The 262,051-nt window shown below is 42.1% G+C and overlaps 2 protein-coding genes across 11 annotated transcripts; both read left to right on the forward strand.

Annotated features, from left to right (window-relative positions):
* The first annotated feature begins 45,991 nt into the window (after positions 1 to 45,991).
* Positions 45,992 to 174,744, forward strand: LOC118506228. Of its 10 annotated transcripts, none has more exons than XM_036043068.1 (8): positions 45,992 to 46,312; positions 47,276 to 47,874; positions 151,121 to 151,317; positions 151,432 to 151,603; positions 152,651 to 152,756; positions 155,705 to 155,886; positions 170,339 to 170,464; positions 171,376 to 174,744. In XM_036043068.1, exons 2-8 carry the CDS (start codon positions 47,823 to 47,825, stop codon positions 171,495 to 171,497), a joined length of 957 nt encoding a protein of 318 aa, XP_035898961.1. In that variant the 5' UTR covers positions 45,992 to 46,312; positions 47,276 to 47,822; the 3' UTR covers positions 171,498 to 174,744. The 10 variants fall into 10 exon arrangements, with proteins under 10 accessions (XP_035898961.1, XP_035898959.1, XP_035898967.1 ...); XM_036043066.1 differs by having other exon boundaries at positions 45,992 to 46,225; XM_036043074.1 differs by lacking the exon at positions 170,339 to 170,464 and adding an exon at positions 170,915 to 171,099 and having other exon boundaries at positions 45,992 to 46,225.
* A 57,089-nt stretch (positions 174,745 to 231,833) lies between these two features.
* On the forward strand, positions 231,834 to 235,928 carry LOC118506863 (uncharacterized protein K02A2.6-like). The gene has a single exon (XM_036044599.1). The coding sequence runs from the start codon at positions 231,834 to 231,836 to the stop codon at positions 235,926 to 235,928; it is 4,095 nt and encodes a 1,364-aa protein (XP_035900492.1).
* The last annotated feature ends 26,123 nt before the right edge of the window (positions 235,929 to 262,051 follow it).

The following is a 262,051-nucleotide window of genomic DNA, read 5'->3' on the forward strand; positions in this document are numbered from 1 at the left end:
GCAAGTGGTCACTGCCGATAGGGTCCTGGATCACCTTCCAACTAAAATCCAGGGCCATTGCTGATGGACATAGAGACAAGTCCAGTGCACTCGCCCTACTTAGAGGTGTCTGCATCCTAGTTGCCTCTCCTGAGTTGAGAATCGAAAACCCAAATCTGTCGCAGAAATCTCGGATGATAGGAGTGCGAATGTCATCCTTTTCGCACCCCCAGTCGATTCCATGGGAGTTAAAGTCTCCCAGGATCAAAAGCGGTCCAGGCAAGACCACTGCTAAATTTCCAAGATCCTCTTTGAACTTTTCAATTTTTTCCTTTTCATTATTGGCTATCGGGGGGATATAAATAGATGCAATTGTCACGTGAAGAACGCCCAGTTTTGCCTTAACTGCGACAGTTTCTATCATTTCTTGTCTAGGGGTAGGTATTCTGGTGAAAGTGTGACTCTTTCGAACACCAATCAGTACCCCCCCACCCCTAGTAACGCGATCTTCACGGATTATATTATATCCCGGGAAGGTTAATTTAATTTCATCCGATAGCCAAGTTTCACAGAGGGCAAACACATCGCAGTTGTGTTCGCCCACTAATGCTTTAAAGGAGTTTAGCTTGCCAAGCAAACTCCTACAGTTCCACTGTATGATAGTAGCCGTAGGAGCCATTAATCATCCAAACGGACCATCATACTTAAGCATGGCCATTGAGCCAGCCACTGTTTGATCATCCCCTTCAGGAAAGGAAGGGCCCAAGTTGCGATCATGTGCAAGTGCTGCGGGAGGTTAAGGGTCAGAAGGAGGGACTCAAGGATCTCGGACAGGGACGGGGTAGGGGTTCTCGGGAAGCTCATGGGCTCGGATGGGAAAGCCAGGCTTTCCGCAGGAGCTTCGGTCCGAGAAGATCGCTTCTTCTTGGGCTGCTTCCTGGCAATTTGGGGGGCGGGAGTTTTGGGATCAGCGTCACGTTTTGGACCAGGGGGAGAAGCTTTAGCGTGGCGCTGTGTTGCCAAAGGTCTATTTTTTGTTTTTAGAACCTTCCGCTGTACCTTTTTATAAGGCACTCTCGTGGTCTTTACCGATCTCAGTGGCACCTGTTCAGGTGCAGTCGGACTAGGTTCGCCCTTTGCAGTTGCACCCAAAACTGCAAAAGGGTTCGTTGCGTTTGCTCCCTTTAGAGCATCGCTGTACGAGCCGCGTGCCCGCTCGGCTACAGTTTTTGTCTGCTCCTTCTGGAGTTTCCGATACACAGGGCACAAGGCTACCTCATGCCACTCCTCCCGACAATGCGAGCATTTTTGGGATGGGGCTTTGCACTCCTCGGTAGTATGCGCCCCTCTGCATTTACCGCAACATGTTTTGTGAGTACAAAACGGTTCAGCGTGTCCAATCCGGCTGCACTTAGAACAGGTGGCCACCCTTGGTACGTATGGCCGGTCGATGGGTATCCGGAGACCCTCAAGAATGAGGGCCTGCGGAAGTACCGTTCCCTCAAACGTAATCCGGATTGAGGAGGTCGGGACATACTTTTTCTCGTCCTTCGACGAGGCGTCTAACTTGAAAAGCTTTTTGGCTTCAAGCACTTTTACTTTTGGGGTGTTTGGTGCTAGAAAAGCTCCCACCCCAAAGTTCAAAATTTCCTCCTCTGGGTAATCGAAATCCTCGATTACGCCGGATACTTCAACCAGACTACCGGGGATATAAACCCGGTAGTGCTCCGCAAAATCTGGATCAGCCGCAATGACGTTGGCTTGTGCCCGGTCCTTTGCGGTGACCCTGATCTTATTCGGGCGCATCCGAAAAACATCGGCAACACCCGGGTACTTTCTGAATAGAGCAGCCGCGATCGACCTAACGTCGAGCTGCTTCGTTCGTGGCATGAAATAAACATGCGGTTTACCCTCCCACGATGACGGGTAAGCTCGTGCGCGGTGCTCGTTTGCTTTTATCTGAGGGGCACCGCTAATAATTGGGGCACTATTCGTGGCCTTCGAGGTCGAAGGACCTTCGTCAAAGGCCACTTTTTTTGTGGCCGGAGCGGCCCTAGGGCGACCTGGTTTGCGCTTAACATGCGGCTCTATCTCCCTTTCCGAGTCCGATAAATCAGTCCCCATGACGGGACCGGAGACAACAGCGGGAGCGAGGGAAGACAACACTTACCGCTACACACGATACACAAGGCTCGCGCGCACAGGTACACACACACACACACACACTAGACTGTTTACGATCGAAGCGACGATGCAGCGTCGATACGCTTGCTTATCGCAACGATCAACAGATACACACACTCACAACACTAAAAACACACGTTGATCGGGGCTAGGCGCCACTCGATCGATAAACACTAACTCCGAGCGAATGCCGGAGAAAGGCGGAGACACCGATTAGTGCGATACGGGTAATCACGTTGATTCCGCAACCGCACACGAGAACAATGCCAACTATCTGCCGTACGCAATGATCTTTAGGACGCTTCGGAACGAAACACGTCTAATCGCTACGGAAGCTGGAGGCGAAAAAAATTTTAATTTTAGATTGCTTTATTTTTAAAACATTTATGAAAAAAATCAAATATTTACATTTTATTCCTTTGAAGAATTCTGTTTTCGTCGGAAGGTTTTGAATTTCGATGGATTTTGTATACGAAATGTTCATGTCTATAAATTTTTATTTATTAGATTTAGCTGCTATTATGATTTCTTCAAACTGCTTGTTATTTATTTATTTTCATTTACAATTTAAGTATGACTTACAAACAGCTTGTCCTTGCGATTTTATTGTTTGGGTTAGTGTTTTTCTACTTCTCCCGATATTTCTCTAGTTTTGTTTGTTATTTTACTAAACTATTAATCGAGTACAGCAATAAGTCTTACAAGTGTGAGGGTATTATTCATTCGATGACTAAATATCATGCAAGAAAATGGTATTTTTTGATAATTTTTTGATAAATTGAATTTGTTTTAAGATCTAATGATTTGTAAGTAAGCTCCGATTTTGAAGGAATTTTACTTTGGGGACTTTTTTGTAACAAAACTAAGACATATTAGACATTTTGTTCAAATTATGTAACTCCAAATCTGAAATGAATTTCTATAAACTCAGCTACATTAGAACATTGCGTGAAAAATAATCGCTGATTCACGGTTTTTGACTCCACGAAAAAAGTTTGACTCAACAAAAACCACTACGGCTCGCATCAACACCGGAAGCTCCAGCACCAGCACGAGCAAGAACCCCATTGAACCATCAAACAACGAAGATATCAACCCCCGGAGAAGACGGTTCCATGCCTATCCCCTTTCAAGGCAAGAGCAACTTAAAAGATGGATGGTGTATGATATGCAAATTGGAAATTGTCGCCAACCGTGCAAAGAAAAAAAAAAAACACACACACAACCCATCCACAAGCTATGCGCCATACAAGCGCCAAACGCATTCCCTTGCCGTTCGAACCGCATGCGGGAAAGAAGTCGATGACAGCGAGCGCCATATGCCGAAAATAGGCACCAAGATCTGATAAAACTTTACCGGGTGGTTCCTAAGACAGCTTGCTCCTCTCCTTTAAGGGTGCCTTGCTGATGCGTGCCACAACTGGTTCAATCAGTCGGAACTGTGTGAGGGAAAGAGAGAGAGAGAGAGAGGGGGAGGTGAGTGAGGTGAGTGAGGATGTATGCGAGAGGTAGTTCCGGTTCCGGTGCAATTTTTGGGGTGTTGGGATGATTTGTAATTTTTGGTTCCGTACCAAGTTTAGATGTTTTGCTGGTGTTTTCTTCTAGCGTCTTCCAAGCGGGCCAACCACCGGAGTAAATTTTCGCAATCACACCGCATCGCATCTCTTGGGGCTATTTGGATTGGATATGGGAAGGGGATTAAATGTACTACATCCGAACCGGAAGGCTTTGCTCGATTGCTTCGATGGTATTGATGGCTTGTCTTGATGTCGTTTAACTTATCGCTGAAAACAAATATGCAGAGCAATGAGGAAAACTGATTTAGGGGGCTAACTAGACATTCAATTTTTATTTAAAATCTCTGTTTGCTACATAAATTTCGTTATTTTGTTTATTTTAATAAAAACTATAATCTTTTCTTTTTTCTACCCACATCACTAATGATTCAACACGATGTAAATGCGCCGAAAAGTATGCTATTTTTTGCCATTATTGCAGATGGCAGTTGCACGGTACTTCACTATGAAAAGATAGCTTTTAATACAATAAATCAATTTTTTTTCTTTAAATTCTTAAATTTCTTATGTTTGCTAGTGGTGATGATCTTCTCTATACTAATACACTGGTATATCTCCATAATTTCTAATCATATCCTTCAAGCCCGTCTAAGATTCTTCTTCGATACTTATTTTTAACAAATAATATAAGTTTACCTCCAAAAATTAACACCACCTTTCATTGCTCATCAAGGATTCATGTCAAGAATGACACATTTTCTACCAGCAGTCACGGTGCAATTCTGCTGTGGTGCGGGAATATCATTTCCTTAAAATTCCATGCGCAATCGCGCACAAAAACACCAGAATGCATCGCACTGATAAGTGATGCGTGATTTTCCACCGCGTGGCGGTTGCTCTTCAAAGCCAACGCAACCACATCTGAAATTGAGATCACAACCAGAAGGCATTTCTTCTTGCGTTTTGCGCACGCAAAATTCTGGAGACTCGAAGTGAAAAAAGAAACCAAAGGCAAGAAAACACCGTGAAGGAAATGGAAGCACTTGGCGGTGAGCACAGGAGCAATGTGTAAATAAATTAAGCCTCGAATTGTATTTGCGAAATGTAATTTCCTATGCAGATGTTGTTGTTGTTGTTGTTGATGGTGATGCTTTCCACGCTATCCACAAGGTGCCACTCGGAAGTTTAGCCCCCAGCAAGGAAAATGGATGGGAAAAGGAGGGATGCAGTTGCAGCTGAAGGAAGGAAGTGCCAGGAAGCTGCCTTTACTTGCCAAAAATCCTTCGCTCAAAAGCGGGCCCGTTCCGTTCCCTGAACCAGCGCGGCGGGAAAACCACAAACCGAACGCGAGTGAGCGTACGAAAGCGTAGAGTGACTGCAAAGTTTTTTGATTTAGTTGTAAACAAAATTTGCGGCAGCAGGCACTCTCGGTCGCCCTACCAAACAGTGAGTTTTATTTAATTTATGCAAGCAGAAAAGCGTCGAACGAGGGTGGGAGGGTATTCGAAAATGAGGGGGAGGGGGGGGGGGCGGGCGGATAGGCTTGTTCTCCCGAAAGCCAGCCAAGTGGTACGCCGAGTGTCTTTTATTTAATTTTAAAATTCTATTTCACTGTGTGAGCCTGCAGCGTGTGAGGCCTTTTCTGCGGGAGTAAATGAGTGGTAATTTAATAGGAAGCTTCTTTCGGCTCGTTGTGAGGCTGATGGCAACGAAGCATTGGGTGCTCTGGGCTCACGGTGTTTTTTTTTTGGGCAGTCGACAATACAATTGGAAGGGTTGGATGTGTGTGTGTGAGAGAGAGAGAGGGTGAAAAAGTTAAGGTGTTTTTCTCACCCGGCGTGTTTAAGGCGTCGACAAACAAACAGATAATCCGGGCGATTATGGTAAAACCTTACACTTGAGCACACACATACACACACTTGGGTACTTGCTTAGGCACGCACAAAAGGGTTCGAAAGAAAGGGAAATGTGCCGGGGGCAAATATCCTGACTGGAGTTTTTTCTTGGCAGGGTGTACTTGGATTAAGCCTCACTAACGATACTTGATAACAGTATGCGATGTTTCTTTAAATATTCAATATTAAAATTTTGAAATAATCAAACATTTCTTTGGCCAGTAATAGTCTTAAAATTAGATTTACGACCTGGCCGTTACTACGTAAAATAAAATAAAAAACTAGCCTCAAAATTTTATTTTAATTTTATCTTTTTTAAGCTTAGAACTAGAATTAATTTGTACAATTGTTGTGGATTGTGGCAAGAAATCGATTAAATATTATTTACAGTTGGGCTAAACTTGATGCTCAACTCAAACGAGAGCAGAGAAAAAAACGATTTTTTTATTGTTTTTTTTTTAAGGTGTGCAAAACAAGAGAAGGTTTAATGCCTAAAACATTTAAAAACATCATATTGATATCAAAAATTCAACGAATAAAATCTGCTTTCTTAGTCTAACTTTCTCGTAGATGGATATCGCTTAGTTGGTTAGTCAGGAACGGCCCAAATGAGACTTGATCCCAGGTCCTACCGTTGGAAGACTGGCACCTCTTTCCCATCTTCCACCGGATTGGCACTTATCAATTAATACTGCAATTGAATTGATGTTTCTTAAAGTTCACTGCTCGTAACCTAAATATTGGACCTTTAAATTGCATACCTTTAGGCGTTTAATCCAGATGCACCGTTGCACCGTCCAAATAATACACTGCTTCGATGCATATAATTCAGCTGATGAATTTCTTAGAGGAATGTTTACCATTGATTGATGGAAATTACAATCACGGTGAGGAAGATTGCAAATCATATTATTTGATTATTCAAAGTAATGAGACCAGGCCATTCCTACCGACCGAAAAATATTGTTTCATACAGTTAACGGAGATTTGTAAACGGAGAATGCCTGCGATAAGGCAGACAATATCTTACAAATTTTTGTTAATGTGTTATTTGTCAGCATATGCGGTGTTGACAATGTAGTGTCGAGCATTCATACTTCAAATAAAAATAAAAATAAATAACTACAGAAGATATAAACAGTGACTTTTGGACTTTGGAATTGATTTTATTTAAATAAGTTATTAAAAATAAAAACTACAAGTTATTTAAAATAATTCTTTATATTATTTTGGTAAGCTGAGAGCTAAGTAGGTGCGAGTCTGCAGTTCTTAATACGTACGTCTGTAAACCACATCTCGTGCATAACTTTAGGCGTATGCGTAAAAGAGGTAATATTGATCAGATATCAAACCGAAAGGAGATCAGTACATAATTTTCTATCATTATTTGCTAGATTATTTGGCTACAGCCTAACACATTAAAAATCAATGAAGGTGTGCCTATAATAAAAACATATTTTTATTCAACAAGCTGAATACGGTGCGAGTCACCAATAAATGTTAGAACGAAGCTGTAGCCACTTTAAATCTTCCCTGCAGGATACCTTAAACAAGTTTCCGACATTTAATCTACTCTGGTTCTAGATTTGGATTTTAAATCGTTTAAGAAGATTGATTGGATTCGGTATGCAAAGCAGGTATGCATATTAAAATATGATAATACACACCCGTCTGTCGCTTCCAGGTAGTGTAAACTACAAACTGCCACTCAATATCCTATTGTAACGTAAAGCACTTCAAATGCAATCGAGTGTAAAGAAGAATAAAAAAAAATACACTCTCTCTAGATAATATCCGTCCCAATGATGCATCGTAAATTTTGCACTTCTAAGAATTTGTACACACACACACTGCATTTGCATAGCAAGATGAAAGGTACCTTTTGAACTGGGAACCAACTTCGGCCGAGGACAATATCGGATCCTTACATGATTCTTGCGTCCTTAGGGCATGATTCTTAGAAAATAAATGCACCACAATCTGATCTAATCTCTTTTATTCATTGCTCAAGTACCTGGCTTTAATGCCCGACACGATGGGGAAATATTTGCGGAGACCCTGGTGTTGCGGGACAACAAGTCCTGCCCCGAGGCAGTTCGATTCTTTGGACGCTTATTTTAAACACATGTGAGCTTGTGTGTGTGTGTCTCATGCAAGCCTGACCGACTATGCCACGTGACTAGGAAGGAGAGCAACATCTTTTTCCCGAGGGAAATTTAAATATGTATTTTGCATAAAAGTCCCCCACCAGTTAGAAGAAGCCGCCGCAGTGGGTAAGACTCGGTCCCAGGTATAGGAGGATGGTAAAAGAACATAATTAAAATGCTGGTAGCGTTAAAATTTAAATTGAAGAGTAACCTTTTCGCAGCGTGCCTCTCATTCAAAAGCGCACCTCCCTGGGGACGTTTGATGACGTGCGGTTAACCCATTTGCGGAAGGTTACATTGACGTTCACCGTACGGGCGCAGTAGCTGTCCAGTGTGTCGTTTGCACCTGGGGGTGTGGTAGAGGACAACGTTACAGATGCATCCATTCGCTGCAACTACATTCCAGACTTTCGTGTCTGGTAGACGTAAGTTTGGGACACATCGGGGGAAATCGTCTTGCTATCCGCAAAATCTCGGGCGAAAAATAATGAACCTTTGAGGTAAATTACTTTTGAACACATAATTGCCGACCCGACGGTTGCACCCGCTCGGTAGAAACTCCCGACACTTTTCTTCTGCAAAAAAGAAAACATTACGAAACACAGTCTCAGTGAGTACGCGTCAACAACGGAACCGATACAGCACAGGCTAATGTCCTGATTAGCCTCCAAGGACCGTTCATTTATTACTTCCGGCTGCGTGCGGGATTTATGTGCTCCCTTTTCGGGGCTAAGGTTTACAAAGTTAAAATTAAACTTCCTTCATAACGATTCCACACTCATACACACACACACACACGATAAGGAACCGTATCCTAAGATCGATGGATTCGGCATGAAGTTTCGCTTTCAGCTAGACAACTTCGGCAAAAAGTGTATGTGTGTGTGTGTGTGGGAAAATTATTCCCATGCCTTGAACCCAAACGCATCGGGAGTTTTCCAGCGTGAAAACGAATAGAATAATGGCTTCCCGGGAGCTGTAAAGTGCACAGGAACGCGATCGCTGTCGAGTGAGTTTGTGACTTCTGGAGAGCGAGCGCAAAGTTTTGTGTGTCCGGAAATTAATGGTCTCCATTTCGTACGGGCCAGAACTCCACCGTACTGTGATTTCGATCTCGAGTAGCTCCAAGGGAAGGCGCTGGATTGGAATATTATGCATGAATGTCGGTGGTCTGGTGGGTAGTACTACTGCGCAGAGGGCTGTAGTATTATTAATATCTGTGGGATTGTGCCAAGAAAAGTGAGATTAAAGTTGGGATAAACAATGATTTCCGTCATTGAAGAATTTGTAGCATAAACATGCCAAAGAAACATTGTGTTAAAATATCAATTTTACCTTAAGGTAAATGTTTATGAAATGGGACTAGCAAAATAAGAATAAGAAGAAGAAGAAGAAGAATAAGAATAATTAGAAGAATAAGAAGAAGAATAAAAAGAAGAAGAAGAAGAAGAGTAAAATAAGAACAAGAAGAAGAAGAAGAAGAAAAATAAGAACAAAAAGAAGGATAAGAATAAGAAGAATAAGAACAAGAAGGAAAAGACTCATAAGAATAAGAAGTAGAAAAGTAAGAAGAATAATCAGAAGAATAAGAATTATTATTATAATAATGATAATAATAACAATAAAAATAAGAAGAAGAATAATAAGAAGAATAAGAACAAAAAGAATAAGAAAAAAGAGAAGAATAAGAAGAAGACGAAAAAGGAGAAGAATAAGAAGCAAAATAAGAAGAAGAAGAATAGCAAGAAGAAGATGAAAAAGAAGAAGAAGAAGAAGAAGATGATGAAGAAGAAGAATATGAAGTAGAAGAAGGGGAAATAAAACAGAAAAAGAAGAAGAAAAAGAATAAGAAGAATAAGAAAAAGAAGAAGAAGAAAAATAGGAAGAAGAAGATGAAAAATAAGAAGAAGCAGAAGAATAGGAAAGAGAATAGGAAGAAGAAGAAGGAATAATTAAGAATAAGAAGAAGAAGAATAGGAATAAGGAAAAGAAAAAGAAGAATGAGAATGAGGCGTTCAGATACCTTTCGTTAATAGAAGTGTATTAGTGTTCCCTGAATTCAGAAGGCTAGCGCACAAGTAAGCTAATTTCGAGTTCTTGTAGCCTCTTCTTCTTCTTCTTCAGTGGCACTACAACCTTGAAAGGTCTCGGCCTGCCATTTCTGGCTTTCTGTGACTTGATTTTACCTGTAGCAAAGTAGTCAGCCCTGCGTACGGGGAGACGGTTTGGGTGGGATTTGAACCCCGGTCCTGCCGTATAAGGACCGGCGCCGTTGTCGCCTCGGCCACCAGATATGTAGCCTCTTCATTACACTTAAAAAAAAAACAGTGTTTGAGGCACTGACAAGTGAGAGAGGCGTTCGTTTACCACAAGCCTCACCGAGCAGGCCTTCGAAAAAAGTACTTAAACGAATGTTTGCTGACGAGAACCAAATGTGGAACCAATGTTACAAATGTTCGTTTGTCTCCCCATAGACCAACGCGTTTGTGTATTATGTTTTATGATCGCTTTTAGCGTTTTATTGCACTTCCCATGACACATGCGACAAACACGCCACGAGCTGGGGATATAGGGTGGAACTAGAAGATTAAGGAGCGAATCGGTTTATACGCATGTGTTCCGTACTCACACGCTTAGAATTGAAAACCCTGTGCGTCCTTCCGTTCCCCTCTATACAGTTGTTTTTTTTATTCCTCGGTCCGTCCACTTCAATCAACCTAAATTCAGTAACGTTACGTGAAATGTGTGTTGTTTTGAGTGAAGTGAAAAGTTTGCTGTGTTTTTTTTGCCATTGTTTTATTTCGCTTCTGTCATCCGATTTTTCCCCCTTCGCAGGAAGTGCACGGTTGTTTTAAACCTAGCTGCTGCCAGATCAGCAGCTTTTGCGTTTTATGGTTGATGACTGTGTGCGGGAAAACACATGTTTTCCGGGTGATTTGAGTGTGGTACGTGGCACGCAGTGGTAGCCATTGGTTGCCCGGTATTGAGATCTATTGGAAGCGCTAGAAGCAACCGAATTTCGACAAGTGTCGCACAGTGACAGTGAACGATATTATCATGCCGTGGACGAGTGTGTGTGTGTGTGTGTGTGTGTGTGCTGAATGTACATTGACGAAATACAGTTTACGAGGCGATTTCAGTATGAGCCCTTGTGAGCAAAAGCTCTCCCAATATATCTGACGAATATGGTTGGTGTGTTGTTGCTTTTATATCTCATGCACAGCAGATAGTTGTGATGTTTTGATGGTAAACTCTTGCACGAAATGTGTTTGATGGCTGAAGGAGAAGCCGGAGACTGAAGGCTTAAAAGGATTTTAGAAACGTAAAATAAAGTGCAGCAAGATGGAACAAAGAATCCAACGCGAGTGGATGGTCCTCTTAGGAGGAGGTTGGATATTTTAGCTGCTTTGGCGCGATTGCTGGCGGATTGCTTGCCATTTTATGGAGCAGTGAGTGAAGAAGCGTCATTACTTTTTTTCCTAGGTCTTCTGCTGGTTGGCCCCGTTTGCTTGTTCTAAGCCTTTGGAAATGGGATGGAATCACAGTTGAAATAGGATAAGCCCTATCGAGCTAGAGTCTTGGTGAATTGTCATTCCGAATGTTGTGCGATAATGACTCCTGGATCGGTGGAAGCTTTTAAGGGGAGAATTAAGATCTTGGACGTTTTAGTACAATAAATAGTACCTGTAAATTAGTATTATTTTAACGGATTCTTAGATAATTTCTAGCATTGTATCCATCTGATAGTACCTCTGAACAACCAACAAACGTCCACCGAACCACCATCCATCGTATCGCGCTGTATCCAACAGACACTGCCAAACCCAGACGTCAGTAAAGTGTCCAAGAATAATGTGACTTGTTTTTAGTTTTACGTCCTGTAGTCTAGAGTGAAAAGAAACGAAAAACGAACCCAGAAAAATTGGAACTCCACGTCCCGTCTAAGAGTGATCCCGCTGGCAAAAGAAACCATCGGACGTGCTCTAGTTGTGGAACTAGTTTTCCAATTGACCATCCAGAACTTAGTCGCCTCCAGACGGGGACGTGTCCGTGGCATTTAACTGTTGTTGCCGGTGATGTTTCATGTACACGGAGTGCACTCAAAAAAAAAGAACGATCCTCAAAGTGGACCAAAAATTGTCCACTAGCAAGATGCAGTACCACCGTACGAAAGAAGTATCAGCAAAGATCGGTTGGACAAACGAAAAACCAGAAGGAGCAGTACGAAAACCAAAAAAAAACTGTACATCCACAGTCCCCCCAAACAACCGATAAGAGCGCAAACCAAGTCTGACAAACTCTTTCCTCCTAACAAGCCTGCTGGGTTTGTTGGTGGCAAAACTGTGTGACTTTTGCGCCTTTTCCGAATCAGGAACTGTCCAAATCAGGAACGATGTCCGAAGCTGTGCGAGCTCGAGAAAAAAAAACTGAAACAACAACGTGCTCCTACGTACATCAAGATATGCCTCCGAACTGGGTGACTTTAGAGGAAGAGTGTCAGAAAGAAGGAAAAAAAAGCCTTGGCCGGAGACCACGCAAGTGACGTGTAGGGTTAGGGTGAAGCCAGGCCAAGCTTTCCAAACAAACTACCAGCGATAAACTAGCCTTTTCTGCGGGTACGACTTCACGTTCTCTGTTGGAGCAACGGAGTTGTTTCATGTTGCTTGAGGCCAATCGTGGTTTCAAAAGTTTGCCCTCACCCTTCATTCGATGTTGGAGCAAGAACGATCGGAAAGCAATTTTCAAACTAACTACTCCATGGAAGCTTTTTGCCAAAGACAGTGGATGGTATGAAGGTACAAATACTGAGAATTACATCGATTATAAGTTAACCCAGACGTGTGTGTGAGAGGGTATGTTTGACGAGTTTTCTGTCTAGACTAGAAGGAAAGTGTGCATTTCCTGTGTACACTGGTTGTGTGGAAAACTATTTTCGTGTTGCCACTGTTGCTGTTCTTTGTAAAACCCTTTTTTTGCTCGATGGTTTTAAAATCCGATGATAAGAGGATCAGATCAGGCACGGGCGAACAGGTGTAAGTGTTGGAAAAAAGACGATTAGCTATGGATCTTTGAAGAGTACTCTGCCTTTTGCTTCATTGCTACAACATACATTTCTGCAATGGAGATGAATTGTTAACGGCTTAAGGAAGCTTTTGCTGTGAAAATTACCTTCAAGCATGACTTATCCCTTTCAAGCGGACGTCTTGTTTGAATAAAGAAAAACACGAATAATTTATCATCTTAATTACCTATGCCTCTAGCAATTCTGTGATACTTAGTTTGAGGTTTAATTTAATTTTGAGATAAATGGTCGAATAAATGGTCTGGGTAAGCCAAAAGAAGATTGTTTTGTCCTGAGTATTGCCATCGATTAATATCCTGAAAGAGAGTTATACAGTGATCATTATTGTTAATACAATTAATCACAAGAAATAACCGTGTGCTCATGAAATACCCTTATTGTGGATTATTTGATCAAATTTTGATTAAAAGGGTGTTGGATACCAAAAAAGCGTTTTTCTGGAAATTTCGCGTTATTTGATTACACGTTGTTCAAAAAACACTGCGCAATCATCATGATGTCCCAGATCTTCTTTTGATGGGATTTGAACTCTGGTTCTGCCGTTTGAAGACTGGTGCCGCTGTCGCCTCGGCCAACGGTTCGCACAATATTTATTTGTTTATAAAGGCGGTCAGCGGACTCAAATGCTGAAATATTCCACCAAGACTACGAGGAGATAATAGTGTATCAAAAATGAGTAATAGACCTACTTTAGTGAATAGTTCATACTTTAAGGCTGCTTATACTTTAAGGCTTTAAGATAGTGTTTTAGAAAGCATTCATAGAACTCTGCATTGTATCACAGTCTCGGAGGTGCATAGTTAGATTTCTTCAGGGAAAAATAATTTTACTATTTCTTTGCTTTCACCCTCAAGCTAGAGAAAATCTTTTTGCATCATCAGTAAAAATCATCAAGAAAGAAGTAGCACTAGAGCAAAATTTTAAATGTCGCGGTCCTCGACTGCTTCAACAGTCCTTGATACTCATGGTTCTAGCCGACGCATCTGCGGATGCACTGTCCGTGTGGACAGCCCAAAAAGGACTTTACGGGCTGGCTCGTCCGGTGTCATTCTCATGACGTGAACAGCCCACCGGAGCCTGGCGAGTTTAATTCGCTGCACGGTGAAGAGATCATCGTACAGCTCGTAGTGCTCCTCCATTGTCTTTCCACACATACGGGGCCAATAATCCTTCTGAGCATCTTCCTCTCGAACGCGGCTAAGAGGGCTTCGTCAGTTTTGGACAGAGTCCATGTCTCAGAGGCGTATGTGAGTACTGGGACTATAAAAGTTCTGTACAGTCCCAGCTTCGTCCGTCGCGACAGGTATTTAGAGTGGAGAAGTTTCCTCAGGCTGTGGTATGACCGGTTAGGGAGCCAGCACCCTTGCCCGTAGCTCAACATCAATGTTGTTGACGGTGCTGACTTTTGATCCCCAGATAGGTGATGTTTTGGACGACTTTGAAGGTGCGGTCATCCAGCTGTACATCGTTCCTGCATAAATCAGTGTTTGTTGGCAAGGCCGCTGGTGGTGTCACCATCATTTTGGTATTCGCCTCGTTTACCCTAGTATTAATGCCACTTGCTTGGTCCTTTGGTAAGCTTCTATATATATAGCAGGGCCTCAAATCAATGATATCTATGTCATCAGCGTATGCCAGGATCTGGATTGACTTACAGAAGATAAGGTCCACGAGGATGGTTTCCACCATCCTCGCACCAGATTGAAAGGAAGACAGGGTAAGGCGGCGTCCTCTGGGTAGCGCTTTTTTTATATTTTATGTGTTAACTCCAATATAAATATTCTTCCCATTTTTTTATTACGATACCACTTGCCCACACAGCAAATGAGAGACACTCCGTTTTAAAAATTGTGTTAAAAAGTTTACACTGCAAATAAAAATACTAATTCCTGTTGTTATAAAATTTCTTAAAAAAACAAAAATCTTCGCTGGTGTCCCATGGAATGGACACTTTAAGCTAGGTTGCATTATTCCACATAGTCACCGTTTTGGTCACAGCAATATTATTTATGAAGCCAAACCAAACCCAAAACCAGGATGTGCACGGCTTTCCTGCCTAAATCCTTTTCCGTACCACCTCACTATCCATTTATTTAAAAATCCATTTGTTATTCAACCGATTCCTCTTGAGAAAACGGAAGGACACAATTTTTCCATTTTATTTGTGTGTACACTCCGAATCGGCTGAGCACTGTTTACCTTTTAGCGGGTAAGCCTAGGTTTAGTTCCATTTTTCTGTCATTTCTCTTTTCTCGTCTTCTGTCTGGCTCCCAATACACACCTTCATCTTATCTGTTCCAGCCGTTTCGCAGTACGGGTAATAAATAATGTGCCACCCGGGCGTACCATCGAGCGTTTCGTTGGGTAATTTTTGTGGCCCAACACTTAACCTCAATCCACCTTGTTTTTTTTGGTGATATCCCGTTTTTTTATTCTCGTTTCGTTTCCATACCATCGGGATGACCAATTCAAATTTGGTTCCGTGGGCTGGCAAAAAGAATAGGTAAACCCCAAACACTAGACTAAAACTGAATCGGGCAGGAAAATAGGTTGCCTTGACTGGGCAGCAATAATTCAGTGTTTCGTGGAACGGAATAATGTTTTATTTCATTTGAACGGTGTCGGCTAGCGTCGGTCCCGGGGGAGCTGACCTCCCCCGTGTCGCTATGGTGTGATGGTGGGGGGAGGGGATGAGGGAAGGGGAGGTTGCTTTCCCATTGCGTGAGAGTTTCGGATTTTGGCATCGTTTGCGAGGGTGTTATCTTTGAAACTAGTCCATTTTCTTAACACGTCGTTAAGCTTTCATCGGCAATTTGGGAGCTTTTCGGAAGGGGGCCTTTTGATAGAATATTGAACAGTTTGATAGTTAAGAGGTTGATGGAAAGGTTGTGAATTTGTCGAGATTTGAATGGTAATTGGGAGCGAAATAATGCACAGTAAATTATTCACTAAACAGTCATTAAAGAACAATTGCTGTATCATAGGTATTATTCACAACGCCTAAAGGTATGCAATAAAGTAAAATAAATTATTCGAAAGCACAGAGGATCAATATGTTTTCTAATAGCAGTGTTGTAAAAAACGATCGTTTATCGCTCATGTTTGGCTCTAGTTTTTCAGTAAACACTTGCAAATGTCGTCTGCTGCCGAACAATTTAATGGTTTAGACGATTGCAGCTAAGTTGACACACGAGTAGTGTGCATCAGTCTTGTGGTCTATTCGACAGTAATCAAAAATAATTAACAAACTGTACCAAAATCATGTGTTTAGTTAAATGACAACCTTTTTTAAATTGAATTATAATAAAGTTTTTACTCATTTAAAGACATCAAAAGGTTTATAAAGATAGTAGTAAAATTTTCAGTAGGTTCTCCAGTTTTGTTGCCAGAATTCAGCTTGTGAAAAAAAATTATTTCATCATAGTACAGAGTATAACAAGGGTTTTTTCTTTTGAGTAAAAAAATCACATTGTCTTTTTAAAAGATTATGAAACAATAATAGCAACTGGCAACTGCAAACTAAGCTCAATCTTAAGAATAATTTGAATTGTATATATTAGGGCACTTTTAATCCAACTTGAAACGAAGGTTGGATACATTTTGAAGTTTTATATTTTTTTTATTTTTTTGTCTTTATTTTATTTTTTTAAATGAATATACAATTTTGAAAATGATACCACTCGAAAGCAAAAGATAAGCAAAATAATTGAATTAAATTCAATTCTTTTCCCTTGCCTTGCCTGCTTTTATCTTAGCCTAAATTTATGCAATCTGTTGCTGTTGGTATTTGCCGGTTCGAATTGTTTGCCTTCGTTAACATCGAAGTTAATTTTATCGTCTAAAGGCATTCAAAAATGCATCCATTAAAGCGAATAACCTTTATCTGCTTTGCCTTCCGCTTCAGGGTGACTTTTAACTAATTCCGATGTGGCCCGCATAATTGTCCCGTACTGACCTATCTTTACGTGGTGCGTGTTCAACCCGTGGTCAGATTAAGTCCGTTCCAGCTGTCCATATGTATAACGGGAAGAAAATTCTTTAACACGCTTCACCTTTCCCACCCACCGAGACATGCGATGCCAAACGGACGGCGTGTACTAATGTTTGTCTTTCTACTTTCAAGATTAAGTTAGGTGGGAACCAGCCGGAAGAAAAGAAAACAAAACACAACCTTCCAACAATCGTCACGGCGTACGAGCGTGCACATGTGATCGTGTGTGCCCTGCGAAACAAACTTTCGCTACAGCCACATTTTTCTCGACCACGTGCGGGGGTAACTTTCTTCGGGAAAAGTCCTCCCACCAAACCATGTTTGGTACGGTACGACTTCTGACCAACTGGTATGTGTGTGTGTGTGCACCTTGTTGCTTTTTTTTGCTCCCTACGGTCTTCGGGAAGGATCAGAAAGGAAGTTTCGCTAGCCAGCGGCTGGATTTTGTCCGTATGCAAGGAAAGCGGAGAAACTTCCCAAGGATTCAATCCGGTGTAACTCACCGGGAAACCTCGAGGCAGGAGGATTTTATGTAAACATTGCATGGAAGCGTTGCATAAATCATGATAAGCACAGTAATAAAGATAAAGAGCAATCGGGAAGCGAGAATTCCGTGGACCGATCTGGCTGGTGGACATTGTCTTTGCGCACTGGGGTTGCAATGGTCGCCTGTGGTTGAGCTTTGCGAGTGCAATGGAGCATGTACCCTGACCAGCGGTAAGCAGACATGCTACTTTTTCTCTTAAGAGGGATAATGCTTAAGCGGTATTTTGTCTTATTAGGAGGATAGGGCTAGATGTGTGAACGGTGTAATACGTTGGGAAGCAATCGCAATGTCGATTGTAGTGGTGCAGGTTATCTTACAGCGGATGATAGAGAGGCAATAGTTTTGTGAAAAATTGTCTGCTAAGTATCAATGCCCACAATTAAATATTGTTGCAAAATTAGGGCATTCCGATGATTTGAACGCTAACGTCGATGGTCTTCACAAGGGGCAAGACGGGGGTTGTGTCTTTTTGGCTACGGGCATTCAAAGTCAACGATGCCAGTAAAGGAAGATCAATATATGTTACACAGCTAAAGATGAAGAAAAAAGAGTGTAAAGCAAATTGAAATATCAATAAAGCCACCTTTTCTGTCCAAATGATAGTTAACTGAAATGATTGGACTTGCAACAAGCTCTTAAGCTTAAAGCAGCTCAAGTCAAGCTAAACGTGGTGTTTGATTGCTGTTATATTCCTTCAAAATATCAAAAGTCGCATGGTTGAATATAACTAATGCTGAGTTTTCCTCAGATTTTCCTTGCCTAAGATAAGACCTTGAAAGTCTTATCAATCCTGTAGGGAAGATGGTTTTCTGGAATCGTCAAGACCGCCTTAACGATAGTTATAAGCAAGATATTGGTGTGCCCTGATCTCATGTAGACAGTATTCCACGTTATTTGCGTTAGCAATGCGATCCTGAGTCCAAGGATATAGCTGCACCAGTCCTCACACGACAGGACAGTGGGTTTCTAAATCCTATTCAGATCGCCTCCTCGTACGCCTTCATTCAGGCACCATAAAGGGCAAGACGATGAAAGAAATTGCCTAATTTCAGGCGCTCTAGATACTTCATAGATCGATAAGTTTCGAGCATCAGGTAACAACCAAACTGCTAACAAATCCCAAAGCATTACAATCACATTCAACTCAACTCCTGTAAGCGTTTTCGCACGAATCTGCCCCCCAGTTTTGCACAGCTTGGCATTGGCTGGCTTTTCAATGTGCAACTTTCTACCAGCGCAACGTGAAGAGAGTATGAAATGAATTACGACCTGCTATCAGCTGCGAGCGAAACGGAAACTTTTCACTGTCATTTACGACTGTTTAATTTTTGATTGACGAATATTTATGGTGCACTTGTTGCGATCGAACCCGGCCATAGGGATGCCTGTCAGTGCGGTCCGATGCGTTTTTGTATTGCGTTTCGCTTTTCCATATCACCATCCGTTGTTTACCATCATGGACGCACCGGGATAAACGCAGGCCAAAAACAGGCTTTCCCCTCTTAGCTTTCCCTCGGGGAGAAGGGTGGCCCCAGTCCGGTGGCCCCATTTTCGTCAACCGATCACAGCGCTCGGGCGCTTGAGAAGCGGACGCGAATGTGTCAAGAAAAATGAGCATTCATCCATTACGCCAAATCGGTTCCAGGGATGCGGCAAAAGCTTCGGTGGCCATTTTTCTCGTTCTCTGTTTACAATAAGCATTCCTTGAAGGCATTCGAAGTGTGGTCCCCAAAAAAAACGAGCAGTCCATCAGTTGAAATCCACCTTCCAGCAGCGAGCACCCAAGAGCCCCGGGAAGCTCATTTAAGGATAATCCTACACTCATTTTCAGCGTCGCTACGCAAGCAAACTGGGCGAAAAGGGACTGGGCTGAAGCTTGGGAAAAATAAATGTGGCATGAAGTGGACCACCGTTGCGCAGGAAAAACGCACCACACAGCAAATTAGATTTATTTCCGGCTTATCTTTATGGAGTGCCGAACAGCTTTTGGCCCAAACTACGGGCGGCACAGCACAACAAAAGGGCGCGTTTTCATCAGCTGGCCAACACGCGTTTTGGGGTGACATTTGGTGTTTTTTTTCTTCTGCGAGTATGTGTGTCATTGTGTTTCGTTTCGGATTTTTGGACGTTGTGGTGTGTGTTACAAATTTTGCTGAGCGAGAATTGAATGCATGGTTTAACGGGTTTGGATGCTTCCTTTTTGGACGTTTTGCCAGGAAATGCTTGTCAAACTTCATGGTGCACATGCCCCAAAATGGACGCAAGCTTCCTGTGTAAGGGAGGATATTTTTTTTTCGTGGCAGAGAACAGTGAACTGAACTAGAAAAATGAATAGATTTTTTTGTTGAGGACACTCTCTCTTTGTCAGTGGGGTTTGATTGATTTGAGGCGTTATATTGCATAAATTGAGATGTTATTCAAGGTAACTTTGATTTCAAAAATTTTAATTCTCCCATAGTGAGGACTGACTATCCAACTATGCGGTGTCAATAAGTCTAGAGAGTCAAAAATTGCAGACATGTTCTGAGGGGTCGTTAGGCTAAGAGACGACTTGGTCTTGTAGTGGAAGGTTAAGAATGTACTAGGAACGAAATTCAGAAGGAAAGGACTGCTGTTGTTGCAGATGGTGGATGGCGACAGTGCTGGAGCCGTGCTGTATCTGTATCTGAGTTCTTAGTCTTACTGTGCAGAAGATTGTTTTAAACCTTACTATTCTGCTGCTTAGCAAAAGAAGCACAGCAGCTATCCGTCTTCATGCCGACACATCCATGATCTTTGTATATCTTTATCATTAGATGCCTATAGCACTAGACATGACGATTCGACCATTGTGTTGTACATACGATGTTGAAGGCACGTGCATTCCAGCAGGTAGCTCGTACTGTATGATGTCCAAGATTGACCCTGAAAGAAACAATATTTCGCAACGTTGGGGTTGGAGGCTCACAGTAGCATGAAAAATTTAAGTAATATGTCGCTCCGGATAGAGTGAAACTTGTCAGTTCTTGCTTTGAGATTGTTTGGATTGTCGGTTAATCTGTATTTATACTATTGTCAGCTTAAAACAAAATAATGAAAATTTATATGGAAAAATTATACAAACATGTCATAATGTACTATCCACTTCTTAAAATTGAGACTGAAGTAAACTAACTGTAACAAAAAATTTAAACCACACATTCACAAGAAACCCCGTCATTTTCGGCCACTGCAGAGCGTGACGTTCCGGTAAAACACTACAATTTACCAGTTCATCTGGTTCGATAGCGGAAATTTTCCGCGAAAACTATAACCAAACAAAAAGCAACCGACAAGCCCAACGCCATTCCACGTCTAAACCGTTTCGTGTGTGTGTGTTGCAAGCGTCAGGGATGCGTTTCCTCCTCATTTTTTTGCGATGGATTTAACACTCTGCTTTATCCTTTCCGCCGGGCATACATGGAAAAGCTGTTCGGGTCAAACAGGATAAAACAAAAAACCGTACGGACGAAAAATCGTATTTCCCAACATGACAGCTCAGGACACTGTCAAACAAAAACGCGACATCGCGGCAAACACACACACGCACGCACTCCACACCGATGCCGGTGTTTGTTTTCCATCAAAACGACCGATGCTTGGACCATGCTGTGGAAAAGGAACGCTGCTAAAGAGAAAGTTTAAGCTACATTGGGAAATGAGTGTGAAAGAAGCGTATAGGAGAAACCAAAAAACCCCCAGCAACAAAAACCAAAACAATGAAAATCAAATGTCACCTCGCTCGGACGCGGTTAAGTAAGACTGATTGATGTTAGGTTGAAGGTAACGGTGGCTTTTTTTGTGGAGTTTGGCGGGAGTTTTGGCCATTATCCGCGTGGTCAGCCGTGATGTGATAGACGCGTGAAAGCAAACAAAAACATCCGATTGGAGCCAAACGAAAACTAAAAAAATGCCTAAATTCGCTGAAAGTGGAGAATAAAATCATTTCCTTCCGTAAGTCAGAACCAAACCGGAATGGCGCTTAGGAAACGTAACCTGTTCACGCACACGACACCGAACGTGTCCCAGCCCAGAGGATCCACCAGGCCAGCACGGTTCCGCGGCCAGTACGTCATGTTGAGGGTTAAACTTTTCTCATTAAACCGGTCCCGATGGCGATGGTGGTTTGAGGGCATTCTGGAAGCCCTTTTTTGTGGCCGCGATTACATTTTCCCCCAGATCGTGTGGATGTGAGGAGGAGTTTTTTGGATTGTTTCTCTTTTCCGCGTGTATGTCTATGGGCTTCCGGTGGGCTTTACGCTCGTACCACCGGTTGGCTGGGCGGCCGGAGATGTGTGGCCAACATGTGTGGCTTGTAAGAACGTTTGGCCAAACGCGCTTGGCGGTTGCTTTACGTAGGCGAAGGATGATAAACGAGGTTTTGGGGTTGCCCAACTAAGGCTTTGATCTCGAAGGCTAAATCGTTCTTAGGTTTGCAAAGCTAAAATAATGTTAAGAAAAATTGCACAGTTAAGAGAGTGGAACCATAGCTTTTTTTATTAGTCGCAGTATTTGCACTTGTTCTAATCAGAAGCTATCACCGATCTGATTTCGGCTCGGCGCACGAACCCGATCTTTAAACTGCCGCATCTCGTGCCATCCTACGCAACGCAGTATTGCACTATGTGCCCACAGTTGGTCATAACTGCATACCTGTAGACGTGTTTGGTAGAACAAACCTTATTGTGTGCAATTGGTGAGATGTTAGTATTCTTACGATTTCTTTCTATTCAGTTATATTCACGGCTCAGGCGGAAAAAGGGATCAAAGGTGCCAAAATGGGTTCGGCGATCCTCTACGTCAAGCAGCGTCCTTAGGCGTAGCGGCCTGCTTGGGGCGTATAAGTTGAGCCCAGAGAGTAGCGTTGGGGAGTCGATCCGGTAGTCCAAAAGTCCCACCACAAATAGTCTCTGGGCGTTGCAGTTACGGTGGTTCAGCGACTCGATACCCAAAAGCGCACAGCGAGCGTCGTAGTGCACTTGAACCCTCCAGAAGCGCAAAGCGAGCCGGCTGAATTTGCGCTGAACAGATTCCTAGCGGGCCAGGGGCCGAGCGGTAGATGGCCACCATAAAATGGAGGCATACTCCAGCACTGATCGAACCAAGGAGCTGTAGAGCATCTTGATGGGGATCGAGTTCGAGAAATCACGAGCAAGTTGCTTAAGCAAACCTTTCAGCAAACCTGGTGGCCCTTAGTGACGAAGTGTTCGAGCTATTCGTGGAAGCTCATCTTCTCATCAAGGAGCACTCCTAAATCCCTGACATAGCATTTGCGTACAATAGTAGAACCGTTTAATGTGTTTTCTAGGGCATAGGACATAATATAAAACAATAATGGATGTTATCTTGTTCTTGCGATTCTAATGAAATTCAGCAGTAAAAATTTAACTTGTTTTTGCATACTTTTAGGCGTTGATATCAAAACCGGGCCGGTTTGTTGCGAGGAATAAAATTTCCCATCGTATTTTATTATTTTATTTTATTGACAACACTTTTTTGCTTCGGTATTCTAAATGCTGTTAAATATTGCACAATTTTTAAAATTAAATACCATTTATAATAAGCTTCGATTGTTAATATTATTTTTGATCCACCGAAGCTTTGAGCTTGAGGAATTTTAGCCTTATAAGCTTAAGAGGGTCTTTTGAAAAAATAATTTGAAATTTGGTTAGCAAATATTATATTGCGTCATTCAATCATCACTTAAACCATGGCCTAAGTGTTCAAGTTTTAATGCTTCTTCAAATTTTCATCATCACGTTATCCTCTCCACTGTTCATAGTAAACAACTTATTTTTTTGTCTTTTCTTTCGTTTCACTGCTTTTTATTATTATTTTTTTTTTATTATAAGCATCCATTGCATCCTATGCAGCACCCGAACACAGGTGTAGAATAGGCTTTGGGGTGGAAAACATACACTTCCTGCGCAATTTTGGAAGCAGAAGGCCTTTAAGTTCTGTTTACAAAATTTGCAGTGTCCACGAAAAAAAAAAAATGCCCCCTCATGTGCCTTACATGATTATGCGTATGTTTATGTGCATGAACACGTCAGGAGAAAACCATGTTCCACGGGACACACCATACCTGCCGCGGGAGAGCAAATTGTGTAAGCATCACTTGTTTTGCCCTTTTTTATTTCCCTTCTAGCAAGGTTTGAATCGTACGGCACGTAGGTTTTTGGTGCAAAAGTTTTCCATTTAACATGGCCACGGAATGTGCTGCCTTTTTTGCGAGTTGATGTTGCTGTTGGGCTGGTTAATTTCACATGATCTTGCTGTACGGTGAGACCAATACCGACGGTTACACCGACAGCCTAGCTTCAAAACATATCTGGCCCAAGTTCTGGTTCCCGAACCCAAAACTCTTAAAGGACGCGTGGCGCGAACCGGTGCGGTTTGCTTCTTGCGATCCACCTTCTTTTTTTTGGTGTGGTACAGCACTGTCTAGCGTTGTCCGGGCCCTCCTACGCCGCACGGGCAGCGAGAAGAGCATTAACGAGTTATAAATTATACATAAAGCATTAAAACTTTTCATAAAACATCAACCGTCACCGGGTCGGATGGAAGGGACGGTATGACCAAGCACCGGCAAAAAAGGGACAAACGATGGGAGACGGTGGGAGCGATATTTTCCTGGTCCACTGCAAACCAACCAACCCTGGGTTTGGGCTCGAGAAGGAAGCTGTGAGTGAACCGTAAACGAAACCGGGGAAAAGCACAACCCAAACCCCGTTAATCGTAGCGCGTGGACCAACTTTAAGACTTCTGTTCGCGTGTCCTGTCGGGACGCCGTGTGCCTCTCCCCGGACTGCTGGTGGTTCTGGTGGTTCGGGGTTGCTTTCGATCAATTATTAAGTGAATGATTGGAGGTTTAAAATGTATCGGACGGGCGAATGTTCGTTTCGGGCAGAAGGTGTATTTTAGTGAGTGCTAAACAGATTACGAATCATCGTTGAATGGTGGTGAAAACAGTAGCGTAGAAACGATCGGTCTTCGGGTGAGCTGCTTATGGTGAAAAGCGTGGAAGGAACTTTGTAATTGATTTCAGCAGCTCATTAGGCGGGAACCGTTCTTGTTTCTTTTTTAGTTGAGGAAAACATTTTTGATCTTATCAATTTAATATCAAATTTATTGGCTTGGCGCATCCTGTTCAGGAAAAAACTGAAAGATTGAAATGATTGTTTGTTGAAGACGGTTCTAAAGATAAATAAAAACTACTGCATCCTATCCTTGGTTTGGTGGTTCTAATTCTCCTTCTTTAGCAAAACCAGGCCATGCCACCCGTTTGAGTTCACTCTTGCATAACTACAAGGTTAAATTGAAGTAAATTAATAAGCTGCAAAGTTAATTTGAGTTATGTATCAGAAGTGGCTCCTAAAGTTCTTGATTGTTGTTTTACTTCTTTTGTTCCACTTCTCAATACTTGGAAATTGGCATGCTCAAATCTTGAGCTTGTCGGTGTGGCTAGTAGCCTGTTGAAGAGGAAGGAATGGTTTGATGATGAGTTCAGGCGAGCACTATCCGAGAAGAATGCAGCGGGAGAACGTGGAGAACTATAGACCCGGCTCTTTCAGGACAAGAAGCGCAGCAACAAAGAGTCGGATAAGCAGCTGATAGAGCTGTTATCTCAGTCGGGGGAATCTCGCAAGTTCTTCAGGATGCTGAATGCGGCACGAAGCGGATTTACTCCCATGATCGCCATGTGCCGTAACGCGGAGGAAGATATCCTGTCGGATGAGCGAGAGGTAATCAACAGGTGGAAGTGCTACTTTATCGGACACCTGAACGGAGCAGATGCAGGAGAGAATGGACCAGGCGTAGAAAGCAGAAGGCGGGCAGCACTTCAACAACCAGCATTACAATGACGTAGTGCCCTCGCCATCCTTGGCTGAAGTCATCAGTGCCATTAGACAGCTGAAAACTCAAAAGTCGGCTGGCACCGATGGGCTGGTGGCAGAACTGTTCAAGATGGGGCCGGAGAGGCTTGCCGCTGTGCATCGGCATCGGCAGATTGTCAGGATATTGGACCAGGAAGAACTGCCGGACGGGTGGAAGCTGGATGTCTTTCACCCAGTGTACAAAAAGGGCGACAGACTGGACTGTGCTAACTTCCGAGCCTCACAGTCCTGAATGCTGCCCACAAGATCTTAATTCGTATACTCTTCTGCAGATTTTCCCCCTCTTGCTACATTGATTTGTTGGAGGTAAATCCACGACCGACCAAAGTCTTTACTCTACGGCAGATCCTCCAGAAGTGCCGGGAGCATCAGATCCCCACGCACCACCTGTTCATCGACTTGGAGGTCATAGATCGGACCGAGCTAAGGAACATCATGCGGTGGCAGTACGGTTTCCCTGCGAAACTTGTACGACTGTTGAGGGCTACCATGGACGGTGTGCAGTGCCAGGTGAGAGTGAGAACATGCTGTCGGAATCGTTCGAATCTCACCGGGGACTGGGGCAAGGGGACGGCTCTCCTGTCTGTTGTTTAACATCGCTGTCGAAGGTGTCATGCAAAGCGCAGGCTTCGACATCTGCGGCGGTTTGCGAGTCGTACACCCGACTGAAACGCAAGGCCGAGAGGATTGGATTGAGAATCAATGCGACTAAGACAAAGTACCTGCTTTCCAGAGGCTATGACCGTGATAGAGCACGACTCGGAAGCAGTTTATTAGTTGACGGCGACGATTTTGAGGTTGTAGAGGAGTCCTGCTACCCTGGCACGATCGTAACTTCGGACAACAACGTAAGCAGCGAAATCCGAAGGCGCAATGTTCAGGGAAATCGTTCCTACTACGGGCTCCACAAACGCCTGAAATGCAGCAGGCTCCAGCAACGCACGAAATGCGTCATATATCGCACACTGATACGGCCGGTAGTACTTTACTGGCACGAGTCCTGGACTATAATGGCGGACTATACTCCGACGCACTCGCCATTTTCGTTGGCGGTGTTTGCGAGCAGGGCGTGTGGAGAAGGAGGATGAACCACGAGCTAGCTGAGCTTTTTGGCGATGCAGACATCCTGACGGTTGCCAAAGCCGGAAGGATACGCTGGTAAAGGCACTTGATGAGGAGTCCGGACTACCAGAAAGGTGGTCGTCAGCGACCCTGTTGGCACGAGGCGTAGAGGAGCGCAGCGAGATCGTTGACTGTACCAAGTGGAGTCATACTTGCGGGAGATCGGATGCAGCCGGGGGTGGAAGAGTGCAGCTATGGACCGAGTCTCCTGGAAACGAATGGAATACCAGGCCTTGCCTCTTGGACGTGCTCCTTAGGAGCAGGCCAGAAAAGAAGAAGACAATGGTAGGTGGCAGTAGCATGATATCATCAGCTAGTGGAGCCTCTAGCTGTTCGTTGAACTGATCATTTAGTAATTCATCAAAGTACTGAGCCCATCGCGAGAGGACCTTTGGCTGGTAACTGACCAGGTCCCCATCCTTATTCCGACAGCAGGTCATCTTAGGTCTGAAGTGAATTGCGCGACCTGCTATCTTCTGGTAAATCTTTCTTTCGCTGCTCTTCCTAAAGTTGTTTTTTGATGCGATGAACTCTTTTTTCTTCCTTCCTGAGCCGTGAGTATTCCTCTGCGAATGTCGAACGTTGTATGCCGCTGCTGCATTGCTTGGTATGCGCAGTTTTTAACGTTGGATCACTTGACCACATTCTTCGTCGAATCAGCTCGATCTAGTGAGCCTCACCTAAACCTCACGTGACTGTCCTTTAGGGAGTCCGTGTTGAGCCGAGCCTCCGTGTGTTAACTCTGAAAAAAAAACCTACTTCAATCTACAGCAAAAACATGCAAACGAACACCACACACTCATTTTGCATAGCAAAACGGCTAGTGCATTGGCCATACTGGTGCGTTACAGACCGTATTTGCAAACTATGCGCGTAATCACATCGCAACCAGAAGCCCCAACACAGATGTTATGCTCGGCGGAGTGGAAATAGTCCATCCGCCATGGCTAAGGTCTGCATTCGCTTGGCTGGTTTTTTTCGATAGTCCACACTAATGTAACGTGCTGATAATCAAAAATGAGTTCCCGATTTTGCTGCAGGTTTTTATGCTTCGTCAGTGTACAGTGTGCATTGCTTATTAGTTGTTTGTGGTTTAACAATTAAACACAAAAAAAACACACCGAAACATGCGAAGCTGTGATAAAAGTTGGAACACGCTCCGAATAATAATCAGGCCCTGCGATTCACCGTTTTGTGATACAGCTAACGATGGTTCAACCACGCTGACTATTATCTCTTTCAAGCTGTGCTTTGAGATCGAAACAGAACATGAATTTTCTATTGATGTTACTTCATTTCTGTATCAAAAAGTCATCCCGCTGATGCTGTCACCGCCAGCAAGAAATAGAATCAAACGAGGGTAGAACAGAGAGAAACCTTCCCAACCGGAAAGCGCAAATACCCCAATAGGGTCCCAGTCGGATCAGTAAGCTTTACGGTCCAACACATGCAGCCCCCGATGCTTTGGTACATTTTATATCATATTTTGATATCCATTCCCCCTTTTTTCGATAACTTTTGCGACTCCCGTTTCGTTTCGTACACTCGTGTAGTGAAATTATCCAGCACGACGACAGCCAGAACAAGGACCCCAAACCCTTGCGGTGCATAAAAATGCTAATGCTCAGCGACGCATATCGACGTCGCACGAGGGTTTGGGCGAAAGGATATGGTACCGAAAATAGACAACCGATGCGAACTAACGCATCCGCGCAATCAACGTGCTATCGTGCGCAACATCGTAACATCGCTGTTCCGCATGTGGCACACGCGCATACGGCCACCCGGCTGGGTGGTGGTGGAGGTGGTGGTGCTCGGGCTGGAGGCGTGTTTGAATTACAAATTCAAATGAGCAGCTGGTTGCATCTTTGTATTTTTTCGCGCCGGTGCGTTACTTATGTGCTGTGTGTTGGCTTAGGAACAGGGATTGGCGGTTGTGTCTTTTAAGTTAACCCTTAGATGAACAGAGGCGTTAAGATAGCATTGATATGTTTTACAAGTATGCTTTAGGGAACAAAGAATATTAAATTTTTGATGTAATATTTTTCGAATATTGAAGTTGATATGCAGGAGATTTCAGACAACAAACAAGTGTTGATTAAGTTTTAAACAAATTTAAAATGCTAAGCAAGTTGGTCGTATAGCACAGTTTAGTTCCAGTCTTGTTGTGTGTCCTGGGATGGTCCAGTTAACGATGCCGGTCTACACACGTCAGAACCAGGGATTAAAACTCATCAAGACCTATATACAAACAAAACTAACTAGCTCCGGGTAAAGTCTAGTTATAAGAGGCCAGAAATGGCAGGCTGAGGCCTTTGGAGGTTGCAGTGCAAATTAAGCTGTATGCCTTGCGAGGCGCTTTCCTTTTAGAATAACTGCAATCGTTATTACATATTTAATGAGTTAGTTTATGTAAATAGTTTTTTTGGTGGGGTGAATTTCAGTTGAATTAATTTCAATTTCGTATATTTTTTGAGATGATTAAAATGATGAACCTATAATTCTTTGAAGTATAGCAATGGATGTGAAGTATAGCAATTTTCTCGTGAATAAAAAAAAAATCATTAAAAAACACAATAGGCTTGTTTGTATTGATCTGTTTTGTGTCTTGGATGTTAAAATCCAAAACAAAATCAATTAAAAACATTTTTAAGAGAGAGACAGGTGCGGATAACTATCTCGGCATACATAATTATAACCCTAAAAACTTTTTAAATTTAACAAGGTATAATTTCCGACAATAAGGCATCGGACCGTAATAATTAATAAATAAATTAAATAAATAAAACAAAATTTTTTTGGCATATTTTATTACATTGTAAACAAAGCAACAAAAAATGCAAAATATAAAAAGTAGAACAATGTAGAAAAAATTCACCAAAAATCAACCCATTCCTCTGTAAAGACCTCTTACATTTTTAATATTTCATTTAAGGGTTAAGCTAGTTAAGCATTTTTTTTTTGTTTCTCCTGCCTATTTCCATCTGCCACTGTAGCTTCGCTCGCGCGTAACAACAGCGCGCTGGCTGGTGTTAGAATGGGTACGATTAAGACCCTCGCGATGATACCGTGAGTCAGCATAACGCACCCGTGTGAACACTTCCGGCCCCCGGGGTCGCGATCCGACAGCCTGTCGCCACTATTCAGCAACCACTCCAGAATGGTAATAAAATGCGCGTTTTTGGGAAACGTCGCGAAATGGTCACGGAAATCCAGCGGGTGCCTGTCGCGTCTGTGTGCGGTGTATGCTTTCTGCAACTTTAGCACCCATAATATCACACCAACCGTATGCAGATTGGCAGCAGTGGCTACGAGTTAGCTTATGGGTGCGTTTAGCGTTAAGGGGGGGAACATTGCGAAGAGTGGTTAAGGGGGGTGGGTGGAGCTTTGAGAAGAATCGCGAATATAAATGCTGACGATCGCTGCCGTGGGTCATCGTTTTGAATTATTAGCCTTAATGTGAGCATAAAAAGGGTGGGGTTTGTGTACAGCAGACATGCGTTACTATTCTCATCGTAATTAAATGTGTAATAAAACAATTATTATGCTTCTTTATAAGTAGTTTTTGAATAAATAAATATATTGAGAAAAGCACTTAAATTCGATAAAAATTCAAAATACTCCACACCGTGTTGTAAATAAAACACTAATTTGCATACTTTCAGGCGCATAGTAGTCCCGTGACAGACGGACGCTTTTTTCATATTTTTTCTTTTTTTGTTTTACGTTACAGAAGATTAGAAAAATATTGTGAAACTGTTCTGTTTTGACAATAAGCAAGAAATATATTTTTGAAACAATTCCGCTGTTTATCCACCCATTACGATATTACTGCCCAATATCAATCAATTAATCAGCATCGAGTACAAACGGCTCGTTCCTGTTATGGGTTTCGGCAATTATCTGCACCGTTCATCAAGTTAATTAACCAAAACAATAATCCATAAAGCGAAACATGACAATAAAAGCACACCACCAACTCCCTCTTTAGCTATTTCCCTTCGACGCTGACGGAAGTCCACTCGAGGGAACGTCAAACCGGGCAAAGCTTCCCGGTGACAAACAATCCCCAGTAGACTTCTCCCCCACACACATACCCGCCCCCTTCTTTCCGACCCAAGAAAGTCATTAGAATTCATTGCACTCCAGTGCTCCTCCTGGTCTAGCCACACATAATTTCGAAGGAAGCTGATTTCCGGTCAGTTGCGCTAGTGCGATGCATTGTCGCTGTCGTTCCGGACCTGTTCACCCTACAACACATCAGCCACATCGGTGGTCGCGTGACGCAGATCGTCGCGATCTTTCAAATTTCCTCACCCCTCACACAGAGACACACACGCGCGCACACATGGTCCCCACATGGTTTGCCCGTTGGCAGCTGGTTGTGTATGGCCATCGTTCAAATTAATGCTCCTTCACTCTAAATTAATTTATGATTCCTCGCGTTGGTCTCCGGACTAACTCTCCCCACCGGGACGGGTTGTTTTTGTGCGAAACTCTCTCACATACAAACACACACACACACACACATTCGCGCCGATGAATGTTTCAGTGGACCGGTGGAGAAGGCTTAAACCACGTACTAGCTAGCCACCGTTTGTGGTTGAGAAACCGCGAAATTAGCCGCGAACACATGTGCGATGTGATTCACCGTCCACGTTCTCAATGTGCAAGATCCTGGCTCTAGCCGCTAGGCTTGGGAGAGGGCTGCAAGAAAATTACCTCACAAGCATGAGCTTCACTTCCTGTTTGACTTCTAGGAAGCAGAAAAAAAACGAGCGATATTAAAACAACACGTTCAAGAACAACCACCAAGAGCTGGTCCGAGCGCATGCAAAATGGCAATTAACATTTAGCTCAAACAAAACATTTATCGCGAATCTTTAACACGACCCCGAACGGAACGTTCCCGTGGGACGTGACGATATGGGGAAACGAGTTGCGGTAGTGTTCGGGAGAGTTATTATACATTACACGGAAAAATTATCATTAAACAGTTGATGAGGTTCATGTTCGTGTTGACTGTGTGCTGATGAAATACATTTTACACGTACCTTTAGTTGTTTCCCTTTCTCTGCTTCCCGACGCCATTTGGAGGCGATGAAGGGAGTTTGTTATAATAAAATAATGCCATTTTTTGAGTAAGAATCTTTTAGCAAAAGGGGAAATCTTTCCAGTGAGAGGCAAGTTAGGCGCATATTCAATAAAGTAAAATTTATTTACAGGAAACAAAACAATTGTAAAATAGTTAAAAAAAATTGTTTGAACCAATATTCCAGTAATTAATTTAACAATTATTAAACATTAAATCAAAAACTTTTCCTTCATATGAGTTACGTCTTCTTTTATTTGGTTTTGAATTGTTAAGAATGTGACCTCATGTGGCTTGCTTTATTTTGTTTGAATTATTCTCTTCTCTTGCATTGCAGTTGATTTCTTCACTTTTACTCTTTATTTACTAAGGTTTAATGAGCTGACTTTTGCTTCATTCTAGATTTGACTAAAGTTTTTTATTTGTTTAGTTAAATTTAAAACCGTTTTTATTTTAATTGTGGCCCTTTCAAGGTACAAAAATAAAATATATTCAGGAAAGACTGAAGCAACACAGCCCTCAATAGATATGGTTACACCATTAATAATGATGTAGCAATCGTAAACATAAAAAAACAATTGATTGACTGCATGAACTTGTGAGTTTTATTGATGCGGTTCGAGTCAAGATGTTATCGAGACGACTCTTTGAATGCTACTCTTTTTTTTTTCTTCCTGATCGAGACAGTCCTGTTTACGTACACTTATATCTTAACTAACGTATTGCTTATTGTAGCCATTTAGGCGCCAACACTCTAAGGATACTCAATAAGGAATTTTAATTTGCGTACACATAATGAAAGAAGGCAAAACTGAAATAATAGGCCATAGGATATTTTAATGAAAGCAGAAACCTAATTTTTTAGTCTTAATTGAATGAAATAGCAGCAATGACAATTTTTTTAAAAATAAACTTATGTACAGATTCACATAAAATGAAGCAAACTATGTCCAACAAAGTTCTAGTAAATGTCATCCAAGTGGCCCATGGTCTCTATGAAATAAATAAAAATAGGCGAAATTTGTGACGAACTGTATCGATAAACCAAATCTTATCCGAAAACGTTGCATCTTCCTTCCATTTTTAATTGTACCAAAATTTGGAATCTACTCGACAACATTTAACAAACACAGAATTGTCGAGCTAAAGTTTAACACACACTTTGAATAATTAAAAAACGCCTCACATAAAAAAGTAAACTCACACACACACACACACACACACACTCGTTCCTTCACACTCGTGCATGATCGCAAATATTTAAACAAACGAACTTATCACCATCGAGCATGAAAATGAACGGCACGGAAAGGAAGCAGTTTGGCACGCTGATGTATTATTCATCGTGTTCGTTTTAGTTTTGCGCCAATCCCGCGCTCGCCAGCCAGCCAGCGGCCAACTTCCCATTCACTGTCGCTGGGGCAAGAAACAAATGCTGACAAATGCACTGGAAACTGAAACGCCAGCACAAATGTAGCGAGCCGTTTAACAGCAGCGAGCATGGCGGCAGAACCGGAAGCACAACTTTTCCACCAAAGACGCACACGCCACCGAAACCGAGTGCGAGTAAAGTAACGAAATTTCTGCACAACACACATTTCGACGTCACGAAGCTGCTGCTGCTGCTGACACGAGCCATCGGGAAAATGGCATGCATTTGTAACACTGTTGCCCGTGTGAGCGTCGCCATAGTGATGTGGGGTGGGTGTGAAGTACTCGACGGCAGAACCAAGTAAACCCATCCTCATTGGCGTCCTTGGGCGCTCGGAGACGGTTCCAGTGAGCAGGGAGGTCCTTTTTTTCTTGCCTCGAAAAAAGCAGGATAGTGTGATGTTACCTCATCCCATCCGAACATTCACACCGCCGTACAGTTCGTCTTCGGTGGAGTTTGGATCGGTGAGGAGGTGGTGCTGGCGAGGTTGGTGAAAAATCCAAAAGTCACGCAACGCTGCACATCGGAATGCATCGATGGCATGCAGCTGCTCTATTTGGAAAATTTACAGAACAGTTGACTTCTCGCTCTGCCGGACGATCTCGTTTGGCTTTTTTGGGGGTTTGTGGTTTTTTTTTTGTTTTGCGTCGATCGCAACGATGAATGATGCAAATGGAAATTGAAAAGAGTATTGCACGATTGACTACAACTGAGACACAGACAGCGGTTAAAAAGGTGAGTATTGTCATACAAATTGCATGATTTGAGGCGTTTTGAGCGGCGAATACTTTGTAGCAAAACTCTTGAAGGTATGCAATGTGTTTGGTGTTTCATTTTTGAACTTACGCCGTTTGAAATTGTCATTTTGATTTTATTTATCGTAATTTACTTCAGATGGCAAGGATAGCAACACTTGAATTGAACTTGAAATCAGCCGAGAGCCTCCCAAAGATCAATTAAGATGAGTTCCGTTAAAGAAGTATCAGTAGTACCAGCAGTAGTAAAAGTATTAGCATTAGTAGTAGTGGTAGTAGCAGTTGTAGCAGTAATAGTATTTTGTTGTTGATGTAGAGGTGGTAGCCATAGTATAGAAGGGGTAGTGGAAGTAACAGTAGTAGTAGTAGTAGAAGAAGTAGAAGTAAAAGAATAAGAATTAAAAAAAGCTGAGAGACAAATAAAAAGAAGGGCAAGAACAAGAATGAAACGAAAATGATGATAATGACGAAAATGCAGCAAAACGCTATTAAGCTGAAAACTGATAAAAAACATTAGTAAAGGAGAGACAGAAACCAAAAAATGCCGAACACAAGCTTGCAACTCGGCAAAGATTCGATGCGTCTTTCTCAAAGAATATTTTTTTAGCAAAAGTTGCACCAATCTGTTTAGTAATTGAAGCACTTAAAATTGCAAAATGCAGCAGCATGATGCTTGAAGGATGAATCAACTGTGCATAGTGACTTAATGAGAGGAGGCGACAACGGTGCCAATCTGGTGACGACAGAACCGGGGTTCAAACCCCATCCGAACCGTTCCCTTGTGGTGAAAAATGACTATTCAACAACCTTGAGAGGTCTCGGTCTGCCATTGCTGGCTTTCTGTGACTTGGTTTTTACCCACAGCAAAGTAGTCAGCCCTACGTACGGAGAGACGGTCTCTGGATGGGATTTGAACCCTGGCCCTGCCGTGTGAAGACCGGCGCCGTTATTGCCTCGGCCACTGGACCACCCCATATATTAAGCATGGGCAAACAAGTGGTCTTTGGGATAAGAGGTGAGAGAAATAGAGATAATGTCAAAAATATCCTCTTTGCTCTGGACAATTAGAACTTTGCTCTGGATTAATTAGGTTGCTAATTGCATAGTGTTTTTAAATATGAATCGCAATAAATATTAATCGCAAATCATCATCAATAACTACGAGATGATAATTCGACTCCATGTTACCTTAAAGTTAATTTAAACTTGAAATACAATATCAGTTTAGAAGAATTTTAATGACTGTTGTAAACCAAGCACTAGAGAAAAAGAGCATACTTTAAGGCGCTTTGGTACTGAAATAAAAACAATGTTTCTTTTTAAGAATAGCTTCAAATTAAGAAAGCATTTTTTGTAATACTTGTATTAAGCTATTGCGCGCATTACAAAGCATACAATACAGCTTTCTTTCATTATTCCGATTATAGCTTATCAACTACTTTGCAGTACGAATTTCTTTGCAGCATTCGTTGAAAGGATGATTGCTTTCAGCTCAGCAAAACAGCTTAAGCGTCGTCAGCGCTATCGACATTCCATTATACTGTGATTGGCAAAAAGGAAAAACTGCCATTCAAACGTAGAATTTGTTCCTCCAAGGAACCGATTACACGGGCACTGTAAAAGGGAAAGCTGTTTTATCTTCAGCAAACCCACAGCCAGCTGCAGGGACCAACGAATGCAAACCAAAAATAGTGCCGGTGTTGAACACCTCGCACAGTTCACGCCAACCGAAAAACACGGTGGGCCCTTTTCGCATGAAGTCCTTGAGCGGCGCAACATTGTCACTGCCGTGGCGTAAGTTATTTGTAGTAGTGTGAACGGGAAAATTATCTTTATTCCACCACGAGCTGCATTTCACTGCAGCCCGCGAATGGAAACCCTTCAAGGGTTTGTGCCAGATTTACTGCCACGTTTTCTTACCGCGAAAATACGCGCGCATTAAGCTGTGTATACAGGTGGGCCGGATAAACGGAAAACCTGGGGAGGATGTTTCTTGCACTTATCATAAATCCTCCCGAGTGAAAGCACAGCCTGCACCGAAGAGGCTTCTGCGGTGCCAGCTACTGTGACTCGAAATGCACCGATGCTCGACGAATGAGCCGGCAAACTGTCCACTGGAAACTGGAGTTCACAAAGACGGGCCAAACGTAATGCTGCTGGGAAGTTTTCCAACCTCCAAGCAGACAGGTAGACTACTGGCTGGCCCAGGTACAAAGGAAGTGACAGTAGAAAGAAAGACATCTTCCTTAGGTGCGATGAGGAGAGAGAGAGAGAGAGTAAGCGAAAAAGGACAGATGAAAATTCCCACCGGTAAGGCACGGGTGTTTCTGGGATTTTGCAAACCAGAAACCCTGCCTCCCTTCCGTTTTCCCCGTGAGACGGTTCCCTTAAGGAACGCCTGGGAAAGATTTAGTTTCGAGCCCGAGAGTGTGAGAAACGGAGAGATGTTTTGGTGGGAGGAAAATGAAGCCACCGGTAGGATGTGGGTGGCTTTAGCCTGCTGTTAAATTTATGGAAAGATTATGGAAATTATTGTCGAGCCAGGAAAATTAAGTTTTTAATTCCATTAAGTTCACTCTACCGGTTTCACACGTCGTATGATCAGGGGAAGGCTGGGGGTGGTGGAACGGTAGTTGGGCACGGAAAGAAAAAGTAAGTACCGGTACTGGATTTTTTGAGTCCACACAAAGGTTGCTTTACGAGATGAAGGGTTTCTCAGTAAAGACTGCTTAGCTCATTTTATAGGTATATTTCGGGTGACGAAATAATCGTTTAATAGATTTTAAAAATAGCAAACTAAGCTTTATGAGTAACAGATGGTAAAATTTCTTCTAGGAGTAAAAACATGAGAATTTTTAATACAGATGTCAAGAAAAACTACGTAAGAAATAAACAGATGAACAAGAACAAGAACAAGAACAAGAACAAGAACAAGAACAAAACCAAGAACAAGAACAAGAACAAGAACAAGAACAAGAACAAGAACAAGAACAAGAACAAGAACAAGAACAAGAACAAGAACAAGAACAAGAACAAGAACAAGAACAAGAACAAGAACAAGAACAAGAACAAGAACAAGAACAAGAACAAGAACAAGAACAAGAACAAGAACAAGAACAAGAACAAGAACAAGAACAAGAACAAGAACAAGAACAAGAACAAGAACAAGAACAAGAACAAGAACAAGAACAAGAACAAGAACAAGAACAAGAACAAGAACAAGAACAAGAACAAGAACAAGAACAAGAACAAGAACAAGAACAAGGACAAGAACAAGAACAATAACAAGAACAAGAACAAGAACAAAACTGTGATGAAGAAAGAAAAGTAAATGGAATGAGAAGGAGAATGACGTTGGAACAAAAAAATAAAAATAAATTAAAAAGGAATTGTAAAGGAAACAAAAAAAGGAAATGAAATATAAAGAAAAGAAAACAAAAAGATAAAAATCATAACCAAAATATTAAAAAACAATAAAAACGAACATAACATAATAACAGAAAATTCATAGAATGAAAAAGAAATAGGACAAAGAACATAGAAAAATCGAAACAAAGACACAGAAATAAAGAAATACAGAAATGAAGAAAACAGAAAAGAAATAAACAAAAATTTTCACCTCAGCCCCCTTACAGACAAAGAACAACGGACAAAATCAGTAATGAGCACAGTAGAATCATTAAACCATTTCTAAATAACTGAAGAACCCCTGCAATGAATTAAAGGCAAACAAAACGAATAGTTCAAAAAATCTAACTCCTGAAAAAACTTTCTACGACCTGCACAATCTGACAGGCAGCACGTGCCTTTAGAATTTTCTTCTCAACACCGAACGATAAGGGAAAGGAAAAGAAACAGAACTTTTTCCAAGCATTTGCAGGAACACATGATGCCATTTTCGTTACTATCTCACAGTACTAAGAACACGTGTTCTCAGACACTCTGCAGTGCACGACTACAATGGTTAACAGTTTTCAGCTATTCAACCACATTCGCATCTTGACCGGGAATGGTAAACGGGAAGAAGCAATGTGGCGGGGATGCACCCGGCCGAACATCCTGTTTACATATCGCTGTCAATTACAGAACCTAATTCAATTATGCAGCCCGCAACACAGCGTTTTCCGCCCGCGCTACAGGAAGTCCGCCAATTTATTGGCCCTGCTGGAAAATGGTGGAAATTCCGTTTGCCGTCTGTCTCGGGCTGACACAAGCCCAGCAATTGCCCACCGTTAAGCCGTCGATCTAAATCAGGGTTTTTAGAGCCGGCCACCGACCGTAACATCAATCATTCGGGTGCTTCTGGTGCGAGGAAGGTGGCAACGCTACCTGTGACCGAGACCGACGGTGAGGGAGGTTTCATCAAACGTTCACATTAATTCTAATTTGATTGATGGAAAACCATCAATTCCGAATGCAAGGCCCTTCCGTAAACCATCTGGAAAACGGGTGGATAGATGGATGGGTGTTGGGGCCGCGCCGCTCTCATTGTTGGCAGGTATATATGCGTTATGCGTGTGTCTGTTTCTATTGCCTACTCCATAATTTTCTCGCCGTCCTCCCAGCCACTCAACATGTGCCAGAACACTTAGTGTCGGTCGTAAAAAATGCCGCTCTTCAATAAATCGAAACAAAACAGAGCAAACAAACGGTGAAGGTATTGATGGGCCCGACAACGATCCTCACAACCACCCTGATTATGATGATGATGATGATGGCTTTACCGTGCATCTAATCTGACATAAAAACACAAACATACAGGTCATCATGGTATGGATTTGGATTTGTTGCGCATTTTAAACATATCCTGTCCCAGGTTAGAGGTTGCCCCTCTAGCTGCCAAACCGGAACGGGAATACGCGTACAAGTTGTCCGTAATTCACCTGTCAATCAATCAGAGCGGTTAGTACAAAGCCCCAACTTCTTGTTGCAGAAATTCCCACGAAAATGCACTTTCAGCTTGGAAAGAGTTGGGGTGTAATTTCACCAGAAAAGCGCACTCACAAAAAACGCCGAGTCACAGTTGGCAGAATGGTTAGATGCGTTCAAAGAATTCCTTTGCAGACGTGACGTGCATCCGATTAGCATACCTTCAGGGGTGGGCTAATTAAACCGTCGACAAACAGCAAAGCAGCAAAACAAGGTGTTGAAAGAAAGTGTCGATTGATTCGGTTCGGTGTAGTTCGGAGAAGAAGCTTAACTTTTTATTCATTGCCTTACTTTGCGCAATACGTATCTTACATCAAAAGAATTAAAAAAAAGAATAAATTCTTGGAGCGATGGGTAATGTATTGTACTTCTCACTGTCTGCGAGACAAGCGTCTTCCACTTCGAATGGATCGTTAAAATTATCACTTTTTCAAGCAATTAATACACATGCTTTAGCTTGATGTAATGTGTCTAAGGCGATTTATGATTGTTTCATTAAATTTATTGATAAATGTGCATTTCTAGCTTTTCTTTAAACCATTCCTTCATTTTATTTCTATTCACTTACAATTTTCTCTCAAAAAAACTGTATCTTATAAATTATCAAAATCTCGTACATGATTACGTCTTTAAAAAATGGAGCCAAGCTGTAATAAGGATAATAATTCCCTACAACAACTGCTGAATTCCTTCTGTCTCTGGTGTTCTTCCAACTGCCTCTCCCTTAGCTTGGAAAAATGCTCCATCATCTTCTTCTCCAGATCCCCCAATCCAATTCTGGCGCTGTACTCCATTAATTCACAAAACCTCACACGATCCAACGCTATCAACGACCTTGGTGTCATCCTTGATAGCAAATTGTCCTTCCACGCTCAAATTTTCAATTTCCAAATTTTCCGCTCATATCACTAACCCTTTATGTATGCAGTCGCTTTACTGCAGCTTGGTTCGATCCATGCTTGAATACGGGAGCATCATCTGGTGTCTCTCGGCTTCGGTTTGGATCGCCAAGTGCAGCGCTATTTTACCAGACGAGCTACCCGTAGGTTCCTAGGCTCCTCCAATCAGTCCCTTTCTTCCTATGAGACCCGATGCCAACTTCTAGGGTTTGCGTCCTTAGAGAAACGGCGGTCTGTGGCTAGTTCCGTGTTAATCGCTGGCCCCCACCTGATCACTACGTCTCCATGCTAAGGCTAGCTATCGTGTTCCGGCCAGTTGCGGATCAACCTAGGAGCGGCCGCTCGGGGTCTCGTCGATTAGGAGGGCCTCGTCCGCGAAGGAAGTCCTGTCGCTTCCTTTTTATATCCAATAAGTGGGACCTTAACTGCCATTCTGCTCGGGGCCTCCAAATACCTTAACCCGCTACTGGTCCCGGCGTACGTGCTTCGGCCATAATGACCCCTACCTTATATGTCTACGCAGTTTTATTAGTGTTTCCAATCTCTTCGACTACAGCTCATCCATCCCCGCCTTTCGAACATCCCTCCTAACAGCACCGAACCTAACTTTCCATTGAATCAAAACCTGCTTCTCCACCCTTACGTTGTCTAATTTTCAGTCTTTGTTAAGCCATGGCGGAAAACAGATATTAGTTTAAATAAATAAATAAATAACTAAATATCTTCTTCTTCCGTGGCACTACAACCTTGAGTGGTCTTGGCCTGCCATTTTTGGCTTTCTTTTACTTGCTTTAACGCCTTAGCTGAATAGTTAGTTCTGTGATGGAAGTCTCGGCCTGGATGGGACCCAGGTTCTGCCGTGTGACGACCATCACTAAGACGCTTTACGTTGACTTTTCTTGAAAAATCGCCACATATTAATGTGCAACGTGAATACACACTCGTGCATGGATAGCAATAGGGGCACGCGTGCTGTGCAACCGATCGAACCGACCAGCTGCTACAATTTCCATGCATTCCTCCTTCACCGGCACCTTTATCATCACTCGCTTTACCTTCGCTTTCGGTAGGGATCTGTGTTACTGTACGCATCGTTGCACAAACACATTGTACGGACAGAACGGACGCAGGAAGAGAGACTAACGGACCTCAACCGGAACCGGAGTCGTTTCGTGCTCCGGGGGTTGAAGCGAAGGTGGATAGAACCCTCGGTCACGTGCTCCGGTGCTCGGATGCACATCCTTTACGCATTCCCCTACACATGGCAGACAAACACGCGCGGCTTAGCTTGTGGGCTGCTGTAAGTTTCATCAAGCAGAACAACCGCTGGTTGAACAAAAAAAGGTGTAGAACTACAAACCGTCACTTGCGTTATGAGGGGTTGATTGTAATTTCCATATCACGTAACTAGTTTTTAACCGTTGGGCTGGTAGCGCTTTAACTCGAGCGCTTTTCAAGAACATTCGCTTTTTTTGCACATGAATAGCACTTAAGTCTTTGCTGGAGTTAATCATTTCGTTTTGAATTGGTGCTGATCATGCAAAAAAAAAACCTGAAGTGTTTGAGAACAGAAACCATTAAAACTTGCTTTACTGTTCAAACTTAATTATTTATTTCACGTATTTCCAGCGCTTCTTGTAGAGTTATCACATATCAATTATTTATTTATAGATAACTGGAGATTGTGTTAAGAAGTGATGTTTGATTATCTTTTTGTTACATTTTTTAACTTATTGTTCAATGAATCGTAAAACATTTACTTGGCAGCCCGGTGGTAGATGCGACAGTGGTGCGGGACTTTCAACGGCAGTTTAAGTCTCATTAGGCCGTTCCTCCACAGTGAGGACTGACTATTCAACTGTACGGTATCAATAACAGGCATGACCTATTAGGTCGTTAGGTCAAAACTTAAATCATTTAGATAAGTTTGTTTGATTTAGACTCTAATAATCGCCATTATGCATTCACTCATAATCCTTTCTTTCAGTAGGCTTGTCTCACTTTCTCTGACATGTTGATTTTTCATTTATTCCCTTAAGTGAGCTAGTGAGAAGTAAAAATTCGGACGCATAACAGAGTATAACAAGATTGAACATTAAATAGCCTGTAACTGTAAGGAAAGTAAAGCATAACAACAAAACTTTATTTGATTTACATGCTCGAGCAAAGTTTTTCACTTCCATACTTGATTTAAAATTAATTTATATAAAATAATCGATAATTTAGACGATTCTGATACACTATATTTATTTACTGACATATTTTTAATAAATAAATTTTAAGAAAGAAATAAAGAAAAAGAAATAAAGATATTTAATATTTAAATGATAAAATTTTACTGAGTCCAAAGCTTAAATGTGAATTCTTAGGTCATGGCTGCCATTTCTGGCTTACTAGACTTAATGATGCCACGTAGTCGGAAAGTCAGTCCTCACTACGGGGGGATGGTTCGGATAGGAAATAATATATGTGGCTATATATCACGTGGCTTTAATTGATGAATTGATTCTAATTTTAGCACTTCATTTAAAACTTACGAAATGTCTTTGGTCAACAATTTATGGTGAATTGAGCTTATTATTTCTTTTTGCCAAAATTATTAGGCTTAAAAGTGACGATACATGACACAGCTATCTAATTAAGAAAATAAATTCATATCATCCTACTCGCTGACAGAAACATCAGCAACTTGTATCATCCCACCGATACTTTCCCTATTATTCTTCAAATTTTCCACTAAACCACAGTCCCTGCTTCATCCAACTAATCCTTTCGCCTGTCCCTTAAACCCTTACTGCGCCAGTATTCATGAGTATGAATTTTCATGAGCCACTAGGCTTATGGAACCAAACTTTCTCGCTGCACACCACGCCGCGTTTCCGTACCAGAAAAGTAGGATTTTTCAAACTTCACTGAACTGATGGAATATCTACACTGCCCCGACTGTCCATCCCAATCTAGGATCAGGATTTTCCTTAGGCTGCAATCGGGTGTTTAAATTCATGTTTTGTTTGCTCGCTTGCTTGCTGCTTCCGTTCATCAAGGATCAAAATTAATTCAAAGAAGGTAAAAGCCTCACTTGAAGGCAAATGTAAAACTTACCAGTAGGAAGTTTTGTAGCAGTTTGTAGCGCGAGCCTAAGCAAACTAATTTTGGGGAGTTGGGAAAGTTGCTGCCTGAATAATGAGGTTAGAATTTGCTGGTTAACTGACTCCGCTTAAAAGAGGGGGGCAACTGTAAAGGATTAAGATGGCTGGCGGGTTTCAAGAGGTATCCTATGGCACCAATTGCTTAGTGCTTATGAACGTGGAAGCAAAATGGCCTTTAAACAGATAAAAGGCTCATAATACATACTTAAATATTATTGCTTTATTTGAAGCAGTAGCAAAAAACATCGTTTACGTAGCGTTTTTTTGCAGGAACATGGGGAAACAAATTGAGCAATAATAACTACTCCGAAAATCACACACAAACAAACAAACTCCACTCGTCCCCCCCCCCCCCCCCAGCTACTACCATAATCGATTAAATCGAAACCAATTAATCACTGGCCGACGAAGGAAAGGACGCGAAAGACGCCCGTAAACGTAATCAATTTGCGGTTAATGTTCAATAACGAAAGCAATCGAATAAATTCCACCTTACCTAGCGCAGCTTAAAGCACGCACCGGTGCGTTGGCACGGGCCGGGGGATTCCGGGTGCTTACGGTGCGTGTGCGAGAGCTTCGTCGAAACCCACTTGAAGTTGTCTTTTCGAACCGGGATACGGGATGTGATCGGCGTGTGTGTGTGCGCGTTTCGGAACGGGTGCGTGTGTTTTATTTGAGTGAGAAGCATAAATATCGACCGACCCGGCAAAGGGATAGTGTTGGGCTGGTGGCCGGTTTTCGTTTTAGATTCCGGTTGCCTTATCATCTAGTGACCTTCGGGAAAAGTATTCGTCAGGGGAGGGTTTTCCAGGCATGACAATGAGGAATGGGGAGGGTGCGTGTGGGGTGCTACCATATGGGTGTGTTTTGATGTGAATTATACTGAAGGACTTTCTTGGCAAAATTGTCTTCTCGATTGTTGTTGCTAGTGAGTGCGTTGGGTGTAGGTCACAAAAGCGTGTGGTTGGTTAAGTATTTTGTTGCAGCGTAGGATAGAATAATATATTAGTTTGTTTTTGTTTTTCCAAATTTTCACGGCACGACCGTATTCATAACATTTATTGTTAAGCATGAGTTAGAAAAATATATGTTTTAATTAATTTTCTTTTCCAAAGCTTTTTTTTAAACAGGAAATAAAATATTGAGTAAAAGTTGTTTGTAACAAATGTACACAACTAAGGCAGTGACACGGTTTGATGTTGTTTCATTATCCAATTAATATCAGAAAAGTGTATAGAATAAATAAGATTGCTTTTCCATTTGTTTCAATCAAGTAAATAGGAGGCAGGAGTAGTATAATACTGTAATAAAGGAAAGAAAAGGAAAAAGACGAACATATGCTTCAATGAAAGTGATTGTGAGACAAACGATTTAATAAACGAGAAAACAGGACTAGTTTAAAGAAATAAAAAAGTATCTAGGAGTTAGAAAACATTCCCCGATAAGTGAAGAAAGACAAGGAAAATATGAAGAAAATTGGCATATAATTGAAATGATTTTCAAACAAAGTAGAATAAAAAGCTTACGAGGTTAATTACAAATATAACTATGAAAAAAATCATTGAAAAATATCTGTAATTGATTGAGGAAAAACACGACACAGAATTAAATCAATTTAAACGAAAAATAACAAAAGATATACAGAAAAATAATCATGAAAATAACGAAATAAAATAAACAAAACATGAAGTCAATAAGAGTTATTAATAAGAATACAATAAGATAAACAAATATTACAATTGGGATATAAATATCGTCATTTAATGATTTTAAAGACAATTTCTAAGCAAATCACCATAAAGTCTGACTGGTTTACTATAATGTTTATTTTTAATTTCATTTTGTTACTGTTTTACACTTCATCTTAACTTCATGGGAAAATTTGCAAAATATTAAAGTTTTATTCAAATATTGCTTAACAAATACTGCTTTTCGAGAATTTTAAAATTCATAAGTTATGATAATTTAAAAATGCAACTGCACAAACTTGAAATTGATGATGATTTATTCTTCAATATTTTAAGGCTTTTCATGTATAAAAAAAAGATCATGTTTTAAAAAAATAGTCAAATATATCACTCCTAATCTTACATTGTAATTCGCAATCAGCAATTCTTCTCCCCCTTAACATAACCCCTTCAACGAGCAAGAGCTCTCATTATAAGGAAGCAGTCCGTTTTTTCCAAATGGAATACAACATTTCTCACGACATTTCTCATTACCCCAAGGTGCTTTAACCTTGCCCCCACTAGTCTCGAGAGGGTGTGTGGTTATGCGTGTATGTAAGGATGGTACAAAAGAGAAACCAAAAAACACAACCCCACCGTTCAATTCCGATCCTTGTCGGCCGGTTAATGTCCTTTCCAGTGGCCTTCTGTATTGTTGCCTTCATCTTCCGGTGTAAGGGGGTTCTCTCTCGCCCAGCAATATATCGAAGAAAAAGCCGAACAGGGAACCTTCAAAACAGATGAGCAACACACCACAAAAGCTGAACTTCCTCAACATGCAATCGCCTGACCTAGTGAAGTTGAAGGTTTTATCGGTGCTCTTTCGCCCGCCGATGCTTGTGCGGGGACTGCGTGTGTGTTTTGCACTGAGCATGAGACAGAGAGCGAGAGAGAAAGAGCAAGCAATTTTTATGCTGAGGTGTGCAGTTGTTGCATGCTCATCTCACTTTCCCGGCTCTCAATTCATCTTGGTGAGCTGGTAGTGAGAAGAGTGTAGATTCTATGCTCTTGACGGCAGCATAACAATTTGAGGAATGGAAGACGATTCGTAGGCTCAGAATCGAATTAAAGAGGCAAAATTCCTTTTCACTTGGTGAGAAATTTTCTCTCACTTTCATTTCACCGTGCGTTCGGCTTGTAGCGCAACACAACTAAATTGTGTTGCACGTTCCACATTTAATTCAAACCCTTACCATAGTTGCTATAAAAGGAAGCTACTATAACTGTTATTCCTGCTGATAACGAATTTAGAAATGACTTTTTGTAGTTTTTAAGTGGTAAAAAATCTAGGATTGCATACTTTAAGGCGAGTTTGAACAAAATATAGAAAATTGCCTACAATATAATATGATTTTTAATTAGGCTTTGATGCGTAGCAAAATTTGAGAATTTGTTTCTTTACTTAAAGGAGCTTTAACACAAACATTTCTTCATGATTCATAACATTTTTCCCTAACAAAATATATCACCACATATGGGTCTTCCTCGGTATCTTGAGGGCCTGTTCCGTTCGGCAAACTTCGGTCCCGTTGTTGTCGCATCCTTTGCGTTGCATCACCCTCCCGTTTATAGCAGCCGCGCGTCAATTTTATGGAACAACAACGGTATGTTCTGCTCAGAGAATCGTACTCGCAGCACCGGATCATTCGCGTGCCGCCTCTCAGAGCCGACGGTTCGGTTGAAAAGCGCGTTCCCGTCGTTTGTTTGCGTGTGTCGTGCGTTACGTTCGTGCGTTGTTATCGCCTTTCGTTCTTTCGGGGCTGGTGTTTGGCGATTGGTGGTAAGCTCTGCCAGCAAATCCCCGCTTTGCGTTCTTCGGAGCCCCGGAGATGGTGAGTGGAAAAGGAATCGTGGCACTGAAGTGAGTTTGATACGATCCAGCGAGACAACGCGAAGATATTGATCTGAATTCGAGGTTCGATGTAAAGTAGCGTGTGCTTGTGTTTCTGTAAGTGGTTTTTGAAAACCAATTTCCCCCAAACAACGCTAGAGATGGCTGTCTGAACAGCGAGTGAAAAAGCATAAAACAGTAATAAAAAAGCGGCGTTTGGTAGGCGAACCCATCCTTCCACCCATCGCGAACGCGGAAGCAATCCCGATGAGCCGAGTGTCCCGTGCGTGTGTGTGTCCTGTCCGGTGAAAAGGATTGAGCAGGAAATTCTTCCGCAAGGAAAAATCTTCCATCAGCAAAGAGAGCACCAACGGAGCGGAGAATTTTGAGCACGATATTGGCGAGAGTTTCCCAGTGAGCTTTTCCCACCTTTTACACTGCCAATCCCGAACTGTACCGGCATTGAAAGGTGGCTGCCGGGTTATGTGAGATTGTGTATGTGGGCAGTGTGGGTTTTTTTTCCCCCATTCGTGTTTTTCGCTCAAAAAATCAGCGAAACGCCAAACACGATTTCAAATTAAACCGACGACGAAGAAAAACGCCGGCCTAAGCTGGGAGTAGGAAAATGGAAAGAAATGATTCTACTTTGAAAATCAACACTCACACACAAAACTGGGACAGCTGGGAGTGATTGTGTGTGTGCGTTTCTACAAGACGGTGTGCGTATAAGATTAATCGTGTCAGCGGTGGACTGCGAGACGAACGGCACAAAAATAGACGCACTCGCGTAATAAAATTACATCGGTGCGTTGGCCCCTTTTCCGTTGGTTTCGTGAGACCGGGAGGACGCGGACGCTAGCACGTGGAAGATCTTGAAAAATCGACCAAGATAGGAAAAACAGGTTGCATCGAGCAATTTCGTAGGGTGAATAACTATGCTCGGGAAGATTTGTTATTATTGAGGAAAATTTTAGACACAAGGAAGCTAAGCCAGTTGTTGGGAAAATCCTTCTTTAAGAGATATTATCAAGAATAGTCCAGAGGTAATTAAATTGTGTATCCTTCCTTACGTTTCCATAGAGAATGAGTGTGTAAATGATTGTGAGTGAAAAATTGTGAGATTCAGAAATCTAAAAATGAGTGAAAAGTGTTAACAAAAAGAAGGAAAATCTATAAGGAAAAAGTATGAAAAAATCCTCAAAACGTGTGTGAAAAATCCAGTGGTAATAAAAGAAAAACGCGGGCTCGAAAAAAAAAAGTTTAATTTTTCCACCTCTTTTCCGTTGCGTTTGTAACCCGCTCTTACCCGTCTAGTGAGTGAAGTTTTTCTCCCGTTTTCCCAAACATCCCACGGAGTCGTGTAAAGTGGTGGTGGTGAAGGTGATTTTTGTAACACCTGCTCGGTCTTTCTTTCCCCGACCCCAAGTTCTTAAGCCCCGTTCCAAGTGTGTCCAAGGGTTTTGGTGAGTGTGTTGCCTTGCTTCGTGTGTCTACATCACCAGCTGATTTCGTTCCGGAAAAATCAACGCGGAAAAGCTTCTCAGTAGCAGCAGCCGCACCGCCAACATCCACCTTTTTATCCCTGTCGAACGCGGTACAGCAAACGGAGTGGCGTGAAATCATAAAAATGGATAAACGTACGAGCATGAAAATTGGATTACTCTGCGTGCTGCTTGGAGGTGAGTCGACCGATTTTCCATTTTCCCTTTGTTGGGGTGGTGTTTTTTTTTCTCCAGCTTCTTTCTTCAAGCTCGATTGAAATATTAACCATTTGTCACATGATTTTTGATCAGTTTTATGTGTGTCTCGTGGTTCGCCGAGTAAAGTACGCGCGTTGTTACCATGGAAATGCTCCTTCATTGTGTTTGTTTTTGCTCACGGTAAGGATATGAGGCGAAGTATGTGTGCGTGTGTATTTTTGCGTTGATTCACTCTAAGCATCCTTCCAGCATATCGTGCCCTTTTATCGTACGTGATTTTTTACGCGTGAGCCTTCTGTTATGGCATGTGCGATACGCCCTCCGCGTACATGGTGGATTCGAAATAAATTGTTTCCTTGTTGCCACCATCTTATCTGCTTCGGGCAGATCCTTCAGCAAGCAAACAAACAAAAAACGATGGAAGCCAAGAAGATGGTCATAAAAATCCTCCAAAAAAGGCACAGCGAAACCGTGAACGTATTTCTTCTTCTGGTCAACCGTCAAGTCATGAAGGGCGAGCATCTCGGGTGGCCATCAAGACGCGGTTAACATTATTACGCTTTTGTCATACGCGTTTGCGTTCGCCATTACACAACTAATGTAATGGGAATTTATGGCATTCGACCATTACAAATTCATGGACCCATTCCGACACAAAGAGTCCGAGTCCGAGACCGACCAGGACCATGTGACCATTCACATGTGTGCGTGTGTGTGTGTTTGTGTTTTTGATGACTTTGGTCACCAGCAGGGCAAGGTCGGTAACAGGTTGTCGCAGGCCAAAGACGACGACTCCCTTACGACCGCTTTGGGAAGGAGAAACAGTAGTTACTGGTCTGGACCACTTTTCGTAGGATGGGCTCCTGACGCTGTCACCGGCATCCTTAGCATCGGGTTTACCACCATTTCCTTTTGGTTTGCAAATGAAGATTTATACGATGTGTGTGTGTGTTTTTGTTTGTGGGAATCCTCTCGTTTTAGTGTGCTTTTTTATATTTTTCTTCCCAGCCTTGTCTGTTTCCATTTTTTCTGTAACGTGTGAAGAGTTGCTGTTTGGGTTTTGGACGGCCCGTCCCTGAACGGCTCTGAAGTGCCACCGGGAGCTTGTTGTGATATTGCTGAAAAGATGGCTTCTTAAAAGCATCCTTTCGGTGCGGTTGTGAAGGACATTAAATTAAATTTTCGCGCAGTGTTGGTGGTGGTCAAGTAAGGTGGTGTGAATTCGTTACATCCTCTGCTTTGAGTCGAATGCTGCAGAGAGCTTATTCTTCTACTTGTATATCCCAACTGTTCAAGATTAGAATTCTGAAGCTCTAGGAGTATTTGTGTATGTTTGTAAATTCAAATTTTTGCAAGTAGGTCCTAGAATATTTGTAGATACATCTCATCATAGAGGGGAGCCGAATAGAGCTTTATTATTTTGTCTCTTATTAACTTTAAAACAAGTTCTTTACACTCTAAAGAAAAAATGTAATTGTAAAGACAAATAAAATAGAAGAAGAGTTTTTAAAAAACGACTGAGCCATATTTATATATGAATTAGCACATTTTTGCTACTTCGAGTGTGTAACGCCTAGAAGTATGCAATTTGTTTATATTTTTTGTCTTTTTAAAAATTAGACCAGGTGGTTTTTTCCAAGTCGTTTTCACTACACTCAATGAGCCAATTATTATATTGAACCCTGCTTAAGTATCTTTGGAATAACCAGCTACTAGGCTTCTCCTTCAGCTACAATGTCATGTTGGCTACAATGTCTCACTCAGGAATCAGGAATCATGTTGGCTACAATGTCTCACTGATTTCAATGAATAAAAATTGATTAAATATATGTTGAGCTCTATTAAATATTGATTCGTAGGTTAAAAAATGAAAGACTTACGAATCTATGCTAAAATTTACCTCTCATTAATCAACCTCAGCTACGCTAGTCGATCATAGCCTTCTTGGAAATAATGAATAAATCTACTACACAAGATTCAGAAGCTCATGAATTGAACCATGTGCTATGTAACAAATTTAAAGTCTATTACATACCCCATATTACAAATGCTCAAGCGTTTCATAACCATAACTCGAAGCTGAAACAAAACGCCTTCATGTATGCAATTTGTTTTACATCATTTTCCTTCAACCCCCTTTTTAAAAGCCTTGGCTATCGATTCTACCAACTTGCAGCAATTTCAAAAAGCACTACACCATGCTGCAAACAAATTTCATTTTTAGCCTATTAGTATGGGTCAGACATAATCCAACCCCCTCGAATAGGAGTGCATGTGAAATCGACACATTCTTCGAGTGCATTGCACTGCAATCAGCGACATCCATGCGATCCAGTCTTAACCCCCTTTAAAAGCTTTCCAATGGGAAAGAAAAAATCACGGTAATAGGAAAGGGTCCGAAAACCCCCATGCAATAGCACTGCGATAAATTGTGTTTACTTGGCGAACATCCGTATCCAACCCGTCCAAACACGGAATCACGGAAAGACTGCATTATATGCCCTACCAGCCAGCCCTCGTCCCCGGTCGATCGATTTTATCCCAAGTTCATCCCATTTTAAGTTCACTCTTTACCGCACAAATCCACCAATTTCAATGGAGCAAGAAGAAGAGCAATGAATGGGGGCCGAATAAAACCGCTTGGCCGAAGTGAGCAGCACTCCAATTGTCCCAGATTTTCCTGGCGAGGAAGTGCTTTCATTACCAGGAACTGGGGCCGATTGCTTTAACCGGCTGCCCGAATATAGACACCGACAGCATACGGAGATGCCCCCGAAAACCCTCTCAGCCGTTCATCCTTCATTACAGATAGTCGTTCGCAGCTGCCTTACAGCTGCAATTGGGTCCGCCCCGTTTCGGAACCATGTGCCATGTTGTATGTTATCTTAAAATATGGATCTGTCTTCCTTTAACTTCCCGGTAAAGTTCGTCCAGACTGGAGTAAAATCTCGCTTTATTGACATTTGAAGCGGAGTGGAGTGGTTGACTGGGGGGAGAGTTCGGAGAAAACTTTCCCACAAGGTCCTTTCGGTATGGATGAAGTAGCACTGACCTAAACCACACACACACACACACACATACACGTACAGATACAGAACCCGTGAGAGAGCATTGCTTCCACACTGCAGTTGCGGTGCAGTTTCTCGTATGCTTGGCGATATCATGTGTTTCAATTTCCATCCGGAATCGATCGACACACACACACACGTACACAGCGTCGGCTATTCAGTTGACCGGAAATTGCCCATACGGGAGACGTTTTCGGAATGTTTGCGGCCCGTAGCTCGATGCAGTTTGGAGTTCCCTTCTTCTTCTTCATTTTTTCCTCCACCATTCATCTTCAATTGCTGGTCAGCATAGCGGGTCTGTATTGAAGCACTCGGTACCCCAAAGCATCTCCCGAAACCCCAAAGTTGGTTACTTAATCGAGCTGAGATCGTTGTCGGGTGGACTCGGGTGCTTTCTGGAGGACTCTCGGGTGTCGGGCGGAAAGCCCGAGGAGGGTTTCGTTTGATAGTTTTCCATTGCCGGCAAGCCTCAACTCGATGTCGATTTTCTGATTCTCACTCACCCAGAAACCGATACTGTGGAGAGTGGTTGATTGCATTGGCCGCTTTTTTGTTTTGTTTCGGTTTTGTATGTTGTGAGCAGTGGAAAAAGAAACAGGGGCAGTCGCCTTGGTAGTCAAGTCAAGTTGATTCAGTGTACTCAATCGAAACGTAAAGCATTCCTTTTCCGACCGACGATGTACACAATCGTTCCTGGAGGTTAGTTGTTATTTCTGAAACATACGAGGACTTCGTGTTCGTACTTTTTTTTTGGGGAGCGAATGTGCCCTGCACACTCATTTCATCTGGCGTAATGAAATGGAAAACTTTAAACCAGGGAAGTCTCTTGATAGCTTCGGTTTCCATTCGACTATCGGTAACTCAGTATCTGTCACCCCGCCGTAGGAGTTAGCCAGTTTCAAAGGACCAACGTTTTGAAAATTATCCCACTCTCTCTCTCTCTCTCTCTCTCTCTCTCTCTCCCATTCCTCGCCATCAAGCGATAGTTTAGTTTTTAATCTTACCTTTTGAACTCATTTTTGGGCTATGCTGGCCAGGTTGTACCTACCTGGGAGCGGAAAATTCCGTTCTAAATTTTGGCTTAATCGAAACATTCGAAACACTGCCTTGAGCAGCATATTTCGGGTGTGTGCGATTCTTTACCGGTTCCGGATATCGAACGGATGGGATCTTTTTAATTAAATTTTCCCGAATAGCAAGAAACCTGGAGGCTGAAAGATGTAGAATACTAGTTATTGCACGGCTTCGCCCTCTTTCGTTGGAAGACATTTTTGAGGGTTAAAAATGGATTATGTGAGAAATTAGTCACCGTCAGGGAGTGGGAAAGAGGGTGTTGCGGTGTTGAATTTGAATGGAATAAAGGGATAAAGTTTTGTTTGGGGCGGGTTGGCGATGGAGCGATGGGAAGTGATAAGGTAATATGTTGTAATGAGGAGGCAACTTTCACACTTCTGCGGAATTCGTTCGGGGACTTTTGCTGATTCGTTTTGCATTCAGAGCGATTGTGTTCGTTTGAAGTTGAAAGATAAACCGATTTAACGAAAGTCCGTACGCTGGAAGCCCGATGAATGGATGTAGATTACGTGACTTCTGTCGGTGAAAGTATGAAGCGTAAATATTTGATATTTCATGGGAAAATGTCAAGTGGGGATACAATTAATGACACTCTCCTTGGTAAGGATGATCGGCGGAGCGCCTAAATGTAGGCAATGTGCGTTTACGTTTATTTGAACGTTCCGTACCTTTTGTAATTCTTGAAAAGAGTTCCTCAATCTATAACAGACGTTGGAATAACGTTGGTTTTCTTTAAATGTCTGAAAATTAGCATTTCCTTAAGCTTGTCCATGATAAGAAGAAGGTGTTTTGTTCAGCGAAATTGATTTAGTTTTAAAAAATCTTTGTATAACACTGGTTCTTGTCTAACGCTACCCCCATAGTATTGAACCTCCTACTTTTGACATCTGACAGCCTTCTTCTGTTATTGCCCTTAATAGGCCCTAATAGACCTTATCTTCAGAAATAGTTAATTAATTTTCCAGGTCAACACTAAACCACCCCATGCTTAGCGGGACAAATATAGCTAAGCTAAAACCCCGTAAATGATTTCTTCCCATTAAATATTTATCAATTTAAAAGTTTCCTGCAACGGAAGCAAAGTGGACGATCTCGTTACCATTTTAAATAGCCATCATCAACCAGATAGGAGCTTTCGCCACCCTCAGAAACTCTTAAGTGTGAATAAAAGTTACAACTCGCTTGTTGACAAACTGTCATTAACCGGCAGCCATTGCAAACTGTCATCTTGGAGTGGTGCTGGCGTACACGTGTGCACCTACTGCCAGGCGCGGTTTTGTCAACGTCAACACTCTTGCATCGTAATCTCTTGCACGAGCTCGTGTTGGGTGAAGCGGCCCCGATGTGGCTAATCGGAGACATTTAATCACCAGCTTTCAAGAAACTCCCCAGGAAGCTCGGATGGGTACGGTGTGGTCGAGCTACTGACTGAGTGGTATAAACAGTTCGAGTGACATAACCACATAACCACCTTTCCCGAGTCCCGAGCCCGAGCGTTCCGTAGGATTGCTACCTTGGTCCGTCTTAATACGTCCGGTTGTGTAATTAAATTTTACCTTTAAAACACACCCGGAAGCACCCTGGGAGTGAATGGACACTAATCCTGGGCAAGAAGATTATTCCAGCGCAGTTGTTGATGAGTCCCCGGATCTTAGTCTTTGTCCGGATTTAAGCTTTCGCTGTTGTGAGTGTCTTGCTAGCGTCGGAAGTGGTTAAGCAGGAAGCATCAAAACCACCACGCACAGGGCCGCGCGTGAACGTTGCAGCCCTTATACAAGTCACGGAGGACATCCTCTTTAGCGCGGAAAAAAAACTAAACCCAACAGAAGAAAAAAGGCAAAACAGCTGACGGTGGGAGAAAATTTAAGTGTTCTTAAAAACCGTTTTGCATGTCAAGCGGCATTATGCTGCCCTGCAGGATTTCAACTTCGTCGCACGTTGCATGACTGCAGGTCACTAGGGCCACACCGGAAGAGCCAGTGGAGAAGAAAAAAGCACACAGAGCGACATAACTTTTTGCCCAAGATGTGATATAACTGCTGCAAGAAGATGGCCTCCGCCGTGTCACGGGGTGGAGCAGTGGACGATTCCCTTTAACCGGGAGTCACACGACTTTTGGTGTTCGAGGCACGTTCCGGTCGGAATCTTGTCGAGATTTTTGTATGCTCACCTTGGCCACCGCCGCCAGGCACGATCACGCTCTGTCTAGCTGACTGTTCTTGTGTGTGTGTGTGTGTGTGTGTGTGTGTGTGTGTGTGTGTGTGTTTTCTTGTTTTTTTTTGCTTTCCATTGGTCCAAAACGTGGTAGTCCAGCAAATTATGTCCAAACGGTGAGTTCTCTGGCCGAGCCCGGAAGGGACATGGTAAAACGGTGAAATTATGATGAAAATTGCAAAATTGATTTTGCTTCTTTTGCTGCTGGAGTACTGTTTGGAGTGGGCACGGTCGGGACGTTGTGTGAGGAAGACCGCAATCGTCCGCTTGGAAAGCCTCGACAAATATTGGACTGTGGGCGGGAAAATGGCTCTTGGGTACCGTGGGCTAGCGGCTAGTGGGCACAGAAACTGTTGCTTCTAAACAGATTGAAGAGGTTGTTATACGCTTAATGTGCTCAAGATCTTGTTATGAAGTTCTGAATTCTTGCTTAGAACCTCAGCATTTACCTAAACTATCTGGTTTCTCTCGTGATGGTTATGTTGGAGCAGAAAAAACCAACTGAGATGATAAATTGTGTCTTTACGTGAAGGAAGGCTCGTGCGGTGAGTTATTGAATCCTTGACTCTTAGGTCTGAGTCTATCAAGCGTTTCAAAAGAGTTGCTTGGCAATGTTCCAAACTTGTCGATATCGTCAGGAAGTTTAGTACAACGTTTTTAGTACAAATACCTTTAGCATGTTGTTGACCAGGTCTGAGGTGCAAACCCCAATATCTGGATCAGTGCTACGTCACGTACAGTCTATGGATAGGAGAAAGGAATTCATGAAGCCTACAGGAAAACTTAACTTTCTTGGCCAACTCGTTTACGCCCTGCGTGGAAAATAGCAACGTCATTTTCGCCGACTAATGCTCGATCAGTGACACGACACGGTGCGTCGGAACAAATTTCTGACGAGTTGGCATATTTTTGTATGTATTCCGCCCATCGTCCACCCTCCGGTACGGTGATCATCGCTAAGGGAGTCTTTCTCGGCCTCCAAGAAAAAAAAGAACCCCTCAGGACTCCCCAGTGCCACGTCACATCCGTGGATTGTGCAAGCGTTTGATATAAAAATACATTCCACATATCTTCTATCAAACCGGACCGGGGAAGGCCCTCCCTACGCTCATACAATTCCAACGTCATCTTCTGCTGGGTGGGTAGCTGGCCTTCCTATATCCTATCTGTGCTACACGCCCAGGCATGTGGCCCAACCGAAGGTCTTCGTGGTCTCTTTTGTGTGCCGCTTTTCCATCCCGCGTTTGTGCATTCTTTTGCAGCAGCCTATAGCAGCGTCCATTTTATATGGTTGCCGCTTCGGTGGTGGCCCGTCAGTGGCTTTTATTATCTGCTCCAATCATCAACCCAAAACCCGTCCTGCCTAGCCTGGAATATGTGTAGAAGGGTGGTTGTTTTTCGCCAGAGTTTTTTTTTCTTTCTGCTACCATTATCGTTTCAGGTCAAACCTGCTGCTGGTGACGTGTCTGTTGGCGTTCTTTGGCCAACACGATGAAGCGGGTCGGGGATGTCCGGGGACTACTAATAATAGTTTTCGTTCGCGGAAAACTCATACTCTATTCGCTCGCGTCACACTACTACTAGCCTAGGCGGTATGGGCGTGAGATGGCTGAAGTTGATGAAATGGGGAGGCTAACCATCACCACCACCACCAGTTTATGATGTTTGCCAACGAATAATCGTCCCGGGGTTTTTGATGACATCTGTTGTACTCGGGGTACTTTTGTTCCTCGTTGGTAGCTTTTTTTTGTTTGGTTCGCCCCATATTCATTCTACTACCCATGCACAGTAGCGTTTGTGTGACATAGTTGTTCTTGTTGGAGGTTTTTTTTTGGGTGACATATCAACCGTTAAAGCGCTGCTGTCGGTTCGGAAGTTAAAGCGATAAAATGGTTTACCTATTGGGGAGCTACTGAGCAGTTCCCAGCAAGTCATTCATATTGGAGAAGGGTGTTTAAAACATGTTATTACAGTTTGTAAATGAAACCGTCGTGTAACGCGTTCGAGCTTTGCGGGTAGGTTTGTTTTATTGATTGCAGCCTGAATGGTATCGTTTCCCAACGGAAAGGGATGTCAATTTTAATGGTTAACAATGCTGGAGGAGATCGTTTTAGTTGAATAATTGAACCGAGCTATTGGTAAGGCATTGAATATTATTACCATTAGCTTTGAGCGGATTGTTAGAAATTTTCCTCAAGTTATTGGGATGTAATGAACGTAATGGTTCATGAGAATTTTATTAAATTATTGCTTTATGCTTCAATGAGAATAGGTTATTCATCCGACAAATTTCAAGACTTTTATTGTTAAAACTTATTAACATTCACGTGTTAGGAAAAAGATAAATAAGAGCATAAGGAATCTCGATTTCAATATCTAATTATCTTCTCTTTACGTTACAACTACAATATCAAGATCTCCGTAAAGTTAAATACTACGATTGCATACATTTGGGCGTTCAAAATCCTTAGGCACTTGAAGATATTCGTGATTATTTCTAGCACTGCTTTTAGGACAGAATTTGAAATAACTCTAGATGAAATAAATATTAACCGATAATTGGCATCAAATAAATGTTGAATAAGAAGATCTTTATTTAAATTTTGTTTAAATTTTAACTACAGACTATATAAGAGCACTTAAAGTAGAGCAACAATCTACTTAACCCGTTTTTAAATCTTTGAATTTACAACCAATTGCATAAATTCAAGCGTTGGAATTATCAAGAGGCTAAATGAACTATCTGGTTTGTGAGTTACTATAAGTTATTTACATTTTATTGCTTGTCAGATGCATGCATCATATTAAACACATTCATCCGAAAAGTATGCAATTCGAGTAATCAAATTGAATGCTATTTTTAACTTTATATTCATTACGTACCCCCATTATATGTGTGTATGTGTCACTTTGCATACCATTGGCAAGCAATTTTGTCGGAGCTGATTCCCATTAGCACGGAACCTACGTACGCTTGACGCTCCGCCTGGCGTGCTATAATATGTAAAGTGACAGAAAACTTTGCACTTCTCATCCTACCGAGAACTATGTGTGAGCGTGTTTGTATGTGTTTGTGTGAATAATGTTACCACTAACACACTGTGCCACTGGCGTGGCCAGCTCGTGCTTTGCAGATTGCAGTGTTTCAGGCGGGCGAGGAACATTGATTTAAATTTAGTTCGAAACCTGTACCTGCGGGTTTGACCATTCCGATTGCTGCAATTGATATGCCACTATCACATCCGTTATCGGGAACCGGCACCCCCCCTCCCCCCAGCTTTTCCTCTGCGCTTTTCCACCATCATCTCATCTTAAGCTGGATGACGAGCGCTCGCTGCTAATGGTTGTCTTGTTCGATTTCATCATTCGCATTTACCATTTTTGCCTCAGGAATTGCTCGGCCGCTCTTCCTGGTTCACCGGGTTTCGTGCTGCGTGGATGTGTAAAATCTTGCACACTGCACGTAGGTGAAAGAATCCTTGTGAAACGTCACCACGGACACCACACTCACAAGACGCTGTTCGGAAATCGAGTTGCTCTTCACTACTTTTATTCCTCGTTGCAGCGGCAAACTGCACTTATACCTTTGCCGAAACCGATCAAACTACATGCAAATGAAGCTGAATTCGTGTCACCTAACCGGGACGAGCTGCATCTCGACCGTAGCGGGTAGTTCGTTTTATACGGCGATGGTACACGTACGCCACACGAACCGAATGTTTTATTCAGTCAGACAATGTGAAATTCATAATCCTTACCCACCGGTGCGCTTGGAACCGATGGACGCTTGGCGGCAGTGATGGTTCTCGGGCTAGTACAAGACAGGTGCACAAACCTGGTAAACCGATCCTGAACTCTGTGCTAGGTCGTTGAGTTCGTTGGCTGAATATTCATAAGCGCAATTGCAGTTGCAATTGCAAGCCAAAAAAAAAAACCTCTAGAAACCAAGTCAGCAAGAGGAAGATTGCAGTTGCTGCCCAGTGATTACGATTGAGAACAGGGAGCGAAGCGGAACAGTGCTGAGTGGTGCTCGGTTGGCAGACAAATCCGATTTTATGTTGTCAGGTCAATTTTTGACCCCGAAAGCATGGTGTTTTGTGGTCAACACCGGGAACACAGTTGGTGGTTTCTGCCTTTTATTTGGAACAGTTTGCCTAGAAACTATCTCATTAGGTGAAGTGAATTAGCCATCGCTAAGTGGTTGCTCTTGTGAAGATTTGATAGAAAGAAAAGGTGGGCATGAATAACAATACGAGATTTATAATATTGCAAACAGTATTCTTCAACGAAAGCACTTAAAAAACATATTAATCTAAAACTTTTGACTTACATATAAGCATCAATATTGATTGACCAAAAGTTTTTCTGATCCGGGTTTTATGATCTAGATTTAAATTGTTAAATTTAGTTAAAACTTTTCGTATAAAAACATGATTTACTAAATCTTCAAATTCAATTTAAAGATTCCAATCGATTCAGAAATAATCTCAAGAGCGTTATTTTGTTGAATCAAAAATGCTTCAACCGTCGAACTAGCCGACTAAAAATATTCGCCTAAAGGTATGCAAACCACCGTACAAAACACAACAGTTGCTATGACGGATCTTGAAACACACTCGACAAAGCATTACGTTTATAATGCCTGATTGAACACCACACCACATTCCATTTTTTCCCCCCTGCTGGTGGGTGGTTCCGTGGCACAATTTAAAAAGGCGGAAAATCAATTTCATGCACATTTCCTCAGGATTGACGATACCGGCGGCATTTGTATGTGCTTCACCGCAAGGTACGCAAATTTGCCAAATTTCCCTACAACAACCACACATACACATGGACAAATCCAGTGGCAGAAAAAAGGAATTGAGGTGTGAAATTGATGTATCCTGTAGGCGTACCGTATCTTGCCTTCCCTACCGTATGTACTTTGCGGGAAGTTTTCCATGCAAAATAGGGGCATTGGAAAAATTAAACACCCCGACAGCTTGTGAGGTAACCCACAGTGAGGCCGGTGGTTAATCGCTTTTCACACGACATATTAGTTAATCATCCGCTTCAGACCGAACCCTTGGCAACGGTGTAAAGAATGTTTCCTGTTGTTGTTGTCAATGTTGGCTTATTTTTCGCAACAATTTATCCCTCGGTTATCTCTCTCTCTCTCTTTCGTTCCCGTGACATACGACAGGTTGAATTAATTTTCTTCACCCCTTTTTTGCTGGTTGATGTTTCGGTCCAGCTGGTAATCAAATTTATGCTAATCGTAGGCTTCGGTCCCAATCAAGACGGTATTGGTAAGAAAACTGAAACCATTTTTCCAACGTTTTCCTCATCTTTTTCCACCAGCTTTTTTCTTTCCAATACTTATAAAGTGCCATAAGATGGGATGGACCAAGGAGGAGAAAAAGTATTTGCTCACCCCTTTAAGAAATGAAGCAAAATTATGTAAATCCCATCCCAAATGGATTGATTCATCGAATTTGGATGATTATATTAAGCACATCACATCGGCCCATCCTTTTTCTTTTTTTTTTTCTTGTGCCAACCAACTACCAGCGAGGCATTTTGTTGATTTTGCTGGCCTTCCAGGGTTGAGGTTTGGTGCCGGGATAGCCAACAGTACAACGGTTTAATTATGCATAGCTCTCTAGCTGGGAGGAAAAACGTTGTAGCGACAGAAAAGGGACATTCGGGATCGTTTGATGGTTGGTTTGACGCGGATTGACAGCGCAAAGCGCAAGATAAACAAGCACCGCCTGGTGCAAAATTCATCTCTCCACTCCGCTTTTACGTTATCACGACAGTCTAAGAAAAGCCGAAGGAAAGTACGGATGCCTTGCTGTCGTAAAATTGAGGCAAAGAGAAAGGGTTTTGCTCGGTTTGGATGTGTATCAGCTGAACCGCGTAATGGTGGAACTATTGTGTTTGGTAGGCAAAAGTCAAACCCATAAAAATGAAGCTCTAAAAGAAAGAACGAGCCGGTGCTGGGAAAGGTCATCATGCGCCTAGCTTAGGTTAGGTTGGAAGAAAAGTTGGGTGATATTGCTCACTGTTAGTTGTTTGATCAGTTTATCTTTTAAGCTGTGACTTGTGATGATTGATAGCTTCAACGTTATGCGCTTAACTAAAGCGAAATTAATTTACAGGAAAACAATGACGTATTAATCTACTTAACCTTGAGTCTTTTAAAAACCTTTATATAATCAAATCAAGACAGCAAGACATGACAAATTTCAAATCAAATTTAAAAACTGTGTCTGACAAATATTACTAATTGGTGCTTCGCGAATTGCATAACTTTAGGCGCCTATATAGAATTTCCTTAGTAACGCTTCGTTGCTAGCGTTTTTGTATGATTTATATTATTCAGGAAGAACAATCTGACCTTACCGATTGGCACTCGTTTGTTGACCTAATAGAAAATGTTTCGCCTTCCAAAGAGCTCACAAGACACGCCTTATGGTCTTCTGCCGGTACGCTTCCATAGAAAACGAGGCGGCTAAAACCCGAAAGCCAACAAAAGGCAACCATTTGTGCAGTTGAAATCGAAATGTTTATGACTTGTTCCTTGCTAGTAGCTCTGGTAGCACAAAAAGCTCGTTCCGGTCGTTCCCTGTCCATCTAAAAGCAGTACCGGTCGGTTAGAAACGAAGCCATTTTTCCCAATTTCTTAACATGCACGCCACTATCGCTCGTAAAGCTGTTTTACGCGCGGATAGGAAAACTTTTACAGTTCTGCCTGGCAGAGAAGGAAATAAAGTGTCGAAAGGCACCAAGATTCATTACACTCATTCCGAAGAAAGGGGTTGATGTTTCATACATGAGTGAGAAAAACTTCGCTTTGTTGGCTTTGTACGGTATGAAGTGCTCACACATCTCACTGTTTGAGTATCAAAATTCTTATGATGGTCTCTTAACCGCAGTCACGAAAGGATGCTTCTGCTTGCGCGTGCGCACACACACAAGCTCACATCAGCTAAAGCACTCATCCATTACCTTAGTGGCGCCATTAGACGCGGATAAAACCTCCGCCAAACTCCGTAACAAGCGCGGATGAAAATTTGAAACGAAAAATATCCTTAGCATTCGGCACACGCATTTTGGCGCGCGTGTGACACGCGCCGTCGGTGTTCGAGACTGATCCGTCTAATAAATCATCGCTTCGCGTCTCCGCGACGACGACGACGACACCGTCAACGATGGTGCTGAAAATTCGGTAACTATGTTTAGCAAACAAATCAAATCATTCTGCATCGTTTGGTCGCGAGATGTGCGAGTGTGGTTCGACGGGAAAGAACCGTGCCATTTTTCTGACGCGAAATTGTAAATAAACAAACAAACATATTCTCGCACAACGATACAGAAGCAGTGTATTTACAGCTTTTCACGGTGAAAGCACGGTGATGCACTTTATCGCCACGATCGGACAGGAAAACACGGTGTCATGCGAAAGCTTTAAAATTTATGGCGATTTAAAACAGTTTATGTTCGGCGCGATAAATGATGCACATCACGTGGCATGGTTGATGTGCAGCAACTTACGCCAGAAAGCATCGTTCGAAGTGGTAATAAATCATTTTCGATTATTTAGTCACTGCTTGCACTTGTCGGTATAGAGATTTTATTTAGTATAAATAAGCTTTGAAAGCATAAGCTTACTTAAAAAAATACATATATCAAAGCTGCCTTTTGGTGCTTCTTATACGTTTCTTGACAATGACTTCTGTTCAACTAATGTCCAACGTAAATAGGAAACTCATTGCGCTATTCGAATATTAGCAGGCATCAGTTCTAAAGCGTTTTGGTTGTAAACGCCTGAAATTAGGCAATATTGTGACAATGAACGAATTATCGTCATTCGTCACATATGGAGCGAGGTAACTTCCCAGATAGACTTATTCCTGCTAAAGCAATTGTAACGTGTAGATAACAAATATACAGAAAGTCTAAAGACATCGAGCAAAATTAATAATATAGTTTATTAAAGGTTTTCAACACCACTGACTTACTGGAAAGTAGAGCATGAACTGAAACAAATTAGAACTAATTACAAATTATATTTTAGACAAGATGAGTTTCAAGTGGTACCCAAGCATTACAGCCAAATTGAGCCTCGAATTGATAATGTCTCTAAGACCTGATACAGACATTCTGTCTCCGACTAAGCGAACCGAGCCGTCAGGAGCCGCTATCTGCTTAAGCGCTTTATAAAATGGTTTATCTCTCACTGTTTGCAAGTCACAAATTCTAAGGTTTCTTATGCAGCTTTGCCAAATTTTGAGATACATCTGCTCATATATGATTTAAGTTAAATATTTAAGAAGAAACGCCTTATGCCATCAAACCACGTCCAAGAAACCTTCCCAGTGAAGAGAATACCCGCAAACTTTTCAGCACCGAACGTCATTCCAATGAAAAGACAAACTTTTAACAAATAATGGTCACCAGCTGGCAGCAACTTATAGATTTCTTATGCAACACCGGTCCCTAGATCCTCGGAGGGGAAAAAACACGCACACCTTTAAGAAACTGTATCTTTCAACCATGCGGGCCTGATAGAAGCAAATTATCATTCGACCATTTTCATTTCGTGAACCAGTGGTACAGGGGACAGGTGGTAGGAAAATCGAAGAAAAAAAAAGTTTTCCATTTTCCATTTCGCCTTCCCGCACACACACACACTTACACATTCACATACAACCCTGCAACAGTCGGCACAGATGTACACAAATCGCACGAGGACCTGCGGAGGACGAAAAACAAAAATGGCAGACACATGCACACATTCACATCCAGATGACAGACGGGTCCAGTTTTACCGTACACTGGGGCACACGAATTGAAATATCGCACGGTGGATATTGGCGAATAAAAAACTTTTTCTTCCCCCCACTCTCCCTCGGCTTTCCTTCGAAGGGGGGACCCTTTGGAGGCTGTCAAGGGCACACTGTGTTGCTCTATCATCATCTGGGACGATTCGGCGGTGAATCGCAAGCAAGCATATCCGTCACCGTCATCGGGTACGAACGTACAAGCGTGTGAGTGAGAGAGACGGTGATCGCGTTATTAAAATTCAATACAATTTTCCACTTTTCATCAACTGACGTGGATAAGGGAGAAACGCTATCAGAGATGGGGGTTGATGGTTCGGGCGGATATCGAACGACCGTCTGAGTGTCACGTACTGATAATCGTGCCGTAGTAGAGCAGGTAAAGCGGGAGGGATTTTGGAACGACCTGGAACGGAAGACGGGCGAATTCAAGGCTTCAAGGCTTTTCTTGCGCGAGCATACACACAAACACATAGCACACGCACAGTTTGTCAACTTATTTACAACTCCCCAAGCGACGCGCGACCGACGAAACATTCAAGTGATGAACGATTCACGCGTGATAGAAACGTGATATATGTGGTAACACACTCAGCCGTCTGCACTCTGCAGGGACGGCATTCCGATGGTGTTACGTTATCGAAACAGAATGGTTCATGCGGTTCAACTTGAAGGAGTTGGAGAAGTGTCCCACCCACGCGCACGCACACACACACATTTCATCCCCAGCGGCGATTGAGCCCAATTCAAGTGGCAATAGGAAGTGAACGACGCAGCCCAGTGTTCATCAAATATTCCATTCGATTTCTTTCGCTTTCGTCGCCTCGGGACGGTGTGCGAGTGTTCCGAAAATTGGAGCACCTGAAGCATCGGCTAAAGTATGGTGCCAGACAGGAACACACACGCGCTGAGCGCCTTCTGTGACTCGAGGGAACTTTGTTCCAATTTCGCTAACGAGTGAGATCGATTTGAGGCAGGATTCATGGGTTGGAGCACATTGGCCCCGGACCAAAGCCGATACTGGGAAGATCTGGACCACATAATCCAACCGAACGAACCTCACCTTTGGGTGTGTGTGTGTGTGTGCGTACTCTAGCAGGAAACTTTATTGCCCTATCGGGAAAGACACCACTCGTCATAGCCCACATGGTGATTTGTCCACCTCGTATCCCTCGGCAGACATCTTCCTTAGCCCCGACCCGTAATAGTCAGGAGGGAAGCCAATCGATTGAATTTCATCCCACTGTTCGCTCTTTTCGCTCTCTCTATCTCTCTCGCTAGAAAAGTCCCCCCAAAATTTCTGGAACGAGCGCCCCATGAAACTGCCTACGTTACCCCATTATTATGGCAAGTTTATCTGCTGCCTAGACGGTGCCTTAGCATCTCGTTAGGAAGCAGGACGGCCAGGAACTACCAAAATAGAAAAGTGAGGGGGAAGAAAAGGCCACATAAACATCGCAAACCGATGGGGGGGGGGTGTGGTTGTGTTTGTGTGTGTGTGTGTGTGTGTGTGTGTGTGTGTGTGTGTGTGTGTGTGTGTGTGTGTGTGTGTGTTTACCCGTTTTGGCAAAGGCAGAAACAGGACTTGGGGATAATGATTATCAAATTAGTAGGTGACAGGTAGGACATTTTTCTTGGCGAATCATATCCTTCCTTTCCGTTGGCAAGGGGTTTCGTAGATGCGTAGCGTGGATTGGATCCCTGGAACGCTTTGCTCGGCAGGAGGGTGCCTTTGGCTGCTCGTAAACTTTCCCAACATTATGCCATAATCAGCGAAGGAAAATAGAAATGCGGAAGGTTTTGTTTTTGTTTGCTGCATTATTGGAAACAACAACAGAGAGCGGTGGTGTAGTTCTGTTGCTTATTTTATGTTGAATCGTGTGGTGTGTTTATTATTACGTGTACGCTGTGATTTCACCTAATAGCATGTGTGGTGTACGGCTATTGTGTTTGATCTCCTTCCTTGATTTTTCTATGTATGGTTTTTGCTAGGCTTAGGTGAAGATTTTTAGCATTTTTGATACTAAGTTTGGTCAATTTGGTCTTTTTATCGATACTCGTTTCTCAGATTTGTACGACGATTACGACAAAGTTAGTAGTATTTTTTTCAAATTCAGCATTTTAAAACGAAAACACAGAACAACGTACTGAGATTCTTATTTACGGATCGCCATGGGCTAGTGTCTTCTAACTAAACTTAACTATTACCTTTTTTCTTTATCTTTATCTTTATGTAGACTTTTAAGTCAACCTTAAACGTTGGACAAAATCGCCTTAAACTCTCACTTAGAGCATTAATCTTGGACCCTTGGACTCTTAATTTTGGCTTAACTATAATCGGGACTTCAGAAGATGAATTGATTGAAAACTAAGTTGCTATTCTTCTTTTGCAATATGGACAAACCTTTCCTATCGAATGAAAAGAAGGGTAAGATTCTTCAAAAATAGTTACTTTACGTAAAGCTACTTTATTTCCATTGATTTTTGGAACAAACCTGAGAAACAACCGAGAGAATACGCCTATCAGTATGCAATTTGAACACCAAGACTCGAAAATCTAGGATTTTTTTACAGTTTAATCGTATATTACTGTAATTTTGGCAAAGTGATATTTTTTTCTGTACCCCTTATAATTATTCTCTCATAGAGCGATCCGGTGGCCGAGGCCCGGGGCGCTGGTCTTCAAACGGTCGAACCGGAGTTAAAAACCCCATCTAGGCAGCCTTCCCCTTCGCAGGGCTGACTTCTTTACTACGGGTAAAATCAAATCACACAAAGCCCAAAATGGCAGGCCAAGACCTCTCGAGGTTGCAGTAGTGCCAAGGAAGAAGAAGCGATAACTTTTCTCAGAAAACACAAATATTGTGCTCTGTAGAGTTTTTTTTAACAGGAACATGGTATCCGGGTGGCTGTTGAACCCCATTATTTATATTTTATTATTCAGTTTAATTGTTAAAATAATGCATTTTTTTAATTTTTACTTATATTTAAATTTGATTTAGTGATTTTAACTTCTGAGTTCTTCTCCAATTGTTCTAATAACCCAATTTATTGTTTTCGATTTTTTTTTCTATTTCAAATTTCAACATGATGCAACTTTGTTTGGTCTGTGTTTGATATTTTTAATGCTGTGCTTTCCAATTAACCTTTTTGCCTTGTGTATTAATTGAATACTTTTTCCAATTAAAGTATTTGCTTCTTTCAGAACAGATTCAACGATTATGCGAAATTTTATCCACAGTTTTCGAAGTTTACTATCTCGTATACTACACAACTTAAGCAACAATCAAGAATATTAAATGCTTCATATTTATTCAAGCTAAACACTTTAAAGTAAGACACATCACCTCCATCATTTGAACCCTCGTTTTTTTTTATTTACGACCCGGCACCGAACCCAGCTTCGCCCGGATGCGCAATTCCACCGGTATCCGGTTGAAGTTTTGACCAGTTCCGTGTCTTGGTCACTCGGCAACTTCTTTCAACTTCGCCTTTTTAAAGAATTCCGATTGAACCCACGGCGGTCACAGCACAGAAAACACATCAGCTCACGTACAGCACGTCACGGAAAGTCCCCGGTCAGTCGCACAAGTAAATCGTGAGCTCAATCATGAACCCAAAACCAAGGGGATCCATTCTTGAAAAAGGAAAACGTTGGCACGCAGCGGAATCGAAGCAATTTTGCTGCGTTTTTATTATTCATTCAGACGGTACGTCGACCCAGTCAGTGGGGGAAAAGCACACAACGAAAAAAGCATCACCAAGAATGCGAACTGGGAGGCAAGAACCAATGGGAGATAAAATTGGCCGTACGCCGGTTTGGACAGCAGCAAGGGAAAAAAAAAACGCAGCAGAAAGCGTCTAGAAATTGATCGTAGCAGCATTATTGTCCCTTCTTGCAAGGATATTTCACCGCCACCCGGGTCGGGATTCGGTCGGGAGCAATTTGCATGAGGAGTCGTTTCCTGTGCCATAAATCATCGCCTTTTGGCCTAGGCCCGTATCCACCGGGCCTTACTTGGTCGTCTGGATACTTAAAGAGCGAACACTGGGGCAGGACAACAGCAACACGCTGGGCAAAGGAAACCATTTCCTAGCGTACGTAACCCTTCCCCGGTTACGATGTTTATCGTACTTGAAATTCACGTTTTTCCTTCGCACATACTTACGAGTAGCTTTCCTTATTGCTTTGTGAATATTCAAGCGAAATTTATACCCCGCTTTTTATAAGATTCCCGAACAATACCCGTCCCGTTTTGGAGCAATCCCTCCCCAAAAAAAAAAACGCACCGGAGCTAAAGTGAAAGGCACTTTTCCCAGACACTGCCCACAACTCTACCACCATCGACGTCAAATTGCGTTTGATGGCACACTAAAACACTCCATCGCGCCTCTCGAGCGAAACTCCCGGGAAGAACAGAAGAAAAAGGGTCACCAGAAAGTAAAAGGTTCTTTGTGGCGCATTTTATGCCCCGGCCGCGTGAAGGTTGAAAAGGGGGAAGTGATCCAGCTTAAAGCGACGACGTTCCCCCATGCACACACACACGCACTTATTCCCGGAGGGGATGCAATTTTGTGGCAAATAATGACCACCAAGATCGTTCGCGAAAGTATTGGACCACCCTTTGAACGCCGCCACCGATCCTTTTCGGGGGGGCAACCACTTCCAAAACGTCTCAGGGTTCGAGAGGTTTGTTTTATTGGGTGTATCGAAAATCTAAGGAGTTGGAAAGCAGTTCCCCCGTTTTTTTTTCGTGTGGGTTCCTTTTTGCACTCTTCGGACGTTGGTCCCAGTCTCGACGTTCGGTTCACTTTATCGTTTGATGAAATGTAACGAAATGAGTCAATTTGGTTGCACTTAACGCTGGTTTGTTATTATGCTGGGATTATGCGTCATATTCAGCGCGAGCAAAAGTATGACGTCCCTGCGGACGGATGGACTAGAAAGCAATGGTGGTGGTGTTGGTGAATTTATGGCACGTCCAAATATGTATGTAAGTATTGTGCGGGAATAAAAGTGGATGTAAAAAGTGGCTAGTGCTGCGCGGGTCATAATTCTGTGCAATTTTGCACTCAACCGAATGGCCGCAACGATTTGCGGATTGATGGTTGTTTAATATAAGATGTTTTTATTGTGGTTTAAGGATTTATGCAATGAAATGTAGCAAAGATTGTTCAGCCGATAAATTCCTGCAAAGAAAATTTACGAGGAAATAGTTTGATCTAAAAACAATCCAAATTGCATACATTTAGGCGTTTAAATCGCCGTATTTCTTATTTAACAATCTGAAGGAATTCAAACTATTAGCAACAAATTTAATAATTTTTTTTTCAATTTAATGGGTTAAACAATGTTTAAATCTTTCATTTAACATGAAAGCTAAGAAACAATAAAAAAAATTACACAATTTTTGGTAATCATTTAAAAGCTTATTTGTATTCACAATCGAATGATATTGATTAAATTGCTTCAAAGGCCTTCTTATCCTTTAACTTTCTCATAATTTCCTTAGACAAACTTTGGTAACCTTAAGCTTTCCTTTAACATTCTTTCTTTTATTCATAACGAACGGCCTGGGCGTATTGCTCCCTTAACATTCTCTTTCAAATTAAAAATGAATCTACGTACTGGAAGAGTCAAACATCTAAATAATCCACAACAAGCTAAATTTTGATATAGTATTGCAATTCACTCATTGAAATGAATAAAATTGCACAACATAATTTAAAAAAGATCATTTAAAGAAAACGTGTTCTTATACGATAATTGACTTCCATGAAATCTCCTGGAACAATCGAATCTGCGATAAGATCCATTTATTTACATGTTTTCCTCACTGCTTTCTATTCCTAGAAACCCTTTATTTGAAACCTCTCGAAAACATCCTTTTTTAAATAGAACACTCACCCACCATACGTCTCGCAAGGATGTAAACGATCATCATTCGTTGGAAAATAAAATTAATTTAAAGCACATCAACCCCATCTCCACCGAGCTGGCACCAGGAAACCAAAGAAAAATCTTGCCGAATGAATATGCTTCACCCAGAATGCTCTCATTCACATCCTATAAATTTAAAGCCACCGCACAGACAGATAGGGTGCACCATCGTGTCACCAGAAGGCGGGTCACCTTCGAGAGGTGATTTTCCCTGGTGACATCTTACAAATGGCGGTACTGCTTGTGAAAGAGGTTAAGATTTCGCTCTCTCATACACACACACAAAAGCCATCTTCCCTCGAGCGAGTGCTTGAGCCGGGTGGCGAAATAGGTCAGACGGCGGAAGAATAGCTTCGGCAATAGCTGCATTGTTAACGCCCGACGTGGCGTATCAGCAAATAAGAACGTACCCGCGCTGTTTTGCAAAGCACAAAGATCAAACTTCCGCTTCACCCTTGAAGCTTGGAGAAGGATGTGCCCCTTCGCCTCATTTCCTCTCGGTCACCAACCCACCGCCATACACTTTCCCTCATTAAATCTATCTGCTCGTGCGTACGCTACAGTGGTTCGTTCCTCATCATCATGACGCATTCATCACATGTTGCCCAAGGCAAACGTAACCTTCAAAATGTTCTATTTGTACTAGTTGAAGAATTCCTGCTCGTAACGCCCAGGGCTTCGAGACATTTATGGTGCTGGAAGGCGTGGAAGGTTGACGCATGAGAAATTATTATAATTCCTTGCCCGACTCCCTCAAACATTCGCCCGGACTGCCGGTACCATCCGGAACCGCCGTTTTACGCTCGCCCCGTTACCAGCACAACCGTTTAGCTTTAATGTGGTATTTCGTGTACATGGCGTGCTTAATGTATTCCAAAAATTTGCAAACACTGAGGGGACCTTCATTTCTCGTGCCGTACCGATGTTGCTTGTTTTGTTCAATTGTTTCACTGCTCTCCCCTTTTTTCTTTACGTTGGATGTTGGTGCGCTGGAAGGAGTCGACGGTGGCGCTACAGCAACAACCAAACACGGCGTACTTTGTAATGAGTGCGTTTCCTGTGTCGGATGGTTTTTGTGCTCGGGTTCGGGCTAGTTGCAGGTTTACTTACAAGTTTGTTTTGGGGCAACTCCGAAAAACAAAACCCGAATGGAAGTAGTAGAACACCAAAAAATAGTAGAATTCGAATAAAAAAGCAATCTACGGCTCAACTTATTGTACCCGGGGTGGTACAAATTTTACGACTTCAGTTATTTTGTTCGGAAATGTTTATGACTCGTTCTGGGGCTGTGGAACGGTGGAAGTGTGTTCCTGGTGCGACGCCAATGTCTACGGCTCAGTCAAACAAATCGTTCCAGACGGAACTTCCGGTACGAGGCTAGGGCATACTGGAGGGTCAGAATTGATTGCTTCCTTCAAGCCCGAGGTTGAAAGTTGAAACGATGTTGTCCCATCGTTCGACGCAGTCAGGACTAATTTCAAGTACGTCAACAAAGACGTTCGTGCCTACGGTTCGTACGAACGGTACGCAACACATCACCAATATCGAGCTAATTTCCCTTCGGAGTACCACGGCTACGGTACTACGCTTCACTACACTTTTCAATCCGGTACGGAAAGTTTTTTCTCCCCACCCCCTCATCTTCCACCGTGCTTACTGCCGAATTCCGAAATTGAAATGGAAAGTCGTGCAGCGTGCGTTTCTCGAAAACCGGCATCCTCTCGTCGTCCCAGGTTTCCTGGACACTTGTGCTGCCCCGGGTTTTTAACAGACGGGTGCACGAGCCGAACACAACCCGACGCTTGGTGGATGCCGATGGTTGGTGGCTGCTTCTTCGGAAGACGGTGCTGGTAGCAGTCAATTAATTCCGTATAATTAGTGGAATCGAATTCGCAAACGGATGGTTAATTAAAGAGAATTAAATTATCTTCCAGTTTGGTGATGATTCTGCTGCTGCATGGTTGCAAAACCCCGAGATGCTTTCGGGAGCCAAAGTTTCCTGCAAGTTAGCTTCGGTCTTCGGTTGTGGTGTGGTGTGCCTTCGGCTTCCCTTTTTAGTTTTGCTGGTTTATCACTTCGTTCGTTTGTACATCCCCATTTGCTTACACCTTTTGGGGCATCCCTTTCGGCAATCGAATATACTGATGGCAGATTGTGGTTTTTGCGAAGGAAACAGAACACACCCTCTAATTTCTCGGGGCGGGGGCTAGTTTGGGAGGATGGGGGGAGGGGGGGAGGGAGAAGCCAGAAACTCCCGAGTAAAACATCTGCCAGTGCTCGGTGTCCACCCAGCACGCTTCTGATCGAGCATCTGTCTCTGTTTTCGCTGTCTGCCCCGAACTTGTGTAATACCGACCGACCGGAAATGACACTAAGAGCGGTGGCGGTACGCTAACCACCGAGCAGAAGGTGCACCACGGCGTGAGGAAAACTCGGGTTGGAATAGTTTTTGCTACTTCGGGGGGGGGGGGGGATATATGTTTTTTGTTCCAGCGAGTTGGTTCCAGCGAGAACAACGCTTGGTCAGTGTGCAAGCTGTGTAAATAGAGAAAAAAAATTCCAAGGTGTGTACTAAAAACCACGGGAAGGAAAGCGAAGTTGGTGTTAGCTTGTTAGATTTTTTGCTGAGAAAATTCTCCCTTTGCTAGTCCAGTAAATTTAACATGATAAAAATATTTTTCATATTGTGTTAAAATTCAAAATTCATAAAATTCAACATGATATTCCTTTAAACATATCACATTGCGTTAAGATGTAATACGATACAAGTAAGTTTCTCACAGTCTTGATTGTTATTGACCTACATTTTTCCTAAAAATTCTGACCAGGTCTTGAAACGAAGGATTTCTTAGCTGTACCTTTAATAAGAGCTAGATTAACCTTTACAAGAATAATATAACAATCGTTTGTAACAAATTATTCTTATTAAAGCAGAGAAGGGGAAATGTTCTTTAAAGAGCTTCTTCCTTCCTTCCTTGGCACTACTGCTTCGAAAGGGCCCTTAGCAGGATAAGGCACTTAGCAGTACAATCGATTGTAGGCCTTTACCGTCACAAGCAGGGTTTTGACAGCAGCAACCATTTAATCAGAAGTGTTTTTTTCCGAAATTGAAACGAGCTTCTTCTTCTTTTATGGCACTACAACCTTCAAAGGTCTCGAACCTGACAGTTCTGGCTTTTTGTGACTGGATTTTACCCGAAGCAAGGTAGTCAGCTATGCGTACGGGGAGGCGTTCTTTAATGGGATTTGATTCCTGGTCCTGCCGTGTGAAGACCGGCACCGCTGTCGCCTCTACCACCGGATCGGTCCAGGCTACAACGAGCAATCAGAGAAAATATTGACCTTAAGAAACCTTTGGTCTAAGGTGTATCGGACAATGTTGCTGCTGTCATCTTTTATGAATTGAACAGTAACAAAGTTGTTAAAGCTTCTAAATCTGGACAAGTAGGTCCAGAAAATGTTGACTTAATTGAGGAGAAAGGGACTGCTACAGCTTAATTATTTTTTAAAGATGTTTAAATGTTCCTGATAGCAATACGATTTAAATATTATTTTTCCATTTGAATAAAAAAATGGAATTTGAATGTTAATCAAAAGACGAAGTTGAACTTATATTCACTTTATCAATGAAAAAGCCAAGAACCAAACCATTCCTAATTCCTTTTCAGAGCATATGCTTAAATTTTCCTTCGACAGTAAAATTTAACTCCCCCTAGAAAAAGATTTCAAACAATTTATGATACAAATAAAATACCGATGACATGATCTATTTTTACGTAGTGGAGCGAAAGTCTCTTTTTGGCATAACTTTAACATATCTTTAGAGGAACTCACTCTTGTATCAGTCTCTCATTGGTTTAACGGCATACGCAGTTATTTTGGCTAGAAGATGGGTAGGTTCGAAAAAAAAACACAGAATTTTTGCGTATCTTATTAACTATTTCGAAACGAAGATAAATCTAATACCACACATCTTCATAATAGTTCAAATCTGAAAACTTTCTTCAAAAAAAAAAAAGATTGAAAAAAAAATGAAAGGAAAAGATTCATTTTGGATGTTTGAATATCGATACAGTGATAGGATTGAATCAATAGATACAGATTGATATACTTTGATACAGAATAGATATACTCTATATGAGTCTTAAACTCATACTAATAGCATAAGGTGAAAACAATCCTTACAGTTTTGTTCTAAAATTGTACTAAAACATATGAAATTGTCTGTTATTGGGACTTTCACTCAGTCAGATTAAAGGCTTCCCGGTGGCAGGATCTTTGCACGGAAGAAAAAGGCACAGGAATGTTCCAATATCCTCCAACTCAAAGTACTCCTACCGTGAAACGAGAACAAGCGCGCACCCACCAATACCCCACACCTGTGGATACTTGACGCCATCCTGAAGGATTGTTCACTTGCTCACTTCGGTGCTTTTGTTTTCCTGGTAGATTGACTTTGGCGTTTTTTCTCTCCTCACCTCTATTTCTTGGTGGGAAGCTCCAAATGGGAAGGATTCCCTGTCCTTTCAGCTTTCCCGAGTGTTTTTGCTTATCGCCTTTTCTCACCATTGTGGTTATGTGCACGGTGTACTAGTTTCTTGCCTTCAGCACCAACATTCCATGTCCCACACCATGCGTGTGTAAGGACTTTTTTTCACGTCTCCTTCTTCCTTACGAAAGTTGTTCACTTTTTTACCCTGCTGCCACATACGAACAAGTTTGTCGGGTGTAATATTGAAATTTTTCACCTCCAGAAGAGCTTTCCACAACCGGTGGGAATAAGTGCACACCTGCGAACACATGACGCTGTACGACTCGCTTGTCTTTAGGGGGTGTTTCCTTCGTTTTTTTTGTGTGTGTGTGTGTGGCGCACATTTAGCTCCGGATGGTTCACTGGCATGTTGGGACGCTTGTGTGAAAATAGCAACAGTGGCAGTTTCTACGACTCCTTACGACTCCATGTGACAAGAAATAGGCCTCCAGCCATACAGAACACTGACAGCTACCGAGCGTCGAGCAATGTCACGCAGAAGGGGGCAAGTAACTGCGGTTGACAATTGTGTCTTATCCGCACAAACACACACACAGGCTCACAGAGAGACACATTCAGACGTCGTCCAAAACTTGGATGATGTTTTCAGGTGGGAATATTCACACGTGTTTCCGTCCTTTTTTCCCCCCACTTCGTCGTCACCGCCTTTCCCCGTTCCTCATCCTCAGCTTACCTAATCTTACCTCTAGAGATGACTCGAGAAATGGATAGGCTTGGAAAGGTAAACGCACAGGACAGCTAAAGATAGTCTCGCTGGGCGGCTGGGCGAATGTCTTCATTTCCAGCGGTTTCCCCAAATGGTACTACAAAACAATTGTCTAGAATTGTCACTTCATTGAGTCGTGTTATCGTGTGCCTTCTGTTGCCCTGTGTGTTAGATAGACGTGGGGGCCGTTTTACGGCGTTGCTCATGTGGGAAATTGTAGGATCTTTGTCGGCTTAACGATTCAACCTAGAGCAATTACATGGGTATTTTCTTTTAACAGAATTCCCCACGAAAACCTACCAAAGCAGGATAAAACTACTACTCCTTGAAGAGAACAGTTTTATGCTAAACTAACCACCAACTAAGCATCGCTTCCCAAACGAAGACCCAAATCTCTTGGGAACTTTTTCTTCCGTACGCCCCAATAAGATCGATATTAAAGTCTAGTGGTTGCCTTCTAGCCTTCCCAGCATGATTTCGGTTTAGTTTGCCTTTTTTAAAGGTTAAATAATTTATTACACAACAGCTGCCGAAACCTTTTCGAAGAAACCGCCCCCTTTCCACACGTGCCATACTCCAGGCCCTCCGCACGAGACAGGAAATTACCTTTTTTTCTTCGGAAAACCCGAAATCGATTGTGAAGGACGTTGGAATTGGGTGTTTTCTTGCCGTTGCTTGCGTGCGGCTTAGTAGTCCACTAGCCCCACGAGAATCTCCCCCCCCTCCCTCCTCGAACCCCCGGATAGTGAACCATACTGTGGATGAGAAACTTCCACATCCGGCTCGACTGACGAGGGCTGAATTTAAATTGACACCTGCCGGTTATGGTTTACCCCTTGAAACCGGTTCGAACCCGGCAAGCGTCTCTGGGGAGCATCCCCGGTGCGGAAAAAAGGCTTTTTCTTTCTCCGACAAGCGGCGTATGATAACTGGGTTATGTGTTGTTTCTTCAAGAATTCCAAACGCCCGTATCTTCGATTGTGCGCTACCCTTGCACAACATAGTGGAAACCTCATTGCCAAATAATGCGCAGCAAATAGATTCGATTTGTGTCATTTTTAATATGGGGCGTAACACAAACTTGCCCTTTGCCGGCAGTCCTGCGGATGCTTGCCTATCACCAGCCTGTCAAGCGGTTTTTGGGGTCACTGTCAAACACTAGCACCGCAACCGAAAGGAAAACACACCCCAAACCAGCTCCGGTGAGGGATGTTTTATATCAACTCTGGTATTTGGGTGTGTGTATTCTTCTGGTTGGGCTAGTACAAAACAAAAAACAGCAACAAAATCCACCTCAAAAAAGGCCAACTTTGCACCCACAAATAAAACCAAAAGTCGAGAGTCGACCATCAACCCAAAAACCATTAAACAATGGTTTTTCTTCCCGTGTGTTTACACAAAGTAACTTCTCGCAGTCTTGGCTCCGTTGGTAGCAGTTTCCGCTTCTTTTTCTTCGCCAAAATGGTCCAATTTTATTACACCGCCGCAGCGTGAAGATACAGCGAGAAAGGCAAGAAGTATCCCGTATCGAATCTGCTTTGTAACAAGCGGCAGCAAGAAGGAAATAGCCGAAAGAAGAAAAAAAATCTCCAATAGCAAACCACCTATCCATAGCATGTAGCGATGCTTATTTATTATTTGCTTATTTGCAAAACATTCCATCTGAGAAACGCCACCGGGCACGAAGATCTCGCCCCAAAAAGCTGTGGAGCTAACGGTTTCCCCCATACCTCGCTGCATGTACTGTATGTGTAGGTTGTACTCGGTGATTATATAGGTAAAATGTTATCATAGCTTGATATTGCAATACAATTTTATTTTGCTCTAGTTTTGGCCAACCAACCACCCAGAGCTAACCAAGACTGCTTGGTTCTATCGTCCCCGGAAGCAGTTTGACATGGCATCCGGCCGCTGTCGACCTTTTGCCATCTTCGCGGATTATTATCATTTCCTACAGCACATGGCCCCGTTCCGTTTCGAGATCAAAAATACACACGGCTGATGTTGGATGAACATCCGGGTGGTACCACGCAAATAATCAAAACGCGAAAAGTACGCGAAAAGTACGCCCAGACCAGAGTCGAATTCGTGCACCGAAAGGTAAATAAAGCTCAAACGTGTGCTTCGTTCGTTCGATTTCGGTTGGAGTGCACGCGCAGAAATGGGGAAATGGGTAAATCTGCGACTCACAGCGTGGAAGAAGAAGCAAAATCCGTTTGTGTGACGCAGAAGCTCTTACAATACGCCCAAAAGACAACTTTACGCTCCTGTCAGTACCGTACGTACCTGCATATCATCGAGTCAAGCATCAAACTCCCTACAACAACCGTCCCTCCCATGAGATAAAAAAAAACACAACCCCATGACAATAACGAATTTCGGAAGATTCATCTTCCGAACCGAGGCTTGCTCTTCTTCTTGTTCACCATTTCCATCGCTAAGGATTCCGGATAATCCAGCTAATATTTGCCATCGCGAGCTCAATATGTTCGTATTGCGTACGAACCAATGATCCTTCTCCTTCTAAGGTTCAGTGTATCACTTCCATTTTTATTTTGCTACACGCACAAACGGGAGGGATCGTTGGATGCTGTTGGCGGGTTTGTGTTCACATCAAATCGCTATTGAATTTGTCGAAAGGCTTTACCAGAAAAGCTGAACGGCACATGATACATACACCCACATGGGCGAAAGGGCTCAGCTTTCTTTCTGTGGTACGAACGGTACAGGCAGATGACGTGGATGACTTTAAATCAGTTTCGAGTGAAGGTGGGGGAAAAGGAATATGAGTAACTGATACTGCCAAAGTCGGTTCGGTTTAAGAAGGTCTAGTTTCAATCTTATTCCCATTTGCTCTGTATTACTGGCAGGAAAAAGAAATTACAGTAAGCAACACTAATCACATTTAAGAAAGATTATTTTTTTAAATAAATTAAAGCTGTTTTGTTGCTCAGTTTACGCTGTTGCATAATGTAAGGCGAGGCTTAAAACTTGAAAGGAGACTCAGTTTAACAAAGTGAGTTTTTGCAGCATGGGAAAAAAATTAAAAAATTTAAAGTTGAGCAAGTATTAAAGAGCACAAGTGTTGATGTTTAAATCTTCATAAACGTTTGCGTTAAGATCAGAACTCTAAGTCCTTTAATGCTTTCTATGCGATGTGAAGACTGTAGTGGTATGTGGATTGCATACTGTCAGGCGAACAATAACAGTTTGATCACAAGCTCTACATTTTAAACTTAGTTTATTTTATAACTAAAATGCTCAAACTAGGTCGTTGTAACGAAAGTTTCGTAGTGATGAAATATGGTTAAAGAAATTCTGTTTCTCTTTTAAGTGAAAGACGAATAGAAAACAGAAGGCAAGTATTTGATCAAAATGCCTTATCCGTTGAATGGGAAAGTAAATTAAATCAAATTAAATGATTCAGTTAGTAATTTATCGCAAAAAAAAACTAAGTCAAACTATGACTTACCGATTGATTTTTATGTGACTTATCATATGATAATCAGTGATTTCTGAAACTTAAATTTATATACACCAAACAATAATTAAACGATGCGATGCGGCAAATCTTGTTAATTTGCCGCTAGAGAGAGCCATCCGTGACTTGGAGAAAGAAACTCCGGGAACCATCTCCTGTAAGTCAATCCAGATCCTGGCATACACTGATGACATAGACATCATTGGTTTGATGCTCTCCTATGTAGCAGAAGCTTATCAAAGGATCGAGCGTGCGACACAAGGGTGCTGGCAGCCAAACGGTCATACTACAGCTGGAGGAAACTTCTCCACTGCTGGGACAGATCATTCATAGTCCCAGTACTCACATACGCCTCTGAGACATGGGATCTGTCCAAAACTGACGAAGCCCTCTTAGCCGCGTTCGAGAGGAAGATGCTCAGAAGGATTTTTGGCCCCGTATGTGTGGAAGGACAGTGGAGGAGCCGCTACAATGACGAGCTCTACGAGCTGTGTGAGATGATCTCACCATCGTGCAGCGCATTAGACTCGCCAGGCTCCGGTGCGCTGGTCACGCCATAAGAATGACACTGGACGACCCAGCCCGTAGAGTCCTTTAAGTCTGTCCACATGGACAGAGGAGGCCCAAATTGAGATGGAGTGATGGCGTTGATGCGTCCAGAACGGCCGGGATAACAGATTGGTAGACGACGGCTCTAAACTGTGAGCGGTATCGAGGATTATTGTAGCAGGCCTAGACCGCAAAGCGATCTGATAAGTAAGTAAGTAAGTAAATAAAAGTTAAATGTTTCTTTTATTACGTTTTCTGAACTGCATATTTAAGTGAGTTACATACTGTTAGGCGCAATATAAGACTATTATAATAAAGTAAATTTCTTAAATAGCTTATTTAGCAGAACAAAATAACCAACTTGATAAAGAATGCTCAATTTACATGAAACGAAGTGTATTTACAACATGAAGGAACATAGTTAGTAATTTAAATTGCCTTTTTCGCAGAAAAATCGATCCAGTAGCATAATAAAAGACTTTCTCTTATCATGCCTCCCTACGTATGCAAGATTATAGAAAAAGACCTGTCACCGTGCCATCCCGGTAAGAACACGGATCGAAGTAATAAGCGACTTTTGGTTCTGTGCGTATGTTTCCACCATTATGCTCTTCCTGGGCACATTGTTCCGGAACTGTCGTATTAATTGAATTTAAAATCACTCCCCTACCCTCACGCTACCAGTTTCCTGCCATCTTCCCTTCCGCACCGTATCGATGAGACCTGTCAAACACAGCCCTGACAAGCGACAGCACATCGAGAACCAATTATAATGGGCGTTCTTCCACTTCTTTTTAATTTCCCTCCGGCACTGCTCTGCGTTTGATATTCGGTTCCGTTTCACCGATGCGAACGTGCCGTGCGTGGCCTCAATCTGCTGTTGCGCTACGGAACGTTTGACCTTCAATTTCTACTGCCTCAAGGTTACTTTGAAGAAAGAAGAGAAAACGCTAAATAAAATGCACGGAGAAACACTTCCCAAGTGGGGCAGTAAAAAGTTTGATCATAAAATTTTTGATCTTCATATAAACGAACGGGAAACGGTTTCTTCCTTCGCCAGCTCTACGGCACGGACTGTAAACCGCAGTACAAACTGCGATGGCAAAAGTCTCAAAACCACACCGATCTGAGCGGAGAAACGTTCGGTAAATATTGAAGCATCAAACCAGAGAGAGCGTCTGAGCGCTTGGAGCACTTGGTAGCGTTTTGATGGCTGGCTTTAACTGTACACGATCGCAAGAGGTTTGCATCGATTGTCTGTCTTCAATGGTAGCTGTGCTTTGCTCCGTACTGCGCACCAGTACAGATGACAAACATTGATGAAGGCCTCCGGAGAAAATTATCGAGAACGATTCACCTCTTTCACGGGGGGGGAAAGGGTTCACCGAATACATTGAACAATCGGAAAGAACATAGGCACAGTGATAAGCATTATTTGTCCCCAAAGCCATCAACCAAAGCGAAAGGTTCATTTACCAGCAACCACCGAAAGTGGAAGTTTATGGAACGCACAAACAAACGAACAACAAAAAAGAGACCCAGGCTCCAATAAGAAGAGTTCAGGTTCGGGCTAGGAAAAAGGGGGAACATAAACAAATAATGCCTCCCTTGTGCAAGAGTTGACACAACGCAACCAGCAAAGCAGCAAAGCAGAAGAAAATGTGGGCAAAGTTATCTCTTTCGTTGCTTTCCTCCCCCTTTTTTTCTGTACGACACTCTCGACTACCTTTTTCGGACTAGCTTTTGATTGCTCATGCGAAAAAGTCATCATGGAGACGCAGCGTTGGAAATGGGCCCGAGTGGTTTGAGGTTTGATTGTCATGCAGAATGACTCTCACATACTCATTGGCAACAAACCGGAGCCTACAAAGAAGGTCGTTCGGACTGATAAAGCAACGTCTTGAAGAAAATTGGCCCCAAGGTTTGGTCGGTTTTGTGTGCGATTTTTGTACGGAGAAAGTTTTACCCTTTTCGGTAGGCTGGCTACCCATCTGATGTCGTTGAGGATTGTATGCGTGTATAGGTAATGCTGGTGCCAGATTGACACAGATTGAAGGGAAACACTTCCAATTGGGCGAGTCTTTTCGTTAAAGGGTAGCTTATTAATTATTAAAAAAAAAACAGAATAAAAGCCAATGCAACTGATTTTGAGCCACTATTTTTTAATCACAAAAGTCTAAGAATTATTTTTTGTGTAAAAACGCCTTAAAGTATACTAATATTTTTGCTTAGTTTTATTACATACACAAAAAGGTTCATTCGAGCGAATTAAAGAGGAAAAAAAAGAAGAACTGAAGGGACTTCAGCTTAATTTAACAGGATAGGGGAAATTAATTTATTTCTTTAGTTTAGCCATAGTTTTTCAGTTCTTCTCCTTAAATTTCAATCAATGAAAATGAAGTATCAATTAAAAGCGGGTTAAAAAGACAATTTAAAAAGTACATCTTGTTTTGCATCTGGCATACCTTAAGGCTGAGAAGATCTAAAACTGCCATCTGCTTCTGTATCGAATCACGTCCAATAATTAACAACTCGTTAGTAAGCAGTCCAGTCAAAGTTATAGTTTTCACCCAACTAAACCACCAATCGTGTATGTGTGTCGAACAATGAAAGCCATTCTTTGAGTGGTCATCTCTCGTTTCGTCTGGGCAAAACCCATCGCAGGATATGTCATCTCGTTGAAGCGCAAATATAAAACGAATAACTTTGCCCTATGTGCTCTGGTGCTAGATTGTATTCATTTACCATGCACAGCTAGAAGATCTCTACCATCCGGCACATTCAAATTCACAAACCCCCACCCGATATCGATGTGAGTCCGTCGATCCCGTCCATCCCAAGACCCACCATCAATATGCATTTCGATTGCATCTTAACGAGAAATTGCTGTTGATTTGTCCCGGTTGCAAATGGGACCTCGGGAGTTGAGTTCGGGCAGGTTCTGATCTAGTCTCGGACCACTCTAAAACGGTTCACCCAGGCACGGCACACACACGCACACACTCAGACACAGAAACCGTATCGAAAGTGTGCACTCGAGTGAGATGATTTTGCAATGCATCCATAATGCACACAAATGGCCAATTTTGTGATCGTCCAGCCCTGGTGGAGCATGGTGGGTACAGTTACAATTTGCACAGTGCTCACACTAGTGTGCGAGTGTGCGTTGTGATGCAATATTGTTGCTTTGCTCGAGAGTAGAGCACGCAGAGTGGTACTGGGAATTGATTTCCTTCGCATTACTGTTCCATCTTTAGCCAGTGCATACCTCTTCACACTCGTACCTCAAGTAGGCTTTCTGTACGGGAAGCATCGATCTTAATGTTTCACATTTTCCACTACTGTACGCTTCCATCATCATCGTCAAACAATGTGCAAGCAACAGGATGTTCTCGTCGGGGCTGGAAGAGGTTGCGAGAAAATTACGCCTCCTAGTAAAGCCAATCGACTGGAAGTGTCTGTTGGTTGAAGTCGATTTCTGATTGAGCGAGCAAAACACAAACAGCTAACAAGGGAATCGATTTATCGCTACCGAAGAAGCCACTTTGCAGCTGACGGGTTCGATGCAAGCCGGGCTCGGAAGTGGACATTAGCCAGCCATATGCCAGCTCCTAATGCCGCACAGTCGAGCAAAGTTTTGCCGGATAAGCTTTCCCGAAGCAGAGCAGCATAGAATGCTCAACCAGCCCCACAAGGTGGTAATGTGCTTATTAGTACGTGTGAACGAACACATGGAGACGCCCGGTGCTTGGTGCGGAATAGATGGAGACGCCTGGTGCTTTGTGCGGAACAGCATACGGCTTTGCTACAAATGAGTGCGCCTAAATGTATGCACCTGCTTTACAAATTCTCCAAGGAGCTTCGCAATCGTGATGAGCATGATGGTTCATCAACGGTTCGGTCCCACTCCCATTTACATTCAGCGAAGGAAGGGTTTCTGGCCGTGCAAAATTACCAAATCGGAAAGACGGATTATGGATGATTTTTGTCTGATTTTTGATGAGCAAAAAGGTAATCGAAACGCTTCCCAGGCGCTTTTTTCCCGATGAATTATGCTGATCAATCGTACACTACACGTAGCGTGTCAGATCCGGCTGCTGATTGGTTCCACCATAACCAGTCAGTTCCGCTACGTTCGGCGCTACGTTCCCGCGAGTTTTCTTCGAATCATTCAAAACGGCACGTTCGTGTGTGTGTGTGTGATCACGGGAAATCAGCAGGATGCCAGCTCACGATGATGAGGATGTTGATGATGATGGCGATGATACAGCTAATCAATCAAACTGTTACGCGGTAAGATTGTTGAGCAAAAGTGCAAAACAACCTCTTTTCATACAGCCAATGAACGTTCTGTCAGCCCTATCGTTGATAAGAATATGTGTGTTTGAGTGTGTGGAAACCTTTTCCGGAAGTAAAGTTACGGAACAGTACCACAACGCCCTTAACGAGCCTATGGAGTAGTTGAAAGCTAATCGTTTCCTATCGTTAAAGTAGTAACTGGCTGCGGTGGCTGAAGTAGCTTTTACCACCAATGGGATCCATTCCGGCTGTTCATTGTGTAGGAACGTGAAGGAGCTGTACAAGTGGTGAATTTTTTGGTGGTTTAAGGAAGATTAAGTTGGTGCGGTTGCTAAACTGAATTGAATAATCATTGCAAAAAACCTCAAGCTCTTCGTTCGTAATTCATGACGGAAATGTATTATTAGTTAGTTAGAGAATAAATAAACTTCTGATTTTCTGTTCATCTTCATTGAAACAATTTACGGCTTTGAAAAATGATGGATCCAAAAATAAAATAAATAACACAAGCAAGGAAAAACATAACAAACAAGCATTTTAATATGAAATGAAAAAATAATAATGGTTACTGAAGTTTAAACTTTCGATCTACTTCAAACACCATTTAAAAGCAGGTTTATTAAACAAAACGTATTTTTCCTGAAATCAATCATCAACAGAAGTAAAACCCGGGAATAAAACAAACACCTTAAGGTTTCCTTGCATTTTTTTTTGTCCTTGCAAAAAAGCGTGTAAAAACTGGACTGTCAAGAGGGCCAAGCATTCCATCAAATTATAATTTGGAAATAATTTTTTTTTTAAATAATTCCATCTCACAAATCGTGTTCTGCTGGTTGCCTAGCATTAGATGCAAACATGGTATTTATTACATTATTACATATATAAAATAAGTAATTCAAACACCTGCACCAAACTGAAGAAACACATTTAGTTTCGTGTTCGAATTTTTAAAATGATCTAACTTCTCTGATAATGACCTTCCTCTTATTCTCACAGTTACATAAATACATACTTGACCTCAACCGCATATGAAGTCTTAATTTTGAAAAATGGTTCCATTCTTCGATTAGTTAGGCAATCGAGGAGAAATTTTGTTGTAAACTGGAAGTTTTTTGGATTATGCGGCATGGTCTGCACACGACAGGGCAGAGGCTCTAATTCCATCCAGATTATCTCCCAGAACACAGGACAGTCTATCCCGATTAAGGTAAAATCAAATCACAAAAGATTATAAATGGCTAGTCGAGATCTTTCAATGTAAAGTGACAAAGATAAAGAGAAAGAAAATTGTATTTTAGTAAAAAAAAAACATTAAGCTTTGTTTTAAATTCGTAAAAATTTGACATTTAACCAATTGTTACTTTTTTCTATTTGAACGAATATCTAAAGACATCAGAAGTTCAAAATTTTACAAAGTCATTTTCCAGTAACACTATGATTCAGTCAAAAACCTTTGAAAACAATTTTTATAGCACACAAACGTCGAGAGGAAATCCTACCACCACCACACTAGAAGAATTAAATAAAGATATCATCAAATCAAATATCCTTCACACGGGCCAAATCAACTCCCCGCCCCTTCAACTCGGTTCGTAAATTTAGTTTCACTGCCACTGCTTTACTGACAGCTCGGTACGATAATGTCTAATTTGGCATGTTCAAGCGCGGTTTTTTTTTGTTTGTTTCACTCGCGATTGTTTGTTGAACTACGCAAAACCCCTAAAATCAACACAAAAATCAAACCGAACACGTTCCAAGCGTTAACGTTCGGCCGAGAGTTGACCGGTGATGGCGATAATCGAAACCGCAAAAGAAAAATAATCATTCCGCCAGTAAGAAAAATGACCTCACCAGCCACCGAAAATATTTACCGACCAGAATTGTGTGCGGTACGCGTACGTACGTCTGTTCGCATGTAAGGGGAAGTGGTAGAGGGTGGTGATGGTGGTGAGACGAACCTACTACATCTGGCATTAATCGTATCTACTGACCTACGCATATTGCTTTCGGTTGCCGAGGAAAGCGAAGGCAGCGGACAGAGGGCGGAAAAACAACGCACCATGATGGAAATGGACAAGCCGAGGAAAAATACGAAAAAATACACATCACGCTAAGATCTCAAAGTCTCGGCAACGCAATAAAGATGCAACCCATCCCGTCGTTCCGTGTTCGGCCGTTCCGTGTAGAGCGTGCATACCGGTCCGATGTTCAAGCTGGTTCCTCGGTGGTTTTGCTCGAAATCTTTGCCCTCCTCGGAACAAGATTTATTTATTTACCTATTTTTTTTTTCACTACCACCGCCGCCACAACGGTAGCAAGAAACAACAAACAGTTCGCCCTTCTCGAACAAGCGCGGCCGAATTAATCGCGCACGTGTCTTCTGCTGGCAGTTTCTTTCTGTTCCTTTTCTGTATTCTTTTTTCCACATTCCACCTCACTCAACGAAACAAATCGATCGATCGATTTCCTATCGTACCGCGTTTTATCGCTACCGGCATCCGGGAAAATCTAACAGCCTGAGTCTGTTTTGAGTACGAGACTCTCGAATGAAACATTGAGTGAACTCTCGAACTATCGGTACGGCCACTATAAATTGGCATCTCGTTTCTGGCGCTACAAGTCGATGCCGATGTTCCGCGTTGTTGTCGGCAAATTTAAAGCTCGTTATTTATGCCACCTCTACAAACAGGTCAAAACATTTCAACGAATCGTTTCAGTTCCAATTCTTACTTTGCGAACCACTGCTCGGAGGTGAGAATTGAGCAGCATTAGGAGTGTTCAAACATTTCAACGTGATTTAATTTTATTACCAGTGGGAATTTTATGCAGCACAGTGCTGAAGACGTCGATCGAAGCTGAGCAAGGAAAAGCGAATGAAAACTCCAATTATGGACAAGTAATGTGACGCAAAGGCGATGCTGCAGTAACAGGCCAATCATCAGTCGGGATACAAAAATAAACACAAGCACAGTACAATCGGCAGCCCGGAAGCTTGGCACGGCCACGGTTCGGTTCCATTTACGGTTGCGTTAATTCTTGCAAAACGAGACTTGTTGTTTTGTTGATCGAACAACTTCCCCGGGATCGTGCTCTTGTGCACTTAGCAGCCGTCTTTCTAATCCCTCAAATGTCAGCGACTAAGTGTTTTTTCGCTTCCTGGTTACACACTTTCGTCTGGTTTAAAAATGAGGCTCGCCGTTGTTGTTTCGTTTTAAAAATAGAAAGAAGTGAACACCGAAATGCCTTAAATAAAATGGTTACTGTTCAATGCACCCCTTTTCCTACCTAGCGTTCCTGCATATTGTGTTGTGAGCTTCATTTATGAGTTTGGAAAATTGAATTTACACAGTTCATTAGCTAGCTCAAGTGCATGATGAAGTTACTTCCAGCACTGCTCCCTCTCTCTCTTTCTCTCTCTCTCTCTCTCTCTTTTTCGACTTTAAAACAAACCCTTAACCGTATCGGAAGGGAAGCCCATATCTTGACCCTTTTTTTTTGTTTTACGCCATAACCGGGCCTAAAACAGGTTCAAGGTTTCGGCCAACGAAGGTTTATTTGGTTTTGTTGACCTTTTCAACGGCTTCACGTTCTTTGCTCGCAAAGTGTGGTGGAATGCTCAAGCGCTTTACGGTTGGCACTTTCACGATAACAAGAAAGGAACGTGTTTGATGTTTGAAGGGTTCGGTGAGCGCTAGCTAGGTCGGGGATGATCCTTAAATTGATGATTGATTTTAATGAATTATTCATCAAAAATAATTATCAGTCTAATGGACCGATTTGAGATGACTAGTTATACGGTTTTGCTTGAGTTGTGTTAGGGGATGTTTCTTAACCAACAAGAGGAGTATCTTAATGAAGTTACTAACACAGTAACAGCCATACTCAAAAGAAACGATAAAATTTTTGAATAGCCTCATTTATTTGAAAATTGGAAAAAACGATTCAACACGTTTATTCGATGGCACAGCATTTGCAGATCAAGCAATTTAATGATATTTATTCAAACTCAAGAAACATCCGTCAGGGGCGGTTCAAATCCCATCCGGACCGTTCTTTCGTAGAGAGGGCTGATTATCCAACTACCGTGGTATCGTTTAGCCCAGTAGGCCAGAAATGACAGGCAAGGCCTACGAAGTCATTAGGCCAAAATGAAAGAGAGAGAGAGAGAGAGAGAGAGAGAGAGAGAGAGAGGGAAACCATCTATTAATGAGTTCCCTGCAGTTTTTGAGGCCATTTTATCGGATAAGCTATTTGATTTTTAATTATTGCGAAGACATGCTAAAAAAAATTCTAATTCTGTATCGTCACTCTTATCTTCTTCTTTGGCACTAAATCCTCGAGAAATTTCTGAGTTCCTGTGATTCAATTTTACCTGTAGTTAGATAGGCAGTCCTGCGTACGGGGCTCGATCGGAATGGCAGTTGGAGCCTCTCTGATTATGACGATCGTTTGTGAGTAAGACCAACTGGTTTTCCCTCGCCGAGGAGGCTCCCCTAGCTGACGAGGCCCCGAGTGGCAGCTACTTCTGCTCATAGATTGAGCCACCATTGGTTCTAACATAGGAAATTGATAATTGTTGTCATTATCCTAAATTTTTAGCCACCTTTTTATTATTTATAAATTTAACAATTGAACGATAAGGCTGTGAAGGATCTGGTGGTTCTGCTGTTCGAGACTGTGCTTCTTTTGTCGGGCTTCTCGCTGGACGAGCCCGAAAACCACGCGTCCCGCATCTACCATATGATCAGAACGATAAATTTAACAATTGCTACAATACTTAGCATGATTAGATCAGCAAGTACGCGTTATAAGGAATCTCCCTAAATCAGTTGCGTCCAACCAAGTAAGACAGGTTTGATTTATTTCTAAGTTGTCCTCGCTTCAATCATATAAGGCTCTCACGAATTTATCAAAAGCTTTGGCAATACGTGGTTTCGATGTCAATAGTTGGTCTTGTTGAGTTTCCTTTTATGTTTGGTATGGTATATGATTGCTTATAAGTTTCTTTTAATGTTGAACAACACTTATCTTATCTAGAAATACTTTGTCAGATTTTGTTAAAAATAAATAAATTTTTCACCCCGTAATAAATTCTAGAAAAAAAGACTTAGGTTCGTGAAGCTTATCTTTGAACATATTTTGCCGTCCTGAAAATTGCCTTGCCAGATTACTCAGCTGCTTATGAATGTTGGTTTGACAACAAAGAGCATTTATTGGTTCAGCACTTTTCATTTCTTCATAACCAGCTCTTGATTCATCGTTGCTTTGACACTAATATCAAGGTTGAGAAGACATCCGAATGCAGCGAATTATTTCCATTAGCTGATTGTTGAATTGGTCATACTGTTCACTTTAAATGACTAAGAAGTTTTTTTCCTCTACTCTAAGTAAACAATGTTTTACCTCCTTTGAAACTATGAATTGCTCAAATGCATAGAAGGATGTTTCTAATCGCTGTCGATCGTACACAATATTTATCCTTTTAATTTCATTTTGTATCTCCAACGCATTCTAAGCATCATTTCCACCGAATAAAAATTCCAACAAATCGACCATCGCTATGCAAATCTCGGAGCTAGCTTTTTAAATACTTACCAACCACAGTATTCACCCTCGTATTAAGAGAAAGACTATGTGGCGTGTAAATTGAGGTCAGAAACAGCACCATGAGCCGTGCACAGATCGCATTTTACCACTCTATCGGCTCACCGTTGAAAACGGTGAACCATGCACCCATGTTTGGTATGTTGCCAGCACACCCGCGTTAGAAGAAAACATTCCTGGAAGATTCGCGTTTCGTGGTACCAAATTTACGACCACCCTCTTCGATGCAAACCCATAGTGTGTGTCCACACGGGTGTGCCATTGGTTGGGTTTCGGTGTGTTTCTGTCCCGTACCGTGCTCCGGTCAAGCTACCTGAAGCGGATCTGTTTATTTTCGTCGTGCGAACACAACGTAACGACAGCTGCAATAACGCCAACGAAACTGCATGACGCTTTCCACCAGTGACCTGGAGGGATTGCGCTTGCGAGGTTAACAAAAAACTCAACCCTATCGCTAGCGATGACTGTCGTCACCTAATGGCAATAATTACGCCTGCAAAGTCACCGAACCACCGGGTGGGTCGAGACTCAATGACCAACGCAAACACACGGCCTCCCGTCGGGGTCCTGCGTTAGACGGTGTTTTGTGGCAGTCATCTTGTCGCGGCGTTCCCTTATCATCATAAACGTCATCGTGCCGTTGTGCGAAAAAACGGACCACAAATCGCGGACGCTAAAGAGCCGCGTGCGATAGACACCGATCTGCACTTTTCGCTGCGTACCGACGGCCTCTACTCGATGCCTTCCGGGAGTGCGAAACATGTCCTCGAACCTTCTGATCCCACACCGACCTGCGAACTGGCGACGCATAATTTCGTGTTTGAATTTAATAAATTTGAACGATCCCACTGCAACTCACACTGGCACGCAGAGATTCCGGACGAACCAGCAGGGCCAGTAGGACCGCATCGGAATTGAATCCCCTTTTGGGCTCTGCCTTTTCCATGGTGATGGCGTGCAGTGATTCTGCTGGTCGATATATTTTAATTATATGAAGCCCACGATGAGGCGAGAAAGGTATCGGACAGCCGTGCACAAACTAACGCACAGAGAGAGAGTGTGTTTGTGTCTATGTGGATAGTTCGAATCATTTGTTGGTCTTTCGGTCCCTTGCAGACCGCCGAATGTGCACGCTTCCGGATGTTGGTGACAGCGATCGTGCGCAGCTCTAGACGAGCAGGAGATTTGCGGCCGCGAGGCAAAATTAAGACCATACAGAGACCGGGCGCAGCGATACAGCGACACGTTTTTGCTCGTTCCCTTTTTTGTGCTGTGAGTTTGATGGTGTTTTGAAGGTTTGTTTTTTTTTTGTTGGTGGGTGTAATTAACGGTCTGTCCTCGTTGCGCCGGATGTTTGAACCATGATATCGTACAGGCTTCTGTTTACGAGGACACTTTTGGTTGGGCGCTTTTTAGGAGTGGAGGGCATTTCTATGTGGAGGGTGGAATTTTTTTTTGTATGGAACAATAACATGCCGTTTCGGGAACAAATGATCCTTAATTAATGAAAATTTGTTGCTCTATTTCTCATTCCAGGTACGTATCCGTGTGGAAAGTAGAAACGAGAGAGAGAGAGAGAGAGTCCTTCAGGAATATTTCGTATGACAAAAAAAGTTAAATCCCTGAGTAAGTATGAGTAAGCGAAAAGCCATGTTTTATTCCAATAAAATGTGGTTTATTCATATTGATGGCAGGTTCTCCTCGCATATAACAGGTTAAAGTTAGTTCTTAAAATGTGGAGTTAAATTGACAGACATATGCTAATGCCTGAATATCTTCCAGATAAAAAAAAGGATAAACTCACGTACATCTCATCAAGGTATCGTTTAATGCTCATCATACTTTAAAGTAACCATGAATAAGATGCGCCCCATATTGCCATCATCAAAACCTCGCTTCCCTCAATCCTCGCGAGCCATCAATTCTTGATGATAACCCACTCCGGATAACGGATTTGCTAATGCGATCATAAACATACACAAACCATATTCCCCGTACGCTGTCGTATCATCCACGGGCGAAGCAAAGCGATTCAAAGGAAATGATTAATTCCTCAAATATGTTCCCACTTGCACAACTATGGAGGGGCGCGCGCACACACACACTCACAACACCATATTTCGTGGAAGATGAATACGATTATCTGTTTCAGCGAAAGGCTAGCCAAAAATACAGACAGTCACAGACGACAGCAAAAAAAGCCGATGACTCATCCGACAGCTCCGTCATCCGACTCTCGGGTTACTCTACGGAAGATTACAGTCCTTTTTATGAGACTCCATGTGTTTGTGTGTGTGTGTGTGTGATGGGGGGATACTGGCGGAAGAAGTAAAGCTGAATTGAAAATCCTTGTACCCACATGGACAGCGGCTGACGAAACAAGCAGCTACAAAAAAAAAGTTCCATCTCTTTCCCGGGTTTGTCAGGAACCTCATTACTCATAACGTCATGGAAAAGCAATTTTTCGCTCGTTTTGCGTTATTTCCTTCTTTTTCCCTCTCTCTCTCTCTTTCCCTCTCGGCCGGTGGAGATGAAGGGTATACTCAACTATCTCTCCCGAACTGCATCCCGAACTGGTCCGAAAATGCGTAATCGTCTTATGCCGGGAAGGTTTGAGGCCTCCCAGTTTGCCACATACAACTAAGCTCGTGGAGAATGGGGCTGACGGTGGGATATGGTATGGTCTCGACGCGTAATCCAATTTTGCGGGTACCAATTTTTCTCCAGTATACCGTACCGGGTACGCGTACATCAGCCGGCGAACCCGGGATCTGTTGAAAGGTTCAGGAACGGAGGCTTTCGCTCGCTAAGCCTATCGTTACTACGTCAGCCCGGGCGGTGCCTGCCCGGAGTGGTGTGTGAATATCCTGCGCGTATCTCACTCGCCTGTTAAGCCTTTCCTCTTGCGCTTGCCACCGGATGGGAATAGCCGGACAAGAAAAACCCTGGGACACCGCTTCGTCGTGCAAGCGCTTCACTCGCTTTGGATCTGAGGGATTGCTTGCGAAGGGGGTAAATCTTCCACCGCGTGCACCGGTGTTTTCCAATGTTGTCTTAGCGCGTCGGGAAAACCGAGAGAAACGGGGCCGATGAACAAGAGTATTACTGTTTATCAAATTAAGCTCCATTTGTAACGTTCCTTTCCCTTGCCGGGGTTGTCTCGACGCGGGTGCACCGACCGTACTAAAGCTACTTTCCGATACACGCAACGAATCCGCCTTATCCAACAGACGGATGCGAAAACAGATTGGTTTCCCGCTGCGTTGTGGAACAAATTTATTCCAATCGCATACGACATAAAGCAAGCGTTTACCAGCAGGAGCGTTTCGTAGCCGCTGCACTTGCACGCCAAAGGAAAACGTCTGAGTTTTAGGTGGTTTGTTGAAGAAATCCGCAGGTCCCGATTGTGACCGCTCGACTGGTCTGGGATGCAACCACCATGGGAGCCTGACAGCATGACCGAACCCTTGTCCCGCGTTATGGGCCCTGATGATATCTTCACCGAGGCGTAATTGAGACTCGATTGTGGCGGTGGGTCGGCCGTCCGTTTTACCAAACGGTTGGCACCACCCGCCGTGGTAAGTGACGTGGAAGAACTGCAAAGTCTGTCAACTGCAGGACCACACCGAACACCGTTGTTCCTTCGTGTAATGTCCTCCGGAAGCGTTGGTAAGTTGGTGCCCCGTCGAGGAAGGCAAAGAAATGAACTACGGCTGATAAAAATCGTTGTGCAATCGTTCGTATAACATGACGCCAAGTCACTCTCGGTACAATGTTCCCCCAATCCGGGTTGAGTGCGGATGCGTTTGGAATGAAAAATCAGTTCGCCAGAGCTTGAGTTTTACAACAATCGCGAGTCATCTTGTTGGTGGAAAGATGATTTTTGTGTCTATCGTCCAGACAACCGGCGCTTACCGGCGGTGCACTACTTGCAGCACCGAGTTGGTAAGCCACGGTCAGGCACATACCGGATGTTCACCGTTCATAACCTCACTTAACGTTTTTTATATTTTTTTTTGCTTTTGCCCCGTCTCTCTCGCTGGTTTGGTTGGGTGAGGTCAGACATTTTCCTTTATGTCTCGCCAGTTAATAGGATGGAAAAGAATTGCTAGATGCAACGACAAACACGTGTTCAAAATTCATATTTTTGTGGAGATAAAGTTTGCCATGCAGCGGACTAGTGTAGCTTCAAATAAAAGGACTACGAAGGAAGCCTAACATAGAGACAATTTATCCCGTGTAGCTTTTTGTTCGCAGTAGTGTTTTGCTTTTGTTATGAAGTTAGAAACGAGTTGAGATAAAAAAATGCTATTTTTTCTGTGTGTTGACAAATTCTAGGTATTGACTTATAGGTAGTATAACTTCAGGCGTTTAAAAAATATGATTAAGTTTTATTAACGACTTTAGTCGTTGTTACTCTAATGTAACGTTGTTATAGGTCCATATTAATAAGACCTCCAGATGAGATCCACTCTACCAAGAAACATGTTTTTACTCGCCATCAAAATTTTGTCCATTTTTGCTCCGAAAACATATGTAAGCAATTGATACCGCTTAGTTGCTTTCTTTCGCTTCTTCTGCTACAAGCTGTCAGGCTCAACACGCCAGAAGGCGAGCATATAACGATAAATTGATTCCAAGAACCGCTGCTTCGTTATTCCGCCGGCTAGGCGCTTACCATTGCAAGGTGTTTCCACGGTCCATGCGTTTGAACCATTTGCAAATGACATTTTTCCAACACCGTCAAGCCGACAACGTCTGACAGCCTTTTGAACTGCGCGTTCGGAATGGCAGCAGTTTCAAAACGAACGCACGGCTACGGAATGTACATACATGTGTGTCTGCAGTGTCACACACACGTCATCTGTCAATCGCCATCAGGGTGCGCACAGTGCTCATAATGAAAGTAAGGCGTTACGTGGATATCGTTGTACTACTAATACGGTCGGTACTGAAATGGTACCCCATTGTGTAAGGTAGATTTTTGAAGTGTTACAAATAAGCTTGTGAAGCTATAGAATGTAGGACGTTTGATTCGAGCAGCAAAGCTCCGGTACGTTACGGTCAGTATATCAACAGTCAACACACAGTTAAGGGAACTGTTTTGCTACTGCATTTTATGCCTCACTACCTTCACAACGCTGTACGTAGATTATCCCGAGGCTACTGTGTACGCCACAGGAATTCCAAACTCATGTGCACATTCTTTTGATCCGTCCGAACGTACAGAACTATCTCTACCCACCACCGCAAGGGTCAAAGGTTCATGTGCACTGGGCAAGTCTGTTTTTGAGGGGGCAATTGACTACACCAAAACAAGGCTTTTGGATGGCTTCCAAGAGATCAATCAAAAAGTCGTGTTGCTTGAAGAAGATGGGCAAAAAAAAGCCACACACACACACCAACCGAATTGGGTTATGGCTTCTTGCTTGCTCCGTTTAACCGAGCATTCACTTCATGAACGACAAATTTTAAGCATGAACGATTACGTCATGACAAGACTCAATCCAACCAGACACACCGACGGACCGACCGACCGGTCCCTCCTCATACGCTCTCCCAATCTCTAATCTGCTTCTGAGATTTCGGTTTATTTGCATCATGTGCAGCAGTTGGTGCTTGACCACAGAACCAACGCACGGCCAAGTTTAAAAGTTTTCGTTTGGTCCTCTTTTTTTTCTTTCTTTCTGCCATCATATTTTGGGGATAGTTCCCTATATTGCTATATCTAAAGTATAACACGACACCAGAGTACAACGGTGCTGGATAGTTCCATGAGCCTGAAACGTCAACAGAAAATCTCATTCCCTCCTCAACAATAGCTTCAAAATTGCCCTCTCAATTCACGTACACCTCGTCTTTTCTTTGTATGAAACTGTGGACGGTGAAGACTCGTGTTAGTGACCATTTTGTTGGAGAGAGAGTGTATGTGTGTGTGTGAGACTGTTTGCAGTTTGCAGCAGACAGAACGTTTGGTTTTGCATTCAGGTTGCAAGAACCTGTGGTGAGGGAAAACTTTATTTCTATGCAAATCTTACCCGATCACTGTCGGGCTACGGTTGGCGCTACGTCGTACGTGTCATGACGATGGTGTGTCTTGGGGTGAAGGTTCCCCCTTTTCCATTTCCATGTCTAGGCCACCTTCCAGAAGTGAACTTCCATCGAAGCGTGCTAGAGGTTGCAAATCGTCTGGCTGAAGACTGCGCTCGTTGTTATGATTCGTATCAGCATGGCGTGAGTTTGGGACGTCTTGGATGAGCGGGCAGGTATCCCGGTGGCCGGAGGTCGGGTATTCAAGTGTTGGCATTTGAATATTGTGTCATCGCACTCACCTCATACTGACCAATCTGTATGCGAATTTAATTTGCGTTAGCTCATGTGTGGGAATATCCCGAAGAAATCTGGATCAACTTCCACTCACCAAAGAATTCCGACGGACCTATCGGTCTCGAACGGATATCCTTAGTATCTCCTTAGGAAACGGCAAAACAAGAACACATAAAAACAAAACGATAAAATTCCTACTAATGCCCACGGAAGGAATCGACGATGAATCCTCCCATCATTTATGGAGCATCACGTGCCGAGCGCTCATTCAGGCTAAAATGATTGTCCCTTACCATCCACGATTTTTCGATAAGATCGTGACATCGAGCACGGTGCAAAGCAAACACACTCAAATCAAACGACACGCGGAAACAAAACTGTATTTTCCCGTGCGCCTGTGGCATCTGTCACGGAGGGTTGCAGCGCTGTCCATCGATTCCATCAGGGAGAGAGCGAGTGAGAGAGAGAGAGAGAGAAAGAGAGGGAGCGATGAGTGATGTCGAGCATGGCCATTAAATTAATTAAAATTGACATTTATACTAACGACCCCTGGGAGAGCGAGGGCTAGGGTTCACGTTTACATTACACGACCCCTGTTTGCCCAAGACCAGGTGAGTTCTTCACCGGCCCAGAAGCGGCACGGCTGGCATCGTATATCCCACTCACCCTACTCATCCCCATAAGTATATAGTAAATCGCATCAACGTGTCTTTATAATATCTCGACACTCTTGTTTCGCCCTTCCCGCCACACAGTCACACACAGCGGACTGGAGTTTGATTGATTGCGATACGGGTTGCGCGTTGTACAAAAACCCTCGTTCATGGTTGACAGGAAAATCCTCCATTTTTCACCTGCGCCTCATGTCCTTCTCCAGCGAGCAACATGTGGAAAAAACACTACAATTGTATCGCATACTCACATACTCACAGCTGTACGCTCGGAGTTTGAGAATCGATTTGTCCGTTAGACACAAAATTAAAGGGATAAAGTCAATCCTTCCATGCATATCCATGGTGGTACTTCCGACCAAGGGAAACTAAAGGCTCCCCATGCCATAATAAACAATATTGCGGCAATGTGCGTGAAGGGGAACAGTACCGAGAGATGCAAAGATAACCACATGTACAGGAGGTTTGTCAATAGTGGTTCATAATTTATGCGACGATATCATCAACCCGGGCAGATAAGGTTTTAGTATTCTCTTTCATTCGTCGTCTCTGGTGTCCGCTTAGGAGGTGGCTTTGACGTCCAAAAGAAAAACTCCCCCCCTCCCCCCCCCCTCAGGTTACGGTTGTGAGGCGTTTTGATGATAGGGTTACGATGAAAAGTTGCGTGCATACCGCAGCAGTACCGAGGCGGCACATTCTTCCACAACCAGTGCAGGCGGAGAGAGTGGTGCTGCTTTGAAGTGGTTAGCAGTAATTCTAGCAGGACAAAGTTGTGTCATGGTTTGCAAGTAAGTAACACAAAACTCAAGTAACACATTCCTTAGCTTCGGGCTCGATGTACAGTGTGTGCTGTAAGAAACGCAAACGCAGGAGGGAATTGTAACGTCAATTTAAGTTTTTTCTTATGAAATAGGAACAACCTGGTTGCATTGCTTAGGAAAGGATAATAGGATTCAAAAAAAAAAATTCTATTCCTGTTATTGGGTAAAACATTTTTGATCCGATGATACATAGATGCATATAGTGAGACAATCCTTAGGATTCACCAGTACCTCCAATCACAACCTTCAGCGTGTCAAATTCAGCAGTGTAACAAATAAATCTGATTTTAGATCTAAAGCCAGTACAATTCATGTACAATTTATGGCGGAAAATTGTTCTAAAAATCGTATGGTGAAGCTCCACTTCAGTAAGGTTTGCGGTCCAAAAAATATGACATGCTTTTACCATTTAAAAAACCTGCTCTTCTTGTGCACCACACTGTACTGAGGCTTCATGTAACGGACGTACCTGTGGACTGTGAGTTCTTGTCCATGCTAATAAAATTTCTTCACTCAACTGGAGGAATTCTTCACATAAGCTACACAATATAATCAAGGTGCTAAATGGTCAACTACTTCAGCAGCAAATGTTGCTTCCCCCAGGCTTCATCACCTATATCAGCAATGGGTTACTCCATCACGGGCATTTGACTGCTGTCAGCAGTGCTGTGTACCGGATCAATTAAACGCCTGCCCATGAATAGCAGCGACCGCCTCCAGAATCGATTCATTCATTCTTGCTTAATACGCTGACAATCTTCCGCCCGTCTTGGTACGCTGGCAGCATTAGCACAACGATGGCTAACACGGAACGGAGCCTGGAACCGTGCTGATAGAACCCGACCACAACAAACTCGTTCAATAGTTCACCGACGGTTCAACGATCTGATGTCCACGTTCTTCCACGGGTAATGAAATAATCACATTCGGAACCACCTCGCTTTGGATTGCTTACGGCCTGATGCTGCTGACGGCTGGTGCCATTGTGTCCAGTTAGGGTTTTGATCGCTTGGACGCTCACCGTTGCGTCCAACTTCAAGGAACGCTACCTACCTTGTTGCTTTCAGTTCATTTGGACGGAAGCTACACCGCACGACAACAATAACATTACGCAACGCAACGCACGGCCAATTGGATCTGATTGAATTTAACTCATGAAGTGGGTGCTCGTGGATGCGTGTGTGTCCGGCCCGCAATATTCATCCCGTGCTCGGGAGTTCGAGCACCGTCTAAGACGGTCGAGTTGATGGACCCTTCAGACGTGGTCCACGTAATGTGATAAGCTGATTACCGGTTGGTGGACATCTTTCGTCCCAAAACCCGGTGTAAAATGAATCACAACACCTCCTCGAACCCGGGACCGTGTGCTGTCGAACCGGACAAGATGACCAGTCAGTTTGTTCAGGTCAGCGCTACCCCATTTCCGCCACAAATCCTCTGCGGAGAAATCAATTAGCAGGATTATGCGCGTGAGGCAACTGTTTCACAGCGACTGTCCGGATGAAGGCGATCCGCACTTCGTCCGGTCGAATCCGTCGATGCTCAAGTGGACAACATCGCCCAGCTGCCGAAAGGATGGGCCACTCCAGGCAGTTCGAAATGCAAACTGAACATAATTGAAGGGCGGACCCGAAGGAAGGCGGGTTTTTGAATTTTTAATTAACTTAAATCCCTTGCTGACAAGATGGTGACCGCGGTTGGCAGGAAGACAACGGTTTAATGAAGCCCGTCCTCCGCCAGTAGGTCGTTTATTTCGGGACTTTCCGAGCACGGTTCCGGTGCCACTTTTACGGGCTGGTGAGCATAATTGTGCGACGGAAGCCTAAGACACATTTTAAGTATCCAATTTATGATGTCCCTCTGGCCGACGGGGTACAGCCATTTCTCGAAGCTTACCCTAAAGATTTTATGATTCCAGCCGGGTGGCCATCGTCCAACAGTCACGTCAGCTGCATTTGATTGATTTTTAATGCCATCAATTATTGTCTTGCCTTGCTTGGGACCCAATCCCAGCCGGGGACTTTATGTCCACTTTCGTTTCTTTGTAACTCTTCAAATTATTATTCTCTTTCCCATTGCTACCGGACGGGAGTGGTACCACTTGACCAGGGAAGCTGTTTCCTTATCCCAACACACTCACACACACTCCAAACACCGAAACGTGTGGATGTCTGTAAAAACAGTAATTTAAATTGAAACATGACAACGTTCATTTGTATTTGGGTCCAATTTATAATTCCGACTGCTCTCACTTCACAGTGGGGCATGTGGCATCCTGGTCACGGCACCAACCCGTTGGCTGTTGTCTTTGGTAGTGGCGTGGTCGGTGGTGGCATTGTTTTTGCCTGCCACTTTTCCCGAGAACACAAAACCCTGTTTGTGATGTTGATTTGCGCATTTTCCGAATGGCTGCAAGCGAATCTTTCCTGGCTACTCTTACTGGTGTTTGGTGCATGTGTGCTGTTGTGCATGTGGCGGTGGAATGGATCTGAATGTGATCTTTCCCTTATTCTAACAGGAGTGGGTTGTCTTCTTGCTGCCTGGCTACAAAATTGTGCCATTGTCGGGTATGGGGATACGCATTCGGTACCGCTTCTGCCGGTGTCCCATTTCGTAGATGCAACATTAAGGCGTATTGCGAACTCTTCGGCACTATGGGATGGATTAGGGGAAAGCATAGTAGAAAGCATATTAAGGTATCAATGTTTTCTGTTAGTTTTTCCTTTCAAAAAGGACTTCAAACAGATTTCAGACCAACAAATTTCCAAAACATGTCCACCAATATTATTTTACACAATTTGGGAGCCGCACGGAGGTGGATGCGACAGCGGCACCGGTCTTCACACAGCAGGACTGGGACTCAAATCTCATCTGGGCCGTTCCCCCATAGTGAGGACTGACTATCCAACTATGCGGTATCAACAAGTTATGAAAGCCAGAGATGCCAGATATACAAATGTATAAGAGAACATTTGTAGTCTGGTTCTAGTTGTTGTCTGCCTCTTAACAATCCACTTGGAGCTTAGATGTTTAGAGAATTTAGAATGAACGGAGAGCTGATGGTTAAAGTTATACTTTTATGAATAAATAAGCCATGTGCCTTCATTTTTCTGTATGGAAGTGTCTCTGATCCATGTAGTAAATATTTCATTCGGTAAGAAGGGTAGGTAGCATGATTCGCCCATGGTAATCGATATACAATTCGTTTTGGACAGTCTCTCATTATGAGAAAATACTTATGGAGTGCTTTCAAAATGAGCACATAGATCTTTAACTTCATGTGCGTAAAATTTTACCTTCTTTCTATACCCAAATTTCACGGACACTTTCTTGAAATTAGTAAAGTACCAGGCGCCTCCACCAAACACAACAAAGTATTATTTTGTGCTAGTTTGAATAATTTTCTTATTTTTGACCGTTTACAGCTCATAGTGCCCTGTCCCAGCATTCGGTTTTTGTGTTCCCGAAGGATATGTGTGTACGTAGCGGCACGTTGTAGATAGTTGTGGTTGCTGTTGCTGCCGCTGTGGAAAAGGACAATTCGGAACGATTGCAATTCACTCGTAATGGGCAATGCCACATTGACTGGTGTTTCGAATGCCACCAGCTTTCCCTTACACCATTGCCATTGTCGTCACAACCGAACCCCCTTCCCCACCACACACTCATGTATGTTTATGTAACATGCATTTTAATCGTTTCGTCAGTGCGATGCACACACACACCGACTCCAGCTACTTGCCACAAGCCCTCCGGACATGCATCGATACGAAAAACATTCCAGAAAGCTTACCGAGTCCGATTCACTTTTAAAATGGTCTTCACCCCGACCTCCCGCAGCTCCCGGCGAGTCCGAAAACATAACAGTTTGGAGCCAACTTTTCGAGGGCTGTGTGGGGAGGGAGCATTGCAATTGCAGCCACACTACTCTCCAGCCAGGAAAAAGGCAACAGCGATAAAACATCCGTGTCCGTGTAGTGTAAGGTGGGAAATGAGCTGGGAACCGTAACACGTAATGGCTACTTCGACATTGCCTCAGATTACTGGACAGTCCGGTTCTCCGTCGCTCGGTACACGTGATACACTGGCAGGACGGTTGCAGGATTTACAGATATGGAATGATTTTGTTGGATCCTTCCCAGCCTTGTGAGGAATTTAATTTTGATCCGGTTTGAAAGCGATGGACCCAAGTCAAAGCTCCACGAACTGAGGGCTTGGGAGTTTTATATCAAATTTGATAAATCTACCGCTAGGTGTACTTTAATTTAATTCCTTTCGCAATGTCAGCTGAACGGCGAGGGAGATAAATTTATCATTTTGCTGTGTATTTGGGACTCAAATTTTAAGGTTATGAGATTGTGAAGGCTGCAGTATGACAAAATCCCACGCTCGGAAGCCTTTTACTGTTCAGCATTTCACTGCTTTAAGCGCTTCTTTTTCTCTTTTTGTTGGCTCCCATAAAAATAAACCCACAAATAGAACCCCTTTTTGCACTCAGTGCCTTGCACGCACAGCACTGGTGCGTTGAGGGCGTTTTATTTGCCACGCCAAATCTCCACCAATACACGTGCGCGCCCAATGAAATCAAAACAGATTGCAAAGTGCGTTTGCACACGGCCCCCGACCGGCTATCAGCATATTTGTGTTTGCGTACGGATTCTCGTTTTCCGACCAATGCGAACGGGTGAAACAATTAAACGTGGGCAAGTGGGCCCACGCTAGCGTGCACAGATGTGCGAGACGTTGCATCGTATCGCTTTGGGCGAAAAAATGTATCGGGGATTTAGGGCGGTGTATCAAACCAATAATCTAGCGGGTTCGGATGAAAAGGAAAGGAAATGTGAAAGGAGATTACTCTCAAAGTGCTAATAAAATGGAATGGATAATTGAAGGCAATCGGCTGTTTTTTTTTTTTTTTTTGTTCCTTTTTTTTATTTCCATCCGTTTTTGACAGTTCGGTAGCTAAACTTTTATTCAACGCAAAACGAGTTAATATAATTGTTAATAACTTGTTTTGAAATTGCTATTGATTGATGCAATTAAACTTTCTCATCATTTGTTTCATTGAGGGGGGCGGCCCTGTGGCCGAGGCGATATCAGCGCCGGTCTACACATGGCAGGACCGGAGTTCAAATCCCATCCAGACCGCCTCCCCGTACGTAGGGCAGACTACTTTACTACGAGTAAAATCAAGTCACAGAAAGCCATAAACGGCAAACCCTCTCGAGGTTGTAGTGCCTAGAGAGAAGAAGAAAAATAAATACCTTCAGCTGGAAAACCTCTCCAAAAAGCTATTATAAGAGTATAAAGAAGAGATTTTTTTACAAATCAACTTTTGAAAATATTTTCAATGTCGAATGCTTTATGAATTGAGAAGCGAAGAGAATTATAAGTGTTGCCGTAACCAGTATAAAAAACAGATTTTTATAAGTTCTATAGGATAAAACTGTTGAGAAATAATAAATCTGCGTCTTGGTGCCGTGACCAGGACACGGCCCATGTACTGACTCAGCTTATCGTTAAATTTAACATGCTAGGTTAAATATTGCATGTTAGTAAAAGTCATCCATTTAGCAAACTTTAAACCATTTTCCACATCCTTCCATTTATCCTTTGAATGCTAAGTAAACATTTAGCAAACGACTTTTGCCCCATTTTTGGCACAAAAAAAAACGATACATCAATAATGAGAGACACGATTTACGAAAACACGCCACACGTGTCCGTTTTTTGTCGTTGCGCTAGTTTTTTTTTTCTTCCTCTGCTTTCTACACACCAAAAATGGTGTTGACATGACGTGACAGTTGCTAATAATCGAACTTCCCAGACAGCGCCGAAAAGTAAACAAAGGCGAGCACAAATTTGCATACCACTTTCCAATGCACTCTCTCTCTCTATCTCTGTTGAGCGATCGGTGGTATGTCGCTATACACGGCACGTTTCGATGGAGGTTGAGGATGAGGTCGTTCTGCCAGCAGACGACAGACGACGTCTGTCTAGTCAGCAGGGTAGGGTGCGGCCGCCCCAAAAGTCTAATCCATGGTAGAAATATACCACCGAATAGTGATGGTGTGATTTTTTCCTTCCACCATTTTCCACCACTCCGTGTCCTGGGTGCGTCCCTTGAGTGTTGGACTGGAATGGAAAATCTTGTTCTTTTTTAAGCACGTTCATGCATGAGCTCTAGCTTCTCTCGGACGAGTACACTGCAGATGGACAGATTTCTCTATCGGATTATCGATTTTGTCGGGTTTGCTGTTGCTGCTGCTGCTGTTGCTGCTGTCCTCCCACCTGGAACAGTGATGTTGGTAATGAACTAGAAATTCGCCCACTACTGATGTGTGCGCCTGAAAGCTGTTCTGCTTCGTTCCCTTTTTCTGCAACATCATGATTGTTTAGCTTTTTGCTCCTCTGCTCACTCTCTCTCTTTTGCACATAAGCACGATAAGAGAATCGATGATAACGTTAAAGGATTGTTGCTTTTTCCTATTTTACTTTTCAACAGGGGTATCGCAACAGTTTGTCTGTTTTGCGAAAAATTGGAGGGTTTCAAAAGCGAAAAGAAAACGACCACACAGAAACATTCGCACGGATGGTTGTAAATTTTGCTCGATTTTTGTAAGGGGGCGAAAGCCTTCGAAGGGTAAAGTTTTGTTGGAAACTTAACTTCAAGCTAAACGAGCATTCCATTCCATCGATGGAGCGTGAATAGTGTTCTGGGAAGCCTGGGGTTTGTTGGGATGGTAGTTTGTTTCACGGGCTGTGTGTCTTATTGTTCCTTTTGTTACACTTTAATTTGCATTCAGCTAAAAGTGGACGTCTGCATCAACAAGTTAAGTAGTGTTCGCTTCAGGTTTACATGATTATAGAAGATGAAAAGACGATACTTTGCTCAGATTTCAAGGGAAGTGTTGCGGCAATTTTATGGATAAACATAAATCAAGATTTAAGATGGCTTTTTAATTGAAGAAATGATGCAAAAATAAATAAAAATATTTAAAAGATATTTTTCAATGTTAAATTTCAAAGCGCAAAGGACGTGTAACGCAAATTGCATACATTCGAGGGGTAAAAGTATGATCTTCATTAGAAGTCCCTAAAGTTATGCAATTTTAAGTTACAACAGCTATTTTTCTTGTTTTTCTAAGCGTTTGAAACACTCGAAAAGCTGTTCAAGCTAAATAAAATAGTTATTAACTTAAGGAAGCAGTATTAATCTCATTATCAAGATATCCGCATTTCGAGTCTCAACATTTTAGGTTTACGAAGCTCAACCTCTTTCCCCAAGCACAGAGCGCATGCAAATATTGCAGTAAGTTTCCAGCTAACTAGCAAAACCAGGTACCATCTCACACATAAAACTAAAGCTTAAAAAAACAAATTAAAAACATTTTCCCTCTATGCTCAACCAATGAGAACATCGCAAAGAAAAAAATTAACTTACCACCAGAGGGCGTTCACTTGCCAGCTCGAGGACAATTGAGCAAAGGGCAACGCAAAAATCCTTCAACCGTTCGTTTGTTGCTTATTTTGTTTGACTTTCCACAGCGAAAAACATTTTTCTAGTGTGAAGCAGAAAAGGCGCTAAAAAAGGCATTTTCACTGTTCAAGCCAGAGAAAACCAAAACTTTCACGCCTTTTACGTAACGTTCAATTTAGTCAAATTGGAAGTGAACGCTTACCCGGATTCCGATTTCCTACGGCTCTCCCACAGAGTTCCTTGCTGGTGGAAGAACACAACTCGCCTCACGCGAAAAAAAGTCATTTACTGGAAATAATGTTCCATTTTAACAGCCGAAACTTTTTCGACCAGCCATCGCCGCCGCTCGTCTATGCCAGCCAGAAAAACACAATTACCTTTACATACACACAAACACACACATACACACACTCTTTAACCCGACCCTGGGCGTGTGAAGTGAAGCTCACGTCGGAAGTTTGGGACGGTAATTTGGGTGATTGTGTGGCAAAAATCGCACGCCAGAGAGACACATGTTCGTACTTACTTCCAGCCACTGGAAACGCTGCTTCCTGGGCAGGGAAAATTCAGGTAAATTTCGAAACACTCGCAGCAAAAAGGCCCACACTAAAGGCCGTATGGTTGTGAATGTGATGGAGGAAAGAGCGGCTGGGGATCGGATCGGGCGCCTGTGTGATCGTAACGCTTCGGTGAGGTGGAAAATTGTGCTTGCTCCTAGCTTACCGAAAAGTGGTCCTGAAGGAAAATCACCTGCTCGAACCGTGCGATACCGAGAGAAGAGAGAAAAAAAATCGGGAAATGGGAATTAATTTGTCAGCCTATTGTTGAAAATTCCAGGCCTTTTTGTTGGGACCTGGCCTGGGCGCTGCTATATGTGTGTTTGGGCTAGGTGTTTTTTTGTGTGTGTTGTTGAAATTTCTTTGAACAATTTTCACTTTCTAAAGACCTTTTGTTTCCCTAAACTGTGCAAATGATTCCGGTGTGCGTATGTGCTAATTTTCATGTGGAAGAATGGTATCAATTTTTAATGTGATCCTTTTGTAGGACTGGACCTTTTTGCGTGAGGTGTCAAATATGCCTTAAGTTTATCGTTTTTTTCCTTCTTTTTAGATAGTTGTACGTTCTTGTTACTGTTCAGAGCGTTACTCCTAAATGTATGCTTTCCGCATCACAATTTTCCCAGTGTCCTGTACTAATTATTACACCTCGTAAATTTGTTTGTTTATCGAGAGCTTCAGTATTAAGCCATTCACAAATGCTTGCCAAAACCCGTACCGTCAGTGTGTTAGTAATTCTCACATTTCAACAATTTTCGCCATCATAAAAAGTATCCCACACTACTAGCTGCCCCCAACAATCCAACCCAGCACCGAAAAGAACACACCCAGCGCACACTTGGCTCTCACTCTCGTAGCTTATGGTCTGAAAAATTAAATTACCAGTGCACGGCATAGGCTCGGTTTGAAAAACATGTTGCCATCCGCCGGTCCTCATTGAAGCTTACCAGAATACCCACCGAGAAATTTAACAACAAAGCAGCAGCAACTGGCAGCAAACGAAAACAAAAAAACACACAGAACGCACAGAAACCTTACCCGGCGCGGTGCGTTTTGTGACATCGTTTCCTCGAATCGGAAATTGGACTTTTACCGAGAGCCCAATCGAGAGCTACGATGAGCTGCGGGCCAGAAGGTAGCCAATAAAATTTGCAAATCCGCTTAAAAAAGGAACCGGTCCGTAGCGGTGTACCGGTGTGAGCTGCTTGCGAGAACCAACACGATATGGGATACTGGTTTCGGTGGAATAGCAAAAGCCAGTGAGGAAAAGCAGTGGAGGGTTCTCAAAATAAAAGCACGCACAAGAAGCACCGCTCGATGTGGGACACAACGAATAGAACGATTGTACGGCGCTATGCGTCATAGGATGCGTATTTTATTGCTGTTTTCTAGGGGTGTATTAATGAAGGCATAAGGGCGAGTGGTGACGGGGACTACTTACGGCATAAAAAATGTGAAAATTATGCTTTCCTAAGCACTGACTTTACAAGAACCTGTTTTATCAGCGAATTTCAAAGCAATTTGAAGCATTTTATGGAGAAAATACGTCACACAATGTTAAACGCATCAAATCATATAAAAACTGCAATTGTAATGCAAATTACATACATTCAGGCGTCTTTTCATACAAACTTTGGTTATATATTGTTTTGAAGGAATGAAGTAGAAAATTTTGCTTTTCAACACAGCTTATCAATAAGATACATTGAAAACTAAGAATAACTATCATCATAATCGTCTATTATGAATGTTCAAGGTTTTTTGGAAACAGCCCTTAGAAGGTTGTTCTAAAAAAATGTCCTGTTTTTCTCCTATTTTTTTACGAGTTGGTGAACAAATTGAGATTCTTTTCTGCTATAATAATGCGCTTCTGTTCTTAAATTTGACTAAAAATGGAAATAAAAAAAAACCCCTAATAGCAGGCCCAAAAACCCTTCGTTGACAAATTATGATTCGTTTGATGGAAAGCTCTTTACGCGTCTTGAGAGTCACGCAACCATAAGCCCCATAAAGCAGGGCACGAAAGGGGCACACTTTACACCAGTAAAGGTAGCATCTTTAATTAGATGTAAAATATTCACCTCCATTTCGTAAAGGCAAATGAAAGACGTATGGTGTATGTGTGTGTGAGAGAGAGAAAGGGAGAGCTTCTTTTTTATTTGATCGACCCTCTTAATGTAACTTTTGCAGCAATAAGCACTTTCTTAACATTTAGCTTGAGCTAAGCAGGTTTTTTGTTACGATTTTCATAAGAGGTTTATGCTAATTCGAGAGTTTTTAGTTGTTTGCTACGTGTTTTCGACTGGTTTTTTTCTTCTCTTCTCTAGTACATTTATCGATGGCACGTGTACTTTAACGTTAAGATTAATTGATTCATTATGCTTTACTGTATCGTTTTGATTGCTCAACATGAAGAGGAAAAGGAATATTAAATAATTTATCCCTCATTTCTTATAACTAATGGATAGTAACAACAGACTTGAATTGAATCTTAAGAATCTGTCGAAATCAGTAAGCTTTTCAAACTCTTTACAAAGTGCAATGAACCATATCGTTCCTAGCAAAGTTCTCAAATATAATAAGGTTAACGTTATTTTAATTAATTCTTACTGCTCAGTTTATTGAAAAAATCATTCCCTTTGAAAAGACTTTCAGAAGAATTATAGTTATTCCAGGAAGAAGTGATAGCTTCCATTTCCTGTAAGAATTACTTAGCCCTTCATCATACATTTAATTTCCCAAATACCCGGTAGCTCCTTCAAGCAGTAAATATAATGAAACGCTACTAGCTGTACAAGAATAGCAAGGTTCCAGCTCGGCACCGGTGCACCAAGAACTGGCCAAAGTTAGCACGCTTTTAATGAAAAGCGATGTGAAAATAACACATGAAAACTCTCCTCATCGGTCGGTGCTCCTTTGCCTTACCACAATTCTGCACAGCACATCGAACGATGCAATGCAAAATTTACACTGTAGCCAATGAACGCTTTTTTCCCTCCCCATCAGCGCTTCAGCGTAAATGTGCAGAATGTGTGCAGTGAAGTTTCTCCCGGAAATGGGTTATATGTTTTAATGTGAACAGGCTACCAGCGCCCGCTGGTCTTGATTAAGAGACGTCAAAAGTGCAACCATTCAATTTGTTACGGAACCGGTGAACCGGGGGTTTAATGTTACGCTGTGAACATTAAATTTAACGTTGGTTTAATGAAAGAATAAAGAAAATTGTTTTTCTTTGCGTGCTTTTGAAAGGGTGTGATGTTGTTTAATGGGGCGTAAGCTGATGGTGACGATTTTTATAAATTTTATATATTTTTTAATAAAAGGACGCTTATGAGTCGTAACAGGTGTTCAATGTTTATACAATTATATCTGTACTCAGAACAGAATATAAAAGAAATTTTTAAGTGAAAATGGTATTTTTTCGCATCCAAAATAGAAATGAATGTAATAATAAAACTTAAATTAATTTTAAACTTCTTATTGCATAACTTTAGGCGCATCTTCAAATATAAAAAAAAAGACATTTTGGCCGAGCGGGTTTTTTATCGCAAATAATCTTGAAAAAAAGTGAGTAGAGTAAGTAGACGGTTGTTAAAATTGAATTCGGAGCATGATAACCAATCAGAAATTAAATTAAAAAATTTCATCTCCTCTAACCAGCCGTCATAAAGATAGTCCGACTAAGGAGAAAATCAATGTTACTGCATTTTTCGTTGGCAAAATTTACAACACTGACTTGAATGCTCCGAGTCTTCTTCTTCGTTTTTAAACGCTATAACGTTCCACCTCGTACCGACTGCGCTATAATTTTCACCATTTCCCAGCGCTATAATCGCTCGAGATAATTTGCCACAGCTAACGATCGCTTACAACACGCTGCCTGCCGGTCTTGATCTTTCCCCCAATGCACCGTGCAATTATGACTTACCTCATGCTCGCCTTGCTCCCGATGGGTCGATTCTATTTCATCGTTTGCCTCGGTTAGCGTGGGTGATTCTATTATTATTATTCACCCGATCCGGGGCATCACCCCAGTTGGAAGAGCAGCCGGCTTTGTCGGGTGCATTACAAGGAGCACCGTTGGCACTGTGCTGCGTCTTTTTGGGGCGAGGCACAACAATTTTAATGTACTAAGCCTGCTGGTGCCAAAACCTGCTGGCTGCCGAAATTTTCACTTTACATCGAAACCGGTACCGTAACAATGGCTTCGCGGTGAATACGGTTCACGTCTGGAGGTGCAAATGGTTGCGACAGGTTCTGACTACGAGCGCCATTGTCCTTGCCTTGTGGCACACGTTCAAGGCCAGTGCTGGCGAGGCAAGTAAGCAGGATAAATTTTACTGCATAGTCGCAAAATATTTACTGTAACAAAATTCAACCCCTTTCCGGGCGCTTTTCTTACCCTCTCGGACCCATCCAGCCGAGTGCATCTGACGTTGTGGAACTGTAGGTTCGGAGGAACAAAAAAAAGGGAAGCCGATTTCTCGGTGTTGGTAAGCAACTTTCTGTGCCACCCTTAAATGGCTCATCCACAACGACACCTTCCTGCAGCGGTTCCGTGTTGGGATGGCCAACACGGCCATTCCCGGCTCATGATCTATTCTGGCGAACCGCACCCGTTACTCGCACACACACGCACACAGTCACTTGAAGTAAAGTTTCTCGAGCGCGAATCGTTTTGCTCGTTAGCTGCATCGTTCTCGACCCCTGCGCTTACAGGATCTGGTAAAGAAAGCAGGCACCGAAGGCATGCAAAAGTCTTGCCACGGTTAGTGCCAACCGTGAGGTACGTAATATATTCAATATAATCTGCATACGGCACACGCTGCAGCTTTTGTCGGCTACCGATGCACAACTCCGATGTCCTCGGGGTGGGTTTTTTTTTTTTCGGGGGTGATGATGCCATTACTTGCAGCACCCATGCACTCATGTAGCGTCAGTGTGTGCACCCTGTTTGCCATCCAGTTCGCTGTCGGTGAGTGTTGTGTAAACAAAATTAACGCCACTCGCACATACTTGTACGATCACAAACGAGCCTCTTTGGAGTATGTGTGTGTGTGTTTGAGTGGGAGATGCAAGACTGCAAGAACTGCATCCATACGATGCTGACGAGAGACTTTAGAGGGAATTTCGAATGGGAAAGGAGGATTTTTTAGGGTTCAAAGAGTGAAGATCGATACTGGATTGGGTTCAATATTTTAAGCAAAAAGAAGTGCAAACGCCATGTAGGACCCAAAAAAAAAATCACTCTTCTTAAAATTATAAATAATAATTAAAAAATCACTAAAACGCCGTAAAGTATGCAATGGTTGACAGCTTGACGACTGCATATTATTTTGAATGGGTTTTCAAACTACTTGTGACATTTATATGCAATCAATCAATACTTAGAACGTTGAAAATATTTTTCAAAGAATCATTCGTTCAAATTAAAAGTGTTCTGAAGCCTAAAACTATGCAATCGTGTGTTGAATAGTGACACTATTTATGAAGAGCTTGTATATAAAGCATATTGGAACTCATGCTCAAATGACTCCTTTAGATTTAAAAGCTTTAAAGCTTTAAAAGGTAATATTGAAAGCGATTCACAACACGTTATGCGTTAATTTTCTTTCATTGTAGCGATGCCAGGAATAACAACCTTTGCCCGTTATAGAATATTCACCCTGAACCAACATTTTCCTAAACTTCTCTATCTGCGGGCTTACGATGACAATATCGCACCGTTGTGGGTGACGCCACACAGTCACGTTCTGTGCGGTAAAACACGCTGCTGAAAACTGCATCTCATAAAATTGCATCACTTCCCAACGGACAACACACTACACACACGAGGATGAGCATGCGTTGCTTGCGGCCATTACGAAGAATAACGACCACATTCGATCGGTCGCAGGATCAACCGATGTACACTCGCAAGCCGCGGTGCAGTTAACATAAATATGAAAACAATTGCACCGTGTAATGCAGCAAGGGTGCAAGCGCCCGCGAACGGACGGGCAAAATTGTGCCACACAGCGTGTTTTATGAAAATCGCGCATCCAGGAAATACAGCAAGCGAACGTGGGTTTGGTTTTTGTAGCGCGTAACTTCCCTACAGGGTGTCCGCTGCAACTTGCAGATGGAAACATCCTCGTTACGGCACCGTATACCGATGCCTTATGGTTTAGCATCCCTAGTCGGGCAGCTCGATACGAATGTCTCCCCATTGTCGTGGGTTAACCTGGCATCCTGTATTCTCCCATAATGTTGCTAGCACCAGCTCAAGGCTGGTTGGTCGTTAGTTTTCATTGCGTTCGGAATATTCATGACATTGTCACCCGGGACCGAGCGGAAAGGCAACCGATCGGTTAAGCTTTGGTGAAAAGAAGTAAAAAAAAAGAAGGTTATCCCACTGTATGCCTCTAGCCGCTTTTCTCCCAGTGCCCCCGTTTCGCATTTCACCTGCAAATTGATACAGTTAGCAAGCATTCTCATTTTTCTCTTCATTTCCTTTTTTCTCTCTTCTCACAGGTACGTACCGACCGATAAACGCTTCACTAGCGCTGAAGACACGGTGACGTTAGCTTAACGCACCATTTTACCGGCAAACCGAATGAAAATTGTCATCCCTTCAGGTAACGATTCCTGCGTTCGGGCGTACCGTCACCATTTGGGGAACGTTTGTCTAGCGTCGCGCTTTATCGGCGCTTAAAGAAGCTGAGGACACGTAGTCGGAAACTCCTTGAGGAAAAATCAAGAACAATCGTTTCACTACCCTCGAGACTTCAATTATAGCTAAGCGAGGGGGGAGGAAGGTGGAGTTGAGGAGAGGGGAAGGGCAAGCTTTTACCCGGATTTCCTATCCCCCGGTGACTCATTGCCATTAAACGGAGGCACGTTTTGCCATGAATCACTTATTGCGTGCCTAATGCTTTCGGTGCCTTTGTGTGGGCCTTTTGTCGAATTTCTCTAGAACGAATCTTTCCTGGTGGATGTATTGAAAGTGCGTTCATTGTGTATATTATAGATTCATAGTTTTTCTTTAATCACAACTAAAGGTCATATTGTAAATCGTTTCATATTCCAAGTCCAAAGACTATTGTTTTAATCTTGATTCATTAATGAATTATGCAAATTGAGCAAATTAAATCACTTAGAAACTTGACTTTTTAAACATTACTGAGACTCCAATTAATCTAGAAAATAGTTGCGCAAATAAAAAGAAACTCCCTAGAAAATAACACCATTTATGCAACAATAACTTTCCAGCTCCTCGTACTAATAAGCAGAGTCGTGCAGATTGCATACTTTTAGGCTAATATCTTCTAAACCTACGAACAGACGAGGATAGCTACAGTTTCACATAGGATTTAAGTTAAACTTCTGTTTATCATAATTTGAGAGCTTTAAAATAGCATAAATTAAACTTATTCAACTTATTGAATCCAATAAGAACGACTCGTTGCAAAAATCAGACAAAAACCATTAGACGAACAAGTTCAAATCAATCTTCACCCCGACAAGCACTCAACTAAACAGTACACTAAATTTGCACAACGCTACATTTACGCGAGCATTGATGATTGATTAATATAACGCTTGGGAAACATTTATCATCCTTCCTGCAACAAACCAACCCCAGCCCTCAAGCTTGACAGGCCGAAACAACCCCGTAAAGGCCCGTAAAATCAATCTCACGCACGGCTAAATTAACTCACAATTGAATCCGTGTGCCGTGGCAAGCAATCGGGCAAACGTAAAAGTTTTCCGATAGGCTCCAAATTATCATTGTTAATTTATGTCAAACAGCACACCCTACCGCCAGCATGGCCCGTTCCCCTTCCGATAGCATAAGCGTATCGGAGAGTATCATTTCTCAATGTCCGACGTGTCCAACGATGTCCGAAGTGATGCAGAATGGCAGAATTTATCTACCCTGGCACGTAATCGAAACTTTTGCCAACATCCCTATCTACCTTACGGGCCAAAAGTTATGCTACGGGCCGTTGTGACGTTATCAGTGTAAGGGTGGGAATGAGCGGATGCCCAAGAAAAATACATGTCTAAGCAATTTGTTGTCAACTGTTAGAATTGGAATGAAGATGGGTTTTTCTATGCATAGAAGTAGTTTGAAAAGTATTTTATCATATTAAGAATTATTTAGGGTTTTTAATCTTTGTACTAATCCAAAAACTTACTGTACAAATTACACACTGCCTGGCTGATTCCTATTAGAAATTTAAAGCGGATAAAATATTTAAAACGCCCAAATGTATGCAATATGTAACTCAAAATGTTCGTTGTATGTCCAACTTTACATTTTATTCGTCCTTCCACAAACACGTTTCCAAATACAACCCATACGAAGCAAAAATAGTAAAAAGAAGTGTTCTGTTTCTCATTCCTTCCATGCCATAGCTCTTACCAGCTTCTTAACTTCAAGTTGTAAAGTTATTTAATCTTATAGAACCAAACATTCCACCTCGATCATCTTCACACCCTCCTTCTCGTAAAACACCGTAACGATTTTTGTGTTTTCTCTCGGAACGGGTCATTGGCGAACTTTCTTGTCCCTTCAGTCCACTACAGGTACACCGGCCGGACAGCACCGAAACCGAAATGTTTATCGATAACGAAAAGTTTTGGCACCCGTAAAATTTGCACCTTCTCCGAAGCGGTACCAGAAGCCGGGGAGACATTCAGGGGCGAAAGTTTTGATATTTCATTTCACCTACCAAGAAACGTCACCCGGAACACGAGCGCCCAACCGAAGGCTTCGAGATTTCTCCCGTCCGTGGAAGCGTTGGGCGGTGCGAAAATTAATGATGGCCATCAGGAAAATTGATTCGCCCGGGGCCAGGTTTCCTTGTTGCTGTTGTTTTTCCGCTTCTTCATCTTGGTTCGTTACCTCACAAACTTCACTCACCTTGGATGTTTGGTGTCCCCTGGCGGGGTGAACTTTCTCCGAAACAGTGGATCGAATTAGTGCATGGCAGGACCACAATCGGGCTGAGCAGGAAAAAAAACCCCATGTTCACAAAACAATTTCCAACTCTTACTTACTATTACCACTACTTCTACTACCACTGATATTGCTGTCAATCTTTATTCAACAACATCGAGACAGAACACACTTATCAGCTCGCAACAAGCGACCATGGCTTGGGCAAAAATCGAAAACTTTTAATGATAAACACGCTGATGGTATTGGCCGGCGGGTGACACTCACACACACATACAATCAAGTTCTAATTTCCTCGTCGACTTGCCGTTCAAAGCGGAACCACTCCTTCCACGGGTACAAACTCGGTTACAGCAATGGGCAAACTTTTTCCTACCAAACCGGTCCGATCCTATTTACGTGCTTTGCTGCTCTTAATAATCCGTCCGACCGGGAGGTTACACCGGTGGGCGCCACGCAGGACGGGCGGAAATATCATCTTCATCATAATGATTATTATTTTCCGCATCGCGAAAAACCTCATTTTTGGTGGACAGAGAGGCTGAGAAGGAGAAAGAGAGCAAAAGAGAGAGAGAGAGAGGGTCACCATTATTATCAGGCGTAAAATGGCGATATTTAATTGTCTGTGAAGGACAAATTGGTTCCCTTTTTTTTCTGGCCATTCTCCTCCGTCTTTACTTAAGCGTCTGTTTCTTGTCCTTTTTAGGTGTGTGTGTGTGTGCGGCTTTCGGACGTCAGTTTGTGTGGCGGATTATGTCCGCAGATCGTAAAGTGGTTAAAGGACCTAAAATGAGCCAGTGAAGAAACAAAAAAAACCCAGGAAAACTGTGATCGAATCATTTTGCCGTCTCTTTTATGCATCATATAACGTCAAACGTTCTGACATCTTGTGTGGTTTTGTCTTCATGCTTCCGTGTCACCAACCACACATCGCTCTTTAACTTTCTGCCGTCCCGGAAGGCAGCTTTTTACATTCTGCCACCGTTTTCGACTAATATTTTATTACATTTTTATTGATCGAAAGTATCGCTCGACCAGGGCGTGAAGGCCAGACCGACCAGTGGTAGCCTATTAAGCGTTCTCGCTTAACGGGTCGTAATATTGCGCTACATTTTCACGTCCTAACAAGCTTATGAGCGGTCTGAAAAGCGCGCGATAAAATAAAGGTTGTTCGAGGATGGTTGTGTGCGTTATCTTTTTTTTTGCCGCTTCTACCGTTTGGTGTTGTTGTTTAGCTTTTCACGTGTAAATTGGGTGCTAAAGGCGGGAAGGCGGGAAATACAGGACAAAGGGGCGTTGCAATTCGATTGCGATTCGCTTCTGGCCATTTTTATTGGATGAAATATTATTGATCGAGTTGAAGTTTAGGTGTAGTGATTGGATTCGGGCTTCCGGGAACGAAGGGCCCTTTAACTAAGCGGTGAAGTGATTTGAAATGAAAGGTAAACATTAGCTTGTTAAAGTGAATACGATATTTTTTACTGTGGAATGGGTTACAGCAAAAAAAAACTCAGAAAAAGTTGAATTTGAGACTTTGGAATGTTATTTACCGACCAAGAGCTGTTCAATGTACTACATTCTATAGTCAATTTTTTAAGGTAACATTTAAATGAAATAAAAAGAAGTCCTTCATAAAACAAGGAATCATTTTTTTCACACAATTTACAACATGAATGATTCAATTTAAATCAACAGCCAACAGGCAGGCAACAAATACAGTCTAACGATTTAATTAACATAACTCATCTACCTAGTACGAATAAAAAACAACAAAAAAACCATCCCCATTGGTAGTGCTAGATTGATTTGTAGAAGAATTTTTGCGACAAACTGTCCTGCTGATTCGATTTTCGATTTCTGCGAACTGTAGCTTCCAACGTTACAACGTTCAATTTCAGTTTAACTTTTGTCAAATTGAATTCTGATTCTGAACATCCATTTTTCTACCCCCTTCTCGAGCTGATGTAGTACGTACGAAAGCAACAAAACATTTGAATCGAAGCTGTTCAACTATACGGATGACTGAACCATACCAATAGAATACTGCCAGCTACTTTCCGTACGAGTTTAAAAATATGCTTGCATGTTGCTTAAAATGGAAAAAACACGACAAAAAAAAAAGATTCCCCAACTACACCAAAAACAAAACAGCAAAATAATGTAGCATCAGTTTTTTTTCCCCCACTCTCTAGCCACTAGCCAGCGATACATGATGAAATATGGCACTGTCACTTATTTTCCTTTTGGTGACTATCGGGTAGGCTTGAGTTTTTGTCGCCGCTGGTTTATAGCAACAACAAAAAACCTGTTCGATCCCTTCGGGAAGCAAACAAGAAGAAACACGAACCAGATAACTCATCAAAACATTCTAGCTAACTTTGCCGCTTGCAGGCCAGAGCATTCAGGCATTTCAGTTCGATTAAATACTTTGAATCCCTCGGGACAGGGCACAGTGTAAGTCCCTGCCAGAATGGAAGGAGGTGTGGATGGGAAAATTGATGAAGGTAGAAAGAAGGAAGTCAAATATCGATGCATAATTCTTGTGAAGTATGGTGTAAATATCTATTAGTTGGGAAAGGTTTTTAGTTGGGATGGATTCGTTCGCTGCATTGTTTTATATTTTGTAATAGTAAAATGTTTAATATTAGCTTGAAATTAAGCATTTCATTTATTTCATGAAGTTTCATTTTTCATTTATCTAAAGTAAGCTAAAAAACTTCAATCAAAATACAAATTTAAAATAAAATCAGTACTTAAACACATTTGATGTTAATAGGAGCAGTCACGATCTTTGAGCAGGGACTCAGGGACTTGGAGCAACATTCGAATTGAGAGCAGGGGTTCTCATCCTTAGCCAGCGACTTTTAATATAAATATAAATTAACCTAAAGACATTTTCCCGAAACAAATACTACTCAAAAAATTTCTGATCTGATCAGTAAGCTTTACACTTCACACAAAAAAGGCGACACTACGTATCGATAATTTGAAAAACTTAATGAAACGCATTAAGTCAACCACAAAAGCTCAAGGTTATTTAAAAATAAACAGAATCTTTTTCTTCTTTGTCTCTGTCTGTTAAGCCTTGGCATAACACTGTCTTCACTATACCACACCAGACGGTATTTGAGACCCGTTCCTGCCATGTAAAGTTCGTCCAAAACCCTATCGCCTAGGGATACGAAACACTAACATGTAAACAGAACAATCAAGCCTACAACAGTACAACCGTTAAAACAGTTTCTTTTCAGAAATGATCGGAAGACACCTGGTTGGTTCAAAATAATTGAGAATGGACGTTTTAACCTTCTCATTGACCACAAAGTTATGCAAAAATCTGTACTGTTATACTATTTTCTTCGAGCCTGGGTTTGATCGTTCCACTGAGATAAAGGATCGAAGCACGTAAGTTCAGATCAGATATCCAGTGATCATTTTCATTTTTAATATCCAGAAGCTCAAAAACATCTCTCCAAGGTTCAATTTTAATTTCATTCACATTTTTATATTCGTAATGAAGGTAAATTATTCAACTTCATTTTCCATTGTATATTAATCAACACGAATTTAATTTGCAGCATTATTTCCTAGTCAACGATATCAGAAAATTAAGGTTCTTTTAAAAAAAATGTTAAAATTGCTATCGTGTCAAACTTTGTAGATAATATAAGACCTTTCTTACTCAACTTTAAATTTAAAAATATTAAGAGAATAGACCCTAATAATAAATCATTATGCTTAAAGTTAAGTTAAACACAAAGTATGAGATTTTTATACATTTTCAAATGAACAATAAATAAAAACATACTGAAAACTAAGAGGGGTGGCCACAATAACAAAATAAATTCAAGGTATTTTCAAGCATACTGTACTATACAAAACTTACTCTATTGATTTGTTTTTTGCACATCGTTATGATGCCTACAAATACATCAATCTTGTAAGCTAAGCAGTACAAATCGAAACGAGTAACAATAACGCACACATAATATGTTTTTGTGTATGCTCCTCCACCACCACCACGGTCACCGTCTCGTTCGTTATCGTCATGAATAGTGTTCGCCGAGCCACTCAATAATCCCTCCATATGACGAACGAGCAGTTCGTTCCTATTATGTCGTCCACTTCCATTCCTTCCACCCTCGCAACCGAAACCATTTCCCCAGAGAGTAGTGTGGATAGAGAGGAAAAAATCCCCATTCTACGATTTCTTATCCATTTATGTGTCCGGCTCATCCGGGTAGAGTAGATGATTTTGTTATTTTTATACGAGCCCTCTGGCACTTGCGTCCGAGGTCGACATGTTGCCTCTCTCAGTGCCTGTGTGTGTGTGTGATGATGTACATCGATATTGGACGCGTTCCTATCGGTACACAAGTATCCAGCCGTTGCCGAGTGAAACGATGAGCTCGAACGAAAAACGCAAGCATGTGGCAAAAATGAAATTAATATCCAACACCTCGTATCCTGCTCCCTGGTGATGCTCGCCGTCCAAGGCATGGAGCATGGACGAGAGAACACCAAAAAAAATGTGAGGAAAAAGAAGATGACAAGGAAGACATTTTTACTGCCGCCTATTGCGCACACCCTATTCAGTCATACGTTTCCCGCTGACCACATGCTGCGATTGGAACGTTTAGGCGGAAGGCATCGAATAAGAAGCAACCACAGGCACGGTACACATACGCGCGGCAGAAAAAAAGACCCCCGACGTCATGACGACAGACTGTTGCTCGATGGCGACCCGGGAAGTGTCACTAAAAACGCTCCCCAAGGGGCATTTTGCGGTGAACTGGGGAGAGAGCACTGTCGAAGCACGAGGTGCCGAGTCAAGAAAGCAAACAAGCCATAAACGTCCCACTAACTGGCCGACCGGGTTGCCATCACAGGGCCGGCATCGTAACGTACCGTACCGAGCGAGAGTGTAATTGATCTGACCTCGTGCGGGAATCAAGAATGGGCCAGTAAGACACACACTGCCTGGCTGACCCGATAAACTTTGCTGCGCTTCGAATTAATCAGTGCCCAAAAGCGGACGACAATGTCACGACCTATTCGTAGGGGGAGGGAGACGAAGACACGGCACGACATTTGATCCAGCTTCGGGGTCAGATTGGTTCCCGACGGGGTCTTAATTTCCGTGTAAGCGGATCGAATGTCGGAATCTTTGGTCAGGTGTTGAATTACTTCACTGTCGCGTTGGCCACGCGTCGCCCAAGCTTAATCCCATTTAGTCCGTAAATAGCTCAGCCGGCACCGTCCAGGGACAGCCCAGGTACATAAGTTTTCATTTCCGACAGGGTTCAGAGGTTCCGTGGTACTGGTTGTACGGAAATTTAAACGAAAAGGATATCGATTCGAAATCAATACCGAGAAGCTTATCCAACTGCTGCTGCTGCTCAAGACGATGGTGAATCATTGATAGCTTTCTTTCGCAACAGACAGACACAACACACTGATTGCACAAGGGTTGCACAGTTCGTTGGCTTGCATTCCGGGATCAATTGATTATTTCCGATAGTTTGGCTTCGTCACATTCGGCTTCCCGTGTCCAGCTGGTGAAGCACTCGAACGGACGACTGTGTGTACATGTGTGCAGGTTGTGTGTTTGGTTTACATGAACTAGTGACATGATGGATGAAAAGAGGGAAAACGAGAGGTTTACAAGAAGCTGTTAGCTACATGTAGTGTACAGTAGAAACTATTTGTAAAACAAGAATCGTTAATTTATGGGGAAGATTTGTATGCACTGGACAGATGTAATTCAATTAACCCGGAAAGTAATTTACCTACCATCCACTTGACGTTCGTATGAGAGGACTTGTGAAGGAAACATGTTAAAGCTAGATGATGCTTAGGCAGTGTAGTGATTTTGAACAGCTTAGAAGAGATCAAAAGTTAATTTTAATTATAACATCGTTATTCTTTCAATACTGCATTTTGCAATGACGTTAATGCTAATATTATCAAATACGGTGCTGATGAGTGAAAAAGGCAGGGTTATCGGTTTAAGACAAATAATTCTTTGATTTTCGTTTACAAAATTTGCCTTTTCTTGCCCTCTTATATGCCTTATCCCGAGCATGCTCAGTTGTGAAAGTGTGAAGATTGCGATGAGGTTGTTCTGGTTTATTGTGGAGGTTATATCGGTGTAGTTTTGGAGGCTGTTTGTTATTAAGTCCGGTCAAATTGCCGTCTATTGTTGTGATGGCGATAGTGTTATGTGTGAGCTTGAAACGGAACATCGTCCTTCTGTGTAGCGGATCTGGACTGTAACAATATAAAACTTAAGAATTAAGAAACTATCGGGGAGTTCCTTAAAAAAAGCTATGGACAATGTTTACCAACAATGAAACTTTTGAACAAACTTGTTAAGAAAAGCTGCTATTAAATAAAAAAAAATTAAGTAATTAGGAAGTTGCAAAGGAATGAAAACGTAGAAAGGAGACTATAAGCTAATCCAGTCATAGAAAGCCAAAAATGGCAGGCCGTGACCTTTCGAGGTTGTAAGAAAGAGGAAGAAGAATTTGAAGAACAATCAATAAAACATCATAAGCTTCAAAGACTGTTATTTTGCATATTTTAGAAGAAAAGAAAGTTATGCTCCTAAATGTATGCAACCTATAAAGCATGTAAGAGAATTATTTTAAATCTGACATTAGGCATTCAATATACAGTATTTGGGCTTCGTTCTTCTATAATACACACAGTTTCTTTGTTATTTTCTTGTTCCAAATTCATCACTATCATACTTACAATTTCTTCTTCCTTTTTATAAATCACTATGGTCTTTAAACCCATCCAAAACACAAGGCCTACAACAAGACCCATAACCCCGCAAACCAAAGTGTGAGAAAAATCTTTCCGCTTCATAAATCTTCCAAAATGATTCACCCACCGGCGAGCATGGGTGTGAAGCAGTGTGCGTATGTTGTGAAACTCCTGCCATGGCTGCGCAAGGTCGCATAGCGATAAAATATGCAGACTCTGCTGAAACTTCACCCACCGTCGTCCAGTACGAAGCTGACCTCGACACAACGGTAGGCATCGAACTTTCGAACTTTCTCGCCCGCACTCGGTAGCAGTGCGTGATTTGTTCTTTTCATTTCGTTTTGTATGCATCTTCGTCGTGTTTCGGGCCAAGTGAAAGGAGTTCGTGTTCGTGTGAGCTAATTGGGAGCACGTGGCACGTTGATGACTAGGAAGCATAAAAGGCAAATTCAAAAAGTCCGACTCTGCATTCGGTTTTGGCATACAAATAATGTCCAAGAAGGATCGTGACTTAAGCAATTGCAAAGTCCTGGTCATCTTCCCCCCATTAGGGATGAAGCACACGTCGCGAAAGCTTGAACCACCCGCTGGAACTGAATCGATAAACCATTTCCGCTTCCGGCTGGTGGTCCTTCCAGATAGGGCCAATGAGCTTCGGACAAAGTTGTCCTTTAAAGTGACACATACACGCCGTTCGATACCAATCACGCTGTCTGTTCAGTTGTTTAGTTATCGATGAGCATTCACTTCTTCCTGTTAGCTTTCACTTTCCACTTCGTTTCTGCGGCAGTTTACATCTCCTAGAAGGAGTCCAGTTCCTGTGGAACGAAAAGGAAACCTGATGCCGCAGCAAAACAAGTCGCAGCGCAAGATAGGAAAATCCTAATGATCATCATTATTCTTGTCTGCGTGTTTTGCCACTTCACAAAAACTCATTCTTGCCTGCTTCTCCCTTCACGTCCCTTCACAATCGACTCCCGCCACGGGGGTGGGGTTTATGCAAGCCCAAGCCCCAATTTATCAAAACCAAGCACCCGGTGCGATACGGTTCGGATGAGATAAGCGAAAAAGAAACCAAGCAAAAAAATAAAGCGAAAGTACGAACAAACCGGAAATGGGCAAGTAAATCGATACCCGAAATCGACCGCACGACCGGTCCCACGCCGGGTGGGGCGGTGGCGTGACTACGTGCGGTCCACTTCGCCTTAGCTTCCGATGCGATGCGTAAGATATAAACTTTAAGGACGCTTTCGCTGACGAAGGTGAATCCTTTTTCGAGGTCACGCACACAGCCCAGCATACATTCCCGACCCCATTCGGTCAGAGTTAAAGCACAAGCTGATGTATATTCTTGGTGCTTTGCTGAGGAAAACTTTTCCCCCCGGCTTGCAAAGAACCTGCCTACCGAACTTGCCTACAAACAAAAGTTGGAAGAATTACAAGGAAGAAACCCTCGGGTGGTCTGATTCGGGAGGTTATTTACCTGCCGGGATACGACGGCTCAAGTTTTGCCCGTCTTATTAATAGGAATTCATACCATGCCGAGCCGGAGACTTATTGAGTGAGGTGTGCGAGAAGATAGGCGAGGAAGTAAATAATAAATATTTACCGTTTGCTGAATAGGTAACAGCAGAATTTGCTTGTAAAACTCTTGCACACGTTAAATTTGATATCCTCTGGAGATGGGAGCTGATCTTACGGGATGACGCATGGAGGAAGGCTTTTAAACCTGGAACTTACACGAGATTAAGCATGGATGGAAAACTGTTGTAAATTGCGTACATTTTGACATGTGATAATGGAAACTTCAAATTCAGATTATAAACTTCTTTTTGCGTTGATTTTTGAAGATTTTTCTTAAGTATGTTTAGTTTATTTAAGAAAATGTATTATATTGTAACCCTTATACATCTCGACCTACGTCTTAAAGTATGCTAATCACTCTAGGGCATTATGACATGTAGAACAATGATTCAACTTCAAAGTTCCAGGGACCTCAGTTGCTCAAAAAAAATTACCATATCACTTTAATTAAACATTGAGTTAAGCATTTCAACGATTATGACACTTAAACATTGGTTTTGTGATGTCTGTTGCTAACATATTGTAACTGTTAGACTGTTGAATGTCTTAAATATTTAGTATGTATTTCTAGTGGAATAATTTATTTACCTGTTCTTTTGCAATTTTGTTTATTTATTCCTGATTTTGTTTACGAAAAACTTAATTTTAAACAACAATCATCGCAAGATTTGTATGTTGCCAACGTACAGTCGTTTTTAATTATTTAATCGCTGAAACATTTTTCAAAATTCTAATAATGTTGTTCGCAAAATTGGTTTAAATAAAACTTTTGGTTGATGCCTTAAAAGACTATCAGAACGATCAAATCTAATCACAGCCTTGAATACGAACAGTGCATTGTGGTATGGCATACTTTTAGGCGTCGTGCTTTGCAAGCCTTAAATAGATCAATGTAAAAAGTAAACTCATTTTTCATTCTATATTGGAAACAAAAATACGGTGCTCCAGTTACTTTTCTATCAACGATTCAAATAAAATGTACTAATTAATTTTAATAACATTTCGCATAAATATGGGTCATCGAACTACACTAGAGTTTCAGCAGAAAAAGCACCCATTGTTTTCTTAAAAACACCACAAATTGGCTATTATGAATCACGCAGATCTCTTGCGCAAAGCCGATCTAAACGTCATCACGCCGATTTGAGGTTGTACAAGCTCAATTTATCGAACCACCACCACAAACCGAATCAGATGAATGCATGCAAATGATGCCCATAATTTGCCCGTGCGCAAATAAACAATTCGTCAACTTGACAAGCTCTATTTATTTAATTATCCACAACCACAACCGATGTAGTTTTGCAGCGTTTGAGGTTTTTCGTAGCTCATAAATTAATAGATCGACATTTGATTGGAAGCGCCAGGACTGGGCGTAATAATAAGCAATTTGAAATATTTGATTCCAAGTGTAAATGAAATGGTGAAATTTGAGAAAAAGAAATCAGAAATGCTTTTCAAAGTATGCATGACTGAATTGTAGCTTAAATTTCTCGCCAAATCATGATAGCAGACAAACACGCCCACCAAATAATGGCATTTGTCAAGTTCATTAGTAATGAAGCCGGGTGAAATGTCAAGTTCCCCATCAGCCACCCCAAAACTGGAACTGGCATGAAAACAAACGAAACTCCCCAATATCCAAAGTCCTGCAAAGGCCCAGTATTCTTTTTCTGTCTCTCGTTGTTGCATTTGAAATTTATGCCAACCAACACGGCCATAACATTATGGGTTGCGAGGGTGGGTGTGTGATATGCAAGCACAACATTCATAAAGCTCATATTAACGTGGTTTTCCCGATGGCATAAACAGGAGAAAGGGGTTAATGTTGAAATATGCTGCTGCTGCTGCTGCTGTTGATCCTGTCGATGGTGACGTGTTTTTGGTGTCGGTGGCTTTTCCCGAACACGGCACAGCACCGCAGCCGATGAATGCCCAAAAACTGCACCAGAGTGCATCGTGCTTGCTGGCTGCTGTATAAATCATAAACAAACTTCTTTGCTCATACGGTCTGCTCGTCTCTGTGCCGTCATGATCGACCCGAAATTTCCCACAAACAACCCTACAACGCAAATCGCATGTTTTTGGGGCTGAGGGTGCCGAAGACTAACCAGACACCACAGCTGGCACTAATCGTTGAAACACGGTTTGTCAAACATTCAATTTTCGCTCTCCATTTCTGTGAATATCAGGATGGCTGGAGAGAGGTTTTCGCTTTTCGTTCCCCCACTCCAGTACAGGCAAAAACAAGGAGCCGTAAGCGATACCCAAACATGGCCAATGGGATCATCATTATGTTTGGCATATGGCAATTGTGATGGTTTATGTCAGAGAATTACTTTAAAAATTCTAAGATATTTTTAGAAAGGTTTTAAGAGTTTTTCACAACTAGATTTTTTTTTCACTGAATAATATCCCGACAGAATATAGTGAAAAAGGTTGCAGGTGAATTATATATAATAAAATAAAATGTAAGAACCATTTTAAAATAAATATATAAATTTATCTTAACGAGACGGTAAATAGCTCTAAAATTGTACAATATTCTAGTTGATGTACTAAAAGTTATATTTTCTGTCAAGCATATTGCATACATTTAGGCGTAGTATTTCTACTGCTTGATTCTAACATTTTGAAAGCTTATTCAATTTCCCCTTGACAATTTGCAATTAAAATTATTTTGTTTTGGAACTGTTGTGGGGCATTTTTTTAATTTGACATGGTTCTTCCACGCTTATAAAATGGATTAACTTAAGAAAATTAATACCACATCATTTGCGTTTAGCACTCGCCATCCTCTACTCTATAGTAAATTTATTTAAAATTTTACACCTAAGCCTTTGTTTGAGTTATTTTATATTTGGTAAGCTCAACTTAAGTATAATTTCTTTAAATAATTCAAATCATTTTCAAAAAAAAAAAACAAATTAATTATTATTTTAATCACAAACCAAGTATTTCGCCAAGCGGATTGCATAACTTAAGGCGAGCAAATTCACCAGTTGTTGAAATGTCTTGCTTAGCAATACGGCCAGGCCGTTCTTTATGAATAAAAAAATGTCTTGCTTTTTGCCATCTTCATAATTATAATACCAAACCTCGTTGTTTTATAGAAATTCTCAAGCTTCAAACATTCCGACCATCGGTCCATGCTTGTTTATCTAAGTTTAAATAACATTTTATTTTTAATTGACCACCAATTAGTCCCCCGAAAAGCCCACCGTGTACAATCGAATTTCGGCATTACCTCAAGCAGTGTATGAATAAATTTAGCTCGTTTAGAATTTGGAACACAAACATCGCCGCCCGACCAGACAACAAGCACGACACAAATGCACGAAACCCCGTCGGTGAAAGTTTCCACTTCCACTCATTTATTATTTGGTTTAGGAAAGAACGAACGAAAAAAAGTGGCGAAAACAGGGACGTCCTTCACACAAGCACACAGTCGGGATGCGACCAGAAAACCTCCGGCAGATTTCACTTGCAAAGAGCGTAGCTTAAATAGCCAGCGAGTTTGCGACCGGCCAGATAGAACGGAAAGCTTTACCGCGACCGACAGAAGCAACTGACAACGACAACAACAAAAAACCCCCTCTTAACAGGACAACAAACGTGGGGAGAAAATGAGGACATATTTTCAGCGCGTGCAAACGGTTTCGCCCAGCGGCTGAGGATAGTACACACAACGCAAGCGGTACAGTTTGTTTATTGCCACGTGCAACATTGCACCTACGGAAAAATGTGTTTCGTGTGGTGGGACGGGCATGATGATGTGCATGTTTGCCTCCATCAAACCTACCGAGGGAAAAAAAATCTCCGAATGGGAGAAATATTCTGTTCAAACTCCCGGCTCTGGGAGAAAAACCGTTGACACGCTGCCAAAGCCCGGGAGGGGATGAAATGTTTTGGAGGTACTCAAAATTTAATTCTGTTCCCGAATTTCACTGCATGTGACAACATGGGAGACGGTGGATATGAATTCCACCGCATCTCGTAATGCTCCCCCGCTCCATAGCTATCTCTGTCTCTCTACGGCAATCCAAGGGGTGGCCACTTGCTCTTGGCTAAATAATGAAGCAAGCTACACAGCTACGATTGCTTGTTTCTCGTACCGGCCCCGTTTGGTCAATTTGGCCAGCCTCTGGTAGGCTGAGGGTGGTATCCTGTTTGGTAGAAAAATAATTCATAGCTCATTCAATAAAGCACACAAACACAACAGCAACAGCAAAAAAAAAAACCGAAAAAAAGGAAAACATCGTGTCGCAGCAAGGTGTGCTTATTCATATTAAATACGCACCTCGCAACCGGTAATAAAGCCTGCCGTACTATTTGCTGATGAAATTTATTTATTAAATTGCTGAAGAAAAACAACGGCGGTGTGAGCGTGGTGCAACGAACACGAGAATGTATCATCAAACCGAGAATGTTCATCGGGCCTGGGAGGTGGAGGGAGAGGCGGAACAGATGCCTGTTTGGGGGATGTTGAGAGGTGACTGTGTGTACAAATGGATGTGATATCCAAATTTCGGGAGAATCAAATTTCTCAAAAATGGGAACATTGATGAAAACAAATATCTTCTTTTATCAAAACATGAAAACGCAGATATTTTTAAAAGACTTAATAAGAGGTAAATCTTTATGAGTTAACTTTAGCGATTTATCTGTCAACCAATGTCTAGTGCAAGTAGTGTATAAAATGTTCCTATATTCAATAGATTCCCCTGTCATCTGAAGCCATTTCCATATCAACTAGCTTTGTTTGCCATTCCATATAAGAAGCCTGCCATAAAAATGGATGCTATTGTATTATCAACTGAAAACCCCTGTATGTTTGAAAAGCAGTTTTTGTAAGTTTTTTTTATGTTATTTGGTTTCTCCATGTGTTATTTATTTTTGTTTTATGTTATATTTTTCATGCTATTTCGTTTTGTTTTTATCTTCAAACATTTTTTAACTCAGTATCAATTTTTTTCCTCTTGTAAACGTCCTTTTTTATTTTGGTAACCGCATCGTTAATTGAATTTTCGTGGAATTTATGGATCTCATAATTACAATTTTTTATTGAAATATTTTTTTTATTTTGCTCTTCCATCGCTCAGCTTCCCGATTAATCAAGAAAGCTCTTCGGGAGGCTTGAAAAAAATGTACAAAAACCACAACATTCAAGAAACATACCTAATAGACTCGAACAAAACGATCGTCACGCACCGTCCCATTCCTGGCAGCACGATCACAGCATGGCGTTTATTGTGCGGGACATTGTTAGACCCCGTCGTCAAATTATCATTATTGCTTGCCCCGAAACATACTTCACCGTTTGGCCAGAACCGTTGGTCACGAATTTGGAAATTGAAATTCCTCCCCACGTGAATGTCCCCAGAAGTGGGGAGGGGACAGAAATATTTTTCGTTGCTTCAATTTTTTTCCAGACCACCCCAATAGACCCACCACCCTCCCGGTGACTGGTTGTTTTTTGGTGTCATTTTCGACCGTTTGGAACGTTTCGGGTTATCTTAATTAAAAATGAACTATGGGTGCAATTATTTGCTCGCATCGAAACCGTACACCCCTTATCGGGCTGAAAATAATTAAAACATGTAAAATCATTAAACGAAAAAAAGCACATGCCCTGTGTAAGTGTTTGTGTTGTGTGTGAGTGGAATGTGTACAAAGGAAAATAAACATCACACCAGTGTGGTCGTGCTGAGCGACATGGTTTTTTTATGAAAATTAATTTAAAACATTGCAATAATGTGCGCCGTGAGTCGAACCAACATTCCATGATCAAGATCATATTTTTCAAAGGAAAACACGTACAAACTGTTATCTGCTTTCGGAGTTCTGTTTGGAGTCGAAAAGGACATGAAAAGCGTTCAATTGATAATGTCCCTTGAAAGCTATTAGTTGAATGACGAATGTATAAAGTACAAGCATAATAGTATTGTTTTATGGAAAAAATCTGGTGAAAGCAAAATAAGTGTTAAAAATAACAATTTATCGCCTCATCATTAAAAAGTTGAATGCATCCTCGTGTATGAAGGCTGAAACACACCGTACAGACAATAGTAACCCATTACTCGATATCAGCCACGAGCAACAGCTTATCGTAAAGGAACATTTTTGTGTGCATCAAAAAAGCCTTTATTCCACACACATACACACATCGTTATTATCATCGGAAACGGAACGCAACAAAAAAATCCTCCTTTCATCTCTATCCAAAACCTAACGATGATTTGAAATGGGGCTGCAAACAGCATTCGTTAGTTCTAGGCGCCGTGTTACCCTTCGGCACAACGATCTGCACGTTTCATAAGCGAACAAGCACGGTCGAAACTTTTCCCTTCCTTGCGGAAGTGGTTTGATTGCTTGGCCAGAAAAATAAAACAGCTCACCAGAGGACTGGTAATAATCATGAACATCATCATCATTACAGTGACGTTTCTTTTTGCAATCGGTTTGAGCTAGGTTAACTGGCCCCGGGCTGTCTCAACCGATAGGTTCGATATTGTTGCGTTTTTTGTTTGTGTAAAGATAAAAGGAAAAGTAAACCTATGATAGAGTTCTCCTTTTTTATATTCTGTTATCGAAAATGCGGAAGTAAAAGAACGAGCGCTTCGTTTGCGGCACTTGTTCTGCCTTTAACGCTTGATGCCTACATTAAGGCGCAAATGTCACATAAGAGAAGAGTGCTATCGAATATTTTAATGTGGTGTGGTGTATGGAAAAGAGCATTTCAACACTTATTTCATCGGTCCAGTTGCCAAAGCGATAACAACGCCGATTTTCGCACTGCAGGGTCATGGTTCGAATCTCACCCAGACCGCAGGACTGACAACTTTGCTTCGCGCAAAATTCAAATCACAGAGTGCCAGCAATGGCAGGTTGAGGAGACCTTTAGAGGTGACAGTGCTAAGGAAGAAGAAGAACACTTATTTCCTTTTATAATATTATTTAACATTACTTACTGCCAAAAAAATAAACTTTTTATCAACTGTAATACGAATACTCTTCCATGCACGTTTGCCTACATGAAGGCGCAAATATTACATTTTCTCCCTTGGGAGAAAAAGATAGCCATGGAACACATTTTTATACTCTTTTCATTGTTACGTACACTTTTTTAATGGGTTTTGTTTCAAACTAAATGGAAGTCATGAATCTTGAGTTCATAGTAATAAATATTCATCGTAAAAACATTCATCAAATGCATCTCCATTGGCTATCAAACGCATCTCAACTGCATTTCGAAAACAGTCAAACCATTCAAAACCATCGCTAGCCTTCCATTATGATCCATTATTGTTGATTGGTGCTGTCAGTAACTAAACAAACAAAAAACACGAGAATGTTTAAAAAATCGCCTTCGAAACTTGACAAAATAGCAGTCCCAATTGGGTGTTGGGGCTGTTTACAGCTAAACCAAACCCAAAAACAATTGTGCAAAAGAAAAACACATATCCAGGCGCACCTTTCACCTACCGTGGGTGCTCCGTGTAGCTAGTGTGTTGTGTCCTAAACAAACATAGTATAAATCACAAACAAAACTAGGGCGACCGGCACGACCTGTAGCCACCTTCGGCACGGGCAATCTATCTTCGATTAGTTTTGTTTTATGGACCAACCGGATTGGCGGGCCATTTTTCGATCGGCCAAAGTGGAAATGGAGAAGGCTTAGGTGAAAAAATGGATTGGTGGAGGTGATTTTTATTTACCACCTGCCAGTGCTGAACATCCGGGGAGAAACGGGGGGGGCCAACCTGTCATCCCAATTCATTGTTTGTCTTCTCGTGTATTCTCCCGCCCGTGTTATCGACCGGCCCGGAGTGAGTAGCTTAGTAGCGGGGCTTTGGGGAATTTCTAGTAAAACAATAACACTGTCACTATGTATGAGTAAAAAAAAACCCGGTACATTTAGAAATGGTGACAAAACACCTATAGTCACCACCGGCAAGAGAAGTAGCTTTGTTCACATTTCAGGTTAAGCACACAGAGCAAGGAAAAAATAGAACGAAACAACAAACTATGCTGCAGTTTTGAATCCAAACGAATAAACTCAACCTCCCAGCATTGAGCTTCGCCATCCCGAAAATGGGCAACCGTAGACCCGTCGCCCCACCGTACGCAAGAGGAGGCACAATTTATGGCTATCGACGTATTGGATTTCGTTTTTCCCGGCAGTTACTCGAACGCTAACTTCCGTGAAACCGGCCTCGCGTCGGTGGTGAGGTGAGACAACAACCAGACACACATCCCCACCAGAGGGCGCTCCTTGTACCGTTCCCACCTTAGAAGTTCCCTCGGAAGCCAAGCACAAAAGTAGCCGAAAAAGAAATTGCCCAGGTTTGTTTTTCTTTTTTTTTCACCCCGTGAATGGGAAGAAACAGGACAAAAAGTGCTTTCCCGGAGTGCCTACTGTGCTATGTGCGGGATAAAACCGGGAAACCCGTTTGTCCTACCGGCACCGGTGATTTATGAAAGCTGGACAGATTTATGGGATTATTTACCACGTTCGCTTTCTCTGTGTGTGTGTGCTTGTAAAGGTTTGAGTGTGGAAAGGACGCGTCACCATTTGGCTTGCCGATCAGTACTGCTGGAATCTTGGTGGATGTAGATTTATTTTTATTTTCTCCGAATAAACCAACCGGGCAAGGTGACATGTTGTACGATGTCGGCCAGTGGTTTTGCCATTGCATTTATGCAGCTTTTTTTTACGTTTTCGGCTTGAAGTATTATCATGAAGAGCTTTTAATGGTGGGATAGCGTTTAAAGATATTAATCCTATTTAAACCAGAATGCACTTAAGTTGGCAAAGCAACAAAATTTAAAAAAAAGCCTTAAAGTATGCAATTTTGAACGCTAATGTGATTGCTAAATGGATATGTGCTTCGCATTCTGAGGATTTATTAGAGGTGTTTTTTTATATTGGGGCTGTCCGGTGGCTGAAGCGACAGCGGCGCCGGTTTACAAACGGTAAGACCGGGGTTAAAATCCCATCCAGACCGTCTCCCCGTGCGTAGAGGGGACTACTTTGCGAGTAAAATCAAGTCACATAAAGCCAAAAATTGCACGACGAGGCCTTTCAAGGCAATAGTGCCAAAGAAGAAGAAGGTTTTTAGCTTCATAAATATCAAAATAATTGCTAATGTATTGTGCGTTGATTCTCACATGCATATTTATGCTAGAATCTGTTGCTAAATTGGTTACTCGGGCTTCACTCCGCTTGGTATCGGAGAGTTGGTAGAGTTTGATAATCTATTCGCTTTGTTTCTATTAAGTTAGTAAATGAGATCTTGTTTTGCAATTTATTTGAGATAAGGTGCCCGATCAAGCCATGTTTAACACTGGCGCCACTATCAATATACCACCACTAAACCTAAGCTTTCCCATACTGAGGTAGAAAAATGTGGAACTGAAACGCCAAAAAGTATGAAATTCCATCGTTTAAGATAAATTTCTATACATTTTTTATTGTCATTTTGCAACTTCAAGCCTGTTAGCTTTCCATACAAACTGACAGACAAGGTAAGCGAGCGCCAAAGCCATAACAAATTTTAAACAGACATCTATAACACTGATACGATCAACTGATCGAAAAACGGTTTGTTTGAGTAGTTTTTCGAGTTTCTCTGACAAAGTCAGCCCAAGAATGTTTTTAAGAAAAATAAATCTTGCCCAGGAATATTATATCTCCCTGACATGCTCTCTACGCAGATAACTTGGTTTGGGTAAACTGCCGTAACAATCCTCGTATGTTGAACTGAAGGTGATGTCTATGAGTGTTTGAAAATATCATGTATAAATACTAATGCTGCTTGATTAAACCTGCTATTTAATTTTTAAATAAGAAGAAAAAATGACTTTCATTAGGCTGAATATCTTCATTAAAGAAATATGGCTAGCTTTAAGGATGCTCTATTCATCACGCTCTCCAATCTCAAAATATTGCTCAAACAACATACAATTTTTTTTTGTAGAAAAGACAACATCTTTATTTTAAATTAAGTTCGTTTAATTTTTCATCCAATACTGTAAGCAGTAAGATGCTGCGAGTGTTGTGCAGCAAGGCTTATACTCCTTCCCAAGCTCTGATTAGGCTCCAAGGCACTTAACAAGCAGAAGGCGGAAACCCTCACTGGCCAGAGGGTGGATGAGCTTCATTAATTTAATAATTAAAATTTATCTTCACTCTTCTCAAAAAGAAAAACCAAACAAACACAAAACAAAGTGACCCACACTTTGGGCGCAAAAAAAAATCATCTTCCAACCACTTATCAAAAACATGAAGCTTTGTTCGGTGCAATAGCAAAACAGCCCTCGGCTCTAGCTTAAATGTAACACTCAACCTCCCACAAACACATAGTACTCACACACACACAGAGAAAGAAAAGGATTATTCTCTTCCGCGAAAAAGCCCACTTTACTTCCAAACGTTTGGTTTTTCTTCAGATTTTCACTCACACACACACACGCACACAAAAGCTGCAAGAAAAATGGGATGCCTATCCTCACAAAACACAGTAAAACATTACGGGAAAAATAATTACGAAATAGCTTTCGCAGCCAGTGGAAAAACGAGTTTTTTGTATTCCACTGCTTTATTAGGTGGTTCGTGGGAGAAGCAAGCGAGGAAGGGTGGTGGTGGGTGGTGGGTGTAAAAATTCAAAAACCAGCCTGCCGTAAGAGCGCGTGAAAAGGTGGAACTAATTAAAACTGATTCGCCTTCTTTTTTGACCATTAATTCGCAAAAGGAGCCATTTTTCTTCCCGGTGGGTGAAAAGCGCTGGGATGATGGTTGAGAAATAGGCCAATACCGAATGGCGAGGGCCAGTTCGCCAATTTGTACAACCGATTGGGGATGATTTTTTTTTCCTTTGTTGGTTTGCATTTCCCAATTTATGTTTCCCGGTTTTCCCGCCGAAATGGGCTGCGGTATGTTTGTAAACCCAATTTGAGAGGGCCGCTTCTAATTTGATTGGGTTGTTTTGTATTAATGTTTTTCGGTTAATTGTTTGCGCATTCCATTTCCCGGTTTTTTGCTTTCCCCCGAGTGGGGAACCGTCTTCTTGCCCTTTTAACGGGGGAGTTGTGCCAGGGTTTTTTTATTGTGTGTGTCTTACCATCTGTTGGGCTGTTTGTATTGTGTTTTTTTGGTTTATTGCGTTTCGTTTTTAATTTCGCAACCTTAAGTGAGAAGGTTGTAAATTTAAGTAATTTTTTCCATGCCCCACCCGCCTCGCCAAATTACGCTCTATTTAGAAGATGAATTTTACAACCGTCGTTTAAGCTTTGCTTTTCTCTTTCTTGAACCTTCTCTCACACAAAAAATAATCGACATTTGTAATCATCTTCCTGCGATGGGAGCTTTCCCGCAGTGTAACTCACCTTTTTAACCTTCTCCCGATGACATTACAACGTCAGCGTATTAAAGTTTCCAAAAACAAGAAGGGCCGTTGGAAAGAAGTGAAACTGAGCAGCAAAAAACGAATTGATCCTTCTGCTCGATTCCAACCCCAATAGCAAAAAGAGCGAGAAAAAAAACTCACCCCCCACCAGATCAAACCAAACTTGCCACAAACTCTTTCATCGCCATCGCCATCATCATCCTTCTCACCGCCATTATTAGCTGCTCTCTCGCGCCTCGGCGCCACACTTTGATGGAGCAAGTTTTCCTGTAAATTTACCAATGAATCACGTCCCAAGCCGCCTCAAACCATCTCGAGTGCAGCGCTGACGGTTGGACGTCATGTTGGGATTAGCATTCGCGCTTCAAAAGAAATCGGTTCAAGTTTTGCCAGCAGCTGGTGTGTACTTTGAAGATTGAATGCAATTTGCAAACGGTATGTGTAAAGGTGGTGGATGATTTTTTTGGCATACATTTTATGCCTCAAAAGTAACTACGAGCATACCGAGGCACCGATGAAATGTATGGAATGAGAAAAGCTTTTGGAAAATTCTTTTGAATAAAGAGATAATTGCTACTACAAGTTAATAGGGAAACTTTTGAATACTTCTTCTAAGCAGATTGTTTTCAAATGTTTCAAATTATTTTGAATTTTTTTTCATATTTTTGCATTTTTTCGATTTTTTCCCCCTTTTGTTTAATGCTTAGACGGATTTTCTACTTTCATTTATTTATCTTGTATAATAGTTTTTACAAGACTTGAACCTGTTTTTTGCACATATTTTAATTTTAACTTTTTCATCATAATTTATCCTTGTGTTTTGAACTACTTTCCACAACACTTTTCCGATTATGTGATTTTTTTAACAATTCTTTTGATACTTATTTAACTTTTATCACTTTTCAAGGCCTTTCATTCCTCATTCATACCTGTTTCCTGAATAAGTAGTCTTTAATCCACAAATTTTGGGGCGGTCCGGTGGCCGAGGCGACAGCGGCGCCGGTCTTCACACGGCAGGGCCGGGGTTCAAATCCCATCCAGACCGCCTCCCCGTACGAAAGGCTGACTACTTTTCTACGGGTAAAATTAAGTCACAGAAAGCCAGAAAATGGCAGGCCGAGACCTTTCGAGGTTGTAGTGCCACAGAAGAAGAAGAAGAATCCACAAATTTACGATTTTTTCATATTCACTTTCTTATATCTTTCATCATGTTCACTTTTGTGCTTTTTTAACTTTGTACTTTCATAACATAGAGCAAGTAAAATATTCTTACAAAACCTTTAAACAGCTGTCTTAAAAGAGTTCTTCTTGGGTAACCATCATGTTATAATCTATTAAATCGTCTATATCATTACAAGCTTCCATCATTTGTATAATGGAGTTATAGCATCCCTGTTATACATCTCAAATATATGTCAACCAAGCAGATACTCAATAACGTTAAAACGTTTTAATCTAATTTAAGACGAATGAACTAACTATAAACTATGAAATTTTTGGTATAAATTAAGCTGTCGCTCCCAGCAAACGAGAGAGAGAGAGAGTTGGTTCTAGGTTGAGACTTGACGCAACTCAAAATCTGACATTCAATTCCTTTCAAGAGCTTTTTGAGTCCCCTTACTCAAGATAAGGCCTCGAAGACTCCAACGAGCCAGTAAGGGATGTTCCTTCTGAATATCTAGAGTCGCCTGGGACTCAACTCAACGATGAGCGATGAGCATCGAGAGTCCCCCTACCCAAGGTAAGGCCTCGATATCTCCAACGATGTAATGATGATTCCCACCTAGAATCTGCATGTTTCTAGCCTGCACAGTCGAAAAATGAAAGAAGTGGTCCGCTCAGCTGCTTGTAGTTTGTTGTTCTCGTTACGATCCGGAGGAACCCCGTTAGTACGGTGCGACTCAAATCGCGTATGCGTCACAAGTACGTGTAAAAGGACCGACCGATCTCGCGTATAACCTATTTCAGTGTCACTAACGCTATGTGTTGTTGGCTTGACATCTGTTTGCAATAATTTTCGATTGTTGAATTTCTATTTTCCCTTGCAGGAAGATGCACTGTGTCGTTGTTCTTCTATGTTCTAAAGGTTCTAGTCCAAAAAACTCACTTTTTTTTTTATTCATAAAGAACGGCCTGGCCGTATTGCTAAAAAAACTCACATCTCGTCCGGTAATTAGGTGACATTACGGGGCTAAGAAAGCTGAAAATTTTGTTTTTTTCCTCGGAAACTGTATGAAATTATACTTTTAACTATTTTACATACAAAATATCACCTGCCAACTTCCTTCAACAAATCTAAACAATAAGAGGAATCATCCGCTACAACTGTACGGATGCACATTTCGTACGATATACGGCTACAAATGGCCAAACAGATCCGATTGTTTGACATCAAATTTGACAGAAAGTAAACCCATTGTACCATACATCGTTCACATTCCACAAGCGTAAAACGGTGCAGCCATTGGGTATCTTAAAAACGTATGAAGAAACTGAACAATAAAACCGAGCAAAAAAAGATGAAAATCACTGCATTTCCCACAGTATGTCAAACGATGCTAACCGATATGGATGCAATGTACGGAGGCACTGGTTTTTCCTTAATTTCCCCCTTCATCTTCGCCCTATGTATACCCCCACGCTTAACGAAGTGAACTGTGCGAACCGGGACCGGATGTCGGTTGTCGGGAAATAAAATTTTACTATTTTGCAAAAGCTACATATTTTCCGTTCGTGTGTTCTTGTGCAACGATATTTCCTTACGGGTATAGGATTCAGCGTTGGCTTTCTCCTTCTTTCTCTCCCATACACATGGAACTTATTGTGCTTCATTTTTCTCTTTTCACTGCATTTTTTCCGCCCCGGTTCCATTTGTGGTGGAAACGAACTTTTCTTCCCTTGTTATGGGAACACAGCATGACGAGAGAAAAAAGATTTTACTTTGAGAACGTGTAGCGCAGCAACGGGACGGGGAAAAGTATTTTACTTTGCGTTCCCAGTAGCAGACAGCTCTCGTGTTCGTTTCCCGGTACACAACTTTCTTCCATTGCAGGTTGATAGTTTTGGTCCCCGACTTGTTTCCTAGCACCTTGGCATGGCTTTTGGCAGGTGATTGTTTCTATCGCCTTCAGGTGGTTTGATATCCACCTGCACACAAACATCGTGATGTGCCGTGTTTGGAGAAAACGGAAACCTGACACAAGGTTGACTTAAATCTTCGCGAATCTTTGCTCGGTATCTTGTCTTTCCCGGAAGGTAGCTCACGGTTAACGATCGCGTGTGGGTATGTGTGTGTCTGCTCGCTGTTCTCGTTTGATGTTGGGTTAAAGAATTTTTACAACACGAATCAGAGCCATGTTTGTTTTGTATAATATGGATGAATGGATTTTTTGTCTTCGGCTTTTAAAGTCATTTTAACTTAACTCGTATCGTAACTTAACTCTACGAGGGACCTTGGAAAAAGAAATTGCTTAAAACTACTCTTTTTGGTCTAAATTGTGTGTAAGTTTTGTTTCATCTATCAAGAAGGATAAAATGAATTGCCAACAATACGTACCAGCCACTAAGAATTTAGTCATTTTGATAATTGAAAGCTTTCAGCTGCATTGCATACATTTAGGCGCACTAAGGCGCAACATTTAGCTGTTGAAATCATTTATGATGTCTTAATAGCTTCTTTATCGTGAAAGAATCTAAGTGACTTTCAAGCTATAATTATTCGATCACTTTAGATTATTAAGATCTTCCTGTTTGCGATCTGCGAGAGTTTTCCATTCAAAAGACATTCAAAACTTTGAGACATTTCTTCTTCCCAAGAAAAACATTCCAAGGTATTAAAACAATGCTCAACTCATTTGGCTGCGAGCAACATTCTGAGGCTGTTTGACTGTGCCCACGTCACGGTGTAAATGTGTCACTTTTAATTCTATCCCTTGTACACCGAACTCAGCTGGAGTCGGGTTCGCACGACCACGATTCACTTCTTACCCTCGGAGTAAATTATCATACAACAACAAGACCGAAAAAACAGCAAAGAAAGGAGCAAAGAAAATAATGTTTCGCTTTCCCTTTTGCAAGCGTCAACAGACCCGGCCCCGAAAAGTTCACCGCAACCTTTTTGGTGACCTGCGACATTGAGGGACGTTTGGTTGATGTCTTCTTTTTTGGGGTTTTGATTCGGAGGAGAGTGAGGACGGAGTGAGAGTAAAGCATAATTTCGCTAAATAAAGTACGTTTGAAAAAATCTGACATCATCAACGGTTGCGCTCATCCGCCGTTTCCGGTTACAGGATGCTGGCGGACTTTTAAATAAAAAACCCGGGAATACTTATACTGCTGGATTGCTGGAACCACTGCACTCACTCGAGTGCTGCCGGGTGAAGTCCGAACTTTGGATTAATTTTTATTTACGACTCCCGGTCACCTTCAGTTCGCAAAACCCGGCCTCGCTGGACCCAATTACCGTGCTATGGGTAAGCCGGATGTAGAAGGTGTTGCTAAAATGAAGGGGGGGGGGGGGAGCGTGAAGGGACGTTGTTTGGTGAAGCAGGCTTTGATACTTAGAAATCCTTACTCAAGTCCCCGACCATAGGAAGTGCTCATTTATCACCGTGAACCGGAGTTCCGACCTCAGTCACAGTGACAGGCGAAAAACGTCTCGTTCCAACGTTTTTTTCTGGTCACGGCACCACATTACCACGGGCGGCGGGCGTTTCCACCGGATGCGACCGGATTTCGAGCTCCGACCGTACCGCAGCGACGCTTTCTCCCTTTTATCCCTTTTTCCACTTCTTAATACGCTCCTAAAACACGTAATCGTATTTGGGAATGATTTAATAAGCTACGCTTTCGCACACCAGCACCAGCCCGAACTCTCGGACGCGGTTGATTTGAGCTTCAAGCTCAAGTCTGGTTAACCGACACGAAAAAGGGCGAGTTTTTTCATAATTATGTGTGATATTTTTATTTTCACGTTCTCACATTGACTACTTTTCCTCTATTGCGCAAGAAGATGGGAAAATTGGGAAAATTGGGTGGTGGAAAAGCTATCCCCATCAAGGGGTGCTTTTATCGTTGCGTTGAAATCTGTTTCCGTCTCTGCCGGTCGATAAATGAGGCTCGACGCAGGGAGTGTATCACGTCAGTGGTCAAGGAGCTGGTATTAGCATAATCGTGGCCGAAGCACGATTATGGATGCCTTTGGCCTCCAAAAACGCCTGTGGAGTTGGCAATTTAGTACGCCTGCAGGGCGGTGGACGCAATTCTTATCGCCCATTCGGACACTGTGGGACAGAATTAATGCGGAAAGATGTCGATTGGGTGCAGTTTTCTTTTTAATTTAATTTAATTTATTCAACATCTTTCGCCCTAATGAGCAGCATCCGAGCCGGGTGCGGATATTGAGTCAATTAAAATAAAGACAAAGACTTGCTTTGAATTGATCATATCATATCACCACAACTTCCTCTCGGAATATCCTAAGAATGAAAAGCGAACAAAGTGAACAAAAACCTGTTATTCCAGAACGTTTAAGCGAACCAGTTCCAACCTTCATCTGTTGCCATCACCATGCCACAATTAAGAGAAATGGAAAGGTACCTGATGGAATGTGATTTTTCCTGATTTACGGGAACATATATTGATGGGCGCTCGGTACCTGCTTTCCTCGACGGGTTTCGACCATCCCCAGATCGATTTCAGCTTGCCCCTTTTTCAATATACCTTCTCAAATGCACAAAATCTCCGATGAATGAACATTCATCCGAACCCTTTTTTCATTCCGACTCAGGAACACAGCCGGCAATGGTGGGTCATATTTAATTTGCTGCTCTGCCACCTTTCCCCGATGTTGCCACCCACCGCTAGGGTTGCGTCATTTCGTGTGATGCGGCAGAACATTGGAAAAGGTTTTGCGGAGAAGAAAACTCATTTCCTTCACATGCTCGTGTCGCATTTCCGGCAATCGAACTCAGCCCAGGAAAATGTCCTTTTCATGCCTTCGAAACGGGTATCGGGCAGGAACAGGGTGTGGGCTGGAAATTTGTCACCAAATGGGTTGAGCTTTCGGTAACACCGGTACGGTCACATGTGGGTTAAAAAGGGCTGTTAGGTAAACGAAACGAAATAAATCCAATTTGAATATGATCGGCAGTTCCCGTAGCTGTTCAATACCGGTCGAAGAATGTGCAGCTTAACAGGATACGGCCAGGGTTAAGCTATGCAAAACACCAGCCAACGGAACAAAACAACAGGAACGGGACATAATTTTTCCACTTCCAAACACACACACACAGAGCCACGTCTTAAATGAACCCTCGGTCGTTGGTGGAAAGTTTTAGAATCGAGATAGGAATACGAAATGGTTTTATGCTTTTATAACAAAGCAGAAAAACAAGTCGGAAGAACCTACTCTCCAGCCCGCACACGTACCGAATCGGAATGCTCTGGAATGCAAAATATCAGTACGGTAAAGCTTTTTCATCAAACCCTTTTTTTGGGTGGCGGGAGAGGGTGCTTTTGTTTTTGGCTGCCGATCTTGCTCTTGAAGGAAATTTGATCAAATTCGATCCTAAACATTGGACAGCTTTTGACAGGCACGATGCTTCTGACATTATCGGAGGGAGAGGGGGGGGAGGGCTCAAATCAACTTACGCTTCGGCCAAACAGGAACCGTTTGCAATCAAGTTATCGATGAGCATAGGACGATTAGGTCCATTTACGGTGAGGCTAGCTCTTGACGGCGCTGGACATGGGATAATGCTGTTTATTTGGTTCCACACGCTGTCAGCTGCCGAATGCGCCAAAATGTATGCAATTGGGAAATCAGAAACGACAAGAAAGTACTAAATTTAGCATACAAATTGCATAGCTTTAGGCGCTTCTTCAGAGGTGTCTGTTGGAACTAGAGCAACACGAATTCATTCCAGTTTTTCTCATGAAAGTTTGTTAATTTTTCTTAAAGAGCAATTTGGAATCAAGTGTTTTTAAAACGAGTTATAATTTGAATAGATGAAAATATACATGTTTTGATAAATGAAAATATCGAAAGTTATTCTTCAATTGCCTGAGTAAATATGACTACATCATTCTACTGAATGAATACTATTGTAGTACGATTTATTTCTTCAACGCCTGCCAATATGCAACCTTTTTCTCTCAACATTCAACTATTTACACAAAGGCGTTTGAAATTTCTGATCTGTTAGAGAAAAACAAATCATGACTCAACTATTAAATGCAACTATTTAACAATAATTCTTGAACCGTCCTGAACAGAAACTAAGAACGTTTGCATACATTCAGGAGCTATGAACCTGAATCTGTCTTTATGCCTTACTGTAAGCATTTAAATCGGTTATTTCGTGATTGGTTTTTTATTTATAAATTTTACAAAGCATGAAAGTTATAAAAGTAAAAAACGCCTTTTTTACCACAATAAAATAATCAGCAAAGAAACACAATTGACATTTCAAAAAATCGTTCCCCGAAGCAACGATTAGCATATATCGAAACCATTCCTTACACATCCAGATGGACATTGGAAAACTTGTTCTCAACCCGCAAGAAAACTTCCTTCCCAACCACCCAGGGAATAGAACATTCCGTATTGGATCAATTACGCTAAATTGGTTTTCATTGGGACAGCAAACCCTTTCGTCCGGTTAGACAATTCTTTCGCGTCTTACAGTTACGACTTCTCGTTACAACTCTCTGCAACAATCAAGCTGGGGCAGACAAGCACGCATTGGCAGGTAGCAAGATCGGAGCATGGGTTGAACCGAAAAGTTTCATCCACCAGATGGATGGGGTGCGACTCCTGTGCGACCAAACTTTACTCTAACGTCGTCACTAAACGTGTTTCACCTTGTCCCAGTGGAACACTTTTCTCTTTCGATCTTTTTTTGCTTTTGAAGCAAAAGGGCAAACACGGAACCCGAAACTACGAAAAGTGTGTTTTGTTCGGCAATTACGTCACCAAACATTTCCTCTTCGAGATCGAGAGACAGAGAAAAAAAAACGCGCCCCGAACAACTTGAGTACGCGGGTGGAATAGAAATGATTTTTCACGAACTTGTCATACCAATGTTTGACTTCCTTTCTGTCACCGTTGGAGATTTTTACGTTTGCGTCTTTTTTTATGCATCGCTGTTGTAAACTTTTTTTTTTCCTTTGTAAGTGAGTTACAAAGTATGAAAACGAAGCGAACAAAACTCGTTCGCCGATGGAAAACGGAAACTTTCACCCGTCCGAAGCTAATGCCGAAACGAACTTTCATCAAAATTCAACCAACGACAGATTCCGTGGACGACCAACCTAAAAGGGTGGCAGGATTGAGAGAGAAAAAGAGAGAGAGAGCAAAAAAACCACCACAAACTGCAATTCTTGTCCAAGATTACTACGGGACTTCAGAGGGTTTTCGGGGCCACGCAAGCTGATTTTCGCTGTCGAAAGTTTAAAGACGAGTTTTGCTTGGGAAAGGATGCTTTTTGAATGTTCTTTTCCCTCGACAGCTTCACTTTATATTCTTTCTAACTCTTTGTGCTGCTCGCTAACTTCGCTTGGTTTGGTATGAATTTTTTTTTTGCGACAGCTCGTTTTTCCCTCTGTTTTGACCGTGGTCTAGTTCTAGGGCTCCCGCTGGTGCCGTAATGCAGTAATTCTACTAACATCACTGATCGAATTGAGAAGAGACTTTTAGTAACAAGTGAAACCGACACATAGAAAGTGAGAGATAGAGAGAGCGCGTGAGATGGGAAGGGCAAGAGAGAAGATCCCGTTGACAACAACAAACTGCACTTTTTTGCCCTGCCCTGGGTGCACTCGGTGTTACAGCCACTGGTTGGTGTAGTTTGCGGTGGAAAGTTTTCCACACCTCTCCTCCGGCATCATCCAGTGAGCATTAATCCATTTTTCATGAAACCACATTTATGGATCCAGCGTGGACCGTGCGGCGGGAGCTGTCTAAAGAGCCGAACAATCCTTGAGCTTTTCCTGCTCCAACTTTGTGTGTGTGTGTGCTGATGTTGAATCGCCATCACGTAGAAAGCAGCTTCCAAACAACACTACCAGAATGAGGATGGAGATTGGTGTAAAAAAAATGTGTTGGAACCCCCGCAATGACTGACAAACTGAATTTAATCTCCACGTCACTTCACTGCCCGCACATTATCCGGCGAGCGTTGGACGAGGCCAGACAGAGCAGAGCAAAAACAAAACAAAAAACACCCTGTGTCGCGTTTAATAGAGAAAATCCCGTTGAAGTGGATTTTTATTAAAAGTTTCCATCCCGAAAGCTAGACGCGCTAGAGGTTCATGATGGTGGGATGGAGTTTTGTGTGACATTACCAAACAGCCGGGTAACATGCATTAAAAGGTGTGTCCTGCTTTCGCGCTGGGTACTGCAAGCTTTTTGAACCGTGTTGGGGCAATGATTTTTGGATATGTGCTGGATTAAAGCTGTCTAACGTTGTGTTTTAAACAGATTCAAGGAACAACCGTATAATATAATTGATCTTCGTTTGCAATGCGGCTTTCGAATACGGGTGAAAATTGGCGATATTCTGTAGTTTTACTTCATATAAGCGATCATGGGTGGGCCATAAACACATTTATTACTAACACTTCGTTTTTAGTATTAACCACATTAATTTTACGCAAATTTATCATACCTAATGTCCCTGAATAATATTTTTAAATTTCATAGCGCCAAAAAGTATGCAATCTTCACTACACATTATTTCACATGTTTGTAAACATTTGGATGCACTTGAATTTCCTTAAACATTAAAAAAGATAAGCATGTTTTAGAAAGATTTAATCGTGGGAAAAGCATTTCTTTGGTACAAAAAACCAAGTGAATAATCAACTAATTACATTTTCGGTTCGGATATAGTTTGTTTATCGGAGCCAAAAGGTATAAATAGAGGAGCAGAGGGCTGAAGCCAGCAGTAGAACTATCTCGGGCACGATCATAAGCGGCAATAAATTTGAACCATATTTTTGTAGTGAAATCACATAGGTATTAAAATTTTGCCCCAGGGTCTAAACAATATTTATATAATATTTTGAGCATTTCAATTCAGAGAGTTTATACAAAGATTTTTTCCTAAAAGCATGCAGTGATTTGAACATTTGAAATTTAAATGAACCTCACCCATCTATCAGACAAATGGTGTTTTTGGGTGACTGACTAAATTATTATATGACAGACGTTTATAAAATTTAAAAATAAAAAAACTCAAATAACCCGAATGCCTAGAACATATGAACCACCAAGATATTACTAATAATATATCTATATAGGTTATTACGCCTAAATGTATGCAATGCAATCATCAAAGAGATCCCCTGAACAATTGACCATTCGAAACGAAATTCTAGGATTCACAATGTACCAGTCTTAAAACATTAACCTTCATAAAACTTATTTTTATCAAATACAAATGAAACCCAGCATTTCAATCCAACTATCTCCCGCGCAACGTTTAAAAAAGCGTACATTTTTTAAATCCTCCATTTGCTCTATCAGCTACCCAGCGTTCCGGGGCACATTTTCTACATTTTCACACGCAGAATTTTCAATTTCCAACACGTCACTCGCCTGGCATTTGCCATCTGACCCCGACACCATCTCGACAAACCGCCCATCTCATGTCAGCAAAGTGACAACGCCACCCCAGTATACTTTCACAACTTCACACGTGTCCCTGTGTACGTGCGGATTGTGTGCGAGTGTGTCAGTTGGAAATGTTTTGCAACGTTACACTTCCGGCACAAATTCTCCGTTTTCACTTTGTCTTTTATTGCAATTCGTGCGATTACACCACGTCCCAGCCCCGTTTCACTTCACAAATCTGGATTTCACATGAATCCCTGCTTCCACGGAACTCGTTGACTTTTTCACCAGTTTCGTTTTGAGATCTGTTCTCACATTCTTGTGCAGGAACAAAAAGTGCGGCAAGACAATCGCTGCAACAAGGCAAGCAAATGGAAGGGAACCAGTGCAAAAAAAAAAACGGACGGCGTCTTCAAACACCCCGAAACATCCGTCCCGAGAGACTGTGCAGCCAGCCGTCTTCCGTTCATGGAGACAGGAAGTTCATTGCGACGACCAGCCCTGGCGCGAAGCCATAAAACACCCACAAAGGGCTCGAGAAAAACATTGAAAGTTTTAAGCGCCCCCGTCGCTAACCAACAAATCTTTTCCGAAATCTGTTCCCTGTCCGACATTTTTCCTTCTCTCGCTGAGTGGGAGTTTTCCACCGAATTTTCACGGAAAACATGAAACAAGAAAAATGATATTTTCAACCAGTCCGTCCGTCCGCTGTTTCTCGGTAGCGTGAAGACAAGCCCCCGGGATCGGTCGGAGCTTTTAAATCGTTTTTCATGGAGGCGCCTGGTGCCCCACTCACAATGCAGCTCAAACCTGCTGCACCAACACCGGACACTGAAGGTGTGGAAAACAGAGGTTAAATCTGTGGGTGATGCTAAACTTTAAACTTCCCCCGCTAGCCAGCCAGCCACATTTGGGCTGTCGAATTCGAAAGTTTACATGTTTTTCTCCGCTGCTCCGATGCTCGCAGGGTTTCCATTCGCTCACTTTGCTTGTTTGTGAAAACTCAAACAATTGCCGTGTTCGGTGTTCAGTGGCACGGTGTATGTGTGTGTGTGTTTGAAGGAAAAGTTTTCCTCATTCCCTTCCACTCGTTGCATCGCCGATCCCCGATCAGACTGTGCAGAAAAATAAACGGACGACGATTCGATTCACTCCATTCGCTTAAAAGTTAAATCGTTGATATCCTTTTGCTACCCTTTTGCTTGAACGTTAAAACCCCCCCAGAACGGAGCACATAAAATGGGAATTAGAAAATGGCAAATGGATTCTTGTTCTATCGAAGGCATGGGACGATTTTTAAACAGCACCAGAGAAGAGGGAGCTTTGCGGAAAAGTTTTCCCAACTCCTTCTGCTTTCCCCCGAACAAAACAACAAAAGTACAACACACCCGAAAACATCGGTCACAGTGTTGCCACGAAATTTGCCACTGAGCCAACAGGAAACAAGAAAGAAACGGTCCCCAGAAAAAAGGGGATAAAACATACGCCCACAAAAGGATTAAAGTTTAGAAAACATTTCAATTTTGTCTACGAACGGGGTGAGTGTCTCTGAAATGGTAGCGTGAGACACATCGTTCTAATCGAGAAAGGAATTAAAGCGAGCAAGAAAAACAACATACGAAAGCAAAGGGCAATCTTAACGACGATCAGAACGTTCCTAAAATCACTTTGCTACGCCCGATTGCAATTCAATTGACTTTCGCTTTGTGTGTGTTTTTTTCGGACTCGTCGCTTTCTCCCTTTCTCACTCACTCTTTCGCTTCCTCACACTAAGCTATTAATTTGTCAACGGAATTTCGAAACGATGTGTTGAACAAACGCTGCTTAAGTGGATTTTTACTTTTAATTGTACGCTGCAACGGTACGTGGTCTTTGTGCAGTGGTTGCTCTAAGGATGGGTGTTTCTGAACCAGCAGCAAAGAGTAAAGGGGATACGTTATCACAACTAGTTGTTTGGGTGAATGAGTGTGGGATTTAGTGTTTGAGTTGGGTGATTTTGCAACTCATTATGTCGCTCGTTTTCTGTTTAACTGTTTGTTGGACCACTTACGAAATAGAAACAGAGAGATTGTAATTGCTGTTTATCGCAAATCAACAATCTTGTTATGCTTTTCTTTACTTGTAATCTGGCTCTTTCGTTAGTTAAATTCAATTTCATTTCTTGAAAAATTAGATTTTGCATGGTCTAAAAATTTCTATTCATTTGGAACGATTTGATTGAACCGGAGCTTCATTTTTTTTAGCATAAATCAAAAAAACGCTTCAAGCAAATGACCTTGCTTTGGTTTGCTCAAGTTTTCTCTGAGCATCATTCGCCAGGTCAGCTCGACGCAGGAGAAGTTTAAACAAAATATTTTAGAGACTATCAAATTGATTATTTCTTATTTCCATCAGTTGTCAAACGCTTTGAGTGGAGTTAAGCTGACTCGGATAAACATTTGTGTCGGCTCAGCTATTTGACAGAATCCGATTGATTTTTTTTAATTTCTAACTTAAATCAGCAAAGAAATATAATCATTCCCCAAAATAGGAAAATTACATGAAACAGAGACCACCTGAAGCCTAAATAAGCCATCGAAACCATAATTCTTTAATTATCATGGCTTGAGCAGTAGCTTCATCTTCTTTTTCCTTGGCATTACAACCTCGAGAGGTCTCGGCCTGCTATTTCTGCCATAGTAAAGTAGTCAGCTCTGCGTACGGGGAGACGGTGTCTAGATGGGGTTTGAACCCCGGTCCTGCCGTTATCGCCTCGGCCTCCAGACCGCCCCAGAGGAGTACCTTCACCGATCATAAAACTACAAAATGGCGGTCTAGAGGTGATAACGGTGCCGGTCTTCATACGACAGGACCGGTGTTCAATACACATCCAGATCGTTCCCCCATAGTGAGGAATGACTTTCCAACAAGGTGGTATCATTAAATCTCGTAAAACAGAAATAGCAGGCTTGACCTTAACAAGTCGTTAGGCCAAGAAGAAAGGAGAAATCTGCCCGGTATTAAGCTTCTGTAGAAAGACCATTCATAGAAACGATATCAAAAATTTTGACCCAAACAAGCAAACGTCAAGCTGTTATAGGAAGTAAATAAATAGAAACTAAAGAACCGAAATAAATTATCAATTGGAAGACAGTAATAAATATGAATTGAAATCCACAAGTCAAAAAACAAACTGACAGTAACTTCATAAAAAAAAAACACAAACTATAACAGCAAACAGAGAAAAAAAAAAGAAAAAATAACAATATAATTACAATCAAATAAATAAAAACCAAAGTCATATGAATTAAGGGAGATCGTAAAAAGGAAAATGAGAATAACGCTTAATGGACACAGGAAGAAACCAATAATGACAATCCATGTGAACAGAGACTTTAAAGTTAAAGATAAAACAAAGCTAAACACAAATTACTTTAGTCTTCAATGCATAAAGTTTTCGCCCCAACTATTTTATCAATTGAATCTAGTTCATGTAAGAAAAACTTTTTCTTCATCTTTTGGCACAAACACACTAAGCCTTGAAAGGGCTCGGCCAGAGTTTTCAGACTTTCTTGGGTTAAGTTTACCCGTTAATGAAGTAATTTTTTTTTCCAAAATTCTGAACCAGAAAACACTAACGAAAATCACTAACACTCCCGAGATGACAACTGCAAAATAAAATAGAATAACAGCGAACACCATCAAACCAACAGTCTCAAACACCACCTTTTTCGTGGCTTTTTTTTTCTTGCTGGCCCTCCCTGCTCCATACACATCCAGTTCCATAAATTTATCCACTTGAGTGTTTCCGCTATAAACCTTTCATCTCAGCACATCCGGCATCCGGCGGTAACAGGAGCCAAACGGTAACAACTGTTTTGCGAGGTTCCGAACGAGCCCAAAAGAGAGGGTTTGAAGATTCAAAGCATACACACTCGTTGAAGACTTCGATGTTTGAACGAGAAAATCGTTTACTCACCTTCCAGCCGAAAAGCTCCTTCTGTCGCCGAGTAGTGTTGGCCCTCTTCAGCTACCACCGAAGACTGTGGCATATGCCCTTTTTGGCGTCGAAATGCTCGAAATTGTGTCTACCGGTTAAACCAGTCTCTTCTCGATGTGCCCGTGTGTGTGTATGTGTTGGGTCTGTGCTTTCATCCATAAAAGATAACTCTTTTCCTATCGACAGCACAGTAGAAGAGAACGATTGGAAAGGAAAAAAGTCTCACTAGTAGCCTCGCAATCGACCCGATCGAATCGTGTGTTGGTTCGTTTTCTTCTCACCCATCATAACACACACGCAACACACTCAAGCACGCATGAGAAAGTGAACGGGGAAAAAACGCTTCTCAAATCACGTGTGTTCACGATACGTTCTCCGTTTTCCGGTAAGAATGAGAATCCCTTTGCAAGTTATGGTGTATATGAGCAGCATTAAAGAACCTTTTTAAAGTTTGGAACATTGATGTGGCAGAATAACTTCAACTGTTTTAGAGCTCCAATTCGAACGAGAAAAGTTCTAATTTGATTATTCAATTAACTTACCAGCTTGCTGCCTTTGCTACAAGCAAAAACACACTTTCTCTAGTCTATAAGTAAAGAAAATGGCGAAATGGTGAACATATGCCCCAATTTCGTTTAGTTTTCTTTTCAAGATTTTCATTCCAAACAGCCATGGTGTATGAAATCACTTAAAAACAGATACACTAAATGAAATAAGAAGCTGTCGAATTTAATCCACCAGAGGGCCGAACCTAAGGTTCCTGGCCGTATCAAGCGTCCCTCTGCATCTGGCATCTAGATACACGAAGAAAGATTAAGGCACGAAAAGAAAACATGAAACATAAATGCACCGCAGGGTACTACCACATGACACTAGCCATAGCGGCAGCTACACTCTACACACCAGGGCCAGATTTTTCGATCCTTTCATTCCTCAAAATAAAATAAAACAGCTGCGAGTCAAAATCGTTCATCGAAGCCACCAGCAGCTCCAGATGGCTCGAGCCAGCACCGAAACTAACCGACCCTAACGAACGGGGGGGAGTATATGCTACAGCTTAAAGCTGAAGGGAAAATTGTTGCACTGCATCGTCAGGCTTCAAAGCAAACGGGTAGATAAACTCGGTAAAACATAGCCCGAAACGAGAAGGAAAAAAAAGCCCAACTCACCTCCACAAGTACTCCCTTCGGCAATGAAATTAGGTAACCGATTCTACGGAAGAAAGAATCGACTCCGCACCACAAAACCACCAACTGTTTGCTCAAGTACGGTACGACGAACGGAGCAGCTTTGAATGATACATCATGGTTTCGAAAAGGAGGGAGAACTGCTGGGAGAACGATCGTGTATGCATCATTCTCTGGAAAGCTTTTTTTCACCGGAAACGACCAGACCAGCGTGCAGTAGTGAAGCGATAAAATAAATGAATAAAGCTATCCACTTCACTATCGGCTACCGATAATAGATGAGAAAGCTGGGCTTGGTTTCGGTAAGGAAGGGAGATTTGAAAAATTGGAAACAATTTACGAGTAACAAGTTGGGTGGGTGCCCAGTAGTTTATTTCGCTACTCGGGAGGCAGCTCTGTTGGGGTGCATACTTTGAGCTTGTTGCTGTTTTTGTAGACTTTCTAAGAGCTAATGCAGGTGTGCATGCGATATTGTGGACCAATTTTAAGAACTTTATTGAAATTTTCGAATTTTATAGAGCTTCCTATGGGTGTCAATTAAATTTAAAAAAAAGCCAAAAAGTATGAAATTTTTCATGATATAAGCTTAAAAATGCTTGCTTCTGAAAAGTCGGTTTTCTTAATCGATTAAATAGTCAGCCTGGCGTATAATAAAACTGAAACAAAGTTGAAACTAAGAAGACTTCGTAATAAATGAAATCAGTTAAGGTAAAATTTAGCAATTATCTTTATTCGCTTTATTATCTTTATTATAAAATGAAATTTGAAGTCAACATTTTTTTCTTTACGCTATTTTTAACAAAGAAACGAGACGCCTTAAAGTATGCAAATCACACCCAGTACTGTATGAAGTCATTGTTTATTAAAAATTATACTTTTTTTAATTTAACCAAATTTCATTATATGGTTGATATCCTCTTCTTTGCCCTAACGACCTCTTAGGTCATGCCTGCCATTTCTGACTTACTAGACTTACTAGAGGAACGGTCTTTGTGGGATATGAACCTCAGTCCTGCCAAAAGAGGACCGACGCTGTTGTCACCTCTATTACCTTAAATATAATTGAATTCCTTTAGTTTCCTAGCCTGTAGTTTTAGGTAAAGTTTTGGAAAATCGTTCAATTGAATTGAAACAAACTTAAATTATAAACAATTTTACTTGAACCCCGAAATTCCCTTTCAAAGCGAGCTATGCGTATGTGTTATTTAAATCCACTTCTCTGCACAAACTCCTTTCAACATTCTCCTCTTATCATACTAATCTGCTGTGAAATAATTATCCCTGTCTTTTGTCACCCGGGAGAGATAGTCACACACACAAAAAAAGTGTCTCCACCTTCATCAACTCACATTGCAGCCGGGTTCGCTACTTCTAATGCACTAAGTGAATAATGAACGGTTTACCCTGACAGTGCGCGACAAACGAGCTCACGGAGCCAGTTCACTCAACAACAAAAAAACGGAAAGAAGGAAAAATCCCCCAACTTTTCTTTTATTTATCTTTTTCACTCCACTCCACTCAAACTGTTTCCCCTTCGCCCTTGCGTGATAAGCGGTTCCGGGTGGGATTTTTTTTTGCTTCGTTTGCGAACATGAAGATGAATAAAATATTAAACGGCGCCGGTAACCACCCTTACCCTTCCTACCGAAACCGGTCTCCCAAACACAGGTGGGAAAATGGGAAAACAATCCCGACGGTGTGGGTCGCGCGCCCCCACACTAAGCGAGCAGGCCACCATGATCAGGTTTTAGGACGGATGCATATGAACGCGACAGTTTGGCGGGATTCTTGTTCCCGTCCCATCCACATCCCCGCACACACATTCCCTTCCGCGCGCAGATCGTCGGGTGTGAAATGAATATTTCAAGCACGAAAAGCTCCCAGGGAAAGAGTGTGCACGGTGTGTGTGCGTGTGTGTGTTTTCGTCCGTTTTTCTTTTGCACTGTTTTGCATTTCAAACAGGACGCGACGGACGCGAAAAAAAAAAGAACTTCAACTCATCCTAGAACGCACACATCAAACCGTACTGATGTGACAGTTAGGTTGGGATGGTTGAATCGGTTTGCTTGCTTTATTTGATAAATAAATGAATAATACATTCGTGCACTAATGCACGCTGAATTACAGCAAAGCGAAGGGGTAGAGAGCAGATGCGAAAGAAAAACCAGCCAAACGGTTTGCACAATTCAACACAAAAATTGAACAACAAAAAATCGCTTCGTTTTTTTTCTCTTGTTTCAATTCGCTTATTGCTTTATTATGCACGGGCATGACGAATTAGCGAGTCATTTTTATGAATGTGTAAAGCGAAACGCTTCGGCGAGGGTACGTAAGCTGGTTAAATGCTAACGATTAAACATTGAGCTGGGCCATTTAAATTCATTTTCACATTTGCCATAAAGGCTACCCGGTTATGAACGAACGGTGGGGCGAATTGAACATGGCAAACAAAGCCGTACCGGTTTATTGTATAATATTACCCGTTTAAAGAATGTTTAAATGAATTTTGCTAAATCAAAAACCCATATTTTAACCAATTTTCCCATATTTTCTTATCCTCCACAGCATGTTCGGCGGTGAAAATCATCAACCTAAAAGTTCCCTCCACCTACCTGCTCGACCAGACCTCCAAAACGCCCGACCCGCTAATACTGGACTGCGAGTACGAGGTGGACGAAAGCGAGAAAGGGTTCGTGTTAAAATGGCTTCTCGATGGACAGCCCGTCTATCAGTGGATCCCGTCGAAAAATCCGTTCCCTTTCGTAAGTATCTCGTTTCGGGTCTAGTCATTCATTCCCTCTAATAATCGTACCACGAGTGTCACAGCGTGCAATATAAATGTTTTATGTCTCTGCTATCTCCCACCACCATCACAGCAATCGTTTAAGAACCGTGTCGACACGAGCTACGTCGTGTCACAGGAGCATCTGCACAAGCATCGAGCGATGGCGATCATCAAACCGCTCGCCAACTTTACCGGCGAGTACATGTGCATCGTGCAGACGTACGCGTCCATCGATAGGAAATCAGCCAAGCTGAAAATAATCGGTAAGTGGTGCAATCTATCTGGTTCTGAGTGTTTTTTGAGGTGCAAAAAGTAAAAGTGATAAAAAATCATGAGAATTATACACAGCGACGAAGCACAAGCACAACATTGCCTACTTTCAGCCGCTTGAATGCGTATCACAAAATGGAGCAAGCAGCTATTTGCAGTTTATCACAAAATGTATTTTTGTATCGTAGTGAAAATTCGTTTCTTACCAGAAATACTATTAAACAAAATTTAACATCAATTATATTTAAAAATAATAAACAACTTCAAACTGTTTTAAACAAGAACTAACACGTAAATTGTTGATCAATGTTTAGTAGAAGATGATTAAACAAAATAGTTTATGTATAAATCAGATTTATCAAATTCAAGCATAAAGATACAAACAGACCAACGATTTATTCAAAGAAAGCAAAAAAACTAAGCTTTGATGTTACTTTTACTGACATGAAAAAAAATCTTAACAAATTGCATACATCTAGGCGCGTTTTATTCATTTATTTTCGTCAGTAATCAATCGCGTAAAATGACATTCCAATCTATGTTTTGATGCTTTTTGTCTTGTTTTCACTACGGTTATTATTGAAATATTAAAAATTCAAACATACTTCTTTCAAAAAATATATTCAACTTACTACCTGCAACTTAAATTACGCACTAACGATGACTAACTGTAAGAGTATACTGTATTAATGAGTATAAATTGAAAATACGTCCCGATCATTTTGGAGACAAAGTATTTTTACGAAAATCTGCAAAAAGTCTACAAAGCTAGTCTTTTGCTAAACTTCAAAATTAATGTATAACAGATTAGAAAATTGCACGTCAAATTTAAGATCTTAGGAAACGAACACTGTTTTATCAAGAAATAGTGACTCCACTTGTGTGCTCTCAGCATTCAAACCCATCAAACTCCTAGCCTTCTAACACAACATGTTCCTCACCCTTGTACCTGTACCGGTAAAAACTAATACCATTTCTAACCATTTTTTCGTTTTTTTCCTTCTATTCTTTCTCGTTTCACCCAAATTTCAACGATCCAGTGCGGGAGAGTAAATTCGACCTAAGCTACTACCTGAACGGCGATGGGTACATCACGGTTGATTGCCACGCACGGGACATTTCCCCGCTACCAGAGCTCCAAATACGGTAAGTTGAACCCCTTTAACCTCCCGGACCCTCACCGATCTGTTCCGCTGGTAACCACAGCAATACAGCGCTCAAAGGAACGAACAAAAGGGTGTATGGATAGTGCACGAAAATGGAAAAATAACCTACAGTTGATTGGGACACGCATTTCCTTCCACTTTACAAAATGGATCTCTCACTGCGCCAATCAACCGAGTACGTGATCCGACCCACAACCTCCCAAATCGACACGGTTCACTGTGTGTGTGTGTGTGTTTTCAATGGGTATACGAGGTTAACGGGCGGCTCGATGCCTGTTCGATTATGTTTTCCAATTGAGCAATCCTTCACAAGCACACACAGCAGCAGCAAAAAAAAACAGTCCTGTCTACCCTATACCGGTCACAATGGCGCCGACCCATGGCTGGCTGGTACAGGAAATAACCTCCATTGCTCTTCTCTCACTCGTGTACTCCTCCCGGTCGAAGAGTCCTTATTTTGGGCTCGGCGATGGCACAAAGTATCATCCCAGTTTAATTTATGAAATAAATTATAAGTAAAATATTTGCATAATTCATTTTTCCACCCGCATCATCATCTTCATCACCTTCATCAACAGATTTATTCCCCCGTTCGGTTTCCTTCGCACTGACAAAGTATTGCAGGGTTTGTGAGCAAGTTTTTTTTCTCGTTTAGAAAATTTTTTTTCAAATATTGAGTGTTTTTAAAGGCCTAACACATACAGCAAATTATTTAGATTTGATTTAAAAAAATGGTTTTGCTAAGGAAAATTCGCCTAAAAGTATGCAATTTTGATAACGAAATATTCTTACTTAAGATTTTATCTATTTGAAGCAGCATTTTATGTTGTAAAATCGCGGCTACAGCAAAACTACATCAAATTCCTCATCTAGAATTGTCCCACCGATATTAAAGCCCCTGCATTGGGCGTTCTCTCGCACCCTTCATGGGTCAGTTCCATCCCCGGACATCCAGGTCACAGGGAAGGGTTGAAGGTGCTTCCGCTATTTGCACTCGGCCCTACCCGTTGGGGGTACGCATTTTTAAGGTTGAATGATAAATCAAACTCGCCACCCCATCCTCCCCGCGAAAAACCAACCCCAAAACGAGCCAAAACGCACACGTGCCTATGGTGAAAAATATGAAAATTGGGACCGTGAAAAACTGGACAGAAGAGCAAAAAAACATGTTGTTATTTTTCCGCCTGCCTGGTCGGAAAACCCTCCCACTGACCCGCACGGGGTAAAAGGTCACGCTTGACCACATCGGTCATTTGTGTCCGGTGTGGAGTTAAAATCGCTGCACGAAAAAAAGGGTTCTGCAAAAAAAAATTATAAAAGATAGCTCGCGGCAAAGGTCAAGCCCAGCCAGCCCCCATCCGGTGTGTAGGTAAGAGGGCAAGGAAACATATATTTTTGCACCCTCCCGTCCAAAGACCATACACCGCCCGGGATCGGAACGGGAAAATTCAATCACTGAAAATCTGTTACGGTTTCGCGTTTACGATCGACATCGATTTCCTCGAGCGGCAGAATCGACCGGCCGGCCATGGTCCGGGCCCTGTCCGGTGATTAAGGAAATGGTCCCTTCAACAATAATCAAACGATGGGCATAAAATGTTTCAAGTGAAATATCTCATGCCCAGTAAGGTATCGAAAAAAGGGGTCCGCCTGAGTCGGCGCGAGCCAGACCTATAAATCGTACATGCTGTTAAACATCAGGCTTACCCGCTGATCGGAGGCACCCAGTACCGGCCGATGGGATGTAAAGATAGCCGAAGGATAATGTAGAGGTTTTTTTTCGCTCCTTACTTTTGATTTTCATGTTTGCTCCGCTGGGTTGCGGTTGGGTATCCGGGTAAGGGAAGAGAAGGGATCATTTTTCATTCGACCCGTAATCCCAACACATCCGACCATCCTTGTACCGTTGGCTGATTGATTGAACTGCAAATGAGCTGTTCGGGTTTTATTGGCGATTACATTAAAGCGAGCAAAACACATCTATTCAAATATGAATAAGCCGATTTGCATACTACATGTTGATGCAGTGGTTGTGATGGGTGTTGAATTAAAAAATAAACGGAACGGTTCACTTATGCCTTTATGATGGCTACGGACTTCATTTTGGGTATTTGCAATGATTGTTTTTTGCAAAGCGATGATGTAAGGTGGTGGGATGACTTTTTAAAATAATAAATGAATAATCTCAACTTTACTCAGGGCTAAAACAATATTGCATTACTCACAGAAACCCTTCCAAAGAACGAAGATAATCGTTTTGTTAACTGAAAACAAGATTGATAAACACAAAACAAATTAGAATAAAAGATTCAAGCAAAGTTTTAAGAAAAATAAAATTCAATATTTGTACAGATGATAAATAAGCTAAAATAAGTCCTATCTATCTATATCGCCACATATTTTAAATTATTCTATAAAGCTACTATAGCCTTAAGTAGAAGAAGAATAGTTAGAAGAGGGAACAAAGGGAATCATTGATGGATCAACACCAATACTTGAAGCGTCAACGTCTAATTTTATGCAAATAATAATGCCATGACGAAAGACGCTAAAATGGCCTTCGGGTTTTAAAAGTCTGCTATTTATAAATTCCAATTATAAATATATTCCATCGCAAAAGTCATGAACACAATAACATGTGGGACCTGTTAAAAAAGATTGCATAATTTTAGGCGTAGCAAAACACAAACAACCTTGTTTTTTAGCTGTTGAAGGGAGCTGTTCTCCTTTAATAAGTAATTTAAAGTTTCAATCCAAGTTATTTGCAGTCTGTTTTTTTAAATTTCCTTTGCTAACTTTATTTACAAGCACATTTTAGTCAGATTCCCTCCCCTAACCCGAATCACAATGTTCTAAGCATTGTACCTTGTTTACACTTTTTAATCACATCTTCTCCTATTCTCATTCTTTTCATCCTTGGCTCTAAAGCATCAACTACGAGCTGTTCGAGACGGAAAACCTCAAGTCCGTGCAGGGCGAGAACGGACTGTACAACGTGTCCATCAGCGGCCGGATACGAAAGGATCAGCTCGAATCGCCGGCCATGATCGAGTGTCTGCTCTCGATACCGGAGACGAACTACAACAAACGCCGCTCGACGACGTACTACGGTAAGCCCACGTGGTGGGATTGTATTTCCTTTCACACCACCATTCAGCTGCTTCTACACCAGCAAACAGACACACATACACCGTACAGCGCAAGAAAGCTGTTTGCACGAAAAATCCATATGCATGATCGTCAGTGCGTCTTCTCGCCAAACATCATCCAACCAACCATTGAATGTTAGCGCATCCTGCTTCACCTTTTCCCTTCTCTACCTTCTCAGTTTCTTCCTTTTCTCTCGTCCTGTAGACAACCTGGGCTTAACGTAGCAAAACTTGACACTGGTTGAAAAGTCATTACCATTCAACCGCAGCCAACCGTGGGCTGACATTCGTTGGGCAAAGCATGCTCGAGAGTGTTTCCTCGCTACGGCTTTTTTTTTCGTTCCTATTTTTTCTCTAATTCAACACCACCCGGTCAAAAGTTGCTCGCACTTGGGCGACTGGATTGATGGCGTGTCCTGTTAGCTTTTAACCTTCCCAATGTGTCTCGCCGTGTCGCATGTTGTTCGCTCCCGCGTTTCCTTTGCCTTCCTTTCCGGGTTTTTGTTGTGTCACTTTTTCTTCCCCCGTACTGCTAACAGGACAGATGCCGATGGCGTTATCAATTTCATGCTTCACAGATAAATCTTCAGCATATTGTGAGGGTTTGTGTGTGTGGGTGTATTGATCAGAAAAAAAAATTCGCCTTACCTTAGCCGGCGAAAGAATGTGCACAAGATTACTTTTTTACTGTCATTCCCCACGATATTTTAAGCAGTAAGCAAAGAAATATGAAGCGTTGCTGTACGTTTTTCGAATTATCTCATATTAATTCATAATTGTCCACCAGACAAACAATAAGTTGCTGTAAAACAGATGAAAGAGATTTTATAACAAAATGTATTGCTGATTGCATACCTTAAGGCTGAATGGTTTATTACAATATTCGCATTTTTGTACGCCTAAAACTATGCAATACGCTGTACAACCACGCCAGTTTTGAGTGTTTATGGACTTTATATTGTGCTAATATCCTCGTGCTTTCTTGTTTAACTGAAATTTTATTATAAGAAATAGTATACTCTTAATACTATACAATGCTACCAAAAGTTCTGCATTATTCATGTCCTCAATATCCTTACTGTGCTTCCTTTCGTAACACATTGCCTTACAAGATGTTTCGTATACGCTTGCCATTGATCCTGTTCCCACACAATTTTATTTTCGAACGCGCAGAAAGTAAATAAAAACTTGCCTTTCTTGCTGCGACATCAGTGACAGCAACAAAGGACAAGAGGCAAAAAATAAAATCTTCCTCCCAAGAAACCCCAAAAGTGTCAACAGATGTCAAATCGTTTCGGGAGGATGTAGGGCAAAAAAAAACAAAACACGAAATCCCGAATCGGTGATTGGAAGTGATTTGTGTTTGCGAAACTTCAACTGTCACCTTGTGGCCCCGTTCGGTTGTGTTGCTTTACGCTTACCTCACTTTTGTACTGCTTGAAGCAAGATATGGGAGGTGAAAAACATCTTTGGCGCCGAATCGTAGAAAGTGAAAATGAGATGCTGGAAGAGACGTTAGGAAGAAAAGCATCCTGCATTAGATTTTCATTCCGCTTCCTCGTTATGCTTGCTGCTAAATTGTGCTCTAACGTTAAACATAAGGAGCGAAGAAAAAAGTCACTTTGTTTCATGGTTTTTTGTGCTTTTGCTACTATTCGAAACGTCTTGGATGGTTTCGAAATGGATGGTTTGAAATGACGAATACGCGGAAAATGGTAAAGAAATCACGGGCACACCAAAAAACAAAACGCCCTAGCTATGAGAAATGTAATGCTGAAACGTCTTGTTTTAATTAGTTTTTCTTCATTTTTTCTTCCGTTTTTCCGTTTCAATTTTTCCGTTTTGCTTTCCATACATTTCCACCAGCGCAGTGTGAGTGTGTGTCGGTGCCCTTTATGCGCCGTTTTGCTTCGCAATATGCTTCAACGAGTGTCCGAATGGCTGGTGCGTCTGCTTCTTGCTTGTTATTTCAAACACCGGTAAAAGCCAGGGAGGGAAAAACACTCCTTAAGACTTTCTTCACTCGATCATTCTTGCTTTCCCTTCATTGAATTCTCTGCCCCCCACCCGACCGACCCACGAACTTTCTGCCAATGAATCGTAATATTTTACCCCGGCACAACAACGCCAGCAATAAGAAATCGCTCCACCGTACTGTGTGGTGGCCACGGAGGGCGTACGGACGGCCAACCCCATGGTGCGGAAAAGGAAAATTTGTTCCAGCGCAATGTTTACTAATGAACGTTGAGGGCACGTTTTTCCACTTCCACCGTGGTTTACGTGATGCGATACACCGGTCCGCCAATGGTCTAGTAACGAACGCGCACAAAAACAGAAACACAAACGATGATGATGAAATATCATTCAGCACAAATAAACATTGCCGGGCTGATGCTGGGTGTTCGTGTAAAAAGATAGCTAAAAAGAGATAGAGAAAGCATGCTAAGGGACTTTTGGATGAGGAACACAAAAGTACCGAAAATATCGCCACCGCTTCATAATCGTTCGCTTATCGTTTATCGAGCCGGAAAGCTCGGCCAGGCTGAAACGTTCGCGAAAGCGTCAGATAACCGAATGGGCCAATGAGAAATGGAAAGTGATCCTGATTTGCTTCTGGTTTCGCGGGCTGGTGCCGACTGAGGAAACACGGAAGCATAAAGAAGTGGAATGGCTAATTTAAAAACAATGATCAACTGCCCTTCGGAGGTCTGATGGGCCGGGCCAAGCGACCGTGCCTATTAGTATTGCCCTCCGCTCAAGAATCAAAATGCCAAATGTTGCACGAATAGATAATCCAGCCAGTCGTATCGGGGTTCCGAGAAGATGAGTGGTCGCTTTATGATTAGGATTATTACACGAATTTTGTACGGCGCAGAGATTGTGCTTCCTAATCGAAATGGGGTTTTCTTGTTTTTGTGCCTTCTCTCTAGAATGGTAAATTGGAAATTTCATTTTAACGAGATTTGCATGATGGTATGATGGGATGATTTCCATTTTGCGATGGTTGGATGTTTGGCAATGTTATGATGCAAATGCTAGTAATTATCCTAGTTTGCATAAGGATTGGATTTGAAATCTTTTTGTGTCTTTTAACTGGGTTTTGAATCATTATATGCTTCCAAATAAGGCCTGTTCGATGAAGTTCCAATAGAATAGATTCTTGTGAAACATCGGACAATACGATGAATCCATATTTATAATTTAGTATTTATAAAAGAAATTAGAAAAAGTGAAGCGGCTATTTCTAAAAGAAAATAATGGCATTGATTAAATTAAAAACATCAAACATCAAATCTTAAAATCTTTATAACAAGCAATTTAATATGTCAAACTCGATTTTATTCGTCAGTGGTCAGTCAAAACGCAACCTAGTACACCCTTCCATACCCTTTAATATCACGCTCCTCAGAGAAAATCAAGGTTCGAAAGATTCTAACTTCAACTCCTAGAAAGATTCGAATCGGCTTGAATCAAACATGACGGATTCGACTTGGATTAATATTATATAAAAGTATCCGAATCCAAATCAGGTTCGATTAGGAGTCGAATCCGATTCTGATACCACAAGTATCCCAGTACGAGCCAAATCCGATCCAAAGACGATTTAAATCCAACTCCGAATCCAATCCAGATCCAAATGGGATGCGGTAAGGATTCGATTGTGATACGATCATTAATGAGTTTTGATGATTGAGGGATTGGATGAGAGTGACCGCTCACTAAAGGAAAAACTACTGTGATAACGATAAGGATTAGGATTTGAATTCTGAGATTCGATTGGGATTGGGATTGGGAACTTCAAAACGGATTCATTTTCCCCGTCAATGACCTTTTTTCATGGTCATTTTATTCAACATTTTTTAAACAAACTTCATAAATGCTCTAATATCATCTCTAAACTCTAAACTCTCTTAATCTTTGTTAATTCAAAGTAGAAAAATTGTACATTTCTTGATTTAAAAAAAAGGGTCAACCTATCTTAATACTAAAAATATTATACATTAAAATGATGGGTTAACCTAACTGTCATTTTATTATTATTTTTTAATTCACGAGGAACGGGTATTGTTATATTGTTATAAAAACTCGATTCAATATTAAGAAATTTTACTTTAAGATTATAAAACAAAACGAAAATTGAAAACAAAAATGTAATAATAGTATAGTAGTAATAGTAATAGTAAATAGTACTAACACATTTGACTTCAATTAAAGTAATCATGTTAACACAACAAATAAAACAAAAACATAAACACAGATGTCAAAAACTATTTCTACCAATAGAGACATCTCACCGGAAAAGTTCCCCCCGTAAGAAATTAAGCTCCAAACTTTAACCGGCATAATCATGAAAAACATGTGCCGTCTTGCAGTTGGCTGCACTTGCACAGCTGCAAATTACATTCTCGCCATAAAACTCATTTGTCATCTCGCTGCCACGACACCCGAACGCTGGATGACAGTTCCCAGTGGAGTTTTTGCGCCTCCCACGGCCCATCTCCGCCGTGACAGATTTTCCTCCGCAATGTCTCCGCTTTACGCGTTTAGCAATTTTCATCGCGTGTCGCGCACTGCACAACCGCAAAACATCGCGGGATCGTATTGCAACGTGACTGCGTATCACACACACACACACAAACACAGAGAAACACACCCACTAGGATTCAGCTCTGGTTGGTGGTGGTTCCTATTTAAAACGAAGCACGAACGGCAAAAAGAAGTGGACGAAAAAACTTAATTACAGATATTTCTAACAGACGTCTTCTGCTCTCCATCTATCCTTCGCCGTTTCGAGAAGAAACGTCGACCCGAAGCATTTTGCACCTCATGCCTTTGCTCATCTCATTACCTCATGCTCAGCGGATGCTGTGGGGGCCTTTAAATGAAAACTTCACCACAAAAACCTTTGCGCGGGAAGTAACGGTGCAGCGTGGTAGCACCAAACCATCACCAACAGATCACCGGTGTCCAGTTCAAAGCAGACTGGCTGACCATACGGTGGTGGTGGTTTTCAAGTGGAGGCAAGCGTGGCACACACCAAAAAAAAAACAGAAGGAAAGTAAAAATATAAATGTTTCTCACTTTTCCCGCGTGCTCCGGACGGTACAAGTTTTCCTTGCCTCAGGTCAGTACGGTGGAAGAATTCATCTTGAGCAATGGAAAATTCTTTACCGTGCCTCTAGAAGGTAGACTAGAGGCGATTCATCTTGCAAGGGTTTTTTTTTCTACACCACCCGACTAGTTTACAGACACTGCTTCGCTCCTTTATCTTCCCATGCATTGGTTCTGGTTGCTGCGCCAACGGTTTAGATTCGGTCAAGAAGGTTCCCATTCTCGCCACGGGCGCGCGCTGGGAGTGTGACGAGATGTACAAATATCAGTAGGTGTACTTCCTCGTGCTGTTTGTAACAAACGGCTACGGCTACCCATTTTTGTAGTTGGTCTCGCTGCTGTTTTGTGCTGTTGTTACAATGCGAGTTATGCTTTTCTAAAGCATCGTCCCACAACCACAATTCTGAACTGGGGGTCCGAATGGGCGGTTGAAAAAAGAACATGCTCGGTTGAACTGCCTAGCCTGTTCAATTTCACCATCGCTTGAGGGAGTGTAACGCGAACGGTGAAGCCGAGTGACGGGGTGAAATGCGAGCCAAAATGATGAAATGAAAATTGTTTTTTTTTCGCTGCCTGCTGCCCAAATGCTGCTGGGCCAGGCCTTGCTCGAAAGTTAATTAGCACACCCGGTCGTAGGTTGATGCCGTGGTTGCACTTTCCACACCACCAAAAGCTGAACTCTCCAAACCCCGCAGGAGGAAAAGAAAAAGCTCCTGAAAACATCACCTTCAACCTTCCCATTTACACCAAGATGCAGCCAGAAAATAAACAACAAAACACAAATCAAGCAAATGAAGAGAGAAAAATATGGCATCATAAGCGTGTGACGGAGAGAGAGAGAGAGAGAGAGAGAGAGAACGAACAAGCGCGTGATGGGTACTTCACCAGCCAACTTCCAAGATTCGAGCGAAATGGTGGTGCAAACGTGGTGCAAATTAAAAACCAAAACACAATCGAAAACCTTCCCATCGCAGCCCAGCTACGGGACTGTGGCCAGGGAGCGGTACGGGCGAGCATCAGTTTCAAGGACTTAACAACAGTGGCTAATTAAAACATTCATCACTACTTATCTCAATTAGGACGGTTTCGTCTCGGCCGGCACTCGTAGTTGGCTGGAGCTATTTCAGAATCGCCACCACCACGTACACTATTGGCATTTTGCTGAGTTCGCGTTCGCTTCTGCTTTCACGACTCCTTGGAAAGAAAATCGAAATTATACCCCCTCGAATGCTGCTCGGCTGGTAGCCAGTCTTTCCGGCTTGTCATGTCGGGAAGGCGGAAAAGCGGGAGAAGAGAATTGTTTTTCTTTTCATTTGAAAGTCACTACGAAACTGTTTATTCTAATTCGGACCCAATAACATTTAATTTAAGGTGTAGACAGTGGGAACCATTTATGGAGAAGCCTCTAAAGTATAATTTGCATATATTTAGGCGTTTTTCAAGTGGTTATGGATTTTTTAATTTCAAATTGCCGCAAATTGAGACAAAATATTTTAAACTCTTTTACCTTTCATAATAAAAGTATCACCTGCTGCTTGAAAAAAAAGAAAAACAATTAAAAATTAACAATCGTCTCTGCGATTTATACGCCTAAAGGTATGCAAATTGTTTTATTTCCTTTCAACTACTAGGATAATTCACAGTTGTTTATTTGCAGACCAAAACACCAATATAAAGAAGACATTGCATACTTTTAGGCTTAAAATAAATACAAACAAAATCTTTTGAGCGATCTAATGAGCGGTTTTCATAGCCAGGTTACAATATTGGTTAAAATAGTCTCTCCTTTTCACGTCCTTTCGATAAATGTACATAATTCTAATTTTTGTAAATTTTGGTTGCAATAATCGCCCAAAGCTATGCATTTTTGGAACAAATGAAGCCTCTTCGGAATTAATTTTCGCTAATAAAAATAAAAGCACCACAAATAAATTAACGAAATTAAGATATACAAGTAAAAGACATCCAAAATCATTCAAACACTTACAGCCGTCTGTTACAAACCTAGAAAGCGAACAAAAGGCCTCCCTAAACTAGCACTTATGCCGATAAGACAATGGCTTATATCGTTCTAATAAATTAATTTTCAACTGCAAAACGCTCTACACTCGGCCCGAAATCCTCTGTCCTGCCTTAGTAGCCGTGGATCTTTATCGGACGCTATCGGAGCCCGTTAATGGTCACCCATCCCACAATAAAAAAAAACACACACCCAACACTGTCCAACACACCAAGCGGACCCTCAACGGACTAAGCCACCTGCAATGGTGGAAGTATTAATATATACTTTTTTCCCGCCATTCTGGCTAGGCCTAGGCTAGTTAGTGCTTTTCTTGTGCGCCAGCTAAGCACACCCCACCCTAGCGTACTAATTATGCCAATGCGGTTTGGCTGTTGGCGAGGATATGTTTTTGTCGTCGGCCAACACCACTGGCTATCCTTCGCGGTGATCGCTATCTTTAACGGTTGGTTTGCCGATTCCAACATAGCTGGGCGATTTTCCAACCAGCACCAAACGGACGGGACAGGATTTAGCGTCCGAAAATATCTCGCTTTTTTGTTGCGTTCCATGACCGTCCTCCATCCAACTGTACAGTTTGCAGCTAATTTCATCTAGTCGCAAAATGGACCCATTTTCAACCCCAGACAGCACACGAACGATGGACACGAACGAAGAACATTCGAAGGCCTAGCCAGCGCACTGCGGACACTCGTTTGTTTGAGTTGGTCGATTCTTCGGGTGTGAGCAGTGTTTTCCGCACCCGGTGCTTTGGATGTAAATTTCCGAATGTGTGACGACGCGTGGCTAACCCGGTAGCAATCGTGCCCGGGTAGGCACACAAAAACACACCGAAAAACACATAGAATTTAGCAGTCTAAAACGATTGTAATAAAAATCGACCATAACCGTAGTGATTACCATTATAAGAGTGAGTGGAAAGTGTGTGTAAAGAAAAGGTGTTTTTGGAAGCTCGTTTTTCTGTCCTCCCAACGTCTCGGTGGATTCTCATTGCAGACCAAACCCTCTCCAAAGTACCTCAACACAGACTACCCCCGTAGCAAACAAAAAAGCTCAAGGAAAATGAATAAATGAGCTCGGTGCTGTGGGTGCCCCGACGCTTCAACTCCAGATCATGATGATGATAATTTGTTTAATGAATTACCACGATCCATTCTAGTAAATGAAAATGAGCGGCATCATGGCTCATCATCGTGCGGACCTTTGCGTTTGGCCCATTTCAAAACCGAAATCGCGTTTCGTTTGCCAAAAAAACACAGTTGTCACCACTCCTCATTATACTCACACCGTTTACGTCGGTGGATTGGATGCTCGTACCAGCAGCAACAAACAAAAGAAACGGTCCTTTTGGGTTGTGTCCCTGTATCGGGAACAAGGTTTTTCTATTCTGAACGGTGGCTGATTTTTTTTTATAATTAATGGAACGAGAAACCTTGCGTATGCTTTCGCTTCCAACGATCAATGGTACGGTGCTGTCGGTGCCAGCGTTGGTAGTGACATCATGCGCCATTTTGGACATGACAGAATCAGTCAGTGTCACTGGCAGGAGGTCTCGGAGTTGATTCCGTTTTTTTTTTTTTTGCTGCTGCTGCTTTTATCATCGTCTTTTACAGGAGTAATCAGACGGTAGGTAGGGAATAGGAGAAAGAAAATTTGATGTCAATCTCAGCTAATTGACCGTTACCGGATGCACACGTTCACGCCAGATGCAACGTGATCAGCTGTCAGTTCAAGGATTTGTGCTGTTGGGAAAGAAGGGAAAAGCATGACATTAGCACTTGTTACTTTGGTTTATAACCATAAAGTCAAAGAGTTTGTAAAACTGGCTCCACTTTTTGGAAACTTCCGTCAACCCATCACTATCAGAATCAGTAATTTCACACCGGAAAGAACCCATCATCCCATTCAGGATGGAAGTGAATGGCGGAGAGAGCTGGGAGGAGATTCCGATTGGCCACAAATCTTCCTTCCGCGTGTGACAGCGAAAACGACACGTCACGAGAAAGTAGGTCTCACGCATGGCTGCGCCGCATTCGCATTGACAGAGTGGACGGACGGACGACGGTCCCGTGTACGTCACTTATCGGATTTCAATTTATCCAACCGACCAAACACGCTAACGAACGTGCAACATGACCCGCCACCGGTTCGTGATTAGAGACATCTTCGGATGCTCCTGGATGGTGCCGCAGACGTTCGCTTTTGTTCGAGATGTCAAACGTTCACTCACAATCACACACACACACCCATGCATGCAAACCGATATGACGTTTCGAGTCAAATTGGCCAACGGTACGAAAGATGACATCGAGGTAATCACCATATCGGGTGCGACTACACACCCAGGCATTAGGTACCGGGCCCATGTATACGTGTAAGCTTACTCCTTCCCGTTGTTGACATGGAAGTCAGTGAAGTGCACACCATAACCGGACATGACTGGCGCGTAAAGAAGCGTATCAGGTGAAGCAGCTATTTTTCACCAAACGCGGCCTCCATCGGGAAAAAGCCATTTATCAACGTGCTCAGCGTACGACCGCGGTACGAGAATTTTCGGGGAAAAGGATGAAGATACGCGCGGTCCTAACTTCCTGACATTGATCCCGGCACCGTGCACGGTGCGGCCGTGAGTTAGGTGAAGCGAAATGATTAATTGAGATGTCGCAGTCAATTCTCCCGGGCCGGAGCGTGTGCAAGACGATACCTGACCTGATTGCAAGTCAGGCTCAACCTGTCAACCCGAATGCAGTCCGCACAGCAGCGGGCGTGGTCGGTCGTGGTTCCCGGTGACGCCCGGACACAATGCACTTCTTCGTGCGATGGCCACAACTATCCTTAATGGACATCCGATTCGTGCCGGGACGTTTGAGTACCGGCATCGAGAGCACGTGTGTTTCGATGCTGCCGAACTCGATGCATCCTCGGCCCGGGCTGCTAAGCTCATTTGCTAGTCGTCAGCAGACATGCCATCTCATCCGGTACGGTACGTGCGTAAGTACGCGGGTACCCGCACACCGGCCTGGCATTAATTGTTGTGACGAGAGGAATTAGCTCGATCGCACCAGACCGGCCGTTTGCATTGAGAACAATGAGGCTTTAACTTTACCGTCGGTTTCGGAGCGCACCTAAAAACCTCCGGAAGCTGGAGCGTTGAAGGCTGTATTGTCTTGGAATTAGCTAGGCTGGGCGGGCTGAAGATTCAATCGGACCAACTGTTTTCAATTATCCTCTTCCGCGCTTGCTCCCTGGCAAGACTTAGAAGACGACCGTAGACGACAGTGTCGCTGACAAGTCGCTGCCTAACAAGAGCAGCCCAGCTCGAGACATTAGCGTACGGATCAACGCTTTTGGGAAGGTCTTTAGGCGTTGTTTGCGTATCAAACGGACCGGTATGACATATGGAGTAATACGTCATCTCCGAAGGACCAACTAAATTAGCAGTATGTACCACACACTTCTAGCCTTGTGAGTTGGCTGAGGTCTCTTTCGTAAAACCTCCCTGCAAACCCATTAGACGCATCCAGATGTTCTTTTCATTTGCCACTGCCCGGACGTCTTCAATCATCAATTTTTTGCCGACTCGGGACACGGTTTCGTTTCTTTCGCAATCATGTGAAATAATCCTTCCTTTATCGAGCCGCCGCCTCCGGTACGCATCGCAAAGTAAACAAAGTCTTCTACAGATTAGCCACTCAACTTCAGGCACTAAAGTTGGGAAAAACTCTCCGTAAAACAATACCCGGTGCCGGGCTCAAATCCTTAACTCAAACACACGCATTCAAAGACTGGTACCCCCGGAACGGAAGATGATCCATCTCAGCATCGTGTCGTTTGCTCGTTTGTCTGACTACTACCAACGCTGCCACTACTACTACTGTTACTCAGACAAAATCTTAAAGACCTTGTCGGACATTAGGGAATCGTCTCAACAAAAAACCCCGGAAAAGACTCCTTCAGGGAAACTGGTGCCGTACAAACAAAACATCGCAACCAATAAAACTGGCCTTATCCGATGGAATTGATTTCCCTTTCAGCCGTTCTCCGCTCCTTCCTGCCCTGTTGGGCATCATCCGGAGATGTCTCCTTTGGGACAGTTTCGGCTCTAACCGTACGTATCTGCCCGTTACGGGAAGGAAAACGCAGCACAAAAAAGCGTATCAAACACATTATCAATGTAGAAATGTTACCACTTCGTTTACTGCCGAGATCGTTCCGGGCGGTTGGAAATCGAAGGACCAGCCACACCGTAGGCAAACGCAAAAATGAAGGTGCTTAAGTAGAAAACAACACATTCTCGCTCGTGCTGAAGCTGGCCGACTAGGCTAATGATCTTGCCGATGATGATGGTGATGCTGATGGTGATGGTGATGAGGATTGAGCTGCTTGATAGTGGACAAACATGGAATATTGAATCCTGGAAAAAGGTTGTTTTTCAACCAAACACACTCAGTCACACACATACAAACACATGTCCGCGAATCAAGCTAATGCAACACACTGGAAACGTTACTGTTAATCGAAGGAACGTTGGAAAATAAACAACACTGCCAGCGCTACTTTTAGCTGGACTAATGGGCTAAAAGTGGTTGAAATACACCCTGGGCGCATTGGCATGAGCATTCTATCGATAATCTCCGCAAAATGAAAATTCACACTCGATAGACTGTGGTGAAGTATCTTCACAAGCAACAGAGGCGAATGAAAAATATTTCGATAGCAGATTAATGTTAGAAACAATTTGATAAAGTTTAAAATAACTTTAAGAAATTTGTCCTCTGTTTTCAAATTCTCAAAAGCCGCTTCTACTTTCTGTAAAGCAAATTGCATACATTTAGGCTTAATTTTTGTTCAAGGTAAATCGTAGATAAGGCGAGCAAGTCGTATTCGTTTTAAAGGCTGCAAAAGACAAATTAAACGATGCAAACTACTCAAAATCACATCTTACACCAGAAACTTTAAGATCTGTCAACAAAAACGCCTCAATGTATGCAACCTTATTTTTAAAAACATTTTTATAAATTGCCTTTAATTACAACAACTTACTGTCAGAGAACTCTTTGTTCTCCAAGATATCGGACAAACTTTTCCTTAAATTTTATAGTTTACAGTTCCTTAAGTTATTAAAGTGATTCGAATCAAACAATTTCTTTCAAAAGAATTTCATATAATTATTATAACAAGTAAGCATTTCATTTGAAGTTATGCACAGGTTTCAACCACGTTTTCTTAGCAACAAGTCAATATCGTAAATTGCGAGCACTTTTTCTTTGCCCTTAAACCATTCCCATAATCCTCCTGCCTAATTAATCAGCACAAGAGCGTCTACCTACCATAAACCCAGCTTAGAATGTCAGCTCATCATACCGTCCGCCAGATTATGAGAGCACGAAGGACGGCAAACAACCATAGAAAAACAATCGAAAAATCAATTCCAGCCCGTAATAAATCTGATATCAGATTTTCTTCTCATCAAATCGTTCGTTTTTTATTATTACTTACTTTATTTGTCTTTTGCTCTTAATCCTCACGGGCTGTGGGATATCTTGGAAGTTGCTTGAAATGAGTGTCTTTTCAAAATAGCATAATGGAAGAAAAATGAAACAATTTCAATCCTCCCCCCTCTCGAAACGCTTGAGACACCAGCGCCAAGTGCAATAAGCCGGTTGTATCAAGCCCGCAGAAGATAATGAGGAAATGGGACTAATTAAGATAATGGGATCATGGTTCGCCCGGGATCTCTTACGTTGCTGGGGCGCAAGAAGCACTGGAAGTTCGCCAGAGGTCATGCTCCTCCTCGCCGAGCCGGCCGAAGCAAACTACAATCGCAGTGCAATTCTACCATTGTGCATCATTATGCTCATTGTGTGTGCCATCCTCAAGCTGGATCCGCTTTATGCAAAAGTGCATCTTATTTGTTTCCTTTGTCGAGTGGCGCAGCTCGTTCGCTGCACAGTAAATCAGTAAATAATGTTGCTAAAGAGCAGCCCACCCATCGCCCGGGCGGGCCGGCTGTAGCTAGCGACGAGTGCAATTCTGCTTAAGATTTACAGATTAAGAAGCGCACCGTAATGCTCATTGTCCATAAACGCTCTACGAGCCATTACCGGTTTGCGCTTTGATTTCTTACCTTTCCCCCGTTGCTCGTTTATTCCGATTATGCTGCTTTTGAAGAAAATAAAATTCCATCCTCTGATCTTCGAGCATGCACAAGCTGGTGGAGGATGCAGGATGGAAGAGGAAAAAGGGAAAAGTAGGGAAAGAGGAAGTTTTATTAACAGACAAAACAAGCTAACGGTGGTGCAGTGATGCAGATGTGATGGAAGATTAAGAAGCAAGCACCGAGCGATTCAACAATGCAAACTGTCCTTACAATTGCTTTCATTTTGTTTGATTGCATTCTGTTTCGAAATGGGTCGTTCGCTTGTGATTGGATGCCGGTATGACTATCCTAAGGAATTATCTACTTTCTAGTGGTAGGGGGCTTGAAGCAACGGGACTATTGACTCTTATCGGCGATAAGACTATAACCGCTCAGGGATAAAAGGATAGTGAGTGATACACATTAGGAGAATTATTATGCAAGTTAAATAATAGGCAATTAGAAAATAAAAAGATACACTATTTTCAATGCAACGACTCAAATACTAAAAGCAAAAAATTATTGAATTTCTTATTAATCGTTGAAGAAACGCAATTAAGAGTTATATTCCATAAAGAAAATTGCATAACTTTAGGCGTATATGCAGTGTTGAATATATTTTTGGTGTACAACGCATATTAAACGTTCATTTTTAACTGATTTTTGAAACAGAAACTATTTTAAGCAGTTTTTTATTGCAATACATAAAATGAACCATTTTATTTTAGATTTGCATATCCACACCTCACGAACATTCCATCCGTCAACGGACCGCTTCAACAGTTGAGTTGCTTCACTGTGAGCCGAGAAAAGTGAAACCATTTAATGCACATTCCCTGCTCAACTGCATGAATCCTGATTCCATTGGTAGTGATACAAACAGCATACTACCCCTACCCCGCTCGCTTCCGCTTTCACTGCCTGCCTGCCTGCCTGCCTGCCTGTCAGTAGAAGCTCAACAACAAAACATCAAAACCATCGAAACCTTACTAACTAACATTTTCTACTCATCTACTCCCCTGTCCCTCAACCAAACATCCCCACTCACCGAACGCACTCCACATCACTGCCACGCCCTGGTTCACCTTTCCCTTCCTTCTTTCTCTTCTTCTTTCTAACATTCCACATCTTTCCCTTTAAAGCGCGCAAAACTAAATCTAACAATAAACCGCTTCCAGAATCGCATCTGAAAACCACTACCACTACGGTGGCGACCACGACGACGGTCGAAATGCTGCAAGCGGCACCGGAAAACCTACAGAAGAAGGGTAAGCCGGACCGGGGACAGGCTGGTTCAGCCCAGCTGGCCCGATCGCTCCGTACGCTTATGTTCACTCTTCTGTTTCGTGCAGCTCATGGTTTCGTTTCGTACAACTTTTTTTACGTTCGAAAGCTGGAAAAATTGTTTTCTTTTATTTTCTTGATTTTTTGTTAAATCAGTTTGTACATAGTTGGGTTGCTTTAATATCTTTTTTAATGGTTATTGACATCAAAATGGGAGAGGCAAGAAACGGGTGTTTATAATTAACACAACGAGCTACATCATGCCACATTCAAATCATCCGTGTAGATCGCATCGTTTGGCCGTAAGCTTTAAGCATTCATTGCTCTAACGACATCCATTTAGACCGTTTAAGTCCAAAAAATAGCGAAGAAAATTAAATTACTTCTATTTCCCCAAATTTTCTACCCTCAAAAATATTTGTTCGTACGTTCAGATCCTGACAGCCCTCCGGCCGGTTCCAGTGGAAGCACGGGCAACGAAACAACCGGTATTGGCTACAGTATTGGTAGATTCGAAAACATGATAGTTAAGATAGTTTTAGTGGCACTAATTTTCGCAATGGTCGCCGCCGAACTGCGATCGCGACACCTACCGACCCACGGATGAGCTTTGGGGCAGGTCAAATACAACATTTTATGACTTTCTATGGACTAACCATAGGATAGCAATTACATAGAAATAGTACTTCAATGTTTTGTATTGTTTGAGATTCAAGAAAAAAAAGAATTCTTCTCATTTGATTTCTACTTTACTTAACACACTCAGTCTACTTCCTAATGGTTTTATTCTATTTTCAAAATTAATTTACGTGTCTTTCGTAACTTTATGTTCCACATAGCTTCTTGTGATTTTCCGAATCTAACACACACACACACTTTGGTTTTACTCCTGCAGGCTTTAACGCGACCGAATCGAACGGCGCTAGCAGCAGTCTTCCGGTGCCGCTACGAACGACCACAAGCGTGCTGGCGACCGTAGTGACGATTTTACTCATCTTCACCACAACGCTCTTGTAGATGAGCTTGAAGCAGTACACCGACGTCGAGATCCGGAACCGCCGACTGCACCTCAACTTCATACACAGCTAAGAAGCCACCACAGCCACAGCCCGGTAGTGTGTTGCGGTGTGCCGCCATTCAGGCGCCAAACACTGGTGGCTCTTCTTCGTTTCACTAAAACACGATAATCAACGGGGTACGGGAGTGCTCGCCATAACTGTGTGAGTGTGTGTATGTACGTATGTGTGAGCGTGTGAGTGCAATTCGTCAACGTGATAGTCCAAAACTCCAAAGCTGCCGAATGTGCGTAGTGCGGTAAGTTAGAACGAGATAACGCTGCTGCAAACCATCAAGTACCAAAACGAGTCATGCTTACACTAGTTTGTTTGTTTGCTGCAAATTTTAAGCTCTTACTGCACAAGCTAAACCAAAACTATGGAGGCAGTAAGGAGCTAGGTTAAGTGAGTTTGTGTTTCAATGTCATATACATGATTTCGTAACAGACGTGTGCGGTTAAGTTTAGCTCTCTGAAAGAGAATTTAATTTTAAGAAGTAAATAGATTCATTGAACACATATTATTAACTACCAAAACACAAAGAAATAGCTGCTAATGAAAAGCAGAACGGCAAGCATGGATTTCATACAAACATAAGTTACCACAAAACACTTCTATTAAACCAAACTTTTGGAGAAAAAGCTTTACACAATCTGACGGGAGCATCTGCAGTCAAAAGATTGTACTACTTTTACCAAAAATAATCCCAATCATCAAAATTATACTATTTTGCTCGTCATTTTATTTATAAAGATGATATTTTGATTCAAGTTATTTGCTTCCTGCCTTTTGGCTCATGCCCATTCTGGTTGGCTCCACTAGAAGTGGTGAACGAGAGCGACCTAGCTCTTCAATTTCAACGTAACAAACACGCACACTAAACTAAAGCAAACATCGTGTATTTCCTCTTGTTTTAACCATTACTACAAAAACCACAAAGAAACTGTTAGTAACAAACTGAGTTTGCTTGTCGGATTGCATACCCACAGGCGTTATGACCTTTCGAATCTTTGTCAGTAGCGAACAAAAGCTTTCTGTGTGTGTTATTAATTGCCTTTTTTGGATTGCTTTAACACCACCCCACATCAAAATCATGACCTTCAAAAAATTTCCCTCAAAGAAAAACAAACGTCCGGGTTACATGCGTCGGTGTATGAAGGCAGGGTCATCAGCGAAAGCAACGAGAGCGTAAATTGAAAACAAAAAAATACAAACACACACACTCCGAGAAACAAGCTGTAAAAAGTTCTTATGCATATGATCGAATCGATATTTCAACAACAGTAACACAACACTAGATATTTAACTGCTCGGCCGTGGAAATGGGTACCATTTCCGCACTGGTTCGGTTACGAATCGAGCCGCGAAACTAATAGGACAATGAAACCGTTTGCGAGAGAGATTGCGTGTAATTTCACCGCAGCGAAGCGAAACACAATGAAACTCAAATCCAATGCACTGTAAAGATTTAAAATTAACAAACCCGCCAACCACTCGCCTGGGGGGAGAACAGGAGGGAGAAAGAAGGTGGGTAAAATTCGGCGAAAACAAAAGGAAAAGAAAACATAAACAGCTATTTTATACAACCATTGTGAATAGACGAGTAGAAGGAAGCCATTGTGATTGTGTTTTTTGCAACGCGATCACAGCAGGTGCGATACGCGTGTGTATGTGTGAGCGTGAGTGAGTGAATCGTGAGAATGAATGGTGAGTGGGGCGGATGGTGCATGCATGAAAAATTTGATGCCTTATGAACACTAAGACGGAAGCTGAAAGGAGAAGTAAACTAAACCAAAACCAACCGCAAGTACGCGTAAAGGATGCAACAACAAAAAAAAACAAAGGGGAAGCCGGGCTACTAGGAGGAGAGTATCGAAGCAAACGAAAGCTACAGCACAACTCGTATAGGTATAGGTATATACAATATATGTATATTGCAAATAGTGTTTTTTTAAGAAGTAAAACAAAAAACCAACCAAACGTACTTTTGATCGCATTTCGTAAAACGAAACTGTGGTAAGGCAACGCACGAGAGAGAGAGAGAAAGAGAAGGAAGGGAAGAGGGGGAAAGAAATGAACACTTTCACACTTCTATTGAAATGCACTGGTTTATTGAAGGATTTGAAAAACGAAGGGAAATTTGTTAAGAGAAACGGAACTAAAAACTAAACCAGAAACCGAAGCAGGAAAAAGTAAAGAGTCATGAGAACATAAAACCATTCTAACAAAAACCATAAATCACAACAGTGATCGTGAAATGATGAAAAACGGTAGAAGCGGCTTTGAAACACTTCACGAAACAGAAAGAAAAACCAAACACATGTCAATGAAAAAGAATAAAATAATGCAACTGTTCAAATGCAAACCTAAACTCACTGGCGAAAGTGCGATCGAGCGAACGAAGTTTGTACGTCCAATGTAAAGAGAAACTAAAACGAACGAAAGATGAAAACATGTTGGGTGCTGCTTTCATGGATTAGTATAACAAAGCGTGTATAATTTTGATTTAGGAGATGGCAAAAAAACAAACAAAAATCGCATATAAATTCTGCTATATAAATAAAAGCAAACAGAGCGAAAAAAAAACAGCGGATAAAATAAAAGGAAAAATCGACGAGTAACAGAAGGAATAAGAAAAAAAAACTATAAGTGTCCAGTCTCAAGCAGGAAGCTTGCAAAAAGGTTAAGTTTTCGTTATAGTTTGATTTTTCTGTTTTGCCTTTTTTAACAACTACAATGAAAGCGATTTTTTTTAAAAACGGTACAACCGAGTGAAAATAATGTGCTATGAAACTGTAAACTAAACAGAAATCAAGGAAAAAGAAAGAACAAACTTGCAAGTGAGCAGACCAGAGTATAAAATAGAGAGAGAGAAAAACATGAAACTACTTCAACCAGTCAATGCACAAAACAAAACCTAAAAAGTTTCAAAGAAACCAACAAAAAAGAAAAAAAAAGTATAGAAAAGAAGGATAAAGAAACAAAATTGGAACCAATTAAAGCCACCAAATCAGAATAAACTTAGAGCGTATCCGTACCAGAAAGCAGAGAGCAAACATTATAAACGAAGCCGATAACTCTGTTTTGCTTTAACTTCTTCCGGCTACAGACCAGCGTACCGGTAACATTGTTTCCTCTGTTGAATTTTATTTACATTTGTATATGTAAAATTTATATAAGCTGTAAAGTAAAAAAAAACAAGAAAACAAAACCAACAAACGGTGTCGACAGTTGCTTTCGACAAACAATCGTGAAGAGGAAAAATAAAAAAGTCGTAATTATTGACTTGAAAAGTGGTGTTTTGCTCTTTTCTTCTTTTAGATTAAAATTTTCAAATAATTGAGAAAAGTGTCTAAATTTCAGGTGCTCACAGGTAAGCTTATTTGAAACATGAAGATGGCAAGAGAATCCGAGAAAAATCATTTGAATGCTTTATGCAAAATTTGAAGTGAAAGTCTTGTTGCATACCTTTAGGCGTATTGCTGCGTTTCGCACAATTAAGCTCAGCCATTGCACTTGTATTAAGGTATTATTTTTTACAGGTTGCGCAACATGTGGCCGAGCATTGTCATGCAGAAGAATAACTTTATCGGGGCCTGATGAGCATTCTGACCGCTTCTCACGCAGTGCTCGGCTTAAACTAATCAAAGCTACCAGGAACATTCACCAGTTATTGTTTCTCCCGGTTTCAGAAGTTCGTAGTAGATGACGTCGAGCTGGTCCCACCAAATACTCAGCATAACTTTCGAGCTATGGATGTTTGGCCGAGCTAATGATGTTGGGGTATGACCGGGGGATCTCCATGATGTTTGGCCTGACCAGTTACACCAAGCACGGCGGCTGCAAGCTCTTCTGGCGGTTGGCAGTGATTTTCCTCCAGTAAAGCCGTATTCGGAGATTCTTCGTCACCGAACGTTTTTGGCCTTCCTTCACGTTGAGCATACTCCACGGCGAAAGCGTCGAAACCAATCCCGACACCAGGATCGCCGCAAACACTCAACAGCTCTCGATGCGCTTTCGCTGCCAATTTCTTCGATCGAAACAAAACCAGCAACACTTCCCGCATATGGCGCTTATCCGGCTCAAATTAGGCATTTTCAAGAACTAGGAACTTTTAGTCGCACGAAATAATCGCCCAAAATCGCGCCACAGTCCACAGTAGCTCCATCGATTTCAAAACAGCCGTTATTTATTTACGAACCTAATACAATTTTTATGATATTTGTACTCGAATTGGCTGGTGCGTTCATTCTATTCCCTTCTTATTGGCTTGCTCCGGGTTCAGCACGATTGGTTTGACCAGATTTCCCATCCATTTCCTGGAATCTCCTTGCAAGGCTCTAGGGCTGCTTTTGCGCAAACCCCATCCACATTCGATCTACAACAGGTTCAACTTGGCTTCATCCAGGTAACGAGCTCGCTCTACTTCTCTACGACCCTTGCCGAACGGGTCCCTGACGAGCACTTCCAGCCTATTCTTACGGCTCTGACCATCGTCAGGATGTTTGCAACGCCAAACAGAACTGCTTGCACGTGGTTTATCTTCCTTTTCCACATGGCTTGCTCGCACACACCGCCAACTACCGGATGCATATTGAATGTTATTGGAACCTTCTTGATTGCAGGAATTTCTGCAATTTTAGGATACCCCATAGCAGGCACGAGATCTTTGCACGATGCTCCTTCATATAACGAGAATTCGAGAATCACCATGGGATCGATGTCTCACTCATGCTTTGCTTCCTAGTTGGGGTTTATCACGGTCATGGACCTCCAGCAAGCAAGTACTTTGTCTTCGTAGCTCAATCCCATACCAAAACACATACTAGCTGGAAGCATTTTTCTCCTGCTGCCCGTAATTGCTTATCCAAATATCAATTAAAATTAAGTGTAAACTATTAATGTTATTCTATAAACCATTCGTTTCTTCCCTTTAACGTACAGTTTATAAAATGATCAAATTAATTGAACGTTTGATGTTCACCAAATCATTATCCTCCAAGTCGCAATATAGCAGCAGCACAAAACTTAATGATACAAAAAAGAATCACCACCTCTCATCAACCCACACACTAGGGCAACCGATACACCCATAATGGCACTTGACGTTACCGAAAACCCACCAGAACCGCCACCAGAGCCTGCTATCCACACAGACTTAATATCAGAAAATATACGGCTTAATTACTTGGCGTTCCTTAAGTCTGGCCAACGGAGGGGTAGCGAAAAAAACCTGGCGAACCAGATTCAAACCGCAACACTGATCCTCGTTTGGCCACCGGACCACTCTGTTTGCCCAAAACACACACACACGTGAGCGTGTCGGCACCGAATTAAAGCTATTTCCCTACCAATCTACGCCCCACCGAAAAGAGCTCATTATGGTACGAGCAATTGGATCATTTTGCTTAATGATGGCAGGATACACCGGGCCCAGTCGTTCATATGGCCCGTGCACCGTGGGTCAGGTTGTTTCTTGCTTTCTTTCACATCTGCTTCACTTCGCTGTCCTTTCCTGCCGTACGGTGGTACTATTTCGCGAATAGCCTCCGCGCCGAATGTGGCTCTGATAAAAATTATCATCACTTGATTAAGTAATTACGTAGTAAAACTCCAATAAAGGCGCTCGTAATGAATGCTGAGCTACCCGGGCACATTTGCACCCGTGCGCGTCTGGCTGTTTTCCGGGGTAAGGTGTTATGCTACCGGGCTAGGTGGTGGGCCTGTGGTTTATGCATTCGGTGCCTTCATACTCGGTGCCGCTAAAAAGCTATTTTATAATTACCAAGCGGAAACACTCACACACACATACACACACATCGTGAGTAGAGCGAGAGTTTTGACATTTCACTCGCTGTCTGGTTTTTGGGAAGTGTTTTCACACACACACACACACACACACACAGACACATACACTCCTGGATGGTGGCCATTGTGCGAACACTTATGAGCGTAATGGTGGTGCCGACTTTTCGCCACACACAACACGATGGGTTTTGTCTGCAATTTGAACATCATTTTCCATTACGAGGTAAGTGTGAGTTTACGGGCTTTCGGATCAGTTTTTGTGCGGTGTCATTTGAGGTCGAAGGTTTAAACAGTGCACCAGCTTAAAACAAACGACAACAAAAGAACTCATTTTACTGTGTATTAAGATTTAGAACAAAGTTTTGGTGCAGCATATTGCATTCGATTAAGTATTAATTATACTCCCGTAAAAGTCATTGTGTTTATTATAGGCTGTCAAATAAAATAAAGAAGTAAGGCTTCACTCAACTGTATTTGCTAGCCTTGCTAAGCTTATATATCCCTAAGGATACTCAATTGGGTAAAACAAGGTGAAAGTGCCTGAAGGTATGCAATGTATGTTGAATCCTTTGTAATCTTCAGGAATAGGGCCATCAAACAGGTTAGTCCTGTAGCGGAACCGGTTCCATGTATCCACCTTGACCATGTTTTGAATTCCATCACTGCACTAAATAGCTGCTGATACAATCAAGAAGAAGGACAGATATATGACCTTTTGTCTTTGTTCAACTACCAAAAGAAGAAGCAGAAGAACCTTCTAAATAGTCTAAGACTGTGCAAAATTCGTTGTGTAAGCTATCGTGACGAAAAGTGTAAAATGTTTAATAATTTACTACTTTTACTTACTTACTTATCAGGCGCTACAACCGTGTTTCCGTCTTGGCCTGCTGCAACAATCCTCGACACCGCTCACGGTTCAGCGCCGTCGTCTGCCAATCTGGTATCCCGGCCGTTCTGACGGAAGCATCAACGCCATCAGTCCATCTCAATTTGGGCCAACCAAGCCTCCTCTGTCGGTGTGGACGGCCTAAAAGGACTTTACGGGATGGGTTGTCCGATGTCATTCTTATGACGTGACCAGCCCACCGGAGCATGGCGAGTCTAATTCGCTGCACGATGGTGAAATCATCGTACAGCTCGTAGAGCTCATCATTGTAGCAGCTCCTCCATTGTCCTTCCACACATACAGGGCCTACATTCCTTCTGAGCATCTTCCTCTCGAACGCGGTTAAGAGGGCTTCGTCAGTTTTGGACAGAGTCCATGTCTCAGAAGCGTATATGAATATTGGGACTATAAATGTTCTATACAGTCCCAGCTTCATTCATCCAGGTATTTAGAGTGGTGAAGATTATATTTCGGATATTGTAATTGTAAAGTTAAAAAAATGCAATTTGAAATATGACAATTTTTGAATCAAAACACTCTCAACATTTCGTCGTGAAAATGCGAGCTACGTCTCTTTTTCAAACTAATTTATAGTGAAATGCTTAACCAATCTAAAAACTCCGAACGGTTCTATTATTTTAATCCCTCCTACGGCTGCAATCTTAAGCAATCCCACAACTCTAGTGAGACACTAACACTTCTAACTCCCCGTACGCCAAACGAACGACGTGGTAAACCATCAGATACTTCGTTGGATAATGGTTTCATTTGCATTTGCTTTTAAACAGGAAAAAAAAGTACCTTCCATTGCCATCCTTTTGTACATTTTACATTTTAAAAAGAATGCAATGAAAGGATTGTTCTTTTCCTGCTTTGTTTCTCGTTTTCCTAGGTGTCTCTCCGCTTACATCAGGATTTTGAACGGGTTTACACTGGACTGATTGCCTTTTTTTTAATTCAAAATCTTACCACCAACTGTACACCATTTAAATTTTTCTTCTAGTTTGGTAAATAAACAGAAAACGAAACAGGAAACCCTCATTTCTTTCTCGCCACCCAACAACATACTTGTTGTGGGACAGCGGCAACAGAAAGTGAATCCCCTTTATTGTGGTTGCTATTCTGGGTTTTTTTCTCTCTCTCTTTCTCTCTCTTTTCCAAAGCAATGGAGTGGAAACGTCCCTCGAGTGGCCAACCGCAATAGCAGCGTAAGTGGTCATCCGTATGTCCAGAGATGTAGCAACGGGACCCCGGGTAAATAAAACCCTTTTCATTCACAGCTAAATTCCAAGCGCGACACAACATTTGGTCCGGTGGTGCGTCACGATTTCTGAAATCGTTTCATATATTGTATGCATGATGAAGTGAGCGGGATGTTTCTTCTCGCAAGTAATGCTTTTAACTTCATATTGCTTTCGCTTTATGCGCGTTCCTACGTTCACGGGTACGCGGAAATGGAGACGCCCGGTTGCTTATGAAGCACACGGCTTGACAGCAAATGGAGACGCCTGGTGGCGCCACAAACTCCAACAGAGTAGGGATGACATTTTTCGTTTTTATTTCCTGCACACCGATACAAAATGGAAGATAGCAAAACGAAATAAAACGGACCAGTGGGTGATGGCTAGCAGGAGCAACAAAAAAAATGGCACAGGACACAAATCGCAAATCCCAAAGCACAGTGGGATGAAAAGTAAAATACCAAGAAGAAAAAAAAAAGTGAGGGCAATGTGCATAAAATGATCACCGCTCGGATGCAGATGAGCGAATCACGGTTAAGCTCTTACGTGGTGCAATTCCCTCGGACCGACCATTGGCATTCGGACGGTGTGGACTCGTGATGTTGGTTAGGGAAAAAAAAGATGAACCCTTTACGGACACACAAACTCACACATATTAGCCCTTCACGTTGCACATATCACGTAACGTGTTCATTACTTCTTTACCCCTGTTTCGTGTGTCACGTGATTTTGAAACGTTGGGGAAAAAAACCTCGGATACAGCCAGCATTTTTATCTTCTCCATTTCTGGTGAATCTTTCGCTTACCATAATGTGAGCTGCATTTAGGAGATAAACGTGTGCTCAGAGGTGCAAAGAGTTTTGTGTTAACTTTTCTTTCCCACGCGAGGGAATATGTGCAGATTAAAGTACAGGTGAAAATTTAAGTGTGAAAAATATACACAGCTTCTGTGGGATACAGCTTCTAAGCCAATATACAGTTGTTATTTTCTATGTTGTGCTTTATAGAAGATTAAATAAAATCTATTGGATTTTGAATGACACTTTTTGGTAAATTTACGATTTTTTTAAATTTATTCATAAAATATGACGGTCCGAAGAAGAATAGTTACAACCGCATGTGGTGCAAAATTACGAGCCAAGAATGAAAGAGCAACACTAAAAATCACTCTCAAATAGTCGACCCAACCTAGTAAAGGAAATTAAAACATAATGTTACCTGTAAATTCCCAGGAGTTGTTCGAACAAGGCGATTCGGTGGCCGAAGCGATAGTGGGTCCGGTCTTCACACGGCAGAACCGGGGTTCAAATCCCATCGAGACCGCCTCCTCGTACGAAGGGCTGACTGTTTTACTACGGGTAAAATTAAGTCACAGAAAACCAGAAATGGAAGGCCGAGACCTCTCGAAGTTGTAGTGCCAAGGAAGAAGAAGAAGGTTCGAGCAGGGTTGGAATTCTATCGGAACCATTCCCTCGTAGTGAAGACTAAATGTTAAACTACTTAATGCCATTTACTCTAGTAAGCCATCATATGGCCGTCATGATGAAAGTATTTAAACCAACAGAAGATGTAAATGTAAGCAATACGGCCAGGCCGTTCTTAATGAATTAAAAAAATTGATGTAAATGTCCTATTCCTTCTTAAAGCTATCGCGAAATCATATGATTACTCTTGTTTCACTCGAATGCGACCCAATTAGCAACAAATCATACTAAGAACAGTAGCGCCATCTAGGACTAAATACTAAGAAGCTTTCCACAACTTACCTTCATTTGCATACTTTCAGGGATTCCAAGTAATCGTCAAGGAAAAAGATTTGGAATCAAACGTTTCATAATTAAAGCACACTTCATCGATTCTTTCAGCACTCGCTCTTTACAACAACAAAAAAACTCTTCGCTTTTCAATCTCAGCTAAACTGAACCATTAATTGAATAACCATCGACCCATAACGCTACCGTACCAGGGGCGATAGAAATCTTTCCCCAATCGCACGGAAAACCTCTTACAAATCCATCCAATCAAACACGATCGTAATGAAGCGGCAGCTTTCAATATGATCGCGAATCGCGTCAAACGGGATATGCTTGCGCCGCGCAACGTTTCGATTGCGCTAATGTCATTAAAACGGCCACCATGCCGGAAGTGTTCGGATAGCATCTTTTAATTGTGCACAATTACAATTCAACGTGCCCGTCGTTGGGGTGGGTTAGTACCAGTTTCCAGAAATAGGAAGCCTCCCATTCCATCGTCAACCGTCACTGGCTTCGTGGGCACAGAAACTTTAGCAATTGGATTTTAAACTTCATCAGGCTTGGCGTGCCTGTGCACGCTTTACACCGGAGCTCCGAATCAAGAGTGGCCATTAAATCTGTCTTCCGCTCGTTTGCTCCCACCGGGGGTAAGAAATATTCAACAACTTCACTCCGCTCCACACTCTGTTTGCCAAACAGCTGGACCTTGCAGTACGTGCTTCTTGGCAAAGCCCCGGTTCGTTGACTAACGCAGACACTTGAAGACACTATCAATTTCTAACCGTGCTTTACATCGACATTGAAGCGATTTGCTGGAAAGCGTCCCGTGTTCCGAGCTTCAACCGAGCATACCACCAAAATCATTTCGTTGTCTCATTTACACCTCCCATTTTCTCTCACACACACACACACACACACACACACACACACACAGGAGCCTCCGTATCGACCGGATCAACCGGTCGACAGGTTCGGTGAAAGAAAAGGGCTCAACGACGCTCAAGACTGTCGGTAAAGGGGCGATAAATTTTCGAATGGGTTTAATGATTTTCATTCCATTAATCCCACCACTGTCAACCGTTACAACGGGTAAGACGCTTTCCCATCGCACGAAAGGATGTACGCTTGGTGAAAGCTTCTTGAAGATGCGGAACAGACACGAAACGACCGGCGCGAAGATCGAACCGAAAAGGGGCAGGCACGATGGTATGCGATTACAACGCCCGGCAGATATTTTACCCGGTCTCGGTTGATGTTACTACCACCACAGCAACATTAATTTTACAATTCTTTTCGCTCATTTCGTTTTCCTTCTTTCAGTTATTTTTCCATCTCTTGTGCATCGTACATCCTTTTTAGAGCGGGTTTTCGTTTTCATCCCCCACTCTATTTTCTTTACCCTAATTCAGTAAAGATCTTCTTTCATTAGTTGCATCTTACGGCTCACCTTCGAAGGAAATGGTGCTCGCATTGCAGCCTCGGAAATATGGCCCGGAAGCGAAATACATCGTTCACGTGGCCCGTTCCTGTAGGTAAGATTAGCGAAACGCGTCTGTCTACCGAACTTCGGGTGGAATTCGTTCGCAGTTTCGATGCTTTGAACAGCTCACGAAAGAATGCTGTTACGTCGCTCGGGCGCCACAGCTTCTTCCTTGACCTGCCCTGTTAGCAATGGTGAAGAAATGCTTGCAGAAGAAAGGAAAAAAGGTTCATTAAGATGAGAATGAACGGCGACTGACGAAGTTCGGTTCGATCAGTGCAAATGAGAATGATGCAAGCGTATTTTTATCTTCATTTCGATTTGTCTGCTCCGTCCGGAACGTGTCTGATTGCTGTGTTGAAGAGCTTTCAGGGTGTAGGTCCTCTATTAATTGAAGAGTCTTATTAAAAATATAACTTTTTCATTAAAACTTTAATTTTGCCTTTTTATCTGTCCACTATACTAAGCCTCACATATTTTATTCTTTAATGAATGTTTTAAACATACCAAAACGGCAATATCAGGCAAAACGCTCTTAAAAAATAAGAATTTTGTATAAAATGGATGAATTTCTTTGAGTTAACTGTAAAATGTTAAAAAATATTTTTAAAAAACTATTCTTAGGACTTCTGTATGATCATTTGGAAAAATATAAATTCAAATTCACGACGGAGAAAGAACCTTTAATCGAGAGCGCCTAGAACTATGCAATTCTTCTTACACATGTTTCGACTGCCCTTAACTACAGCGTTGAATGATTGTATCAATTCAAAATTATATCTATGAAGTATAAAACGGATTTCAACACACTATCAAACAAAAATTTAAGAACATTCATTTTAAACTACCTCATAAGCAAATGATAATTTCCAGCAAAAACATACACTCTTTAAAAGTAATGTTTCCTAGCTTCTTATAACCCCACAAAGGACTCAACCCACCACAAAAACCCACACACCGTGAAACTAAGTTTGCAAAAATCTTCTAGGACACACCGTTGCGCTTCAAAGGTGTGGAGCACTAGAAACCCGGTTCCACGGATACTTATCGCCCGTTTTTCTTCCACCAGTCGCATGCCTAGACGAAAAAACAAAAAATATTTTTAGCCCATCTTTGCCAGACAAACTTCACCAAACAGCATCAAGTTTCCGGGTGTATCATACGTTCGTACACGCCACTGTCTTCGGAAATATTTAAATTAGGAAAGTTGCTTCCCGCAGCAGCAAAAAAAGCAGCAAAGAGCTCGGAAGCTCCTGCAACAGCCACATCTCAACCGTCCGACAAACACGAAGAACACGATCTACGTAAACCTATGCCTCTCGAAGTGAATTTTCGCTTCTTTCTGGCGGAAAACTGCAAACGTGAGCAACATGGAATGAAGCAAATACGCACACACACACACACACACATCCACCTAGTCAAGGAGAAATGTATAACTGCCGGAAGCGGAACACTCTCGTTGCAGATTAATCCCAGTGCGCGCGGTGTCTCACGTTTCCTTACGCGTCGGTATGTTCTCGCCCTTTCAAGTGAATAAAGTAGATGGAGGACAAAAAAAACACACACACACTCACACACAAAAGCACCAACGGAAGAAAGTGCTTCAGGACAATAAAAACGGAAAGGGAACCATCGCACGATGATGGCTACCGGTAGCTTACCTTACGTCATTAACATTTCTGCACGCATGAGACCGGCTGGTTTTTTTTTTTTGTGCGGGAAAAATGGCAAACCTTACGTTCGCGCGCCTCAGCAAATGCAAATGCCCATCGGGATTTACGATGAAATGTTCTGCAAATTTATTCATCACTTCGCGTTTGCCGATTCCAATCGTACCATCCACGGCCGGTTGCTTTGAAGTGAGATCTCGGTTTTGCCCTGCCGTACCGTTTGTCACAGTGTGGGTAATAAGTGTAACAAGGGCGATTAATTAAACTACGCTAACATAAAACCATTAAGTAATTCATGTCAGTTAATTAGAAAATACTTTTTCTAACTAATTGTGATTAATTTTATGAGTTAGTTATAAACAAAAAAGGCACAATCTGGAAAGGAATGCTTTTGAAAAAAATGTAAAATTATCTTCGGGACTGTAAAGAAGGGAAAAAACCTTAGATTGCATACCTCCAGGCGTAAAATCGATGAGAATCTTATTTCTTTCCAAGATTTTTTCAAAAAAAAGTTCCTCAAGCGTTTTTTGAGAACTTTCAAATCTCTATTTAGTGTTGTCCACAAAAAGTGTACTGAAAAATGAGATTTCTTAAATAAATGAAGCAATTTCAAAAATAAAAACCTTTTGCATAATGTTATTAGCTGACACTACATTGTGTTTCTTCGACTTCTTCTCCTACCGCCTTGGCACTAAAACCTCGAGAGGTCTCGGCCTTCCATTTCTGGCTTTCTGTTACTTGACTCGTAGTAAAGAAGTCAGCCCTGCGTATGGGGAGGCTGCCTGAATGGAATTTGAACCCTGGTCCGGGCGTGTGAAGACCAGCACCGTTATCACCTCGGTCTCTTAACTGCCTTTCGACTTCACTTCAACTGTAATTAATTTTTATAATAAATTAGGTGTACTTTATAAAGTAGGGCAATCGCAAGCTGACGGTGGAGGTGATACCTTCACACGGCAGAACCAAGGTTCAAATCCTATTCAAACCACCATACGTTGAACGGACAACCGGTTTCGGACAACCGGAAAGTTAAAGAAAGCGAGAAATGGCAGGCCGAAGCCCTTCGAGATTAAAGTACCAAAAAAGAACAAGAATATGCGTTTAAAAGTCGTTTAAGAGCACATTTTAAAAATATTGTGATACCAAATTTTGAGGAAAACCCATTAATAGTATCGAAAAAATAAGCCAAATTACTCACAGTAAAACAAGATAGATAAAGCACCTATGCAAATAAAAACAATATATTTTATACGAAATGATACTATTGCAAAAGTACAGTATGAGAAAGATATTTAGTCTAAACATTTGTTAAAAAGCTAAAACAAAAGACAAAATAATGTAACTAAGACAATATCAAACTCAATCTTAATCTAAAAGAGAAGTTCAAGGCTTTGAATGTGATACGAAGTTATAAATACAAGATTGTATCATACTTCAACCCGATTGGTCTGTTACTTACATTCTCTAAGTATCTAATTGTTCTTCATGGTTCAACAACCTGTTAGGTCCCATCGGCCAACTAATGTCTTACTAAAGTTCTTCAGTATAACCTTTTCTGCTCGAAAAGATTCGCCGAATCTACTCGAATGCACCAATACACTGAAACAAAGATTCACTGTCAGTGAAGATTCGCATTAGAATCGTATGGTGTACAGCGACTTATTTAATTTGGATTGTTCCATCTGTGACTCCAAACAACTTTAGAAGAAGATTTTTGAAATATAAAGAAACTTGTACATTCCATAGTTTTGTCTTCAAGTTTAAAAAAAATAAGGCGAGTTTTCAACTCTTTTTGTTTGATACTTCATACAAACCTTACGCTTTATAACCCAAAAACCAATTAAAATCAAAAGATGATTTAAGTAAAGGAGCTCAAAGTAAATGCAAACTACACCCCATCGTATAACAAAACACCAATCGAAACATCGTCACCTTCATTGTTTAATAAAACCTTTGGCACTTTTCAAAACACACACACTCATTGTCCCTGCCGTGTTCCACCGCCTGCCTAATTATTATGACATCATGAGCATGTAAGTCACTGCAACAATGAAAATCAATTGGACAACATTTCATTAGACCCGGCCAGTCCCCAAACCTATACTCTCATCCATCACTCGCTCCAGTGGCCGTTGCAGCCTACTACAACCCGTACACCCTAATTTGTGACGCGCCCTGGTATTTGCCATTTACCGGCATTAATCATACTGGGCAGAAGCAACGGGCAGCATATTGCCAATTTATGCAACATTGTAATTATTTATTACATTTTGTCACTTGATTGCAATTTAACACAACCACATCATGGGTGTGTATGTGTGTGTGTGTGTGTGAAGAACATGGTGTACACTTTACCTCATAATGAGTGGGTTGCAGGTTCGTTTTCGAAATCGCTTCATGTTGTAGTATAATTTCGCTGCACACGAAACCCGACCATCCCGACCGACCGACCTAGAATGCATTATCCGGTCAGATTCTGTTCACACACACACACCGGCACAAAGGTTTGGCCTTTTGTTTTAGTGGGAAATATTAAATAACATTCAACTTTGGCACATTTCACTGCACACACGGAAATTATTCCAACGGCCTCCCGTAGCAAACTGCTGCACACCGGAATGGGGAAGCAAATTAGAATAAATGCTTTGCTTTTCGGACAAAACTTTTCCCCAAACAATCAATACAGCACAAGCAAGTTCTCCGCTTCGCCTGGTTCGGCTCGGCTAAGCGTCTCCGGCCCGGTAGCTTCGATGCGTTTTGCATTCCATAAAGCCCCCCCTTAATATTGTTGTGTGTATGCAAATTAAGGGCCTGGGAACCAGGGAGAACCTCGAAAATGACAAACACCGCGTGCGAGTGTGCGTGCCCCGTGCACAATCATGCAAAATTTTAACTGACAACCAGGTTAAATAGTTTGGTTTCGGTGGAATGGGGAAGGCGAATTACAAAATGCTTTTAATGTATGCAGATACTGCAACTGCGGTCACGGCAGTCCAGCCCTACGACCGACAGGTGGCGCTGTAAAACAGCGAATCATTTAGAAGTGATCACGCACGCACGCACGCACGCACGCTACCGCACGACTCAAATTATCCATTTTAAGGACGAAATTAAGGGAAAGCTTTCCCTGTCCGATGGCACGGTAGGGCCGATTCATTGAAATTCTGCATGTCATTTCCATACAATTCCCTGCCCAGGACTCCCGCGAGCGACTCATCAGCAATGTGCTGCTAGTACAGTGCGTCTAGTTGTAGTAGAGCCACACGAATTCGTCGACAGCTCATGAGGTTTAACCTTTGATCTTAATCTTTAGCAAAGAAGTGAAACTTTACGTCTGTTTGTTATGAAGATGCTCTCGACTCTATTAGAAGCTGTTGAAAATTGATGCAACCAAAAACAATGTAGAATCACAAATAATATATTTACTGCTACAAATTTAAAAAATCTATTTCAGGTAAGCGTGTTGGTTGAGGTTATCATAGGTTGAGTACATCATTAACACCAACTAAGTTGAAGGCCTACTTTATAAAACCTCTATTATCTAGTCAAGCGGCTCTCTAGAAACTGGACGCAGTGTAGTTTGCCAGAACTCTGGTCGCAACATTCCGGAATGTCTGGTTCAGCGCTTTTCGAGCGGCCGTACGGCGTATACATTTTTCCCTGCTTTCCCTTTGCGTCGACCAATCACACACAAAGTTCGGGTAGGCATTAGCTACAACCAGAGCTTAAATTATGGTCAACGTTTAAACCACGGTCGGCGCGAATCTTATAATCGGTTTAAAGGTAACGTCCCAGTCCCATCGACACGACACCCCCCCTCCCAACACTAGCGCCACAGACAGAACGTCGGTGGTAAAAGTATATAATTGGACCCGAAGAAAACCGGGCCAGACTAAAGTTCCAGTACCGCACCAAATTCGAGACTTCGGTGGTCCGGAGCTTAAACGGCTGGGAAAAGGACAAACTGCCATTGTGGCCGTAAACGCGCTCGGTGCTATGCTCCGGTCAGGCGACGGAAACCAGCCACGGGATAGATGGTAGGAAGCATCGAAGGGAAGGAAATAAATGGCATACAGCTCGAACTACTAAACTGAACATAATTCTCCACTAAAGGGCACGTAAATTACATTCGTTCGGAATGCATTCGCGCTCTCATTGTACGGCACCGGCAAAAGAGGAATGAGACACAGCTGCAAAGAGGGTTTTGTGGGAAGTACGGCAACATTCCTACTACTAGCAGCCCGACCAGGCTCACTCGCTCACACCGTGCTCATTCGCAAACAACATGTAACTGGACCACCATTTCCTGTAGCCATCCGCTCCGTTCCGTACTTCCGTGTGGGTTAGGGTTTCGCCTGGCGATTAGTAGAGCCGACCCGGAAGAATGCACCTGCATATGCACATATTTATATGTTTTATAATCATGCCGTTCGTGTGTTGAGAGGGACCCGTTGAAGGGTACGCTTTTCTTATCTTACGATAGGAGATGATCTTTGGATCATGGCAACGATACGCGCACTGGTACAGGCAAGCAAACGCCGTGTAAAATCTAAACCTACGGGTGCTTCTGAAGGCGCTACGGGAACTTCGTGATAGGTTTGCAGCATTAATAATATTTACCAAATTCCGGTTGGGAAATCGTCGGGAAAATCCGGCCCGTTTGCAAAACCCGGGGAGTTTAGCTTCCACCGTTCGTAGGCAACGGTACACGGCATTCGGTTCTTCGACGAACGAGCGTAACGACGCTTTTGCCCAAGACGGTCTCCAACACAACTATTGTGGGCAACTACAGCGTGAGACAGTGGTACTGTTGGGACGTTCCCGTTGAGAAAATACCACTATGGTAATGTAACGGAAATGGTGTAATGATGATTGGCCAACAAGTTACCTGGGAGTGATCAAGTTACTGATAGCAAATATTTACTTATTTCTTGTTATTTGGACTTATCATCAAAATTTTATATACTGTTTATCATATAAAACTTTTTTATTAAATAGGTTGACAATAAAGTTACATCTTTGTTACAGCTAAAATAACATCAAATTCCTCTAAGGGGAATGATTTCAGCCTAAAATTATGCAATCTGCCACACATATGCATGCAGCAAAAAAACAAGTTAGAAACAATTTTGAAGGTCAATAACCATTAAAATTTAGAAATTTTACTAAACTTATGGCAAACCAGGTATATTGCAGTAGTAATAACGATAAAAATAGTTTTGTTAAGCAAGTTGCATAAATTCAGGCGCTTCTTAATTTATACCTGTCGTATGTTATTCATTACAATACAATTCAAAAGTGCTATTTGCTGACTTTTTTATATCTGTTTAAGTGAGATTTCATGATGACAGTATCTGTTGGCATTAGATTGTAATCGATTATTTCAGTTTTCACTCGTAGACTCTCTCCTAATCGAGATCTAATACAAACCTAGCATCTTTTCTATCTGTCCCCAACAATCTTCGTTTCAGTCCCACCACGATGCCCGCTTGTTTGTAGTATCACCTGGCGAAAAGATGGGATAGTGTCGTTCCAACGGGTTTACCCGTAGCCTTTTCGCAAGCCTAAGAATGTGAGCAAACGACCGTCGGCTAGCGATATAGTCGATAGTCATTCTACCTACTCCTCCGGGACCAAACCAGGCGGAAGATTCGGTGCCAAGATCTTAGACCCATCCAGATGGCTGCCAGTAATTTCCAGGGATGGTTATCTCCCTTCGCAGGAATGCAAGATTGGTAGACTGAAAGCATTATCGTGGGTGTGCTTCTACCTGGACCCGCTGCAAACGCTTAAACACCCACCCCCGGCCAGGTTGAATGATTATTATCAAGGTGTAAACAAGCTGTCTTACGATTGGCTGCTCGTTGGCTCTCAGGGATCCGGGCCAGAGACCGTGTTACCATCGGTTGGCGCGAAATGGGCTAGATTGGCACTGCTGATTGCGTTACTTCCGCTATTAGAGAACTGGCCGTTCCCGTTACTGCTAAGTCATCATTTATGATTTATGGCATCCGAACACGTTCCGCCGGCGCTCCGTGATGTTCCATGGTCCCAGCTGCCCGAATCAGAACCGGAGTGTCCTTCCCAGTCCAACACCGGTGTGCCTCCTTGCCTCTTGAAAGTGTAATTAAATTTTAATCTTAAACAACGGTCGATGGCTTAGCAAATGTGTTAAATGGAGCTTGGTCGTCCTTTTGAAGCAGCTGTGCCTTAACCCTCTGTTCCGATCAGCGCCCGCTTGCTCGACCGATCCGGAAAATCATCAAAAAGCAATATAGCGAATCGACAGCGAAAAGCTCACTCCGATTTTGATGTAAATCCGTTTCATCCGCACTAAGTTCTAAGTACACATTCGCAAAAGGAAACATAACTTTGAGCGTCGGGCGGAGGTCAAGATATGACCGCACCACCTTTCCACCAAGCTTGCAAGTCAAGCAATAGCGCGGACGCGTATAATTAGTGTCGTTGAGCGGTACGCTTCGAGAAGGATTTGTCAATAAGCTGCTCAAAGTGGAAATGGTCCGAACGCATTGGTCAATTTTAAGGAGGCTTTCCGAGGACATGAGCCTATCAAGTGTATCAAGCGCTTGAAGAAATCCAATTATCATATCGAAACCATCAGATAAATCCTCTTTGCACGATTTCATGCAATCAGAAGCGGTGCGCAATGATATCGGGTTGTGGTTCGTGAGCTTTGTTGACCTCGGGAAAGATTTTGTGGTGTATGATGTGGCTGCGGGTAGCACGTTACTCGCTGGGTGGTGTTTGTAGTGACCCGGTAGGTGATAACGAAATAGCACAAAGGGAATAGGAGATGAGAACTCTATCTTTGTGGGTAATCTGCTATGCATATCCGTCCTGTTTTGTACGGTGGTTTTAAAAACCAGATCATTTCGATATTACGGTGATAATAAGTCGAAGGCATTCAAAAAACATAGACTGGAGTGTATTAATTTACATTTCTCTAAGTATAAGTGTAAGTATAAGTGTATTTTCAAGCATAACAATGCGGGCTTCAATATGAATTGCATACTTTCAGGCTAATATGACGCTATATAAATGTTTAGGGGATGTTTCGTAGCCCTTCAAACAAATTGTATTTCTCGCAAATAAAGAAAATCGGTTGAAGAATCGCTCGAACTTTTTGATTATTTCCAGTACAAAATTTAAACAAGGAGACGTTTCAGTTCAATTATGTTGGACGTGTGAACAGAAGCACTTAAGGAAGTAATATTTACTTAAAAACAAGTATTTTAATTCCATGCATGTTTATTTGCGATGCAAGCTAAAAAAGTGCGAGAAAGATAGAAAGTGAGATAAAGAGAGAGAGAACGAAAAATAGATAGAATAGAAATATTGAAAGGTGCAAAGCTCACACGTTTTTCGTTGGACATGTTACAGTTCCGACAATATACTTATTTATAGTTTTATGAAGAGTTTTTGACGACAGAATCAAGACTTAAAGTAAACAATCACATCAACAAATCAATGCAAATTACCTTACCGACTAAGTTTATAAGGGAAACCTCGAGCTAATGCAACGAAATACAATATTTAAAAAATTGCCTATCTTTAGGCACATAATCATTCAAAGGATTCTTGATGGAAATCATCCCGATGAATTGCAGTGTCCGTCGTAACAAAATTCCAAAGAGAGTTAAACGGTGTTTTTAAACAATATTTTACCACATGAATAATTCACAAAAAATAAATTTAAAAAAAGTAAACAAAAACACGCAACATGAATAATTTAGACTGTGCTCAAGTGGAACAAAATATGTTTTAAACCAACACAACAAAACGAACCCAAAACAAACCGTTGTTTAAAAAATTTCAATCGCACCAAACAATTAAACGCCATTGTCTCTAATTACCTTCATTTAGCATCGATTATGCGTTAGAAATATTTCGTTCCACACAACAATTAGCAGTGGCACGGCATCTACGGCAGCGTAAAACGCCGATAAAATCAACCATTCAAGAGCGCACCCTACAATTAACTTTAAATGCACACGCACCCACCCAGCCCCGCCGCTCGAGCCCGGGCGTGGTGTATTAAATCTCACTTTAGCGTTCATTAAAAACACATTCAGTTTAAAAAAAGAGCGCGCATGCACAGTGTGCGGTTAGAATATCGCTAAAATAAGCAAACCAAGAACGGTAATAGTGAAACAAAACAAAGCGCCATTCCTGTGACACTTTAGACGTGAAACATAACAACAAAAACGGTAGCAGCAAAAAAACCGGAACCAAACTCACCAGGTGATCCAGTGCAAGCTTTGACACGTACACGGGTAGCTTTAGCTTACCGCACAACCGAAGCCAACACAACATCGAACTGCATAATGAGCTAATTAAATTTGTAAATGAAATTTAATTTCAGCTACATTTCAAAGTTAATGAAAACTAATCACTTATTTGTTCACCTGGGCTTGCGGCTTTTCCCAGCCTTGTATGCATATTCCGGATGGGTCATCAATTTCACTCCCTTCTCTCACCACCCTTCCGGTTCCCCTTAGCCATCCCGCATAAACAGTTGCCTACTTGATTGACCGCCGTGAAATTGTCATCGGAAAACAAAAAGAGATTATCACAAACCTCGCGCACTCTCGTCGGACACCTTTTGTACACCGGCACCCCACAAACGTGCACCTGCCCTCCTTCCTGGCGCATCATCGTGATTGACAAATGGAATCGAAAAAGCGTAATAAGTACCAGAAAACCGACACTGATTAATTAATTGATTGATTATAACTGTTGCACTGATATGATTGCCGGTATTTATTGCTACCGATCCCGGGCGACACTTGCCAACTCGCTTCGTTCGCGGTGCAACGCGAACCTGACCCGGACCTGGGCTAGTTAGGGCGATACAAAGAGTCGAACGATTGGAAAAGGGACAGCGGCTTTTCCGGAAGGGTGGAATGATGGTGACGGTGTGCTGCCCCCCTGTAAACGGTCAGGAATTAATGATAACGATAAATTTTACTTCCCTTTTCAGGTGCGGGGCGTTTGGACGGCACAAATGAGCTCGCGACACGCACGACCAACGCATTCGAGGTAGTGAGCACCGACCCAACATGTGTGTCTGTTCTTCACACACTCAGACAACTCAGGGCAGCGTGCGCGTGAGTGTGTAAGTTTTTAATTTATTTTATCCACCAGAGTAGAGCTTTTAATCTCCGATCGAGTGATAGCTGGTGGTTGGTTTTGCTTTAATTCCCCCCCCCCCCCTCATTCTCTTATCCCCATTTGATGCCCTTTTGTGTCCTAGCCAAGCTCGCAAGGGGATAGACCATTATTCACCCATCGGTGATTGAATATTCAATTAAAAAAAAGTCGGCAACCAAACCTTCGATGGAGCTAAACGTTGTAAATCATTCGCCAAAATAATTAACCAATTTTTGTGTGTTTTTCTCAAAGGTTTTGTTTTTTTTTTTTCATTTTGTCGTTTTGTATTCAATAGCAAATTATTGTAATTATTGGCACCGAATTACTGGGCCAACGGTTTCCAGCGTACCGTTTAATTGCAACCGTACAATTATCAGAACATTTGTTCTCGATTGCTCAAACAGGAGTGAGCGAATGTGAATATGAGTGAGCGCACACTGGGGAAAAACTTGAAACATGACATCGATTAAAATCACAGAAAGGTGTTTTAAATGTTGTTCAATGATTTGGTGCAAAATGAAACAGTTTCTTCTTGAATGCTGTTGTTTTACGATAATATGCTCATTTAACTTTTTGTTGTTCTGCTTTGAATTAATCGAGAAATTTGGAGCACTATGGTAGATATGCAATACGGAGAAATTTAATGCTTGTTCATTTAATTATTCATTCATTTTTACACCAATTTTATTGGATTTAAAAGCATAACCTAAATGAAAAGGTGAAAGAAAAAAATTCAACACAAGACGTCGTGCCATTCTCTGATGAGAAGAACAATACAGTGAGTCCAAGTTACGATGCTTGCAAAATTTGATCAACATTTTTATTTTGTTCAGTAATATGTGACTGCTTCTACAAATGAAATTGCTTCGATCTTAATCCGAAGAAAAGAATGAAAAATAATTTCGATCTAATTATTTAAACTAACAAAATTGGCTTTTGTTGGTGTTTGTCATTTTAAAGTTCAGATCAAATTAGGTTAAAAATAAAACTATCTTGAATTTTTGAAAGAAAATTTAAAGGTATTAAGCTGCTTATTTTCAGTATTCTAGGCAATGAAAAGGCAGATCCACTGATCACAAGGGGTTCTTCAGAAGGGTGCTTGTTCAAAAGGCTAATCTTACCTCATGAGCACAGGCCTGCCTCTCAATCTCTCTTGACAGAGTATGCGGGACAGAAGATGAGCTTGGGTGGTTTTTTTTATATTCACTCACTTCCCAAATGTTCTTGAAGCCTTGGTTCCATGGCATCTCAGGAGATCGTGAGTCAATTCGAATGATGTCTAGGCACAGGTCTAACCACTTCGCATTGGACGCGTATCTCGAGCGTATAGGTCAAGTCGACTCTAAAGTATGTTGCTGTGGGCTCAGATAATCTTCTGTGGTCTTGTTGAACTTAGGCTAGGGCATTTAAAAGATGCCGAACATTCCTATCACCTGCTGAGATCCTGATCCCGCTGAGACCTATCTATTTTTTATGCTTGCCGAGTGAACGGATAATCATTGTTATTCTATCTCTTACCTTCCATTAACTCTTAATGTTTTTCTGTCTCTTATGTACTGTACCTGATGAATGAAAAAAGTATGAGTGAGTATGTTAAACGAAGAGTTCAGTACGGCAGAGAAAAAGTTGCTGCGATTGTAGTTCATGCCGGACAAGCAAGCGAGCAGGAATAAGGAATCACGAACAAAGAATTCCACAATATGAAAAACGGTCAAGACTTGGAATATCGATTACAGAATAATTGGCAACGAAGCTTTTGAATACGAGATCTTCGCTAAGAACACGACTTTGCCTTTGGGAGACGGAACACCAGGTAACCAAACAACCGAGCACATCCGGGATCAGGAGCGCTTTCAAGGGTCGGAGAAGGAAGTGTCTCCCAAATAAAGTGAAGAGAGAATTATCCTTACAATTGTATGAATAAATAAAAAATTGAGATTAAGACTATAATTATAAAACAATTAAAATTGTATTCCCCATTAAACTAACATTAAAATGCCTTACAGTATGTAAACTTCCTTACACAATGACACCATTTTCATCAAACGATACAAACATGATCAAAATTTATGATTTAAAGATAAATAATGAATTCCCCTTTTCTTAACTGATAGTACCCTTGAACTTGCTGAGCCATTTTTTACACTATTTCCCTTATTCTTCACCTACCTTCTATTCAACAATCACACGTAATTAATTGCTTACGAAAACACACGAAAACAAGATATTCCACTCACGGTGACAAATTGCTCTCACTAGCACTCATGTTTGTGCTGGTAGATGTTTTTGTTTTGCTGCTGTGTTACGTTTTTCACCTTCCAGGTTCATGTGCGTACAATCTGGTGACGGATGAGCATGCAACCTCTGTTTACTAAAACCAAAACAAAAAAACCGCTTTTAAAGCTCAAACCACTCGCAGTTCATGTGTTTAATGCAATCCTAACCAGTTTTGTGGGGAACACCACCTCAAAGTTGCAGTGAATAATCGCCCACAGGAGAGCACTTCAGCCGAGAACCGCTAGAGTCCTTCAAAAATCCATTCTCTACTCACACACAGACACACACAAAACAAACCCTTTCCATTTTTCTTGTTTTGTTTTTTTCCCCTCCCGAAGTACCATGTCTGTAAAACTCCACCGACCGGGTTTAAAAGAAAGCACAACAAGCAGCAACAAAAAAGCACCATATAATCCAAAGAGATACACTCCATTTTTCATTGAAGCGTAAGCCAAAGTGATAAAAAACGGAAAACGCTTGGTGGGAGGCAACGAACGGGTTGGCAGTCTGGGTTTGTTCCACGTATGACCATTGGCTTACCTTTCCGTCCTGCTGCCTGCGCCTTCACGGTAAGTTTTAATCCTTTCAACCCAGAGCCAACGCTATTCAACGGCAAAACAGATCAGCTCGCAAAGCACCTGAGCAAATAAAGCAATAAACAAAATTAAATCTTCCGGAAAGAAGCACTCATGCACTCAGCACCATCCCTTTCCATCGCTTTCGGTACGGTACACCGGTTGGAAAACACATACAAAAATTACAACCATCGCTTCGTGAGTAGGTCGATTGCATCAAACCACCACCAGGGGCCGGTTCATTGCGCACCGGCATGAGGTAATGCTTTTGCTAATTCTAATTTCTAAAATTCGCTCCACCCGACTGTTGGCCGGAGCATCCACCCATTCGCCATCGTTCCCGTCCATTACATCGGGAGATCTGGCCAATTGAGCGTTGGGTACGGTTTTCGGGGAGCAGCTCGTTGCTCGCTTGGCACATACATGTGTCTGATGTTGATTTTTATTCTTCCGCGCCCGATTCATGGAATTAATGCCTCGTCTCGGTTGGCGGTTGTTTGTTTACGATGGTTAAATGGGGTTTACAGCTGAGTTCGTTCGAAATCGGTGTGTAAGCTTACGGACATAAAATGCTTCGTTAAAATATGCTTGGATCGGTACGGGAGCTAAGCTGGTGAAGTATTTGTTACGATTAGGTCTGGGCTGTATAACGATCAATGTGGAGGATAACATGCAGTTGCAAGTTTATGTGGCATAACGTGTGGCTTTGGTAAGTTAATGGGAATGGTGAAGCTAGAAATTAACGTCCGACTTAAGAAGATCATGTAGCAGATATCGATATCGATATCTCAAGATTGAGATACTTCAACTCTTCGTTTTTAACCTATTTTGATAATTCGGTCATAGAGAATATGATATTGCATAACTTCAGGGGCATCTTGCAGAAACGCCTACTCACACGCAATCTGCATAACAAACCTGGTAGTTTTAATTTATATGGATGGCATCGCTAATTTATTTATTATATTTTATTTTTTACTTTATTTTTTTGGGGCTACAACAATCTCCAGAATTATCCGCATTAGATTGACTAGTTAATCCTGCTCACGTGAGGATAGTGTCTTGACAGGATTCCAATACCTTTTTTGCCTCGAGAAAACAGCTTCGCTAGTTCTAGCTAGCATATTGTCAAAGCTCTTAAATACCGAAGGTTTTAAAATCCAAATCATGAATAAATTAAAAATCCTCAGAGCATCAAATCGAACCAGCTCCCAGCTTCTTACCGATGTACTCCGGTTTAAACCCATATCTTACATGACCTTCCCAATGACTCAACCAACACCGACCCCTTTCTACAGCTTTATCAACCCAAAACCTCCAATCGAAACAACACTCCATCACCAATACGCTTCGAATGCATTGCTCAGCTCGTTGCATCTGCACAATCGAAAGCAATTTGGACAATTGGCCACAACATTAAGCACTTTCTGCCTGTTGTTGCGAACGACCGTCGAGCGACTCACTCAATACGGTACCCAGCAAAGTGTCGCCTTGCAAAGGGCCGGGCCCGATTGGGGGATAAGCAACCGATCCTCCCCCCCTGGATCGGTAACGTACCCCGTATCCTGCCGATGACAGGTCTCGTTCCTGGTGGCACGGTAGTTTAATCCCTACCAGGAACGTGCAAGGAAATTCTTTCTTTCCTACTTCCATTTTTTTCTCCCCGGACGCTTCTGGCTCTACATCACCAACCATAGTGGCCATGTTTACGAGACCGAGAAAGCTCTCAGCCCTCAGCCTCGAACCAAGCAACTCTGGATGAGTGTGAGTTTCAGACGGTGTGGTGATGTTACACATGCCTGTAAATCCGAACATTGCTTTGCCACCTCTTCCGCGCCGTTTTACACCGTAAAACGGTGGACCTGACACGTCGTACCAACACCGCAGCGGTGTCGTGTGTTCCAGCGTCTCCCGAGGAGGTAATTTTTTTGCATACCTTACGTGTGGCGCGTGCAGGCATCTTGCTTCCGACCGACCGACATTACCAAACCGTGCACGGCACACAGCGCCACGCGATACCAGACGCCGATGTGGGCCGTAAATTGAAATTCGGAACCATGTTGATGCCCTTTTGCGCTGCCCTACGACATCCCGTGCACACACACACCCAATCGCGTCACGTTTCCGTTCGGTGTGGCACAAAGGCAGCAAAAAAAGGGGGAATCCAAACTGAAGAAAACATGAGAAGGTAAGGAAAAACTACATCAAACCAAAAGGCGAAACAAAAACGCAAGCCTTCCCGTGGAAAATGACTTCCAACCCCGGGACAGATTATCGGTATGTGATGTTGGAATTTCTACTGTATTGCCTTCTGTTTCCTTCCACTGTTCTATTCTGTTCGCGATAAGGCGCATTTACGATGCCAACATGTGGCACGTTCGTGCTCGAGCACACACACACACACACAGCCACTCCAGGCCACCGTTTTCCTGTTGTTGTGAGGTCGTCATTATCACCACCAAACGACCCAACGTCGGTGGAACACATGGTGCCGAGGAAGAAGGAAAAAAATGGCCCCGAGAAGCAAAATTACGTCCTCATTCCTTGCATGAGCAGTCACGCTAATACACCTCAAGTCGTTTATTTCTGGGTTCCGTCTTGTTTTTTTTTTTTTTACTCTGCAAAATGCTCATCGGAATGTCACCTTCCTTCGAACCGGAGAAGCTGCAAACCAGACCAATCAAATCGAACCAAGATTTCCGTCACTAACAGGAGTTTAGTTCCGAATTGGAGTGGGAAGGGAAGAATTCTCGTTTGGCATTTTCACAAACCCCTTTGCGACCAGATAGATGACTTACGAAGCTGACGTGTCTAGACTACCTTGAATATCGAACACAAAAATTTTGTTTAAGGTTACATTACTACACATCTTTTTCTATTTTAAACGTTATACTTCTGTGTGTAATGGAGTGGCCAGATATTTAGAATAAGTTTAAAGTAAAGCAGTCTGAATCACTAGAATTTTGTTACCTATAATTGCGATTGAACCTATTTAAAATAATATAGCTTCCTTTAGAATCCATTCCTACCTACCACTTCTGTTCACCTGAAGTACACTAGGAGCATTGCTGACTTACTGCATACAGCATCCAGAAAGGGCTACAGCATCTAAAGCTCCGTTCTATAATTGACCAGTATATCTGTAAAGACCATTTTGTGCTCTTTCAAGAATTACTGACATGAGCAAGTTTAGCAGGAGCAACATAATTTTTTTACATAAATATTCAAAGCGTAGAAGCTCTACCTCTCCTTTAATTCTATCTTCTAATTTCCTTTAATTTCATCTTGATTAAACGTTTCGAGGACATTGCTTTCGCCTGAATTCCAGATAGTCACCGTCAAAACAACCTTATAGTGATTTTTGATCATCTCTGGATAATCTTTTGATGATTAAGCTATCTTTGAACCTTCATCATCAAACGTTCAACTCTAAATCTTTATTTGATTTCCTCAGGGCACAGCCTTCCTCAGGATGTCGCAAAAATACACTGAGAAAAAAGTCGGTAATAACGGCTTGTGATCTGAGACATCCCGGCCCGGTCGTAGATACGACAGCGGCACCGGTCTTCACGCGGCAGGACCGATGTTCTAATCTCATCTGGGCCGTTAGTTAGGACTGACTATCCACCTATACGGTATCAATAAGACTACTAAGCAAGGCAGCCAGGCCAGGGAAATGGCAGGCATGACCTTAAGAGGTCGAAAGAAGAAGGAAGACCTGAGTCATCGTTCATCGATCATTTGAAACAAACGCTCAATTTGCTCTTGCATAAGCTTTTACACAGAACGAGTTCAACAAAAATCAATGTTTCATAGCAAAGTCTTAATTAGCTGGACATCACTTACACCTTCTCCTAGGCCCTTCTTGAACTAAATTGTCCGTCAAAAAGTCTTGCAGTAAAAAATATCTATCTCTTCTATCTTTTAAAAATATCTCTCAACAAAAGACGTATACGCTGATTGTGGAGGGTAATGTGGGTACTATAGATCTTAATCACTCTACTTCGTATTTTGAATGAATATCGTCTTTCATATTCAGATGATAAGAGATCTATCAAGATAGCTCATTTATGACAATAATATTCCGATCTTTATAACTTCTGCGGAAAAATGTTAACGTCAAAGAAGTCCCAGAACGTCCTCTGGTACAGAAGATCGTTAGCGCCTGATTCCTTGGCTTAATTAGCCATCGATAGATAGTCAGTCAGACATATTGGGAGACGCTATGGACGGGATTTGATATCCCGTTCTACTGCGTGAAAACCGATTCTGCAGCTCTCTCTGCCAACGGACCATCCCAGATTTTATTCATATATATTTTTTTACCCATTTTTTAATTTAATGTCAAAAACAAAAAAGTCTTTTGTACGTCACTTAACATACTTTACTGCAAACCTTTTCTGCAAAAAGAAAAATTGCTCACGCTCACCACACTATTATTCCCTTCGAGTGTTTTACCATCCGTTCCAACCACTCCACTATTATCGGACCGTTCCACATCATTTCATTTTATTTTTTTTCCATTTTCTTTAGGCTCTACTTTAGCCTCGCAAAATAAGAGCCCGCAACACCATTCTACAATGCCGCTCGATCACCATTTGTCCCGTGGCACAGCCAGGCTGCCGAGCCATCAAATTAGTCAAACCGTCTGTGCAATGGAAAACCGATCACATTCCAACGGGGTTGTTCGTCGACAAATGGCTGTATCGGGAGGCGTTGCAGCACAGTGTGACGAAACTTATGCACTGGAAGGAAAAGCTAAGCATCGCACAAAGGTAAGCAATATTTGCAAAGAAAGAGTCGGGGATCGCACCACGGAACAAAATGGGAACCGAACCGTTCCTTAGTGCCAGGTTGAAGGTTTTATGAAGCAGAGGTCCCTTGGCGACTTTCGCACCACGGGTTGTTGATTTGTTTCCCACATTTTACACCGCAAAATGGTGTACGGAATTGCCGCCGGTGAAAACAGATTTTCCAATGCCAGACCGCAACGTTCGAGATTGAAAGGCATGGGACAAAGAAAAAGGGGAAAAACTTGTTTTCTATTAGCTATTTTCTCACCTATTTTTATATTCAAGCCATTGTTTGCGTACCCATTCTGTGTCGACGCGTTTTGATTAAATCTTCACACCTTTACGGTTGAAAGGCGGGCTCACAAAAGGTAGGGGCACACTCATTACATTCGACCTTCTGGCGAAGGTTTTGCTGTTTGCGTTCGTACGTTTTTATTGCAAACCAAAGGTTCGGCTTGATGGGTTTCGCTCCGGTTCACTACTTTATGGGAAAACAATTTTACATCCCATCGACCCTGAGCATCGGTTAATTTCGAACGGCAGTTTGACGCAAATAACCGTCACGCTATTCGGAGGTGCAGTTTGATTTGTTCTTTCTTTTGATTGTGAGTTTCTGCTCCAAATAAATACGGACATGTGCCACATGCGAGCTTGTTTTGCATTGGCCTTAACCCGTGATGCGCGTCCTTCGCGACAGTGTTTTGCTGAATAGTACCACAATAAATTTAATCCTTTTGCGTTAACCGAGGCTTCAAGCTGCCCGAACAACCTTCAACCCACTGAAAAGAGCTGAAAAGACACAAAAACTGATTCAGTTCCCTTAAGCGTTAAGCGGTATTACACTACAGGTCCATAAAAAGATATTTCATGTCTCCAATAGTTTAATTTCATAGATGATTTTCATTGTCTTTTTTTAACTTGGCTTTATGTACTTCTGCTGACGATTTTAGAATTATTAGCTATTTTATTGTAGAGTCTTCTTTTTGTTTCTTCTCACTTATTATTTCTTTCCCTTGTTGTATTTTCTGCTATTAACCTCTTCTATACGCCGTCCTCATTCATTGCGTTTATTTATATGAGTTTTGATTTACTGATGTTTTGATTCGTTTGCTTTTTTATGGATAGAGGAACATGGATAGAACAATAATATGTTGTTTTTTATTCTTCGCCTTAAATGCTTAACAAAAACTTCCTTACGTGCTAAATGCCCTAATCTAACCTAGTACCTTGACCTAATCTTAATTAGACTGCTCTATCCTAGCAAGATTAGAATGTGCTCCTCGGACCTAACGTCGAGGAAAACAAACGGGAACTAGTGGATCGTTTCTCCCCACTGATGTACGACGAGGCGTTATAAACAAAGGGAAACGGAACAATCGCGAAGGAACATATAATGGAATCGAGGAACGTAGAACAGGTGCATCAATAGAGTTTAATGGAACCACTGCAACAAAGGTGGGCTGAGAAAAGGATCGGCGAACTTCTAGCGACTGCAGACCAAGTAAACGACATTTATCATCATAGCAAGGCGAGCTGGTCGACCAATCACCAGGAGATTTGAGTGTTGCAAATTTTGTGAAGGACCTTAAAAATGGCTCGATACGGTTAATGTGGAGTTAAGACATCGTAGCCGAGTTAAGCTGATCTCGCATCGAAGACGACATCGCAGCATGGGCTAAAAGACGACAACGCAGAACGGCATCGAGCATCGAGAATCTGCAACGCAGCAGAATGCACCGAGCAAAGCGATGACGACGAAGACGCCGAGCAACGCGACACTGGCCACGCGCAGACAGCTCCAGAAAAGGACACCGCTGCACGTGGAGAGCCAACGTGGCCAAACCGTGGGAACCATCGTGGGTTCCCGACAGTAGGGCACAAGCTGGGCGATGATAAATCAGTTGTAATTAGGAGTTCGAAACGATAAGTCGAGTTGTAAAATTATCTCTAGGTTTAATAAAATTTTTTTTTATGACCAAACGGTTATAAGAAAGTTTAACTGGCGCCCGAATAGGGACCTTTGGTGAGGAAAACCCAAGTGTTGTGAAGTGCAGTAACCGCGTTAGTGCTTGAGTTACGCCGACATAGACATTCGGAAGTCTATCCCGATCGCCTGTGAAAAGTGAAAACAAACTGATGTGCAGTGAACTTTAGTGACTGCGTTAGTGCTAGTGTCACAAGTGCATAGTGCAGAAGTTATCGAACACTTTAGGCAGCCGTGCGAGTTGGTACCAGAGTAGCCGATAGTTGCCAGCAACAGTCTATCGGAGGAAAAGGATTCTGCCGCCGCACCGAGAAGGAAGACATCACCAAAGGATTCCAAAACCAGCCCCGTCAGAGGAGGTGAAGAAAATCAGCCCCGTCAGAGGAGGTGAAGAAAGCCAGCCCCGTCAGAGGAGGTGAAGAAAACCAGCCCCGTCAGAGGAGGTGAAGGAAACAGCCCCGTAAGTGGAGGTGAACAATGCAACTGTTAATGTAAGTAATAATATTAAACATATTCACATCCGATAAAAGTGAGTGACAAAATCCGTGAAAATCGTGTGTCGGTATACGTGTCGATTAGTGTAATTCGAAATTTTGAAGTGAAATTCGTGAAAAAGTTAGGAGATTAGTCAAACTGGAGGAATTAGTCCAATCACTACGACAATTCTCAGTTTCAATAAAAGAGAAAGATAACGAAGGAAAAGAGAGTAATTACGAAATGGAGGCATTGATCAACAGAATCGCAGCCCTAGAGGCACGATTAGAAGAGAACAATATAACGGACGATTATAGAGATCCTCCACTATTTTTCGTAAAAAAGGACGGCAGCGCCATAAACCCGGAGACTTTCGAGAAGATCCCAGGTTTGGTGAAAGACCTTCCCGTTTTTTGTGGAGATCCAAGCGAACTCAACAGCTGGATCAGCGACGTTGATGGATTGATCAGGTTATACGAAACTACTCCTGGTCATACAGAAGAACAGCAAAATAAATACCATATGGTATGCAAGTTTGTTCGACGAAAGATTAGAGGAGAAGCTAACGATGCGTTAGTCGCATCGAACGTAGGGATCAACTGGAATAACATAAGGAGAACGCTTATCACATACTATGGAGAGAAACGCGACTTGGAGACGCTCGATTTCCAACTAATGAGCGCACACCAAAAGAGTCGATCTTTAGAGACGTACTACGATGAAATAAATAGACTGCTTTCGCTAATTGCGAATCAGATAAAAACGGATAGCAGATTTGCCCACCCAGAAGCCTCAAAAGCAATGATAGAGACGTACAATAAAAAGGCAATAGATGCGTTTATCAGAGGTCTAGATGGAGACGTATACAAATTCATAAGAAACTACGAACCGACTTCTCTAGCAGCAGCATACAGCTACTGCATAACATTCCAGAATTTGGAATGTAGAAAATTACTAACAAGACCAAGACAGGTAAACACACCCCCATCAGCACCAAGGAACCTAATACCACTCCCAACTCCCCATCCACCACCACGAGTATTTCAAAACCACCAAAGACCATTTATGACAAACAACACAAGACCACATTTTGGAATCAACCAGCCATTCCAGAATCATGCAAGAAATTTCCAGCGTCCAGCTTTTTATCAACCAAATCAGACACGACCAATATTTCAACGATCAAATTTTAACCGACCCAATTTCATGCAACATACGAACCAATTCCGCGGACCAGAACCGATGGAAGTTGACCATTCAATTAGGTCACAACAAATTAATTACGCGAATAGGCCCAATTCATCCAATGTAAGGCCTATGAAAAGACAACGAGCTTTCAACATAGAAACATTTCCGCAAGAAGGAAATCCATATGAAGACGAAACTGAAAGTCAGGCGTCATATGAACGATACATGAGAAATGTAGAGAAACAGGAGAAAACAAACAACACTTCATGTACAGCAGAACTAAATTTTTTAGAATGAAGTCTGCTTTGCCCTATTTTATATATCATGGTAAAGCAGGACAACAGATAAAAATTTTAATTGACACAGGATCCAATAAGAATTTCATAAACCCAAAACATGCGAAAATCTCACATGACGTAACGAAACCCTTTATCGTATCATCAGTAGGAGGAGACTTGCTTGTCACGAAATATTCACAAGCTAAAATATTTGCCCCTTATTCCGATGTAAATGTAAAATTTTATCATCTACAAGGACTGAAAACTTTCGATGCCATTATTGGTTACGATACCATCAAAGAAATGGGAGCATTCATAGATGCCAAAAGAGATTACTTTATTATAAAAGATAAAATAATACCTCTCTTACTATACCCGTTACAGGAAATTAACAGGATCGAAATAAGAGATCAACATCTTAACAACCAAGAAAAAGGAAAATTACATTCATTCCTTAACAAGTTTCAAGATTTATTTCAGCCACCTGACGAGAAATTACCATTTACAACAAAGGTTGAAGCAACCATATCTACGGATGACACCGAACCAGTTTACTGTAAGTCATACCCATACCCCTTGTCTCTCAAACATGAAGTGGAGACACAGATAAAAAAATTACTAAACAATGGTATAATTCGACCATCCCGCTCACCATATAACTCACCTGTTTGGATTGTACCCAAAAAGGCTGATGCATCTAACGAAAAAAAGTATCGACTTGTGATCGATTATAGGAAACTAAACCTAAAAACTAAGAGTGATAGATATCCTATTCCAGACACGTCAACAGTTCTTTCGAATTTAGGAAATAATAAGTATTATACCACACTTGATTTAGCATCAGGCTTTCATCAAATTCGTTTGACAGAAAAAGATATCGAAAAAACCGCTTTTTCAATTAACAATGGGAAATATGAATTTTTACGACTACCTTTCGGTCTAAAGAATGCACCTTCTATATTTCAGAGGGTCATGGATGATGTTCTAAGGGAACATATCGGAAAAATCTGTCATGTCTACATCGACGATATAATAGTCTTTGGAAAGACATTTGATGAACATTTGAAAAATTTGGAAATTGTTTTGAACACATTACGCGAAGCCAATTTTAAAATACAACCAGACAAATCAGAATTTTTAAGAACTGAAGTTGAATTCTTAGGATTCATTGTCTCAGAACATGGTCTGAAACCAAATGAGAAAAAAATTCAAAGCATACAAAAATATCCCGAACCTAAAACTATCCGAGAGCTTAGAGCATTTCTAGGACTCTCCGGCTACTATAGAAGATTTGTTAAAAATTATGCTGCTCTAGCAAAACCTCTAACAAAACTCTTAAGAGGAGAGGATGGCCAAGGCCACTGTAAAATTACAAAAAATCAATCAAAAAATTTTCCGATTAAATTTGACGAAGACGCCACTCGCGCATTTAAAACTCTCAAGGAAATTTTATCATCCGAAGACGTTTTAGCGTACCCCGATTTTGATCATGGTTTTATATTAACCACAGACGCGTCCGACAAAGCAATCGGAGGTGTTTTATCACAAAAAATCAATGGTATTGAAAAACCAATAACGTTCATATCCAGAACATTATCGAAAACGGAAGAAAACTATGCTACCAACGAGAAGGAAATGCTTGCTATAGTTTGGGCTTTACATTCCTTGCGCAATTACATATATGGTGCAAAAATAACAATACTAACAGATCACCAACCTTTAACATATGCAATGTCGCCAAAAAATAACAATGCGAAACTAAAACGATGGAAAGCGTTCATCGAGGAACATAATTATGAGTTACGCTACAAACCTGGAAAAACTAACGTTGTAGCGGATGCGCTATCAAGAATCCAAATTAATTCTCTAACACCAACACAACATTCCGCTGATGATGATAGCAGTGAATATATACTGTCTACTGAAGCCCCCATCAACACTTTTCATAACCAACTAATATTTAAAACAACTAACAATTCGTCCTATGAAATGATGACGCCGTTTCCAAAATTTAAAAGGCATATTTTTTGTGAACCAGAATTTACTAACCAATATTTAACAGACAAACTAAAAAGATTCCTCAATCCTAACATTATTAACGGTATACTAACCGATGAAGTAACTATGGGTCTTATTCAAGAAGTGTATAAAAATTTATTCAATCCGAAAACAATGCGATGTAGATTTTCTCAAATACAAGTTGAAGATTTAACAAATGAAGAAAAACAACTAGACGAAATTAAAAACATTCATAATTTTGCACATAGAAATTCGAAAGAGAATTCATTACAATGCATTAAAAGATTTTATTTCCCAACGATGAGAAAAGTAATAGAGTCATTTGTAAAAAATTGCGAAATTTGCAAAATGGAAAAGTATGATAGGAAACCACAACAATTTATACCAATAAAGACTCCAATCCCCAGATATCCAGGTGAAATTGTTCACATTGACATATTTGCGTATAACTCAAACTTGCTGTACCTTTCATCAGTAGATAAATTTTCCAAATATCTCAAAGTAAGATTCATCAAATCAAAATCTATTGCAGATATAAAAGAAGTAATGCAAGAACTTTTATATGATTGGAATTTACCAAAACATATCGTAATTGATAACGAATGCACATTTGTTTCAAATGTCATAGAGCAAATGATTAAAAATCTAGGTATATCTATTTTTAAAACTCCCGTAAATCGTTCAGAAACAAACGGTCAAATCGAAAGATGCCATTCAACAATTCGTGAGATAGGCAGGTGTATCAAGGCACTAAACCCAGAAATCACAGATAAAAATTTAGTGCAACAGGCTGTATACAAATACAACAACACCATTCATTCGTTTACGAAAGAGACCCCCAAAAACGTATATATCGGAGAACAATCGGAAGAAATGTCGTTTAGAGACAGAGCGTTATTAAGAGAAAAACTTGATAAAAAAATTATAAAACTATTCGAAGAGAAAAATGAAAAGATGAAAGATAAGAAATATAAAGACTATGAACCAAATCAATATGCGTACGAAAAGAGGAAAACAAATAATAAACGAGATAGTCGTTTCAATATGGTAAAGATTAAAGAAAATTATCCTACGTATGTAATCGATACACATAACAGAAAAATTCATAAAGTGAATTTAAGAAATCCGACTAATTGATTCATTATTCTTATCATTTCAGTACAATCCTTATCGCTATTTCATCGATAGAATCGAGTAAAATTAAGATACATAATGTAACAAATGATCCATTAGCCATAATACCGATAGGGAAAGCTAAAGTACAAATTGGGTACATTAGAACAATTCATCCAATAGATTTAGCCGATATCAACGAAACAATAGAGAAAACATTGCTAGATAGTCCAAATGGAATTTTTACTGAACCTATCGACAATTTAATTAGAATAAAAGCTAGCATGCTACAGGACACTTTGGCGAAAATCAAACCATTTGTGAAAAGGCAAAAACGATGGGACACGATAGGTAAAGTTTGGAAATGGATCGCTGGAACTCCTGACGCCGACGACCTACATGTCATTAACTCCACAATGAACTCCCTGATAGCAGAAAGCAACAAACAAATAATAATCAACCAAGGTTTCAACGACAGGCTGAAACAAATAACTGATGTCGCTAACCAAGTCGTAAATATCGAGAACGAACGCTATGAGTCATACCAAGTAGAAAATCGAAAACTTATTCTACTTCCCAACATAAATATGTTACAAGAAAAATTGGATGTCATAGAAGACGCTATACTGTTAGCTAAACACGGGATTCCGAGCAGTAAGCTACTATCCCTTGAGGATCTGACCTCAATAGAACAGTTCCTTGAAAAGAATAACATTAAATACAACACACCGGAAGAATTGCTAAGGCAATCAACTGCCCAAGTTGCAGTAAATGAAACTCATATACTATACATGCTAAAGTTCCCCAAACTATCTCCAAAAATCTACGAATACGACTATATCGATTCGATAATACAACACGATGCACGTATAATCGTCACACAGAACTATATATTACAAAATCAAACCCACGTATATTCCATGGCAGAGAAGTGCCAACAACAAGAAGACGTTTATATATGTCCGCAAATCGGCATACAACAACCCACAACATGCATTCAACAAATTGTGAAAAGAGAAGATTCACAATGTGACTACGAAAAGATTTATAGCCAAGGCTTCATAAAAAGAATCAAAGAAGACACAATACTAATCAATGACGTCATAGCAGAAATCGCATCAAACTGCAGCAAAATGAACCAAGTACTGAACGGTTCCTACGTCATACAATTCGAAAATTGTAACATCATCATTAATGGAGAAATTTATTCAAACAATGAAGTCACCATTCCTGGTAAACCATTTAAGTCAACAACAGGAATTAACATTGACAAAGGCGAAATCAAACATAGACCGCCTCTTCAACTGATACAAAACCTCACAATAGAACACAGAGAAAAGCTAAAAAGTATCAACCTACAAAACGACTCCTTGAGATGGAAATTTAACATATTTGGAGGAACATTTGCGTTAATATGCATATGCGCATGTATAATATTTCTATTCTTCCAATTCAAGAGAACTACAGTAAAAATAGACATGACTCAAGCGAAACAACTCGAAACCTTTGTCAGCCGACCTATCTCGTTCCACGCAGCAGCGAGACTTTGAGGGCAAAGTCACTTAAGAGGGGAGGAGTTAAGACATCGTAGCCGAGTTAAGCTGATCTCGCATCGAAGACGACATCGCAGCATGGGCTAAAAGACGACAACGCAGAACGGCATCGAGCATCGAGAATCTGCAACGCAGCAGAATGCACCGAGCAAAGCGATGACGACGAAGACGCCGAGCAACGCGACACTGGCCACGCGCAGACAGCTCCAGAAAAGGACACCGCTGCACGTGGAGAGCCAACGTGGCCAAACCGTGGGAACCATCGTGGGTTCCCGACAGTAGGGCACAAGCTGGGCGATGATAAATCAGTTGTAATTAGGAGTTCGAAACGATAAGTCGAGTTGTAAAATTATCTCTAGGTTTAATAAAATTTTTTTTTATGACCAAACGGTTATAAGAAAGTTTAACTGTGGGTCCTGGCGATAGGGGATCAGATCAACGCTGATATGATCAAGGCGCAAAATAAGGCTTTAAAGTATCTGGGGTCACTAAAATCACGGACTTGTATCGTGACGACGGATACACGATTGACTGCCAAATAATGTAGGGCATATGGGGTAAACAATTGAAGAACGTGAACGGGAGAACGAAACGACATTACACTTTTCGGGACAAAGAGAAAGTTGGTTAAGATTACACCAAGAGGAAAAAAGGATTAATGATAAATTGAAGGTTAAAACAGACATTAGAAGAGGAGATGGGATAACATATTTTACGGTCTTCAGCAAAACATAGGAAGCAGTCATGAGGTAATACAGTACTAACATCGTTTATAAACAAGATGACTATGATGATGATAGTGAACAATACAAAATTGCTTATGTGAAGAAAATTTGTATGCTATTACCAATAACAATTAAACAAATAATTTAAAAGAACATGTTTCTCATAACAAATCACCTAAATTTATTGGTGTTGTACAAAATCCCAGTAACGTTCTTCTTCCTTAGCACTACAACATGGCAAGCTCTCACCCTGCCATTGTTGGCTTCCCTTGACTTGAGTTCAACAGTTGTTGGATAGTCAGTCCTGCAAACAGTGGTCTAAATGGGATTTGATCCCCGGTCCTGCCCGTGAAGACGAATGCTGTTATTGCCACGACCACCGGACTCTTCTCTTCCTTGGCACTACAACCTCGAGAGGTCTCGGCTAGCCGTTTCTGGCTTCCTGTGACTTAATTTCTGTAACCACCAGACCTTCTTCTTCTTCTGTGGCACTACAACCTCGAGAGGTCTCGGCTAGCCGTTTCTGGCTTCCTGTGACTTAATTTTACCCGTAGAAAAGTAGTCAACCTTTCGTACGGGGAGGCGGTCTGGATGGGATTTGAACCCCGGCCCTGCCGTGTGAAGACCGGCGCCGCTGTCGCCTCGGCCACCGGTCCGCCCCAACCACCAGACCAGCCCATCTCAATTATCGGACCAATGAATTTTTTTGCCTCCATTAGTCATTGCTGGAGCGCTTGTGAACATTTAAATGATTTAAATAAGTTATAATAAATGCATTGCAACTCACGTTTCGTTGTTGATATAATAATATCTTGTTACTTGTTTTCTTGAAGAACAGTCATTTGATATTTTGATTTCACATGTATAATCAAAATAAAATAATAATCATCATTTATACAAAAAAAAATCCTTCAAAAATAACAACATATTCTCAAGCAGTTCTGCTAGTGTAAACCCAAAGCTAAAACTTTCTGTTTTTGCTCCTCATCACATGCACCCTAGCCCAAATCAGCCAACCTTACCAAAGAACTAGCCCCCAGCAACGGTTTTGGTAACAGAAACAGATTTTGTTGCACCAAAAGTCACTCGTCAGCAGTTCAGCTTCCACACACTGTTTCGGTACCTTCTCACACATACCACCATTGGACAGGGGATGCAGTTTGCTGGACCGATACGCTGAAACAAGCACAACGCACACGATGCTCCCCTCCCCTAAAAAACCTTTCGAGCCCAGCATCCGTACAAAAGAAACACCACCAGCAGCAAGCCTCCGAGCAACGGCGAAAGCATTCTCTGCTGCCTCGGGGTTTGAACCAGCAAATGGTCCACTTTCTGCACGCCTTAATTTATGCAGTGGAAATTGAATTCAAACATACACATACATCATTCCGCGCGTGTGTGTTTGTGTGTGCGTGCGTATGTGTGGATGTTTTGGAAAGAGACTGTTTTCCATCCGAAAAAGGGGAAATTCTTTCTGTTTGCTTCTCGTTGTTGTTCTTACTAGGGCACTCTCCCATAGCACGGGCCGCAATTGTTTTCCAGCGATGGTGGCGCCCTGTGCTGTTGACTGTATACGTTTGCCAAAAGGTCATCCCGTAAGTGCAGCTGGCGAACGGCTGTGCTTGCAAGCTGCAACCGGCACAGCTGCATCCAATGAAGGCTGCTGGATGATAGAAGAAAGCTTTTGTTTGAGGCTCGTTCGTTCTCTTTTTTTTTGTATGCCATCACAGGCGACCTGGCTGGATGTTAATGAATTTATTCGTTTCTGATAGTGTTTGTTATGTGTGCCGAGCTTTTAAGCAATCGTTCATGTGCGCTACATAAAAGGGGTGCTTGTTTTTCGAAGATTTTCATGCAGTGAATATTTTTTTAACTAGTTTTGGGTTATGAAAACATACTTGTAGAGATTGTGTTCTATTTTGCAATTTATTTGAAAGCACTAGGAAAGTTGATGATGATATAAATATAGTATGTAGGCAATCAAAATTCAAGACTTAAAGTTTTTTAACTGCAATTTCCTACACCCTGTCTCCTGAACGTCAATATTAAAATGTACACAAAATAGAAATAAAAACCCACTCTCTTTCCACAAGCTGTTTCAAAGTAATTATAAACCTCTATTCAAAACAATCTTCTTTGATCACCATGACCATCGTCATAATGGAAACAGCAACAACGGCGCGCACCCTAAAAATCAACAACATGCTTCGCCTTCTGGGAACAAACTACCAGGCGCCTCCATCGAGGTGCGCTTTTTGGTGCAAAATTCGCTGCACACAATACCCCAAGCACACTAACCTTTTCCTTGACGTTTTTCGTTATCCTTTTTCTTTCCTGCTACCATTCTCATGTGCAACAATCTTTTACACTTCTCCCGGTGAATCCTTTGCACATAAAAGCGCGAGCAATCGATGGACGGAGGGTGAGCGCCGGGAAAGAATACAGCCTGAATACCTTCTGCCACACTGCAAAAGGGCAGCGAACTGTAACATTGCCCACGCGAATGACCCCATTCGGTCCGTTCGGTGCATGCATTCCAACCAATGCACTGACACATGCCGCGCGAAGAAACCGAAGCAAAAGAGAAGAAAGAGAAAAAAATCACAGAAACAAAACATGCAATTTTACACATAAATCAGTCGAGCATAAATGGATTGAAATGAAGGCAACCAGCACGGGACAAACAGCAAGATGTAACGTTCGGTTAGCCTTTGTTGTACCCTCGTACGTATGTGCCTGTGCCAGAGCTCGGCCACAAAAAAACACGGTGTCAAATATTTTTCTTCCCTCATGCCGTCCCGGAGGGAGCTTTCTTGCGCGACATGAGGCCAAACGGTCAGTTCAAACGATCGGCTAGCGTGTACGGGAACAAAGGAGAAAAACACGGCGCAACGGTTTCGTGCACCGTGGCATCGGGTCGCGTTTTACGTTTTACACCTACCCGCCGCGAGACACACACACGCGCGCACGCTGTCGGTTAAAGATTGTGGTGTCAGTACGAAGATGGGTTAGGCAGCGCACACTCTGGGATCAGTGGAATTTCCGTGGAAATTTATCACACCTCGGCATCGGTGGCGCACCGTAGGTGCCAGTCCGTTTTATTCAAACGGACTTCTTACCGTTTCAGTGCGATAAACCCCACAGTCGGTGACAATGAGAGAACGGGCGGATTTTTCTGACGAACATATTTTCCTAACTGATGCCTTTAATCTGTATGAAGTACCGGAATTAACCGGATTAAAGCCAAAAAAATAGGGAAATGGCACTTTCAGCTACGTTATAAGCGCAAAAGGAACAAACCAAACCGCCTAAAAGTATGCAACTCATATGACGTTTTAAGAGCTTGATTAAAGATGCTTAATGAATATTTAATGAAATGTATTCATTTTCAATATCAATTTATGCCTTTTACGAGGTTAATTTATGAGATGTATCAATGTTAAATTGAATTGCAAACTTTCTTCGAACGGTTGGGAAACAAGGAAATTTAAGTGAAATAATCATCCCGCCAGAGAAGGAAAATGAGAAGGAAGATGGCCAGAGGAAGTTTAAGCTTAGATTGTGTGGAAGGACTTTGGGAGGCCCGCTACAAGCTGTGCGATAATCTTACCATCGTGCAGTTAACTAGACCCACCAGTATTCTTTGGACTTGACTTTTCGTTGGCCATCCGAATGAACAGATGAGTCGTGCTTAGCACACGTATTGAGATGAAGGCCTTACATCATAAGCTTGAATAATTTGTGCAGCAGGCGAAAACTGCGAAGCGATAATAGTGCTCGATAAATAGGTAAGTAATGATCCAGGGTGAGTAATGAAGGAAACTACTCCAATTACAATACCTGTCACGATGGACGAAGCCGAAACTGTGTAGAACATTTATAGCCCCAGTGCAAAGTCTCTGAGACTCTGTCAAAAACTGAAAAAAACTCTCTTGCTCACCTTTTCGATAGGCCAATGTTCAGATGGATAATGGAGAAGCTGTTACAATTATCTCACCATCGTGCAGCGAATTAGACTCGCCAGGCTATGGTGATTAGCACAGGTCAAGAGATTGACACCAGACGACCCAGCCCGTTTTATCTCTTTGACTGTCCACGTATAGGGATAATGAGACGTCATCGCTAAGCTGACGAAAATTTCTGTAGCAGATCTGGACCACAAAGGGGTTGTAGAGCTTATGAAATAGAACATCCAATTACACAGTTAACTTTTTTTTATTCATGAAGAACGGCCTGGCCGTATTGCTTAAAATCAAATTACAAAAATGAAAACAATTCACGATGGTTTGGAAACATTTCCTTCTCTAAACCGCGAAAGGGCACCTTATCCCGGGTGAGTTCGGTAACAGTTAACATTATGAGTCTTACCAATGATTGGATAGTCTGTCCTGCATAGGGGAAGGCGATCTAGATGGGATTAGATTCTCTTTCCTACCGTGCGGAGGCCACCGCCGCTAATGCATCCACCATCGGACCGACCTAGAGTTCAGCAAGTTAAATTCCTGTAAAACTCTTCATCATGAAATTTAAAAAAATATACGTTATATGATGACTGGACACAAGTCATCGGAATAGTAGAAGATTGCGAAAAAAAATTATTCATGATAACTCCAAGTTATACACAAAAAGATTCAGAAACGTGTACATTAACTTTTGTAATTTACTGTTGATCAAATCGTTTTCCATCACATTATACCCCGTCAGCTCGTGAAATAAATAAAGAAGAATAGAGCAAGGAGTAAACCAAAAGCAAAAATTATTGTTAAAGCCCCTTTGTAGAAAAACCATGTTTTCCCCCTCTAACGAGTGCACCGAAGAACGTATCAAAAGAATGCATGCTCTGTGAGGGAGTCTGTGTTCACGCTGACCGATGCAACACCAACCGCGAACAAAGCGAAACGGACCACCAACGAAAGCTCGATGCAAACAATAAAGCGGAAATCGAGAAGTCTTATTTTTCCATCCCTACGTGGGCTTCCACCGATCGTGTCCACCAGCAAGATCAGACGAGTTTGACCTCGTTCTGTTGCCGCTTTTCATTATTACCGGTTACCCATTGAGCTGGCTAACACCGTGACCAGCTGCCATATTATGGTCTCGTCGATGTAGACACGTTCTACATACCTTTTCATAAAGCTGTAAGCTTCTGTTCTGCACTTCCAGAACAAAGCTTCCTAGCTTTCTGGCACTGTACTATCGTTCCTCCCTGGCACTGTCGCGACAAATCCCTCCCACCATTTCCCCCAAAGCAACCACACCACCCCCCCCCCCTCCCTCATCAAACTTTCCGCAATGAAACGAGGATCATGCACAAACCGCCCACCGTGCCATGATGATGCCATTTTCGAAAAGGTGGCCCCCTTTTGACAGCATTTTGCCGATGGGTTTTCGCGCTGTACCCAGTACACCCGAAGCCGAAATTGAATCACTTTCGCGGTTTTGCTACCGCAACCTGTCGCGTTAATTACATCGAGTTGATCGAGTTAATGCTTGGGATGTTGTTTACCGGAGGTGTCGTTGCAGACACCGGTAGCACGTGGATACTGTTGAGCAGTTGAACCGTACGGTGGGAGTGTGGTTGTTCAGAGAGAGAGAGATAGAGAATGATTATGACGCTACTTTACTATTACTCAGGCACCCAAGCGGATTGGGTGGAATATGTCACCTCGAAACCCGAACATGGGCAAACAAGGGTTTTTGATTTTTTTTTTTTTTTGGCAGAGAAGCAATTTTCGAAGCTTCACGAAGGTTAAAGGTTTAAGGGTTAAAAGGGGTCTTCAATAGATTTGCTAACGAATGGTATCGAAAGCTTAATTGAATTTCCCCCCAAAATAATTAGAAACATGAATAAAATATATCTAAAATTGAATGCTAGTAGAGAAGCAGAAAAACAAACGTAAAGTAAAGAAGGCAAAATGTGAATAAAGAGAAATAATATAAAAGTTTTAAAACAAACTGCAAATTGATTAGAATATATATCCATAAAAAGACATACATACAAACATTTAAAAGGATAGGATTGAAATGGTTAACTTGGTCTTGGTGCAGAACAAACCCGTGAAGAATTTTCTTTTCACAAACAATAATGAAAATTAGCAAATGTGGAATATTCTTAATAAATGTAATTAATTTTATAATTTTTCGAATAACTCAATTAAGTTTACAGCACTGTCCCTTCATAAACCATCATATCGGGCTTGCTTTATAACGGCCACCCCATTCGCTGTCTCTTTTCTTATGTGCAGCTCGTACATTTTTTCTACCACCCAAAACCGATCACTGTCTACTGGCAGCATGACTTCATTCTGTCGCCGGTGTGGTATGGATCGTTCGCCCCGACAAAACCCGTACCGACACGCCCTTTATCAGCAGCCTGACCGGGATGGATGTGTCCTATGCGTATGCAAAACTTTTTGCCGACTAGCAGCATCGGTGAATACTAATTATGCTAGCGTTCGGGGGCTTGCCCAGCCTTGGGGCTCCCAGTGTGGCACGGTGTGCGCTGGATCACGCTACGGCACACAAATGATGGCCAACGCCACCAGGCACTAACCGGCCCGGCATTACGTTAAAAAGTAATTTCAACTTCCAGCAACCACCGCCAGCCAGTGCCGCCATCCGTTCGAATGGATGCATCGAGCAGCAAACATCCGGCAGGCACGCTAGGATGGCGCAAAGACCGCAACCTTCCATTAAGTGTAATTTTATCATCCGATTTACCATCAAGCTGCCAGCGAACAAATTGCAACCGACAGCAGCATCGCGCACCATCCAGCATCGCGCGCGTGTGTGTGTGTGTGTGTCGACACCAGAGTGAGCCTGATTGAAGAATGGTCCCGGGCTAGGACGTGATGCTTTCATCGCAACACTCCCTTCGAACGCACGCTTGTGATGGAGCTTTAATTTTAGAGCTTTCCTTACCGCCGAGACTGTACCTCCCGACGGACGACGGTGGCGAAAATGAACAGCTTAATTCCGATCGATAAGTTACGCTGCATTGTGCGGCAGGAGAATGTATGAAAAGCTGCTATAAACGATGCTTTTCGATGCACTTAATTATGAAGCTGATACCCAAAGCTGAAAATAAAGAGAAAGAAGTTTAATGACAAACGAAATCGAAAAGCTTGCCTGCATTACGGAAATACATGCACAAAATATAGGCGTACGAGATGCAAACAATATAACACAAAACATAAATAGAAGGGAAAATGAAGAAAAAAAACACATATTAGTGATTTAAAACACGAAAGAAAAGATGGAAGGATCATGGTGGCCAAGGCGATAATGGCCCGATCTTCACACGACAGGACCAGGGTTCAAATCCCATTTAGACCGCCGCCCACCCCGTACGTTGGGCTGACTACTTTACTACGGGAAGTAAGATAGTGAGTAGGATAGCATATTATTTGAACAGATTAACAGAAGAAAATAATAGCAAATAATTTCAATCGTAGTTTTTAATGCTTTTGGTTTTTCATTAAACTATATTTTTCTCTTTCTTTCTTAGCCTAACGGCTTCATACGGTCATGCGTGCCATTTCTGACTTTCTAGACTTATTGATACCGCAAAGTAGTCACTCCTCACGATGGGGGAACGGTCCAGATGAGATTTGAACCCCGGTCCTGCCGTATAACGACCGATGCCACTGTTGCATCTAAACCGGGCCCCTACATTAAAGTTTTAAATTGAACCACAGTTTGATTGTTTGTCCTTATTTCGAGGCTAAATTTATAGAAAACAAGGCGAACAGCGGTGAACAAATTTACATACAAACTTTAATAATAGAAAAAAAACAATGTGTATAGAATTTCTTTGTTTAAAATAGACATGTTTATAATAGTTACCCATTTTTCCTTTAAAATCCATCATAACAAAGGCAAAAATAAAAAAAAACACATGAACGAAAGCACAGCACACTGAAGCATCAAACAAACAGAAGTTGTTTACATTGCCTCATTTTGTAACAACGTAAGAGTGATTTTACAATAAAGATTACAACCAAAATATTCAGTTGAAACATTTTGGGGTTTTAACTGTTACAAAAGCACTTGGCCGTTGGTACTTTTAGAAAAAAAAAAACAAATATTTCTTCAAAACTGATCAAACCATTCCCGTGAGCATCCCGAAAAATGTCTAAAAACCTGAAAAAAGGTTTAAAATCTTGTAACCTAAACAAAACATATATTTTTAATGTAAGAGATGCCTGCCATTTCGAGCTTACTTGACTTAATGATACCACGTAGTTGGATAGTCAATTCTCACTACGGGGGAAAGATCTGGATGGGATTTGAACCCCGGTCCTACTGTATCAAGACCGGCGCCGTTGTCGCCTTAGCACCGGGTCATAGGGCGACAGTGGGGTAAATATTAGACCTTGTAATTCAGCAATAGAGTCAGGTCATTTTTGTTGATTTAAAGAACTGGCCCATGCTTAAGTTTAAAAAAATTAGTAGAAGATGTCAAAAACTGAAGCAAAATCCGTGTGGATGGACTTAAAGGACTTTACGGGCTGGGTTGTCCGGTGTCATTCTCATGACGAGACCAGCCCACCGGAGCCTGGCGAGTCTAATTCGCCTGTAGGCTAGGCTATAGGCTACTAATAGGCTGTAGTACGACCGGTTGGCAGCCAGCACCCTTGCGCGTAACTCAACATCAATGTTGTTGTCGGTGCTGACTTTTGACCCCAGAAAGGTGAAGTTATGGACGACTTCGAAGTAAAAAAACACTAAGTCAATTAATTGCAATTTGTCATCATTACCTCGTTACTCTATGTAATTATAAAATTGGGTGGCCTTATTCTTTTGTTCATCACTGTAAAACGGGAACAATTTGCTACAAGTTACAATAGGTACAAGCAAAGACCACAGTTGAGCTTAAACATTTTAATTAACAAATTTAATAAAAATTTAAAAGTTCACTAGAAGCAATAAAACTAAAGCATAAATTGAAAATTTTCGATAACTTACACAGCACACAAAGCGAAAATAAAAACAAACCTGAACAACGACACAGAAAATCAATCCAATACATGGAACAGAAAACGAACAAACGAACAGCCAACAGCCTATGAATTAGTAAACAACAAACAGGAAAACCAAAGCACCAACTTCTTCCAATAATAGACATTGTTTGCGATTGAAACGACACAAAACATACGCTCGCCGAACGTACCACACCATCACTTGCCTCAATCACAGAACAAACACAGCACGATCAATCGATAGCAACGGCTGGCTACAAGCCCTACAGCAAAAACACAAACTAGCCTACAGCTAGTTGCCACACGTTGAGACCCCGTTTGCCATCTAGTTTGCCACAGGCATCACACTTGTAGTTTGTACAATTTAACAAACACACATGCACGCACTATTGGTGCATTCATTGGTTCTATTTCGTTGTACCAACATCATTGCAGCAGCAAGGGCTTGTTGCATGGTAATCCCCACGTTTTGGTGTCTTTTTTCCTTTCATTTTGTTTACTATTCCGAATGTAGGTTTTAAAGCTTACATTTTCACTAGCTTTATTGATCACCCAATAGGTTTGAGGAACCTAAAAGTACGGTGCAGAGAGTTCATTTCGTTGTGGTTTTTCCGCCTATTTGTTAGAGTCACTGAGTCTTCCCTCTTGCCTCTCTTGTGGCTAGTAGCTATTTTCGGTAATATTTTCTCCGTTTTTTTGTTTCTCCCCAGCTCCTCGAATGCGGCACCAGTTGCGAGAATTTCTATTAGCTCCATTAATACTTTTCCCACTCCGCAAGTGTATGCGCAAAACCCATCAACAACAACAAAAAAGAGCGTGTGCTATTGTTTTCGTCTACGGTAGGCCTGTTTTGTTTCTAGCTTCCCGCTTCTCTCTTCATTTGTTTTCCCAAAATTTTCCCTTTTTTATTTTCACCATTCGTTGGCTCGTATGAAAATTGGCCCCGTTTACTCGATCGAAAGCAAGCGTGGTAGAAAGGAAAAGCCAATCATTGGTTTTCCAACCTCACATCCATGGAAAATTGGGGAGCTTTGATTTTGTGCTTACATTCTTGAGGCTTTTGCGCGAGCCGACGGAAGTTGGCTCCCGTTTTAAGCTTGCTCCCTCCCCGCGAAAGCCGCTTTTGTTTTTCCGCCTGTGGTGTGATGAACTAGACAACCGAGTGGGAATGTTTTTTTTCGGTTCAGCAGAATCGCTGGTTCGTTTTTTTTTTTTGAGCTTTTTGTAGGAATACAGTCAACAGCAACCTTCACCGCAGCCATTTCGTACCGAGAAATTTGGGAAAAAAGCATCAGGTTCCAGCTGTCCTACTGCTTGGACGCTATGCGCACGAGGTCAGTAAGCGTGATGTATGATGTACATGGTTGCGACCATCGTTGTTCCGTTGACCACCACACAGCCACAGTGTCGTGGGTTTTCGGCAACGAAACAGCATCAAGGTAGTGTGATCCTATTGTTCACTGCACCGACCGCTTGGCTCCCAAACCTACCAAGGTCTGCACTGAGCAATCGGAGCTTCGGAGCTACTTGAATCCTGCTCTTACCTGCTACTCAAAACGTACCAAAAAGTTATGTTCAGAATCCGTTGAAGCTCGTTGTGATTTCGTGGCTCCATTTCCCAAGCCCCTCCCGTGCTGTCACACGCTCTGATCCATGGTGCAACCTTGGTAGAACCTTCTCCCACACAAAAACAACCACCCCACCGCGGGGAATACTGGGGCGCAAAATGATAAATGATGAATTGACTTCAATGGCGGATGCGCTCGTGCGATGATACCCTTTGTGACTTTCCGCACACACACACACGATCCACATCAGTGGAAAATTGGCCGTTCGTGCTGTGTTGCCGTGTGTCTCTGCTCTCCGGCAAAAATCCAAAAATGCTCCGAAAGCTGTATTTCAACCGCTAACCGGTTGGTCTAAAAACCCCGAACCGGTGAATCGTTTTGCGGTTGGAAGCCCGGTTACCGCATCGTGATGCTACGATACGTTCTTCGACTCTGTTTGCTGTTCCTGGAGAACGGTTTGGCAAAATCTGCTTCACCAACTGGGGTTAGTGGCGGTGGTTGGTTGATTCATGTTTTCCGACCTCCGGGGTGGGCGGTCGTATGATGAGGTCAGAGGGCATGCAATAGATGCTTAATTAAAATGATTTTCTTATGGCCCAGTTGACACGCGGTAGGATATGATCTATGGGTGGGTTTTATTACTTTTTGGAATAAAAATTACTACGCAATTTGTTACCATTAATATGCTTTTAATTTTATCGTAATGAGACAATTTAACATTCAATCTGTTCTTTTGTTGAAACATCCGTTGTGAAGTTTCAGGGCGCATTGTTAGCAGAAGTAATCCAGATTTGAACGAACTTGTTTGACTAATTACTTGCCATGCTTATTAAATTTGCTAGAAAAAAAATTGAACGGCGTTAGATGTATAACTATATCACTTAAAACTTTCTAACTTGGCTCTAATCCTTCATTCGTTGAATTTGAAGGTAATTTCTTAACTTAATTACTTCATTAACTACCAGCGATGTCGTAGCACCCGAAGTTTAGAGGTTCTGAAGAATACCAATAACGATTTTTTCAGTGCTTTATTGGAGCAACCTCTTCTTTACCTATAATAAAGCGGCCCGGTGGTAGACGCGACCATTTTTCAAACGGCAGGTTTGAGGTTCAAATTTGTTTTAATTGATTTACAGATAATTCTCACAGATCCCTTAAGTTGGGAGGCATTTGCTTCTCCCAACCATGAAATGGTACCTTATCCCGGGATATTTCGGCTGCTGTTGCTACTCTTTATTGGCCTCAGAATGATAAGATAGGGTCTTCCAATAGAGTTTAGCTTTCAAAATCTATTATTCGCCGCAGAGGTCAGCTGGGAGTCTCTTCGATCCATGGCATTTCCCCTAACTTAACTCAATCGTGTCTTCAACATCTCATATTGAGTCTTAGACATGGTTTTCGCATTGCATATAAGAATGTCTATCACGATCAGAATATTATTATTTCACTGTTTAACGCTTCACATGGCAGGGGACCGAAGTTCAAATTCCATCGAGACCCGCCTTCTCGTCCACAGGACTGATAATCGTTCTACGAGTAAAATCAAGCCATACAAAGCCAGCAATCCAAGAAGAGACTGTGTCGACCTTTTTTGCATTTCTGCTGCACATGAAAGGTCCTATAACACTGAGCTGAGTGGATAAAAACTGAAGCCTACAACATTTTTTTCGTTTTTCTCTGTAAGTTACATGATGTCTTAATATTGTAAGTAATGCTTTAAGGATAAAACTCGTAGCTTTTAAAAAAGAAGTGTGAATTATTAAACATTAGCCATATCTCAATACAAATGTTCGAACTATCTACAGAAGCAAACTACTAGAAGTGAGATAATTTTTTATTCAATTAGTACCCCAGTCAAACCCCAGCAACCGTAAGAAGTGAACTGAATCGTCAACTGCATTCGACTGGAAATATGTCTGTCGGCTGCTTCTCTTTCAAACACCAGCAAACCAACCGATCCCTCACATACTCCATCCCTTCCGTCCAACAAACTCTGCACTTCCTGCCTGTCCGAACCATGTACTACATCGTACCGTACACGCCCGGTGAAAAAAGTTGTTACATTCGTTGTGTCGAATAAATTACCGTCCTTTTGTGTGCATGTATGTGCAGCGTGCGCTACTCCGTCCAGCTGGTCGCCGATTTTGTTGCAACAATTTGCAATTTGCCGTCCATTGAAAGTTCCGTTCCGTGCACAGCCGGTGGTCATTGCAAATGGCTTTCAGAGATTTGAAAGCCGTTCGACTTCTTGCCAGAATTGCTAATGCACTCCTAATTCCACTGTTACAGCTTTCTGTGTTTTGGTTTCTGGATGTTTGTAGCACGAGGGTGAAACGTACGTAGCACTTTCGTACTGGTACAAGTTTCTATTTTTACTACACGTTCTGCATTTACTGCAAAAAGAGACAACTTTTACCCTGGGTGAGTGGTGCCTTCAGTATGTTGGTCGACAGTGTAGGTTAGTCGCAGTTAGATGATGATTTTTTAAAAAAAATGAGCACTTAGACTGAACATAAACAAGAAGCAATTGATATAATAAATTAATAAGAAAATAATAATAGCTCAAATGATATTTTTCCCAATCAATTTATTTTAAATACACCGATACAGATTTAATATTTTGTCTATTATTTACATGTACACGTACAATATAAAAGTTTACTATTTCCAGTCTTTTTCAACGTACCCAGCAACAGATGGCGCCACCAACGACTGCGCTAAAAATAGCACACGCACAACCATTGAAACAGACCAGCGTCACGCATCGCAGCGCAAGCCACCGCTTCGAGCGAGACCGATAAGGCCTGTGTACGCGTGCTAAAGCTCGCCACCTCGACTGGGAGCGTGGCGTCTCCTGTAACGCGGCTACTCGTGGGTCGGATTGCGGACTGATTTGAGGGCGGGAGTTCTGTGCGCTGGGCCAGGCCATGTTGACGGGGCGTCCGCACTAAGCTGGCCGTCAATATGGGTGTCACGGAGGAGTCCGAGACATTCAGGTTGGCCAAGGAGAGACACATCGAGCGAGGGGTGAAAACCAGCAGCTAAGAGTCTCCGCGGCAAGCAGTAGTGGGATAGCGTCCCGGAGTGGACTGCCAGTGCCAGCCCGACCAATACAGTCACACCGTAATCTTTTTGCTGCTTGAGTGGCAGATGCAAATTGTGTGGTAAAAAAGCTTTTTAATATGAACAATCATTTATGTTGTATGAGTACTGTTTTAATGTAAACTTTGAAGTAAATTGACACTTATGATAATTTTTTTGAACAGTACTGTACCCTTAACACAAGTAAATGTCGTAAATCTGATGGTAACAAATAAAAAATATAATAAATCTTATACAAAACAGAGTTTGAAGACGTCCGAACTCTAAGTTGGTGTGAAAAGAGAGCAAATAGCTAACTCTTACGTGCATTACATCGATCGATTATTCTTATAACCATGCATGTTGCATCTAGAAGAGTTCAATCAAACTCTTGATGAGATAATCTACTATATAGAATAATACCAACGATAATCGTACAAGACTACTTTAATTGCAATAATTTTCAAGGCCAGAGTCTAATTCGTCATACAAATCAGTTTAATAAACCATAAGCCTGAGTTTAAAGGCGAAAATCTGCTAGTGGAAGTGGTACTGGTATAGAAAAACTCATGTCCTTCTCCGCCTAATAAAGCTCAAAACATATATAGATTATCAAGCTATATTTCAGAAGTCGTTCTAACATTTTAAATAGGTACTTTATAGAAATAATTCGATTGCTTCATATTAGATATCTAAAGTAAGAAGATGCCGTATGTTTAAATATCATGTAGCTTTACCTATTTAAATACCCGTTAAACAATCTTCAAATGCCATTCTTAATCAAAATTTGTGAAAGAACCAGGGTTCAAATCCGATCCAGACCGTTCCTCCGGATGGAGAAGTGAGGACTGACTATCCAACTACGTGATATCGTTAAGTCTAGTAAGCCAGAAATGGCAGGCATGACCTACTAATTGGTTGTTAAGAGAGAGAGAGAGAGAGAGAGAGAGAGAAAGAGAGAGAGACCATTCCTTTTAGAACAGAGCTAACTCTTACGAGCAGTATGTTTAGCTTCTAATCAATCGGAGACTGTTTAACGAAATGATTCAACTTACCTATCCAGTTGAATACAAAAAAATTAAACACATGTCAAGTAAACAAAAGCTTCATAAAACCAGACTTGTAAGCAATGAAAACAGCCACTTTAAAAAAAATCCTCTCAGAATAACACCAAACTCATCATGTTTGGTCAAAGTAGTGACTGTTTCCATCTGCAAGCAAGCTCTAAAAACTTCCTACCAAAAATTGTTTATTCATATTTTAACTACACACCGCCACACGTGCTAGAACTAGAACAAAGAGAAGGAACATATTTCATAATCCCTAGCTCCCCATAATGGGTACATATCGATGCGTAAACTTTTCTCTTCCAGCAGATTAAATACCTGCTAAAAATGGTTTGTTAAAACGTTCAACGCGCACCCGCGTATATCACAAACAACCGACAACCCGTCTTTATCGCTGGTCTGGTTTTGGTGCAAATCAACCCCGTACACTGCACTGCTGCTAAAATAACAAACAAAAAACATAACTACCATCACCCGTTCCACCCAGAAACCTACCCTCCCATGTTTTACCACATCCTAACAAACACTCCACAGAGGAAAAACATGATGAATGTTCACCTAAAGTTTTCAATAATAAAAATTCCAACCTCTACCGTCGTACGGTGCGCATCAAAAGCTCACCAACTGTTCGCAGTGTATGGTGCTGCACTGCAGATTGCATACGGGCAGGCGTAAACCACACGCTGCGCATTCTTCTCCCATGTACGCGCGTGGTACACAAGCTCGGCAGCTTCCATCGGCCAGCCAGTGCAGACACAAATAATGTGCCGGTACAATTTTGCCGCTTAATGTACTGTGATGAATTTGACTTATTTGATGAGATTTTGCTTTGTGTGGATCGTTTTTTTAGCCACATGCCACAACCCACTGAACTATCTCGATGGTGCCCATCTTTGTCATCTTTCGCCTCTACGGTCGATATGTATTTGCTATCTCGGGAGAGAATGGTCTCGTATGTTTATGTTTTAGACTGCAAAAAGCCCTTTACCAACAGCGAGGATTTGTTTTGTTGTGTGTAGGATAAGCAAAGCTGAAATATAGTCCAAAAGCAATTCAAAGCTCTCGGTTTTACTTCACCTGCTGCAGCGTACCGGTGCCCATTTCGTATCTACAGTGCAGCTAGGGTGATGTTGGAGCTTGTCCCACCAAGTGGTTCTTTTTCTTAGAAAGATTTTTTTCTCTCATTTTCTCCCTTTTATTGTACCTCTAAGCTCGCAAGTGTGCAAGCATTAGCGGTCTTATAAATATTGGATTGTCTTTGGTACACTTTGGTACACCCAAACCCATTCGAAGGACACTAAATTTCCATTTCCACACAATAAACGGTGACAGACGCGGTTTTTGCAGCGCCTAATCTTGATTTGTAGCATGTATTTTCGGGAGGGAGGTGAAGGATGCGAAATTTGAACCAAAATGGGCTTCCGGTTTGCAATTCATTCACATAACAATACAAATACATTCCCTTTCTACCAGCACGATATGTGAGGACGTTTTGTTAGGCACTGAATGAGAAAAGGAAACAACAACGCACTTCATGAAAAATAATGTGTTTTGTGCGTTTTTGGAAACAGCTGCTAAGGATGAGAAATAATGTGCAAGGAAATGGTATAAATCACTCTTCAAGATGAGTAGCGCATTGTGTCAGCTCTAGCTTGCAACCGTGTGGGTTTGTGGCGTATTTCGTTACTTTGGATTAGAGCTAAGAAGAAGAGTTGTTTGAATATTGTGTCTTCTTTTATTTTCTGAGAGCGATCAGTCTTTAAAACCAATCGGTATTTGACTAAGCAAGTTAGTTCGGAACCGTTGTTGAACCAATCACGCGAAGGGATAGTCGATTCGAAAACCTCCGCGCAGATTCATTTACTTTGTTAGAATTGCTAGAGTCAAGCGGTTAACCATTTGTCCTGGATAACCAGGAGTAGTATTTAACCGTGGATCGATTCTGGCTTATTTCGCTTAATTCTTCCGACAGAGTGGAGAAACACCAAAGAAGTGCGAGACCAACATCCTTAGGGAAGTCAAAGATGAAACGTTCCCGGTTACGTAGAAGAAACCCTACTCATGAAACGCTCAAGCTTCTCTGTTCAGGTCTGAATTACAAGTCTAATTTTTTCTCAAAAATACTGTCTTATATTCTTAAGACAATCCCTAAAGTTCGATTGATAGAATGAATAGAAAAACTTCGAGAGAGATAAAACCTCTTTCGGCTTAAAGTAACATAAACCTACAGTGTCGGGCTTATCCTGAACATTGAAGCGACGTTCACTTAACTGTTTATGTTTCCGGACCGTAAGATCAAGTGGTCAAGCGGATCAAGATCCCTTTTTATGACCCTGGGTAAAGCATTGCGCATCGTCTTATGAATATTTGATAGGCTAAATCTGTAGCTCAAGTGCGTATGTTTATTTTCCTATCTTTTGTCTGTGCATCGTTTGCCCTATTGGTTGAATGATCTTTCCTTCACCGCACTTAGGATAGTGCGATCGCGCCTTGATCTTCGCGTTTGTTTCCTGATTTCTACCCATTTCTGTTCTTTTTTCCTGAAATGCATTTTATTTTGTAGCGTTCGCAACAAAGCATAGTGGTTGGTTTCAATTCAAGGCAATCTGTTTAATTGCATACTTTTATGCGTGGCTGCACGGCTGCAAACAAATGAAAGTACTCGTTCTTGCTCTTCATAATAAATTCCTTTCTAGAGTAGAACAGTATAGTTCTATCTACACTTCACAAAACTTTTATAAAACATACTTATTTATTCCATCTTTAATTGATTTTTTTTTTCATTTTCAAATTCTGCTCTGACAAATTATATAAAACACTTCCGTTTGTGCTAGGCCGTATTTTGAATATTTAGCATTTAATATTGCATTGAATATTAAAAAAAGAGCAGCTCCAGACCTTCTTCTTATTAAGACAGTAAAACGGGACAGTGACGGATAAATATTGCATATCTAAAGGCGAACTAAGAACAATTTGATGTATTATGTTATTCAATTCGTGTTTTCCGTTTCTTAACGAAACGCATCATTTGCTTTTCAAATATCAAATAGATTTTTCATATATCCAAACACCAATACACGCTGTGTGTTGTAAATTTCCTTTAAAGTCTTCTTTTAAAGAAAGCATCACCACTGGTTCTTCCTGAAAATCTTAAACTCCTACAGCAAAGACAACAACAAAGCACTTCCCTTTTCTCACAACACAAAGCAATGCCTCCCGGCCATTTGCGCTTCGCTGTTCCAATTTCACTTACCATTCGCAACCATCAAACGCTGCGCCTTTAACGGTTTTAAATCAAACGTGAGCTCAATAGCACGCCGGCTCTAGCAGGATGGCAGAATGTGCCTCCATCGTACGATGCGAGGTGTTTAATTTAACTTATTACCCATCATAATTTACATCGATTTTGTTACCCCCGAAAACCTGACACAAAACCTCACACCCATCGTACACAGACCGGTGTGGGAGAAAATTGGACCGGGTGGTCCATACACGTGGCGCATGCATCCTGCAGACGCGCTAGACATCTCAATAACGGTTCGATTTCATCGCAGAAGGCAAAGCAGCAGGTTCAAGGGGTCGCTGCTTTGCCACTGTCGGGGATCATTATTTTTCCACACCGAACGAACGAACGAGCGGCAGCAATCAACGAACAAGAAATGTTATTTCAGGGTGCAAACGAGCTTTCGCTTCCATTCTTTGTGTTTTGTGCGTCGTTTCAATTTTTATTTTCCATCACCACAGGCAACTCGTTTTGCACCGCTCGTTCTTTTTCCGGGGAAATCCGGTTAGAGTAGCAGGAGCAGGAGAGAGAGATTGCGTCTTGTGAGGAATAAACCGAACCCGGATAAAAACACACCCCGGAAGATCATGGAACGTCTTGAATAAAGGATGGGAAAAGCGGTGGCTAGGGGGTCAGAGTAAGCGTAAATGGACATTGCACGACTGAGCCACACCTGCTTGGGGCGGCACAAAAACCCCACCTTACCTGATGGAGTATATAATGGAAATGTCTAGTACGCAAATATGAAAAATAAAATCTTTGATGCACTCTCAGTAAACGGCATTAGAGCTGATTTAACATCATAGAACCGCAGCAAAAATATTTCTCAAATATTTAAAGCATGTTCCTAAATAAACTAATAATTCCTAGTTATTTAAAAATAAGTTATGAGAAGTAAAAGAAATTAGAAAACGAATAAAAAATTAACTCAAGCCGGCGCCTAAATGTATGCAATTGGTCCTTTTAAATTTTTTAGGTTAAAGTTAATCTCTTGCTTTTGCCTAATATTTATGTTTATTTATTGTATTTTACATTAACACAAACTTTCATGATAGCTTTATAAAAGCATTCAGGGACACATCTCTTCATTTTTATGACACCTTATAATTTTCCTTCCTAGTCTCTTATTTTCTCCCCACCGCGCTATACATCGAACCAAACGAGGGTAGACTTTAAGCCGAAGTGAACTCAAGATTGAATCCCCCAACGGTTAGCTTCTGATAGACAAATGGCCGGTAAGATAGTGAGTTATTCTTAGATTTTTCTTGCCCCGCACCCAGCACCCCACCGATCGGCACCGGGTGCCGGTATGCAAAATGGAGATTTCTACCAGCATCGATAATCTTACGATGCTCCAACACGGAAGGCTTCAACTGCATTTGGCGAAGTGTTTGCGCAGAATATGCATCCGCAGCATTCAGTTTCGATGGGGTTGGAAAACTTTCAACCCCTTCCTACCGTGGCAGGCTACTTCACCGTGCAAACGATGCGAACGTGTGCAACGATGGTAGAAAGCATCCCCTCGGAACGGTCCGGGTTTGTTAAATCACTTCTCGTTTGTTGCAGTGGATGGTGCACCGACTTTTTCTTGCGAAGAAACACAAACAGCACCGACCAACCGAGTTTCGACGTGGCGGAAACCGTTTAGCGAGTAACGATTTGCCCATCATCATCGCCTGCATCATCATCATCATCATCCCCATCATCATAATAATCATCGTGACTCCGTGAGCCGGGTGTCCGTAAATCCTTCAAGCCACCGTTAAAAGATTAGTTCTCGAAACGGGACGGTAGATTGCGGGTATTGTGGGTGCAAAAACCGTTTCCCGGAAGGTGGTAAGGTGCGGACGCCCGGCTGGCAGCCCCACGTAAACGGTGTAACTCAATATTACGATTGCCATCGGGAGGAGAGAAAAAAACCGAGCGGAAAGCAATCGTGATACCTCTTGGAAAGGTATTGATCAGCAATAAACAGTACTTTGATGATAACTAGTTTACGCTATCCTTCATCCGTTACGGAATCGATAAAAAAGAAGCTAAGCGTACTTCATCGCCTGGAAAGCGAGGGAGGGTGAAAAACTAGTACGCCCGTCGGACTTTACCGTTCCGTTAATACAGTCTTTAATCCAGAGCCATTTGGTATCGGTTAGTGTGTAATTGATCCTCTAGAAGCGGAGTTTGTTTGAGGTGCAATAAATTTTCCAACAGATGCTTACATCAGCTACGGAGCTTACTTGAATCTGTTCCTGAAATTGGTTATTGATAGTTCAACTCACCTCACCAAAAATATGATGACGAACTTCTAGGACCCCTCACACACTTAGCTGCGGCGAACGGCCACTTTTTGCGCTTAGCCAGCTGCGAAAACCGATCCGCAGTAATCCTCCCTATCTCTGCCTATTTGATGAGACAGCATCACGCTTAATGGACATTTTTAGACCATCGCACAGCAGCACAGTGGACATATAAAGCGGAAAAACTGAAAAAATCGGAAAAAAAACACATCAAAATATTTTTTACAAAGTATCTAGAATCAATGCATACACATAACAAAATAATATCAAGCAGCAATTTTGGAACAAAGATTTTTGGCAAAAAAGTTATACCCCAACATTTATTCGCAGCTACCCACTGTGCGTTGCTACGGGTATGAGAGCGAGCAGTAGAGCGAGAGAGAGAGAGAGAGAGTGAAAGAGCAAACTGTCAATCTGATCTACTACTAACCTACCAAACTGACAGATCCCGGAAAGGAAGGAACCGAACTGGAATGCACACAAAATTAGAAAGCTATTCATGTCAAAATTGAATTTCCAGCTCGGTCAGCTAAGAACATGTCCATTTTAGTGGTGTTTACCGTACCGTACTCGCACACGCTCAGTCGGATATATGTGTGTGTACCTACAGCCCCGGAAGCCGTTTTTCATTGTGCGATTTAATTAAACGGTTGAATGATTTCGGTGTGGCAGTGTGGGTTTGTGGTTTTTTTTTTGGGGGGGGCCGGGAAGCAGAAATAAGAAGAAGAAACCATTCTTGTGTTGGTGTGTTGGTGGGTTGCGTTTGTTTGCTGTTTGCCTCCAAAGATAAGCTTCCAGTGTTGTCTTTCCGGGGGGATTTTTTTTTCTATTCTTCTTTCATTAAACCACGTTTTTCAACTGTTGGAGACGTGAGCGTAGGGTTATAAACGGGTTGAAGCTTGACAGCTTCTGGGGACGCCAAGAAAACCGCGCACTCTTCGTTGCAGGCTCGGGCACAAAAGACGTGTACAATTAGAAAAGGAATAAAATATATATTGTATCACAAGATACAACAGTGGCGACGAGTTATATAAAATGACTACACCGGTAGAACCGAACGCGGCATGGATCGTCGAGATGTTCAAGCAGCAGCAGCAAATGTTAAATCAGCAACAGCAGCTGTTGAACAGCGTGATGTCGGTGATGAAGGCAAAGGACAGCGAATGTCCTGAAAAAGCGATAGACGCCATCGCCGGACAGATCAAGGAATTTCATCATACAGAGGAAACAAACTTCGAAGGCTGGTTTGTTCGATATGAAGGGTTATTCCTGGATGACGCGAAACGGTTGGATGATGGAACAAAGCTTCGTCTTCTTCTTCGGAAGATAGGTGTAGCGGAGCACGAGCGCTACATAAGCTCCATCATGCCAAAACAGCCGAAGGATTTCGATTTCACCACCACCGTGGAGAAGCTGAAAAAGCTGTTTGGAGACCGCGAATCTACCGTGTGCAAACGGTTTAAGTGCCTGCAGATGGTGAAAGAGTCACACGAGGAGTACCGAGCGTACGCGTGCCGTGTTAATAAAAAGGTCGTGGAAGCTAAGTTGGCGGGGATTGCAGAGGAGGAGATTAAATGTTTGTTATACGTGTGTGGACTCAAGGGAGATGCGGATGCCGATATTCGAGTACGGTTGCTCTCTAAGATGGAAGACAACGTAAACATAACGCTGGACCAACTATGTGGTGAATCTCAACGCCTGCTAAACCTGCGCCAAGACAGCAAGCTGATATCTACCGCTTCGCAGGAGGTACGGGCTGTTAGGAAAAGCGTCAAAGATTTTCGCAGCAATCCTGTGCGTGATAAAGAACAAAAAGCAGTAAGTTGCTGGCTGTGTGGTGATAAACACTTCGCGAGGGAATGCTCATTTGCTACGCACGCATGTAAGGACTGCAATAAGGTAGGCCATAAGGAGGGATTTTGTAAGACGGCGAACCGTAATCGTTTCCGCTATCGGTCTCGCAACGCAAACGTTAAGGTGGTAACGGTTAACAAAATCCAGGCCAAACGCAAATACGTAGATGTAATTTTAAACGGACGTAGGTTGCAACTGCAGTTAGATACCGGTGCCGATATCACTATAATATCGAGGGGTACGTGGCGTCAAATAGGCAGTCCGAAATTAGACAGTGCAACAGTGTCAGCCAAGACGGCCAATGGTGAGACACTCAAGCTGCTGGGAGAATGGAAAGGTATTATGGAAGTCAATGGACGGCGTAAGCAGGTGTTAGTGCGTGTTGTGGAAGAGGACCTGTTGTTATTTGGAACAGACAGTATGGATGTTTTCGGATTGTGGAAACAGCCACTTGATGCCTTCTGCAACATCATAAGTTCCACTAAAGATGCTGGTGCGGCCGTTTTAGAACAATTTCCTGCGTTATTCTCCAGCGAGCTTGGTCGGTGTGACAAGGTAAAAGTAAGCTTGCAGCTGAAAGACAATGTTAACCCTGTTTTCCGCCCGAAACGCCCTGTGGCGTATGCGATGCAGACAATGGTCGAAGATGAGTTGGGAAGGTTGGAGCGTCTCGGTATTATTACACCAACCGATTCCTCAGAATGGGCTGCACCCATTGTAGTGGTGAGGAAAGCAAACGGAACCGTTCGAATTTGTGGCGACTACTCGACCGGTCTTAATGACGCACTTCAGCCACACCAGTACCCGTTGCCGATTCCTCAAGACATCTTCACAGCCATTGGGAAGTCGGTAGTGTTTAGCCAAATCGATTTGGCTGAGGCCTTCCTGCAAGTGGAAGTATGCGAGAAAAGTCGTGAGTTGTTAACTATTAACACTCACAAGGGGCTTTACCGTTTCAACAGACTACCGCCGGGGGTAAAAACAGCACCTGGTGCATTCCAGCAGATCGTGGACTCTATGTTGAGTGGGCTGGAAGGTGTTGCGGGTTATATGGATGACATCATCGTAGGTGGTGCAGATGTGAAAAGCCATCTGAAGAATCTGCAAGCTGTTTTGTCAAGGATCGAGGAGTTTGGGTTTAAGCTACGTGTGGAAAAATGTTCCTTTTTGAAACCCCAAATACGATACCTGGGACATCTGCTGGATGGGCAAGGCCTACGACCGGACCCGTCGAAAATAGAAGCCATTTTGAAAATGCCAGCGCCATCGCAGCTGAGTGAGGTTCGATCGTATCTTGGTGCGATAAATTATTATGGGAAATTCGTACCACAGATGCGAGATCTGCGGTATCCTCTAGACCTTTTGTTGCAAAAGGGAGGCGAATTCAAGTGGACAGCCGAATGCCAGAAATCTTTTGAGAGATTTAAGGAGATTTTGAGTTCCGACCTACTTCTGACCCACTATGATCCGTCGAAGGATATAATCGTGTCAGCGGATGCTTCATCAGTAGGTTTGGGAGCTACCATCAGTCATCGGTTTCCGGATGGGCGTGTAAAGGTTATCCAGCATGCCGCGCGAGCGTTAACGAAGGTGGAAATGAACTATAGTCAGCCAGATCGCGAGGGTCTCGCAATTGTGTTCGCTGTGACGAAGTTCCACCGCATGCTGTTCGGACGTAAATTCACGCTACAAACTGATCACCAACCTCTCCTCAGAATCTTCGGCTCACGTAAAGGAATTCCGTTGTACACTGCGAACAGGCTTCAGCGTTGGGCATTAGCGCTTCTTCTTTACGATTTCACTATAGAATACGTAGCGACAGACAAGTTTGGCAATGCGGACATCCTCTCGAGATTGATGAATCGTCACGAAAAGCCAGAAGAGGATTACGTTATTGCTAGTATCCAGCTTGAAGATGATATGAATCATCTGGTGACGAGTGCAACTCAAGCCCTGCCGTTGAATTTCAAGGATTTGGAGCGTGGTACACAAACAGATTCTATGTTACGGAAGGTGTTCCAGTTCGTCCAGAATGGTTGGCCGATGGGTGAAGAGAAAAGTGTAGAGCTGAAACAATTCTTCGTACGGCGGGAGGCCTTATCCACTGTGGGAAATTGCCTCTTATTCGGAGAACGGGTTGTGATTCCAGCAAACATGCGAGATCGAGTGCTGAAGCTCTTGCACAGAGGACACCCTGGGGTAACTCGTATGAAGGCACTAGCAAGAGGATACGTTTATTGGCCAAAGATGGACAGTGAAATCGAGGACGTTGTTAAAACGTGTCAACCGTGTGCAAGTGCAGCGAAGTCTCCAGAGCACTGTGCACCGGTGGATTGGCCAAAATCGACCGCTCCCTGGCAGCGTATTCATATTGATTACGCCGGGCCCATCGAGGGAGAGTATTATTTTCTGGCAGTAGACTCGTATTCCAAATGGCCAGAAATAATACCGACAAAGCATACAACTGCACAAGTAACGGTTAAGATATTACGAGGACTGTGTGCACGGTTTGGTATGCCAGAGACGATTGTCAGCGACAATGGTACGCAGTTTACCAGTTCGGAGTTCGGGGACTTCTGCATACAGAACGGTATCCATCATGTGCGAACTGCGCCGTATCATCCGCAATCGAACGGGCAGGCTGAAAGGTTCGTGGACACCTTTAAGCGAGCTGTTAAAAAGATCCGCGAAGGAAATGGTGGAATGCATGAGGCCCTTGATGAATTTCTGTTGGCATACAGAACCACGCCGAACAAGACGCTGGAGCAGAAATCGCCGGGGGAGATGATGCTGAATAGGAAAGTTCGAACCGCTCTCGAGCTTTTGCGACCATCTTCTCGTAATTTTGCTAGACAACCAGCGGTGAATGACACTATCGCCGGAAGGAATTTCTGCGTAAACGACAAGGTCTACGTGAAAAGATACCATCGGAATGGCTGGGAGTGGGTATCCGGAGTAGTGACTGATCGTCTGGGAAGCGTGATGTACATGATTGACATCTGCGGTAGGTCTCTACGATACCACGTAAACCAGCTTAGAATACGACATGCAGCGGACGACCGTCAGCAAACACAGCTTCCACTGCATGTATTGTTGGATGCCTGGGACATGCCTGGAAGTATCGAGCCGGCATCCTCATCTTTAGTTCCGTCGACGACTACGGAACATGTTGAGCCTGATAACGACAACTCTCAGCAGACCTGCTCGGATGCAGCTCCACGTCGATCAGCACGATTAAAGAAGCAGCCTGTTTGGATGAGCGATTATCGCAATTAAAGCAGGGGGATGTTGGAGACGTGAGCGTAGGGTTATAAACGGGTTGAAGCTTGACAGCTTCTGGGGACGCCAAGAAAACCGCGCACTCTTCGTTGCAGGCTCGGGCACAAAAGACGTGTACAATTAGAAAAGGAATAAAATATATATTGTATCACAAGATACAACATCAACATTTTATTGTTATACCCAATTGTGATTGTGGCTTGTTGTTGTTGTGGTTTTATTTCATTATGGTTTCGGTGTTTTCTTTCATTTTTCCCCTTTCGCTCTTGTACATTTACTAAGATGATTATTGTTTGCTTGTATACAGCTAATGTCTACATGGTGACCCCAATAATGCTCCTGCATGGTGCTGCACGATAAGAATGGGATTCCGGGTTTCAATCTCTGGGTTTTTTGCTGACTTCGAATTATCCCAGACCGATTGAAAGAGTTTTCATAATGGAAGTTTCGAAAACAACATCGCTAGATGGCGCTGTATTGTATGGCGTTACTAAGAAACGATATAGCTTTTATAGCATCTCCCATACACGCACACCCAAGCGGTTGATCGCTTTTCAAAGGGGTGTAAATTATGCTAATGTAAAAATTACCATCCCATGTCATCGTAAAACCGTAATCCCTGCTGAGAAAAGGCTTACGGTGCCTGCAGCGTACTTCACCTAAAAATCCCACTGTCCCGTTTACCATCACATTCGGGAATCACATGAGCTTCTGTTTCTGTTTAGATGATACGATTTCCCCTTCCCAGGCGCCATGGTTTCCCGAAACGATGGATTACCGCCATCTGACGTGTACTGCTTAAGCCTCGTACGAGTTCACACAGTAAATGGGAGAAAAAAAAAAGAAAAAAACACCCCGGCGACGTAGCAATGTGTGTCAAAGCACCCCTAGACACTAATTCCTCAGTGTCATAAAATTTTAAATGACACCGCCATTAAAATAAAATATCACGAAATAATTATACACCATTCGGTTCGTAGCTCTTGGAACTCGCTTCCGAGTACGAAACAAACCCCCCAGGGATGCTTTAATGTACTCGCTGTACATGTAGCGAGTGGGCCACACACATACACAACCCGAAATATCCGGCAAATGCGTATGATCCGCGGTCTGCTTTGCGGAACGAAGACGGATGAGGTGGAACCTTGAAATGTGTCTTGAAGTGTAGTCGTAAATCGGAACGACGGCCTGAAAGGAATTCCGCTCCGGCTCCGGCTTCGAGTCGAGCTGATCCATTCCAAGACGGAGCGTAGTCTAGTACATTCCACCAAACAAAAAGCGCAAAGGATAAAAACCAGACCCGGGAGTAACGATAAACGAAAATATATGGCCTATCTCTTAACATTTGCACTACCCCGGTATGGTGTAGGCACCGGGTCGGGTAACGACATGGCTGTCACTTTCATGACCATTTGCCCTCAATACACGCAGCCACTCTTGCCACTCTTCCGTCACAGTTGGCTCAAGTTCTCAACATCTTGAGTTCCCGATGACAGGCGGTAACCATAGCCATAGACGTACTGTGGAACTGAAAGGAAGTCTTTTAAGAGGTTGTAGAAATAATTTGATCCCCACTTTCAACCTCCCCCTCTCTCTCACCCTCCCTTTCTCTAGCTCCCGCTCTCTTTTAAAGCTCAGCTATTACCGGGGTGCAGTAAATAAGCGAAGTATGCCTATCCCTTCAAACTGAACACTTCTTGGCCTACATTTAGGCGCATCACCGTTAGGCAGCGTTATCCAGTAAATCGGAGTACTTTTTATATCTGCATATTCGACAGGTGGTTTTATATGAATGTGGTTCCATGGAATAAGACAGTATCTGGTGTAGGGTGATACGCACCAGGAACCACCGGAAATTATAGCAATAAAATTGAGTTGTACCACACCGATTGGTTGACAATCATAAACTCCCGCCGGGTTTGTCGGATTTATTAACATCTCAATCGTACGTCCGATTGTACGATTTATCCAGCAAATTATTCATAAGGAATAAAACTATTAAAAGGGAATAAAGCGATAGTTTCTGCTGATTGTGACGGGTATTTACAGTTGTGTTCATATAAATAGCACAGCGGATGTGTGTGACGATTCATTTATTCAAAAAAACAATTATGGTTTTTATTAATAAAAATGATATGATGTTTTGGTTTAAGTCAAAGGTTTCAAATTCAACGAAATAAAAGATGAAATAAATGAAAAAAGAATGAAAAGGATTCGCTACCGGATTTCCTATGTAAATACTTATTTTTCGGTGGCGCCCTCTGTTAAAATCGTGTGAAACTATCATTCCAATCAAGGATTCAACCATTTTTTTGACAGTTTCCATCTTCAAAGGGAACATCTATTTCCACATTTTGCGACTGTACGGCAATCAAAATGGCTTATAAACATAAATATAAGCCCAATGCGTTATTTTATTGAAAACAGTTGTCTTTCCCCATTGTTTTAAACTTATTCGCACCGGTGAAATGCTTACCTTTTACCTTCCATTCACCGCCTGTTATGCGTTTCGAATGACAGTTTTATGACTCATTGTAATAAAAACAAGGCCAATTAATCTTTACATACCACAGCAGAGGTGCCCGAGGTAAAAAAAACCAAGAGACTCTTTAAATTCAAATAAAACGCCCCTTTCTGCCTTCTTAACGTTCCCTCCCACCCGAAGTTGGTTTATTGGAATGAAGAAAAGCGATTAATCTTTCACACTTGTCATCGTTACCAGTGAGCGTGGCTCCAGAAAACGAGCGACTGTTTACTGTTTTCCTCATCCCAACAATCCAACAAGTTTGGTAGACGTGCTGGCTTTTTCCCACGTACCTTTCACGCGTGAAGCTTTCCCGGAGCGAAGTCTTCGCACGGGGAGACGAGTCAACAGCACCCCGTTTGCTGTCGTTTTTGAGATTAGCGCGTAAGACGTTGCGGATTCATTTCGTAACGGCAACACTTGCTACTAGGGGAAGGATTAATCAGACTCAGCTTTGGATTGGTTCGCGAGGTTCGATATTTGCCTACACAAGCTTGTTGCGGTGTTAAGGCATACAAACGCGCGTTCACACACACACACACACACACAAGAGTGGAGCAAAGCCAGAAAATTGGGATCAGTGTTGATTTGCGCCTTCAGCAATTACCACCACCGCACGACGAGATGAAACGGAGTACGCACATTAAGTGGCGTTTGGTAAACGTTCAACCGAGGCAACATATTGCCGTGTCTGCGTGTGTGTGTGTATGTTAGGATGTATAGTACCAATCCGAACGTCTCCGAAACGGATTAAATGCTACCGTACCAATACACGCAGTTTTGCCCGGGCGAAACAACCACACATCGGTCTTTATCGCTTCGCCGGACTATTACATGCACAATTACATTTGAAATGAAACATATCCCAGCCCATCGGCACACGCACAATGGCGATCCCTTTCACTCCCGGCTCACATACTGCGGTTTTGGGTGCCCGTCGGTGCGGTCGATGGTACAGGGAGCCTTACGAGCCTTCAGAACTTCCCGCATTTCCCCGGGATCGGTTAGGCAAACGATCCGACCGGTGTGTAACGTTTGTTGCGTTTTTGTTGCGCATCGTTTGCTCGAGTGGTTCCGATTAGATCCGCTGGATGCTGGGAGTCGGGTTGAGCGGGACGGAGGTTTTTCGGACGGGGAACTTGAGCATAACGTCATTTTATGGCTCTCCTTTACCGGAGGCTTTAACTCGTGGCTTTGGAGGAGGCATTCCTGGCCCGGTGGCGTGGATGGATGATTTTCCACATTTTGCCACCCGCAAACGCAATCGAATCGTGCACATTGTGTTAACATTCCGCCCCAGTATGTCCACCAGGCCAGCACGGTACGATGCCTGGCGACTGGGAGCAAACAACGTACTGCAGAACTTCCCCTTCGGCAGCCGAACCCGGTTGCCAACCAGGTTCCCCTTTTGTGTTGAGGTCGTATCCACTACGGTGGAGGTTTATTTTCCTTTCATGGTGATAAATTATGCACAGCCAATTTCGAGTGCTATCATATCTCTCCTGGAACGGGAAGCCTCAATGTGCTGCCCAACCTCAAGCACCGCTTGCCCCAGCTTGCCACTAACGAACGTAATAAAATCCATGCGAAAGGTGTGTACACGATTAGCCATCCCTAACTGGAATGTTGTGTTTATCTGGGCACACGTTTACGAGTACTCGAGCTGCTCGGAAGTGTACTCAGGACTCGGCAACAGGAGAAAGAGCGACAGAGTGAGCTAGCGAGACAGTGGTACAGATTAGAAACGATCTGGTAATTGCCAAGTGCAATGGGTTTGCTGGACGGTTCTAAGAAATCTAATACGTGCTGGGAACAGGTTCATCTTCAGTGTGGCCAAACCACCACCGGCAAGTGGATGGTGTTTCTTATCGGAAGGGAAAAAAGAAAAAAAAGAGATAATAGTAGCACCAGTCAAGTCTCTTACTCCTAATCAAAGCTACCAATGTTACCAACTGATCGGGGAAAAAATAGTATTGACCACCCAAGCTACTGGAAACTGGGGAACGAGAGGGGCCTTTTTATTCTTTCGCCAACCACTTCCCGTCCCGCTCACACTGAACGATGCGGTTAGATAGCTCTTTGTAGTTGGTACCGATAGATCGGTTTTGTATCTTCGACTTGCCGACTTTCTCAGACGTTTGCGGGTGTCCGGCAGTGCCCTTGTACGGTACAGGACTCAGGACAATGGACAGGCTCCGTGCTTTCGAATGCAAATTAAACCGTACGCAATTGGAAACCTAATTGAGAAAATATTCCATTTCATTAGCTTCATTCGCTTTCGGTGTTTCGATGGCGTGTGAAGCGGGGAACTGGATGGGGACGATTGGACGGGAGGACCAAAGAAACCCGGACGGAACGATTCAAACCTTTAGAGGTTTCCCGTTAGGATACCAGAGTACTGCAAATACGATCTACCATTCGAAGGTTAGTTCCGGAATCTCCTTCTGAAGCTTCAATGGACGATTCGACTGCGTTGGTCCCATTCGAAAGCTTTTTCTCCCCCAGTTTTATTTTTCTGCTGCCTATTGAATGGAAATGTAAATCAAAACCTGACACCCCTCCCGGTAGCTTAAAATACGAGAGATTTAACATTATTACCGCTTCATAATAGGATACATTTTGTACGTCTGGACGAACGGACACAGCCAGACGAGTACGGACGGTCGTATCATCATAACATCAGTCTAATAATAATGAAGCCCAACAAAACACACAGATACGGATGGTGTGTTACAAGCCCCGATGGACAATCTGGTCCATCCGTGTACCATTCCGATCCAATGATTCATGATCCGCTCATTTTTCCTCAGCTCGCTCGCTTATGGTTTATGTGCGCCCCGAGCAACAGCGTCGTCTGTCATCTTTTCAATAATAAATTACCTGATCGTCAATCATGGTGGAGTTAAGCGAACATAAATTGGGACTCGGATTCGAAAATTCATACCCTTCAGGAGCATGTACTGTTGTCGCTGCATACAGTTGTATTAAGATCACATTACAATATCCAGACGGTGTCATAAATATCATCATCTATTTATAGGGTGCTCATTCACTAACTTTTTGGCGTAACAACCTCATAAGTCTTGCGTTTCAAATTTATTTTTACTGCATATCCAAATGGACTATCCTTGTGACAGGGAGTTGGTTTAGACGAGATTCAACTACTATAGCAGTCACCCGCATTGGACTGAAGTCTATTGAATTTTTTGAACCGAAACTCTCTAAGAGTTCCAAATTCAGAGCAGCCACTAAGTAAGTAGACGACAAGCAGCAGGAACAACAATCCTTCTTTCCTTACCAGGCGTTACAACTGCTTCGAGGTGTTCTGAGCATCTTCCTCTTCCGAACGCGGCTAACTTGGTTTCGTAAGTTTAGGACAATGTCCATGTGTCAGAAACGTAGGTGAGTACAGGCACGATAAATGTTCGATACAGTCCCAGCTTCCTCAGTCGCGACAGTTGATTTGAGTTGTTTTTCTTACCAGGACCGCTGATGGTGACACCATCATTTTGGTTTTCGCCTCGTCAATTTCCACGTTACGTAGACAAGCCTTTAACCAATGCTGTCTTTGTCCATCGCGTATGCCAGGATCTGGAGTGACTTATAGAATATGGTTCTCCGAAGTTTCCACCTCCAAGTAAAGGATGGCCATCCCTAGCAAAAAGAAGACAGGCAACTCCATCTTCTACAACCCTTGGTGGTAGCAAAAGGCCTTGAAAGTTTTCCATCCACCTTTACATGACATGTGATGTTGATCAACAAGGCACAACAATACATGTTATTAATTATATTAAACACATATCAAAGGTCAACTAAAACAATTGGAGAAAGTGTCCTAAAAATCGATCTTTTTTGTATTACTTTCTGATTATCGTTTGATTTATGGTACATTAACGATCACTTCAATATTTATTACTACATTATTTCATACCACACACGGCATTTATCTTAGTGCTTTATCAATGAATAGCTTTGACTATTGTAAAGACATTGATGCTATAAGACGTCAATAGCCTGTACAACCCATTCACACTGAGGACCCCTGGTGGCAGCGGCGACAACGGTTCCGATCTTAACATGGCAGGACCGTGGTTCAAATTCTATCCCGATCGTCTCCTCGTAGTGAGAGAAAAATTGGCTATCCAAAGTATAATACATAGTATCAATAAGTCTAATAAGCCAGGAATGGCAGACAGGACCTTCGTTTCCTAGATTTCGCAAAAACAAAGAAGAAGCAGAGCATGAAGATGACCAGCAATTGAAAATATACAAAGGAGGTATCCGGATAGGATTTAACAACGGTTCCTTCCTGTTGATTTATGAATGTGTGCGTTTTGATTTCACGCACATTTTCCATCTTCGGTAGTTTGGTAGAATACTTAAGCATGTATCTGTCATCAGTCTTTCTTAATTGACATCATGATCAGATAAGAATGATAATGATGAATGTTATCAAAGGAAAAATAGAAAAAATCATAGACGAACACACTTATTAGTTTTTATGTTGTTTGTATAACATAATTGTTATCAATTTTCTAACTCCCCTATGATGTCCGGGGAACACGCTGATATCGATCGTAAGATCGAAACCAATGACAGCTGCTACATCATCTCGAAAGGTAACTATTTATTAATGTTATCATATCATATTTTCTGCAGTCATACCTCCAGACATCATCCACCGCGATCCGCCAGCCAGTGCTGATGAATCGAAAGATATCGAATCGTGACAGCTTTCATCCGTTGCAACTTTTTGTCCGCTGACTGACTCTCTCGGAATTCATCTTTCCTCCGTAGCTGTATCATCATCCACCCGACAAACTTTCCCAATTTGCGACCGAAAGGACGGAATGGAAGCAAAATTTCCCGTGCATTCATGGCCGAAACCAGAGCCTTAAGGTAAGCAGAGCGTCAAACCACGAGGAACGCTGCTGTGTAATCGTAAAAGATTAAGTCAAGCACAAAGTTTGTCTCCGTGGTGACAGCGCGCCGGTAAAGTTATGCTAGCAGACTAGCAGCGATCCCTGGAGCAAAACGCATACAGGGACATTCAATCTCATGCCTGGCATAATCGTGTCATACCGGGGTTAAATCGATCGATTGGATGAACCGACGCCGAACAGTTTCTTGCCCAAGCCGGTGGTCCGGTTCATGTGGGTTCCAACTTACAACAACATTGCCTGCCCGGTCGGATATATTCCTTTTTTGAAAGACGCTCGTTTTTTTACCACACTTGACCAATGTCCTCGTTCACGGCAAAACCTCGTTAGGTGAGTTCTTATTTTTTTCTACTTTATTCGATCGTTTGAACTTCCCGAAAGACGGCGCGGCATGTCAGAATTTGATAAATCGAACGACTGCACCTTAGGACCGGTCGAAAATGGACCGGGGGTTCAGGTGTTGAAGGAGGTGTTGCTTTGGTTTGGGGAATGCTTTCACTCGACACTCCTAAGACACCCCGGAAGACATTTTCATCCTTCAATGGTTTCGCCATCACACAACCACGAGTACATCGTTATCTTATTTGCTGACCTTATGTGCAACCTTTGGCACGAGCAGAATCTTGGGTTTTGGGGTGGACAGTCGCCCTTTGATTGGGTTGTCAGAACGGCTACCCCAAAGGAGAAGGTTGATGTGCCGAAAGTGTTTGACAAAATTGGTTAGCTTCCTAGTGTGTGTTGGTGGGGCCTGATTCTTAAGCACACAATGTCTGTGTCTTCCCTTGGGTGTGTGTGTGCATTATAAAAGAAGTCAATTTTCATCCTTCGCTTACCGAAGGGAGAGAAAAAGGAATGCTTTCATGAATATTTTCCTCAACATTCCATCAAGCAAATCGGCCAATAGACTGTGTGTGTGTATGTATGTGCTCGTTCAATCTGACCATTATTGCAGCTTCCCTCATAGCTCTCATGTTAGTTTTCAAGATAGTTTTTTTTCTTCCTCTCTGTGCTGTTGGCAGGGACCAATAAGCTAGCGAAAAACTAACGTTCCTTCACGTACCGTACCTTAGTCGAATGCTAGGATCTTGAAGACTTTTTGAGGTTATAATATTAACCTAACGAACTGCACCGTTTCTTCCTGTCGATTCGTGCGTTGAGTTTGAGATGAGTTTGTAGCAACTTTCTGAAACCGTAAGAACTTTAGCGATGTGTTGGTTAAAGGTCTATTTTTCGGGATGATTTTAATAAGTTTTAAGTTGTTGAATTAGTGAGTGAATAAAATATCTACCAGAAGTCTTACTTTAAGCAACCCCAAATTCTGAGGGTCTTTGACTATTATTTTAACTTCTATGCAATGATCGTAGTACTAAACATTCAATACATAAGATTTTCGTTGTTAGATCCTCAACTTTTTGAGGCTTGATCCTTGTTTGCGTGTCCTTTTTTTCAATCGCCGGTTGCCAAAATCCTTATTTAAATAAACTGAAATCATGTGTAAAAATGACAGCCTTGTACCTCTAAAAAAGTCTCAACCTATATATTGTTCTCCAATAGTTGTTCTTCAAAAGTCTCAACCTATATATTGTTCTCCAATAGTTGTTCTTCAATATCTACTTGTTGAACTTGTTTCATCATTTTGTAACATTAAATAAACTAACGGTTTTATTTTAAAAGCTGATTATTTTAATTGTAAGCATGCGTATTTTAAACTTTTATTTATTTAACTTTGAAAAATCATGATTTTTTTAACATTACTGGGCATAATTTTTAAGCCGAATTTTCAAATTTGGCCAAGAAAAGCAAACGCATGCTAAGACTCGGGTTCATGAATAATTCAGTGAAAGGATTGTTTTCCTAAAATCTTTCCGAGTTCCAAAAAAAATAAAGGGTTAAAATCGTCAAGAAAATCATAGTCTCAATCTTGTCAAATTCTTCTTAAAATGCTACTCAAGATACTTGCATGTATTTCTGGTCTTGTGGCGGTCCGGTGGCCGAGGTAACGGCAGCCCGGGTCAGCAAACGATGTGAACGGGGATCAAATCCCATCTGGACCGTTCCTCTGTACACTGAACTGGGTATCCAGTTACATGTTCATGTTAAATTTTTTCTTCAAAACTTTTTTATAACAAGAAAGACCGGATTAATTTGTACGGTTGCATTTTGATATCTATTCTTCTTCTTCTTCTGTGGCACTACAACCTCGAGAGGTCTCGGCCTGCCATTTCTGGCTTTCTGTGACTTAATTTTACCCGTAGAAAAGTAGTCAGCCTTTCGTACGAGGAGGCGGTCTGGATGGGATTTGAACCCCGGCCCTGCCGTGTGAAGACCGGCGCCGCTGTCGCCTCGGCCACCGGACCGCCCCTATTTTAATATCTATATATTTTTTTATTTATGGAGGCTTTGAGTCAGCAATACGGCCATGCCGTTCTTCATGAATAAAAAAATAGAGGCTTTGAGTTTTAGAGACTTTATTCACCTCTAGATATCTACACTGAACTTTTAATATTAAAGCCTATGATAATCTCCCATCTATCAGTAGAATCCTTGAGAGTCTAACTGATTAACCATTTGACGTTTTGCTCTTGGATTATCAAACTCCACAGTAGTAACAGCAATATATAAAATTATAGAAGGTCCATAAGGTTTTAGCACTATACCTTCTACGTACCTTCTACATAAATCGCCACTTCTGTTAACAAAAAGTGTTAATGCCCATTAAAACTACACCGCACCCGTACAAACTAATAAAGTTTCACCTCGAACGACCGATGCTGCATAATTCACCACAAAGAATATGTTGTGTAAAACAAGCGCCTCGAAAGCGAAACATAACAACCGACTGACCGATTGATCGAGTGGAAAATGTATTCGAAATGCGGGTTGAGGGGGTTCTGCATCCGAAACCGGGGCATCCAATTAAACTTATGGACCTGGTATTAAGTAGCCAGAGCTCATTTAACCAACACGGTGCCCCTTTTCGCTTGTTTTTATTACTCCGCTTTCTGCTTCGAATGCAAATGCAATGCAATGTAATTGCTGTTGAAAATGAAGTGCGTTTTTTTGTCTCTCTCTCTCTCTCTCTCTCACCCCCCAAGGGTTTTTATTGCACTTCGATCGCTTTCCTATATCTTTCCGGTCCGTTTTCCATTTGGCATTTATAATTCAATGATTTTTAACCCTTCTTGCAGCGGGCCCAACCAGACCAGATTAATCGAAGCAGCAACAGCGCAAACCGAATCAATCTCTACATGTTGTTTTATTATTTTTTAACCACACAAATAAGCATTTCCAGCTTTTCCGATCCACGAGAAGAAAAAAAACACGCAGCAGAAAAGCTGCGAATCGTATTACCCAATTAAGTGATCAGTGGATTTCCGCGGCATTACCTTACGGCCATTAAAGTCGACTAAATTATGCATGTGCCTTTCGGTTGAGCCCATGTGCACTGGTGTGGCTATGTGTAAGTGTGTTTGAGTCTGTGCTTTCCAATTGATTTTGTCTCTTTGTCGGTTTTATGCACGCTGGGGTAAATAATGTACAACGCGCATGTGTTTGTAATAGGGTTTTTTTTAATGCGAAAGTTTGTAACAGGCAGGAAGCAGGAAAAGAGTGCACGCGCTTTTTTGTACGCGACGCTGTCACGCGAACATTAAGTATTTAAGCTAATGTGAAAGTGTGTTCTGTGCCGGTAAAGGTCGAATGCCGACTTTGGCGATGCGAGATTGTTTGCTTTTCAACTATTAACGGGACCACTTTTAAATGGGATGTTTTATTAATGGGAAATCAATCAGTTCTCATCGTAGTGGTGGGCTCTGCTGATGGGCTTGCCATGAATGAAGAAGAATGAACAGTAGTAGTAGAATGGAAATGTAACAAGTGATTGATGCATTAACAGCAACGTCTTTATTTTCATACTAAATTATCGTTAATTTATAATCACCTTCGATAGTGCTACAAATTATTAAAGGTTGGGAAAATGTGTCAGCTGTTTTGCATCAGCAGTTGTTTTCGTTCCTACTGAGTACCTGCTGGTTGTAAATGATTATTTTTTAATTCACTTAACTTTTCACTTTTACATGATATTTTTATGAATTTGTCTGCCGTTTAATTGCTAAGCTTCTTGATAATTTATTTTTACCCTTTTTTTGATTTTCTGTTATGTACGTTCAAAACATGTCCACATATGGTAATAAAAATTTGGTTAAAAAAACTTTGATTTATTAATTGCTAGGGATCACGATGCGGAAAATCTTGCCAAACATGAATGACAGTGGTCAACACCACATGCCAGATGACGGTGGATTGGGTCTGCCTGGCATACGCTGATGACATGGACATCATTATTTTGAGGCTCTCCTATGCAGCAAAAGCTTATCAAAGGTTCGAGCAAGTGGCATTAAACCTCGGGTTGGAGATCAACCCAGGAGCCAGCAAGGATGCTGAGTGCCAAATGGTGATACTACAGCCTGAGGAAACTTCTCCACTCAAAATTCTTGTCGCGACGGACGAAGCTTAAACCGTACAGAACATTTATAGTCTCAGTACAAAACACACGCTTCTAAGCCATGGACTCTGTCCAAATTGACAGAACACTCTTAGCCGCGTTCGAGAGGAAGATGTTCCCAAGGATTTTTGACCCCGTATGTGTGGAAGGACAAAGAGGAGTCGCTACAATGACGAGCTCTACGAACTGTACGATTATCTCACCATCGTGCAGCGAATTCGACTCGCCAGGCTCCGGTGGGCTGGTAACGTCATGAGAATGACACCGGACGATCCAGCCCGTAAAGTCCATTTAGGTCATCCACACGGACAGAGGAGGCGTGGTAGGCCAAAACTGAGATAGAGTGATGGCCGGAATAATCGGTTGGCAGATAAAGACCGCTAGACCGTGGGCGGTATCGAGGATTGTTACTAGCTGAGGACGTTGCTAAAAAAGCGACCGAATTGCTAACCAATTAAAGTATCGAGAATTGGATCAATTAAAAGTGACTCATTTTGAGCAATCGATTGCATACCTTTAGGCGTTATACCGAAAAGATTATTTAACAACTAATTTGATTTTAACTTCCACTATATTCTTCTTTTTTTAATGTTTTTGAATGACACATCAATATCCTTCCCTTTCAATTTTTTTTTTTTATATTTGAGTGTTTTCCAACCTGTGTTCGAATGAATTGTGCCTTGTCTTACAGTCCCATTATGCATGGTACATTCCACAAATATTATGTTTTAAATTATTCAAGTTATATTGACCAATGTTTTTGTATACTTTTTCTATTTCTGAAAAATTCCTTACTTTATTTAGATGATATCGTAATTTCATGATTTTTTTGGCCAAGTCCTTTTTATTTTTTACAAATATTCTCCAAACGCAGTTACTCAAAAAACAAGGGTATCCTCTGGAAAATATAGTCCTTTGTTATAAATATTATTCATAAATAGAACCGATTCTATTCGATCCCATCCCAAACCATTATTTTAACTCTCTACCGTTTGTATTACTCCAGTCCCAACCCTATCCTCCCATTTCACGTCACTCTATTTCATCCAATCAGCTAAAACGCATAGCAACGGCAAGCACCCGCCAAAAAACGACTATAAATGCACATATTTGTCCCATTGCGTTAGTAACGGAATCAGAATCGAAAATCGAATGGCTCTCTCGAAATTCCACAAGGGGGAAACCCAGCAAGTAGAGGCAGGATGTATTTTTTTGGGGGTAAGGTTTGTCATTGCAGGCGCATAAATATCGATGCTGCTATTCCCGTGATGAAGATATCTGCCCGCCGACTGCCTAAATGAAAACTGAATAACGATTCCGAAGCGGCTGGAAAATCGTTTACGCTTAACTACATCCCCGTTCTGCACACAGACACACCGTGTCCGGGACATTTTTAGAGGTAGAGATTCTGTTTTGTAGTTGATTTTAGTGCCCTGTTTTATGGTTCGAGAGTTTTTAAGTGAAGCGCGAAAAACAGCCTCCCGAGCAGTGTACCCAAGTGTTGCAATTTTCCAGCAAAAATTATCATGAAATTTTACTGGCTTTGATTACTGGCAACCGCAAACTGTTCGCGAGTTCGTATAAAGGGGCGAACGCTCCATCTGAAATATCACCATTTGATTGCTCGGCTTCTCGGCAGCACTGTTAGTCGTTTACGAGGTGAGCGTATTTGAATTTCATAAAACGGCGTACTGAACTGCACGGCAATTCAAGAGGAGCCATGCAAATGGGGATAGATATTGAGGTAATCGAATGGTACCAATGGAATACGGCGTGCCAACCGGGAGTCATACTTTTACCGACTTCATCGAGACACGCGAAATGCGTACAATAAAAGTCAATAACGTAACGAGTTCGGTTCCTTTCTAAAAGTTGCTGTAAATAAATATTTATGACCAAAAAAGGCGAAGGTGCTTGCGGTGGTTCGGTGCGGAGTCTCGAACGCATACCGGAAGTGACGGAAATGAAACTGTGTTCGGTGGAGGAGGATGATGACATGTGAGGCATCTCACATGACAGGTCACCAAAAATCATCATCTGTGTATGTGTGTGGTAAATCACAGTTCTTCAAAAAAGTATTTTCGTATGCACATAAAAGAAGTAGGAATATCAAAGAATGTGGTATATTAGCACTAGTCAGGGTTTGGCAAGCTATTGATCACGCAGATTTATAACTACTCAAAGATGTTTTCGAGAGGTCTCGGCCAGCCATTTCTGGCTTTCTGTGACTTGATTTTACCCGTAGCAAAGTACTCAGCCCTGCGTACGGGGAGGCGGTCTGGATGGGATTTGAACCCCAGTCCTGCTATGTGAAGACCCGTTAAGCGCCGTTATCGCTTCGGCCACCGGACCGCCCCCCTTTTCAAATAGTTGGAAAGAGTCTTATGTATTAACTTAATTTACCTGTCGCTACGATTACATTACATTAAAATGGCTCTAAACGACCCAATCCATAAAATTTGATTTGAATTTACGCATGATTCAAGGCCCTAGTATTATCTAAGTGTAAATCTACGTACCAGAAAAGCTAGAAGAAAAAAATAATCAGCGATACCAATTTACCTGATTCTTTCCACGTGATTTTTTCAATATATCTTCACAAATCGTTAAATTTGCCAAAAAAAATGGGTAAACGTAAGTTGAAATATGATCTTCTATTATTGGTCTTGACTTTATAGCCTGGAAAGACATAAAAATGCAATACATCAACACTTCAAACCACAACCAATAGACATCACCTAAATTCCAGTATTACTTATATTTGAGTGAGTAACAATTGCATACTTTAAGGCGCTTTTGCTGCTTCCAAACCATACATTCAATGTGTTTAGTATATTTACTCCAGTAAGGAGTATGATCTAGAAATGTTTGACCATCCCTGCTTTTGGCATTTTACTTTCCAAAAACGACAGCCACAAATGCTGTGCCCAACTGTGGCCACAGTGCCGATTTGAGTGAAGCGAATCTCTATACGCACGTTTCTGTTTTCTTCTTTCCGTTCGCAAAAAAATAGGTCAAAATCAAAGCGAAAAAATATTCTATAATAGAGCACGATCCCGACCGGAAAATGAGATACGGAGCAAAGCAGGTTGTTTTTTGCTATCTCACTCTCTCTCTCTCTACTATCTACTTTCTATGCACCAAAAATCACCGAAAAACACTCGAACCCCATTTTGCCGAGGTGAGAGGTGTTTTAAATTCATGAGATTTACAGTAAATATTTAAAATGAAACACCACGAAAAAAAGGGGCAGGTAGTCTTTCGGCATTTGAGAATGCCAACCAAAAAAAATCGGCAAACTCACTTCACGTTTCCGCGGCGGTCACACTTCATCCCGGTCGTTCCATCACATTCCGTGCTCCAATCTCGCTATCCACGGGTCTAAACGGATTTGTGATCCTTTATATTTGCCCGAGCCTATCGTGGCTCAACTGTTTCGCCACCGTTTTTTTTTTTTTGTATTTAAAAAGGCCGGGATTTATATTCAGATTTGCCTCGTTTTCTATTTTGGTTATCGAATTTTTGTGCACCGCCTCTGACTCCCTGACACCGGCCGATTGTGCCGTCGTTTGCGCTTTGCTAAAATAGCAAAATGGAAATCAGATTAATTTTGCTGCCCGATTTGAATGAATATTGAGTGTGCATACGGTTTGGCGGTGGTGCACCGCTCGGCCGTCCAGAAGCAACAGGGTCTAATGCAGCGTGGGTCGTCGGAATTTGGGCTATAAGAAGATTAGATTTCACATCTCGTCGGGAACGGGGGCAAAACCCTTTGCTGCCGTCAACGCGCACCAACCGGTGGAATATGAATATTGATGCAAGCATTTAGTGGAATGGTAGTTTCAATAATTGCCAACCATTTAAGTGGCTGGATGTTTGGGTGAGGAGAAAAGGTTTTGCGTACTTGGCGAAAAGGGATTAGCTTCTGCAGTTGGGGTGTGAAATGGTAGAATATCGTGGGAAGATACTGTTTTTCTTTTGAAGTATTCAAAACACAGTTTTTGATCTTTCGTTTTGAATTTGATTGCGAGGGAAAATATTACTCTCTCTCTCTCTCTCTCTCTCTCAGCTTTTTGGCTTGAGTACGAACGCCTCAAGGTATGCAATGTATCTAATATTTATAGCTTATCATACACACAGGAATTTCTAGGTCGCAACTCAGTCAAATAGTCTTTTATAAAAGTTGTTTTGAGCGGTATTGCATACTTGCAGGCGCTTTTGATCCATTCGCAATTTGTAGTAAAATTTATTCAATTAGAAATCTCTCTTTCTTCTTGGCCTAACGACTTCTAAATGACCAACCTGCCTACCTTGACTGACCGAGATTAGCATTCAAAGTCTTAGCTACTTTTATTAAATTCGCAACAGTATATTTTACCTGATAGCAAGAGATATTACGTTACGCTTCTCTTAAAAAAGCGCCTGCAGATATGCAATTTTCATTTTTAAATTGGCTCTGTTCTAATAAATAATTGTTTGAGGGTAATTTGGGGATTTTAAGATCAAACAATTTAAATGAATCATTTTTTTAATCTTAACCCCTTGGTCAATGTTAAATTGAACATCCTTCAAAGTGGAGCTAATCATTCAAACTAATGAATGCATCACAACAGAGCACTCTTCACACGTATCATGAGCGGCGCCTAAAACGGGTGCCTAGAAATGAAATGTATCCCCAAATCCTAAGTATCATCCACTAATGTCAACGATATCCTCTCGAGGCAGTGTGTCCATTTCCATTCCATCAGTCCATTTTGCGCCAAATTCTATGCGGGCTCCCGGCAGAACAAAAACTAAACCCCCTTTTTAAACAAAAAACCAAACCCCCTTTCACCACTAATTAGCGATATGATGCGATGTGCTTTTCTTTTTCTCTTCGAAAAATCGTTCGCAGCAGCCAAATATTTGTCCACGTCCATTAATTGCGGCTCCATCGCATATCCATTTGGTGCTGTGAACCATTTTAATTGATTAGATGAACACCAGGGCGTGCCAGGGAGATAGGTGAGATCGGGCAGCACCTGCCCCTGCTCGACGCTCCCGCTGCTCGCCCATCAATCAAAGCGATATGCATGGTAGGTGCTAGCGGAAACCGGTACAATACGCTATTGCCAGAGCCCGGTTCGTCCGGAATGGTCAATAATACGGATGATCTCACTGTCTAAAAACTACCACCAATCGCACCCGCGCCAACTCGAATATGAAATGGCAGCAAATGTTTTCTTAATTTCACGCATGCGGCACAGCACACAGATCGAGGGCGGAGGGCTTAATCAAACGGGCCATTGTTTCTAGAGCGACGTGCCGGAATATACTTGTACACATTTGCGAATGTGTTTGTGTACCGCTTCACGAACTCATCAGAGATTGTACCGGGCAGTGGCGTGGGGTCGGGTGGTGGAAAATAAATCGCACATCGGCACATAAAATGCACTCCTTGGGACTCCTCGGTGACGCACCTGCTTATGATGCTTGGGACCCCGGCCCGATGGCGACTTCATAAATCCTTTCAATCAGCATCAGGATCCGTTCCGGGAGTGGCTAAAAATCATGAGCTGATGCTGTGCTGATTTACCCCAAAATCATAAACCAAGAGAGGAGAAGAGAGAGAGAGAGAGAGAGAGCGAGGATGGGCGGAGGTAGGAGGGCAGGATAAATCAATTCCCTTCCCACCGCTGGAAATGATTCGATTTTCCATCACGGGGGCACAAACACACCGGACGCACCGGTACGCCACTGTGTGTACACGCGGGAACACACTAAGAGCAGGTGTTTCCGGTGATGACGATATGTTTTCCGGCATTTTCCCAAACCAGCGCACGTTGTGCATGTGCGTGTCCGTGTGTCTGCTGCTGCCTGTGTGATAATAATTGGCCTTTAATTGATTTGATTTGCGCTGATGTTTGAACAATTGTGCAAATGAAAATTTCATTCCCGTTCCGGAAGCGGAACCTCAACGCAACGTGGACTCTCTCCACTGTGGTGTGTTGTATGTCCCGGATACCCGGAGCAGCAACGGTCACATACACGTGTCCTTTGGCACCATGTGTGTGTGTGTGTGCGTCGGTTTTTTTTTTGCTCGTCATTTGTGGCAATGGTTTCTCCTGGCCGATTGTGTCGGAGCCGATTGAACCTCATTGTGTCCAGACAAGCTTTGCTTCACCGCGAGACAACAGTAGCAGCAGCAGCAGCAGCAGTTGTCCGGAGGCAACCTCTGTCGGAAGTTGACAGGAACATCGAATTTATGTGTTTCAGGTACATCTCCCCGGTACTCGTCAGGCTGGGAAAAACGGCGGGTTGGTGAGAGGAAATGGGAAAGAGGGAACAGGAATACGTTGAAACTACGTGTTAATAAAAAGGAACGCTGTGGACGATGGCTGCGCCGAATAATGGACGCTTTAAACTGCTCTTTTTCATGGCTCACTGCAAACTCTTCCGGACGATGTTTTACGGTTTTGATTTGGATTTAATAGATTTAAAATGAAAGGTTTTTCGTTTGTGTGAGGATTTAAAAGGGCTTAAAGCGATGGAGATTTATGGTTTATTCTTTTTATAACTATCTAATTTAATAAACTTTTTCATAAAAAGTATAGGTCTCAAAGGAGTAATTTTCATTAAGGAGTGACTCAAAGGAGTCATTCATTCATTAAGCAAAATGTTGATTGCTAGTAGGAAACCTTCATGAGGCATCTTAGGACATTGTTTTCTTCGAGAATGACCTAAAATTGCCCCTAAATTTTAAACTGTAAAACATAAACTTCTTCTTCTATAACTCAACGTACTCTTAGGACACTCCTGCCATTTCTGTCTTACTGAACTTAATGATACCACTTAGTTGGATACTCAGTCCTCACTATGGTTGAACGGTCCAGATGGGATTTGAACCCCGGTCCTGCCGTACCCCGGTGGTTTATGTAAAACATAAGGATGTACCCTACAAGTTTGCCAGTATAACATCGAAATGCTTCGAAATTATCCGTTATGTTACGTTACATTTTGCTCAATAAAAAAAAGGAACGCAAAGCAACGAGGATAATGCAGTCCCATGGATACTTCAGTAAGCAATTCGAACGCTTCTTTTCATACAACTTTATCCGTTGTGTAATCAGGTCGGCAAAAGCAGCGGCAGCGGGACTTTTCTCGTACTATAAGTCTCAAGGTCTTAATAATTAGATCGTTCTGAAAGAACAGCTGTTATCCTTGATGTCCTCTGGATTTTTCTTCTTCCTTGGCACCACAACCTCGAAACGTCTCGGCCTGCCATTTTTGGCTTTCTGTAACTTGATTTAACCGATAGCGTAGTAGTCAGCCCTACGTGCAGGGAAGCGGCCTTGAATGGGATTTGAACCCCGGTCCAGTCGTATGAAAACCGGCGCCGTTATCGCCTCTGCCACCAGACCTCCTCATTGCATTACTAATCTCACATCTATATCCGTTGCTGTTCCATCACACTATAACACAAAAATAATCGATCCTGTGGGCTCGCTCGCTAAAATAACCGGGATTTTTTTTTTATTCTTCTGCCTGGAAGTTAAAAATTCAGGATCCGAAGACAGTGCTCCTTGTTCATGGAAGAAATCACTACACCTCAACAAATTTGAACATCGTTACTGTTCATCACAAACTAGACTTGCCATTTTGTGCTTATAAATATAAGAGACAGACGAAAAAGAATCTGAAATCAGTGCTAATATTCTGAACATTAGTCGTTGAATGATGATAGCTTCGTTTTGAAAACAAAAGTCTCTTAGTAAACGACGCCCCTGATGGACCACTCTGGATCGTGACATCTTAATGATATTTACATCATATTGATGTTTTTAAGCATTAGATTGTAATTAGGAGCACAGCAAAATGTTTGCTTATACCGAATATAGACTCATTTTATTTAGGCTGATATTACTGATAAACGACTAGTTGTAGAAAGTTTATACGGTCTCATCCGTCTCATCCGTCAAAGTTGGAACAACTAATCGTAACTCCAGCCTAAGTGCTCGATTTTTTTTTCTACCGACGTGAATGCTTTTGATGCGCCTAAAATTATGGAATTAAGCTCATTTAAAATTGGTTTACATCCAGGTGTAAGCGCCTTTCAAACGTTATCCACGCAAAAAAAGTTAAAAACCATGGAATGTATGTCGCCTAATCAGCCTTTGTCTTTGATCGGATGCCTGTTAGAATTCGAGTGGAAAGAATTCTAGTAAAATATTATTTGATCACCACAATCAGCACAAATCATGCACCACAAAAAAAAACAAAAGTAAAGTTCAATAACCTCAAAGCAAATATTACTCAATATTCCAATCAGTCTATCAATACCATATACCGACCACATTTCTACAGCATCAACACCGTTTTCCCCAAAAGCCAAAGCTCAACAGAAAATTCTTCGAAAAACCTTCAATTTATACAAAACCTCAACTATTCGCAACACACGATCGAATTCCACGTAGCATTATGTTGAAACGATTTTGCTAATTGGTCGCGGTTCCATGCTCACCATCCACGATTGGAAATTCACCAGCCACCCAGCCAGCTAACCACTCTGTCGGCGATCTTCCTCGGCTCCCGGTTTTTTTTTTTTATGAGCAGCCAACCAACCGCTGGAAGCTTCTGTAACTACCACAATCAATCAAAGGATACAGCACGATTGTGTTTCTGTTTGTTGTTTGGCAGCTTAAGCGATTGTCCCACGCCACCCGTGGCTGATGTGCTTGGGAAAGGTTCCAGCGACCAGCACGGTTCCAACAAGCGCAAATGGTCTGCTTTGCACATTGTTTGTGCGAAATATGCGCCCATTCGATCGCAACGTTCCGGTGAGTTGTGTTTATTTACTTTTTTTTTACCTTCCCCACGCGTCCAGCTCGCCAACCGTCCAGCCCTGCTGGGTGGATTGGTTGCAACATAATTCATCTAAATTGCGTCCGAACCGAAATATTTCCGCCGGAATGTGTTCACATGTGTTTTTCGCGTGAACAGCGCAAACCGGTGACCTCGCTTTACCTTGCTCCGCGCAGATTCGATTGGTCAATTTCCGGCCCGGCGTCCCAGGTTCGCTTAATATTTCCCTTCAAAATTATCGCGAACGAAATCGGATTAAGGCTTTACGGCTGTGTGGAGCGTTTTTTTCACCTCCGAATCCGGGGTCCAACACACATTACCACAGCGCGGGTTTTTTTTTTTTGTTGGCCATTCAGCAAGCTACCTAACAACAATACGCAACCGAGCGTATCAGCTGATGATGGGAGAAAAAAACATTGTTAAACCTGGAATGAGCTAATACGTATATAGAAATGGAGCGAAATATCGGGGCAAAAATTGCACAACAGATACAGGCGTAAAGAAAATAGCAAATAATGCCAAACCCCGTTTGTTGCTGACCAAACAGACTTTTCCACAAAATGGCTTCCGGTATTATTTTGTCCCGGCACCGGTCGCGCTGGCTTTGGCGAAAGCACCACACAGGGAGAGAGAGAAAAAAATCGCTCCCAAAACGGGCTGGTTCCGGGGACTGTTGTGGAACAAATTCATAAATCTTGCTTCGCTGGCCGCACCAGGTTGACAGATATGATAGAAATAAATTTCGATTATTTTAAACTACCGGTCAACAACAAGCACGCAAATAGAAAACGATTTGGTATAAACAAAACCAGCCACTCGCTTTTTTTCCTCCCTCAAGAAAGCTTTAGTGCGATGAAAAGGGTTAAACCGTTTAAGGTGAAAGCTCGTCCTCGGTGTTTGGGGTTTTGACCCTTCCGGTGGGTTTAGTCCGATCAGAAACGGGCCACCTCCTGCATCCTTAGTCATCTTCAAGGCACCAGCAAAGGCTTTTTGGAGTCTGGAGGGATAGTGTGATAACACTCGAGCAGCCGGGTGTCTCCAACTCGATGCCCAAGAAGGAGAAATGTGGTGCGATTTATGAGCTTTGGAACGTCTAATAATTCACGCGTTGTCTGGGACCTGTCTCTGAAGAGTCCTTCTTCTCCTCCAGGGCGTGTGTGTGTGTGTGTGTGTTAATTTCCACCACTTTGAAATAGCAAATTTATGATATTCATTTTGAACGCATCAAGAAAACGAGTCTCCAAATAGATGGGACGTTTCAGGAGGCAAACAAAACCCATAGTCGAGTGACAACGGTCCAGTCCAATTTCCGTCGTTTAGTTTTGGACTTCGGAACAGCTGGAATTGATACATAATAGTTTCCGGTTCTGGCACGCTCTATTGCACGAAGGGGCTTTCTGTTTTTGAGAATATTAATATAAGGTCCACATGCTCTGGGGCGTTCGCAACACGGGCAAGGTGTTGATAAAGTTGGTGAACGAATTGAGCTGAACTGAAAAGGGGAAGTTAAACCTCAATAAAATATAACAATCAATAGCGCGCACGAAGCTGTAGACAATCGGGAACATAATGTAACCGTTTGGGGTAAATTGATGTGGAACGAATGGGCGATAACCGGTCTATGCTGCTGTTGACATATTCTCCTTGTCAAATGAATCGCTTGCGGATTAAGGGATGTGATGATATTGAAGAAGTTTTCCTTAGCTTAAATTTGTTGACATGTGTCAGTGAAATGTGCTTCGAGATCCGGGCTCAAACTTTTTGTAAGAATACTCTCGAACTTAGAAGAAAAATGTATTAATACAATAAGGATTATTTCAAGTATGCTTGTCAAGATCTCGACTCCATATTATAAATTAAAACGTTTGACGTTTGACAGACGGTAGCTCTTACTAAATTTGATAGCAGAATCATGTTAGAAAATATATTTTTAATCTTCTTTTATGCCCACGAGCTAGCTCAACTCTTCTTATAGACCTTTTCATTACCCTTATTGGCTACTTTTTCCTGATAGTACCTACTTTCTAGTGGGACCAGTCACTCAGTCCAACCAATAAACCACAGTCCTATATCGTTCCCCCTAAAAGGAAAAAGTGGTGTTGGTAATGAGTGACAGAACGCCCTATCCTCCCCATCGTTTTCGATGGTTCCCCCTTCAATTGGGTGGGTTCCAGGCTTCAATCATTTGTGAGTTTATTTGCTACAATATCCCAGCTAACGTAACCGAAACCGTGCCGGGAGAGCATAAAACTCAATGATTATTTTTACAATTTGGACCATTCTTTATGTTGGTTTAATTGAAAATTTTACGACCCGGACTGCTGTTAATTAACACGGAGGGCCGCGTCTTGGCGCACGATTATTATGGCCATGCTTTCTTTCTTCAGAGCTGGAGGGTCTTGCAGCAAAAAAGGTTTTGCTCCTTCAGGATTTTCATGTGAAACCTTCGTTGTCCAAACCAACCAAAAATGGGAAAACTAATCACAACGAAATTTGGGCTAAATCCTTCGCAATGTCTCATGTCACACTTCCGTTTCGGCACGATTACTCGTCCACCGTAAGGCGACGCTGTGCGTGTGCTGATATTTTCTGGGTAAATATATATGTATTTATTTTTTATCTTTCCCATGCACTCCCCCGAACACGTTAAGCTGCCCTAAGTTCCCGTCCGGCACCAAGACGGAGGAGGAAAATAAATCATCACGTCCATCAGAACGGCACGTTTCCACTGGCCGGAACAGTCCATCAGGAACAATGGTGTGCACACACACACACTTGTACAGGCGCACCCTCTGCTTGGGGAGCTGGTGGGATGGATTTAATTTTCTCCACTAATTGATTGACGGATCGAAACGGGTAAAAACACTGGACAGATCATTAACGGCCAGTGCTCCTCCGCCGGGAGTGTACCGAACGGGAGCAAGATTGATCAGGTCTCGGAGCGAATGATGCTGAAGTCTTGCAGTTGAAAACCACGCCAGGGGGAGTGTACGGTTGTGGATGCTCGAGGATGGGTTCGGTTTTACAAATAGACCAATTAATCTCCAGTGTGAAGGAGTGGTGCTTGGTGAGGTGAGTTGGAGGTGGTGCGAAATGATTGGAATTTTATTCGACACTCGATAGTGTTTCATCAGGGTAAGCTTAGGCTCCATACGTCAAAGGAGAAGGTCCTCGACAATAAAGCGAAGCGAGCTGCCTTACATACGATGGAGATGGGTTTTCTGTCAGCTTTTCGGTAAAATAAGCTTTGTGCTAGAGAGAAAATTCTTGGAAAATCCGAATTGAAAAACGTATTGTTGAGAAATATTAGAGCATTCGCTACAAGAAGGGACTAGTTTAGGATAGAAAACCACAAGGCAATATAAACTCGGCTTCAAGCTAGAAAGACATAATATTAAATATGAAACTTCCTAGTACAGCTAAAACAAGAAAGATACGCAGCAATGATACTTCTACGCTGGTTAAAACCTGTTTTAAACACTCAAAGATAATTACAAGCTACTTATCGCGCTACCAACTCTGTACTTACACTTGCTCAGTAGTTTACTTTTTAAAATTTTCAAAACATTAATTTTAAATGATTAATCCCTCCTTTCTTGAGCTAAATCCTCAATACGAGCTGAGGCAACAAAAAAAACAGCAAGTGTCCTAACCATATTCTCGATACCTACTTCCTTTTTATAGTTTCCATTAATCCATTTGAATTCTTCTTCCCTCTAACAATGTTGAACGCACAAAGCAGATAAGCTGCTTCTCAGGCAGTGTTCACTCATCTTAAGTGCTGTGGGACGAGCGTACCAGGGACAATTTATATTGACCATAAACAAACGACGGAGGCCATACAATCAGCGCTGAAAGCTTAGCCGGTTCCGTAATGTTTTGAGGTTACGATGAATAAAATGCACCGCCACACAATGAATGCACCGAGTTGCATTGCACCGTTGTTTATGGGGTCGTAAAACCCACCGCCACCACGTTCGATCGAGTACATGTGCACGAGATCAATATTTGAATTCTTTGTGCACAATTTTTTCCCCCTTTCGAAGCGAGGCAGCGAGTGTGTGTGTTTGTTTTCCTGGCTGCTTCTTGTATCTCTCTAATCGTTTGATGCGCGAAGCAAACCGGGGAAAGCGAGATTTTTCCAATAAAATACGGCAATTTATTGCCTTTCAAGTGCAACAGTACTCAAAGACACACACACACACACACTCATGCACTTCGATGCACTTCGAAGGAGTCTTGCAAAATGCATACTTTCGCCTGTCGTTCCCGATCCCGACGAAGGGATTTTTATGTGCCTGGCGGTATTTCCGTTTATCCTGTCAGTATGTGGTGCAAGGGCATTGGTTAACTGTCTCCGTTCTCTCGATCCCTTCCCCCATGCAAGACACAACCGTTAACATCAAACGAATCTGTCTCCAACGCTGCAAAGTTATATTGACATTCAATGAAAACTTTTCATCTTCAATCGTTTCCATTTTGTGTGCTGGGACATCCCTCTCCAGTTGTTTTCAATCGTCACTATAAAAATACAGTTCCAAGAATTTAAGCTTACGATGATACAACTGTTATTTTTTCGTAAGCATAACAACCTTTGTAAGTTTCAATTTCAAATAAAAATGGCCAACATAACGTCAGCAGGAGTAAGAGCAACGGTACGAAAATAGTACGCCCAATTCTGGGCACTGTAACATTGCAACCGTGTACTAAAGTTTCAAATAAAATGTCTGCCTTCCAAAGTGAAAACAAACAGTCATCAAATGGAGCACGGAACCTGGAGGAGGTTGTACCTGAGCAGACCTACTTCCACAAAGGTAGCATGTTCTTTTCCTTCCAGTGTTCCATGTGCATCATGTTTGTACTGTTACTACCATTACTACTACTTCTACTACTACTACTACAACTATTATTACTCCTGCTCAAGCTTCAACTTGTTGAAGAAAAAGCATCCCGTTGATCCTGTTTACCGTTCGAAAACAAGGGCTCCGAGATACTTCGATCGGGATGCACGAGAACTGCCCGTGCCCTATGTGGAAAGCAAAAAGAAACTCGAGAAAAAACAAGGACCGACCGCTAGTAGATTGCAAATTGCAACTTGCAAAACTCTCGATCGGTTGGAGAAGGTAGTGAGTGGGAAAATGTTGCACTATGAGTTGATCCTGGGATAAGAATCCGGTAAAGCGGATCTTTCTTGCAACAAATATGATTTATTTTCTTTGAATTAGTTTCGCTACTTTGACATTCCGAGGGCGGCGGTAAGAATAGTAATCAAATTCTGGAATTAAGGGTTTAAGATGTTCCTTTATGGTCA

This window comes from Anopheles stephensi, chromosome 2 (genome assembly GCF_013141755.1).
Source record: "Anopheles stephensi strain Indian chromosome 2, UCI_ANSTEP_V1.0, whole genome shotgun sequence".
In the NCBI taxonomy this organism is placed as follows: Eukaryota; Metazoa; Arthropoda; class Insecta; order Diptera; family Culicidae; genus Anopheles; species Anopheles stephensi.

Excerpts from the sequence above, each read along its gene's own strand:
- LOC118506863 (XM_036044599.1), top strand. The coding sequence starts at position 231,834 with ATGACTACACCGGTAGAACCGAACGCGGCATGGATCGTCGAGATGTTC.
- LOC118506228 (XM_036043068.1), top strand. The coding sequence starts at position 47,823 with ATGGATAAACGTACGAGCATGAAAATTGGATTACTCTGCGTGCTGCTT. Across the intron at positions 151,604-152,650 it reads AGCCAAGCTGAAAATAATCG|TGCGGGAGAGTAAATTCGAC; the intron begins GTAAGTGGTGCA and ends TCAACGATCCAG. Across the intron at positions 170,465-171,375 it reads GGAAAACCTACAGAAGAAGG|GCTTTAACGCGACCGAATCG; the intron begins GTAAGCCGGACC and ends TTACTCCTGCAG.